At 42.6% G+C, this 233,149-nt stretch overlaps 6 protein-coding genes across 13 annotated transcripts; 4 read left to right on the top strand and 2 right to left on the bottom strand.

Annotated features, from left to right (window-relative positions):
• The first annotated feature begins 4,957 nt into the window (after positions 1–4,957).
• TP53BP1 (tumor protein p53 binding protein 1) lies at positions 4,958–78,786 on the top strand. 3 transcript variants are annotated; one of them, XM_060096719.1, is made up of 28 exons: positions 4,958–5,075; positions 5,652–5,836; positions 6,103–6,196; positions 6,428–6,512; positions 13,936–14,066; positions 14,679–14,831; positions 15,183–15,339; positions 16,701–16,867; positions 18,197–18,323; positions 19,104–19,198; positions 22,026–22,231; positions 29,730–31,056; positions 35,812–35,931; positions 36,703–36,906; positions 40,123–40,180; positions 42,018–42,110; positions 53,377–53,860; positions 57,420–57,572; positions 64,723–64,994; positions 65,658–65,807; positions 66,105–66,535; positions 69,830–70,021; positions 70,441–70,656; positions 72,261–72,476; positions 76,566–76,660; positions 77,194–77,393; positions 77,890–78,035; positions 78,432–78,786. In XM_060096719.1, exons 1-28 carry the CDS (start codon positions 5,069–5,071, stop codon positions 78,617–78,619), a joined length of 5,952 nt encoding a protein of 1,983 aa, XP_059952702.1. In that variant the 5' UTR covers positions 4,958–5,068; the 3' UTR covers positions 78,620–78,786. The 3 variants fall into 3 exon arrangements, with proteins under 3 accessions (XP_059952702.1, XP_059952701.1, XP_059952703.1); XM_060096718.1 differs by having other exon boundaries at positions 18,194–18,323; XM_060096720.1 differs by lacking the exon at positions 65,658–65,807 and having other exon boundaries at positions 18,194–18,323.
• A 464-nt stretch (positions 78,787–79,250) lies between these two features.
• TUBGCP4 (tubulin gamma complex component 4) lies at positions 79,251–137,518 on the bottom strand. Of its 2 annotated transcripts, XM_060096723.1 has the most exons (18): positions 137,161–137,518; positions 123,576–123,704; positions 120,328–120,450; positions 119,888–119,941; positions 119,396–119,452; positions 116,523–116,602; positions 114,910–115,111; positions 111,629–111,794; positions 111,266–111,390; positions 90,192–90,242; positions 89,678–89,783; positions 87,817–87,924; positions 87,242–87,380; positions 84,174–84,351; positions 83,504–83,638; positions 81,934–82,050; positions 81,171–81,310; positions 79,251–80,558 (listed from the first exon to the last, which is right to left on the bottom strand). In XM_060096723.1, exons 1-18 carry the CDS (start codon positions 137,236–137,238, stop codon positions 80,546–80,548), a joined length of 2,001 nt encoding a protein of 666 aa, XP_059952706.1. In that variant the 5' UTR covers positions 137,239–137,518; the 3' UTR covers positions 79,251–80,545. The 2 variants fall into 2 exon arrangements, with proteins under 2 accessions (XP_059952706.1, XP_059952707.1); XM_060096724.1 differs by lacking the exon at positions 137,161–137,518 and having other exon boundaries at positions 120,423–120,450; positions 123,576–123,682.
• Positions 137,519–138,633: 1,115 nt separating this feature from the next.
• Positions 138,634–149,528, top strand: ZSCAN29 (zinc finger and SCAN domain containing 29). Its single transcript, XM_060096721.1, has 5 exons — positions 138,634–138,963; positions 139,447–139,651; positions 141,635–142,327; positions 144,642–145,109; positions 146,116–149,528. The coding sequence occupies exons 1-5, from the start codon at positions 138,649–138,651 to the stop codon at positions 146,982–146,984; spliced, it is 2,550 nt and encodes an 849-aa protein (XP_059952704.1). The 5' UTR covers positions 138,634–138,648; the 3' UTR covers positions 146,985–149,528.
• A 1,685-nt stretch (positions 149,529–151,213) lies between these two features.
• ADAL (adenosine deaminase like) lies at positions 151,214–173,757 on the bottom strand. Of its 5 annotated transcripts, XM_060096713.1 has the most exons (11): positions 173,192–173,757; positions 167,978–168,206; positions 167,606–167,736; positions 167,054–167,114; positions 163,476–163,560; positions 160,667–160,748; positions 158,415–158,541; positions 157,289–157,369; positions 154,938–155,076; positions 152,759–152,859; positions 151,214–152,215 (listed from the first exon to the last, which is right to left on the bottom strand). In XM_060096713.1, exons 2-11 carry the CDS (start codon positions 168,038–168,040, stop codon positions 152,021–152,023), a joined length of 1,065 nt encoding a protein of 354 aa, XP_059952696.1. In that variant the 5' UTR covers positions 168,041–168,206; positions 173,192–173,757; the 3' UTR covers positions 151,214–152,020. The 5 variants fall into 5 exon arrangements, with proteins under 5 accessions (XP_059952696.1, XP_059952697.1, XP_059952698.1 ...); XM_060096714.1 differs by lacking the exon at positions 167,978–168,206; XM_060096715.1 differs by lacking the exons at positions 167,606–167,736; positions 167,978–168,206; positions 173,192–173,757 and adding exons at positions 163,784–163,854; positions 166,524–166,644.
• On the top strand, positions 173,468–175,744 carry LCMT2 (leucine carboxyl methyltransferase 2). The gene has a single exon (XM_060096712.1). It carries the CDS (start codon positions 173,589–173,591, stop codon positions 175,647–175,649), a length of 2,061 nt encoding a protein of 686 aa, XP_059952695.1. The 5' UTR covers positions 173,468–173,588; the 3' UTR covers positions 175,650–175,744.
• Positions 175,745–177,956: 2,212 nt separating this feature from the next.
• LOC132488121 (protein-glutamine gamma-glutamyltransferase 5-like) lies at positions 177,957–214,088 on the top strand. The gene is given in 14 exon segments (XM_060096085.1): positions 177,957–177,991; positions 183,324–183,412; positions 187,156–187,355; positions 188,602–188,718; positions 191,350–191,478; positions 191,559–191,736; positions 207,677–207,776; positions 207,778–207,792; positions 208,441–208,544; positions 208,650–208,889; positions 211,365–211,727; positions 212,250–212,410; positions 213,634–213,767; positions 213,920–214,088. Coding segments are annotated over 14 exon segments (2,034 nt in total).
• Positions 214,089–233,149: the final 19,061 nt, after the last annotated feature.

Here is a 233,149-nt window from a genome sequence, read left to right as displayed (position 1 = left end):
CAGTGGTTGAGAGTCCGCCTGCCGACGCAGGGGACGCAGGTTCGTGCCCCGGTCCGGGAAGATCCCACATGCCGCGGAGCGGCTGGGCCCGTGAGCCATGGACTGAGCCTGCGCGTCCAGAGCCTGTGCTCCGCAACGGGAGAGGCCACAACAGTGAGAGGCCCTCGTACCGCAAAAAAAAAAAAAAAAAAAAAAAAAAAAAGGTTAAAGTGGTAAATTTCATGTTATGTATATTTTACCACAATAAAAAAAAGAATAGGAGGGGCTTCCCTGGTGGCGCAGTGGTTGAGAGTCCGCCTGCCGATGCAGGGGACACGGGTTCATGCCCTGGTCCGGGAAGATCCCACATGCCGCGGAGCGGCTGGGCTCCGTGAGCCATGGCCTCTGTGCCTGCACGTCTGGAGCCTGTGCTCTGCAATGGGAGAGGCCACAGCAGTGAGAGGCCCGTGTACCGCAAAAAAAAAAAAAAAAAAAAAAAAAAAAAAGAATAGGAGCCATGTGGCAAAATGTTAACAACATGTGAATCTAGGTGAAAGGGTTTATGAGAGATCATTATACTGTTTTTTTATTATACTATTTTTGTAACTTTTCTGTTGCCCTGAAATTTTTTTCAAAATAAAAAGTTTACTTAAAATTAACAGGAGGACGTTCTGTAGAGGTAAGGTATGGACCAGTTAGGATTGCTTCCACTGCAGGGGTTGCAGGTACCTAGTAAGCATATCAGCCTGGTGTTAAGAGGCGCAGTCGTTGAGAGTCCGCCTGCCGATGCAGGGGACACGGGTTCGTGCCCCGGTCCAGGAAGATCCCACATGCCATGGAGCAGCTAGGCCTGTGAACCATGGCCACTGAGCCTGCGCGTCCGGAGCCTGTGCTCCGCAACGGGAGAGGCCACAACAGAGAGAGGCCCGAGTACCGCAAAAAAAAAAAAAAAAGAAGCTAATATAGTATCATAGGCAATTATTGACTACCTTAGGCAATTTGTTTTCACATTTTAATCATGTCATCACCTCTTTGTTGACTTAACTTCTTCATAAGGATGTGGAATTGACAACTTTTCATTTTTCTCCTCTGTTTTCTTCATATTATTTTAATTACTATGAATTTCCAGAACACTAGGGACACCCATATTTAGTATTCAAATAAAAATACATTCTAGAACAAAAAAAGTTTTGTATCAACTATTTTGCCATTTCTTTGTCACTGTTCTCAATCATGGATATATAAAACCTCTGCAGTTAGACAGGCTGGGTTCCCACAGATTCTGAGACATCATGCAAATTACGTCATCTCTCTAAGCCTTGGTGTCCTCGTCTGTAACCCTCAAAGAGATATGAAGCTTTTAGGTGAGAAAATGAATGTAAAACAGAGCACAATAGGGACTTCCTTGGTGGCGCAGTGGTTGAGAATCCACCTGCCAATGCAGGGGACACGGGTTCGAGCCCTGGTCCAGGCAGATCCCACATGCCACGGAGCAACAAAGCCCGAGAGCCACAACCACTGAGCCTGCACTCGAGAGCCCTCAAGCCACAACTACTGAAGGCCACGCGCCTAGAGCCTGTGCTCTGCAACAAGAGAAGCACTTAATGCCGCTAAACTATACATTTAAAAATGGTTAAAGCGGAAAATTTCATGTTATGTATATTTTACCATAATAAAAAAAAGAATAGGAGGGGCCACCGCAATGAGAAGCCCGCGCACCACAACGAAGAATAACCCCTGCTTGCCGCAACTAGAGAAAGCCGGTGTGCAGCAACGAAGACCCAACGCAGCCATAAATAAATAAATAAACCAACAAAAACCCCCAGAGCACAATACCTGCCACATAGTATAAATGTAATACATGTTAATAATGAATTATATCATTGGTATATGACTGGGCATGATTGTTTAGGTCCAAGTGCAACAGAAGGCAGCCTAGGGGTCAGAAAAATTCTATGTTAGATAGAAGTCAGTTTGTAATACTTTAATATTGCAGCTTAAAAGGGATATGTGATAATTTATCATTAAATTTAGTACTTATCCTCAGTAAAGTTCTCTGTCACTGAGCTTCAAAACTATGAGTTTCCAGAGGAAGACCATGAGGAAATGTAAAGATTGGTGAACAGTGTCTGTGAGGTAGGGTTAAACTATCTGGGGTTCTTTTGCTTAGAGAAGTCTGTGAGGAGACCTCAGAAAAAGACTATCAAACTAAGTATGTAGCATTTATGTTCATTGTTTGATTGGTAGAATTATTAGAACAGATGAGATGATCCCAGCCTTAGGAGAATTTGTCCAGGTTTTAAACTTGCCAATTAAAGACAATATGAGTGGGACTTCCCTGGTGGTCCAGTGGCTAAGACTCTGATCCCAATGCAGGGGGCCCGGGTTCAATCCCTGGTCGGAGAACTAGATCCCGCATGCATGCTGCAACTAAGAAGCCCACGTGCCAAAACTAAGACCCGGCGCAGTCTAAATAAATAAATGAATATTAAAAAATGAGGATCCTAATGTAATACAAATTTAAAAAATGAGATAACGAATAAGATATTTTAAAAAAAGAATTTAGGTTAGATAATTAGAAGAAAATTTTCTGGCAGTGAGGTCTGTTAAACTTCAAAGTGAGTTAACATGTCTGATGGAATTTTCTGACGGAATTTTCTCCTCTGGAGGGCTTTAGAGGTAGATTAGATTTCTCGGAGGTGGCCTAGGTAAAGATGCACCTGTAGATAGGCAGATATGCTGAAGGTCCTTTGCAGTCTAAGAGTCAATAAAGGACTTTGGCTCACCTAACTCTAATCAGTCACAGCCTCAGTGGGTAACCATCCTGCCTGCATTTTCTGATCTTTTTCGGTAATTTAATGATTAATTTCATTATCATCCTGCTTAACAAGGAATTCACAGTTTTGTTTTGGTTTCTTTAAAGCTCTTGTTCTATTTAGTAATGGGAATGGCTCAGGCTCATTTATTTATTTTTAGTCATGCTTATTGAGGTTTAATTTACCCTTTTTAGTATATAGTTTTTTTTTTTTTTTTTTTTTTTCTTTTTGCGGTATGTGGGCCTCTCACTGTTGTGGCCTCTCCCGTTGCGGAGCACAGGCTCCGGATGCGCAGGCCCAGCGGCCATGGCTCACGGGCCCAGCCGCTCCGCGGCATATGGGATCCTCCCAGACCGGGGCACGAACCCGTATCCCCTGCATCGGCAGGCGGACTCTCAACCACTGCGCCACCAGGGAGGCCCTAGTATATAGTTTTATAAGTTTTGACAAACATACAGTTGTTTGTCACATGAGCAAGAAAGCCTGCTTATTTATGTCTTGCTTGGTGATGGGAAATGCAGTAGCAGGACAGAGAAGGGCAAAAATATACTGACTTTGGGGAATTTTTATGGCAATCAAGGTCAAGATTTGTCACATCAGGACCTGATTGTTGGTGTCCTCTCACATCGAGCAGATGAATTCACTTTGTCTACCTAGTGTAGTCAATATTGACCTTACCTGTTTTTTTTAGGATTAAATTTATTTGGTCACTGGTATTTTGCAGCATCGGTGGCGGGGGGAAGAGAGGAGTCAATTATAAATGATTTCAAGATTAAGAAGTGGGATGTGTCTCTGTGTGCTCCATTCCATTTATTGCTCCACTCATAAAACATTCTGGGGACCCTAATTATATTCTAGTTATAGCAACAATAGATTCTAGATTTTTCAGGAAAGTTTCATTTCAAAGAGTCTGTCCTTTTGTTCCCATAAGTAACATACTGAGATGACATGCTTTGATAGGGAGAACATTCGTTGGTAGGAAGCTCCACTTCAGCTTAGCCTATATCAGGTATTGAATTAGGTATTTACAGAATTGGAGAATCATGGTTGGGCTGTGCTTAAGTCATTCTGAGGCTGGGGTAGAGAGAGAAAATTTCTTCCTATTGAATGCCTACTATGTATATGCCTGGCAGTGTGCTAGGTGCTTTCCCTGTTGACAGCTGCTCTGGCTAGAATTCCATCCCAGATCCAACCACCACTTAAAAACAAAAATCAACACCCCCCGCAAAAAAAAAAAAACACCAAAAAACAAAACCATATTCCTCATGGGGCCTCCTTCATTAATACAAGTCACAACTGCCACACCCTCTATAAGACCCCCGCACCATAATTAGGATAATAGACTCTCAAGGCTTTGAGGGACCTTTGAGGTCATCTAGTTAAATGGGCGGCAGCTGTTCTCTTCACCACCGAGTCTGACAGTTACTGTGCTCAATTGTCTCAACCGGACGTGCAAAACATGTCTGGGTCTATGGTCTCTGTAGGCTGCAATTCCACAAAAGATTGGTCAAGGATAAGCAAATGTGAAGCTTGAACTACGACGTTTCAGACTGGAAAGGGCAATGGGGAAAAATATGGCTTACCGGGGCCCTCAGACAATGTAAATGGAAAAAAAAATTTTTTTTTTTTTTTAAGAACGGGCAGAGACGTAATGTGAGGCCCTTGAATTCGCGTAGAGGCCTACAAAAGGGATCCTGATTGACCCGGTAAACCCCAAAGAGTCCTCCTCTCTCTTCAGTTTCACCAGCTTTGAAATTCTAGCCATCCTGGATCTTCTTTGCCCTTTTATTAGAAAGCCGGGAAACCCTCTCCTTTTCCACGGAAGAGGGTGAGAGAAGGGGCCTTATGGTGCATGAACGATAGAAAATTGGTCTTTTCTCTTATGTCTGACTAGTGGTACAAACAACCGTCCTGGAGGCAGGGGAATATATTTCACGCCCTCTCAAGGTCCCTTCGGTTCAAGGATACTGTCATTCTCCGGCTGCATTAGAGGGACGGCCTGCGAAGTCCAGGCTGCCATGGAAACACGCCGCCGTGCTCCTTTTTCTTACGTGGGGCGGGGCACTCCGCCCAGCCACCAATCATCCACAGGCTTTCTTGAGTGGCGGGCAGCGGCAGCGAATGGGCGAGCCGATACCGCGTGACGCGACGGGAAAGGGGGAGTTCGCGGCCCGTGGCGGCGGTGGCTACAGCGTCGACCTGGGGATCGAGCTGGAGGGACCTCGGGAGCGTGCGGAGATCTCTAGCTGGAGCGCGAGGGACCTCCCGCCGGGATGCCTGGTACTGTTTGGAGAAAAGTGGGGGAGTAGTAGGCTCTGAAGGCTTGGGTTTCGGGTCTGAAGGGGATGGCAGACCGGAGGGGGCGGGGTGGCAAGCATGGCGGCGGTGACAGGGAAAGGGTCCATGGAGGGCCCTGAGGAGGGGGTGGGGTAGCCCTAGCTTGGAAGGCTGGGTGGTCGTGAGGAAGCGTGAAGGCCTGTGGGGGTTAAGACGAGCAGAGATTACAAAGAAGCCTTTTGGGGGGTGGTAGAGGCGCCAGAAGGACGTAGGGAGAGTTGTGGGGGATGGAAAAAGGGGCGGGGAGAGAAGAGGTTAGGAAGGAGGGGAAAGGGTGTCTACGGGAAGGTGATAGAAGGGGGAGAGAAGGATAGGCAGGCTGATTGTAAATAACGAGGAAATCGGGCCTTGGAAGGTATGATAGGAAAGTGATTGCAGCGATTCTAATGTTCTAATTGGAAGAGTCCTACACTGGTCCCCCTTTCCAGGTCTTGTACTTCCGCCTCATTATTTAAGCTCAGACTGCATGAGGAAGGCTAGTAGGTTACACAGAACTGATCTTTTGTTATTCCATTCCAGGGGAGCAGATGGACCCCACTGGAAGTCAGTTGGAGTCAGATTTCTCTCAGCAAGACACTCCTTGCCTGATCATTGAAGATTCTCAGCCTGAAAGCCAGGTTCTAGACGATGATTCTGGTTCTCGCTTCAGTATGCTATCTCGACACCTTCCTAATCTACAGACGCACAAAGAGAACCCTGTGTTGGTGAGTGATAGGTTGCTTGGAAATGATTGAGTAGATTTTTTTTTTCCCCTAATCTAGACCAAGCTGCAAAGTAAGTACTTAGGAGATCACTATCTTTTGCATAAAAAGTGGCTGGAAAATAAAATCATTTTGGATTACTTCATATATAGTATATTATGAAATGTATATTTCATGTTATGTATGTATATTATGTATGTATACATTATGTATGTATATTTTGTATGTATATTTTCTGGGATGTATATGTATATACGTATATTTTCTAGGATGTTGTGTCCAATAGTGAACAAACAGCTGGAGAAGAACAAGGAGACAGTAATAGTGGCTTCAATGAACATCTGAAAGAAAACAAAGCTGCAGGTGAGGTCCCTTTTGCAAGGGTGCTCTTGTTGGAGCTGGGTGGATATAAACATTATGTGGTTGTGGTGAATGTATGTGAGGAAGTCTGACACAGTATCTGGTGCACAGTAGGTACTCAAAAGGTTGGTTTTCTAATGTAGCTGATTAGATTGGTATAGTCTGCATTCTTGAATTTGTATTACAGTTTGGTGGTAAATGCCTTTTCTGCTAATATCCACTTATTTTTTTCAGAGTCTATGGATTCTTCTCATTTGGACACATGTGGTTCTGTCAGTCAGGTCATTGAACAGTTACCTCAGCCAAATAGGACAAGCAGGTATACTAGTGTTTGAAGGAATTTATTTAAATGTATTAGTGGATCAGTTTTTTTATCTGTACCTGTTGTCTCATTCCAAGGATAAAAGGATTAATCTTATTTTTGTGAATTAGGGAGTGGGATTTGAGAATTGTATTAACTAGCATTCTGTTGGTACTGATAGCTGGAATCTCTTTTGTGAGGTGGGAACATTTTTTTTGCACCTACATTATTCAAATTGTGATATACCTTGTGCATGTGAAACAAGCATTCCTTATTCTTAGCTTGGATATGACTTATTACTAGAAAAAATAATCAAAAAATATTTAGGTATATTATCAAAACAGTTAAGCATGGTTTCTACCTACCAACCAAAGAACCTCTCCAGTTTTAGACCCAGAATGTTTAATTCATACCCTAAACGGTATTCAGTTTTTACTTTGTCTCCTGTATATCTTTACATTGTCCATTTATTGAGTTTATCCTCTATGTTAGGCACTAGATGGGATGTTTGATATATACTGCCATTTAATTTCATCCTTAAAGCAGTTGTACTATGAACACATTATATTTCTTCCCTTACTTAGGCGGGGAAGTGATAGGCAAAGAAGTTAAAAACCTTGCTCTAGAATGCATTGCTAGTAAGTGATAGAGCTGGGCTTTGAGTCCTTCTGACTCAAGTGCCTCTCTTCCTTTTTTACTATTCAGTACCCCAATTCTCCTAAGATCAAAGGAGAACGTAGGAGTCTTGGGGTGGTGGAATAGAAAAGGGAGGTAGTCAGAGAGGAGGATGTTAGTTTGAGGTCAAAGACTAGGGTTTTATCTCAAAAATGAGTGCTTTTGTGTGTGTGTGTGTGTTTGTGTTCTATTTAATACTCTGTGTTTGCACTTAAATTTTTTCTCTCAAATCGTCAGTTGGATGCTTTAGAACAATCCCCAAATTGGTGGACTTATTTTGGCCCTCAGGTGGGTTCTAGTTGGCCCACACATAGTTGTAAAATATATTTGAATTAGTTGATAGAATTTAAAAATAGGGAAATTTCACATAGAACTTAGATTTCCAGCTTCTGGGATTACTAGGCCGGAAGTAATGCAACTGTTATATTACTGGCAGCAGTTGGCGGGAGCTGTGAGCAGCCAGCCTCTGCTTAGACAGGGCATGAGTGCTCTGGTCCGTCACAGTGCCTGTAGCTCACTGCTGTATTTGGATACGGAGGCCAGGTATTATGTTTTCATTTATCCTAGGGCTTGTGCTTTTGTTCTTAAACCCAGCCACTTAACTCATTTATGTTACCTTTCTTTGCCTTTTGTAGGCATTTAAGTTTTTGTGATACCTCTTTAGGAACATGTGCCAGGCTTATCTGTGTTTTTGTGGCTCAGCATCTGAGTTTGAACCAGTGGGGACAGAATGCGTGTGTACCCCTTGTTATAAATGAATGGGTACTGTTTGAGAAGTGTCCTGCTACTTCTTTTCCCTTTTTGCATCAAGGTGTTGCTCTTTCCTTAAAAACAAATACTTGAATGCTTACATTCAGTAAACGTGCAGGCACTGTGGTAGGTGTTTTAAAGCATGTTTGCCATTCTGGAGCTTACAATTTAATAGGGGAAGCAGATGGTAAATAATTACATAAATAGCTATTCAGTGAGAACTGTGATCATTGTAAAGAGGGAAAAAATAATATATAACCTAACATGGGGGATAAGGGAAAACCTCTGTGAGAAGGATGATCTAAACTATAAATACAAATTTGTTAGGCATAGTTGAAGGGCTGGGGAGAAGTGTGGCATGTGGGAGGAGGAGCTTTCCAGACACAGGGAGCAGCATGTGTAAAGGCCACAAAAACCGCAGAGAATGTGGGGTTGATTCCAAAAGAATGAAAGCTCTTCAAAACACATGTATACTGATCTCTTTATGTTGTCTTTATTCACTAATGCAGATATTTTGAAAAAGGCTGCTTGTGAACTTGTATATATCATAAAATTCCAAAAGATCTTCCTCTCTTATCTAATGTCCTATTGTGATGTAAGCCTGTGGTCCTAAACATGAAGTGTCCTAAAATATGATGCTGAGGATATTTTTATTTCCCCGTTAAACATTTAAGAAAATTGAGATGATTGTAGATTCACATGCATTTGTAAAAAATAATACAAAGAGATTCTTTGTGCACTTTTCCCAGTTTCCCCCAATGGTACCACTTTGCAAAACTATAGTATCCTTTCACAACCAGAATATCAACATTGATAAAATCCAATGAACTTATTCACATTTCCCTAGTTTTACTTGTACTCATGTGTGTATTAATTTTTATACAGCTTAAGCACCTGTGTAGGTTTATCCACCACTGAGGTCAAAATGCCGAACAGGAGCTCCAGTGTTGCCCTTTTATAACCACACCCACCTCCCTCTCCTGTACATGAACCTCTGGCAACCACTAATTAAGACCATCCTCTGGGTAATTCCCTGGTGGTCCAGTGGGTAGGACTCTGTGCTTTCACTGCTGAGGGTGTGGGTTCAATCCCTGGGTGGGGAACTAAGATCCAGGAAGCCGTGAAGTGGGACGAAAAAAAAAAAAGACCATCCTCCATTGGTAAAGTTTTGTCGTTTAAAATGTTATATAAATAGGATCATACAGTATATAATCTTCGGGATTGGCTTTTTTCAATTAGCATAAGTCCCAGGAGATCCATATGAGTTGTTGCATGTATCAGTGGTTTGTTCCTTCTTATTGCTGAGTAGTGTTCCATGGTATGGATGTACCACAGTTTGTTTAACCATTTGCCTATTGAAGGAAATCTGGGTTGATTCTAGTTTTTGGCTAATGTAAATAAAGCTGCTATGAACATTTGCATACAGGTTTTTGTAAGTCTTCATATCTCTAGGATAAATGGCCAGGTGGGCAATTGCTGGGTCATGTGGTAGTTGCCTGTTCAGTTTTTTTAAGAAACTGCTGAACTGTTTTCTAGAATGGCTGTATCGTTTTACAGTCCCACTAGCAGTGTATGAGACATCCAATTTCTCTCCATTCTCACCAGCATTTGGTGTTGTCACTGTTTTTTATTTTAGCCATTCTGATAAGTGTGTGATGATATCTCATTGAGGTTTTAATTTGCATTTCCCTAATGGCTAATGATGTTGAACATCTTTTCATGTGCTTCTCTGCCATCTGTACATCCTCTTGAAGGAAATGTCTGTTCATGTCTTTTGCCTATTTTCTAACTGGATTTTTTAAATTTTGTTTTGAGACTTCTTTATATATTCTATATATTAGTCCTTTGTAGCATATGTGGTTTGCAAATATTTTCTCCTACTCTGTAGCTTTTCATCCTCTTAAGAGGTTTTTTTCCCTAGAGCATGTTTTTAATTTTGATGAAATCTGTGAAATATTTTTAAGAGTGATATAAATACATAATTTATTTTAAAAAGAACTTATTATGAAAAGCAAAGAGTCCATTCCCACCATTGGTCCCCTTTCACAGAGGTAACGCTTTTTAAGTGTTTGTGCTTTTATTTCTTTGGGGTTATCTTCCTAGCTCTTAATACTGTTGTAAAACTAAGTAACACTGTTGTATTACCATTTCTTGTTTTATCAAATTAAGACACTTGAGTTCCATAATGAAAGATGAGGTTTTAACTCACAACAATATTCTTCTAATTTTTGATAATTGTTTTATTTCTTTTATTGGCTACTTCTGTATTTCTAAATAATATATTTAAACCTTTGTTTTCTTTTTCCATCAGTTTTGGATAGTGGAGAAAAGTTTAATATCAGTACTATTTTTTGTCTATAATTGGATTAATTTCAAGCCTCTTCTGATTCACCTAATCATTCTAATTAAATATTTATTGAGTATTTCCTATATGCCAAACACTGTTGAGTTTTGGGGATACAAAGTGATCAGGAGAGATAAGAAACCCTAGACCTTAATGGAGCTTAAGTTCTGGTATGGGATATAGCAATACATGATAGATAAGTAAAAATATATAGTATCTTAGACTCTGATAGGGCTGAAGAGAAAAATAAAGCAGAAAAGGGGATGGGAAACATCAAAGGAATTGCAAGTTTAGGTAGGGTGACTTAGGGGATGCTTTAGTGATGTGACATTTGACTAAAAATCTTAAGTAAGTGATCTCTGCTATTATTTGGGATAAATGTAATCCATGCATAGAGAACAGCAAATGCAAAAGCCCTGAGAGAAGCATGTGCCTGGAATAATTGAGAAATGACAAGGAGGTTAGTGTGGCTGGCGTGGAGTGCTTGAGAGGAGTGGGAGAAGAGGTCAGGGAAGTAAAGAGGGAACGAGAATATATAAAGCCTTATGGATCATTGTGAGGAATTTGGCTGTTACTCTTAGGAAAGTAACGGTTTTGAGCAGAGGAATGACATGATCTGACTTAGATTTAAACAGGATCACTCTGGCCGCTGGATCAAGAATAGACTGAAGAGTATACAATTTTCATTTGTCCATTATACCTCAATAAAGCTGGGAAAAATAAAAATTAAAAAAAAAAAGCTCTTCAGATTAAATTTTTTTTTTTTTTTTTTGGTACACGGGCCTCTCACTGTTGTGGCCTCTCCCGTTGTGGAGCACAGGCTCTGGACACACAGGCTCAGCGGCCATGGCTCACGGGCACAGCCGCTCCGCGGCATGTGGGATCCTCCCGGACCGGGGCACGAACCCGTGTCCCCTGCATCGGCAGGCGGACTCCCAACCACTGCGCCACCGGGGAAGCCCCCAGATTAAATTTTAAAAGGACTAGTCTGAAGGGAGAGCAAGGGCAGAGTCAGGAAGACCTACTAGGAGACTACTGAAATAATTTAGGCAAAATGTGACAGTGGCTAGACCAGAGTAGAAGTGGATGAGGAGTGGTGAGATTCTGGGTTTTTGAAAATATGATTCAAAGGTAGATTGGATGTGAGGTATGCGAGAGATGAAGGAGGTAACAGTGATTCCATGTTTTTCGTTTGGGAACTAGAAGAATGGAGTTTCTGTTAATTGAGATGAGAAGACTGTAGGGGAAGGTCAGTTATAGACCTGTTAAAGTTGAGCTGCCTTTTCAATTGCCAGTTGGAGGCGGTTGACAATGTGAATGTCTGGAGGAGGTCTAAGCTGGAGATTTAAAATTGCAGAGTCATAAGCATATGGATGATGTTCAAAGCCATGAGTCTGGATAAGATCACTAAGGGGGTGAGTGTAGGTGAAGAAGAGGTCCAAGGACTCACTGTGCCTACGAGCATTAGGAACTTGAAGAAAACCACCAAAAGAGACTGAGGAAGATCCAAGGTGTGTGGTTTGTGCTGTCTTTCATTGCTCTTCTACTTTTTGTCATACACGCTCCTGACTTTCTTTCCCTATGTTTCCTGGGGTCAGGCATCTGGTCCTCCCAGTTGTAACATTCTATTTTATTTTTGTGAAAGTCTTTATTCAGTCCTTTTTCTCTTCCTTGGATCATGGTCCTCAACTTTGCAAATTTATGTTTTCTTCTCTTTTATGCTTATTAAACTTATGCTTAATGGTCTTTATATGAAATGTTACAAGGAGTCAAAAATGTCATCTATAATTCTGCCACCCAGAGGCTAATTGCTGTAAACATTTTGGCTTATTTTCTCTTGTTTTTTGTTGTTGTTGTTGTGCACTTAGTAAACATAGTTGACATGGGAAGTAAAAGTTCGTGTGTTTCTTGGCCCTTTTGCTTAACAACATGAGCAATTAATTTCCCCTGGCAATTAAAACTCTAAATAACATTTGCCCCAAGTTTTTTATTTTAAAAGTTTAAACGCACAGTAGAGATGAAAAGATACTATGCATTTTTTCAAAAGATACTATGCATTTTTTCTGTGTGTGTGTATAAAATATACTGTTTTGAAACAAAGTTGCAGAAATCATAGTTCCCCTCAAATACTTTAGCATTCATCCCCTAAGAAAAATATTATCCTATATTATCATAATACCCTTATCACACCTAAGAAAATATCAATTCTGTAACACCTAGTAATAAGTGCATATTCAGATTTTCCAAGTTGTCTCAAAGGTGGCTTTATTTTTATTTTTTTATTTTTTGGCTTTATATTTTATACGTATATATATTTTATCCAGTATCTAATCCAGATTTATGGTTTACATGTTGCATTTGGTTGTTTTGAACATTTTTAACGGCTGCATAAATTCCATTTTATGGATTATGAAATTAGTTAATCATTTACCTACTGTTGGGCTTACAGTAGTAGGTTGTTTGTTAGTCACAGTGAACTTCGAAAGTAAGTTTGTATAAGGATCTTTTCATATTGCAAATTATTTTTTACAGTTGAAATTACTAGGTATGAACATTTTTTAGAGCTCTTGTTACATATTTCCCAGTTGTTCTGCAGAAAGGTTCTATTAGTTTATACTCTCATAAACAGTATGTGATAATGCTAATCTCACCTCAGGTTTGGGCAGCACTGAATTACTATTACTATTACTATTACTATTACTATGTACAGTATTTACAGTTTTTCTTTTCTAATTTGATTGGCAACAGATGGTTTCTCTGATTTCTTACATGTTTAAAGATACTTGTTTTCTTTTTTTTGTGAGTTGTCTTTTCTGTTGTTTGTCCATTCATATCTTGAGCTTCTTCTTACGAGTTCCTTGTATATTATGGAGACTATTTTTTTGTTATATTGTTGCAGATATTTTTTCCTAATTGTTATGTGTCTTTTACTTTTGTTTATCATTTTTTGACCTGTGATGTCTTCTTTTCAATACACAGACCTCTTACCTGAATTTTTTTCAGCCACTGTGGTTCTGTGTTATGTATTCTAAGAATTTTTGCTAAAATTCTTTTGCGAACTGTGTTCTATTAAATAGATGTTTTTTTTGTTTGTTTGTTTTTTTGCGGTACGTGGGCTTCTCACTGTTGTGGCCTCTCCCGTTGTGGAGCACAGGCTCCGGACGCACAGGCTCAGCGGCCATGGCTCACGGGCCTAGCTGCTCCGCGGCCTGTGGGATCTTCCCGGACTGGGGCATGAACCTGTGTCCCCTGCATCGGCAGGCGGACTCTCAACCACTGCACCACCAGGGGAGCCCAATAGATGTATTTTTGAGCCCCTTCTCTGCACATCTAATGCACATCTTCTCTTGTCACTTGTCAGTAATTCTCTTGAGTGCAAGATTTTTCTATCCCTGCTCAGATTTTTTCAGAGAAAGATAAAAATCAAGTATGTTTGTTTCTTCCTCTGTCTCTTATTTGTATTACTTAATTCTGTACTACAGTGTTTTGAGTTGTTAACCTTTTAGGTGCCTTTTGTAGAAAGAAGCAATAATGGGGTGAGGTTTTTTACTTTTTCAAATTTGCTTAAAACGTGGTTGGTGTGTGGGGAGTCACAATAAAATTTAAAGAGTTCTTTGAGCAAAATATCCCGGCCTATCTGCGAACACATGATTGTGTCTTTTTGCTGTATAGTGTTTTGGGAATGTCAGTGGAATCTGCTCCTCCTGTGGGTGAAGAGAAGGAAGAAGAGGTGGAAGAGAAGGAGAAAGAGGAAAAGGAAGGAGATATTTCAGACGATACCATACACTCCCTTGGTGCTGAAGGTAGCTTTATGCCTTTTTCAGGATAGTAGATTGGTCTAACCCCTTTAACATGAGCATGCAGATGTCTAAATTTCTCCCTTTTATCAGGTTATAGATTTCTTATCATTAAATTGAGAATAGTCATTAGGAAATTTGCTGGTAGTCTAAAATAATCCACCTAATTTGGTGTTCAGGAATTTTTAGCTCATTTTTTTAGCCCCCTTTCTGCTTACTGACTCCTACTTCTTTTGTATTCATTTGTTTTTCAAATATTTTGGGGATGCATGCCTTGTGGGGTGGAATTACAGTCTGAAGTACAGTGCTCTGTGTGTGTGTGTGTGTGTGTGTGTGTGCGCGCGCGGTGGGGGGTGGCTTATGTATTTCTTTAGAAAGTAGAAATAGTCTACCTTTAGTAGGTGCTTGTAAGGTTTTATAGTACACAGTTTTTTGCTTCATTATGCGTTTTCCCCCTTTGTTTTTGTGCTTTTATTCTTAATTTTATTTTGAAAAAATTTGGGGGGCAGGGCTTTGATGTGAAGGACTTAATATGACCTTCTTTTGCTAAAGGGCAGCACCTTGCATAGTACAAAATGTTGTGGGATGATACCTAATTTCTTGGGGTTTTCTTCCTAGATCCTGCCTCATCACAGCTGGGCTTTGGGGTTCTAGAACTCTCCCAGAGCCAGGATGTTGAGGAACAAACTGTGCCACGTGAAGCAGACAATCTACAGTCAGTAACCACCAACTCTACTTATACTAGGCTATCTGATGTGGATGCTAATATTGGTACGTAACATGTTTTCTGGCATTTAGAGTTTGTTTATAAGTATTTTCCTCCCATGCTAGAGCTAGTTGTTTTTTCCTTGATATATCTTATAGCTTCTAAGTTAATATAATCTAAGTTAGTATAGTAAGGTTGTAGAGTTGTCTGGCGAGTACTTGTCAGTTGATGGCTTGCATACCAAGGTTTTTTGTAAGTGGGTAATTGGTTATTTTCCTTTCTGGAATGATGCCTGTATATATTTTCAGTTTGTATTTCTTTCTTTAAAATCTTTGCCTTTTAAAAAGCATTTGGGACTACTTCTAGTACTTTGAAAAATTAAATATCTCCTTCCTGTCTTCTTCTAAAACTTTAAGCAATTAAGCATGAAGAACAGTCTAATGAAGGTATCCCCATGGCAGCACAGCATGAAGGTATCCCCGTGGCAGCACAGCCCAGCAAGGATATCCCTGTGGCAGCACAGCCCAGTAAGGATGTACCTGTGGTAGAAGAGCAAAATTCACCACCTGCAAGGTAAACCAAGTTCTTTCTAGAAAGTATTTTTGGGTTTCTGCTATCGGGTTACACTAATTTCACTTGGCCAGGTGGAAACACTTTTAGAAATTCTTGATTTCTTTTTTCCCCCCCTTGCCCTGGGCATATTTATGGTCCAGTAGAAACATTTATTGTTTATGAATTCTCATTGTGTCATCTTATCTTTAGGCCTATTACAAGCCAAATTTATTGCTGCTCTAACTGTAAAGATGATCCCTTAATCTTTGGTTGCTACTCCTCCTCTCTGTTCTTTGTCTGCAGAGGCACTATCTCTCTGTGGGATGTCTTTCTAAATTCTCTAGTGTTGTAAGAGTCACAAGAATATTATATTTGAAAGTCTACTGTTTTTATACTTGAGGAGCACCCAGATTGCTTGGGGTCCTCAGGTATCCTGCATCTGGTAGCTTATGGCATAGATAAATAGGGAGGTATTCTTTTCCCATGTCTTTCAGGCTCTTAACTTGCTGGGACTTGGGCAGTATACCTTTGTTCTGCCTATGGTGATTGTTGTATCCAAAACAGCATTGTCTCTGGTCAATACCTCAAGTTTAGATATGGCAGAGGACAAGTGGGATGCTTCCATTTTGGAGGAGGGAATGAGTAAACATTTAGTATTCTTTTGTTTCTTCCTTCAGTAGAAACAGTGGGGAATGGGGTACTGAACAAAGTTGAATATCAAGAGAAGTCTTTCTAATGCAAAACACTCAGCTTAACGGGGGCTGACTTTTTCCGCTTTTCCTTAGGAAATTACTCTCTAGGTAGTTTTGCTATCCTGTTTACTCTGGGGAATGGCAGAGTAGGTGAACCTCCTAAGTCTCTGGAAAGGAGTCAGCAGTGAGTGTCTTACATGTGTAAGTAGTATTTGTGTGAAGGAGTCTTGGTTTGGGGCTTGGGTTGAGTAGATCAGATCAGAAAGGTCAGCAGAAGATAACGTGTGTGGCTGGTGCAGAGGATGATTTACATCCAAGCTCTTTATGTGGGAGGTCATTGTTAGTTCTAGCATTGTTGCGGTCTGGATCACACTGCTTCATGCACCTCTAGATAACAACGTATGAAACAAAAATCCCTAACTCACTTATCAGAAATCTTGGACAGCATGCAGCACTGCAGTGAGCGGAGTGGAAAAGAGGTATTGCTTTGTGAGAGACTGAGACAGACTTTGAAATGGGCTGAGGGCTTTGCATCATTATAAAGTGTAGCTTATTTCACTTTTAATAAATAGTTTCTGGAAGTTTTGAAATTAAAAAAGGAAAACACACAAAACAGGAAATGCTTCTTTGTTCAAAGATGAAAGCCTTTGAACATAGTAACTTTTTCTCCTGGTGATATGAATTTCCTAGGTCAGAGGACATGCCTGCTAGTCCCAAAGGCTCTCTTGCTGCTGTGGAAACAAAAGAACAAATATCTGTTCAAGAACTTCTGGAAGGTGGGATGCAGATTCAGAAGTCACCGGAGCCTGAGGTTTTGTCAACTCAGGAAGACTTGTTTGACCAGAACAATAAAACAGGTACAAAGAGTAATTAGTTGCTGTAGCTCTTCTTTTCTGAAGATCTAAACCTTTATTTCTGTTCTGAGGCTAATGTTTTAAGTCAGAAGGCACTTTATAGGTGTGCAGACTTGTTTGTGGTGTGGAAGGAAAGTACGTTTCTAGCTGATTAATGAGAAGGGCTTTTGGGAAATAATTGCTATTTAACGTGTGTTAGCATAATTTTCTTTCTCTTTTGGAAATGGAGATATTGAAGAATACTAGCTAATAATATGGCAGATTTAATGTTATGGACAGAGTAGCTATTTCTGTTGTCATAAGTCTTCAAATCTTCAATATCATGATAATTAAGTGAAGATTTTCATGTTCACCTGGGTAACAGTCACTTGTTCATCTGTTTATTAGTTCCTCTGCCACAAATAGGAAGTTACGGTCCAGCAGAAAGAACATAATACCTTTAGAAGACTAGAATGGTATTTGTGTCACTTTTCATTAACCCCCACCAGTGTCCCATGCCGCAACCTCACAGAGCCAGGAAGCTTCAGTAACAATCAGAAAAATAGGATGTTTTGGTTGTAAGTAGGGAGGAAGAGAAGGTTATACTCCTGTACTATGCTGTGAATGTGTGCAGGACATACAGAGCATCACCAAGAAACCTTTTCTGGTCTCCCATTAAAGCTACAAGGTTGTATTTAAGAAATTTCTTTGTTCTTGCAATTAATACAGCTGATACTCCATTTGTTGCTAAGGAGAAGGGACCAACAGGAGCCTCTTCATAGTATAAATCAGTAATGGCTGCTCATATATCCTTTTACTTACGCTTTAGTATTTTTTTCTGTCTTTTGAGGAGCCCAGGTTCTAATCATGAAAATTGCTGCGTTCATATCATCAGGTGTCATGCACATCGTTTGGACTTCTCCCATCTGCATCATGGCATGATCTTTACTTCACCTTAGGTAGACCTTGGAATAAAGGGCTCGCTTGCTGTCTTATAATAGAAACTTGAGAAGAAAGAAGAGCAGCCAAGGAGAGGTTTAAGCGTCCTGGCTTTTCTTCTCCAAGCTTCTATCATGACAGAAAGGACTAAGGAGTTCTTTTCGTCAATTCTTTATTAAAGAAACCCATAATTCATTAGGGAGAGGATGTTTAATGGTCACTCAAGATTTGCATTAGTGTGGCATTCCACTAATTGTACTGCAGTTAGAAAACAGTTTCTGCCCTCTTGGAACATGGGTGGATATATGAATATTATGCTTTTTGTACTACTGAGTGTGTTTTGTTTTTTTTGACAATTCAGTAATGTCAATATGAGAAGTAAATGCAACTAGAATTTTTTTTTTTTCTCAGTAGCTTCTGATAGTTGCTGTACTCCTTCAAGGGAAGAAGGTGGGTGTTCTCTGGCTTCCACACCTGCCACCACTTTGCACCTCCTGCAGCTCTCTGGTCAGAGGTCTCTTGTTCAGGAGAGTCTTTCCACGTAAGTAAGCCTAAAATAACCCTTTCAAGGAAACATGTGCCTGATGGTTTCAGGCTAAGGTTGAAAGAGCTAAAGTTGGTAGTCCAGACGTCTTTTTGAAACTGAAAAGTAAACTCTAGGCTTAAGAATTTTGGGGAATAAGAACTTAGTGGAATTATCGAAGGCAGGTAGATCTGCTCTCCCATTTGGAGATTTTAAAATTGTAGCCCAAAGGTTTCACCAGGAAAGAAACTGCCCAGTTATTTAGAGACTGTTACATGTCCAAAACAAGCTGCCTGCTGCTCCATTTGGCTAGCAGTTCTTCCCATTTAGTGGCATAGGGGTGCAGAAGAGGTTATGCTAGAGTTGACAGTAGTTGGATTTCTTTATCCATATTAGGGCAAAGAGGTTGCTTTTTTTTTTTTATAGGAATGTACATGATCTTTCTCATAATAGGCAAAAAATGGAGTAAATATTTGTCTCAAATCTGCAGATGAATTAATTTTTTTAGCACTATCTCATCCTGCTTTTCAGTCATGATGTCCTTGTGTCTGGTCATTTACTTTCTCTTGTAATCATATGGCTTTTCCCTTAATCTTTTTTTTTTTTTAATTCTAATTTTGGATATGTCTGGTGTGAGAAATCGTTATTGAAGTATTGTTCATGGCTCTTCTACCAACGTCAGTTAGCTGTTTGAGAGAAGCGCTAATAAGTACTTGAATGAGTTACATATTTTTGCTGTTAAAAAGTAGAAAGCTGTAGTTGTGGTAAAATAACCTGTGGCTCTCTCTTTGTATAAAGGAATTCCTCAGACCTTGTTGCTCCTTCCCCTGACGCCTTCCGATCTACCCCCTTTATCGTTCCTAGCAGTCCCACAGAGCAAGAAGGGAGAAAAGGTGAGCTCTCTTGATCTGTCTGTTGATCTCAGGTTAGAAGAGGGGCAGCACTTCTTCTGCCTTGTGAAGTGTACTGTTCCTTTACGTGTTAGAACACTATGACCTCAACTATTTGCTAGGACTCATGTCTAAGCTTCAGGGGAGTGGCCTAGTGTTAAGTGCTTTCCTCAGTTCTTTGCTCTTCTAGCACTGATTCTTCTGAGAGTTCTGTATTGACAACTTAATTTTTGGAAAGACCTTTAAGGGAAAATTGTTCAAGTTGAACTCAAATGAATTATCAATAGTATAATGAAGACCTTTATTGCTATTGGCCTAATAGTCTCCAGCAACATGGTAACATGTTACTGGTCAGAGGGAACCAAAAATTGTTTCTTTTGTTCTTTATAGGTTATTTCTGCTATTATCAAAGCAGTTTTAGCCAAAGAGTGGTTAGGAGCAGGTGGTAGAAATTTTGACTTAATTCCCTTCCTCCTTTGAGGACCTAGTGATTTTATATTACTTTATTCACAAGAAAGTTTTTCTTTTTGCTTAATATATGTCATTATCTAAACCTCTTTTGCTCTGTTCTAGTCTCCTATCCAGTCATTCAAGATATTTATAAATTTTTCCTACTTCTACAAAGCCTTTTCCAATAAATTCCATGATTTTTTTTCCTTTTCATTCTTTGACATATCAATAATGGTACAATAGCTAATATTTATTGAACACTTATTTTATGCCAGGCACTGTTCTTTTTGCTTCTGTTTCGTTCTAGGTTCTTCTGTTTGTTTCTTTTTTAGTTTTTTCTTTAATCCTCACAACAGTCCTAAGAAGTAGGTGTTACTTTTAGCCCCATTTTACAGATGAGAAAATGGAGGCACAGAGAGATTTCACAACTAAGTCATAGAGGCAGGATTTGAACTTGGGCAGCTGCCTCCAGAGCCTGTGCTCATGGGTTTTCATTTACCCATGACAAAATTTAATCTTAGACTTTCTTCTGTCACAAAGTTTGTGTCTGGCTATTTTCTCTTGAAATCAATGTAGGTATCCAAATGGACTAATATCATTCTAAGCATAACATGATTAGTGATATTTTCAGTGAAAAATAAAAGTGAATCCATTCTACAAAAAATGCTGTTAATGCAAGTTAAGTTTGGCTTATCCTTAGAACCATTTTTTCTATCTGTAGTGTGAACACTGAAGATATATAAAAATAATTGTATTAAAAATGCTTTCTCCCTGACTGTAAACATAATTAGTACTTACTGTGGAAAGTTTGGAAAGCATATGGGAAAGTAATCAGAAGAAAATAAAAATCACCCGTGATACCACAGTCCAGATATAATTAGTATTTGGATATGTGTGTTTCCTTTCAGAGTGTTTTCTATGCATAAATATAAAGAAGTGTGTTTACACAAGTGGGATCATGTTATGTATATGATTCAGTGTTTTTTCATGTAACATTGTATTTTCCTTTGTCAATTATATTTTAGATTTAATGCATTTGCTTAATATGTGCATAACTGTGCTACTGTGTATGCTTTTTTGTATTTTGTTGTTGTTGTCTAAGAATATTAACCTAAAGCCTTTTTATATGTAGTGCTTAGAACAGTCCTTAATAAGTGCTTTGTCATGGCAATAAAGATCAAAAGGTGTAATGAAAATACTTAACACAGCTGTGGTAGTGTAATAAAGGCCTATAGCATCAGTTCCCGAACCTAGCATTAGAGTGGAGTGTGCGTTTGAGGCCAAGCTAAGCAGCAGGGGTAGATATTGAGGTGGAGGTGGGGCGGGTACCTGGTAGCATGAATGTGGATTATAGGGAAAAACTAAATGGCACAGGTACTTTGTTAGAGTGGTCTAAAGGAAGCCTGTTTGGGGTCAAGCTGTAAGATAGGGGGAAAGGGGTTGATGAATCAAATACCTAGCAAGCTAGGCTGGCTCTGAGGAAGATCTTGTTAGCCTACAGGTGGGTAGGATACTATACGAAAAGAAGTGTTTTGTGTTTTGTTTGTGTTTATGTTTCCCTCCTGAGCAATTTGTCTCAGGATTAGTGTCCTGTACTTTGTTCTTTGATAAATCATTGCTGATTGTCATTGATAAGCTTTTTTTTTCCTTCTTCTCTATTTGTCCTGGCATCCACCTCTCTGCACTTAGCAGTTAATGCAAATAAAATTAGTTCATAAATATGTAGATATTTACTTAGAGTGGTGAACAAGTTCACTGCCTTTCAAGGCCTGTGGTTAAATTAGGTGCCATTAATCTGGGCGTTCCTATGCAAATGTGAAAACTGAGCTATAATCAGGAAAGGGTCTCAGAGGAACCAAGTTAATTTACTATCATATGGATGGATGGGTATTCCTAGATGAACCCTATTTTATTTATTTTTATTTTTTTTCTTTTTTTTTTTTGCGGTATGTGGGCCTCTCACTGTTGTGGCCTCTCCCGTTGCGGAGCACAGGCTCCGGATGCGCAGGCCCAGCGGCCATGGCTCACGGGCCCAGCCGCTCCGCGGCATATGGGATCCTCCCAGACCGGGGCACGAACCCGTATCCCCTGCATTGGCAGGCGGACTCTTAACCACTGCGCCACCAGGGAGGCCCGATGAACCCTATTTTAATCTGTATCTGAGTATTTTAGGAGTGTGGACTTCCCTCCCCCAGGGGAATAAAGTGTTGCTAGATTTCTAGGACTCAATCTTCTATTAACCTATCAGCTTTTCTGAAAATTGTCACTGTTTTTTTTTAGGGATGAAAATATCTGAATATAATTGTTATTAGTGGTATTGGAACATGAATAGTATCGATGAGTGCTTATTTCTCAATTTGTTTTTCCTGTTCTAAACTAGATGAGCCAATGGATATGTCAGTGTTATCTGAAGGGGGAGAGTCTTTTCAGAAGAAACTCCAAGGTGATGAACCGGTAGGGATAGAAAACCCCCCTCTCCCACCTGAGCCCACTATATCACCACAAGCCTCAACACCGGTATCTCAGAGCACACCAGTCTTCACTCCTGGGTCACTTCCTGTTCCATCCCAGCCTGAGTTTTCTCATGTGAGTATCATAGAAAAAGTTTTTTCCTCTTAACATCTTTTTTTTAAACAACTGTATTGAGGTATAATTTACAAACCATAAAACTCACCCATTTTAAGTGTATAGTTTAGTGATATTTTAGTAAATTTACAGAATTGTGTAGCTGTTATCAGAATCTAGTTTTAGAACATTTCCAGGGTCATGTAACATCTTGATATAATTTTTATGTTTGAATTTTGTACTATGTCTTTTTTTTTTAAACGTCTTTATTGGAGTATAATTTGTACTATGTCTTTAAATTCTTAAAAATGTTGCTTTGAAGTTGAAAGGGGGCATTAATCATTATTCTGCCTTAACACACGAACTTCTCACTAAATCAACCCTAGGCTTTCCACCAGTTGTCAGTATCTCCTTTCAAGATGTTCAGGGGCCTCAAACTTCTTCATTTTGGAGAAACCACTTTTGGAGCCTCCTGAGTTCTAATCTGTGCTATTGCCTTCTATTCCTGGTATATAACTGTCACCTCCCTTTCATTGTCTTTGGAGATTGTCCTTACCTGTCTTTGTGTTGGATTCCTCTTGGGCTCCGTGTCTTCTTGCTTGGTTTACTCCCTCATTTTGATGGAGGACATTCTTTAGTAGCATACTTTCTATTCTCATACATGATTCATAGTTTGTAGGAGTATAGAATTTTAGGTGGAAATATTTTTCCTTTAGACTTTTGAAAGCATCGCTCTACCGTCTTCAGACTTCCAGTGTTGCTGTTGAGAAGTGTGGCCAGTTTGATTTTGATCTTTAATATTTGAGCTGTTTTTTTTCCTTACTGGAATCTTGTAGATTTTTCTTTTTATCCCCAGTGTTCTGAAACTTCCAGACCCTTGGCATAGGTCTGTTTTCCTTCATTGTGTTGGTAAGCCCTCTCAATCTAGAAACTCAAGCCCTTCAGTTCAGGGACATTTAATTATTTAATTTCTTCCCCTTTGTTCTTTTTTTTTTTTCTTAATGGAATACCTATTGTTTGGATATTCATACTCCTAGAATAGTCTTGTAATTTTATTATTTTGTGTCCTACTTTCCATCTCTCTCTCCTTTTGTTTAACTTTCTGGATCATTTCCTCAACTATTTTTTTTTTAAACTTAAAAAAAACCCTCACTTTATTGAGATATAATTCATGCATTGTGTTGTTCACCCTTTTAAAGTGTATAATCTAGTGGCTTTTAGTATATTCACAAAGTTGTATAGTTATTCACCAGAGTCTAATTTTAGAACATTTTCATCATGCTCCCCCTCCACCCCCAACAAAAGACCCCATGCTTATTAACAGTCACTCCCATTTCCCCCACCCCCAGCCCTAGTCAATCACTAATCTACTTTGTGTCTCTATGGATTTGCCTGTTCTGGGCATTTCACGTAAGTGGAATTATACAATATGTAGTCTTTGGTGACTGGTTTCTTTACTGTATAATGTTTGCACAGTTCATCCACGTTCTGACATGTATCAAAACTTCATTCCTTTTTATTCTGAATAATGCTGTATATGTACATACCACGTTTTATTCATCCATTTATCAGTTGATGGACATTTGGGTTGTTTCCCCTTCTTGGTTATTATAAATAATGCTGTGTACATTTGTGTGCAAGTTTTTGCGCGGATGTGTATTTTTATTTCTCTTGTATATAATTAGGAGTGCAACTGCCAGGTTCAACCATTTTTTAACTTTCTCTGAAACACTAATTTCTACTCTTGGGTTTTTCATTTCTATACTCTTTTTTTTCTTGAATGTTCTCCCTTTTTTTAAAAAATAGCATTTTGTCATTTCATGGGTATACTATCTTATCTCCTTAATGATATTAGTAATAGTTTCTGAGAAGTTTTCTCCCTGCAATAGTCACTATTTCTTCAAATAGATTTTAGTTAGTTTAGTTAGTTTTGATGTTTGACTTTTTTTTTTTTTTTTTTTTTTTTTGCGGTACGCGGGCCTCTCTCTGTTGTGGCCTCTCCCGTTGCGGAACACAGGCTCCGGATGCGCAGGCTCAGCAGCCATGGCTCACGGGCCTAGCTGCTCCACGGAATGTGGGATCTTCCCGGACCGGGGCACGAACCCGTGTCCCCTGCATCGGCAGGTGGACTCTTAACCACTGCACCACCAGGGAAGCCCGATGTTTGACTTCTATAGAGGCTTTCCTCAAGAGTCTGATAATAATCTTTGATTGTCTGACTGCTTTAAGAGTGAAATCCTAGAAAACTGATTAGAAGTTCTGAATTGCTGGTTGGTGCTTCATGTGTCTGGAATTTACTGTAGTGTGATCTGCAGGGCCATTTTTGGGGTCCCCTAATGTTAGTATCTTGATTTATCTTGTCTTGTTCAGGTTCCCTCCTGTCTGCCATTGCTTTAGAAGTCTATTATGGAAGAGGACTGGGGGTGTTGAGAGGCAGGTGCAGGTTCCATTGAATATGTAAATTTTCATTTAATCTCCCTGTTTTCAGTCTGGTACTTTCTGATAACTGTGCCTCTTTTCCTCCAGTTCAGCGATGCTCTGTTTTACCCTCTCCAGGGCAGAGGAGGGTCAGGAAGAGCGAATCTGGGGATTTAACTGCTTCTTAAATAGATTTCCAGCCAGTCTTCCTCCTGTTTTTAGCACTACCCTCATCACCACTTCCAGAGTTACCTGGGCTACTGCCAAGTCCTGAATCTTTTTTGGGACATGGTAGTTCTGAGGTGTAATTTGGGTTACTTCTTAGCTTTCTCCACTGCTGTCTTAGGAATTCAGTTTTCACTAGTCTGCTAGATAGATGACCACTCTTCCAAAATTTTATTGTGGTTATCTGTTCTTTGTTCTCTTTTTCTTTTTTTAAAAAAATAAATAAATTTATTTATTTATTTATGGCTGCGATGGGTCTTAGTTGCTGCGTGTGGGCTTTCTCTAGTTGTGGTGAGCAGGGACTGCTCTTCTTTGCGGTGCGCAAGCTTCTCATTGCAGTGGCTTCTCTTGTTGCGGAGCACGGGCTCTAGGCTCACAGGCTTCAGTAGTTGTGGCTCGCGGGCTCTAGAGCACAGGCTCAATGGTTGTGGTGCATGGGCTTAGTTGCTGCGCGGCATGTGGGATCTTCCTGGACCAGGGCTCAAACCCATGTCCCCTGCATTGGCAGGCGGATTCTTAACCACTGCACCACCAGGGAAGTTCCTGTTCTCTTTTTCTTGAAAATGCATTAAAAAAAAAATCCCTTTACTATTGCTTAGTGGGATTTTGGAAGAGAGTTAAAGAAAATGTGTGTATTAAATCCACTGTTTTTATTTGGAAGTTCCATACTTTTTTCATTATGTATCAAACTCCTTACATGTTAGTCTTAATGACTCACCTTTGCACATCTATTATTTCTTCTGTAAATTGGTTATGGAAGTCCAAATGAACCTAATTTTGATGTTGTAATATCTATTTATTAATTTTTGTTTGCGTTGGGTCTTTGTTGCTGTGCGTGGACTTTCTCTAGTTTCGGCGAGTGGGAGCTACTCTTGGTTGTGGTGCGTGGGCTTCTCATTGCAGTGGCTTCTCTTGTTGTGCAGCGCAGGCTCTGGGCACGTGGGCTCAGTAGTTGTGACTCATGGGCTCTAGAGCTCAGGCTCAGTAGTTGTGGCACACGGGTTTAGTTGCTCTGCGGCATGTGAGATTTTCCCAGACCAGGGTGTGAACACGTGTCCCCTGCATTGGCAGGCGGATTCTTAACCACTGTGCCACCAGGGAAGCCCCCTGTATTTCTTTCTTTTTTTCCTAATATATTTGTTAATTTCATAGCCTCTTCGACCTTCCACCAGGATGTGAGGGCTGAGGAGAGGATTAGTAGAAAATAGTTTGATATTTAACACTTTCTCATTCTTGATATACATATTAATTTGGGGATGACAAGTCGGATTATAGATGATTATATGAGTGGCTCTTAAACTCTGTGTGTGTGAGACCAGTTTTTGACTGGTTGGATACTATGGATTTAGGTCTGTTGAATCTAGACTGGTTGACTCATTGAACGAAGTCCTGACAGTTCATCAGTCTTTATCCAGAGCCCTGAGGTGGTTTTTTCACTTAACTTCGTTATTCTGACTAGGCCTTCAGGGAGCCTCAGCGCTGTGATTATTAGGGGCCAGACACTCGGAGGCTAGATCCAGGCAGTCTTAAGAAGTACAGCTTATCGATAGGCTGGTTAGCCCCTGAAGTTTTACTTTGCCGACTAAAATTATACATATATTGAAAAAATTCTGTAAAAGATATCACATAAGTATTTACTTTGATAACACTTAAAACGTATTCAGAATGTGGTCAACTGCTTAATGGATATGAGGTTTCCTTTCCTTTTTTAAAAAAATTTATTTATTTTATTTTTGGCTGCATTGGGTCTTCGTTGCTGCGCACGGGCTTTCTCTAGTTGTGGCGAGAGGGGGCTACACTTTGTTGTGGTGTGCGGGCTTCTCATTGCAGTGGCTTCTCTTGTTGCGGAGCATGGGCTCTAGGCACGCGGGCTTCAGTAGTTGTGGCACACGGACTCAGTAGTTGTGGCTCACGGGCTTTAGAGCGCAGGCTCAGTAGTTGTGGCGCACGGGCTTAGCTGCTCCGTGGCATGCGGGATCTTCCCGGACCAGGGCTTGAACCCGTGTCCCCTTCATTGGCAGGTGGATTCTTAACCACTGCGCCACCAGGGAAGTCCGTGAGGTTTCCTTTTGAAGTGATGAAAATGTTTTCAAAGTAGATAGAGGTGGTGGTTGCACATTGTAAATATTCACTTTAAAGTGGTTATTTTAGGAGTTTGACTTTTAAAAAGGTATTTATAATTTTATTAGCAATGTCTTAACTATAAGCCTTTGTAAAATGACTTATTTTTTACAACAAGAAAAATAAATACATTTTTCTTGTAGTGTGTATAATATACAGATAATTGAAGATAAGATCATCAATTATCCTGTCTCAAATAACTGCTCATAACTTTTTTGTTTTGTTTTTCATAACTTTTTAATGGTATATATTTATTAACTTAATAAAAATGAAAATTATATAAAAATGTATAGACCACAATAAAATATATATTTATATACTTTTTTAACTAAAAACTTTTCTATTTAATGCATAGCCTGAATGTTTTTCTATATTTTTTAATATTCATCTACAATTTTGTGTAATTACAAAGTATTCCATCATGTAGGTGTATCATAGTTTTTAAATGAATCTCCTATCAGTGGATATTTAAGATATTTTATATTATTTCCTTTTCTAAATAATAATTTTAGTATGAACAGCAAGCACTGTAGCTAAATCCCAGTGTATTTTCATCAAATAATTTCCTGGAACTGGAATTATTGGACTAAAGGGTATATAAAATTTCAAGGCTGTTGTCATGTATTGCCAAATTACCATTAGAAGTGTTGAACCAATTTATACTCAGTCATGCCTCAGAGTATATGAGCAGATTGAAATTTATGACTATTTTTATAATCTGAAAGTGTAAACAGTAACACCAGACATTGAAATACCAGAAGTTATAGAATATACAGAATGTTTGGCAACCTATTTTGATTCTTCATGCCCTTAAAAATAAGAAATGAATGCCTTATCAGCTATGTCTAGAGTGTTGTAGCATTTATGTTAGGCAAAATAACAAATTAAATGTAAATTCTTACATAAAAACATATTTAAGCTTTGGGTTATTTTCTTTTTTTAAGGTATTATTTACATAAAATAAGAACGCCATTTTAAGTGTATAGTTTGATGAATTTTGGTAGTTGTATACAAATGTATAACCACCATCACCATCAAAGTACAGAACAGTTTCCTCACCCTAAAAAGTTTCTTCATAATCCTTTGCAGTTGATCCCTCCTCCCCATGCCCCCATCCACTCTTCTACCCTAGGCAAGCATTCATCTGCCTTCTGTCACTATAGTTTTATTTTTTCAAGAATTTCATATAGGTCTTCCCTGGTGGCACAGTGGATAAGAATCTGCCTGCCAATGCAGGGGACACAGGTTCGATCCCTGGTCCAGGAAGATCCCACATGCTGCGGAGCAACTAAGCCCGTGTGCCACAGCTACTGAGCCTGCGCTTTAGAGCCTGCGCTTTAGAGCCCGCGAGCCACAACTACTGAAGCCCGCGTGCCTAGAGCCCGTGCTCCGCAACAAGAGAAACCACTGAAATGAGAAGCCCACACACCGCAACGAAGAGTAGCCCCCGCTCGCTGCAACTAGAGAAAGCCTGTGTGTAGCAACAAAGACCCAACACAGCCAAAAAAATTTTTTTTTAATTTCACATAATTGGAATCAAAAGTGTATGGTGTTTTGTGTTTGAGTTCTTTAGCCTAGCATATTTTTGAGGTTCATTCATATTCTGGCAAGTTTTAATATTTTAATCCTTTTTATTGTTGAGTAGTATTCTGTTATATAGATATCCACAATTTATTTATTCACCAATTGATGAACATTTGGGTTGCTTCTAGTTTGGGGCTATTATGAATAATACTGCTGTGAACATTTGCATGCTACATCTTTGTGTGGACATATGATTTTAATTCTCTTGGGTTAATACCTACAAGTACAATTTCTGAGTCATATGGTAATATTAATGTATGTTTAGCTTTAGAAGATAGTACCACCAAACTGTTTTCCAAAGTGGCTCTAGCTTTTGCATTGCCACCAGCAGTGTATGACAGTTGTAGTTGTTTCACATCCTTACCAACAGGATGTAGTCTTACTACCTTCAGCCTTCCTTGTTGGTATGTAGTGGTATCTGTTGACTAATATTATTGTAAACTTTGAATTTTAACATCTTTATGAATGCTAGCGTATTTTGAAATAGTGGGATGTGAAATAAGGGCAGGCATACCTCATTTTATTGCACTTTGCTTTATTGTGCTTTGCAGATAATCTATTTTTTTACAAATAGAAAGTTTGTGGCAATCCAGCATTGTCGGATGACGTTTAGCATTTTTTTAGCAATGAAGTATTTTTTAATTAAGGTATGTACATCTTTTAAAGACATAATGCTATTGCACACTTAATAGACTATAATGTAAACATAACTTTTATGTACACTGGGAAACCTAAAAATTTGTGTGACTTGCTGTATTTTGGTGGTCTGGAACTGAACCTGCAGTATCTCTGAGTTATGCCTGTATATATATTCCCACTTTGTGAGAACTGAAGTGGACTGTGTAGGCATATGTTCACGTGATTCCTGTATAATTGAGGGCCCATCATACAGTGTATGACATGATTTTAGTAGTGATATACAGTTAAATTTAAGTGTCTCCCTACCTAAGTTAATACCTTTAGGTTTTTGTTTGGATTGGGCTTATTCTAGATCAATGATTCACAAGAGCATTAAACAGTGACTTGTGTTGATGAAAAGACTGGTGATTATAGCCCTAGAGTTTTAAAATTCTTGTGTAGTTGATTTAGAAATTTTAGAATTGAAGGATTAGATATAAAAGAAATACGATTATGACAAAATGATTATTTGTGTCTTTTTGTTCTTCCCTAGGACATTTTCATTCCATCTCCAAGTTTGGAAGAACGATCAAATGATGAGAAGAAGGATAGAGGTTTGCATAGTTCATCTTTGACTGTTGAGTATTCTAAAACTTCAGAGACTGAACCAAAGAATTCCTCTGAGGATCTTGGGCTTTCTTTGACAGGGGATTCTTGTAAGTTGATGCTTTCTACAAGTGAGTATAGTCAGTCCCCAAAGATAGAAAGCTTGAGTTCTCACAGGATTGATGAAGATGGAGAAAGCACACAGATTGAGGATACTGAACCCATGTCTCCAGTTCTCAATTCTAAACTTGTTCTTGCTGAAAATGATAGTATCCTGATTAATCCAGCACAAGATGGCCAAGTGGAACTGAATCAGAATGATGATAAAACAAAGGGGGTTAACACAGAAAGCAGAGACGACATTAGTATTTTAGCTGATGGTTGCAAAGGCAGAGAAGAAACTGTGGCGGAAGACGTTTGTATTGATCTCACTTGCGATTCAGGTAGTCAGGCAGTTCCCTCTCCAGCTACTCGATCTGAGGCACTCTCTAGTGTGTTAGATCAGGAGGAAGCTATAGAAATTAAAGAACATCATCCAGAGGAGGGGTCTTCAGGGTCTGAGGTGGAAGAAATCCCTGAGACTCCTTGTGAAAGTCAAGGAGAGGAGCCCAAAGAAGAAAATATGGAGAGTGTTGCCTTGCACCTTTCTCTGACTGAAACTCAGTCCCAGGGGCTGGGTCTTCCAAAGGAAGTCCCCAAACAAGAATGCCAGGAAGCTATGGAAGTTGAAACCAGTGTGATTAGTATTGATTCCCCCCAGAAGCTTCCAGTACTTGACCAAGAATTGGAACATAAGGACCAGGAAGCATGGGAAGAAGCTACTTCAGAGGACTCAAGTGTTGTCATTGTAGATGTGAAGGAACCATCTCCCAGAGTTGATGTTTCTTCTGAACCTTTAGAGGTAGTGGAAAAATGCTCAGATTCTCAGTTGTGGGAGGACGATGCTCCAGAAATAGAACCATGTGCTGAGAATAGAGCAGATACTCAGGAAGAAAAGAGTGCAGAATATGAAGGAGATCTGAAATCAGTGACTGCAGAAAAAGAACCTGTAGAGGCAGACTCTTCACAGCCTCCCTTGACTTTAGTGAGAACAGATGATGCTCCAGGACCTGACCAGGAAATGCAGCAGACCCAACCAAAAGAGACAACAGTTAGCACATTAAGGGAAGACTCAAAAATGGCTAATACAAAGCAGCTGGACTCAGGTAGAGGGGCCCAACCACTGAAGAAAGCCTCTGCTCATGCCTCACAAAGCTTCTGTGAAAGCTCTAGTGGTAAGTGTGATTACAAATTGTTCTGTGTTTCTAACCAAATTATAATTTGGAATGGAAGGTAGGAGAGAACCACATGCTTATTACATCAGGGCTGAAAATTAACTTGGATTTGTGTTTATGAGCAACCAATAATAGTTGGGATATTTAAAATTTGGGATTGTATTTTTCTTTTGTAGCTGTAATTATTTTTAGAATCAGAGATCAGTTGAGGTTTTTATCAGCTTTATAACTCAGGAGTAATCAACATGAATTTTCTAAGTATTTAGAAATTGTACCAATCTGGTATTTTCTACTTAGGTTCCAACCTTGTTCCATATTTTTATATTTTGACAGTGGCTTTGTAGTAGAGGGATCTTTTTTGATTACCTTACACAGTTAAATCATATTCAAAACTCTGTGGATTGTTTCTTCCTTAATGGGCATTAAGTAAACTTTCTAAATTTGGTTCAACATATATACATCTTAAACCTTAAACTGGGAAAGGTATTAGCTTGTGTTCTTTATTTTATAAAGTCAAGAATGAGAATATAGATTAGTTTCTGAAATATTTCTAGAATGTCATGTATGACATTAGCTGAAAAGAATTCAAACTTTCTGAATGTCCAAAGTTAGTATAATTTACTTATTTATTTATTTTGTGTGTGTGTGTGTGTGTGTTACGCAGCCCTCTCACTGTTGTGGCCTCTCCCGCTGCGGAGCACAGGCTGCGGACGCGCAGGCCCAGCGGCCATGGCTCACGGGCCCAGCTGCTCCGTGGCATGTGGGATCTTTCCAGACCAGGGCACGAACCCGTGTCCCCTGCATCAGCAGGCGGACTCTCAACCACTGCGCCACCAGGGAAGCCCCAAAGTTAGTTTAATTTAAAAGCAAAACAGGGACTTCCCTGGTGGCGCAGTGGCTAAGAATCTGCCTGCCAATGCAGGGGACACGGGTTTGAGCCCTGGTCCAGGTAGATCCCACATGCCGCGGAGCAACTAGGCCCGTGTGCTACAACCTCTGAGCCTGCGCTCTAGAGCCTGCGAGCACAACTACTGAAGCCCATGCACCTAGAGCCCATGCTCCGCAACAAGAGAAGCCATGGCAATGGGAAGCCCGCACACCCCAATAAAGAGTAGCCCTCGGGCTTCCCTAGTGGCACAGTGGTTGAGAGTCCGCCTGCCGATGCAGGGGACACGGGCTCGTGCCCAGGTCCGGGAAGATCCCACATACCGCGGAGCGGCTGGGCCCGTGAGCCATGGCCACTGGGCCTGCGCGTCCGGAGCCTGTGCTCCACAACGGGAGAGGCCACAACAGTGAGAGGCCCGCGAACCGCAAAAAAAAAAAAAAGAGTAGCCCTCATTTGCCGCAACTAGAGAAAGCCCGTGCATGGCAACAAAGACCCAATGCAGGCATCAATCAATAAATAAACAAATAAACAAAGCAAACTCCATAAACAAAAGAATAAAAACAAAATACAGACTTAAGAAAACAAGCTTCTAAGGATATGGAAATGAGAAGCAGTATTTAGGTAACACCATAGCTATTAGTATGGGTGATCATACCTTTCGGCGTTTCTGGAACAGTCCAGTTTATACTTCTTGTTTAAGAGTGATTATTAGTAGTACTTTTTTTAATTTCAAAATTGCCCCTGTTCATTAAGCTTTATATTCATGAATATTTTTTTTCCTCTTCAGAATGAGAAATGTTAGAGCTGAAAAGGAGGTTAGCCGGTATTGAGTTCAGTCTCTTCTTCCTAAAGTCCTGTGGCTAGTTAATGAGTGAAGTGGAACTAGAACTTAGGTCTCCTGATTCCCAAGTCTATGCTTTTTCCTACTATAAAACTGTATGATATAGTTTCTCTGGTTCTGTTGAGTTATGGTAAAGAGCTGTCTGAATGACCTAATATTCTATATTATTGAAGATTTTTATAATTTCATTACATCTAAATACTGTTGTCGATCTAAGTCATGTTTTACAGGAAGGTTGCTTTGGTTGCTATACAGAAAGAATTGTGGGTTGGGGAAAGGGGGAGACTTCAGGCAGACAAAGTAATTGATAGGCTGTTGTAATAGTCTAGGAATGAGGCATTGAAGACCAGATAAGGGTAGTGGCAGTGCTGCCTGTATAAGAGCCAATTTCCCATTAGGTTTTAGTGATGTGTTAGATCAGTGGTGCTAAGATAACTTTTCATAAATAATCTTCTGTAATTAACGCTTGCATATTACATTTGCGTATTATGGTTTGTCACGTAGAAGGATGTACTTAGAGATTTTATACAGATTTTCAAAAGTCTGAATGGTCGATCATAATGTGAGGGACGGTTCCTGTCAAGAGAGCAGAGTAGGTGGTGGTTCCAGGAATGAAAATTCTGTAAAATATATCTTTAGAGCGTATGATGCTTTGTGAGGTGGTTTTTTTTTTTTTTTTTTTTTTTTAGTTTCTGTATATTTTTAAAGTTCTTTATTAAAGGACTTGCTTTTTAAGGCGTTGCCAGAGAATGAATGCTTACCTATCAACCCATTTCTTTTTGCTATAACTATGGTGGAATTATTTGCCATTTAGATAATGACGTTGAGATTCTCCACTTCTGCTTTTCACAGTTTCTTTAGCAGTGCATGTATACTTTCCATCCTTTATTTCTAAAGTCCATTCATTTTCTCTTTTCATCCCTTCAAGTTGCTAATTCATTTTCTTTCATGTAGATGTAAGAGATGTTTTTTGTTGTTGTTTTGTGATTTTGAAGAAAAAATATCAAGGTGTGCTTGTTATTAAAGATAATGAAGGGTGGAAGTGGAATGGGAAGAGATGAAAGAAGAAAAATGTGGTATAATAAATATATTTGGTCTTCATCCAGTTCCTGGCACTGAGCTCCTAAAACCCTTGTAATTTCCTAAGTGATAGGAATAGCTTAAGCCCTTTCTTTTAAGCCTTTTCTGTCACACCTCAGTAATGCTATTGAGGTGATTTAGGGTGGAATCTTCCCTACATAGCCTCAGGGATGGGGCTGTTCACCAGAAAGACAAAGTGATTAGAGGGTTGGAACTTCCGGCCCCACCCACCAACCTCCTCGATGGGGAGTGGTGGAGATTAAAGCTCTATAAAAACTCTTGAACAACAAAATTTGATGTTTCCTGGTTGATAAATGAGCCAGGAGGGTATCTAATCCCAGTTCTACGGGAGACAGAAGTTCCTGCTATCAGAACCCTCTGGACCTCACCCTATGTACCTCTTCATATAGCTGTTCATCTGTGTCCTTTATAATAAACTGGTAAACGTAAGTAAACGTTTCTCTGAGTACTATAAGTAGCTCTAGCTAATTAATGGAACGTGAGGAAAGTGTCGTGGGAACCTGCAGTGTAGAGACAGTTGCTTAGAAGCACAGGTAACAGCCCGGACTCCGGCTGATGTCTTAAGTGAGGGCAGTCTTGTGGGACTGAGCCTTTAACTTGTGGGATCTGATGCTACCTCTGGGTAGATAGTGTCAGAATTGAGTTAACTTCATAGGACACCCGCTAAGTGTGTGCTGGGAATTGGAGAATTGCTTGACGATGTTGGGAAGCACAGTAGACAAACTGTTTTCACAAGGAATAGTGACTGGGTATGCCAGATTATAGTTATTTTGAGCCATTCCAGGAAAGTAAGTACAAATTTTCATATGTCAGGTTTAAGAACAGCAATCTGGCATAATTCTTTTATTCTCCCAAACTTAGTCGTTTTATTAAAAGAGATAATTAGGAAATCAGAAAATGTGATTTTGGCAATTTGCTAATTCTGATTAGAAATTGGAACTGAGACCTAGTTAAAAAGTAAAGTTTTGTCTCTTGACAAATGTTTAATAATGACTAACCAAAATGTGTACGATGGGGATGCTCATATATGTGAGATTTACCATTGCACAGAGGTTTAGATACGAACACTACCGCTATGGCCTAGAGTGAAATGCTGGTCAGTACTGCTGAACTGTGAAACCCAAAGATTTCTGTTAGAACCAATGAGTATTTTGAAGTCCTTTAGCCCAGCGGTCCCCAGCCTTTTTGGCATCAGGGACCGGTTTCTTGGAAGACAGTTTTTCCACAGATGCGGGGGGCGGAAGGCGGGGGTGGGGTGGGGTTGGGGGAGGGGGGATGGTTCAGGCAATAACGCAGGCGATGGGGAGCAGGGGATGGGGAGCGGCAGATGAAGCCTCGCTCACTGCCGCTCACCTCCTGCTGTGCGGCCCAGTCCCTAGCAGGCCTGGTGGTTGGGGACCCCTGCTTTAGCCCATGAAATCCTTTGTCACCTCTTTGAGTAGATTGTAAATTTTAAGTATTGACATCAGATTTTAACATAGAGAATCCTACAGATTGCTAAAGCTTATAAATTAACTCCTTGGGTTAGCATTACACAAAATTAAAACGTCTAGATTTGAAACTATCCAACTTTGTATCACTGAGTATCCCCATATGTACTTACTGTCTTGAGGCTCAGATGTTTCTCTGTTCCTTTTGACCCCATGTTCCTCAGGCCTCCAAACTTTTGGGCTTCCTCTGTTTGCCTGGCCCCTGGTTGTCTACTTTGTGTCAGTCCTGTTGATGGTTGTACAGAGAGCAGAGAAAATAGTAGGAAATTGGTTGAGAGGCCTGGTGAGGGGAGTTGGGAATGAAGCAGAATTTGGGAGCAAAGGAAAAGAATAATTGAGATATTTCTTGCAGTTCTCTTCACTTTTGCTTTTTTTATACTTCTTTTTTGGTTTCCTTTTTGTTTATCATTGTTTTGTTTTGTTTTTGTTTTCTCCAGAAACTCCATTTCATTTTACTTTGCCTAAAGAAGGTGATATTATTCCACCATTGACTGGTGCAACTCCACCTCTTATTGGGCACCTAAAATTGGAGCCCAAGAGACACAGTACTCCTATTGGTGAGTGATTAAAATGTAATGATGTTTAAAGCAGAATTTCTGAGATATCATTCTTTATGCCAGTGATTCTTTTATATCTGAGGAGTTGGGCCTGCCTGATAAGATTGATTTTTGTCTTAGGAAGAATAAGGTTGTGGTGTCTGATTCCATGAGTTTACTCCCAGGAGATGTTGAGCAGTGATGAGAGGAAGGAAAGAAAGAATGGAAGGAAGGAAGGAAGAATATTTATAAAGATTTTATTCTGTTACTTGCAAGGCTATAGACTCTGAGTGCTAAGCAATGATACATAGCTGTTTTATGAGGAAGAGGTAGCAGGTAGGGTAGAAGTACTGTTTATTCAGGACCTTGGCTAATCAGTCTGCTGCTTGACAGGGGAAGAAAATTTAGATCCTCCTTCCCTGAAGCAGCTGGTAGTCTTCTACATTAACCTATTTGTTTTCTCTAGTCAGTGCTGGGAGGTAACAGTCATGCCGTCTGGAGTCTCCTGCTACCTATGCTTGATGCTGGCAGATGTGGGTTGGCTGAGGGCTCATGCAGCATCCTTTGTCCAGATGCAGAAGTGGAACTGAATCCTGTTGCTCTTCTTAAGACCAGGTGTCAGTACTAGTGCGTAGTTGTTGATACTTGTGACAGGATCTATCCTAGGAATCCTCTTCAATCCTGCAGAGCTACGGAGCCAAACAGGCAAATTGATGACCTTGAATTGTTATTTTTCATATTTGTATTTTAGTGTTTTTTCTTCCTTCCTTCCCCCTGCCTCCCTTCTTTCAGGTATTAGCAACTATCCTGAAAGCACCATAGCAACCAGTGATGTCATGTCTGAAAGCATGATGGAGACCAACGACCCCATGCTTGGGAATGAAAAAGGAGATTCTGGGGCTGCCCCAGAAATGGGTGATCAGTTGTGTCTGAGAATGAAATTGGTCAGTCCTGAGACTGAGGCGAGTGAAGAGTCTTTGCAGTTTAGTCTGGAAAGTAAGTTTTATTTTGTGTTAATCTTGGGTAACTAGTAGCTCCAGATCTCCTGGAAGTATGAATTATCTTTCTTCTAGTTTTAATGATGATACTTTTATAATTATAAGTGTATTTGTAAAGTCTTATTCTTATGAATTTAATTCTTTGTTTTCGGCTAGTCACTGTTAATGTTACTGCAGATGTTCCGTTTTGTAACCTCTGTGGTACTGCTTGTGTATCTGTATTAAACTTGTGTCTATATAAACTAATTGGTTTTCATAATCAGGAGTTCAGAAGTGGGTAGAAAATTTAGGATTGTGGATTCACATTGTAGGTTTATGTTAGCTATTTCCCATATTAATTGCAAGTTGTTTGGTATGGCTAGAATACAGAGAGGGTACGAGGGAATGGCTGTGAAGTTGGGACTAGATTCTGAAAGGCCTTTTACATCATGCTGAACAGCTGAAGAATTTTAGGCAAGGCAGTAATATGATCAGATTTGCTTTTTTTAAAGGATCAGCTGAATGTTTGAAAAATTTGTGCCTTTGTTCATCATTCCTCGCCCATTTTCTGTTCTGCTGCCTGGCAAATGCAGTCTTTAACTAGGAAGTGGGGTCATTAGTAGTGGGGATGGAGGTGAGGGGATGAATTTGAGAGATGAATAGTAGAATAGAGAGGACCTTGGGACCAGTTAAATATGGAAGCAAGAGAGAGGAAAAAATATAGAATGACTTTATATCTACATTTTGTTTTCATGATAGCACTCTGAAGTAGATATCCTTATTTCCATTTTATTGATGAGAAAACTGAGACTAAGAGAGGTTTTAAACCTGAGGTTACAGTAATTGGTAAGAGGTGGAGCTGGAGTGTGAATCAGATCCATCTGACTCTAAAGCTTATAATTCTTCCATTAGGTAGTTTGTAAAAGTGGTTTAATGGCGTTAGAAGAGGAAGAAGTTGTATAAAGGAGACTGTAAAGGAATATTCCAAGAAGAGGACTAGGAGAGTATAACGCCATGGAAGCCTAAGGGAAGGAGAGTTAAAAGAAGACAACAATGTTATATGCAGAAGTGAGGTCTAGTAAGATATATCTGAAAATGTACACTGGACTTGGCAATTAGGATCCATTTGGTGACTCTAGCAAGAACTATTTCAGTATAGTGGTTTGGGTAGGAGCTATACTGAAGGTAATTGAGGAGTGAAGGGGAGGAGAAGAGGCAGCAAATGTATTCTACTTTTGAGAAGTTTATGTGAGAAAGGAAGAAAAAATACGGCAAGTTAGAGAGAAATACAGGACTGAAGGAGTTTTTTTGTTTGTTTGTTTGTTTCATTTTTAGGCTGAGGGATATCTGAGCAGGTTTATAGATTGAAAGGAATCTCCAAAAGAGAGATGGGTTAAAAATGAGACCTCTGAGACAGAGATGGAAGGGGAGCTTTCAAAGACCACAGATAGAGTGAGTGGACTTGAATAAGGATTTCTGATTCTCTGAGACCAAAGAAGAGAAATTTTAGCTAATATATTTTGAGTTCTTACTATATGCCAGGCATATATTTCATACATGTACAGCTCATTAAATCTCAACAATCTAACAAACCTGTAAAGTAGATCCTATTGTTATTCTCATTTTACAGCTAAGGAAACTGAGGCACAGAGAGGTTGGGCATGTTCCCTAGAGTCACACAGCTAGTAAATAAAGTAGCCTGAATTCAAAGTAGTCCCAAGAACCAGAAGTCTGGTTCTGAATTATAGTGCTATTCTGTTTCTCAGTGCTTATTGATTTGAAAATTAGAACCTCAGTAGAAATAAAGTATTACATGTTTCCATCCTTATTTTCATCTTCTCTGAAATCAAGTAGGACTTATCAAGAGAGAGTACATGGTAGCTTTGAATCTTTAGATTTGAAATTACAATTGGGAAGACCTTAAATGGAGCTAAATGTTAAAGATGACCATATTGGTAAATTTTCCTACCTTTCCTGATAATCGGGCACCATACTCACAGTTTTCCTCATTTTGTCCTCATAACAAACCTATGAGGGTTGGTCTTGCAGCTTGTGGGATCTTAGTTCCCAGACCATGGATTGAACCCCGGGCCCACAGCAGTGAAAGTGCAGTGCAGAGTCTTAACCACCTGGACTGCCAGGGAATTCCCGTGTTGGTCCTTTTTAATCCCTATTTTATAGATGAGGAAACTGACTCAGAAGATGAAGTTTACCCCCAGGTTGGACTGCTAAGTGCTAGAGCCAGGGCCTGAACCAGGTTTCTGTATCAGAGCCAGTGCTCTAACCACCAAACTTCAGCTGCCTCCTTGATGGACTATTCAGATTATATTGGGTTATGACTTATTTTAGAAATGTTTTAAAATATTTGTTATTTTCTCTAAGGCTGGAATGAATTGTAAATGAACAAATTTTAATCCCTTGGCATTAGTGGCATTGCTTTGAGACTATGGGATTCTTTTCAGTATGACCTTTAATTTTTGCTACAGATTCTTTCTTGAAAGTGTGTTTTATTTTTCAAATATCTATCCCAAAAGCACTTTGGGAAGAACTTGAGTACCTTCTATGTATGGGTTCTTTTAAAACTGTACACTATTTAAAATTTGTGCATGAACCTGAGACATTTTCCTACATAATTGATTTTATTAAAGTTTTTCCTTTTTAAAAAAATTTTATTGAAGTGTAGTTGATTTACAATGTTGTGTTAGTTTCAGATTAATAAACTTTTTTAGAAGTTTTTTTCTTTTAAATTTGTTTTGAAATTTTTAAATTTATTTTGTTTATTAATTTTGTGTTTTTTTACTACATGATTTTTTTACTTGCATGAGAAGAGATGCATTGAGATTCAGAAGTTTCATTTTCATTTTTAAATGTTACTGCTTAGTAATTCATTATATTGTATTTCTGGAGAAACTGATTAGTCTTCTGTAGGAAGTTTGAAAGAAAATCGGTAGAAGTCAGAAAGACATTAAATGATAAGTCTTTTCATGTTCACTTATTATTCTTACCCATTTCCTTTTTATTATTTGTTGCAAATTCTAGTAAAGCAGGTTTTATTTTTCACTTTTATTATTATTTTTTTATGTCATAGTGAAAGGAGGCCTTCAGAAGCTTCTGAAATCCAAGCATTATTTTAGAGTATCATTGGGGTTGAGCAGGTTTTTAAGAGACGGTTTTAAGGTGTGATACTGAGTTCTGTTTCTCTTTCCTTTCTTTACTTGCTTTTGTTTTTATTCAGAGCCAGCAACTGTTGAAAGAAAAAGTGGATCTACTGCTGTTGCTGAGGCTGTTACCAGGTAACCAGAGCTGGTTGCTATTTAGAGGAGTTTAATATACAAAGCCACTGGTAATGAGGGGAAGATAATTTATCAAGAGAGGAAAAAAACTTAAAATGAAACTTCAGCATAAAGGATTTAGTAATGTGTTGAACGTAACCCAAGGCTTCCTTATTAATACTTTAATAAAGCTTTTGCTGTACTTAGAATAAGATATTTAATGGTGTTTCCCTTTCTCCCTTTTGTTTATGTGGGAGTGCCCTTTTTTCTTTTTCTGTGGGTGAGATTGAGATTGTTTTTGCTATTGGTGAGGAAACAGGGTTAACAAGAGATAGCCATAGACCTTTTTCCTTTTACGGTCGCCCGCCCCGCCACATAGCCTCAAGCCATTTTCTCTTCTGCCTGCCAAATTAGCTACAGTCTTGAAGTGTTATTTTTGCTTTGTCATGAATGCTGTAATGCTTTGAGGTTGAGTATGACCCCATCCTGAGGCTCTGGTGGTAAGCTTTGCCATCTGGTGGCCGTGAGAATAGAATTGTTTCATTGGTTTCTGGAGTGAGTCATCCAGTATGAAAATACTACCAGCGGTTGTTGAAATATAAGTGAGGATTCTTAAATCAGGCTAGACAGGTACTGTACATAAGTAAAGCAGGCTAGGTGCAAGAGCATGAAATGTTGACGATGATGGCCAGCTGAATGTGTGTCCCATTTAAAAGGAGGGGGTAGCCCTTGCTCATTTCCAGCCGATCATTACCATGCACACTTACTGTTGCCAAATCTTTAAATTTTTAAAGAGAAATCAGGATTTTTAAAAATAAAATTTCCTGCTTGTCTGTGGACTAAATTTGATCCTTAGTTGGAAGTTTCTGACCCATCTGAATCCTTTGATTTGTACCAAGCTGTGTCTAGAGAGATTAGTTGTTTTCTGGGTTTTTGCATATTTAATCTGAAAGATAAGTACCTTTGAATCCTTATTCAGTTGAAGATTCTTTAATGATGTGTTGAAGAAATCTCTTTGGTTTTAACAGAATTGTGTACCCGACACAACTTGTTACTAGTCTGTACATGTGCTTGTTAAGAGAGAACAGAATATGCTGCTGAAGATTCCTGGACCCTTTGGATGGAATGTAGGGATGGAAAAATAGGGAAAAAACTTGAGGCAGAGGGTTGGATTGGTGGATCATGGAATGAGATTCACTGGTATTGTTGTGAAGCAAATTTTGTATATGAGAATCTAGATTTTAAGAATCTTTGACTATTTACTTTACCATTGGGTTCACCATAAGAAATCATTTAAAGTAAGCTCTGTAGCATAGTTTAAATGATCACTGCTTCCTCCGCATTTAGGTGAAGTAGTACCACGTTTTTAAGTGTTGTCTGTAACTGGGCACTGTTCATATTACTTGCTGCCATCTTATTTCTCTCTCACACATTTTATTATTGAAGGTTTCAAGCATGTACAAAAGCAAAGAGAATAGTATAATGAACTACCATATATTCATCACCCAGTGTCAAAAATTACCAACTTATGACTAGTCTTGATTCATTTATAAATACTTCCAGCACTCTCCTCTCCACTGGATTATTTTTAAGCTAATTCTAGCATTATATCATTTTATCTGTAAATATTTCAATGCTGTCTCTAAAAGATAAGAATTCTTTACTTTGAACTTAACCACAGCACTACTGTCATGCTTTTAAAACTGACATTGATTCCTTAATGTCATCAAATATTTGGTATTCAGATTTTTCAGATTCAGAGAAAGGATTTTATTCTCTCTGCGCCTAAAAGGATAATTTCCAGAGGTACTTTTCCTTTCAAAACTAACACAGTATATTGCTTTAATTTGTTTCTTAGTCCCCAGAAGACCATGTCTGCGTTTAGCTGTGTCTGTGAAGCCCAGCAAGAGGATGAGGCTCGAAGCCAGGATTCCCCCTCTGTACCCATCAGGCAAGCATTATTTTCATAGCATCTTTTGGGCTATATTGATTCACAAAATGGTTGGTAGCAAAATCTGGAATATACTGCTACTGTTTTGTGTTATCTGAGGGACTGTGACATATTCTAGGTGGATTTATAAATAAGATGTCAGAAATTTTATTAAATATTTTATATAGATTTTTGTCTTTATCTGCCAGTTTTATCAATTTAAAATGATTCAGACTTCATAAACTTATGAAAATATATCATTCTTTATTTCTAAGATTATTTCCTTTTACTTAGTTTGAAAATGTTTACTTTTTTTAAAATTTATTTATTTATTTATTTATTTATGGCTGTGTCAGGTCTTCTTCGTTGCTGTGCGCGGGCTTTCTCTAGTTGCGGTGAGCAGGGGCTGCTCTTCATTGCTGTGCACACACTTCTCACTGCGCTAGCTTCTCTTGTTGCGGAGCACTGGGCTCTACGTGTGTGGGTTTCAGTAGTTGTGGCTCGTGGACTGTAGAGCACAGGCTCAGTAGTTGTGGTGCACAGGCTTAGTTGCTCTGTGGCATGTGGGATCTTCCCAGACCAGGGCTCGAACCTGTGTCCCCTGCATTGGCAGGCAGATTCTTAACCACTGCGCCACCAGGGAAATGCCGAAAATGTTTACTTTTAACAGACTTTTTATTTCTCTTTAATTTCCCATATGACATAACTGAGATAGATGTTCAACATCTCAAATTTAAAGTTTGTCAGACTTGATGGAATTTAAAATTTCCCATAATTTCTTTACTCCTTCATCTCTTAGAACAGCTCTGAAACGGGAAAAATTTTTTTGAATTACGAAGTATTTCTTCTCTATTAGAAAAGTATCTTGTTTGGAATATGTGGTTCTTATATTTAGTATAGGGAAATAAATAATGGCAATGGAATAAGTTTGTATTTTCATTATGAAATGGAATATTTTATCTCTAGAATTCAATGATTTTGTAATTAGGGAATATAATAATGTTTTATCAACAGGTATATTCCTAATAGTGTTATTTGCAACATAATTTCTTTTTTTTTGGCTGCACCGTGGCTTGCGGGGTCTTAGTTTCCCAACTAGGGATTGAACCCACGCCCTCGGCAATGAGAATGCAGAGTCCTAACTATGGGACTGCTGGGGAATTCTCTGCAACATAATTTCTGTGTTCCTTATTGATAGAAATATTTAAGAGAAACATGTCAGTGCTTTTATTGGATGTTCTGATGATTAAATGTGAACTCGTTGGTATTTTTGGGAATCAGATAGCCCAGATGATATCCTCTGTTGTATCAGGAAGCTTGTTAGGCGAAATGACACCTTGTTTTATTCCAAAAATGGTATGGTGTTGACCCAGCAATTAGGAAATTTATTGATCACATCATATTGCCTTCCTATTTTAAAATAGAGACTTTTTTTTTTAGAACATCTTTATTGGAGTATAATTGCTTTACAATGGTGTGTTAGTTTCTGCTTCATAACAAAGTGAATCAGTTATACATATGTCCCCATATCTCTTCCCTCTTGTGTCTCCCTCCCTCCCACCCTCCCTATCCCAAAGCACCAAGGTGATCACCCTGTGCTATGCGGCTGCTTCCCACCAGAGACTGTTTTAAAATAGAGAGACTAGGATGCTGGTGATTTTTGTTCAACCTTGGTAAGGGCCTGAGAATCCAGCTGGTTTTTTGTTTTTGTTGTTTTTTTAAATTTTATTTATTTTTTATTTTTGGCTGCGTTGGGTCTTCGTTGCGGTATGCGGGCTTCTCATTGCAGTGGCTTCTCTTGTTGCAGAGCACGGGCTCTAGGCGCATGGGCTTCAGTATTTGTGGCTCGTGGGCTCTAGAACACCGGCTCAGTAGTTGTGGCGCACAGGCTTAGTTGCTCCGCAGCATGTGGGATCTTCCCGGATCAGGGATTGAACCCGTGTCCCCTGCATTGGCAGGCGGATTTTTAACCACTGGGCCACCAGGGAAGCCCTCCAGCTGGTTTTGATTCCAGTTCCTCCACAGACAGACCTACACTCAAAACAAAATGGTTAGAAGTTTATTAAATAGGGAGGTTTTTTCTTCCATGTTTCACTTTGGATTAATTTTACCCAGGCTTTCCCTGCTAAAATTTGCTTTCTTTGCATCAGTTTCTAAATCTGACATATAGTGACCAGAGTAGAATTGTGTAGCTGGAACTAATGAAGAAAGAGAAGTGTGGTCCTTCTTACAATTGTTGAATTTCTTCTGTCTCTTTTCTGGTACTGAAGATTCCTTCTTTATTGTTTCTTGGGAGATTAAGATACCACATCTTTATGATAGATCTTTCTTGGAGGGAAGTGACTATGATTTGAACATCATTTATTTATTTGACTGATGCTAACCCAAGAAAGATAGATACCAGAATTCTGGTATTTGAGAGGAATCTGCTGAATATTGCTGATGTTGCAATGAGATACCTTTAGTCTTTAGAGAGCAAGGAGTTGTTCCAATTAACAGTGTGGGAGAAAAAAGCAGCCTAATATTTGTCAATTAAGAATTAAAAAGTCAAAAATAAAGAAAAAAAATAAAGCTTTGTTTTAGAAGTAAAACTCTATTCGGAAGTTCTACACTAAATAAATAGCTTCTGAGGTAAAATGTCTAGGCTTATTTAAAGTGTGGGGAACAATGGTAATTGAATTCTTGAAATGGTTAATCAAGACTTGTCCCTTCTAGCTTTTGGCTCACTTTCATTATTGCTCAGGTGTTGATATGTTAGATGTCTTAAAGATTCAAACATGGGTATTCAGTTCATACTTTGTCTTATGCAACTAATATCAATTGAGTATCTGCTGTGTATCTAGCACTGTGCTAAGTAATTTATATGTATGATCACTTATAAACCAGATAGGTGTTATTCATCTGCCTTCTGCTGATCTTATTCTTACCTATTCTTCACTGGACCATATATCCTCATTCAGTGGAGGTTCCTGACAGAGAAGACACAAGCTCTAACAACCAAATGCATAGCAAGCTCTCTTTGGCTAGAACTCTTTTCTAAATCCCACTTTGATCTCCTGTTTTGGTAAACTGAGCTACACAAGATAGAAACCTCAGAGACTTCTCCTTTTCTCTTTCTTCTCCAAGATCCAGAGCAGAGCAAGCCCCAGAGAGTTCTTCATGCTTCTTTTTTCTGTCTACCCAGGTCAGTTCAGCTTCTAAGGGTGAGAGCTCCTTCCAAGTTGGAGACAGTTTTTTTTCTGTCTAGCTGGCTCCATCTTTCTCTGGCCAAACACAACGGCATGTGACATAGTTTCTAGACCCTTTATCATCCTGGATGTTATCTTCTGGGTATATCTCAGTTTATGCTTTGTAAAATATGATGACCTGAAACATTCCAGATGTTTTTCCATGGTCAGTTCAGAATGGGTTCTTTTAATCTTTATTTTGGTAATTATATATTTAACGCAACATAAAAATGCATTAGTATGTTGTTTTTATTTTATTTTATTTATTTACATCTTTATTGGAGTATAGTTGCTTTACAATGGTGTGTTAGTTTCTGCTTTATAACAAAGTGAATCAGTTATACATATGTTCCCATATCTCTTCCCTCTTGCATCTCCCTCCCTCCCACCCTCCCTATTCCACCCCTCTAGGTGGTCACAAAGCACGGAGCTGATCTCCCTGTGTTACGCGACTGCTTCCCACTAGCTATCCATTTTACGTTTGGTAGTTTATATATGTCCATGCCACTCTCTCGCTTTGTCACAGCTTACCTTTCCCCCTCCCCATACCCTCAAGTCCATTCTCTAGTAGGTCTGTGTCTTTATTCCTGTCTTACCCCTAGGTTCTTCATTTCTTATATTCCATATATATGTGTTAGCATACGGTATTTGTCTTTCTCTTTCTGACTTACTTCACTCTGTATGACAGACTCTAGGTCTATCCACCTCATTACAAATAGCTCAATTTCGTTTCTTTTTATGGCTGAGTAATATTCCATTGTATATATATGCCACATCTTCTTTACCCATTCATCCGATGATGGACACTTAAGTTGTTTCCAACTCCGGGCTATTGTGAATAGAGCTGCAGTGAATATTTTGGTACATGTCTCTTTTTGAATTATGGTTTTCTCAGGGTATATGCCTAGTAGTGGGATTGCTGGGTCATATGGTAGTTCTATTTTTAGTTTTTTAAGGAACCTCCATACTGTTCTCCATAGTGGCTGTACCAATTCACATTCCCACCAGCAGTGCAAGAGTGTTCCCTTTTCTCCAAACCCTCTCCAGCATTTATTGTTTCTAGATTTTTTGATGATGGCCATTCTGACTGGTGTGAGATGATATCTCATTGTAGTTTTGATGTGCATTTCTCTGATTAATGATGTTGAGCATTCTTTCATGTGTTTGTTGGCAGTCTGTATATCTTCTTTGGAGAAATATCTATTTAGGTCTTCTGCCCATTTTTGGATTGGGTTGTTTTTTTGTTATTGAGCTGCCTGAGCTGCTTATAAATTTTGGAGATTAATTCTTTGTCAGTTGCTTCATTTGCAAATATTTTCTCCCATTCTGAGGGTTGTCTTTTGGTCTCGTTTATGGTTTCCTTTGCTGTGCAAAAGCTTTGGAGTTTCATTAGGTCCCATTTGTTTATTTTTGTTTTTATTTCCATTTCTCTAGGAGGTGGGTCCAAAAGAATCTTGCTGTGATTTATGTCACAGAGTGTTCTGCCTGTGTTTTCCTCTAAGAGTTTGATAGTTTCTGGCCTTACATTTAGGTCTTTAATCCATTTTGAGCTTATTTTTGTGTATGGTGTTAGGTAGTGATCTAATCTCATACTTTTACATGTACCTGTCCAGTTTTGCCAGCACCACTTATTGAAGAGGCTGTCCTTTCTCCACTGTAGATTCCTGCATCCTTTATCAAAGATAAGTTGACCATATGTGCGTGGGTTTATCTCTGGGCTTTCTATCCTGTTCCATTGATCTATCTTTCTGTTTTTGTGCCAGTACCACACTGTCTTGATTACTGTAGCTTTGTAGTATAGTCTGAAGTCAGGGAGCCTGATTCCTCCAGCTCCGTTTTTCGTTCTCAAGATTGCTTTGGCTATTCGGGGTCTTTTGTTTTTCCAAACAAATTTTGAAATTGTTTGTTCTAGTTCTGTGAAAAATGCCAGTGGTAGTTTGATAGGGATTGCATTGAATCTGTAGATTGCTTTGGGTAGTAGAGTCATTTTCACAATATTGATTCTTCCAATCCAGGAACATGGTATATCTCTCCATCTATTTGTATCATCTTTAATTTCTTTCATCAGTGTCTTATAATTTTCTGCATACAGGTCTTTTGTCTCCTTAGGTAGGTTTATTCCTAGATATTTTATTCTTTTTGTTGCAATGGTAAATGGGAGTGTTTTCTTGATTTCACTTTCAGATTTTTCATCATTAGTGTACAGGAATGCCAGAGATTTCTGTGCATTAATTTTGTATCCTGCTACTTTACCAAATTCATTGATTACCTCTAGTAGTTTTCTGGTAGCATCTTTAGGATTCTCTGTGTATAGTATCATGTCATCTGCAAACAGTGACAGCTTTACTTCTTCTTTGCCAATTTGGATTCCTTTTATTTCCTTTTCTTCTCTGATTGCTGTGGCTGAAACTTCCAAAACTAGGTTGAATAAGAGTGGTGAGAGTGGACATCCTTGTCTTGTTCCTGATCTTAGTGGAAATGGTTTCAGTTTTTTGCCATTGAGGATGACGTTGGCTGTGGGTTTGTCATATATGGCCTTTATTATGTTGAGGAAAGTTCTCTCTATGCCTACTTTCTGCAGGGTTTTTATCATAAATGAGTGTAGAATTTTGTCGAAAGCTTTCTCTGCATCTATTGAGATGATCATATGGTTTTTCTCCTTCAATTTGTTAATATGGTGTATCACATTGATTGATTTGCATATATTGAAGAATCCTTGCATTCCTGGAATAAACCCCACTTGATCATGGTGTATGATCCTTTTAATGTGCTGTTGGATTCTGTTTGCTAGTATTTTTTTTTTTTTTTTTCTTTTTGCGGTATGCGGGCCTCTCACTGCCGTGGCCTCTCCCGTTGCGGAGCACAGGCTCCGGATGCGCAGGCCCAGCGGCCATGGCTCACGGGCCCAGCCGCTCCGCGGCATATGGGATCCTCCCAGACCGGGGCACGAACCCGTATCCCCTGCATCGGCAGGCGGACTCTCAACCACTGCGCCACCAGGGAGGCCCATGTTTGCTAGTATTTTGTTGAGGATTTTTGCATCAATGTTCATCAGTGATATTGGCCTGTGGTTTTCTTTCTTTGTGACATCCTTGTCTGGTTTTGGTATCAAGGTGATGGTGGCCTCGTAGAATGAGTTTGGGAGTGTTCCTCCCTCTGCTATATTTTGGAAGAGTTTGAGAAGGATAGGTGTTAGCTCTTCTCTAAATGTGTGATAGAATTCGCCTGTGAAGCCATCTGGTCCTGGGCTTTTGTTTGTTGGAAGATTTTTAATCACAGTTTCAATTTCAGTGCATGTGATTGGTCTATTCATATTTTCTATTTCTTCCTGGTTCAGTCTTGGCAGGTTGTGCATTTCTAAGAATTTGTCCATTTCTTCCAGGTTGTCCATTTTATTGGCATATTGTTGCTTGTAGTAATCTCTCATGATCCTTTGTATTCCTGCAGTGTCAGTTATTACTTCTCCTTTTTCATTTCTAATTCTATTGGTTTGAGTCTTCTCCCTTTTTTTCTTGATGAATCTGGCTAATGGTTTATCAATTTTGTTTATCTTCTCAAAGAAGCAGCTTTTAGTTTTATTGATCTTTGCTATTGTTTCCTTCATTTCTTTTTCACTTTTTTCTGATCTGATCTTTATGATTTCTTTCCTTCTGCTAACATTGGGGGTTTTTTGTTCTTCTTTCTCTAATTGCTTTAGGTGCAGGGTCAGGTTGTTTACTCGAGATGTTTCCTGTTTCTTAAGGTGGGATTGTATTGCTATAAACTTCCCCCTTAGAACTGCTTTTGCTGCATCCCATAGGTTTTGGATCGTTGTGTCTCCATTGTCATTTGTTTCTAGGTATTTTTTTATTTCCTCTTTGCTTTCTTCAGTGATCACTTCGTTATTAAGTAGTGTATTGTTTAGCCTCCATGTGTTTGTATTTTTTACAGATCTTTTCCTGTAATTGATATCTAGTCTCATAGCATTGTGGTCGGAAAAGATACTTGATACAATTTCAATTTTCTTAAATTTACCAAGGCTTGATTTGTGACCCAAGATATGATCTATTCTGGAGAATGTTCCATGAGCACTTGAGAAAAATGTGTATTCTGTTGTTCTTGGATGGAATGTCCTATAAATATCAATTAAGTCCATCTTGTTTAATGTATCATTTAAAGCTTGTGTTTCCTTATTTATTTTCATTTTGGATGATATGTCCATTGGTGAAAGTGGGGTGTTGAAGTCCCCTACTATGAGTGTGTTACTGTCGATTTCCCCTTTTATGGTTGTTAGCATTTGCCTTATGTATTGAGGTGCTCCTATGTTGGGTGCACAAATATTTACAATTGTTATATCTTCTTCTTTGATTGATCCCTTGATCATTATGTAGTGTCCTTCTTTGTCTCTTCTAATAGTCTTTAAAATACAGTCTATTTTGTCTGATATGAGAATTGCTACTCCAGCTTTCTTTTGGTTTCCATTTGCATGGAATATCTTTTTCCATCCCCTTACTTTCAGTCTGTATGTATCTCTAGGTGTCAAGTGTGTCTCTTGTAGACAGCATATATATGGGTCTTGTTTTTGTATCAGTTCAGCCACTCTGTGTCTTTTGGTGGGAGCATTTAGTCCATTTACATTTAAGGTAATTATCGACATGTATGTTCCTATTCCCATTTTCTTAATTGCTTTGGGTTCGTTATTGTAGGTATTTTTCTTCTGTTGTGTTTCTTGCCTAGAGAAGTTCCTTTAGCATTTGTTGTAAAGCTGGTTTGGTGGTGCTGAACTCTCTCAGCTTTTGCTTGTCTGTAAACGTTTTAATTTCTCCATCAAATCTGAATGAGATCCTTGCTGGGTAGAGTAATCTTGGTTGCAGGTTTTTCTCCTTCATCACTTTAAATATGTCCTGCCACTCTCTTCTGGCTTGTAGAGTTTCTGCTGAGAGATCAGCTGTTAACCTGATGGGGATTCCCTTGTGTGTTATTTGTTGTTTTTCCCTTGCTGCTTTTAATATGTTTTGTGTTTAATTTTTGACAGTTTGATTAATATGTGTCTTGGCGTATTTCTCCTTGGATTTATTCTGTATGGGACTCTCTGTGCCTCCTGGACTTGATTAACTATTTCCTTTCCCATATTAGGGAAGTTTTCAACTATAATCTCTTCAAATATTTTCTCATTCCTTTTCTTTTTCTCTTCTTCTTCTGGAACCCCTTTAATTCGAATGTTGGTGCATTTAATGTTGTCCCAGAGGTCTCTGAGACTGTCCTCAGTTCTTTTCATTCTTTTTTCTTTATTCTGCTCTGCAGTAGTTATTTCCACTATTTCATCTTTTAGGTCACTTATCCGTTCTTCTGCCTCAGTTATTCTGCTATTGATCCCATCTAGAGTATTTTAAATTTCATTTATTGTGTTGTTCATCATTGCTTGTTTCATCATTAGTTCTTCTAGGTCCTTGTTAACTGTTTCTTGCATTTTGTCTATTCTGTTTCCAAGATTTTGGATCATCTTTACTGTCATTATTATGAATTCTTTTTCAGGTAGACTGCCTATTTCCTGTTCATTTGTTAGGTCTGGTGGGTTTTTATCTTACTCCTTCGTCTGCTGTGTGTTTTTCTGTCTTCTCATCTTGCTTATCTTACTGTGTTTGGGGTCTCCTTTTTGCAGGCTGCAGGTTCGTAGTTCCCATTGTTTTTGGTGTCTGTCTAGGACAAATGGTGGAAGCAAAGCTATACAGACAAAATCTCACACAGAAGCATACACATACACATTCACAAAAAGAGGAAAAGTGGAAAAAACAATAAATCTTGCTCTCAAAGTCCACCTCCTCAATTTGGGATGTTTTGTTGTCTATTCATGTATTCCACAGATGCAGGGTACATCAAGTTGATTGTGGAGCTTTAATCCGCTGCTTCTGAGGCTGCTGGGAGAGATTTTCCTTTCTCTTCTTTGTTCTCACAGCTCCCGGGGCTCAGCTTTGCATTTGGCCCCGCCTCTGCGTGTAGGTCGCCGGAGTGCGTCTGTTCTTCGCTCAGAGAAGACAGGGTTAAAGGAGCAGCTGCTTCGGGGGCTCTGGCTCACTCAGACTGGGGCGAGGTTGGGGTGCGGATGCGGGGCGAGCTTGCGTCGGCAGAAGCCAGGGGGACGTTGCACCAGCCTGAGGCGCACCGCGCATTCTCCCGGGGAAGTTGTCCGTGGATCCCGGGACCCTGGCAGTGGCGGGCTGCACGGGCTCCCCGGAAGGGGTGTGTGGATAGTGACCTGTGCTCGCACACAGGCTTCTTGGTGGCGGCAGCAGCAGCCTTAGCGTCTCATGCTCGTGTCTGGGGTCCGCGCTGGTGGTAGCCGCGGCTCGTTCCCGTCTCTGGAGCTCCTTTAAGCAGCGCTCTTAATCCCCTCTCCTCGCGCACCAGGAAACAAAGAGGGAAGAAAAGGTCTCTTGCCTCTTAGGCAGGTCCCGACTTTTACCCGGACTCCCTCCCGTCTAGCTGTGGCGCACTAAACCCCTGCAGGCTGTGTTCACGCCGCCAATCCCAGTCCTCTCCCTGAGCTCCAACTGAAGCCCGAGCCTCAGGTCCCAGCCCCGCCCACCCCGGCGGGTGAGCAGACAAGCCTCTCTGGCTGGTGAGTGCTGGTCGGCACCGATCCTCTGTTTGGGAATCTCTCCGCTTTGCCCTCCGCACCCCTGTTGCTGTGCTTTCCTCCGCGGCTCCGAACCTTTCCCCCGTGCCACCCGCAGTCTCCGCCCTCGAAGGGGCTTCCTAGTGTGTGGAAACCTTTCCTCCTTCACAGCTCCCTCCCACTGGTACAGGTCCCGTCCCTATTCTTTTGTCTCTGGTTTTCCTTTTTCCTTTTTTCCTACCCAGGTATGTGGCGACTTTCTTGCCTTTTGGGAGTGTGAGGTCTTCTGCCAGCGTTTAGTAGGTGTTCTGTAGGAGTTGTTCCACGTGTAGATGTATTTCTGGTGTATCTGTGGGGAGGAAGGTGATCTTTGCGTCTTACTCTTCTGCCATCTTCCCCTCGTCTACAGTATGTTGTTTTTTATAGTACAGTGATGCATTCAACTTATGGTTTACTAAAAAGTTAGAAGTTATGGCATTTTCTATATGATGAACACAGTTATACAATTAGTTAATCTGAAAGTAGATTTTTGCAGTTAATTGATTGAGAGAACATTCTTTTGTTGAAAGTAAATTTATTAAGGACTTTATATTAAACTCCGTGTTAAGTGTTTTAAGTATGGAGATGAATAAGATGTGAATGTCAAGTTTCTGTGTAACCTCACTTGGAGTTAATCTGGGCCTGTTTATTCTGGTGTATTGTTGAGAGCATTTAAGAAAGCTCCTAGGCACCTCAGGGCTTCATGGTATCTGGTTTATAGGAGACATGCATCAAATGCTTGTGGGATATATGAATAAATCACTGATAGCCAAATGGGAAGACTAATGAAAAGAAATATATTGAACTGTGAGGAACCAAGTCATTCTGAAATGCTTAGTTGTAGATAATGTCAATATAGCTAGCAAAGCTAGAATCTCACCTACAACTCTTTCCTTTACAGATTGGGTTTCTTTTCCTAAAATTATTAGTCAAGGGGCATAATGAACAGTATCTAGAATGCTGAGTCATTTAAGGAATATTAGAACCATTAATAAAGCCAAATGAGACATCTTGCCCTAGTTGATCTGTTTTGAAGTAGATCCCTAAGTTGCCTTCACTGTCTATGACTTCAATAATGGTTTTGCATCTTTTGTTTACCTTATTTTCCTATGTCAGTTTTCAGAGTTCATAGCTAATGGAGAGAAGAAATTTTATGGCTATTTTACCATCATGGTGGAATAGTCCTGTGTACCGTTATTTTTTCACAGGAATGAAATTATGATTAGAACTCTTGTAAGGTCATATACTCGGTCACCTCATTTTCACCCTTCCCCACATATCTCAGAGTGTCAAATTATGGTTCCCCCTGACACACACACACACACACACACACACACACTCACACACTCACACTCATGCATACACTTGCTTACTTGATATGGTTTCTTTTTTTTTGACATGGTTTCTTTATGTGCTTGATTTTCAGGGGGAACTTGCTCCATTTTCCAAGTACTCAAGATGAAGAGGAGAAGGGAAAATTAGAAGGTGACCAAAGGACCAGGCAGAGTCAACAGCCTATGAAGCCCAGTAGTCCTGTCAAAGACCCTGCTTCTCCTACCTCCCAGGAGATGGCCACACAGGAGCCATCCAGTCCTCAAGGGGAAGCAATGGAGACAGATATGCCAGAAGGCCAGAAGGAAGGACAGAATACCAGTCAGGAAAAATCTAGTGAAGCCTTGATTGAAAGGCCCAGCCAAAATAATGTAGGAATCCAGACCATAGAGCATTCCCTGAGGGTCCCCGAAACTGTTTCAGCAGCAACTCAGACTGTAAAGAATGTGTGTGAACAAGGGACCAGTACAGTGGACCAGAACTCTGGAAAACAAGATGCCACAGTTCAGACTGAGAGGGGGAGTGCTGAGAAACCAGTCAGTGCTCCTGGGGATGATACAGAGTCACTCCATAGCCAGGTGAGAGAACATATAGGGTACCTCAGGGGCCCTTTTTTCAACTTTCTGGATTCCCAGAGAATTTAAGTTGTGGTACTTCTGCTTAATGATACTTCTTAACAGTTTTATACAGACCAGTGGTTAAAGGATAAAAACAATTCATCCAGGATTGGGATAGGGTAGTGAAAATTATGGGTAGCTATAGCCAATAAGATAATCTTTCAGGGAAAATGGAATTGTGCTAGAATTTGTCAGGTAGGTCTTTACTGGAAGAGAAAGCCAGGAATATAGTCTCGGTCCTGTAATACTTTTCTACATTCAACCTTTCCTTCTGCCATCATTTCTCATCCTCCTTTATAACCATAAGAGCTAATTGCTTGTCCCCCAAGTCTATTTAACCAATGTTCCCAGGAACTGAGAGAGTAGAAAGTCAAGGAGGAAGGAGTAGAAGAAGCATGAAGGATAGTGTATCACAGTATTGTAAACAAAGAACAAAGTCCCCAGGTGACCAGGGACTGCAGAAAGAGGCTAGGAATAGACATACCAGGAAGAAAAGGTTTGGGGCTGATGAACGTGAGACTGGAAGAAGAACAAGTTCTTGGGAATAGAGTAGGGAAGTGTAGGTACTAGTGAAAATTGAGTGGGTTAGAAGTGTTGGTAGTAACGTACATGCTAACAAGAGGAAGTTCATAAAATTGCATTAGTAATCGTGGTTAAATTGCCTTTTCAGTTGCTCTGGTAGGTCATCTTCACTTGGGATCTGCCTAGGAAAGCTTCACTAGTGATGTGCCTCTCATTCGAATGGTCCAAGTTGTTTGTTTTATAAAAATAAAATAATTCCTATTTATTGAACACCTACAGTATATCAGCATTGTGCTCAAGACAACCCATGAGGTTGGTATTATTATTCCCATTTCACAGGTAAAGAAACCAAGCTGAAGAGAGGTTAAGTAACTTGCCCAAGATTTTGCCATCAGTAGGTGGCAGAACTGGAATTTGAACTCAGCATATCTGACTTCAGAATCGGTATTCTTTTCATTATGCTATGTTGCTTTTCTATTTTTAAATCACAGCTTGTGTAGTCTTGTTCTGTTTATCCATGCCTCTCCAAAAATTCTGTTTATATTAGCCTTTTATAGTAACACAGCCTCTGAGACCTAAGACCTTATCAATTCAGGAAGTTTCAAAATAGCATAGCCGTTTGGATATAGGGGCAGTAACACATCAGACCCTATTTTGCAGCTGTTTATTTTCGCCCTTAATTTAAAATGTTTGATTCTGCCTCATAGTAATTTGGTTTCTCTGCCTTTATAAAAAGAGTTCAACTTTATCTTAAAGACAGCAATCATGTGGGTGCCACTAGATTGTATTTTCCTTTACTTCCTCATATTCTCCCTCTGTCAAATAGGGAAATAATTTCTGTTCCTGTCTCAACATGATGATAGGAGCCAGTGAGCCAGAGCTCAGGCTTTGGAGTCAGACATCATCTGGATGTTGTGAAAGTTGAGATAAAGCTTGCAAAGCTCTTAGCACTGGGTCTGACACACAGTAAATGCTCAATATGTGTTGGCTACTGCTACAACCTATTGATTATTATTGTTTTAACTACTACTACTGCAGCTGTTACCAGCACAACCACCACTTATGCTATACTACTACTGTGTCATACAGAGTGAAATGACATATTTAAGAGCTAGTTGCTCCTGCTAAGGAAAGAAAAGTGCTAGAAAAATACAGATGCTGATTGGGTACAGAGTTTCCATTGAGAAAGATAAAAAAGTTCTGGAGGTGGATATGGTGATGTTTTTACAATAATGTGAATATACATAATGTTACAAACTGTATATTTAAAAATGGTTAAAATGGGTAAATTTTATGTTAAGTATATTTTACCGCAATAAAAAAATATAAATGGTGGGTACAGTAACAGAAATTGGGGTTGGTGTGCCATCTTTTGAAGAATGGTTGGAAAATGAGGAACGCTGTATGGAGGTTTTCCAAGCGTCAGTACTTTTTTATCCCTTTCAGTCTGGGTAGGACTCAGTTCAGTACTCAGAGAAAAACATAGGCAGCCTACATTTGACATTCCTTAAATTTCCATTTATGTGTCAAGTGGGCCTGGAGCCAGGTTTTCTATGAAGTGAAAGTGTGGTTTTATTTTTATTTTATCTTCCCTTAATTATAACAAGATCCTCAAGCTATTTATCTTTACAGAAACCTCTTTTCAGAAGACTATTTGAAGAGAGTAAGCATAACTTTCTTTTTATCTGCCCTCTTTCCCTTCTCTCCTTTCTTATTCTATCAGACATGTTTATTTAGGTATCTCTCTTGAAGTGATCATTTGTCTGGCTGTTGTAATGGAAGAATACAGGGAGGCTTTTTGGCCGCATTTCAGGGCTATATAAAGCGCACTGAAACCTTTTAGACCCCTGTGTGTGCAGCCAGGAAGTCCAGGCTGCCATGGTTCTGATGCACCCTGATGACTGATGTATGCCCTGACCATTCATTAACCAGAGTTGTATATACAGAAGTATTTTAAGGAATTGGTTGAATAAGTTTCCACGCATTTTATTTTATTTATATTTATTCACGTAATTTTAATAGATATTTCACCCCTAACATGAAGTTGGAGTGCAAATTATTCAGAGAAATTACTTTAGGTAAATTACTACCAGACTATCAGGAAAAAACCGGACTCATTATTGCAGTGGTAAAAATAACTCTTTTGAAAGACTTAGATACCTTGACACTGATTGCAGAAAGTAAAATCAGTCTACTGTAGGGGAAATAAGGTGGGAGAAAAAAGTGTGCATTTCCTCTCACAGTTGCAGAGCCATGGGGTAGAAGGGGGGTGGGGGGCTTGGATATGGATAAATGTGAACTAGGTGTTATGAGAAAACATGTAGGTAACAGTTGTCATAAAAATATAGGGTCTCATTTAAACTATATAACTGATTATGGTGCAACTAGATATGAAATCCTAATTTGCTAATGTTCTCTGTTTCTGGACACTAGCTCAACTCTTTAGTTACAGTCTCTCATTTGGAATAGATCAAATATTTCATATTTAATTCTAGGAGAAATCAGTATGTCTTGTTCCAGATATAAATATACCGTAGTTTTCACTTACTAATGCAGGAAAAACAGACTGCACTGAGATTAACAGATGTTATCGTTTTATATAAAGTTCTAAAGAATGCCTTCCTTTTATCTGAAGAGCTGTTGTAAGTGTAAACTTGAATGCTGATTGACAAGTCGGCAACAAAATCAGAAGGATTACAATCTCATTGTGCTTTTAGGGGGTCAAAGTTTCACTTAAATATCCTATATATAAGTGCTAGATGTTACGCTTTTAATTTAGGCAGAAATAGGTTGTTTTAGGTGAAACTGATACAGACTTTTCCTAGCCTCTGGCTGGACAGCTGGTCCATCCCTAGTGTTACCTATAGGTGAATAGAAACAAAGCAACAGGAAAATTCCATCACATTAGATTCATGGAACCTCTGAACAGTGCTCATCATGAAGCAGTTGACTTGTGATTCTGACAGTTTGCAATGAGACTCTCTATTTTTTATCATAGGGAGAGGAAGAGTTTGATATGCCTCAGCCCCCTCATGGCCATGTCTTGCATCGCCACATGAGAACAATTCGTGAGGTTCGCACACTTGTCACTCGTGTCATCACAGATGTGTATTATGTGGATGGAACAGAGGTAGAAAGAAAAGTAACTGAGGTAATGTACACTGTGGGTCTGTGTGGCAAATTTTTTTCAATAGAAGAATTACCCAGGCTCTCTACCTGCTCCCCTGTTCCCTATACAACTAGCTACTAACACTGTGTTTTCTTTAATCCTTTTATGAGGAAGATATAACAACTGGGCTAGAGTTCTGAATTCTGTCTTTCCCAACCATGGGTTTGCTGTTTGACCTCTGGTCACTTATTTAACCAGTCCCATCATGCATTCTGTATCTATAAAGAACAGATTGATAAATCTCTCTCATGTGTAAAGATTTTATGTGTTTAAAAAAATTTTTTTTTAAATTGTAGTTGATTTACACTGTTGTGTCCATCTCTGCTGTACAGCGAAGTGACTCAGTTATACACATAGAGACATGCTTTTTTTATATTCTTTTCCATTATGGTTTATCCCAGGATGTTGAATATAGTTCCCTGTTACGTGTTATTTTTTATTATTATTATTATTTTTTTGCGGTACGTGGGCCTCTCACTGTTGTGGCCTCTCCCGTTGTGGAACACAGGCTCCAGACACGCAGGCTCAGCGGCCATGGCTCACGGGCCTAGCCGCTCCGCGGCATGTGGGATCTTCCCGGACTGGGGCACGAACCTATGTACCCTGCATCGGCAGGCGGACTCTCAACCACTGCACCACCAGGGAAGCCCACGTGTTATTTTTAATCCGTGGAAACTAATGAAGTGTAGAACTCCCTGTTTAGCTACATGTATTTTCTCATCGTTTCTCACGTGTTACCATTTTTTACTCATTGGACTTGGTTTCCATTCGTGTGTGGTTATGAACCTGTTAGTAGGAGATATACCTTTTTTTTTCTTTTTAATTAATTAATTTTTTTGGTTGCATTGGGTCTTTGTTGCTGCGGGGGCTACTCTTCAGTGTGGTACGTGGGCTTCTCATTGCGGTGACTTCTCTTGTGATGGAGCACAGGCTCTAGGCACACAGGCTTCAGTAGTTGCAGCACTTGGGCTCAGTAGTTGTGGTGCGTGGGCTCTAGGGCTCGTGGGCTTCAGTAGTTGTGATGCACAGACTTAGTTGCTCCGCAACATGTGGGGTCTTCCCAGACCAGGGCTTGAACCCATGTACCTTGCATTGGCAGGCAGATTCTTAACCACTGCACCACCAGGGAAGTCCCGGAGATGAGCCTTTATTTCTTAGTAGGATTCATTATGGACTCATTCGCAGTGTCAGTATAATATTGGTGTTTATTGATTGTTATAGTGTACGTTGTATGCTGACTTTGTTTAGATCTAATACTTGCTGAGGTTAGAGAGATTTTCTAGAATTAAAGATCTGGCACTTTTTTCTTGGTATATATGTTAATATCTGGGAACCATTTTAGTAATTGATGAGAGGCATAGCTATTCTATTCCCTAGTCAAGCACTTTTCTTTAATTCTGCCAGCTAGTCATATAGGAGGTTGTGCTCAGGGAGAATTAAACTGGTGTATAGTTTTATTTATTTTTTTTGAAATTTTTTTTTTTTTTTTTTGCGGTACGCGGGCCTCTCACTGTTGTGGCCTCTCCCGTTGCGGAGCACAGGCTCTGGACGTGCAGGCCCTGTGGCCATGGCTCATGGGCCCAGCCGCTCCATGGCATGTGGGATCTTCCCGGACCTGGGCACGAACCCGTGTCCCCTGCATTGGCAGGCGGACTCTCAACCACTGCGCCACCAGGGAAGCCCTGAAATTTTTTTAATATATAAATTTATTTATTTATTTGGCTGCGTTGGGTCTTTGTTGCTACGTGTGGGCTTTTCTCTAGTTGTGGTGAGCGGGGCTACTGTTCACTGTGGTGCGCGGACTTCTCATTGCAGTGGCTTCTTTTGTTGTGACGTTCGGGCTCTAGAGTGTAGGCTCAGTAGTTGTGGCTCACGGGCTTAGTTGCCCTGCGGCATGTGGGATCTTCCCGGACCAGGGCTCGAACCCGTGTCTGCTGCATTCACAGGTGGATTCTAAACCACTGTGCCACCTGGGAAGTCCAAAACTGGTATATAGTTTTAAGTGGAACCATATTATTGCTATTGTTCATTAATGGGCCATTGTGGCCCTCATGTCAGAGGCATTTTATATCAGTTTGAGAAATTGTCTTTTTTTTTTTTTTTGGCTGTGCTGTGCAGCTTGCAGGATCTTAGTTCTCCAACTAGGGATTGAACCTGGGCCTTCGGCAGTGAAAGCATGGAGTCCTAACAACTGGACCGCCAGGGAGTTCCCACTAAATTCCAGAAATATTTCTTTTAAAACGTTGATTTACCTTCAATTTTATGTTTATGAAATTTTTTTCAATGTTATTACTATTTTGGAAACATTGTGAGCTTAGCAGCTTTATAGAAAAAATTTGCTTTCATGAAAAGTTTTTGTAACTGTTGTAGTCTACACTGAACTATGTGCCAGGTACTATTTTTAAGTGTTATACATATTACTTTATTTAATATTTTTTATGGTGCTTTCTAAAGTATATTTTTGGAAACAGCAGGCCTGCTAGATACTCTGAGAGGGAAAACAAAGTTCCATGGTCATAAACGTTAAGTTTGAGAAAACACCTAGTGCTGTAACCGCCCCCTCCCCCACCATGGAGATTCTCAGTGCATATTATATTAAAGGCTCTAAGAAGCCCTCCAGTAAAGATATCTATTTGGGGACTTCCCTGGTGGTCCAGTGGGTAAGACTCCATGCTCCCAGTGCAGGGGCCCAGGTTCAATCCCTGGTCGGGGAGCTAGATGCCGCATGCGTGCCACAACCATGAACTCGCATGCTACAACTAAAAGATCCTGCACACCACAACAGAGACTCCACAACTAAGAACCAGCGCAACCAAAGTAAATGAATAAATATTTTAAAAAATGTATTTAATTGTGTAACACAGCATTTCCTAAATTTATTTGACCATTGAACATTTTTTAAAGTAATGTGTATTATATGCCTATGTTACATAGTTTGGGAAACACTTGCCATAATTAAATAAAATAGTAACAGCAACTAACATTTATTGAGCACTAGCTATATGCCAGGCACTCTACTTTTTTTTTTGAATTTTTGAATTTTATTTATTTTTTATACAGCAGGTTCTTTTTTTTTTTTTTGCCTTATGTGGGCCTCTCACTGTTGTGGCCTCTCCCGTTGCGGAGCACAGGCTCCGGACGCGCAGGCTTAGCGGCCATGGCTCACGGGCCTAGCTGCTCTGCAGCACGTGGGATCCTCCTGGACCAGGGCATGAACCCGTGTCCCCTGCATCGGCAGGCGGACTCTCAACCACTGCGCCACCAGGGAAGCCCCGCAGGTTCTTATTAGTTATCTATTTTATACATATTAGTGTATACATGTCAATCCCAATCTCCCAATTCATCACACCCCACCACCCCACCACCTTCCTCCCTTGGTGTCCGTACGTTTGTTCTCTACATCTGTGTGTCTGTTTCTGCCAGGCACCATTCTAAGGACTTTTACATGATTTAACTCATTTAATTCTCACAACTAAGCTGTGAGGTAGATATTGTTATTCCCATTTTGTACTCAAGAAACTGACATAGCAAGGTAAAATCACTTGCTTAATGCTGCAAAGCTAATAAACAGAGGAACTAGAATTCATCCCAGGCAGTCTAATTCCACAGCCTGCATTCCTAACTACTACATTGTGCTGTCTCTTTAAGAGTGAAAGGGATGTGTGTCAAACGGAAGGTGTGTGTAGTAGTTCAGAAGAGGAGGAAACGTGTCTGAAGAGAATTTTGATAAAGCCTTTCTGGGTGAGGGCCAGAAAGTACTTGAGTTGGACACTGAAGGTTTTAGATATTGGGAGATACAGGGAAAGGGTGTTCTATATAGAAAGAAGGCTTGGGTGAGCAAAGGCACAGAGGCAGAAAGTAAAGAGCACAGATGTGGGAACAGTACATTTGGTGGGCGGCCCAAAGATGTGTAGAGGTGTGAAGGTGGACAGGTTGACGTCAGAGGATTCTGGGAACTTTCCTTCCCTCATCTCTTGTAGCCTTTGTTTATTGTATTTTAAAAATTTTATTCATTTATTTACCAGCAACTTCTTTTTTGCTGTGTTCCTAGCACTATGGCGGGCACTGAGACTAAGAAGATAAAAAGACAGGGTCCCTATTCTCTTAGGAGCTTATTTACACTTGACATGCAACAAATCCAGAACTTGTGGTTGCTATAGTAGAGGTATGGAAAGATGTTTTAGAAAGAGGGGCCAGAGCCTGCTAGCTTACCTGAAGGTGACTAAAAGGCCTCACAGAAGATGTAGCGCTCAAAGTGCAGCAGATAAGTTCGAAGGGCAGGGGAGAAGGACACTGCAGGCACAATGAAAAGGTTTGTAAGTATGTAGACAGCATGGCATGCTTAATGAATATTTAGAATGTGACGAGGACGGTAGGGTAGGAAATGGTGAGAGAGGATGCTCTTGAGGTTAGTAGGGGCCCAGAGCATAAGGCTTTGTATATATCATAGAAGAGAGTTTAGATTTTTATCTTTTGTGTGATGGAAAGCCTTTAAAGAATTTGGGGGAAAGGGATGACATGCTCAGATTTGCGTGTTGGAAAGGTCCGATGGGCAGCAGTGTAACAATTGATTGGAATGGGAGAGGTTAGAGGCATAGTTCAGACAAGAGGCAATGAGTGTCAAATTAGGACAGTGGTAGTGGGGATTGAGAGGAGGGAAATAGATGTAAAAAATTACAGAAGGTGAAATTGATAGACTTTGGTGAATTCCTGAATGTGGGGATTGTGGGAGAGGGAGGAATCATATATGATGCCTGGGCTTTTTAACTGGGCAGATAGATGGTGGTACCGTTTACTGAGAGAATATAAATAGGACACTGGTTTGAGAGAGAAGATCCTTCATGCAGTAAATATTTACTGAGGACCTCTTTTGTGGCAGGCACTGTGCTCTTTTGAGGATAAATCAGGAAAGAAGATGGTTACTACTCTGTCTTAATGTGGCCTCTGTAGTCTAGTAGGAGGGACACACAGGAAAAAAATAAGCAAATACATTAAAAAGATCATAAGAGGCCACCTTGGAGCCTGGGCCCAAGTCATTATAAGAGCAAGGGCTCAACTTTTGAACAGTTGCAAAGGCAGGTATAGTTAGCTACTGTTCTTTGGGCCTCTACTCTGCACCTGAGACACAGCCCGGAGTCCCAGTCCTCTAGGCTGGTGTTGCCCCTGCTCATTTGCCATGTCCAAGAGAAGGAGTTGACTTAAGTTCTGAGCTCACAACACCTGCTTTAGTCAAGTGAACTTGGCAGATTATGCTGACTCACATCCAGCTAAAGAAGGCAAGTTGGATGATAGGAGATGGTGATTGGAGAATGGTGAGATTTCTGGAGGTGGTGCAGTTTCTGGTAATGACCCTGGTAGTAGCAGATGGCTGAGGTAGAGTAGAGGAAAAGGTTAATGGTGGTAATTAGATCAGGAAAGATTGTTGCTGGATGGGTCATCTGATGGATGTTAGCCTCAGAAAATGACAGTGGAAGGGAGGCTGTGAACCAGGAGTATAAGGTGTTCATGCATGAGAGTCAGTAATTGGTAGAATGTTGGTGAGTAACAACGAGGGAAGGAGAGAGTTTAACGGAATGGCAAATGATGATATTTGGTAGGAGCAAGAAGTGGAGAGTTAGAAATGATCTGTTAATGGCAGTGGGTAGCAAGGAGGCCTCTCATCTCCAAACTCTTGAATTGAGGTTTGGTTGAGAAAAACCAGCCCCTGCTACAGAGAGCTGCAGGGGATATGAGATACACTGGGGATGTCCAGGATTCATTCATTGAAGGCAAGGAAATGAAGAGAAGATGACAGATTGAGTTTTGGATGGGTTAAACTGCAGGTGTCCCTAGTACATACAAGGGGAAGAGTTTAGTAGGCATTCGTATCTGTGAATTTGGAGCTGAGTCATCATTGTATTGTTGGTAGACAGGCCGGAATAAGTCAGGTAAGACTGGCCAGAGAAAACATGGGAGAGTGAGGAAAGGAATGAGAACAGAGTCCTGGGAAATACTAATTTAAAAGGAATAGGCAGAGAAAGAGGAACCAAAAAACAAGTACAAATAGAAGTAGCTAGAGAGGTAGAGTGAGTGAAAGGAAGAAAAAGTGACTTTATAGATTTTAGAGAAGAGATTTTCAAGAAGGGAGTGGTCAAAAATAATCGTTTAATCATCTTATAGCATTATTTAAACATGTGTTCATTGCATACTGTCTCCCAGGGAGATTGTAAACTCTTTGAGGGAAGAGTCTGTCTTATACTTCTCCATATTTTCTCTGATAATTAGCACGCTAAGGCATAAACAGGCTAGAGTAGGAAGGCAAATGTGCAGCACCTGTGCTGTAGTTTCTCAATCCTGTGCCCATAGAGGACATTGCTGATTGGTCCTAGAACCTTTCCTCACTAAACCTGGGAATTAGCCTTAGTGGCTGCTTAAAACTGAGCTCCAGGCAACCACTACCAATCCATCAAAGTAGGCATGTGAGTGAGATAAAGTCAGTTTGATATTCCTGTCCTCTGTAGATACCGGAAATTCATATACTTTGATTATTGCCTTTTTTGGTTTTCATTTTGGTAAACAGTGATACCATTCATTATATAGCTATTTTTGCCTATAATTTTTAATTTCCTTGATCACATATTGAAAGGTAATAGAAAATATCTAATTTCAAAAAACATGTAAGGCTACCCACTGTTATAATCATGTTCCCAGAAGGGCTCCTAACCACTTCTTCCTCTAACCTACCTACTTCTTTACCTTTCTTCTGTTAGGGAATTACTGTGTCCTCTGGGTTGGAATCCTTGCTGGGTTCTCAGCAGCCAAAGGTTGTGAACTTGTCCAGTAAAAAGATAATTTAACTTAGCTCAGGATAGAGGTCTCTTTCTTCTGATCTAGTACCACCTTTATTTTTTATTGAGATATGTATTCCCTGTAGAATGCACAGGTCTTAAATGTTCAGTTCAGTGACTTTGACAGTTATATGTAATCACTACTCAAAGCAAGATATAGAACATTTCCATTACTCCAGAAAGTTCCCTCCTAATTCCCACCTTTCTGAATTGAAATTTCTTGCCATTTAGGATTTTCCAACCATCACATGAGCATTATGTTATTGTGGCTTTTTTAAGCTCTTGTATCCATTTCTTCCTTGCAGGAGACTGAAGAGCCAGTTGTAGAGTGTCAGGAGTGTGAAACTGAAGTTTCCCCTTCACAGACTGGGGGCTCTTCAGGTGACCTGGGGGATATCAGCTCCTTCTCCTCCAAGGCATCCAGCTTACACCGCACGTCAAGTGGGACAAGTCTCTCAGCCATGCACAGCAGTGGCAGCTCAGGGAGAGGAGCCGGACTACTCAAAGGGAAAACCAGTGGGACAGAACCCGCAGATTTTGCCTTGCCCAGCTCCCGAGGAGGCCCAGGAAAACTGAGGTGCAGACAGGGTCTCCAGAGAGAGAGCCACAGCAGGGGCAGGGTTGCTGACGTTTTAATATCACGGGAAAAGGGGAGTAATGGGAGGTCCCCGCATCCTCCTCCTAGGATAAATCAACTCCTCTTCCTCCCCTTTCGTTCCTCTCCTATTTTGGGTTTGCATGGGAGGTAGGGTGGAGCCCTCTGCGAGGCAGACTTCCTGAGAAACCGTAGGAAACAGGTGAGGGGACTTTGGGAAAGCTGGCACATATTCCTGTCCCCCAGCCCCCATTTTCTGCAGCCTATGAGTGCTTTGGTTGGGAGTACAGAAAGTTTGGGGTAGCGGCCCCAACTTGACACATTCCCTAGCTTTTTGTTTTCCTCTACAGGTATCCAGAGCCTGAAGTACAAGAGAAGGCAGGGCAGAAATGGATGTGCTGTTTTTGAGGGCAGCAGTAGGAAGCTTTGTCAGGAGGGAATAGACTTGCATAGAAGGATGTCCTTTACTTGTTACCCTGCACTCCTGCTCCCAGCTGATTGGGTGGTGGGTGTGTGGACCAGCTTCCTGCTGCCCTGGAGGCTCAGCATGTGTTGGCCTGGCATGTAGTCTGAGGACCAAGGGGAGACTGTGAAGAAAGGATCCAGTAGCAGGTGCTATCAGACTAACCTGTCTTCATTCTCTAGTCCTAGAAAAGGGGTCAGTCAGACAGGGACGCCAGTGTGTGAGGAGGATGGTGATGCAGGCCTTGGCATCAGACAGGGAGGGAAGGCTCCCGTCACGCCTCGTGGGCGCGGGCGAAGGGGCCGCCCGCCTTCTCGGACCACTGGAACCAGGTACCCGGGTAGTGTGAGATACACTTAGTCTATGACTTGTTCAGAAAAAAAGGGAGTAGAGAGAAGAGAGGGGAGTAGAGAGTATGTGGGGTGTCAGGAGGGAGAAGAGGGGCCCACACTGAGCGGGGAGTGGGCAGGGCTCAGAGTGAGGCTGCTGAGACACCAGGCTTCTGCCTGTGACGGGTTTTAGCGAAGAATGGGCTGGAGACCCCTGGACAGAGGAGTGGGAGAACTGGTAGATAAGTTCTGCTCTCTGCTGATTCTCACTGCCTTCTCCTTCCTCTTATCTCTCTTTAGGGAAACAGCTGTGCCTGGCCCCTTGGGCATAGAGGACATTTCACCCAGCATGTCGCCAGACGATAAATCCTTCACCCGTATCGTGCCCCGCGTGCCAGACTCCACCAGACGAGCAGACACGGGTGCTGGTGCTTTGCGTCGAAGCGACTCTCCAGAGATTCCTTTCCAGACTGCTGCTGGTCCTTCTGATGGCCTAGATGCCTCCTCTCCAGGGAACAGCTTCGTAGGGCTCCGTGTTGTAGCCAAGTGGTCATCCAATGGCTATTTTTACTCTGGAAAAATCACACGAGATGTTGGAGCTGGGAAGTATAAATTGCTCTTTGATGATGGGTATGAGTGTGATGTGTTGGGCAAAGACATTCTGCTGTGTGACCCCATCCCACTGGATACAGAAGTGACAGCCCTTTCGGAGGATGAGTACTTCAGTGCAGGTAATAAAAGAGGCAAGACCTTTCTTAACACCTCTCCAATCCTCCAATACCAACAGCGTTCACTGCAGCCTGAGTACTTTTCTGTGTTCTCTAAAGTCAAATTTCATTCCTAACACTGGTTACTCTCACCCCTGGCTTTTTTGTTCTTCTTTATTGCTTGTTTTTTTTAATCTTTTTTAAAATTATTATTATTAGTTTCTGCTTTATAACAAAGTGAATCAGTTATACATATACACCTGTTCCCACATCCCCTCCATCTTGCGTCTCCCTCCCTCCCACCCACCCTCCCCATCCCACCCCTCCAGGTGGTCACAAAGCACCGAGCTGATCTCCCTGTGCTATGCGGCTGCTTCCCACTATCTATCTACCTTACGTTTGGTACTGTATATATGTCCATGCCTCTCTCTCGCTTTGTCACAGCTTGTTTATTTTTGAATAAACTTCTTATTTTGGAAAAATTTTATATATACAGAAAAGTTGCAAAGTACAGAGTATTAATAGTATGTAGAGTTTCCATGAACCCCTCACCCAGCTTTCCGGTTTCCCTGTTGTTAACATTTTACGTTAGCATGGTACGTTTGTCAAAACTAAGAAAACTACCTTGGCTCATTACTATTAACTAAATTCCCAACTTTTTTTGGATTTCACCAGCTGTTCCATGTCATTTTTCTGTCCCAGGATCCAATCCAGGATTACTGTATTGCATTTAGTCTTCATGTGTCTTTTTATTTTCTTTTTTTAAAAATAAATTTATTTATTTATTTATTTTTGGCTGCGTTGGGTCTTCGTTGCTGCACACAGGCTTTCTCTAGTTGCGATGAGCGGGGACTACTCTTTGTTGTGGTGCGTGGGCTTCTCATTGCGGTGGCTTCTCTTGTTGTGCACCGTGGGCTCTAGGTACGTGGGCTTCAGTAGTTGTGGCACATGGGCTCAGTAGTTGTGGCTCCTGGCCTCGGTAGTTGTGGCTCGCGGGCTCTAGAGCGCAGGCTCAGTAGTTGCGGCACGTGGGCCTCAGTAGTTGTGGCTTGCGGGCTCTAGAACACAGGCTCAGAAGTTGTGGCGCATGGGTTTAGTTGCTCCACAGCATGTGGGATCTTCCTGGACCAGGGCTCGAACCCATGTCGCCTGCATTGGCAGGTGGATTCTTAGCCACTGTACCACCAGGGGAGCCCCCTCATGTGTCTTTTGTTCTCTGATCTGTAACAATTTCTGAATCTTTTCTTGTTTTTCATGACCTTGACGGTTTTGAGGAGTACTGGTCAGGTATTTTTCGAATGTCCTTCAGTTTGGGTTTGTCTCATGTTTTCTCTTGATTAGATTGGCGTTATGGGTTTTTGAAAAGAATGCTGCAGAAGTGAAGTGTCTTTCTCAACACATTGTGTGTGGGAGGGGAGTATGTGACATCCAAAGGGCATCTCTGCTGATATTAACCTTCATCATCGGTGAAGGTGGTGTTTGCCAAGTTTCTCCATTGTAAAGTTAGTGTTTTTCCCTTTCCATTTTCTATTCTTTCACCACTGACTTGTAAAGTTACTACCTTTCTTGATGGGAACCTTAGGTAGTTGAGTGTGGCAAATATATTGAGATATTTTTGCTTAGGAGGAGGTTGTTAGTGCTGTGTTTGTATGTCTGCACATCCACCACTTATTCTCTGGTTTGGAAAAATGGTGCCTTTTTTTTTTTTTTTTTTTTTAAAACCAGTACAGTTCCCTGTACCGTGATGGTGAGAGATTTCTGTCTGTTATGACTGTTTCATGTGCCCATTCTTTGAATATATTGCCTCTTTTCTGTGAAGTAATTTGGGAATACATGTTTGCATTGAGTTTGTCATTTAAAAACATCCTTTTTCTGGGGGATTTTTTGGAACAAGGATTGGTATATAATGGGCAAAAATGCCTCTATTGAAGTCTCTTCAGACTGTCTCGTGATTTGGACTCCTGAGTAGTTGCTGTTTGCCCCTTTATTTCATTGTTATATGGGTCACTTCACCTTCTAGTTCTGGATAACACTTAGCTCCATGTAGCATCAGTTAGTAGCACATGGATTGAGATCTTTTATGACCTGTGACTTACATAGTTTGTATCAAATGCATTTGTTCCTCTTTCCAGTGTAAAGCCTCTCTTGGAGGTCCACATTAGGCCCTCTGAAGAGAGAGGCAGTTCTCTATCCTGAGTGAACTGTGGCATACAGGGGAGGGGATTCTGTGTCCCATTTATTGAGGCTGTCTGCTAATGTTCACACTAGACAGCTTCTCGTTCTAGTAGCTCGTCATTAGTGTGAAGTGTATTGTTGGCCTTGGGCTTCTTTGTGCTCTTGAGGGGTCTTTTTGATTTAGAGATTTAAGCCAGGAGATGAACAAGCAAGGGGAAAGAGAGTGATTCTGTGGCATAGGTAAGGGAGAGAACCAAGGCCTGCTTTCTCCTCTTTTTTTTTCCCTTGATGCATGCTCTGGGTTTCTTTTAGCCCTTCATTTAAGCACAGGCTAATGGGAGAGAACAAATGAACCCTTCTGTTCATAGGAATGAGAAAGTATTCACATCAGTGCCCTGTTTTTATATCATATGTGTGTTGCATTTATGTTTATATTTATATATGTATCTTTTTCATAGGATTGGAAATGGGTCTTGCCCAAGATCACACAGCTTGGTGGTAGCAGAATTAGGCCTAGGCTCAGGTCTCCTGAATTCTAGCCCAGTTTCCTTTTATACCCCACATCGTGTTCCTTCTAATCTAGAGGCCTTATCTTGAGGTTCTGAATCAGAACAAGAGCAGAAAAGTAGATAATAAGGAGGGAAGATCAGGGAGGAGAGGCAGGATTTATTTTTTTCCTTTCTCTGCTCTATATCTCTATTTTGATTTTGCTACACAGACACATGCTCTCTCTCTTTGAATGATGTCGTCTTTCATCTACAACTTAACTCAAGAATTATCACCCAGCCTCCAAAGAAACCAAGAAGGAAAGGTTTACAAAGTTGTAATGGGACTGTTTAACAAACCACATGCCGTTTCACTTCAAGAACCATTTGAACCGCTAACGACCCGCAAAGGCTGGCATTAGGAAGCTTTATTTTATAACTAAAGGGCTCCTTCTGCTGAGAAGCTTCACGTTCCAGTCCCTGGGTGGTGTCTACATGTACCCTAAGTGGTGCGGTGTCTGGGATTGACAGCCAGGGTTCTGTTCAGCCCTAACTGCAGTCCTCTGTTGTACCTCCTCTAATTCCCTGACTCAGGCCTGCTCTGAGTGCATGCTGAGCAGCCTAAACAGCAAGCTGCTTTTATGTTTTTCCTACCCAGGAGTGGTGAAAGGGCATAGGAAGGAGTCTGGAGAGTTGTACTACAGCATTGAAAAAGAAGGCCAAAGGAAGTGGTATAAGCGAATGGCTGTCATCTTGTCCTTGGAGCAAGGAAACAGACTGAGAGAGCAGTACGGCCTAGGCCCATATGAGGCAGTGACGCCCCTCACCAAGGCAGCAGATATCAGCTTAGGTAAGACCTCTGCTTCCTGAACAACTAACTGCCTCTGGACCCTGGCCTGCTTGTGGTAGGAGGAGTGGCTTTTAGAGCAATCAGTAATGCTTCCCTGAATCTTATCATTCCTTTGTCGTTTATGAGATGGTAATGAGCCAGTTTTTTTGGAGCCACTGCATAGCTCTGTTTTCTCGCCAAGACCAAATAGTAAGTCCTCAGATTTTTTTTTGCCTCCCCAGTTCTATAAGGGACCCAGCACATTTTAGTCATGGCAGAGACTGAAACAGAAAATATGGTGGCCTTAAAGGAGGCTTCCTGCCCCCATGGGAGGTGGGGGAAAGAGTGTGGCGGTCTCTGAATCAGGCTGTGCCCAGCTTCTTGGCGTTCAGGGCCTCAGACCATGGGAGTTGACTCACCTTCGGCTTATCCTCCCATAGACAATTTGGTGGAAGGGAAACGGAAGCGGCGAAGTAACATCAGCTCCCCCGCCACCCCCACTGCCTCCAGCAGCAGCAGTACAACCCCTACCCGAAAGATCACAGAAAGCCCTCGTGCCTCCACCGGAGTTCCCTCAGGCAAAAGAAAACTTACCACTTCTGAGGAGGAACGGTCCCCTGCCAAGCGAGGCCGGAAATCTGCCACTGTGAAACCTGGTGAGTGCTCCCTTTTGCCTCATTCTCCCTCAGATCACAGCAAATGCAGGGTCAGCTGCTGGAGAGACGGAGCCTGATACACGCAATGGCTCCTCCGTCCCGGTTACACAGCTGGAGTCCTGCACAAGCCTCCATCTCCCAGCAGAGTCCAGTCAGGTAGATGGGAAGCCGGGTCTTGATTGGCAACATCCACTGACCCCTGTGTTGGTTCTAGGAGGGAGAGGAAATGTAATGCATTTTGAGCAGATTCAAAACAGGTGAAATGTTTCGTAGACCTCTTGCTTTTTCTGGCACCATCTCCCTCCAGAAGCTCGGCTCCCCTCTCCCTTGTGCTCAGGGCCCTTTGGCTTTCCCAGATGTCCTATTGAAAGCCAGTACCTTGGCTTGTATCTCCCCTCTCCCTACCTACCCCCAAATAACCCCTTTCTAGCCCCTCAAGTCATATTAATAGAGGAGTTCAATCCATTTATTGTTTACTGGGTCTGTACGGTGACCCAGGCCCAGCCACTGTGGCTTCTGGAGACACAGAGGTAAAGTCCTCAGAGTCTGCCCCAAGGGCGCTTTCTGAGTCTCGCAAACTGAGGAAGTTCATTGGTTGTTACATCGTCCTGGCACCAGAGCTGCTTTTGTTTCCTGTGTATTTGAGTTGTGTCATCTCCATATCTATCTAACGCCTCTGCTGTGTTACAGGGTATGTGAGGCATGGAATTACGTGCGTCATACATAGTACCTCATATAATCCCTATGAGGTATAGGTGCTAGAACTCATTTTCTAGTTGAAGAATCTGAGGCACAGAAAGGTTGGCTAACTTTCCCAAGGTGACACGGTAATCCAGAATTCAGACTCAGGCAGTCTGACTTTGAAGTCCAGGCTTATACATGCTATATCAGACTGTTCTCTTGCTGCTGGTTTTATTTTAGGGAGGCATGACCTGTCTGTCATCTTAGCCTCCTAATGAGCCTACGATTCAGCTTCTCCAAGTCAGGTATTTGTTTTCTTCTCGAGGATTTATTGGGGCACTCTGAGCATGGGTGTTCTGGACTGGCTGATTCACTTACCTACTCCCAGGTGTTGGAAACTGGGGCAGTTGAAGCAGGCTGTTTTGATATTGTTCCATCAACATGTAGAAACACTTTATTACAAAGTTCTGTGCACTGTTCTGGTGAGGGTCAGGGATAGGGTGGGAGTATCTGCTGGGGACATTTCTTGGTGAACCCAGTTTTTCAAAGGCTGCTTCAAAATATCACATATCCTGGGGAAATCAGGGCACTGGGCAGAGAAAGTGGGCTGAAGATTTCCAAACATTTTTCACTTTTACTTTATCTTTGTATTAGAATCACCTTTTCTGCAGATGGCCTCAGAAGTATTTGGTTTGGCTGTATAAAAACAATACTAGTTGATTTTCACTTATGAAAATAACATATACATTGTCATGACTGTAAAACTTAAATACATAGAGCTTCTCTACACTGCAAACTTGTTCCTAGGTTGTTGGCCATAGGATTGGTCTTTGGTTTATAGCTCAAAAAAGCTCATCAGGACACTGCCTGCGCATCCCATCGTGCCTAGGAATGGTCTGTACTCTGTGCCTCTGTCCTTCCAGGTGCAGTGGGGGCAGGAGAGTTTGTGAGCCCCTGTGAGAGTGGAGACAACATGGGTGAACCCTCTGCCCTGGAAGAGCAGAGAGGGCCTCTGCCCCTCAACAAGACCTTGTTTCTGGGCTATGCCTTTCTCCTCACCATGGCCACAACAAGTGACAAGTTGGCTAGCCGCTCCAAATTGCCAGATGGTCCTACAGGAAGCAGCGAGGAAGAGGAGGGTAAGGCCCTAAGAAGCCCTGGGGGCTCTAACACATGTACTTCCTTCCTTTCCATTCACTTTATTGAACCATCTGTAGAGGAGGAAGGGCAAGTGGCAACTGGAATCACGGTCAGGGAAAATTAATTTAACCCTGCTTCTTGGTTTATAGACTCTTCTCACAGAATTCCTTTTAGTGATCAGTTCCTCAAAACAATCCTGTGAGGCAGATGGGAGATAGATGTTACCCATTTTATAGATGCAGAAACAAGCTTGGAGAGGTCAAATAATTGCTTTTTATCCACGATAATGGTAGACTTGGGACTTAGAACCCAACGTTCACTTTACCTACTACAATCAATCATCCACGTCAGTCAGGTTTCTGAATGCCCTGCCATCCTTCCCTTTTGTGTTCTAGGGGCTAGAGTGAAGTTCATTCTCTTGAGGTCTGTAAGACTGGGAATGTGAGGTACCCAGTGTCCCAGGGTGATTTCAGAGAAGGAGCCTCTAGGCCTTTTCAACTCTTTTTTTTTTTTTTTTTTTTCTTTTTGCGGTATGCGGGCCTCTCACTGCTGCGGCCTCTCCCGTTGCGGAGCACAGGCTCCGGACGCGCAGGCCCAGCGGCCACGGCTCACGGGCCCAGCCGCTCCGCGGCATGTGGGATCCTCCCAGACCGGGGCACGAACCCGTGTCCCCTGCATCGGCAGGCGGACTCTCAACCACTGCGCCACCAGGGAGGCCCTAGGCCTTTTCAACTCTTGTGTTTCAACCTTAAACTAAACCTACACATTTCTATGTTGTCTGTTACTTAGGGTTTGAGTAGACTGCAATGGGGAGAGGTAGAAATTACTTGAACTGTCTAAAGAGTGTGTGATCTAGGAGAGAAAACTGGGCAGGTACAAATATACATTGTAATATAAGTGACTGACAGCAGTGCGGTACCCAAGTGTGTCTGCAAAGACTAACAGTCTAAACGGAATGATGTTCTACAAGTTAGAGTTCTGACTAATGCTGAGTCTTGCAAGAGGGAATCGAATCAGGGAACATCGTTTTCAGAAAATAGCACCAACTGCAGATCTGTGATGGTTGGCGCTTCAGGTATGTGGATGATTTTCTACTTTTTCTTTTAAATATATTTATTTTATTATTTATTTTATTTTTGGCTGTGTTGGGTCTTCATTGCTGCGTGCGGGCTTTTCTCAAGTTGGGGAGAGGGGGGCCACTCTTTGTGGTGCACAGGCTTCTCATTGTGGTGGCTTCTCTTGTTGCAGAGCAGGGGCTCTAGGTGCACGGGCTTCAGTAGTTGTGGCACGCGAGCTCTAGAGCACAGCTTCAGTAGTTGTGGTGCACGGGCTCAGTTGCTCCGTGACATGTGGGAATCTTCCCGGACCAGGGCTCGAACCCGTGTCCCCTGCATTGGCAGGCGGATTCTTAACCACTGCACCACCAGGGAAGCCCCTGATTTTCTTAATTAACCAAAGCTATATCTCATCAGCTACAGCTATGTGCAGATCCGTTCAGGGACGTGGGAAGGGTGGTCAGGGAGTTGCAATTGAGGTTTATACCATCTGGAAGGTGCACAAACAGTCGTGAGTATTGAGGCTTTAGGGTGTGGGAGCAGGTGTAGAGTGGGGGGTTTTCAAGATTAAGTGTGGATCAGGCCTAGTTTGTCAGACAGAATTCAGATAGGTACAGTGGGAAATGAGGTGTGTGAGGAGTTTCCTAGCCAGGAATATAGTTTGACTTTTGATCATAAGGGATTGGGAGTCCCTTGAGGTTTCTGTGAAGAGGTGTGTCATGGTATCAAAACCGTGTTTGTGGTCTGGTTTTGCTTTCACAATATTGATGGACTCTAGTCTTTATTCTTCAACATACTCCTAGCCCTTTCCTAGACCAGGACTTCACAAAGCAGCTCTATAGATGTTTTATTTGTTGATCGGTACAGCATGCCTAAGAAAGCTGGCTTTGGTATGAGATGCAGGCTGTCAAATTCCTTCAAAATCTGTGAGCCTGTGTGAGATTTAATAAACCTGAGAATTCCCTCCATTCCCCTTTGCAGATATATCAAATGTTTTTAATCCCATTCTTGTAACCATGTGTGAGGGGAGGTAGGTTTTGTCTAAATGAGGAGGAATTTGGACAATTTTTTAGAGGGATCTCCATGTTTCTTATAGAAAGTGTGGTTATGGTGAATATGTCTGCTTTATGTTGCTCCTTCATCCTTAGACATTGCCCCAACAGTACCAAAATCCTTTGATATTTTTGGTATACGAGAATGTTTAAAGGTTCCTCTATCTCAAGAAGCCCGAGACGTTTGTATTAGAACGGTCCTCCACAGAATTAGTTTTTAAGAAACTATGTGGTATATCTTCCAGATAAATGAGAATCTCTTTTATTTATATCAGGAGCTCAGTAAAATATTTGAATCAGTCTTGTGAGTCATATTTAGTAACGAGTTAAGAATATGGCACCTAGTCTCATTAGGTGGCACACCATCAGGGACCCATCAGCCACAGGGATGGACTCCAGAGTTAGGTTTTAGTACCTTCATCCTTGACTTAGATGATGGAATTAAAAACCTGTTCATTTTAGCCTCTGGTTGACAGGGCCACTCATGAAGTCAAAAGAAAATTAAATCCAAACTAACTGAGAAAAATTAGAGAAAGGGACTGCCTAGACAGGGTAATATTTGATTACACAAATGCAGGAAATATAGATGGGGATTAAAATCTAAACAGGTTGGGACTAGAAATGGTCCTGGATTAAGTTAGACATAAAATAGAAGTCTTGAGACAAATAAAGAGCTGTGCGGGGCCTTGGCAGTGACTCAGCAGTAGAGTGCTGGTACTGAAAATTGCGGCATGATATATTGATATGGGTCGAGGATGCCACAGCAAAACTGAGAAATAGTCTTGCTGTATTCTGAGTTTCTTATAACCCTTTAGCGTTTCCAGTTTGATTTTGAGTTTTCATTTTCAGGAAAAGAGCAATAAAAGTGAATAAGCTGGCCAGTCAGACCTAAACAGAGGCCTGAGTTTGGGGCATCAACACTGCCTGAGCAGCTCCAGCAGCAGGGAGGGCACCAGAGAGCAGGGGGCTGGGCAGCCTCCTCAGGGGGTCTGCTCCAGCAGGTTTTACTACGGGTATGAGGGGGAAGGGAGTGGTCCTGGCACTGAACTTTTATACATTTGGTTGGGTTTTTTATTGGTGATAAGTTCATTAGAGCTTAATTTCTCCAATTTCCTAATTAAATAAAATATATTTTTTAATGTGTTATTTTTATAAGAGGAGCAGATGACGAGAAAACAAGCTCAAATTAAATATTGGTCAAAAGAAGCAATTTCTAATTGCCTAGGGTTGTTACAGCTTCAGCCTCATCTCTCGTAACTTGTACTTCTACTTGACCCTCAAGACTATAGAGCAGTCATTGATGTTCAGTGTCCTGAGGTACTTCAAGACCATCAAAGGTCTTGAAGTTCTATAGTTTTTATAGTTTTCAATAAAAGGTTGAATCAGGATTTTCTGGCTAACCTTCACTTTAATTAGTTAAATTTAAAAAACTGTTTTCTTTGAGCATTTTGGTTTATCAAAGATTTAGTGTATAAGGGGGTAAAATGCTGCTGATGAAGGGCAAATTTGAAGGCTTTATTATAAAAAGTGCTTCATTCTTCATCTCCACAGAAGGCAGAATTAGAGGAAATAGGCTTAGTTTGCACAAGGAGAGATTTAGGGTAGACATAAGGAGGAACTTCCTGATGGTAAGGGTTACTCAAGTTGGAGTACAGCACTGTGGGAAGTGGGTGCATGTCCGTCCCTGTGCACAGTCCCATGACTCATTCTTAGTGTAGAAACTTTTGATGTTTTCAGATGTAGGACCTGCCTCCATTTCTCATCTTCCCCCATCCCTCCTGCTCTTTCCCTTCTTTTGGCAGCATTTTATAGGCCTCAAGACAGATCTCTTTCTGACCCATGGGGAAGCCCTTCACCTGTGTCTTTGGGACACAATGCTGTGGAGACAGCTGGGGAGAAGGGGCAGTAAGAAGCAGGCATAAAGTAGCAAATAAAAAACCAGCTGGTAGTAACTATTACCTTGGTTATGTCTCTTTAATAGAATTTTTAGAAATTCCTCCTTTCAACAAGCAATACACAGAATCCCAGCTTCGAGCAGGAGCTGGCTATATTCTCGAAGACTTCAATGAAGCCCAGGTGAGGAGTTTCTTTGTGTAGATTCCCAAAGGGGCAGCGATGAGAAGAGTCCACTTGCTGTACCGAGAAGAAGGCTGATAGGGGCCGGGGACGATGGATACAGTCGCTAGAGATTTCAGGAACTGGGAAACTGCCAAAACATTGTTGCATGAAACAGAATTTTTACTGTGTACAAGGAAGAGAAGTTAGAACCTTGGGTTACTTAATAGCTGTGGTTCTGTTGCTGGGACAAAAGCAGATTAAAATTGGTGTTTTATAGCAACCCCTATTACAGTGTTGGCTAAATACTTGGGGTTTGGTTGCCTCTTGCGGATTTAGGCCCCCAGAAAGCTGCAGGTGAGGCAGGGAGATTATCTAGGGAAGCTACTTGGGGTTTTTAGTGAGAGAAGAGGCCTTGGGCAGGACAGACTCAGTCACGTTTTGGATAGTATACGGAAGTGTTCAGATCTGTTCCCTATGACTCATTAAGGCTGCTGTTCAGGGGCTTTCCCTAGAAGTCACTAGACCCATGGGTGCCATTCCTTTTCTTCCAGTGTAATACAGCCTACCAGTGTCTCCTAATTGCGGATCAGCATTGTCGAACCCGGAAGTACTTCCTGTGCCTTGCCAGTGGGATTCCTTGTGTGTCTCATGTCTGGGTCCATGATAGTTGCCATGCCAACCAGCTCCAGAATTACCGCAATTATCTGCTGCCAGCTGGGTACAGCCTCGAGGAGCAAAGAATTCTGGATTGGTGAGTAGCTGAGAGCCCATCTAGAACGGCAGACAGGAAGACGGCAAGCTTCCAGAGGGGGAGAATCTAGGAGAGTAAGTATTTCTAGAAACTAGAATGATCATAGGATAAATTACAGAATTTGAGTGGGTTTGAGATTATTTTAGCAGTTCGTCCAGTTTATTATCCTAGAGTATATTGGTTAGGGACCTTTTGAAAATGTGTGAGATTTTCATGTAGATTCAATATTCTCAACTTGTTTTAAGCAACATGTCTAAAAATACAGGCTCAGGAGCATGATTTGGCTTATACTTGGCCTCAGGATAAACATGGAAATCAGAAGGGGTAGATGAGAGGGTCAGGATCCCAGAAAATACACATCATTCAGAGAAAGAGGGAAGCGGGGGTGATACCCTAACGCGGGGCTATTGAAAGCAGTCAGCTGTACCTGCGTCCCTTTGCAGAAAGGCTGTCGTTGGATATTATCTGTCATGCTGTTTCTCTGACTCCTTCGTAGGCAACCCCGTGAAAACCCTTTCCAGAATCTGAAGGTACTCTTGGTATCAGACCAACAGCAGAACTTCCTGGAGCTCTGGTCTGAGATCCTCATGACTGGGGGGGCAGCCTCTGTGAAGCAGCACCATTCAAGTGCCCATAACAAAGGTACCTGGAAAGTGTGTGTGTGTTGTTATTGCTCCAAGGATGTCCATGACCCGTAGCACTTAGGCCTTGTGGTCTAAGTCTCAGTCCTGATAGGCTGACCTTACCTGTGTTTCTAAGAGAAGAAAAGTACCACCTTCAAGAGGTGAGCCCACATGAGTGACGCACCGGGCTGCTTATGTTTTCTCCTGGTGTCCACCGGTGTACCTGCTAAACTCAAGGCCAGCATATAGTGATTGTGACTTTTCACTTTAGGTTGTGATCAGTGGCGCTGTGTCTGACATGAGGGGCTTTAGTTTGGGCAGAGCGGGAGGCACTGGTGAGAGGCTCATCTGTCGTTTTACCGGAGGGCTGAACTGGCGTCTCCTTTCCTCACTCACCTTCCCCTGCTTCCTGCAGACATTGCTTTAGGGGTCTTCGACGTGGTGGTGACGGACCCCTCGTGCCCAGCCTCGGTGCTGAAGTGTGCTGAAGCCTTGCAGCTGCCTGTGGTGTCACAAGAGTGGGTGATCCAGTGCCTCATTGTTGGGCAGAGAATTGGATTCAAGCAGCATCCAAAATATAAACACGATTATGTTTCTCACTAAGGATACTCGGGCTTACTGGTGTTATGCCCTGGTGGTGTGAAGACTGTGTTTTAACCAGGTTTTAAATGTGTCTTGTGTGTAACCGGATTCCTTGCATGGATCTTGTATATACTTTTATTTGCTGGACTTTTATGATAAAATAAATGTTGAATCTCTGGTTGTAGTAACTGGGACTTCTTCATCCATTTCTTTGAGCTTAATCTCAACAAATAGCAAGACAAACATAGTACCTTCTCTGCGGTTTTCAATGGGCTTGTTCACTGTAGAAGGACAGCTAGCCAAGGAAAATAACAAGGAGTGAATTTTTTTTAAAGTTTTCTGTGGTATCATTGTCTGTCAGAAGATTAACCTGGGCTGTCTAAAATTCAGCACTTTCAAAAACCTGATTTTACAACAGGCCCAGATTTATAGTTGTGGCAGAAGTTGAGTGGAATTGGGCACAGCTCTTAGTTTTCTGGCAATGAAAAAAAAAATCTCTCTTTAGAGTTGAGCTCACTAACAGCTGACCTTGTGGGTACTGTACTCTCAGAGCCAAAAGGGAAAAGGACCAATTGTTGTGAATGGGTGGTGACTATAAACTTGACGACTTGCTACAAGGATAAACATAAGAAACAGTGATAACACTTGGAAATGTTTGTTAGAAGCTCTAGCCAGAGGTCCAAAATTTTATTACGGTTACTGTCCCAGTTGCTGGAAGCTGTTCCTTCTGTACTTCTAGCATCATCCCTGTTGATGTCCTCTCATTCTCTAAAGTGGGCTTAAATATCTTTTTTTTTTCTGCCAGATAGATAGTAAATATTTTAGGCTTTGTGGGCCATTTGGTGTGCCACAACGACTCATCTTTGCTACGACAGCATGAAAGCAACTGTAGACTATAGGTAAGCAAATGAGTGTGACTGTGTCCCAATAAAACTTTATTTACAAAAACAGGTGGGTGGCCATAGTTTGCTAACCTCTGCTCCAGAGGAAGCAGTGGAAGGGGTCATCTTTAGCTGGCAATTACAGGGAATAAGGGTGTATAGTATGTGGTGGAAGATGTAGAGATGAGGACCAGATTGAGTGGCTACACACTGAGGCCAGAATGCTGCATTCTTTTTCAGTTTGGAGGGGGTTATTCAATGAATATTTTGGTTCACACTGATAGGAAGATTGATGGTTATCAGTGATGGTTGGGCCAGATTACTCCTGTGGTCCTTCCAAGATGGGATAATTAGATCTGCATCTTTCAGTATTCAAAATCTAACAATTTTTTTTCTTAAGGACCTTTTTTCTTTGTTAAAAAATACTTTGAATACATTGTCAATAGCCAGAATTATTACCCTCTTACCAATCTGAAATAATTGGAAGTTACTGGTAAAATTCTTCAGATTCACAGTTTTGAAGATCCCTAAGGACAGGAGATGCTCAGTTTTAATTTCTGAAAGAGGAAAGGAGGTCTGTGGGGTGTGGGGAAGCCTGTCTTACCTGGTGCCTTTCTTGCTCAGTGGTAACATCCAGAATTTGACTTATTAATACATGTAATTCCTTTTTCACATGAGCCATTTAACGTTCTGATCTGTACAGCTTACTGCTCTGTCCCCCGGTTTGAACAGAACCTAGGCACATAGGTGCTCAGGAAATGAACATACCCGACAATGTTCTCAATGTAACAGATCCTGCACGGTCAGCAGAGGGAGGGCTGACGCCACAAGTCCTCCTTGGTGGATGGGTTAAGAACTCCCCTAAGGTGGGGCAGGTGCCCCTTCCACATGGGAAGGGGGGTAGGATTTGTATCCATGGATGTTCAATAACTGCTTCTAGGAGAAAAGGTAGAGCTTTTCCAGTAGCTGCAGACATACAGTGTCTGGCCAGAGAATGGGATGTTTGTTTTGAATCTTCTGTTACAACGCAGGGGATTGACTGACTTAGTTTGTGGACCAGAAACTCTCACATCCCAAAACTACAAAAGAAAAAAAAGAGTTGCATCAAAATATCATGCTTTCCCAAGATTTTCTTCCAAGAAATATGAATCAGGGCAACCTGTGATCTAGATAATCTCATCTTAAAACTCTTCTTGCTAATAAAATCACTTAGGAGAAACCTGCTTGACATTTCAGAGAGAGAAAGCAGAATAATAAATTGCTTTTTTGAGTGGGACAGACCTCTGAGAGAAGACATCTACCACTGAGTCTCACTATTAGATTTTTTAAAAGTTTGGAGTTAGAAGGAGCAGTCCCCTCCTTTCAGAGGCAAAAAGCTGGGGGGCAGGGAGGCTGGGGTGGGGGACGCTAAGGCTGCCTGGCCGGTTCGCATCGCGCTAGGGACTGACACCCTGCCTCAGCGCCAGGAGTGCTGGTTCTTTACTCTGATGACGACTTTGACTGCAAAATAATCTTCACTGATGATCAGACACAGCTCTTTCTCTTGCTGAGCCTTACTTTCCTTGTTTATAAAAGGAGGGTTTTTGGACTAGATGATGGCTAAAGTCTCCTTCCAGCTCTGGAATTCTACAACTCGTTACAAAGCCACACACACACAGTCCACTGAGTGCCCCAAAGGTGGTTGTTCCTACCTGCCCAGGGTGCCACCAGCCTGGGTGTAATATTTGTTATAATCTAGTCGTAACAGTAGTTGAGCCAAATCCGAGTTGATCTGATGATTGCGAACACTGGAGAGAATCTTGAATAAGAGTGAAGACTGGCGGCTAAAACCCTGCAGAGAGAAGGACTCAAGCTGTCATTCCTCTTAGACTTACCAGCTATCCATGTGGACTGAGGGGGCAGGGGAGATTCCTTGGAAGTCTTGCTGAAAATTCCACAGTACCAACTGGCCTTCCCCATTCCCATTTCTATTAGCTCCTAAAATGACTTCTTCATACCGAGTCCATAGAATGCATGACTTCCTATGAAAGTATTCTCATACTCAGTAGGAATTTAGCAGCCAGCTTCAAATTAATATATTCTGCTGTGTACTGGGGTTGGGGAGAGCCTGTGTTTTCGTTACAGGTGGGTAATTATAATCTCAGTGAAAGAGAGGGTTAGTTCAAGGAAGTAAGGAGGTTGGATGTTAGAAAGTAAGAACAAAGCCAGTGCATATCTGGTGGGCTGAATAAACTATTCAGGGCTGAACTATATTTGAACGCTCAGGCAGCACGTAATTATCTGCTTTAAAAACTGATACCAACATTTTTTATCTTTGTATCTTATTATTTCTGTGTGTATGTATTGGGGAAATGTTTTAACTGACTCAGAGGAAAAGATCACGATTTCCCATCCACAAAGCCACCTCTGTCCTTTGGACAGGGCTGCTTACTTCCAGTGGCCAGGCTGACTTACCTTCACCAGGATGCTCAGCTGGGCGGCCCCACGTTCATCCAGTGGGCCCAGGTTCTGACTGACCAGCGAGCAAAAGCTGTGGCAGAGATCTAAGATTTCATTCAGGCAGTGAAACACCTAGCCAGGAAACACAGTTGACGTTAGGAGAAAAAGGAAGATACACCTGTGAAATTAAAGATTTGGGAAAATAAGAGCCAACCTATTCCCATTCTCTACATCTGACCTCAGGAGAGACAATGCAAGTCCTGCCAGCCCCTCAAAATGCAACATGTGTAAAACACTCTTCCCTTCCAGGCAAAGACACTGTCATTCTTAGTCACCCTGCACGAACACTCCACTCGAGCCACATTAAACTAGTCGTTGTCTCTGGGACCCACCGAGTGTGCTCCCACCTTGAGCTTTGCTTTCAGTGTTGTTCCCTGTGCCTGGGATACTCTCCTCAATACCAGCTTGAGTCCTACTCCTAACAGCGCGCTCCCTTCCCCACCACAGCCTTTAGCGACCCCTTGCTTCCCTCTCCTCTATATTACCTGTACTGTTTACTTGGCGTTTGTTCAGGCCGTCTGTGTTGTTACTGATCTGTGATGTATGTAAGTCCTGTTTCTCCAACTAGATTGTGAGCTCCTTAAGGGCAGAGCCATGACTTATACCTCTTTGTATCCCCAGTGCCTTGCATACAGTAAGCACTCAATAAATATTTAATGACGATCACCTGCTCTGATATTCTGCTTTCCCCAAGGATGCACTCATACTGTACAAGGACAGTCTACCTGTGACAATGGTTCTTGGTTGTTTTCAATTCACAGAACCCTTTGGAGTGGCATCTACAGAACTCACTCTCCCTTAAAAATAACAGCAGCCCCAAATACCAGAACAAAAGAGTGTGGCACAACTGAGGAATAACAAGTAGCTCCCGTCAAAGATAAAGCATAACTGTTCTATTAGAATCTATAAGGGGTCATTTTCATCTTCCTGCTTTTTCATCCTTGAACTGGAATCAGCTTGTGAGCTTTCAAAGATTGGTGCCTGGGTTCTACTAATTTAAGTGCTCTGGGTCCTAGATTACTTTAAAGCTCCCAGATGATTCCCACGTGGGTCCAAGGCTGAGAATAACTTCCCTGAGGGAGATACACAATATATGTACGTACATATGTACACACACACACACACACACAGAGGGAGACACTGCTCTAGTTGTCTGTGAAAACAACTTCCAAACTGGCCGATCCTGATCCACAAGATTTCTAAGAAAGTAAATTCTACATGCTTTTCATTAGTCTTTCTGTGGTGTCAGGCTTTTAAAAATTTCTTTAAATACTTTCTTCTGAGGGTTAAGCATATATTCTTTCATCTGTAGCTGCCCACCACATCCTGTGATATAGTACTTCAGAAATTCAAAGACATTTAAGTTCCTTTTTAGTATTCCCTCTTAGTTTTGCTTTATAAGTTGTTAAAAATGTTTAAAGATAGAGATTGAAAAGTTGCTAAATGATAGTTCCATATCCTGGCAAGTGCCTAAGGGAACAGTCAGGCTAGAAGCAGTCTGAGGAAACCAACCAGCCCTACTTACAGGTTTCAACAAGATAAAGGACTGGGCCAGCAAATTGCTCAGGAAGTGGTCGTGAGCCAATCGGATGCTTTCAAAGTCTCGGGTAGAATTGATTTGATGAAGCAGCTGTGAGAACTGAGACTCCAGCACATCAACCTGGTCGACAGTTGGACAAATGATTTTAGTACCTTGCATAGTCTAAGTACTCAAGAACATCAGATGCCTGAGAGGATGAAACAGGAACTCTTTGCCCCCACTCACCTTCCTCCTATCCAAGCCCCTTTAAAGCTGAACGAAGACCCCCTTATGTTGCCTCGCCTTGTAGGAAGTCATCTGCCTACTTCCTGATGACCTCCAATGTCTTGGCAGATCTCACCCCCACACCCCTATCCCCTCTGCCGACTGACTTGGTTAAGTCCTATGAGATTCCAGAAGTTACAGCAAACTATAAGGGGCAACAATAATTTAATACTGCATTACTGATAAGGACCTTAACTCCTCGTTCTCCTTCATCCACTTATTTCCACTACCCTCTAAAATGCCCCCCAAGAAACATGCCTAGTGATATAATCCATGAATTTTCTCAAACTACAGTTTTTCACCAAATGCAGGATTCCTCTTCAATGACTCCTGCCAACCTCCTGGACTTTTTTTTCACACCCCTTCCTTCTACTCATCCCTCGACACAGACCTGGAGGTAGTACTGAAGATTATCCACCAAGAAGGCCATGTGATTTCTTAGGCGCCACTTGACTGCGTCGGTCTGGTTGGACTTGAGGTGCTTGCGCTGCATCTGTAGGGCCCAGCAGTGCTGCAGCTCAGCTTGTACCCGGCGCACACTCAGCAAGTACTTGAAAACAACATTGTACCTTGACAGAAACACCAGACTATTCAAGATAAAAACCTCACCACCCACAAGCCCCACCTGCATGACAAACCCTAGGACTCTGTGCCACCCATTTCTCCCCAAAAGGCAGGAAGGATATAAGTTTGCCTAGAGATGGGAACATATAAACTGGTTTATTTATATGATGGAATATTGCACAGCCATTAAAATGAATGAACTTCAGCTGTACAACATAAAATGACTCCTAGTAATATGATTTTGAATAAAGGGAAATTTAAAAAGATTACATATAGCCTGATACCTTTTTTTGTAATGCTTAAAACAACTAAACAGAAAAGATATATATACTTTGGGGGAACATATATAGATGTTATAAAACTGTGTAAAAAGGATAGAAGGGACTTCCCTGGTGGCACAGTGGTTAAGAATTCGCCTGCCAGTACAGGGGACACGGGTTTGAGCCCTGGTCCGGGAAGATACCACATGCTGCGGAGGAACTAAGCCCATGCGCCGCAACTACTGAGCCTGCACTCTAGAGCCCGCAAGCCACAACTACTGAAGGCTGTGCGCACCTAGAGCCCGTGCTCCAGAAGAGAAGCCACTGCAATGAGAAGCCCGCGTGTCGCAACGAAGAGTAGCCCCAGTTCGCCGCAACTAAAGAAAGCCCGCGTGCAGCAACAAAGACCCAACACAGCTAAAAATGAAATGCATATAAAACAAAAATAAATAAATTTTAAAAATTAAAATTTATTTTAAAAAAAGGATAGAAAACATGGAATTTAGGGTAGTGGTCACTTAGGGTTGGGGGAGGCAAGGGGGCAAGGCTGGGAAGGACCACACAGGTAAATGGACATTACTGCCAGTGTTCTAGACTTTGTTCTAAAAGTGGTTCTGTGGCGCGCGCGCGCGCGTGCGTGCGTGCGTGCGTGCGTGTGTGTGTGTGTAGGAGGAAGGAGGGCCCTGCATGGACAAATAAGAATGTGTTGGGAACCAAGGACTTTGGTTGCTGTGATTCTCTGTCCCTGAAGCCCACAGAAGAGGAGATAAAATTGAGGGCTCTGTCGGGGGTGGGGTGGGGAGGGATAGGTTAGGAGTTTGGGATTAACAGACACACACGACTATATATAAAGTAGATAACCAACAAGGACCTCCTGTATAGCACAGGGAACTATATTCAAGATAATAACCTATAATGGAAAAGAATCTGAAAAAAAAAAGAATCATATATATCTACATGAATCACTTTGCAGTACACCTGAAACTAACACAACATTGTAAACCAACTATACTTCAATTAAAAAAAAAAAATCAAGGGCTCCCCTCACAGAGCTCTAGGTAGCTGCCTGATATTGAGCCCTGTACCAAGAAGATGTATGGGAAGAGCAGCTGATTCCTGGTGGAACTGGGCTTATGTACCAATTCTTAGGCCGGCTTGCATAAGATAACCTGATTCCATCTGCCTTTAAAAATTATTTCTAATGGAACAATGTAATGAAAATAGTACACCTTGTTTGTATTCTGATTTGAACAAACCCAACCATAAGACATTTTTTAGATAATGGGGGAAATTTCCATGTGGATTGGATATCAGATAATAAGGAATTATTGTTAATTTTACTGGGTGTGATAATAGCATTGTAGTTATGTTAAAAAGATGCCTTTTTAAAAAAAATTTATTTTGGGCTGCATTGGGTCTTTCTTGTTGGGTCTTCGTTTCTGTGCGTGGGCTTTCTCTAGCTGCGGTGAGCGGGGGCTACTCTTCGTTGCAGTGCGTGGGCTTTTCATTGTGGTGGCTTCTCTTGTTGCAGAGCTTGGGCTCTAGGTGCACAGGCTTCAGTAGTTGTGGCACTCAGGCTCAGTAGTTGTGGCTCGCAGGCTCTAGAGCACAGGCTCAGTAGTTGTGGCACACAGGCTTCGTTGCTCTGAGGCATGTGGGATCTTCCTGGACCAGGGCTCGAACCCATGTCCCCTGCATTGGCAGGTGGATTCTCAACCACTGCGCCACCAGGGAAGTCCCAAAGATGGCTTTTTTGAATTGCACAGTGGTGGAGTGAAATGACATGTCTGGGATTTGCTTTATAAGGCTCTGGCCAAAAAAAAAAGAGGAGATGAAACAAACAGCGTGATGTTGCTAGTTACTGAAGATGGATGATGCGTCCGTGTGTGTTTGTGATAGTCCATACTTTTGTTTATATTTGAAAATTTTCAAAATAAAATGTATAGGAAAATACTTCTGAGCTTGATTTCTTCCAGGGTGTTAAGAGCATCTCAAGTGAGAAGGAAAGTGGACTGGGAGCTACAGAGGCTCTTTGGACAGAGTCCAGGCGGCTCACTGAGGTGGGCTGTGGGCTCTGCGTCTTCTCCCTAAACCAGCTTTCTCTTTCCAGTTTATGTCTAGTCTCTCATACCCTAAGCTTCTCTTCCCCCCAAAAGCAGAGGTTTACGAACAGGAATGGAGAGGATGAAGAGAGGCCAGAAACTGGCAGCCTGTAAATTGCTCATTATTTTGCAATTTAAACAAAGCTCTGATGGTTTTAAGGGTTTGACCCGCCCACTCATCCCAGCATCCACTACTCCTACTGTCTCACATTTGCAGCTTCACTTATTCATGTTATCTGTCCGGGCCCCGAAGGCATCTGAGTTTGCAGCCTCTGATTTATAGACTGTTAAAAACCAGCTGGGGGACTTCCCTGGTGGTCCAGTGGTTGGGACTTGGTGCTTCCACTGCAGGGGGCCCAGGTTCAGTCTCTGGGCAGGGAACTAAGATCCTGCAAGCTGCGTGGCATGGCCAAAAAACAAACAAAAACCAGTTGGCTGGCTATCTTGCTCCCAACCAGTTCTACTCCTGATAATTTCTTCTCGTGGAAGTAAGATGGGTAATAATTACCTGTGAGAAACTCAGAAATACTCACTTTTCCAGGACAGCAGGTGTGAAGAGAATGTGTAGTGGCCACTGCACTTTATAGGAAAGACCTAGGGCTGCCCAGCCGGATGCGGGGGCTTCCCGGGGAGAAGTTTCCCGAGAAGGCCCTTCTCTTGCCTGAGTAGCATCTGTTAAGAACAGAGAAGATGACTTCACTCATCTAGAACGAGAGTTTCAACAAGGTGAGGAACATTCACGAAATGAGCGCTCACTCGAACCTGCAGTGTCAGAAGCATAAAGGGGATACAAAGGGGACTTGTAGAAGGCAAGGAAACTCCCATGAGGGGTTCTCTTAGGAGGTCTTTTAGAGATTCTTTTTTTAGTCTTAAAGAACTGTGGCTATAAATAAACAGAGACTATTCCAGCAGCATGACAAAAACAAACCAAAACCATGGCCTGGCCATCTCTTAGCCTCTCCTGACTTCCTTTTTCTTTTATGTAAAATTAGGGTACTGGACTAGGTGATTTCTAAGGTCCAAAATGATATGGTTTCTGTGGAAGTGGATGGAAGCAGAACAGATGATGACCAGTAGGAGCAGAAAGACTCAAGGAAGCACAGCAAACCTTTATGCTCCTTTCCATGATACTCGATTGTTAAGTGCAACAGAGGGAGGAGGTTGTCATCATCTAGCAGCACCTTGTGTGCTGACTGTTGGAACGCCACATTCACATCTGCAAGAAAGAACACATGGGCTGAGAGAAGGCTTGGCTATGTAATAAATCCTGACTCCTCTGGCTTTCCACCCCTCCTGCAGCCCGCCTATCACTAATAGTAGGATACGGTAAACAGTAGTTGCTTTTGCCTGACTAGCATGCATTCCTTTTCCTCTTGCTGATAACAGTGCCCTGGTTTTCCTTGGAGAATCACCCCTGTCCAGAACAATCCATGTAGTTCCAGTGGGGTGGACAATACCTGACCGTCAGGGTAGGCAGGTGACCCAGGAACGATCTACCTTGTTACACTATTTTGTTTAGGGATATGAACATGACCCAAGCCAGGCCAATCCAGAGGCTCTATTCAGACTCTGAAAGAGGGTAGCTCTTTTTTTTTTTTCAAGATAAACACGGACTCAGTAGGATGTGAACTTGGTTGCAGGCCATCTTGCTGCCATATGGAGCAGGCCTGTCTCAGAAGAAAAGGCAGAGATGAAAGATGGAATGACACCAAGTCCTGAAGGCGTCATGTAAGCCTTGGAGCAAAACTGCCTAGACCCATCTTACCTCTGACCTTTTCAGTTATGAGAATCAATAAATTCTCCTTTTTCCTTTGCTTAAGTGAATTTGAATTGGGTTTTCTTGCAACCAAGTAAGTCCTATGTAAGCACAGTGGACATCTGTTGTTTTATAGAGCTAGAAAAACGGTAACCCTGTCTCCCCTCCTGCCCCACTCCCCTCTTTTTTGACTCTGATCCTTATGTAGCTCTCCTCAAGTAGTCTGAATGGGAATGGTGATCCTTCCCATTGGTCAAAGGTGAACACTTTACTGAAGTAGGTATGTCTTCCTTTTTTTTTTTCTGCACCTTGTGGCATGTGGGATCGTAGTTCCCCAACCAGGGATCGAACTCATGCCCCCTGCAGTGGAAGCGCAGAGTCTTAAACCACTGGACCACGAGGTAAGTCCCCAAAGTAGGCGTATCTTAATCTGACCTCTTTGATACAGGGATAGGTATATGATCCAGTTGGGCTAATCAAAACCCTTTCCCTGGAATCCCTTAACTTGCTACCAGAGAGACCAGGTTTGACTCCCCCAGTAGACTCTGTGAGGTATGTTCCTGGGAGCTGCTGGTGGCCATGTGGCCAGATGGGACTGGAAGGCCATCAAAGAGCACACAAGAGGCACAGACAAGATAAGGTAAGAGAGAGAATCCTAGCAATCCCTAGTTTTAGTTCTCAGGACCAGATATATCCCCATCCCACTGGAGTTAAAGATACAATAGCAAATACACTCCCCTTTTCCACCTAGGTTAGTTTTCCATCACTGACAGCCTCAAGAGTTCTAATACAACAAGTGGTAATAAGTCCCAATATGGAAACTTCCCTGGCAGTCCAGTGGTTAAGACTCCACGTTCCCAATGCAGGGGGCACGGGTTCGATTCCTGACCAGGGAACTAAGATCCCACATGCCACATGGCGTGGCCAAAAAAAAAAAATCTCAATATGTCCCTTAAGAAATATATGGCTATAATATGATGAGATGAAATACTGGTTTGAAGGCCTGTACCAACCCTTCCAGGAAGGGTCACGAGCTGAAGCTGCTCCCAGTAACAACAGTGTGAGCCTACCTGAGTGACCTTCCATTTTGGAAACACTCTCTGTAACTCACTAGGCTGCTCTTATGTGGACCAGGCCTAAATCGTTTGGCAGCAGCTAAGAAATACACTACAACTTCAGTAAGCTGGTAATTCTTGGGCCCCAGGGCAATTACCATGTTCAGTTACTGCAGTGGGTGGTGTTTTTAACATGTGTTGAGCTGTATCAATGAAGGCCTGAAACAGTTCTCCACGTCCCAGAAGGTAAAAGTCTTTAATGATCTGCAGAAAGAATTTCCATTTACAATTCAGTAGTCCAGCAGAGCTTTTCACTATCCTAAGAGAATTATGCATATAATTTCCAGTTTCATCAGTTTGAGCCCAACCTACAAAAGGTCGTAGGCTTTTGGCATTTTAAAGGGGCATGGCAGTAATGGCAGGATGACTGGTGTGTCTTTGATATCATTTATTCAATGAAAGCACAATCACGCCAGAAGAAAGTAAACAGCCGAAGCTTTGTACTGTAATCAACCTGTAGCACTAGATGGAGTTTGCCCACTTGGATGAGGACATAAGGAGCCACTCTGGAAGTCTGGGGACAGGCAACCAGTACTCTCAGGAGAGGATAGAGAATAAAGTCATTGTCCACCAGCATCGTTTTAAGAGTTAAAAGAACAGTTAAGCTATTACCTTCAGCTGACCCAGTAAATCTGACTCTTCCACCATCAGCTTCCAGAGATGCTGTGAAAAGAACCAATAAAACAGGGTCAATTGAGGACACAGGGTGGGAAGGGGAAGCTGGGATGAAGTGAGAGAGCAGCACTGACATATATACACTCTACCAAATGTAAAATGGATGGCTAGTGGGAAGCTGCTTCATAGCACAGGGAGATCAGCTCAATGCTTTGTGACGACCTAGAGGGGTGGGATAGGGAGGGTGGGAGGGAGGCTCAAAAGGGGGGCGGATATGGGGATATATGTATACATTTGGCTGATTCACTTTGTTGTACAGCAGAAACTAATGCAGCATTGTAAAGCAATTATACTCCAGTAAAGATGTGGGGAAAAAAAAAAACAGGGTCAAAGTTTCATTACAATGAAAACTCCTATAAAGAATGGTTTTGTACAAATCCAGCAAGGTATTGGAAAAAAGAATATATACCATGACCACACTGGGTTAATCCCAGGAATAAAAGTTTAACAGTTAAAAAAATATATGAGATGGAAATATTCTGGAATTAGATAGCGATAATGGTTGCACAACATCGTGAACATACTAAAACCCACTGAATTGTACCTATTTTTAAATGGCTCAAATGTTTAACTTTGTTGTGTGAATTTTATCTCAATGAAAGTTTTCATATGAATATAATTCACTACATTAAAGATTAAAAAAGAAAAAAACATGATCACCTCAATGGATGCAGAAAAAGCATCTGATAAAACTCAACACGTGTTCATGATTTTAGAAAGAAAGCAAACAAGGACTAGAAGGAAATTTCTTTATTCTGATAAAGGGTATATACCAGAACCCCACAGCAAACAACCTATTTGATGGTGAAACATTAGAAGAAATTCCTTTAAAGTCATCTAACATTGTACTAAAGACTTGCCAATACAGAAAAAGAAAAACTGAAAAGGAAGAAACAAAACTGTTATTATTGACAGATAATATCACTCACTACCTGCCACAGAAAGTCCAAGAGAACTGACATATAGATTATTAGAACTAGTAAGAGAATTCGGCAAGCTTGATGACTGAGATACAAAAAATCAACTACATAGCCGTTACCAGCATCAAAGGATCCTGACTAGGATTTGCCTGGCGAAGTGATCAATGTTGATTCAGGATTCCTGGAATCTCCACCCTGGTGCTCATCCCCTTTGCCTTCTCTCACTGGAACTGATACAGATTAGGAACTGGCCTTTGGCCCTTCTCTAATACACAATACTAGACGAAATAGCTGACATCCCCAGAGGAATATAAGCACACAGGTCAAAATAATTAGACATGGGAAGAGTAAAAGAAATAAAACAGACTAGGTAAGACATACCATCTAAAGCAGAAGTTTTAGAACTGAGTGGCTAGTATAGTAAGATATCCCCTGTAAGACTGAGGTTTCCCATACCCCAGCTGTTCAGAGTACTGCCTGTTACGGGCGCTTCTGGCTAAAGGAAGCTACCTTGCCCATGGTTCCCTCCTGAGGAACCAATTTCTGATAGATGCAGAGGTACAATGGCCTAGCCCTCTAACCTCAATTTGGGACATCTCTGAAGGGCCATTCTAGCTTCAGAGCTCTGCATAAGATGGCCAAGTCTTCTGCTGCAACCACATCACAGTTTATTTCCCCTCTCTACTCAATCCTGCTTCCCTCACTTCTTGCCAAATCTCAGTCACAAAATCTGTTTCCTGGGGAAATCTGATCTTTGACACAGACCAAAAATTTTAAATACTCTTTACAAATATGCTTAAAGAGGTAAGTGTAATAGCAATATAAATATACAAAAATAAATCATAAAAAGGAACCAAGACGCTGGATCAATTGAATATCCATATGCAAAAAATTAAAACTTGATCTATACCTTGCACCACATACAAAAATTAACTCAAAATGATCATAACCCTAAATGTAAAACTAAAACCTATAAGTTTTCTAAAAGAAAACAGAGGAGAAAATTTTTTGTGACTTTGGGTTACACAAAGATTTCTCAGACACAACACCAAAAGCATAAGCCACACACAAAAAAGAAATTGATAAAACTGGACTTAATCAAAATTAACAGCTTCTATTCTTTGAAAGACACTGTTAAGAGAATGAAAAGACACGTCATAGACAGGAAGAAAATATTTGTAAGTCACATATCTGATAAAGGACTTACATTCAGAATACATAAACTCTCAAAACTCAACAGTAAGAAAATAAAACAAAAACAAGAAAAAATGGACAAAAGTTTCGGACACTTCACCAAAGATATATGGATGGCAAACAAGTGTATGAAAAAAATTTCAACATCATTAGTCATTAGCGGAATGCAAATTAAAACTACAATGGGGGAATAATCCAAATGTCTATCAACAGATGATGGGAAAACACACTGGTATGAACAATGGGATACTACTCATCAGTAAAAGAGACTAAACTGTCGATACATGCAACATGGATTAATCTCAATTATGCTGAGTAAAAGAATATCTAGGAATAAATTTAACCAAGGAAGTGAAAAATCTGTACAACAAAAACAACAAGTCTTTGTTGAAAGAAATCGAAGACAGCACAAATGGAAAGACATTCCATTTTCATGGCTCAGAAGAATTATATTGCTAAAAAGTGTATACTATTCAAAGCTATCTATAGATTCAACACAAACCGTGTAAAAATTCTTATCAAAATTCCAAAGGCATTCTTCACAAAAATAAAAAAAGACAATCCTAAAATTTGTGTGGAACCACAAGACTCCAGACAGCCAAAGCAATCCTGAGAAAGAATAACAAAGCTTGTGGTATCACACTTTCTGACTTCAACTATACTACAAAGCTAAAGTAATTAAAACAGTATGGGACTTTGGGACAAGATGGCAGAGTAGAAGGGCCTGAGCTCACCTCCTCTCACGAAAACACCAAAATCACAACTAACTGCTGAACAGCCATCGACAAAAAAGTACTGGAACCTACCAAAAAGATATTCTACTTCCAAAGACAAAGAGGAAGCCATGATGAGACGGCAGGAGGGGTGCATCTGTGATACAATCAAATCCCATACCCACTGGGTGGGTGACCCACAAACTGAAAAACAATTATATTGCAGAAGTTCTCCCACAGGAGTGAGAGTTCTGAGACCCACGTCAGGCTCCACAGTCTGAGGGTCTGGCATCGGAGGAGGAGCCTCCAGAGCATTTGGCTTTGAAGGCCAGTGGGACTTGATCACAGGAACTCCACAGGACTGGGAGAAACAGACGCCACTCCTGGTGGGTGCACACAAGGTCTCATGGGTACCAGGACCTAGGGAAAAAGCAGTGACCTCATAAGAGCCTGGGCCAGACCCACCTGCTGGTCTTCGAGGGTCTCCTGGGGAGGCAGAGGGCAGCTGTGGCTCACTGTGGGCACAAGGACACTGGTGGCAGAGGTACTGGCTACTCACTGGCGGGAGCTGTTCTGGAGGCCACCATTTTGATGCCAAGATCTCACCCCACCCAACAGCCTGAAAGCTACAGTGAAGGCATGCCTCAGGCCAAACAACCAACAGGGCAGGAACATAGCCCCACCCATCAGCAGACAGGCTGCCTTAAAGTCTTCCTGAGCCCACAGCCACCTCTAAACCCACCCCTTGATCCAGCCCTGCCCACCAGAGGGACAAGACCCAGCTCCACCCACCAGTGGACAGGCACAAGTCCCTCACACCAGGAAGCCTACACAAGCCTCTTAGACCAGCCTCATCCACCAGGGGGAAAACACCAGAAGCAAGAGGAAATATAATCCTGCAGCCTGTGGGGCTGCAAACACAGAAAGTTAGATATAATGAGGCGGCAGAGGAATATGTTCCAGACGAAGGAACAAGATAAAACCCCAGAAGAACAACTACGTGAAGTGGAGATAGGCAATTTACCTGAAAAAGAATTAGAAGTAACGATAGTAAAGATGATCCATGATCTTGGACAAAGAATGGAGGCACAGATGGAGAAGATACAAGAAATGTTTAACAAAGGGCTAGAAAATTTAAAGAACAGACAAACAAAGATGAACAATAACTGAAATGAAAAATACACTAGAAGGAGTCAATAGCAGAATAAATAAGGCAGAAGAACAGATAAGTGAGCTGGAAGACAGAATGGTGGAAATCACTGCCACAGAACTGAATAAAGAAAAAAGAATGAAAACAAATGAGGATAGTTTAAGAGACCTCTGGGACATTAAATGCACCATCATTTGCATTATAGGGGTCCCAGAAGAAGAGAGAGAGTAGGGCCTCAGAAACTATTTGAAGAGATAAGAGCTGAAAACTTCCTGAACATGGGAAAGGAAACAGTCACCCAAGTCCAGGAAGCGCAGAGTCCCTTACAGCATAAACGCAAGGAGGAACACACCAAGACACATATTAATAAAAATGACAAAAATTAAAGACAGAAAATATTAAAATCAACAAGGGAAAAGCAACAAATAACATACAAGGGAATCCCTATAAGGTTATAGCTTATTTTTCAGCAGAAATTCTGCAGGCCAGAAGAGAGTGGCATGATACATTTAAAGTGATGAAAGGGAAAAACCTACAAGCAAGAATAATCTACCCAGCAAGGCTCTTGTTCAGATTCAACAGAGAAATAAAAAGCTTTACAGACAAGCAAAAGCTAAGAGAATTTTGCACCACCAACCAACTTTACAACAAATGCTAGATGAACTTCTCTAGGTGGAAAAGAAAAGCGCACAACTGGGAACAAGAAAATTACAAATGGTAAAGCTCAGCAGTAAAGGCAAACAAACAGTAAAGGTAGAAATCATCCATACACAAATATGATATCAAAACCAGCAATCGCGTGGCTTCCCTGGTGGCGCAGTGGTTAAGAATCCACCTGCCAATGCAGGGGACACGGGTTGGAGCCCAGGCCCAGGAAGATCCCACATGCCGCGGAGCAACTAAGCCCGTGCGCCACAACTACTGAGCCTGCATTCTAGAGCCCACGAGCCACAACTACTGAGCCTGCATGCCACAACTACTGAAGCCCACATGCCTAGAGCCCATGCTCTGCAACAAGAGAAGCCACCACAATGAGAAGCCTGCGCACGACAACAAAGAGTAGCCCCCACTCACCACAACTAGAGAAAGCCCATGCACAGCAATGAAGACCCAATGCAGCCAAAAATAAATAAATTTATTTATTTAAAAAACCACCAGCAATCGTGAGAAGAGCGGAGTACAAATGCAGGATACTGGAAATGCATTTGAAATTAAGAGGCCAGCAACTTAAAACAATCTTGGATATATAATAGACTGCTATATCAAACCTCACGGTAACTGCAAACCAAAAATCTACAATAGATATACACACAAAAAGGAAAAAGGAATGCAAACACAACACTAAGGATAGTCATCAAATCACAAGAGAAGGGAACAAAAGAGGAAGGGAAGAAGAAAGACCTTCAAAAACAATCCCCAAACAATTAACAAAATGGCAACAAGGACATACAAGTCAAGAACTACCTTAAATGTAAATGGATTAAATGCTCCAACCAAAAGACAGAAACTTGATGAATGGATACAAAAACAAGACCCATATACATACTGTCTACAAGAGACCCACTTCAGATCTAGGGACACATAGACTGAAAGTGAGGTGATGGAAAAAGATATTCCATGCAAATGAAAATCAAAAGAAAGCTGGAGTAGCAATACTCATATCAGACAAAATAGACTTTAAAATAAAGACTGTTATAAAGAGACAAAGAAAGACACTACATAATGATCAAGGTATAAATCCAAGAAGAAGATATAACAATTATAAATATATATGCACCCAACACAGGAGCACTTCAGTATATAAGACAAATGCTAACAGTCATAAAAGGAGAAATCAATAGTAACACAATAATAGTGGGGGACTTAACACCCCACTTACATCAATGGGCAGATCATCCAGACAGACAATAAGGAAACACAAGCTTTAAATGACACATTAGACCAGATGGACTTAATTGATATTTAAAGAGCATTCCATCTGAAAGCAGCAGAATACACATTCTTCTCAAGTGCACAGAACATTCTCCAGGATAGATCACAAGCTAGGCCACAAAGCAACCCTTGATAAATTTAAGAAAATTGAAATCATATCAAGCATCTTTTCCAACCACAATGCTATGAGATTAGAAATCAACTACAAGAAAAAAACACAAATGCGTGGAGGCTAAACAATATACTATTAAACAACCAATGGATCACTGAGGAAATCAAAGAGGAAATTGAAAAATTCCTAGAGACAAATGAAAATGAAAACATGATGATTCAAAATCTAAGGGACACTGCAAAAGCAGTTCTAAGAGGGAAGTTTACAGCAATACACTCTTACCTTTGGAAACAAGAAAAATCTCAAACAACTAGAGAAAGAAGAACAAACAAAACACAAAGTTAGCAGAAAAAATCATAAAGATCAGAGAAGAAATAAATGAAACAGAGACGAAGAAAACATTGCAACTAAAAGCTGGTTCTTTGAAAAGATAAACAAAATCGATAAACCTTTAGCCAGATTCATCAAGAAAAAAAGGGAGGGACTTCCCTAGTAGTCCAATGATTAACACTTCGCCTCCCAATGCAAGGCATGTGGACTCAATCACTGGCTGGGGAGCTAAGATCCCACATGCCTCGTGGCGAAAAAACCAAAACATAAAACAGAAGCAATATTGTAACAAATTCAATAAAGACTTTAAAAAAGGTGCACATCAAAAAAAAATCTTTAAACAAAAAAAAAGGGAGAGGGCTCAAATCAAAATTAGAAATGAAAAAGGAGAAGTTACAACAGACATCACAGAAATACAAAGGATCACAAGAGACTACAACAAGCAACGATATGCCAATAAAATGGACAACCTAGAAGAAATGGATAAATTCTTAGAAAGGTACAAGCTTCCAAGACTGAACCAAGAAATAGAAAATATGAAGAGACCAATCACAAGTACTGAAATTGAAACAATGATTTTAAAACTTCCAACAAACAAAAGTCCAGGACCAGATGGCTTCACAGGCAAATTCTATCAAACATTTAGAGAAGAGCTAACACCTATCCTTCTCAAACTAATTCAAAAACTTGCAGAGGAACACTCCCAAGCTCATTCTATGAGGCCACCATCACCCTGATACCAAAAGAGACAAAGACACCAAAACCAAAGATACCACAAAAAAAGAAAGCTACAGGCCAATATCACTGATGAACATAGATGCAAAAATCCTCAACAAAATACTAGCAAACCGGGACTTCCCTGGTGGTGCAGTGGTTAAGAATCCACCTGCCAATGAAGGGGACACAGGTTTGAGCCCTGGGCCGGGAAGATCCCACATGCCATGGAGCAACTAAGCCCGTGTGCCACAACTACTGAGCTTGTGCTCTACAGCCCGTGAGCCAAAACTACTGAGTCCATGTGCCACAACTACTGAAGCCTGCGTGCCTAGAGCCCATGCTCCACAATGAGAAGCCACCACAATAAGAAGCCTGCGCACCGCAACGAAGAGTAACCCCCACTCACCGCAACTAGAGAAAGCTTGCGCGCAGCAACAAAGACCCAATCCAGCCAAAAAAAAAAAAAAAAAAAAAGAATGAAATTAGAACATTCTCTAACACCATACACAAAAATAAACTCAAAATGCATTAAAGACCGAAATGTAAGACCAGATACTATAAAACTCTTAGAGGAAAACACAGGCAGAACACTCTTCAACATAAATCACAGCAATATCTTTTTGGACCCCCCCTCCTAGAGTAATTTTTAAAAAAAGGTAGCTAGTTAAACTTAAAAGCTTTTGCACAGCAAAGGAAACCATAAACAACATGAAAAGACAACCCACAGAATAGGAGAAAATATTCGGAAATGAAGCTACCAACAAGGGATTAATCTCCAAAATATACAAGCAGCTCATGTAGCTCAATATCAGAGAAACAAACAACCCAATCAAAAACTGGGCAGAAGATTTAAATAGACATTTCTCCAAAGAAGACATACACATGGCCAAAAGGCACATGAAAAGATGCTCAACACTGCTAATTACTAGAGGAATGTAAATCAAAACTACAGTGAGGTTATCACCTCACACCAGTCAGAATGGCCATCATCAAAAAATCTACAAACAATAAATGCTAGAGAGGATGTGGAGAAAAGGGAACCCTCGGGCCTCCCTGGTGGCGCAGTGGTTGAGAGTCCGCCTGCCGATGCAGGGGATACGGGTTCGTGCCCTGGTCTGGGAGGATCCCATATGCCGCGGAGCGGCTGGGCCCGTGAGCCATGGCCGCTGGGCCTGCGCGTCCGGAGCCTGTGCTCCGCAACGGGAGAGGCCACAACAGTGAGAGGCCCGCATACCGCAAAAAGAAAAAAAAAAAAAAAAAAAAAAAAAAGAAAAGGGAACCCTCCTACACTGTTGGTGGGAATGTAAATTGGTACAGCCACTATGGAGAACAGTATGGAGGTTCCTTAAAAAACTGAAAATAGAGTTTCCATATGATCCAGCAATCCCACTCCTGGGCATACATCCAAAGAAAACCATACTTTGAAAAGATACATTCACCCCAATGTTCATAGCAACGTTATTTACAGTAGCCAAGATGTGGAAGCAACATAAATGTCCATCTACAGATGAATGACTAAAGAAGATGTGGTCCATATATACAATGCAATATTACTCAGCCATAAAAAGAGAATGAAATAATGCCATTTGCAGCAACATGGATGGACCTAGAGATTGTCATACTAAGTGAAGTAAGTCAGACAGAGAAAGACAATATATGATATCAATTATATGTGGCATCTAAAAAAATGATACAAAAGAACTTACTTATAAAACAGAAATAGACTCACAGACTTAGAAAACAAACTTATGGTTACCGAAGGGGAAAGGTGGGGGGTAGGGATAAATTAGGAGGTTGAGATTAACATATACACAATACTATATATAAAATAGATAATCAACAAGGACCTACTGTATAGCACAGGGAACTTTACTCAGTACTCTGTAATGGCCTATATGGGAGAAGAATCTGAAAAAGAACAGATGTATGTATAACTAAATCACTCTGCTGTATATCTGAAACTGACACATTGTAAATCAAATATACTCCAATATAAAAAAATAAAACAGTATGGAACTGGCAGGAAAAGACATAGAGCAATGGAACAGAAAACTTAGAATCAAAGCCCCACTTATATAGTCAATTAATATCTGACAAGGGAGCCAAGAACACCCAAGGGCAAAGGATAGTCTCTTTTCAACAAATGGTGCTGGGAAAACTGTATAAGCACATACAGAAAAATGAAATTGGACCCCTATGTCACACCATGCACAAAAATTAACCTGAAATAGATCAAAGACTTAAACATAAGACCTGATAGCAGAAAAACTCCTAGAAGAAAATGTAAGGAAGAAGTTCTTCAACATTGGTCTTGGCGGGACTTCCCTGGTGGTCCAGTGGGTAAGACTCCACACTCCCAATGCAGGGGGCCTGGGTTCAATCCCTGGTCGGGGAACTAGATCTGGCATGCTGCAACTAAGAACCCGCATGCTGCAACTAAAAAAAGATCCTGCATGCTGCAACTAAGACCTGGCGCAGCCAAATAAATAAATATATAAATATTTAAAAAAATAGAGGACAAGGGGAAGATGGCGGAAGAGTAAGACGCGGAGATCACCTTCCTCCCCACAGATACACCATCTACACGTGGAACAACTCCTACAGAACACCTACTGAACGCTGAAGACCTCAGACCTCCCAAAAGGCAAGAAAGTCCCCACGTACCTGGGTAGGGCAAAAGAAAAAAGAATAAACAGAGACAAAAGGATAGGGACGGGACCTGCACCAGTGGGAGGGAGCTGTGAAGGAGGAAAGGTCTCCACACACTAGGAAGCCCCTTCGAGGGCGGAGACTGCGGGTGGCGGAGGGGGAAAGGTTCGGCACTGCAGAGGAGAGTGCAGCCACAGGGGTGTGGAGGGCAAAGCGGAGAGATTCCCGCACAGAGGATCGGTGCCGACCAGCACTCACCAGCCAGAGAGGCTTGGCTGCTCACCTGCCGGGGTGGGCGGGGCTGGGAGCTGAGGCTCAGGCTTCGGTTGGAGCGCAAGGAGAGGACTGGGGTTGGCGGCGTGAACACAGCCTGAAGCGGGGGACTACTGCGCCACGGCTAGCCGGGAGGGAGTCTGGGGAAAAGTCTGGACCTGCCTAAGAGGCAAGAGACCTTTTCTTCCCTCTTTGTTTCCTGGTGCGCGAGGAGAGGGGATTAAGAGCACTGCTAAAAGGAGCTCCAGAGACGGGCGAGAGCTGCAGCTAAAAGCGCGGACCCCAGAGATGGGCATGAGAGGCTAAGACTGCTGCTGCCGCCACCAAGAAGCCTATGTGCGAGCACAGGTCACTATCCACACTCCCTTTCCGGGGAGCCCGTGCAGCCCGCCACTGCCAGGGTCCCAGGATCCAGGGACAACTTCCCCAGGAGAACGCACCATGCTCCTCAGGCTGGTGCAACATCCCACCGGGACTCTGCCGCCGCAGGCTCACCCCACACTCTGTGCCCCTCCCTCCCCCCCTCCCCGGCCTGAGTGAGCCAGAGTCCCCGAAGCAGCTGCTCCTTTAACCCCGTCCTGTCTGAGCAAAGAACAGATGCCCTCCGGCAACCTACATGCAGAGGCGGGGCCAAATCCAAAGCTGAGCTGTGAGAATAAAGAAGAGAAAGGGAAATCTCTCCCAGCAGCCTCAGAAACAGCGGATTAAAGCTCCACAATCAACTTGATGTACCCTGCATCTGTTGAATACATGAATAGACAACGAATCATCCCAAATTGAGGAGGTGGACTTTTTTTTTTTTTTGCGGTATGTGGGCCTCTCACTGTTGTGGCCTCTCCCGTTGCGGAGCACAGGCTCTGGATGCGCAGGCTCAGCGGCCATGGCTCACGGGCCCAGCCGCTCCGCGGCATATGGGATCCTCCCGGACCGGGGCATGAACCCGTATCCCCTGCATCGGCAGGCGGACTCTCAACCACTGCGCCACCAGGGAGGCCCGAGGAGGTGGACTTTGAGAGCAAGATTTATTATTTTTTCCCCTTTTCCTCTTTTTGTGAGTGTGTATGTGTATGCTTCTGTGTGAGATTCTGTCTGTATAGCTTTGCTTCCACCATTTGTCCTAGGGTTCTATCCGTCCATTTCTTTTTTCCTTTAAAATTTTTTTTCTTAATAATATTTTTTATTATTAACTTTATTTTATCTTTATTTTATCTTTTCTTTCTTTCTTTCCTTCCTTTCCTCCTTCCTTCCTCCTTTCTCTCTCTCTCTCTCTTTCTTTCTTTCTACTTTTTCTCCCTTTTATTCTGAGTCGTGTGGATGAAAGGCTCTTGGTGCTGCAGCCAGATGTCAGTGCTGTGCCTCTGATGTGGGAGACCCAACTTCAGGACATTGGTCCACAAGAGACCTCCCAGCTCCACATAATATCAAATGGCGAAAATCTCCCAGAGATCTCCATCTCAACACCAGCACCCAGCTTCACTCAACGACCAGCAAGCTACAGTGCTGGACACCCTATGCCAAACAACTAACAAGACAGGAACACAACCCCACCCATTATCAGAGAGGGGGCCTAAAATCATAATAAGTCCACAGACACCCCAAAACACACCACCAGACGTGGACCTGCCCACCAGAAAGACAAGATCCAGCCTCATCCACCAGAACACAGGCACTAGTCCCCTCCACCAGGAAGCCTACACAACCCACTGAACCAACTTTAGTCACTGGGGACAGACACCAAAAACAACGGGAACTACGAACCTGCAGCCTGCAAAAAGGAGACCCCAAACACAGTAAGATAAGCAAAATGAGAAGACACAAAAACACACAGCAGATGAAGGAGCAAGATAAAAACCCACCAGACCTAACAAATGAAGAGGAAATAGGCAGTCTACCTGAAAAAGAACGCAGAATAATGATAGTAAAGATGATCCAAAATCTTAGAAATAGAATAAAGAAAATGCAAGAAACATTCAACAAGGACCTAGAAGAACTAAAGATGAAACAAGCAATGATGAACAACACAATAAATGAAATTAAAACTACTCTAGATGGGATCAATAGCAGAATAACTGAGGCAGAAGAACGGATAAGTGACCTAAAAGATGAAATAGTGGAAATAACTACTGCAGAGCAGAATAAAGAAAAAAGAATGAAAAGAACTGAGGACAGTCTCAGAGACCTCTGGGACAACATTAAACGCACCAACATTCGAATTAAAGGGGTTCCAGAAGAAGAAGAGAAAAAGAAAAGGACTGAGAAAATATTTGAAGAGATTATAGTTGAAAAATTCCCTAATATGGGAAAGGAAATAGTTAATCAAGTCCAGGAGGCACAGAGAGTCCCATACAGGATAAATCCAAGGAGAAATACACCAAGACACATATTAACCAAACTTTCAAAAACTAAATACAAAAAAAACATATTAAAAGCAGCAAGGGAAAAACAACAAATAACACACAAGGGAATCCCCATCAGGTTAACAGCTGATCTTTCAGCAGAAACTCTGCAAGCCAGAGGGACTGGCAGGACATATTTAAAGTGATGAAGGAGAAAAACCTTCAACCAAGATTACTCTACCCAGCAAGGATCTCATTCAGATTTGATGGAGAAATTAAAACCTTTACAGACAAGCAAAAGCTGAGAGAGTTCAGCACCACCAAACCAGCTTTACAACAAATGCTAAAGGAACTTCTTTAGGCAAGAAACACAAGAGAAGGAAAAGACCTACAATAACGAACTCAAAACAATTAAGAAAATGGGAATAGGAACATACATGTCGATAATTACCTTAAATGTAAATGGACTAAATGCTCCCACCAAAAGACACAGATTGGCTGAATGGATACAAAAAACAAGACCCATATATACGCTGTCCATAAGAGACCCACTTCAGACCTAGAGACACATACAGACTGAAAGTAAGGGGATGGAAAAAGATATTCCATGCAAATGGAAACCAAAAGAAAGCTGGAGTAGCAATTCTCATATCAGACAAAATAGACTTTAAAATAAAGACTATTAGAAGAGACAAAGAAGGACACTACATAATGATCAAGGGATCGATCCAAGAAGATATAACAATTGTAAATATTTATGCACCCAACATAGGAGCACCTCAATACATAAGGCAAATACTAACAGCCATAAAAGGGGGAATCGACAGTAACACAGTCATAATAGGGAACTTTAACACCCCACTTTCACCAATGGACAGGTCATCCAAAATGAAAATAAATAAGGAAATACAAGCTTTAAATGATACATTAAACAAGATGGACTTAACTGATATTTGTAGGACATTCCATCCAAAAACAACAGAATACACATTTTTCTCAAGTGCTCATGGAACATTCTCCAGGATAGATCATATCTTGGGTCACAAATCAAGCCTTGGTAAATTTAAGAAAATTGAAATCGTATCAAGTATCTTTCCTGACCACAACACTACGAGACTAGATATCAATTACAGGAAAAAATCTGTAAAAACTACAAACACATGGAGGCTAAACAATACACTACTTAATAACGAAGTGATCACTGAAGAAATCAAAGAAGAAATAAAAAAATACCTAGAAACAAATGACAACGGAGACATGACAACCTAAAACCTATGGGATGGGGCTTCCCTGGTGTCGCAGTGGTTGAGATCCCACCTGCCGATGCAGGGGACGTGGGTTCGTGCCCCGGTCTGGGAAGATCCCACATGCCATGGAGCGGCTGGGCCCGTGAGCCATGGCCGCTGAGCCTGCACGTCCGGAGCCTGTGCTCCGCAACGGGAGAGGCCCGCGTACAGCAAAAAAAAAAAAAAACCTATGGGATGCAGCAAAAGGAGTTCTAAGAGGGAAGTTTATAGCATTACAATCCTACCTTAAGAAACAGGAAACATCTCGAATAAACAACCTAACCTTGCACCTAAAGCAATTAGAGAAAGAAGAACAAAAAAACCCCCGAAGTTAGCAGAAGGAAAGAAATCATAAAAATCAGATCAGAAATAAATGAAAAAGAAATGAAGGAAACGATAGCAAAGATCAATAAAACTAAAAGCTGGTTCTTTGAGAAGATAAATAAAATTGATAAACCATTAGCCAGACTCATCAAGAAAAAAAAGAAGACTCAAATCAATAGAATTAGAAATGAAAAAGGAGAAGTAACAACTGACACTGCAGAAATACAAAAGATCATGAGAGATTACTACAAGCAACTCTATGCCAATAAAATGGACAACCTGGAAGAAATGGACAAATTCTTAGAAATGCACAACCTGCCAAGACTGAATCAGGAAGAAATAGAAAATATGAATAGACCAATCACAAGCACTGAAATTGACACTGTGATTAAAAATCTTCCAACACACAAAAGCCCAGGACCAGATGGCTTCACAGGCGAATTCTATCAAACATTTAGAGAAGAGCTACCACCTATCCTTCTCAAACTCTTCCAAAATATAGCAGAGGAAGGAACACTCCCAAACTCATTCTACGAGGCCACCATCACCCTGATACCAAAACCAGACAAGGATGTCACAAAGAAAGAAAACTACAGGCCAATATCCCTGATGAACATAGATGCAAAAATCCTCAACAAAATAGTACCTAGCAAACAGAATCCAACAGCACATTAAAAGGATCATACACCATGATCAAGTGGGGTTTATTCCAGGAATGCAAGGATTCTTCAATATACGCAAATCAATCAACGTGATACACCATATTAACAAACTGAAGGAAAAAAAACATATGATCATCTCAATAGATGCAGAGAAAGCTTTCGACAAAATTCAACACCTTTTATGATAAAAACCCTGCAGAAAGTAGGCATACAGGGCACTTTCCTCAACATAATAAAGGCCATATATGACAAACTCACAGCCAACATCGTCCTCAATGGTGAAAAACTGAAACCATTTCCACTAAGATCAGGAACAAGACAAGGTTGCCCACTCTCACCACTCTTATTCAACCTAGTTTTGGAAGTTTTAGCCACAGCAATCAGAGAAGAAAAGGAAATAAAAGGAATCCAAATTGGCAAAGAAAAAGTAAAGCTGTCACTGTTCACAGATGACATGATACTATACATCAAGAATCCTAAAGATGCTACCAGAAAACTACTAGAGGTAATCAATGAATTTGGTAAAATAGCAGGATACAAAATTAATGAACAGAAATCTCTGGCACTCCTATACACTAATGATGAAAAATCTGAAAGTGAAATCAAGAAAACACTCCCATTTACCACTGCAACAAAAAGAATAAAATATCTAGGCATAAACCTACCTAAGGAGACAAAAGACCTGTATGCAGAAAATTATAAGACACTGATGAAAGAAATTAAAGATGATACAAATAGATGGAGAGATATACGATGTTCTTGGATTGGAGCATCAACATTGTGAAAATGACTCTACTACCCAAAGCAATCTACAGATTCAATGCAATCCCCATCAAACTACCAATGGCATTTTTCAGAGAACTAGAACAAAAAATTTCACAATTTGTGAAAAGACCCCGAATAGCCAAAGCAATCTTGAGAACGAAACACAGAGCTGGAGGAATCAGGCTCCCTGACTTCAGACTATACTACAAAGCTACAGTAATCAAGAGAGTACGGTACTGGCACAAAAACAGAAAGATAGATCAATGGGACAGGATAGAAAGCCCAGAGATAAACCCACGCACATATGGTCACCTTATCTTTGATAAAGGAGGCAGGAATGTACAGTGGAGAAAGGACAGCCTCTTCAATAAGTGGTGCTGGGAAAACTGGACAGGTACATGTAAAAGTATGAGATTAGATCACTCCTTAATACCGTACACAAAAATAAGCTCAAAATGGATTAAAGACATAAATGTAAGGCCAGAAACTATCAAACTCTTAGAGGAAAACATAGGCAGTACACTCTATGACATAAATCACAGCAAGATCCTTTTTGACCCACCTCCTAGAGAAATGGAAATAAAAACAAAAATAAACAAATGGGACCTAATGAAACTTCAAAGCTTTTGCACAGCAAAGGAAACCATAAACAAGACCAAAAGACAACCCTCAGAATGGGAGAAAATATTTGCAAATGAAGCAACTGACAAAGGATTAATCTCCAAAATTTATAAGCAGCTCAGGCAGCTCAATAACAAAAAAACAAACAACCCAATCCAAAAATGGGCAGAAGACCTAAATAGACATTTCTCCAAAGAAGATATACAGATTGCCAACAAACACATGAAAGGATGCTCAACATCATTAATCATTAGAGAAATGCAAATCAAAACTACAATGAGATATCATCTCACACCAGTCAGAATGGCCATCATCAAGAAATCTAGAAACAATAAATGCTGGAGAGGGTGTGGAGAAAAGGGAACACTCTTGCACTGCTGGTGGGAATGTGAATTGGTACAGCCGCTATGGAGAATGGTATGGAGGTTCCTTAAAAAACTACAAATAGAACTACCATATGACCCAGCAATCCCACTACTGGGCATATACCCTGAGAAAACCATAATTCAAAAAGAGTCATGTACCAAAATGTTCATTGCAGCTCTATTTACAATAGCCAGGACATGGAAGCAACCTAAGTGTCCATCAACAGATGAATGGATAAAGAAGATGTGGCACATATATACAATGGAATATTACTCAGCCATAAAAAGAAATGAAATTGAGCTATTTGTAATGAGGTGGATGGCCCTAGAGTCTGTCATACAGAGTGAAGTAAGTCAGAAAGAGAAAGACAAATACCATATGCTAACACATATATATGGAATTTAAGAAAAAAAAATGTCATGAAGAACCTAGGGGTAAGACAGGAATAAAGACACAGACCTACTAGAGAATGGATTTGAGGATATGGGGAGGGGGAAGGGTAAGCTGTGACGAAGTGAGAGAGTGGCATGGACATATATACACTACCAAACGTAAAACAGATAGCGAGTGGGAAGCAGCTGCATAGCACAGGGAGATCAGCTCAGTGCTTTGTTACCACCTAGAGGGGTGGGATCGGGAGGGTGGGAGGGAGGGAGATGCAAGAGGGAAGAGAAATGGAACATATGTATATGTATAACTGATTCACTTTGTTATAAAGCAGAAACTAACACACCATTGTAAAGCAATTATACTCCAATAAAGATGTAAATAATAATAATAATAATAAAATAAAATAAAAAATAGAAAACAGTGGTCTTTGCAATGATTTTTTTTGGATGTGACACCAAAAACACAAACAACAAAAGAAAAAGAAAACACAAAGTGGGACTATATCAAACTCAAAAGCTTCTGCACGGCAAAAGAAACAACAAAATGAAAAGGCCACCTACAGAATGGGAGAAAATATATGCAAATCATATATTTGATAAGGGGTTAAAATCCAAAACAGAAAGAACTCATTCAACTCAATAACAACAACCAAAACCCCCAAACAATCCTGTTGAAAAATGGGCAGAGGTACTAAATAGACTTTATTCCAAAGAAGATATCCAAATGGCCAACAGGAATATGAAAAGATGGTCAACATCTCCAACTATCAGGGAAATGCAAATCAAAACCACAATGAGATATCACCTCACACCTGTTACAGTGGCTGTCTTTTTTTTTTTTTTTTTTTAATTTTTTGGCCACAGTGCACAGCATGTGGGATCTTCGTTCTCTGACCAGGAATTGAACCCGTGCCCCCTGCAGTGGAAGCATGGTGTCTTAACCACTGGACCACCAGGGAAGTCCCAAATAAATCTAGATGAAATGGGTAAGTTCCTTGAAAAGTAGAAAATACCAAAAGTGCTACAAGAAGAAATAAATGTCTTAAATAGATTAATAGGTTTTAAATATATTGAATCAGTGAAGATTTTCTCTCCTAAAACAACCTAACTTACATAATTTTTCAGGTTAGTTCAATCAAACTTTCAGTAAAAATTCTTGTCTTACATTAACTGTTCTAAAAAACAGGAAAACAGTTATAGACCCCAAGCTCATTTTATAAGGCTTATATAATCTTTATTCCACAACCACATAAGAACAATACAGGAAGAGAAAAGTATAGTCTATTTCACTAGTAAATGTAGATGCAAAAATTCCAAACACTGTTTTGGCTAACTAAATCCAACAGTACATTAAAAAATAAAACATCACGCTCAAGTATGGTTTATCTCAGGAAGATTCAACATCTGAAAATCTAAACAGGAATTTATCTTATGAATAGACTGAGGAGAAAAAGAACTCAGAGCAAAAAACTGCACCTTAGGGCTTCCCTGGTGGCGCAGTGGTTGAGAGTCCGCCTGCCGATGCAGGGGACACGGGTTTGTGCCCCGGTCCGGGAAGATCCCACATGCCACGGAGCGACTGGGCCCGTGAGACATGGCTGCTGAGCCTGCATGTCTGGAACCTATGCTCCTCAACGGGAGAGGCCACAACAGTGAGAGGCCTGCGTACCGCAAAAAAACAAAACAAAACAAAAAAAACTGCACCTTAACTGATACAGAATAAGTAGTGATAAAATTCAACATCTATTTATTATAAAAACTCACAGCAAACTAGGAAGAGAAGGTAATTTTTTTAAACTTGATAAACTCATGTGCCAAAGCATACAGCAAACACTAAAGTAATAGAGAAACTTTAGATCCATCATCTTTAAGAGCCAACAAATCAAGGATGCCCATTATCACCTCTATTGTTTAACATAGCTTATATCAACTATCAACCCAGCTGTTGAATGCCGTACTAGAGATCCTAGTTAAGGCTGTAAGAAAATAAAGAAGCAAAAGTTGAAAAGTTGGAAGGAAAATTGTAAAACTTTCAATAATTGCAAATGATATGATCATTAGTGAGGAAAATCAATAGAATTAACAGACAAACCATTAAAACTAAAAAAAAAAAAAAAAGACTTCAATAAGTTGCCAGGTATAAGATTAACCTACAAAAATTAATACCACAATTTTTCTATATAAGTAGTAACCAACTAAAGATAAAATTAACAAAAAAATCTATTATGTATGTAGCAATTAATTTTTAAAATCTTTTTGTTGAAGTACTAAAATACATACAGAAAAGTGCACCAACTGTAAGTTTACAGCTTGAAGAATTCTCACAAAATGAACACACCTGTATAAACAGCATCCTGAAAGGCCCACCCATGTCCTTTCCACCTACCAAAGGCAAATGCTATCCTGACATCTAACACCAGATTAGTGCTGCTTGTTTTTAAACCTTATATAAAGATTCATATGGTATGTATACCTTTTTAAAAAATGAAAAAGGAGAGAAAGAGATCCAAAAGGGGGTGAGTATGATATGCATTTGCCAGACACTGTCCCCTTTTCCTCCCTGGTACACTCTCTTTTATTACTTTAAGCTGTTATTATTGTTACAATTATAGCTGTCAAAGTATTAGCTTCCAAGAGTCTGAGCTTCAATTCTTTGTCTATCATTTTTACAAACTGGAAATATAATTTTTTTTAAATTAATTAATTTATTTATTTTGCAGTACACAGGCCTCTCACTGTTGTGGCCTCTCCCAATGCGGACGGAGCACAGGCTCCGGACGCGCAGGCTCAGTGGCCATGGCTCACGGGCCCAGCCGCTCCACAGCATGTGGGATCCTCCCAGACCGGGGCACGAACCCATGTCCCCTGCATCGGCAGGCGGACTCTCAACCACTGCGCCACTAGGGAAGCCCTGGAAATATAATTTTGAGCAACATATGCGTTTCAAAATTTCACAAGGGAACAATTTTGAAATTCTATGTTATTCATTTAATAAAATTTTACTTTCCTCCATTAACTATATTTCCCAAAGAGTTACCACGAAAATGATAACAGAAGAGAAATCAAGTCAATAAGATGAAAGCGAGTGAAGGCACCAGCCCCCTGGATGACAGCTGCCTTGGCTACAGATGGAGAGGCAGTGTCTTGAAAGTCTGAATGGACAGAAATATGTATTCTGGGTAGTTTAGATATTTACTTTCCCATAAGGAATCAAATCAAGTGATACTTCAAGGTCACCTCAAGATCTGATATTCTATGTCTACATCACAGCTCTGTCTCCAGTGCCCTGGAAGTTTTGAGATAGTGACCAGAAAAGGAAATCATATTCATGATAGATTACTGTGCTTCCAACATGAGTATATCTGACACTAATCTTAGCAATTTTAGACACTGACCCTAGTGCCCCTGTGCTTCAAAATCACCTGCAGAGGTTTGTTGATTGGCTGGTGTAAATACAAGTACCTACCAGTACTGACTCCCTCCTGACCTATGAGTCAGAAACTCTGGAGGTAACGATTTGGTGCAAGTGCATGTTTTCAGATTTCTCCACATCATTCTATGCATAGCCAGAGTTGAAAACCACTAACACAGTTAACACAACTAACAAAAGATCTCATTTCACATTATCACACACCTATGCATCAAATCCTATTATAAGCCACAGAACATATGCCCATTTGAAAAATTACTGGTCACAATGTAAGTTGGTAGATGAAGCACAATTCACTTAAAAACAATGAACTAGGAGTCAAAGACTTGTTTCTGAGCTTACCTTTGTTACTCACTATGTGACATCAGAGAAGTTAGCTTTCTGAGAATTTTTTTCATTTATAAGAATGGAAAAATATTACTTGTTCTGCCTTCCTAAAATTATCATGTCCATAAATTAAAGAATACATAATAAAGCCATTCTAAAATATAAGTAAGGCACTAAATTTAGTCAGAATCAGTTGATTCCCTGAAGTCATTGCCAACTATACAGACAGACTCAAAATGCTGACAGTCTGAAATGAAACCAAGACCTCCCTTTATTCAACTAATTAATTAACTAACTAGCTAACAATCAAACTCCTGTCAGGTGGGAAAAGGCTAAGGCAGTTCTATTATTAAAAACAGAGACAATGCTTTTATTTTCTACTTCCTGCCCTTCAACTCTCTCAATTCCCTCCAAGCTAAGTTCTAATCACATTAAGAAGAAACAAAAGTCAAGTACTCAATTTTGGGGGAATTAACCTATTTTCTTCCGAAGAAAATATACTAAGAAAGACAAACCTCAGCCACAGTACTACGTATACGATCCACCACCTGCTCAAAGTCCACCAGGCTGAAGAGGGGTTGCTGCTTGAGACGATGCAGCTCTGCAGCAAAAGTGTCCTCCTGGTTTTTCAAAATGGATCCTGCAAAACAGGAAGGCACTGTCAAAGGAAGACAGGGAACCTGCACAGGCAAGGGTTTCTCATCCCAGTGCCACAGTTATTTCACCTGCTTCTCAGGTAAGCATGTCACTCACAGCTGTGCTGAAATCTCAAAACATAAAGGTCAGTAACCACCCACTCTGCCCAGGCAGACTCTGGGGCCACACAGCATCAAATAAGCCTTTGAGGATGGGGTACGGTTGGGCAAGGAGATTCCTACCTTTCCTAGTCAGGTTTACATTTTGATTCTCGAACATCTGGACAGATTCTCCAACAAACAGGATTTTTTCAGCAACCCTCACTGGAATGTAGGACGGCAGAATCTCCACTCGCAGAGAAAACTGCTTTAGAGATGGTGCCAGCATGTTCTCTTCTTCTATCAGGCGCTGGTCAAAGAAATAATCCGTATCAGAGATGATGTAGGAAGTGAGAAAGGGAAAGCAAGGAAACATCCGGCAGGTCTCCCAACTCGTGATTTACATTTTCTAGAAGCAGGGACCTTAAATCTGAAGTTGCATAATTGTTACATTACTGGTGCTAGAGAAATGTATTCCATTTTTAGGCAGCAAGATAGCATGGTGGAAATAGCAGTGGTTTTATTAACATTAGGATTTTAGCCCTCTGCCTTGGCTGTGTAAAAACTTGTGCAGTAGGTCTGGAACCCAGTCTCCTTACTTGTACCATGGAATAATTGATCTTTGTTTTTTTCCAGATCTACATGTCTATGATTTATTATCATGTGCATATGCCTGCTCTGCCCAGCTCTTTACACAAGCCTGACTCATTTAGCCAAGTGGTTCTCAAAGCCTGGCTCCTGGACCAGCACCATTGGCCTCACTTGGGAGCTTGTTAGAAATGCAAATTTTCAAGCCCCTCCCCATATTTACAGAAAACCTGGGGGATAGGGCCAGCAGTCTGTGTTTTAACTAGCTCTCCAGGTGATTCTGAGGTACTCTACAGTTTGAGAACCACTGATCTAGCCCACTCACCATCCAATCACTCAGGCCCCTTCTGTTCCCTGACTTGCTTTTTTTTTTTTTTTTTTTTTGTGGTACGTGGGCCTCTCCCATTGCGGAGCACAGGCTCCGGACACACAGGCTCAGCAGCCATGGCTCACGGGCGCAGCCCCTCCGCGGCATGTGGGATCCTCCCGGACCGGGGCACAAACCCATGTCCCCTGCATCGGCAGGCAGACTCCCAACCACTGCGCCACCGGGGAAGCCCCCCTGAATTGCTTTTGAGTTGGCCCTTATCCAGCTCCAACTGGAACTTTAGGCTCCATACTCCTGACTTTGATCTCTGCTATTCACCCTTTTAGTTTTGGGCTTGGGTGCTGGTGTGCCTCGGGGCACTATCCTAGACCCTCTTCTCCTCTGGCTCTCAACACTCTTCCTAGACAATCACATCTTCTTCTAAGGCTGAACTGATCATCCTAAGAGATATTTTTAATCTTTCTGCATCACAGGACTCTGCAATTATAAAAGCTACGGACCTTCCAGAAAAATATATAACCGTACACTTCACAGACCCTCTGACGCCACTCGTGGACCCCAAATTAAAAACTTCTGTATGCCAACGACTCCTAAAACTTTAAACTAGATTACTCTCATGAGCTCTAGGCTCAGCCCACAGGTCATTTCCTACAAGTACCTCAAACTCAATGTGTCCAAAGTTAGACCCATCTTCTTTCCCCTGACACCAGCAATCCATGTTCCTTATCATCACCACTCGACCACTACTAAAGGCAGAGACTTGGGCATCATCCTTGATTCTTCCCTCTGGACCCATAGCCAATCAATCACTACGACCTACCTGTTCCAGCTCCTTAATATCTCTCAAGCCTCTTTATTCTTCACCATATTTACTGTTCCCACCCTTGGTGTAGGCCACCCTTATTATTCAGCTAATGTCCCCAACATTCTCCTAACTGAACTACTTGCTGCTAATCTTAATTTTTTAAAAAACAATTCCCCACACTGTTTCTAGAGTGATCTATCATAAAGTCTGATCTAACATACAGAGGTAGGTTAACCTCTTGCCTAAAATTCTTCACGGTTCCCAGCTCTCTTCAGACTCAAGTCTAAATTCCTTCCCTTTGTTTACAAGGGCTTTCATGATCTTACCTCTGCTCATCTCAAAAGCTTCATTGACTGCCACTCCCCCCCGCCCACTGTCCCTTACACTCTACATCTCAGCCTTTATTTACTTGACTCAATTGAATTACTAATGATTCCCCAAATGAGCCATGTCCTTCATGGCCTCTGTACTTTACACAGTCCTTCCCTTTGCTTGGAATTTTTTTTTTCTTTTTGACTGTGCGGCATGTGGGAATCTTAGTTCCCCGACCAGGGATCAAACCTGCACCCCCTAGGGCCTCCCTGGTGGCGCAGTGGTTGAGAGTCCGCCTGCCGATGCAGGGGATACGGGTTCGTGCCCCGATCTGGGAGGATCCCATATGCCGCGGAGCGGCTGGGCCCGTGAGCCATGGCCGCTGGGCCTGCGCATCCGGAGCCTGTGCTCCGCAACGGGAGAGGCCACGACAGTGAGAGGCCCGCGTACCGCAAAAAAAAAAAAAAAAAGAAAGAAACCTGCACCCCCTGCATTGGAAGCTTGGAGTTTTAACCACTGGACTGTGAGGGAAGTCCTCCTCCTAAACTCTTTGCAATTTAGACATACATTCCACTGAAAAGCCTTCTCTAGTTACTCTAAGACCATGTTCCCAGAATAACCATACTTACTCTTTCCAGAGCACTTAGTACACTGTAATATATCTTCCACTAAACTATAAGCTCTTTAAGGACAGGGACTACCACATTTTATTTGTTTATGCAGTTGTGGCATGTGGAACAGTACCTGGCATATAACAGGCATTCAATAAAACGTTGTAACAGGATAAATGAATGGACGAATGGATAAGAACAATACAAGGACTTTGGGGAGTCTAATCAAAACTCTAAACTAGGGGCTTCCCTGGTGGCACAGTGGTTGAGGGTCCACCTGCCGATGCAGGGGACACACGTTTGTGCCCCGGTCCAGGAAGATCCCACATGCTGCGGAGCGGCTGGGCCCGTGAGCCATGGCCGCTGAGCCTGCGCGTCCGGAGCCTGTTCTCCGCAACGGGAGAGGCCACAACAGTGAGAGGCCCACGTACCGCAAAAAAAAAAACCCTCTAAACTGCATGTAAAAGCTCTGGGTACCTACAAGACTACCTGAAGAGACAAGACTTATTATTATTCTCTTAAACGTGTATACCAGGAAGAGGGGAAACAAAAGGAATCTCACAAATATATTTTCTATTTTATAGTCTCACATTGTTAGGCATTAAGTTTAAGTATTAAGCTAAGATAAAGCCAAGTGTTTACATCTAAAGAATTTATGCAAGGTGCCCAGGCTATGATGAGCTGGGGGCTGGGGGCAGGGGCAAGTCACCAAAAGGTCATCTAGCTGTAGACTTTTCCGACTCCTGGCAGGAGAAAGCTAGGCTTCTGGTTGGGCTCTCACCAAGTCCTGGAGTTCTCTCAGTTGTTTTCCTGTCAGTCCCCCAATGCCCAGATCCTCCTCATCCTCTTCTGGCTGGGCACTGACATTACCAGAAGATGGACCCTGTTTGATAAAGAACTCTTCGTGCTGGTCCAAGAGGAGTCCATGTAGCATCCAGGCTGAGAGCTGCTTATACATGACCCCATGACACACGGCCAGGATTCTGAGTGGAGAGGAAAGTAAGAGCCTTAGAAGTCCACTAAGAGGGACACTAAACCCATGCTTTAAACTGCTACAGGATAAACAGAGGCCTGAGGGTTTGGTCAGCAGAAGGGAAATGACCAATTAAGCTAAAAATAATTGTGCTATTTTAACTTAAATGTCTGCAGATGAACTAAGTGGTTAAATTTCCAAACTTGTAGCCAGTGTACTAAAGTCTGAAATGTTCAGTAAATATTCTGATAGTCTTTTAGAAGAAGCACATTTTTTCCCCTCTTTTTGAGTAAAGTAAGTTTCAAAATGGATGATTCCTTTTAAAATTAAATGGACTTACAGGAGTCTCTTTTTGGCTAACACAGTATTCAATTAGTTTTTATTTTTGGTGGAATCACATAAGGAAAGTAGATTCAGTATGTGAGAAGCTGATATACCTGAAAAAGTATTATCCAACAAAATCCAGGGACTGAAACAAAATGCAGAAAGGTTGCTGGAGAGTGGGATATATTCACACGGTCTCAAGGGATCATATCTCAGATAACATATTAATGACAAAGGGGAAAACGTCCCTCTAAAACAGAGAGATCTGGTGGAAAACACCTAAACCAAGTGATGAAACTTAACACCAGTAATGGGACAAACTTACTTTTTGTGCTTTCTGATATGCTGTAACAGGAAATAATATGACCTATGTAGTATTCTTGCCTACAAGAATGTTCAATCTGAATCTAATCATGAGGAAATAATCAGAAAAATCCAGATTGTGGAACATTCTACAGGCAGTCTTTGATCATACTCCACATTTAATACAGTTGTAATCATAAAATTTTGTATCCTTTTTTCAGATATTATAAAAATATTTTTACATGTTGTTATAGCATTTGTAATTTTAATTGCGTTATAGTCTATCAAGTGAATATATCTTTAATCAGCTTTCTTCTGCTGCTGGTAATTTTCTAATTTCTTAATATAGTAGACAACATTGCAGTGAATAATGATTGTGCATATGGTTATTTTCTTCTTTTGAATAATTTTCTTAGGATAAAATTTTTAAGAGTGGCATTATAAGATTATAAAGCTACTCAAAATACACGTTTAGACATAGCTAAGCATAATCCAGCACATGTAGTGGAAATTCTCCAAGGATAATGAGATCCAAAAATGAAAAAGGACTGCCTCAAGGTCATCTAGGCAGCTAGAGCCTTGCTTCGATACTCAACACTTTATTAAAACCCCCTTTTTGCAATTTCTGAGCCACCGTAAGGATTACATGGGCTCCTTTGCTCATGGGGCTTTTCCATCCTGGTCATAACTTTCCCCAGAAGGAAACCTGAGACGATCTGAAAATAAAACTTGTGCAAAATCAAGTCACTTGACCACCCACTCCGCCTCCCAACCCCAATGAAGCCATGACTTACTTTTCTAGTGCACTGCGAACAGGAGGCAAACCTCCACAGCTGTGTTTGTACACTGTTTCCAGGATTTGACAACCATGAATCTGTGGAAAATACAGCCTTGTCAAGCTGAATTCCATTTTAATAGTTCATGTAGCACAATCTCATATTCTATATTCAATCCAGAGGGCATAATCTGCAGAGAATGGGGATAAACTTTCTCATAAGATTTTTGTATAGTTCTGATCTGACTCCAATGCCAATGTGTGGGGGCTTTCCCCACACTACTAAGCAATCCTCTGACACCAGCTTGGGGGTCCTACAATCCAACTCAATTCTGATACTATCCACCCAGAGATAGCATCAGATTCCACAGGTTAAGGGCTCAGCCCCACAAGACTGCCCTCCATTTCCGAAGCCAATCACAAGTTCAGGTTGTTCCCTGTGCTTCCAATTGCCTGATTAATAGATCAGAGGTTCCCCCTCCCTGGATTCCACTAATTTGCTAGAGCAGCTCACAGAACTCAGGAAACCCACTTATTCACTAGATTACCTATTTACGAAGGATACTAAAGGATACGAATCAACACCCAGATGAAAAGGATACACAGGGCGAGGTCCCGAACAAAGGAGCTTCTGCCTGGCATAGTGGCACATAGAGGCACTCTGGCTCACCAACATGGAAGTTCTCCAAACCCCGTCCTTTTGGGTTTTTATGGAGCCTTCATTACACAGGCAGGATTAATTAAATCACTGGCCATTGGTGATTGAACTCAATTTCCAGCTCTCTCCCCTCTGCCCTCCTCTCTCCCCAGAGGTCAGGTGGGAATGGTGGGACTGAAAGTTCCAACCCTCCAATCACGTGGGTGGTTCCCCTGGCAACCAGCCCCATACTTAAGTGCTTTCCCAAAATCACCTCATTAACAAACTCAGGTGTGGTAGAAAGGGGTTTGTTATGAATATCAAGTCACCTTTATTGCTCTTATTACTTAGGAAATTCTGAGTTTTAGAAGCTCTGTGCCAGAAACGGGACAAAGACCAAATCTTTATTTCTTATTATAAATCACAACATCACAATAGCTGTTCTCGAAGTATGGACCCTCCACCTCCCTGCCCCTCCCCATCCCACCCCATCCCCCAGCAGCATCTGCAACACCTGGAAACTTGTAAGAAATGCAAATTCTTGGGCCTCACTCCAGACCTACTGAATCAGAATCTCTCGGGTAGGGCCCAGCGATCTGGTTTTAACAATCTGCTCCAGGTGATTCTAATGCACAATGAAGTTTGAGAACTACTGCACTAAGGAAAAACCAGAATCATTTAGAGTTGAAATTCCAAGAAAAGAGGTAAAGAAAGCTCTTACTTCAGATTAAGGCCTAATTCAGACTACTTACAAGGTATACACTTTTCTAAAAATCTGCTTCCTCTTTCAATGTCCTTTTGCCTCTGTTTTTTTTTTAACTGCTTTATTGAGGTATAATTTATATACAATAAATTCACCTATTTTAAGGGTACTTTCAACAACTTTTAGTAAATTTACAGCATTGTGCAACCATCAACGTAATCCAGTTTTATAACATTTCCATCACTCTAAAAGGATCCCCTGTGCCTGTTTGCACTCCCCCATTCTCACCCACAACCTCATTTTTTGAGCCTTAGCACTCAGCTTCCTACAACCTCCTCGGCAGGAAGGAAGGTTCACCCATCTGCAATCCCTCTACTCATTTTCCACTCTCCTTCCTGTGGCCAATGGAAGCTCAAAGTCAACTGAGATGTGCCGGCATGTATGGACCCTTACACTAACCCCACTTACCTAGAAGTTCCCCTCCAATTTTGGGAGATGGTTTAGTAGAGTGGTTAAGAGCATAGTATTTGGAGTCAGACAGCCCTGGGTTTATATCCTAGTTGTACCATTTACTACCATCTGTGTGACCCTAAGCACATTCCTTAACCTATTTGATTTTTTAGAGGATTGACTGTGATAATGTATGTAAAGCACTTAGCACAGTGCCTGGTATGCAGCAAGTGCACAATAAAAGCTCGATGTTATTTGATGAGGGCCATCAGCTTTGCAGGGTCAAACAGCACCTCCCTTGCTGGCTCTGCTAGCACAGAATGAATGCAGCAGAGGGTAAGTTTCTAGACTTATACAGCAAAAAAATGAAGTAGCAACCTGGCAAACTGACTAGGTAACTAGTTATATTCAAATGAACACTCTTAATAAGCTAAGGCACAAATATAACAGCTTAAGAACATGAATGAACTAAACATATTTAATCCATTTGTCCTTTTTGATCCAATTATGAACCAGCAGATACTTCTTCTAATGTAAAATCTCAAAGCATCTCAGAATTATTAATTCTACCCAGAAAAGACATTCTCTGGACATTGCAGACCCTAACTTTTCAATGCATATGATAAAAACTTGTGATAAGAATAGGCATATTTAACTAATAAACATCTGGGTTTCACCCAATGATTTAACAATTCTCAGAAAACTGCCAGTACCCTAACAATAAACCTACTACCTTCTTTCTTTCTAAGGATTAACTTTCTGCTTCTCTTCAAGATCCATAACCAACAGTTCTGAATCCTTAGTGTAAAATGCTCTCACCTCCAAGTATCCATAGCATTGTTCTCTTACCCAGCAGCATTCTTGGGTATATCTATTATCATTTCCTCCACCTTCTGGACCAGGAGGTGCTTAATGGCAGGGTCCTAACTTATTTTTGCATTCCTCATACTTAGCATGATACTCAAGCAGATATCACTGAGTGAATAAATAAATAATAAAAACTACTGAAAACTAGGCTCTTCAAAAAAGAATGTAAAGGAAAACTAATTATGAGTATTTCCTTGGTGCTTACCAGAGCAAAAGGAAAAAGGAAAATTCTCACCTTTTGACTTTTAATTTGTTCTACTACAACCATCACAGAGGGGAAAAGGAGCTGGAACTGCAAAGGAGAGAATAATTAGGGTGGTATATAATCAAATACAAGGAAAAAAAATTAACTCAGGAAATGCCTTTGTTTCTAAATAGTCCCACTTAACATATGATGGCAATACCACAGAACAGCCAAGATCCAGTATCCTAAGGCAATCTGCTACAGGGGTTGGCTGCAGATAGAAAGAGAATGGCAGACAGAAGCAGTTTCTATGTTTGAGCATAATTGCTAATACTGAGGCCAATCTAGAGCATTAACATCACACAGTAAGTTTTCACTAAATTTGGAACTTTTCAAACAGTTCTGATCTAAGAAAGCATACAAAATATCAAATGCTGGGCTCTGAATCCAGAAGGAAAAAAGTTCTCAAAAATAATATTTTAAGTTAGATTATTCTAATGATATCAACAGATTCCAAAGCATTTTGTTATCTGGGCATCATACCTGATCTAAGGAGTAATTGACATGTGATATGGAGAGATGGGGGTCAGCCAGGAACTGCAACAAAAAAACACTGATTATGGCTCCATATAAAATATCTCGAATCTATTTCATCTGTGAAAACCAGAAGCGAATGTGAGAGTTAGGCTTAGGGTTCATTTTAGGGTATTGAGAATTGATCATTTATAGAAGATTATTAATGTTGATTTTCAGGTGATAACAAAACCAAAGCTAGGGCTCTTCTAAACTCACTCAGGAACCTTTGCCGTGATCCACTTGCCACTTCGATCATGGCTTGGGCAATCACAGAGAGCACACTTACCCTCCAGCCATGCCGAAAATAGCTCATTCTTAACCACCTGACCGTATCAAAGGGCATTTCAAATCAGGAGCATGTCCTCATCTGCTGTCTCAGAGGTGTTCTGTCCCGTATTTCTTCTCACCTCTTGTTCCAAATCAAGCAGTGCTTGGCGATAAGGCTGCAAAACTGAATCCAGCCCCGTGCAGAAGGCCCTTAGGTAGATTCCATGTGACCCACCTTGGCCCTGCTGAGATGGATGGTGATCCTGAAATCAAACAAAGAGAAGTCAACTTTTCAGCTCAGACCCTGAAACCCAAGGAAGACATTATCCTTTATTAATGGCATTTTTTTTGTTTAAATAATTCCCTATCAAAGCAGTGCTTCAATGAGAGGAAAACCTGAGTGAAGAGACCTTTTAAAATGTGATAATGTTTTCATTTTCCAAGTGGCTCAGATGTTACAAACAACCAGGTATTACTCTATACTGTCACTAGAGGTTTTTCAACAACTCAATTCTAACCTTATAACTTCTAGCTTAAATTAAATCCCTTTGGTGGTTTCCCCTTGCCCCAGAATAACATCTAAACCCCTCTACATGGTATACAACAACTTCCGTATTCTGGCCCTTACTCTCTCTCCAAAATTATCTTTAACTTCTTCTAACTTCACATCTTCATTTACAGATTACTCAGCAGTTCCCTGAATGTGCCTTGTTTCTATCTCTCACCCCTGTGAATGAGTGTTATCTGCTTATAACTATGTGCTCATGTTTGTGACAAATACCTACTCTTCCTGCAGGACCCAACTCCAGCACCTCTTCCCTGCAAAGCCCTTTCTAACTCTCCCTAGGGAATTAATAGCTCCCCTTTGTTGCTTTCACAGCATCCCTGTTTAGAGCTGGAACTGAACTTTTGTTTATCTGTCCCCTCACTAGACCAAGAGCTTCATGAAGCAAGGGCCCATATTTTGTTCATCTTTGCATTTCATTTCCTAGCACAGTTCTTTGAACAGATGGTAGCTATTTACTGAATAAATAAAATGACCTCAGTCCTCCTTCTAACAACCCTTCTCCTGCCTAGATGGCAATTCATCAAAAACACGAACCTGATAGCCAATGTGGGGAATTAGAAGACACCCACCAAGAGACTATTAACAAATATGGTTTGTCTTTCAAGAAAGCTGAAGTTTTTTTATAAAAGCATTCTTCTTCTACACGGGGGAACTGCAATTAACAGTTGACTAGAGGCCATGATGACTAGCCTTTCTGGCTATGTACTGATTTGCGTGGTCAGGCTCTGGTGGTGGTAGATACCATAGCAGAATTCAGCAACAAATGGGGTAGGAAGCTTGGGCTCAGAGGTTATAAGGCACACTGTAGCCAGAGGATGCTGCATAGGATACTAGTAGTTCCTGGAGATAAATGTTCCCAGCTATAATAAGAACAGCATGGGCATAGGGTGAAACAGACCAGGTTGGCTTACAACCAGGTGATTTTGTTTTGGTTGTGTCATTCCAGAGAACTGAATGTCTTCATTTATCACAAAATGAAAGAAAAAATGAGACTGCTTTTACTTTTCAAAAAAAAAAAAGAGGTACTATAAATATCTTTAGAATTTGGGAAAGTAGGAATTCACATATAAGATCCACATAGTCACACGAATATAGGACAGGTTTGGTTTTTTTAAAGTGTTATACACAAACACTTAAGAGCCTTTTTCATCTATATTAATATGTATACAGGTTCCAACTTTGATCATTGTGTTCTCATTATTATGACTTCATAGCAAACTGGCATTGATTAGGTTTTTTTAATATAAATTTATTTATTTATTTTTGGCTGCATTGGGTCTTCGTTGCTGCACGCAGGCTTTCTCTAGTTGCGGCACACAGGCTTTCTCTAGTTGTGGCAAGCGGGGTCTACTCTTTGTTGCAGTGTTCGGGCTTCTCATTGCGGTGGCTTCTCTTGCTGTGGAGCATGGGCTCTAGGCACGTGGGCTTCAGTAGTTGTGGCACGTGGGCTCAGTAGTTGTGGCTCACGGGCTCTAGAGCACCAGCTTAGCAGTTGTGGCTCACGGGCTCTGCGACATGTGGGATCTTCCTGGACCAGGGCTCGAACCCGTGTCCCCTGCCTTGGCAGGTGGATTCTTAACCACTGCACTACCAGGGAAGTCCCTGGCATTGATTAGATTTTAAATTCTTTTCTCTGCAACAAAATCTGTTTGAATCAGAATCCCTGTCCCAGAGATGAAAATATAAGGCATTATTCTGACTCCTTTGTCCCATAGATTACCACCAAGGACCTGACAACCAGTTTATATAACAGGGGCCAGGTGGTACTGACTGCATTGTTTCAGAAAACCATCCTTCCTTTTCCTTTCTAGAAGTCTTTGCCTTTCTCTTCGACCAGAATCATTCTTTCCACTGGGAAATAGTCATCATTGAATCAGAGTCACACAATGCAGCAATCTTCTTACTTACCACTGACAGAATTGCAGACTGTTAAAAGTAAAAGAGAGGGCTTCCCTGGTGGCGCAGTGGCTGAGAGTCCGCCTGCCGATGCAGGGGACACAGGTTCGTGCCCCGGTCCGGGAGGATCCCACATGCCGTGGAGCGGCTGGGCCCGTGAGCCATGGCCGCTGAGCCTGCGTGTCCGGAGCCTGTGCTCCGCAACGGGAGAGGCCACAACAGTGAGAGGCCCGCGTACAGAAAAAAAAAAATTTTTTTTTGAGTGTCTACTATATGCCAGGCGCTTCACATGAATTACCTTGTTTAATCCCCACAACCCTATTAGATAGGTACTATCTATCCCCATTTTATAGGTAAGGAAACCGAGCCTCAGGTTACTGCTGAGCAGTCTATGGCCAGTAAGTGATGGACAGGAAACAAATCTTTGGCCTCTACACTATAAAGCACTGACTTCCAATTAATTTATATTAATCAATAATATTTATTAAGTCTTACCACATGCCAAGAACCTTCTCCAGTTTAACTCTTATTTACAAATAAGAAAAAGGAAGCCTGAAGATTTTAGTTGCCTGCCTCAATGTGACTGCAGTAGTTAGAAGTAGAGTGGCAAAGGAATTTTAAATAATGCTTTGTGTTTTCACCTCTGGGACTGGAATTCTGGTCCAGCTCAAACTGATTTAGTTCAGGTCTCTTAAAACTTGGGCAAAGCATACTTTCTCTTACATCCATCTGCCTAAATTGGTCCCCATGTATATTTTCCCTTGTTTGAGGTACAGTCACCTTGCCTTCACTTGAATAATTCCAGTGATGAGAAATTCATAACTTCTTGACACTTACATCACATGAATTATCAATGGATTCATTGAAAGCTTGACATAGCTCCAGGCCTAGGGAGATGTACATTCCCTGAGAACAGGAACCTACCTGCTGCTGCACATGGCCCGTGTACTGTTCAATGAACTCTGTGAAACGAATGTAGTCTGTGCCCAGCCGGCAGAGTCGATTCAGGACACTGGTTTCACTGGGATGGAGAAATGGGAAGTCCTGTGACACCTGCAGGAGAGGAATAATGCTAAAAATGCTGATGCCCGCTACTCACTGCTCACTAGAACGATTGTCTCCCTTTGCAAGATGGCTATTTAAGACTGGTAAGTTCTAGATAACAAAAGTATTTCCAAATCACCACAAAGACGTTGTTCCCAAGTCCCAACTTAATTATTTATTGAAATAGGCAGTAATGCATGGTAAAGAATTTAAACAGTACAAAATGGTATACATTAAAAATAAGTCAACCTCCACAGAGGCAGCCACTACTACCTGTTTTTTTTTTTAACTGAAGTATAAATATTATATTGGTTTCAGGTGTACAACATAGTGATTCAGTATTTTTACAGATTACACACTATACTAAGTTATTATAAAAGACTGACTAGGGGCTTCCCTGGTGGCACAGTGGTTAAGAATCCGCCTGCCAATGCAGGGGACACAGGTTCTATCCCTGGTCTGGGAAGATCCCACATGCCACAGAGCAACTAAGCCCGTGCGCCACAACTACTGAGCCTGTGCTCTAGAGCCCACGAGCCACAACTACTGAGCCCATGCGCAGCAGCAATGACCCGACGCAGCCCCAAATAAATAAATTTATTTAAAAAAAGACTGACTATATTCCTGTGCTGTACATTACATGCCCGTGACTTGTTTATTTTGTAACTGGTAGTTTGTACCTCTTAATACCCTTCACCTATTTCATCCCTCCCCCATCCCTCTCCCTTCTAGCAACTACCATTTGTCCTCTATATCAATGCATTTGTTTCTGTCTTGATATGTTTGTCTGTTTTGTTTTCTAAATTCCACATATAAGTGAAATCATAAAGTATTTGTCTTTCTCTGTCTGACTTATTTCACTAAGCATAATATCATCCAGGCCCATCCATGTTGTCACAAATGGCAAGATTTCATTCTTTTTCATGGCTAAGTATATTACCTATTCCTTATGGAATCTTCTTGGGATGGTCTATAAGGATATATAGGGTTTTTGAGCTGGTTGCAACAAAGTCTCTTGAGCAATGTTGCTCACTCTTGGTTCTGCAGATTCCAGAGGTTTCTCAGACATATTCTTAGGATTTACAAATTCTCTATGAAAATTTAAATTTTGTTTTCATTTTGATAAAAATGTAAAATTAACGTAGCATATTATAATCTGTAAAAGCACCTTATAACTGGACATATAATTTAGTGTCCGTATTTTCATGTGTATTTTTAATTTAAATCATGGCCAAATGATAGCCTAGTATGGTATGTAAAGACTTCACAGCAGTTCAAGCAGAAAAATAGTAGGGGGAGAATGTATTCATTCAATCAACTAAGAAAAAAATCATAGCAAAATATACATAAAAGGTACCATTTTAGCCATTATCAGGTGTACAGTTTAGTGGCACTAAGTGCATTCACTTTGTTGTGCAACCATCACCACCATCCATCTCCAGAACTTTTTCATCTTCCCAAACTAAAACTCTGTACCTCTTGAATGATGACTCCCCATTGTTCCTTCCCACACACACCCTGGCAAGTACCCTTCTAATTTCTGTCTCTGTGAATTTGACTACTCTACAATATTTATCCATTTGTGACTGGCTTATTTCACTTAGCATAGTGTCTTCAAGGTTCATCCATGTTGTAGCACGTGTTAGAATCTCTCTCCTTTCTAAGGCTGAATAATATTCCATTGTATGTACATGCCGCATTTTGTTTATTCACTTCATTTGTCTGTGGACATCTGAGTTGCTTCTGCCTTTTGGCTATTGTGAATAATGCTGCTATGAACATGGGTGTACAAATATCTATTTGAGTCCCTGCTTTCACTTCTTTTGGGTATATACCCAGGAATAAAACTGCTGGATCATTTGTAATTCTGTGTTTAATTTTTGGAGGAGTCACCATATTGTTTTCCACAGGGACTGCACCATTTTACATTTCCACCAGCAATGCACAAGGGTTCTAATTTCTCTACAACCTCACCAACACTTGTTATTTTCTGTTTTTTTGGCAATAACCATCCTAAAGGGTATAAAATGATAGCTTATTGTGCTTTTGATTTGCATTTCCCTAATGAATAGCGATATTGATCATCTTTTCACTTGTTTGTTGCCCATTGTATATCTTCTTTGGAGAATCAACCAACTTTTAGTGACCACGTACTTATCCCAGGCACTGTGCTAACATTCCAAGATTAAATAGTGAACAAAATCAGACATATTTACTACTCCCAAGGAACGCAGAATATTTCACATTCATATTGTATTGTATTTTGTGGAAGCCATCTTTATGTAACAGTAACTGTAGTAATAAATAGGCAAAGAAGAATTTTTCTGTTAACTGATTCCACAATAATTTGATTAGGAATCCATTTAATGTAGATTTTAATGACACAACGCTAACCATACCTTCAAGTTAACAACTTAAAAGGTAGCATGACATGTCCTTAAGAACCTGGTCTCTGGAGCCAGATTGCCTGGGTGTGAATCCCTGAGTTGCCTCTTACTTGCTTGAAATCTTAGGCAAGCAATACCCCTCTGTGCCTCAGTTTTCATACCTATAAAGATGATAATTGTGAGGATTAAATAAATTAATACATGTAAATCACATGTGCCAAGCACATAGCAAGTGCTCAATACATGTCAGCAATTTTTTATTATTAGGACAGCTCTACTCAGTTATTAAGTGATACTCCTATTAAAATTGGCATTTGAGCAGTGTTTGTTGGCAGAGTTTTAGAAAAGTTCCAGGTCTGGTTACTCTGAAACAACAAACGATAGCTTAAAATTATTGGTACCATTTGGTACAACCTACTTATATGAACAGGCATTCTCTTCATTAGAGTTACTGAAGTCAAAATAGAAAACAGAGAGCCAGATCTGCATTCTACCATTTAACTCAATGTTGACAATTTAGTTTGAGCAAAACAACAGTATATATTACATTAGATCAGTGGTTCTCAGTGGGGGCAATTTTGCCCCCAGGGGACATGGTAATGTCTGGAGATGTTTGGTTGCCACAACTCAGGGGATACCACTGGCATCTAGCAAGTAGAGGCCATGGATGCTGCTAAACATCCTACAATGCACAGGACGGCCCCCACAGCAAAGAATTATCCAGTCCAAAATGTCAGTAGTGCCAATGCTGAGAAGCTGCATTAGATTAACGTTAATTTGAATTTATCAGTTTGGTAGTTTTATTTACTTTGTAAAAATAACTGGTTTTACAGTTGTTTAAGAGCAATATACTTGAGTTTATACTTAGCTTAATGTGTATACATATTCAATATTACAATAAACTTATTTTTATCAACACTGGGCATTCATGACAATTTTTCCCTTTATCGAAATGTGAAAAACACCGTTCTGCAGAAAGTATGCAATATTTGCTGATTTTGGTGGAATTTTTTCTTTCACAAATAGCTTAATACCTACTATGTGGCAGAAACTGTACTAGGTGCTCCTGGTACATCTATGAAGAAGACCACTGTGGTCTTAGCCCCCATGGGCAATCTATGTGAGAGAAAGACTAAACATAGGTAACAACAATAAATAATATGAACTGTGATGTCCTATCAGGGAAATAAACAAGTTGCTGTGATAGAAAATAATGGCATAAGGAGTATACTTAAAGAGGTGGTCAGAGAAGGTTTTTCTGAGAAGGTAACTTTAAAGCTGAGAACTTAAGGAGGAAATATCCGATTGAGACTTTTTTATAAGAAAAAAAGGAAGGCAGCTATTGTTCCCATATTCTTTCATCTCTTTTTACTTCCAACAATCAGGCACAAACAATTACCTCCTGAATATTTTTCTCCTATATTCCTGGCATTGTGCTAGTTTTACAGGAGAAAAGAAATAATAACAAAAGGAATCTGTTTGATTTATAAGTTTTATAGACCAAGAATGTAAATTTTCTGCTCCTCTACAGCCTATACTACCAATTCTCATAGGAACAGGCAAGACTTTGTGATCAGACAGAGCTAGATTCAAATCTTGCCTTATCAAGACTAGCCACCATAAAGTTCTCTGAACTTCAGTTTGCTCATTTGTAAACTGGGGCCAACAATACCTAAGTTACTAAGTTATGGAGATGATTAGATAATATTACTGGAAGCAGGAGTAGAAAAGAGTGGTTCAGATACTGGAGCCAGACAAAACTGAGTTCAAAAGGAAAAAGAAGCTTTAAATGCCACAATACACCAGATAGATTTAATTGATATTTATAGGACATTCCATCCAAAAACAGCAGATTACGCTTTCTTCTCAAGTGTGCATGGAACATTCTCCAGGATAGATCACATCTTGGGTCACAAATCAAGCCTCAGCCAATTTAAGAAAATTGAAATCATATCAAGCATCTTTTCTTTTTTTTTTTTGCGGTACGCGGGCCTCTCACTGCCGCGGCCTCTTCCATTGCGGAGCACAGGGTCCAGACGCGCAGGCCCAGCGGCCATGGCCCACGGGCCCAGCCTCTCCGCGGCACGTGGGACCCTCCTGGACCGGGTCACGAACCCGTGTCCCCTGCATCGGCAGGCGGACTCTCAACCACTGCGCCACCAGGGAAGCCCTGTAATTCATTTCTAATCTCATAGCGTTGTGGTCAGAAAAAATGCTTGAGGGCTTCCCTGGTGGCGCAGTGGTTGGGAGTCCGCCTGCCGATGCAGGGGACTCGGGTTCATGCCCCGGTCCAGGAAGATCCCACGTGCCGCGGAGCGGCTGGGCCTGTGAGCCATGGCCGCTGAGCCTGCGCGTCCGGAGCCTGTGCTCCGCAGTGGGAGAGGCCACAACAGTGAGAGGCCCGCGTACCGCAAAAAAAAAAAAAAGACACATGCACCCCAATGTTCATTGCAGCACTATTTACAATAGCCAGGTCATGGAAGCAACCTAAATGCCCATCGACAGACGAATGGATAAAGAAGATGTGGTACATATATACAATGGAATATTACTCAGCCATAAAAAGGAACGAAATTGGGTCATTTGTAGAGACGTGGATGGATCTAGAGACTGTCATACAGAGTGAAGTAAGTCAGAGAGAGAAAAACAAATATCGTATATTAACACATATATGTGCAACCTAGAAAAATGGTACAGATGAACTGGTTTGCAGGGCAGAAATTGAGACACAGATGTAGAGAACAAACGTATGGACACCAAGCGGGGAAAGCGGCGGGGTGGTGGTGGTGGTGGTGTGATGAATTGGGTATCGGCTTTCAGTCGGAGCGGAGGGAGAGGACTGGGGCTTGCGGCAGGAAGAGAGCCTTAAGGGGTTAGTGCACCACGGCTAGCCCGGAGGGAGTCCGGGGAAAGGGTCTGGAGCTGCCGAAGAGGCAAGAGACTTTTTTCCCTTTTGTTTCCTGGTGCGCGAGGAGAGGGCATTAAGAGGGCTGCTTGGGGAAGCGCCGGAGACAGGCGCGAGCCGCGGCTAAAGGCACGGACCTCGGAGACGGGCGTGGGACGCTGGGGCTGCTGCTGCCGCTGCCGCCGCCGCCGCGGGGCCTGTGTGCGAGCGCGGGTCACTGTCCGCCCCGCCTTCCGGGGGGCCTGTGCACCCCGCCACTGCCGGGGTCCCGGGACCCGGGGACGGCTTTCCCGGGAAAGCGCACGGAGCACCTCGGGCTGCTGCAACGTCACGCTGGCCTCTGCCGCCGCAGGCCCGCCCCACACTGCGCGCCCCTCCCTCCCCTCTGCCTGAGTGAGCCAGAGCCCCCGAATCAGCGGCTCCTTTAAACCCGTCCTGTCTGAGCGAAGAACGGACGCCCTCCGGCGACCTACGCGCAGAGGCGGGGCCAGGTCCAAGGCTGAGACCCGGGAGCTGTGAGAGCAGAGACAGGGAAATCTCTCTGTGCAGCCTCGGAGGCAGCGGATTAAAGCTCCACGGTCCATTTGATGTGCCCTGCGTCTGTGGAGTGCATGAATGGACAGCGAATCATCCCAAATTGAGGAAGTGGACTTTGAGGACAAGATTTAAGACTTTCCCCCCTTTTCCTCTTTTTACAATGAATTATTCCAAATTAAGGAGGTGGACTTAGAGAGCAAGATTTCAGACTTCTCGCCCTTTTCCTCTTTTTACAACGAATTATCCCAAATTGAGGAGGTGGACTTGGAGAGCAAGATTTTCGATTTTTCCCCCTGCTCTCTTTTTGTGAATGTGTATGTGTAATCTTCTGTGTAAGATTCTCTCTGTATAGCTTTGCTTCCACCATATGTCCCAGGGTTCTATCTGTCCGTTTTTTTTCAACAATTACTTTTTAATTTTAATAACGCTACTATATTTCATACTTTATTCTATTTTACTTTACCTGCTCTTTCTGTTTTTCCTACCTTCCCTTCCTCCCTCCCTCCCTCCGCTCCTCCTTTCCTTCTTTCTTTTTCTTTCCTCCCTCCCTCCCACCCTTCTTCTTTCCACTTTCTTTTTCTTTCCTTCCTCCCTCCCTCCCTCCTGTCTTTCTTTCTTTCCTTCCTCCCTCCCTTCTTCCATTCACTCTTCCTTTTGCTTTCATTCCTCCCTCTCCCTCCTTTTTTTCTTTCTTTCTTTCCATCCTTCCTCCCTCCCTCCCTCCTTTCTTTCTTCCTTCCTTTCTTCCCTTCCTCCTTTCTTTCCCTCTCTCTTTCTTTCTTCTACTAATTCATTCTTTCTACTTTTTCTCCCTGTTATTCTGAGCCGGGTGGATGAAAGGCTCTTGGTGCTGCAGCCAGGAGTCAGTGCTGTGCCTCTGAAGTGGGAGAGCCAACTTCAGGACACGGGTCCACAAGAGACCTCCCAGCTCCACATAATATCAAGCAGCGAAAATCTCCCAGAGATCTCCATCTCAACACCACCACCCAGCTTCAGTCAACGACCAGCAAGCTACAGTGCTGGTCACCCTATGCCAAGCAACTAGCAAGGCAGGAACACAACCCCACCCATTAGCAGAGAGGCTACCTAAAAACATAATAAGGCCACAGGCACCCCAAAACACACCACCAGACGTGGACCTGTCCACCAGAAAGACAAGATCGAGCCTCAACCACCAGAACACAGGCATTAGTCCCCCCCACCAGGAAGCCTACACAACCTACTGAAACAACCTTAGCCACTGGGGACAGACACCAAAAACAACAGGAACTACGAATCTGCAGCCTGCAAAAAGGAGACCCCAAACACAGTAACATAAGCAAAATGAGAAGACAGAAAAACACACAGCAGGTGAAGGAGCAAGATAAAAACCTACCAGACCTAACAAATGAAGAGGTAATAGGCAGTCTACCTGAAAAAGAATTCAGAATAATGATAGTAAAGCTGATCCAAGATTCTATTTCCAAGATCCAAAATCTTGTAAATAGAATAGACAAAATGCAAGAAACAGTTAACAAGGACCTAGAAGAACTAAAGATGAATCAAGCATCGATTAAAAACACAATACATGAAATGAAAAATACTCTAGATGGGATCAATAGCAGAATAACTGAGGCAGAAGAACGGATAAGTTACCAGGAAGATAAAATAGTGGAAATAACTGATGCAGAGCAAAATAAAGAAAAAAGAATGAAAAGAACAGAGGACAGTCTCAGAGACCTCTGGGACAACATTAAACGCACCAATATTCGAATTATAGGGGTTCCAGAAGAAGAAGAGAAAAAGAAAGGGACTGAGAAAATATTTGAAGAGATTATAGTTGAAAACTTCCCTAATATGGGAAAGGAAATAGTTAATCAAGTCCAGGAGGCACAGAGAGTCCCATACAGAATAAATCCAAGGAGAAAAACGCCAAGACACATATTAATCAAACTGTCAAAAATTAAACACAAAGAAATCATATTAAAAGCAGCAAGGCAAAAACAACAAATAACACACAAGGGAATCCCCATCAGGTTAACAGCTGATCTCTCAGCAGAAACTCTACAAGCCAGAAGGGAGTGGCAGGACATAATTAAAGTGATGAAGGAGAGAAACCTGCAACCAAGATTACTCTACCCAGCAAGGATCTCATTCAGATTTGATGGAGAAATTAAAACGTTTACAGACAAGCAAAAGCTGAGAGAGTTCAGCACCACCAAACCAGCTTTACAACAAATGCTAAAGGAACTTCTCTAGGCAAGAAACACAACAGAAGAAATATACCTACAATAACGAACCCAAAGCAATTAAGGAAATGGGAATAGGAACATACATATCAATAATTACCTTAAATGTAAATGGACTAAATGCTCCCACCAAAAGACACAGATTGGCTGAATGGATACAAAAACAAGACCCATATATATGCTGTCTACAAGAGACCCACTTCAGACCTAGAGACACATACAGATCGAAAGTAAGGGGATGGAAAAAGATATTCCATGCAAATGGAAATCAAAAGAAAGCTGGAGTAGCAATTCTCATATCAGACAAAATAGACTTTAAAATAAAGACTATTAGAAGAGACAAAGAAGGACACTACATAACGATAAAGGGATGGATCCAAGAAGAAGATATAACAATTGTAAATATTTATGCACCCAACATAGGAGCACCTCAATACATAAGGCAAATACTAACAGCCATAAAAGGGGAAATCGACAGTAACACAATCATAGTAGGGGACTTTAACACCCCACTTTCACCAATGGACAGATCATGCAAAATGAAAATAAATAAGGAAACACAAGCTTTAAATGATACATTAAACAAGATGGACTTAGTTGATATTTATAGGACATTCCATCCAAAAACAACAGACTACACATTTTTCTCAAGTGCTCATGGAACATTCTCCAGGATAGATCATATCTTGGGTCACAAATCAAGCCTTGGTAAATTTAAGAAAATTGAAATTGTATCAAGTATCTTTTCCGACCACAATGCTATGAGACTAGACATCAATTACAGGAAAAGATCTGTAAAAAATACAAACACATGGAGGCTAAACAATACACTACTCAATAACGAAGTGATCACTGAAGAAATCAAAGAGGAAATTAAAAAATACCTAGAAACAAATGACAATGGAGACACGACGACCCAAAACCTATGGGGCGCAGCAAAAGCAGTTCTAAGGGGGAAGTTTATAGCAATACAATCCCACCTTAAGAAACAGGAAACATCTCGAGTAAACAACCTGACCCTGCACCTAAAGCAATTAGAGAAAGAAGAACAAAAAACCCCCAAAGTTAGCAGAAGGAAAGAAATCATAAAGATCAGATCAGTAATAAATGAAAAAGAAATGAAGGAAACGATAGCAAAGATCAACCAAACTAAAAGCTGGTTCTTTGAGAAGATAAACAAAATTGACAAACCATTAGCCAGACTCATCAAGAAAAAAAGGGAGAAGACTCAAATCAATAGAATTAGAAATGAAAAAGGAGAAGTAACAACTGACACTGCAGAAATACAAAAGATCATGAGATTACTACAAGCAACTCTATGCCAATAAAATGGACAACCTGGAAGAAATGGACAAATTCTTAGAAATGCACAACCTGCCAAGACTGAATCAGGAAGAAATAGAAAATATGAATAGACCAATCACAAGCACTGAAATTGACACTGTGATTAAAAATCTTCCAACAAACAAGAGCCCAGGACCAGATGGCTATTCTATCTACCAGGCGAATTCTATCAAACATTTAGAGAAGAGCTAACACCCATCCTTCTCAAACTCTTCCAAACAATATCAGAGGAAGGAACACTCCCAAACTCATTCTACGAGGCCACCATCACCTTGATACCCAAACCAGGCAAGGATGTCACAAAGAAAGAAAATTACAGGCCAATATCACTGATGAACATAGATGCAAAAATCCTCAACAAAATACTAGCAAACAGAATCCAACAGCACATTAAAAGGATCATACACCATGATCAAGTGGGGTTTATTCCAGGAATGCAAGGATTCTTCAATATATGCAAATCAATCAATGTGATACACCATATTAACAAGTTGAAGGAGAAAAACCACATGATCATCTCAATAGATGCAGAGAAAGCTTTCGACAAAATTCAACACCCATTTATGATAAAAACCCTGCAGAAAGTAGGCATAGAGGGAACTTTCCTCAACATAATAAAGGCCATATATGACAAACCCACAGCCAACATCGTCCTCAATGGTGAAAAACTGAAACCATTTCCACTAAGATCAGGAACAAGACAAGGCTGCCCATTCTCACCACTCTTATTCAACCTAGTTTTGGAAGTTTTAGCCACAGCAATCAGAGAAGAAAAGGAAATAAAAGGAATCCGAACTGGAAAAGAAGAAGCAAAGCTGTCACTGTTTGCAGATGACATGATACTATACATAGAGAATCCTAAAGATGCTACCAGAAAACTACTAGAGCTAATCAATGAATTTGGTAAAGTAGCAGGATACAAAATTAATGCACAGAAATCTCTGGCACTCCTATACACTAATGATGAAAAATCTGAAAGTGAAATCAAGAAAACACTCCCATTTACCACTGCAACAAAAAGAATAAAATATCTAGGAATAAACCTACCTAAGGAGACAAAAGACCTGTATGCAGAAAATTATAAGATACTGATGAAAGAAATTAAAGATGATACAAATAGATGGAGAGATATACGATGTTCCTGGATTGGAAGAATCAATATTGTGAAAATGACTCTACTACCCAAAGCAATCTACAGATTCAATGCAATCCCTATCAAACTACCACTGGCATTTTTCACAGAACTAGAACAAAAAATTTCAAAATTTGTTTGGAAAAACAAAAGACCCCGAATAGCCAAAGCAATCTTGAGAACGAAAAACGGAGCTGGAGGAATCAGGCTCCCTGACTTCAGACTATACTACAGAGGTACAGTAATCAAGACAGTGTGGTACTGGCATAAAAACAGAAAGATAGATCAATGGAACAGGATAGAAAGCCCAGAGATAAACCCACGCATATATGGTCACCTTATCTTTGATAAAGGAGGCAGGAATGTACAGTGGAGAAAGGACAGCCTCTTCAATAAGTGGTGCTGGGAAAACTGGACAGGGACATGTAAAAGTATGAGATTAGATCATTCCCTAACACCATACACAAAAAGAAGCTCAAAATGGATTAAAGACATAAATGTAAGGCCAGAAACTATCAAACTCTTAGAGGAAAACATAGGCAGAACACTCTATGACATAAATCACAGCAAGTTCCTTTTGGACCCACCTCCTAGAGAAATGGAAATAAAAACAAAGATAAACAAATGGGACCTAATGAAACTTCAAAGCTTTTGCACAGCAAAGGAAACCATAAACAACACCAAAAGAGAACCCTCAGAATGGGAGAAAATATTTGCAAATGAAGCAACTGACAAAGGATTAATCTCCAAAATTTATAAACAGCTCATGCAGCTCAATAGCAAAAAAACAAACAACCCAATCCAAAAATGGGCAGAAGACTTAAATAGGCATTTCTCCAAAGAAGATATACAGACTGCCAACAAGCACATGAAAGAATGCTCAACATCATTAATCATTAGAGAAATGCAAATCAAAACTACAATGAGATATCATCTCACACCAGTCAGAATGGCCATCATCAAGAAATCTAGAAACAATAAATGCTGGAGAGGGTGTGGAGAAAAGGGAACACTGTTGCACTGCTGGTGGGAATGTGAATTGGTACAGCCACTATGGAGAGCAGTATGGAGGTTCCTTAAAAAACTACAAATAGAACTACCATATGACCCAGCAATCCCACTACTAGGCATATACCCTGAGAAAACCATAATTCAAAAAGAGACGTGTACCAAAATGTTCATTGCAGCTCTATTCACAATAGCCCGGAACTGGAAACAACCTAAGTGTCCATCATTGGATGAATGGATAAAGAAGATGTGGCACATATATACAATGGAATATTACTCAGCCATAAAAAGAAACGAAACTGAGCTATTTGTAATGAGGTGGATAGACCTAGAGTCTGTCATACAGAGTGAAGTAAGTCAGAAAGAGAAAGACAAATACCGTATGCTAACACATATATATGGAATTAAAAAAAAAATGTCATGAAGAACCTAGGGGTAAAACGGGAATAAAGACACAGACCTACGTGAGAATGGACTTGAGGATATGGGGAGGGGGAAGGGTAAGCTGTGACAAAGCGAAAGAGAGGCATGGACATATATACACTACCAAACGTAAGGTAGATAGATAGTGGGAAGCAGCCGCAGAGTATAGGGAGATCAGCTCGGTGCTTTGTGACTGCCTGGAGGGGTGGGATGGGGAGGGTGGGAGGGAGGGAGATGCATGAGGGAAGGGATGTGGGAACAGATGTATATGTATGACTGATTCACTTTGTTATAAAGCAGAAACTAAAAAAATAAAAATAAAAAAATAAGAATTAAAAAAAGACATAGTTTGAAAGTAAAAAGAAGGAAAATGACATACCATACAGTAAACATAAAAATCTGTTTTTCTGTCAGGCTTGGGTATGTTACTATCAGACAAAGTAGGTCTCAAGAAAAGGAGTATTACCAAGGATAAAAATAAGGCTCAACAAAATTTTGAAAATTTGAAATCTGATAGAGCTTGTTCTCTGACTATAATGCAATTAAATTAGAAATCATTAAGATATCTAGAAAAACCCCTCCAAATACTTGGAAATTAAACAATACAAATCTAAACCCATCAGTCAAAATATAAGAAAATAAAATAACAAAGGCATGGATTTGAATTTCTGCTTCATCACTTACTAGCTTTGACTTTCACAAGTAACTTAACTTCACTTTGCCTCAGTTTTCTCATCTTTAAATCTAAGTAAACTGGTTAAAATCACTCCTAAATCTTAAAATATATCAGATTTGTATTTTGTTTCAATCCCACCACCAATAACGAATGCAGATTATTTTCTATGGTAATAACAGCAATAAACTCTATATATACATAGAGGACAGTATTTTTAAAATACCCTTTAGTTGTGAAAAGATGTTCAACATCCCTACTTATTAGAGAAATGCAAGTCAAAAGTACAGTGAGATACCACTTACACCAGTCACAATGGCCATCATTAAAAAGTCTACAAAAAAAGAACAAACAAAAAAACTGGGTTCAAGACCAAGTTTGCTAATCGCTACGTGATCCCTGACACCTGGAGTTAATCTCTGAAATGGAGACAGGTGGTTGTGAAGATTAAATGAGATAAAGCATATAGCACATAGCCCTTCCCCCTCACACATTCCTGGTTACATGAAGACCCCCCTCCAAATTCTCCTAGTGCAGAAATTTCCCGGTCGAGGAGTAATAAGGGAAACACTCTCACTTTTTCGTCCAACAAAAACTGGCTAAACCCTTATTGTGTGTCAGGCACTATGTATTTGGACTAGCTTTCAAAACTCAGTTTAAAATCACATACAATTACTGAGCCTTTCGGCTACCTACCCAGGGACAAGCCCCCCACGCCTCGGCCCCTGCAAGCCCCGCCTTCTCGGTCCCTCAGACTCCTCCCCTTGGCACTATCTCGCTCCACCCGTTCCGCTCTCGGTAGTTCCCGCGCTCTGAGGCGGACAGTACCTGCAGGCCATTCCGCTTGTTCCAGGTGAAAATGGACCCTGGATACCCGCTCAGAGCCAAGAGCAGTTCGTGGATCATTCCCACGGCGGACCTCGAGTCCCTATATCCGTCGCACCCTCCTCCAGGGCCTCACCAGGCGACCAAAGAGGCGAGCGCTCCCTCCTCTACACGCGCACAGGACCCCGGGACGGGCAGCTCCTGCTGCCTGTACCCGCCGAGACTATTGCTGAGGAGAGCTGACGGGAAGCCGGCAAGGGGTCGGCGCGCCGCGTCCCGGAAGTGAGCCGCGCTCGCCTGGGCCCACTCGCTGGCTCCAGCTGGTGCTCCGCAGGAGTCGCGGGAGCTTGCCTTGCGCATGCGCCTCCAGCGCCCGGGTCGCCCGCTCGGACTTCCGGTTTGGGAGCTGGACTGGAAGGCTGGAGCACCCGGGCTGGAGCCCTACCCCGAGTGGGTGAGGCCAGCCCGCGGTCAGAAATGCGAGTGGGTTGAGCGACAGCCCGAGAGGGAGAAGCTCCCAGGGGTGGGTCGGAGGGTGCTCTCAGGGCGCTTAGCCCGGTCGGAGGCCTCTGGAAGGGCTCACGACGGCTTTCGAGAGTGACCTGGCCGGAGGGAGAGAAGACAAAGAGGCCGGAACCCCGCATCCGCGAACCTTGCAGCCCTCGGAGCGCCTGGCCAGCACCCGAGCTCGTCCTCAGGAGACCCATGACTACTGCCCCTTCGGACTCCCACTCTCCACCAACTCAGTGGGACTCTCCCCAAGCCCACCCGGCCCTCGCTTCAGGAGCCCAAACCAACTTCTCAATGCGCGAGGTTTCCAGTCAGTAGTTCCCGGCTATTTACTGAGCGCTTACTTCTGCTGTGAGGGAGAACAAAGACCCAGTATTCAGTACTTGATTTTTGTTTGCGGTGGGAATTGGTAGTGGTGGAGTCCGAGGGGGCGGGGCGGACGGAGAGGGCCCGGCGAAGGACGGCGGAGGTACTGGGGGAGATCAGCTGCGACCCGCTGGACAGAGGCTTTTTGTTGCCTTCAGCAGGATGGTGACATGCCTTTAGAACCTCTCGAGCTCCCATATGGTTCGAACACACTATGCTACACTGGTCGGGGGAGCTCAGTGGGTCAGATTTGGGGGAGGTGGAAGAGGAACAGACAGTACTTTCTATTCTTTGCTGCTTACCCGGGCTGCCCTGGAAGTCGCCCAGAAATGCAGCTTTTGAATGGTGTCTCACCTTCATGCTCGGTTTTGGCTTGCTTTCCTGAAGTTGGTGCTACGTGGAGCATCTGGGAAGTCAGGCCAGCTCTGGCAAGACTTTAGACATATGAGTATATTCCTTCTGATAGTGCCATCTCTCTCTACCCTAGGAGGAAACTCTTCTTACAGAGTTTGAATCACCTCATCTGCAGGTGATTCTCCAAGGACATGAGAAGATGGGTGTAAGCCCTGGAACCTAGACCCTTAAGTGGAGGGAAGCTGCCTTCTGCTGTGAACGATGGCCAAACCCACCCTGAGAGGGAATGGCACTAACTCCGAGACCTTCCGACAGCGCTTCAGGAGATTTCATTACCAGGAGGTAGCTGGGCCCCGGGAGGCTTTCAGCCAACTCTGGGAACTTTGCTGTCGGTGGCTAAGGCCGGAGGTGCGCACCAAGGAGCAGATTGTAGAATTGTTGGTGCTAGAGCAGTTCCTGACCGTCTTACCTGGGGAGATCCAGAAATGGGTACAAAAGCAACGTCCAGAAAGTGGAGAGGACGCAGTGGCTCTGGTGGAAGAATTAGAAAGAGAGCCTGGAAGACCTGGACGTTCGGTGAGCAGGGAGGGGGTATTCAGAAGTGTGTGACTGGGCAGGGGCAGGATAAAAGGCCAGATTAAGGCACAGTCAGATTTAAAGTGGGGCACAGTCTCCCTTGGTGATGCTTATACTTCTGGTCCTTTAACAGGTAACTTTTTCAGATAGAGCTTATTGGGAGATGCTACCTGGGTGTACCTTTGCTAGGTATCATAACAAGTTATTCATAGTTTCATAGTTTTTTACTTAATAGGGAAGAAAGGGGAGTTATTTTTTAGCCTGGAGTCGGGTTTACTATTTTGATCTTTTTCTTTTGTAGTTCCAGCTGCTCTAAGCTAACAGTAATGGACTAAGAAAGACCCTTGTTCACTATTAACCACCCCCCGCCCCAACCCTAGCCATGTCCCAAATGGATGATTTCTTTCGGGGTAATAAATAATCTCCTCTGGGAATACCCCTCATTATGACCTTGCAGTGACAATTCATGGGGGTTGTTTCTAGGTCACAGTCTCTGTGAAGGGGCAGGAAGTGCGCTTGGAGAAGACGACACCCCTGAAATCATCACGAGAGTTATTAAGTGTTCGGCAGGAGTCAGTGGAACCCCAGCCCAGGGGTGTACCCAAGAAAGAGAGGGCAAGAAACCCAGACCTGGGACCACAGGAGCAGATGAACCCAAAGGAGAAGCTCAGACCTTTTCAAAGGAGCGGTGAGGAGTAGATTTATATGGGAAGATAGGATGCCATTCTAAATTGGGAAGTAGGGTTGGGAGTAGTGAGTGGGAAAGGGATTTCAGGAAAGAGTGGACATAGAGTATGCAGTTGTTGGGGACCTCCTGAAGGCATATAGTTTAGCTCTCTGCTGCAATTCTTATATTTCCTCTTTTGATAAGTCTGCCAGAGGATGGCTCCCTAGTTTTTCCAGAACTTGGAATTTCTTTCCTCCTGGTAACGATGACACTACGTCAGTATTTTCTAGATAAAAATTCTTTTCTGTACTTGAAAGCACATTTTCCTTTTAGTCATTTTCTTTCTCCATATTAAACTATATTTGTTTCTTTCTGCTTTTCCCCAGAATCTCCATTCTTCAGACCTACTAAGTTTTTGTTACTCTCCCTTGGAAACTTTTAAGTTCTCCAAATAGCATGTTAATTGTGGAGAATTAAATTATATATATTATTCCAGTGAGTGTCTGGTAGGTAGAGGCAGAGTCAGAATTTTACTTCAGAATTTCACTGCACTTTCTTTCCATATAACTCAACTAATGATTGTCATTCACTTGATACTCCCCCGTCTCTTAGAGCTTTCCCCATTGTCTTTGTGCCTAGTTCTTATTCTTAAACTTGATTTTGTGAAACTTGTTTTTCTTCGTTGTACTCTGCAGAACTCCATTTTGTGTGTTTTTTTCTTTGATCACTTCTTTAACTTGTTGAGGTTTGTTTTGAATTCTGATCTTATCAGCCAAGACGCTAGCCTTCTCAGCCAGTCTGGTAGTGGTCTCTGTTTAGTCATCCAGATGCAGTCCCTCAACTGCACACAGACTTGCAGAATTAATCAGTTTTGAACACCTACCATGTGCTCAACACCCTGCAGGGTACTCTGCAATGAGAAAAGGTGCCTATCCTCAAAAAGCCTATAATATGATTGAGGACACAAAAGTGAACATAAATATGTGCTGAACTGAACTGTATTGAAACAATGCCGAACAATGACTTGTTACTCAATTGTGTGAGTACAATAGGGGTTTGGCAGAGTGGGAGATGAGGGAGGGCTGTAGGGAAGGCTTCATGAGGGCACTGATGGGTTAAATTTCGGTAGAAGGGAGGGAGTTAAAGGAAAGGCACAGAGTGGTGAATAAACGTGTGCAGTGTTCTGGAGAGAGGAGTCTGCTTTGAACGGGCCATGCCTGGTAACCACTCAGGTTAAGGTTTGGCAATACAAATAGCATGTGAGCTGAGGAAGCAAGAGCCTGGAGTTAGGTAGGACAGTGACTGCTGCAGTTACCCAGGTGTGAGAAGGCAAGGGGTCTAGACTTGGATGGTGGCAGTAGGAATAAAGGATATACTAAGGGAAAAACCTTTAGAACTTCGTGATTCAGTGTAAAGGAAATGGAAGAGTTGAAGACAGTCTCCCCCTTGAAATCACTCTGAGTTTAATTCTCTGGCCCCAAGTAGAGAACTACAGCTGATCCTTGAACAACGTGAGTTTGAACTGTGTGGGTCCACTTATACATGGATATTTTTCAATAGTAATTACTACAGTACTGTGGTTGGGTAAGTCTGCAGATGTGGAGGAACTGTGGATCCAGAGGGCCTGCTACAAGTTGTACTTGGAATAACCCCCACGTTGGTCAGCTATGTAGGAGGCAGGAGGTGACTTTCCAGCCTTGCAGGACCTGCCTACAAGTGGTTAGGAGAGCTAGGGAGCAACTTGGAACAGAATTATCTGCTCTGAACACACAACAGAACATTTTCCTCTCTTGTCACTCTGCTCTGGAAAATAAAATATTTCTCATTTTTTGAGGTTTCATGTATTTTTCCCCACTTTCTTCAACCCATTGAACTTTCTGAAAACATTTTCTTAGATACTTTGCTTTATAAGCCTCTTGGATAAAAAAGGCAGGTCTGAACTCAGAGATGTTTTTTATGATCAGTCCAAACTATGATATCCTTTGTTTGCTTCCCTGCAAGCAGGATTTCCATTTCCTAAATCTAGTGTGGTCTCCAAGTTGGAGCAAGGAGAGCCATGGATCCCAGATCTGGGCTCCAAGGAGAAGGAACTCCCAAGAGGCAGTCACACAGGAGACAAACGAATGCATGCTGATCTGTTACCATCCAGGAGAGAGAGAAGGTGGGTGGAACAGGATCACTGGGGCTTCGAGGATGAGAAGGTGGCAGGTGTGCACTGGGGCTATGAAGAGACCAGAACTCTCCTCGCAATTCTCAGTCAAACTGAGTTTTATGAGGCTCTCCGAAACTGTCATCGCAACAGCCAAGTGTATGGGGCTGTGGCTGAGCGGCTCCGGGAGTATGGGTTCCTCCGGACCCTGGAGCAGTGTAGGACCAAGTTCAAAGGTCTCCAGAAGAGCTATCGGAAAGTCAAGAGTGGCCACCCACCTGAGACCTGCCCCTTCTTTGAAGAGATGGAAGCCCTGATGAGTGCCCAGGTCATTGCCCTGCCCAGTAATGGCCTGGAGGACGCAGCCTCTCACTCTGGCCTGGTGGGCAGTGATGCTGAGACTGAGGAGCCAGAGCAACAGGACCGGCAGCATAAGGAGGGAGAAGATGCCGTGACTGAAGAGTCTGACAGTGAGGAAGCGGGCCAGGAGGCCACCTCCCAGGACCCCGACAACTCCACCACACCCGTCCTTTTCCGAAGCCCAAGTGGTAAGCTTTTCTTCTTGGGGTTTTAGGATTAGACTGAGGAGTTACGAGGCTGGATGTGGAGTCAGGAAGCTAATGTCACCTGCCAGCTTTGTCACTTAGAGAACAGAGGCACTTCTCAGTTCTTTGTGTATTTCATTCTCTTGTGGGAAAATCAGTGAGCTAATAGTAAGTAGAGAATAATTTTATATATTCTAAAGAAATACACTCAGAGAATTCAGGAGACTCCTGAAAAGGAGTATCATTCCTTCCATTTCTTTCTTAAAATATTTTTTCCTGATTATAAAATCACTGAAGGCTGAGAAAAACTTGGTACTGTATTATCTTTAAGGAGAACTAATATTTGTTGAGCACCTTATATGAACTGGTGTTTTATCTTTACTTCTCCAAACTCAAGGTCAGTTTATTATGTGTTCCTCTTTACTTAGAAGAGCATAGTGAAGGACTGCCCAAAGTTGGGGAAACATTTTGTTTCCTCTGTGAGATCTGCAACACACTTTGGCATTTTAACAGGACTAAGAAGTCTTGCAGCAAGAAACCTTGCTTAACACTCTGCTGAAATATTATTTGCCTATGGAACCATTTTAAAATATCACTTATTACTGTTGATGTAATTTGTACAACCATGTTGCTATGGGAAGAGCACCAAATATGAATCAGGAGACTTCGTTTCTAACCCTGACCACTAATCAGCTGGGTGACCTCGCACAGCTATCTGACCATTTCACAGTTTGCGTCCTCAACTGTAAAATGTGACACAGCAGCAGGACTACTCCAGAGTTGCAGTTGCACTGGGAACAGTTATGTGTCCCTTCCATGTTTCATTATATGTGTTACTTTTGTTCTGTTCTAGTCCCTTCCATGTTTCATTATATGTGTTGTTACTTTTGTTCTGTTCTAGTGTTCTTCTGTCTTGGATTTTTTCTTTTCCTTTTTAAAATGAATAAATATATTTATTTATTTATTTATTTATTTATTTTTGGCTGTGTTGGGCCTTCGTTGCTGCGCGTGGGCTTTCTTTAGTTGCGTCGAGCGGGGGCTACTCTTCATTGCGGTGGCTTCTCTTGTTATGGAGCACGGGCTCTAGGCACGTGGGCTTCAGTAGTTGTGGCACACAGGCTCAGTAGTTGTGGCGCACGGGCTTAGTTGCTCCACGGCATGTGGGCTCTTCCCGGACCAGGGCTCGAACCCATGTCCTCTGCATTGGCAGGCAGACTCTTAACCATTGCACCACCAGGGAAGCCCCTCCTTTTCCTTTTTAAAAAAAATTTTGGGATTTCCCTGGTGGTCCAATGATTGGGACTCTGAGCTTCCACTGCGGGGGGCACGGGTTCTATCCCTGGTCTGGGAACTAAGATCCTGCATGCTGTATGGCCTAAATTTAAAAAAAAAATTTTTTTTCCCCGTTTTGTCACTGGAATAAATTTCGGTAAATCACAAACATGGCACATGGGCTAGCTGCTTCACTTGCAGTGAGTGGAGGGTAATGGAAGCAATGTAATCTCCAGCTAGCTCTCAAGTGGGAGGCATGCTCTTAGAATCTCCCTTCCCTCTCCCTTGGGTAGAGCAGAGCCTGTAGTCATCCTGGAGAAGTACTGCCCAAGTCGGGGTGGCCTGCGGCATTAGCAGAGCTCAGGCCAGAAGATGCTATGTGCTCTGCCTCCCTCCTCTTTCTAGCTCTGCCACGCCTTCACTCCTAAGAAGGTGCATGACTACAGGTTCTTATCTTGTACGCTTCAGGTCTTTGCTATTGCTGGGCTGGATTTTTTTGAGATTGTGGCAAGTGAAGAAGGGCCGTAAAATGGATTGGATTAAGCAGTGTGATTCCGAAAGAGACTCTTCCTTGGGATTTTGAGTCATTCCATGGGAAACTTAATTCATAAGGAAGTAGGACTGGTAGAAAAAGATTGATCAGAGAATTTAGGGATGGCTCATGGCTGACAGTGACTGATTGTGGGTCTTCTTCCCCATACCAGTTATTTTCTAATTAGGATCAGAATTCCAGAACTACCAGAAGAATGGGGAAATGCATTCTGTACACCTGCCTCAGTGTACATAATGATTGTTACAGTGATAAGGTGGAAAGGCCTCTTTTGAACAGAATGTAGGAATAAAGGTCTCTGTGAAATTGATATAGGATATAGAGAAGCAAAACATTCTGAAAGTTTGTATTGATTTTGGAAACATGAGGTGTTTTTACTTTTTCACCTAGGAGCCCAAGCTTAGGTGATTTTTCATGATGCAGATGATAGGACTGAGGAATTGAGACTATAAAGCCCTGGATTAAGTGGTGCTGAAATTTCTCTTCTGGTGGCAGGTGTACACTGGGGCTATGAAGAGACAAAGACCTACCTTGCAATTCTTAGCGAGACTCAGTTTTATGAAGCCCTCCAGAACTGCCACCGCAACAGCCAGTTGTATGGAGCAGTGGCTGAGCGGTTATGGGAATATGGCTTCCTTAGGACACCAGAGCAGTGTCGGACCAAGTTTAAAAGCCTCCACACCAGCTATCGGAAGGTCAAGAATGGCCAAGCACCAGAGACCTGTCCCTTCTTTGAAGAGATGGATGCTTTGGTGAGTGCCCGGGGTGCTGCCCTGCCCAGTGATGGTCGGGAAGAGGAGGCAGCCTTGTGTCCCACCCAGGAGACCAGTGAGGCCGAAGCCGAGAAGCAAGCCGAGGAAGCAGATGAGGCCATAGAAGAAGATTCTGAAGACGATGAAGAGGATACCGAGGTACCCCCAGAGGCTATGACCCGTGCTCCAGTCTTATTTCAGAGCCCCAGTGGTAAGATCCTTTTACTTCTTAAGGTAGAAATAGCAAATAGCAAAGGGAAGGCAGTGGGATTTAGGAGAAAAATCATGAGATTGAAGATCAGAAGTGGCCTCTACACCCAGCTCTCATGGATTCTTATTGTGACCACCTTCTCTCTTCTCCATGTTTCCTGTCTATTATAAAGCAGCTAGTTTATATCCCCTATTCACTTGACCTGCCTCCTCACACTACAGCATCAATCTGAGATGGCTGCAGACTTTGTCAGTTAGCCATCATCTGCACGTGACCTGCTAGGTTACTAGGCAGCTTACCTAGCAGGGAATCTGAAAGCCTACATTTCCCAGGTAGCATGTCATATACCCATAGATGGATGAAGTTGATTTTTAAAGTTCATTCTCATTTGTTTTTTCTTCTACTTTCAGCTTGTAAACCAGCTGTATGCTTGCTTTATACACATATATGAAAACCTGACAACCTCTTTCTTCAGACACACTTATGCAAAAGTCTGAGATTTCTGAGGGGACTGATCCTTTGAATCTCAGCTACTGTATAAGAAAAAGAACCCCCAGACTTCATTATGGCTTCCCTCCTTGTGAGAAAAATTATTCTGATTTTGGAGTCACACATATATATGTATGTGAATCTAGACTATGTTGTTTATTAGTTGAGTACCTTAAAGCAAGTTACTTACCCCTGTAAATTCACTCGTATGTTAAGACCTACCTCATAAGGTTGATGTAAATGAAGTACCACAGTGAAGCACCTAACACAGTGCTTGGGCATTTGATAAATAAGTTTTCTTTTCCAAAAGTTCTTTAGCTCAGCATTCTTTAAGTGTGTTCCACAGAGCATCGATTCCATTAGAGAAGTAAAACATCGGAATTTTAACAGATGGTAGTTATTTGGGATCTAGAGCTCCCTAATTTTTACATTTAATCATCTAATGTGATACTTGCTTTACCCTGGTACATAACAATTGAGAAAATGGATAACTTTTAAAATTCTATTCTTATGTCAGGTTTTGAGGCCGGATTTGAGAATGAAGAGAATCTAAAACGGGATATTGCTGAGGAAGTACAACTACACAGGACGTTACTTGCAAGGTCTGAGAGGAAAATTCCCCGGCATCTTAATCAAGGTAAAGGCATTGAGAGTGAATGTAGATCAGGAAGACAGTGGGAGAAGACCCCAGGGGAGAGAAGAGGAAAACCAACATTCCCAGAGAGGAGTTTAGGTAAAGTTCTAAGTCATCAGAGACCTTACTTGGGGGAGAGACCCTATAAGTATCTCAGATATGGCAAAAGCTTTGGTCCAAACTCCCATCTCATGCATCAGATATCCCCTCAAGTAGAAAATCCATATAAATGCGCTGACTGTGGGAAAAGCTTCAGTCGGAGTGCACGCCTCATTAGACACCGGAGAATCCACACTGGAGAGAAACCTTATAAATGTCTTGACTGTGGGAAAAGCTTCCGTGACAGTTCGAATTTCATCACCCATAGAAGAATCCACACAGGAGAGAAACCATATCAGTGTGGTGAGTGTGGAAAACGCTTCAACCAGAGCTCAAGCCTTATCATTCACCAGAGAACCCACACAGGAGAAAAGCCCTATCAGTGTGAAGAGTGTGGGAAAAGCTTCAATAACAGTTCTCATTTTAGTGCACATCGAAGGATACACACAGGAGAGCGACCCCATGTGTGTCCTGACTGTGGAAAGAGTTTCAGTAAGAGTTCTGACTTACGTGCACACCACAGAACCCACACAGGAGAGAAACCCTATGGGTGTCATGACTGTGGCAAGTGCTTCAGTAAAAGCTCTGCTCTTAATAAGCACCGAGAGATCCACACACGAGAAAAACTTCTCTCACAGCCAGCCCCTAAGTAAGCCCCTGAGGATCTATGAAGAAAACAGTCTCATTACATGTATTGAAATTGTTTAGAAAAGTCCTCCAATAGTGAGATCCATCTCTCCTAATCTGTGCCTGACTAGTATAGGAAATACTCTAGAATTTACGCCACTGTTTGTTCCTATGTTTCTCCTGGATCTAGAGTCAAATTCCCAAAGCATCTTAAGAATGAAAGGAAGATTTGAGCTTCCCTGGTGGCGCAGTGGTTGAGAGCCCGCCTGCCGATGCAGGGGACATGGGTTCATGCCCCAGCCTGGGAAGATCCCACATGCCGCGGAGCGGCTGGGCCCGTGAGCCATGGCCACTGAGCCTGCGCATCCGGGGCCTGTGCTCTGCAACGGGAGAGGCCACAACAGTGAGAGGCCCGTGTACTGCAAAAAAAAAAAAAGAATGAAAGGAAGATTTCATTCCCTCTCCTTGCCTTTATCGACGGTAACAGCTTTCCCTCTCAGTGCCTATGTTGTTCCCTTAATAGAGAGGACACAATAGTAGATCCTATGAGTTTGACGTGCACCCTTCTTTACTCATCCTGTTATAAACTGCATTTCAACTAGAAAAACCCATCACAGCATTTCATGGAAAAGTAGTGAGAATTCTCATTGAATGGGTGTAGCTCTTTATATAGCAATGGAAATGCAAAAAAGAATGACTTTTCCTGCTCACTTAACCCTGTGCTCAGAATGACACATATTTGTCATTAACACTCTTCCTTTACCTTAAAGAAGGAGAGTTTAAGTGTCCAATTTGGTTCTGACCTATAAGTCATTTTGTCAAGAACCTAGGTGTGCTATATGGGGAAACAATGTAAACCTCGTATAAATATTGAGGTGTGAACCCTGGATTTCTTAAGTTTCTTCCAAGCCCTAGAAGCTTTGGAATAGAAAAATACTGTATTTACAGCGTCTGGTGTGATTTTTTTTTTTCTGGTCCATCTCATCTGAATTTCATGTGTCCCTTGTGGTCCAGAAGCTTAAAGAGCAAGCCAGTAGGATGCGGTGATAGGGAAAGCAGTTAGAACTGCCAAGAGGGAATTGTCCATATTCCACACATGCTAAACACCTGGGCTAGTGTCATGCACCCTGTGGACATAATACTGACCTGCAATGCGCAGAGGCCACTTGCCACATTCCCGTGGACTGGGAAAACAGACCACTTTGTGCCAACAACTCTTTACCCTAATGGTAAGGAGGACAGATTTTCTTTGGTCAGTGGCGTTGACAATACTTACACGCACACATGCACACATATTCAACTGTATACATCTACTTTTAAAAGCAGCTCTTCAAATGCAAGTGTAATTCTGATCTTTATGATCAAATAGTATTGAATTAATTGCCCACATGTTCATAGCAGTATGATGAGCAGGTACAGCACAAGTTAAACAGACCCTGTCCTCTTCCTTACAACCTAAAACAGATGACATTGACATGGACAAACAGTGCACATGTATAGCTGCAACAGTTTTAGAGAAGTCTAGAAAGCTAGGTAGTAACACTATGCATAAAACTTAAGGTCTAATGCATTAGAGTTTGGAAAAAATTTGAGAGGTATTTTCTTCTCTTTAATCAGGAAGGCTTCATGAAGCAGGAAGTGCTCAGAGGGAAGGTTACTGGGTGGGATGAACTTTCCAAAACTCACTGCAAAATTGAGTGCTGAATGGGTGAAAAATGGGAAAACTGGGGAGCAAGGGAGCAGAGGGCAAAGGACAGACTGTAAGGAAGGTTAGACAAAGCTTGGAGTAGCACAAAATTGGAGGGGTAGCAAGATATGGGCCGTGCAGAAGGCAGAGAGGGACTCGCCTCAGCTAACACATGGAGTGCCAGGCAGATCAGGAGATGGGCTCCTATCCTCCAGAGTAAATCAGGTACTGTGCTGTGCTTACTGAAAGGAAACAGCTGACTGGCGCTGGGGAAGAAGGAGGAGCAGTCTTAGGGGACTAGCTCCCATGGGAGACAAAGGTCAGAAACCAGTATCTTAAGAAGATACTTCAATGGGCAGTTCAGAGGAAAGAAGAACGTGAGTGATGGCCAAGGCCTGGGATAAGTAGCTGCATCATTAGTCACAGTGAATGAGTTGGGATGGGAATGAGATCTGAGAGAGAAGTGCGGAGGTAGAATTTTCTAAAATCCATAGTTTACTGTGGTAGATGAAAGATTAATTAGGGTTCTGGTGCTGAGGGAATTTCCTAATTCCTAACTCTTACAAATTAAGGGGAGATGGTGTCTCAATTATGTTGCCTAAGCAGACAGGAAGATACAAGAAACACGAGTCTAAAGCAATGCCTCGGGATCTGAGTTTAGGAAGTTTAGGAAGTGTGCTATAGTGTTTTTTAAAAAATGAGAGATCACTGTCTTCAGTATATCTATGTACAGTCTTGTGGGAAAAGCACTGGTTTTGGTACCAACAGATACAAATTCTGGTTCCAGATGTCTTATGTGTAAGTCAACCTGCCTCCATTTCCCTTTCTGTAAAGCAGAACAGTGTTTACACCTTAATCTGCCTCTCAGGGATACCATGTTAATAAAAATTCTATCTATAAAATGCCCAGTGGTTCTCTAGGTGTTTTTTTTTAATGTATATATGCAAATTATGATTAAGTTGTTGCTGGTAGGAAAAGATAAATCTTTACCTGCTTTTTCTGGCTGCCTGGGGTTACTACAAGTATGCCTGTCTGAATCTTTATGTTCTAGATGGAAAAACAAATTAGAATGTGGTAAAATAGAAATGAAAATCCTTTCTTAGTATCTGTATCCATATCCATTGGGACCCATCATAACTGGGCATGGAGAATGAGTCAATTTTAAAAGACCCAGGACCAGCCCTCCAACCTCCAGATGAAGAGAATGTGCAAAAGGAATAGGGCAGGGGATTCCCTGGTGGCGCAGTGGTTGAGAGTCCGCCTGCTGATGCAGGGGACACGGGTTCGTGCCCTGGTCCGGGAAGATCCCACATGCTGCGGAGTGGCTGGGCCCGTGAGCCATGGCCACTGAGCCTGCACATCCGGAGGCTGTGCTCCGCAACGGGAGAGGCCACAACAGTGAGAGGCCCGCATACCGCAAGAAAAAAGAAAAAAAGGAATAGGGCAAGCAAACCATAATTCAAAGAGTCATGTATCACAGTGTTCACACACACAGCCCTATTTACAATAGCCAGGACATGGAAGCAACCTAAGTGTCCATCGACAGATGAATGGATAAAGAAGACGTGGCACATATATACAATGGAATATTACTCAGCCGTAAAAAGAAACGAAATTGAGTTATTTGTAGTGAGGTGGATGGGCCTAGAGTCTGTCATACAGAGTGAAGTAAATCAGAAAGAGAAAAACAAATACCATATGCTAACACAGATATATGGAACCTAAAAAAAAAAAATGGTTCTGAAGAACCTAGGGGCAGGACAGGAATAAAGACGCAGACGTAGAGAATGGACTTGAGGACACGGGAAGGGGGAAGGGTAAGCTGAGATGAAGTGAGAGGGTGGCATGGACATATATACACTATCAAGTGTAAAACAGAAAGCTAGTGGGAAGCAGCCGCATAGCACGGGGAGATCAACTCGGTGCTTTGTGTCCACCTAGAGGGGTGGGATATGGAGGGTGGGAGGGAGACGAAAGAAGGAGGAGATACGGGGATATATGTACATGTACAGCTGATTCACTTTGTTATACAGCAGAAACTAACACACAATTGTAAAGCAATTATACTCCAATGAAGATGTTAAAAAAAAAGGAATAGGGCAAAGGCAAAACTCTTACCAGGGAAAACCCAATTTTATCTCAAACTAGCTACAAACCATTATCTGCCACCCAATCTGCCACTCCTGAGGATGGAAGAAGCAAGAAATAATACATAGTCTTCAAACGTTCTAAGAAAGAGAAACCAAGCCCACTGTTGGGGGAGCAAGAGGATCTATGCACCCCTCCCTTTTAGTACTCGTTCAGCCTTTGTAGGGACAGACTGGATGGCATGTGCAGCAGAGGAAGCAAGAATATATTAGCAGGAGCTGGACAGTCATATCTGTTCTCATCAATTGTTTCCTTAGTGCTATTATTTCTTTTTATTTTCCCCATACTATCATCTTCCTTTTATTGCTTATTCTCTATGGCCAATGCCACAGAACTTAATACACAGACACAGACACACACACACACACACACATATATATACATACATTCGTATATATATACAGAGGGAGAGAGAGCGAGCACTGCCATTTCTCTTTTACTGTAATGTGAATATAGAGGCTGTCTTGTCAACTCTGTAGAGAATTATTTTTATGGTAAACAGGTAGGGGAGGGAAGATGAGATATGAACATAAGAATGGATCAATTCTCTCTCCATTATTCGATTCAAAATCTAAAATGTATCTTGACTCCAGGAGGATTAATCATGAGAAGGGCAAAGGCAGATATCAGAAGCTAGCTTTATCTGTCACTTAGGGTCACCCACCCAAAGGAGATTAACCCTGGCTACTGGGATTCACAAAAATCCATGGTATGCAGTGTAGCCTGGAGTCCACAGTTCTGGGGAATACTTAAGTGAAAGGAGTCCGATTAAAGTAAGCACAACAAAATACAGAGCTGTCATCACAAGCTAGATGGCTTCAAGGTTTTGGCGACAATCTGTTCTTCCTTCTCTCTTCACCTTATTTAGACTAGTAATTCCAAAACATTTCCTGATGAGAACCTACTCTGATTTTCTTGAAGTTTCATGATCACTAATGAAGGACTGTTAAGCCAAAATCACTGCTGGAATGGGGAGTTCAGTGAGCAGCAACTTTCAAGTCCCTTCCTGTAAGCAGCATGGAGCTAAGCCATGGACGACCTCAGAGCCTGCCACTCAGTTTAAGAGAGACTTACTGGGCCTCCGCCATGAGTGAGGTGCTAGTGTTGGAGCCCACAGCACTTGGCTGCTATGCTTCCACGGGGAGCAGTGGACAGCTTACTAACTGGGATACAGCAGGGAGATCTAGGTTGTAATACCTACTCGAAAGTAGTTCACCTCATTATAGCTTAAAAATGGAACACTTTTGGCTTCAGATGATTCCACTTCTTCCTCAGATCAGACTTGGTGCTGTCAGAAGCAAAGATGTAGCTGATGGATTCATAAGACAGATCCCACACCTGAGACTGGGTCAAATGAAATGTTTCAGCTGCCAGCTGGTATTCTTGAGAAAGGTGTGTTGCAAAAACACCCTTATCATCGGTCTGCCAACATAAGCAAGAAAGTTTCAAAATGAACGAGGAAATGATTTTTTAAAAAACAACAGCTTTCGTTTAGAGTATTTTCCTATTTACCATGCTTCTTTAAGAATTTAAACAGGGGCCTATAAATGTATCCATGCACATCTGTGACTGAACAGGCTTGTTTATCCTTTTTAAGAACAAAAAATAAAACACCAGGGCAGTGGCTCTCAACCATGGCTGCATGTTTAAATCACTGAGGGAGCTTTTAAGATGTATCTGTGCCCAGGACTCACCCCAGATCAATTAAAGCCGAATCGCAAGGGCTGGGTGCTGGGCATCAGTATTGTTGTTGTTCCCCCAGGTATTGTCCAGGACCTTTCCCCATAGAGCCAAACCAGAGTCACGCTGGCCCTTTGCAGCCTCTCAAGCCCCAATCTCCTCTCACTCCTCCACTTGGGCATCACCCCCAAGGTGTGCATGGCAACCAGCTAGGTAGTGAATGTCTGACCTATGGCAACTCAGGGACTAAAGAGGAGCAAAATACCTCACAACAAAACACCTTACACAGATCACGGCAGGATGGACAATGCTGTACCAGAATCCAAAATGATGCTGGTTGTAAGATGGAACTGTCTGACTTTTGACGTTCGAGGTCAAACAGAGTTCTAGATGAAGAGGGGAAAGGAAGAAGCCTCTTATTAAAAGCAGATTAGTAGACTCATTCACTGTTCACCAAGTAGATACATGAGAAATCTTTCCAAACTATGCTAATTTTCAGTAGTTCATTATTTTACAAAACTGACCTTTTCTTACATGTGAAAATTTGTAGTCCAATGAGTGTAGTTGTGTGGGAACTATGTGCTGCAGCTCATGGCAGGGAATTAACATCCCCTTCACAGCCCTGTGCTTCTCCCTTTCTTTTACCAAAGAAGGGGAAGAAAGAGGGGTGTGATAAGCCAGTCACCATGAAGAAGGCAGGGAAGTATCGTGATAAGGGAGCAGAAGGAATCTTTGAAGGGTTGCTGCACTTCTTCCTGGTCTTACAGTGGGAGCTAAAGTAAAGGTAAGAAAGTGGTAGCACTGTCGAGGGTTACAGTATTATAAAAAGCCAAGAGCAGAAATGGACTTCTTCTATGGCTTCAAAGAAAACCTCTGAACTCCTTTACTCAGACAACCATCCATTCACTGCCTGCTGCAAGTCCATCTTAAGAACGACTTCTATGATTATAAAACTCCTGCCTTGAAAAGCTGTGCCCGGCTCCCCAGCCAGAGTAAAATACTTCACTGACTTGATGGCATCTGCTCCCTTGAGTAAGGTGGCTGCAACACAGGGCCACTCAGTCCCAGCAATGGCAAACCCAACCTGCCCCTGCTCAGAGCAGAGCCAGGCCACCACACCAAGTAAGATCACTGTGCAAGTGGTTTCCAAGATCCTCTACTTTTGTAGAGGTTTAAAAATTTCCTTAGTAAAAAGAAAAGAAATCTCACCCATTATGAATTGCTGAAAAACTCTATGTTAGTTAAAAAACACATCCACACAGGTGTTACTGCAAATTGTTAAATTTGTAAGTTCAGTGAATTCATCATTAAGTAAAGAGGTTTTCAGCCAACTGCTTCTTTCCCTCATCAGAAAGGCCTTCCCCAACTATACAGTCCAAAGTGGTTATCTCATCACTATTCTACTGGCTTGTTTAATTTTCTTCAAAGAACTTAACACTGATATTTTCTTGTGTATTTGCTTACTGTCTCTCTTACCTATGCTAGAATATAAGTTCCCTGAGAAAGAAACAGTCTGTTTTGTTTACTGCTGTATTCCCAGCAATTTGAACAGTGACTGCAACAGAGTAGGCACTTCATAAGTATTTGTTGTTAAATAAAAATAGCTCCAGGGGGGCTTCCCTGGTGGTCCAGTGGTTAAGAGTCCGCCTTCCAATGCAGGGGACGCGCTTGAATCCCTGGTTGGGGAACTAAGATCCCACATGCCGCAGGGCAACTAAACCCACGCGCCACAACTAGAGAAGCCCACGAGTTGCAACGAAGACTCAGCACAGCCAAAATAAATAAATAAATAAAAATAAAAACCCTATAGCTAACATTATACTTAACAGTGACAGACTGAATGCTTTTCCCTAAGATAGGGAACAAGGAGAGATGTCAGCTCTCATCACTCTTATTCTACAAAGTAATGGTGAATAAGTAAGTTCAGCAATGTCACATAACACATGATAAATATAAAATAATCAACTGTATTTCTCTATACTAGCAATGAAAAATTTAAAAAAATTAATAAAATAAATTAATTAAAAAAAAAAAAGCTCCAGGTATACACATGCAGACAAGCAAGTGTGTGATGGTTAACAGACATATAAAAACGTACTTGGAATCTTGCATAAGTCTTAATTTTTAAATAAATAGTATACATTTTCATAACATATGTAAATTGGTTAAAGTCATTCCAAAATACTAGATGACCCTTATTCCCTCAATATAATACCTGGTTCCAGGAACTGGAGGATGTGGCAGTGAACAAGACAGATAAGGGCCCTGGTCTCATGGAGCTTAATACTCTAATGGGAGCTAGAACTTCCTGTTACTTAATAAATAAGGCTGAGAAAGCATCACTTAACTTCTAAATGATATTTATATATTTAGAACAGTGCTTCTCTACATATGAATTGCAACCTGGGGGCTGGGGAGGAAGGGACAGTGAGTTGCCTGGAGGACCTAAAGCCTTAAGCCTTACCGAGCGGTATCTGGTGTTGCCTCACAAAGTCCACCAGATCCAGGGATCCTCCCTCCAAGGAGTTGAGAAATGTGCCATGCCCGATTCGGTCAGGAAGCAGGTCCAGGAGTACCTGTGTTTCTTTTTTTTGGTTTGGAATCTCAAAAAAAGGGGAAAGAGGGCATCAATAACCTCTTTCAGTGGTTCTTAAAAGTACTTTTTTCTATAGCCAGGTATTTTGTCCCTCTGGGAAGGTAATGCAGACATTCTGGGAAGCTGAACCACTTAGACCTTCCAGCTCTCTTCTTTGCCTTTTATCTTCCCATTTATTTCCCAATATTCTTCTAGATTCATTTTGATGATAGTAACTATGAAGCCAATAGCCTTTTCACACACATTCTCCTTTAAACCTCACAAGAATCATACAAAGCATTAAGATGAAGAAATCAAAACTCAGAAAAAGTAATTCTCAAAAACAAAATCTCACAACTCTATATGCATATGTGTGTTCTGTGTTGTGTATATGTCTTCATACATATTACAGCAAGGGATAGAAAATATATATATAAATAACAAAACTGTTAATAGGATCAACTTAGGAGCAGAACTGAAGGGGACCTTTCATTTTTTATTTCTTTACTTCTACTTTACACTATTTCTGTACACGTGGATTTTCTTCAGATACATATAACTTTTGTAGCTAAAAATATAAAGCATTTTAAAGAAAAGCTGTCCAGGCTCACAGAGCTAGTGAATGGTGGAGATAAGGGTGAAACCTGGCTCCATCTGACTCCGGTGCCCAGACTCCATCCACATACAGTGCGCTTATGTTCTATCTTGACAAGGCTAGCTAAGTGCAAACCACAACTACCATGAAAATGTCTGGCTGTGCTCTTCATCTCCTAGATAGCCTAAAAGACAAATGACCATAACATGTTGAAATGAAATGTTTTATATCCAATGGACCAAACAAGAAAAGCCACAGAAATTAAGGGAAAGAGCAGGTTCTGATGCTGTCCACAAAGGCCAGAGGTAACTGGCCTCATGCTGGCTGTTCTGTTATCCTGACCAATGACTTCAATCTGGCATCAGTCTGGTCAACTAGAGGGTGTCCTACACGTGAAAGATCTTTTGATCAGAGTGTGGAAACATGGATCTTAGATTTTAAGTTCTGCCACTAGATTACTGACTCTCTGCTTGTAGATATGAAAAAGAGCCAGTACTGACACGAAGCTCCAAGTTTTTCCCTGGTCTTTAAATCAAGACCTTAGTTCTCAAAATAATCATACGAGCTAAGAAGACTAAGTATTATTTCCTGCATTCAACAAACAAATTTAGGGACTTCCCTGGTGGCGCAGTGGTTAAGAATCCGCCTGCCAATGCAGGGGACATGGGTTCGAGCCCTGGTCCGGGAAGATTCCACATGCCGCGGAGCAGCTAAGCCCGTATTCCACAACTACTGAGCCTGTGCTCTACAGCCCGTGAGCCACAACTACTGAGCCCGTGTGCCACAACTACTGAAGCCCGCGTGCCTAGAGCCCGTGCTCTGCAACAAGAGAAGTCACCAATGAGAAGCCCGCACACCACAACTAGAGAAAAGCCCGCACACAGCAACAAAGACCCAAGGCAGCCAAAAATAAAAATAAATAAATAAATAATAAAAATAAAGAAACAAATCCAAATTCATCAAGTTGTATAATTATGTACAGCTTTTTGTATGTTAAAAAAAAAAGAAAGAAAAGAAATAGGTAGAAGTACTGAGGTAGAAAGTAAATCCGTCTGTAAAATGGGGAAAATTCCAGGAGAGTCCCTTGCTTGTCTCACAGGGATGTGCTGATTAAGAAAATGACTGTTCTCCAGCTACTCTCTGTGCATTATCTGCACTGTGCTCATGCTGCCAAGGAGCTGGGGCCACAGGGGCACTTGATCTTCTGCTGAGCCTTATAAAATGATAATGAGCTACTTCCTTTCTTGCCAGTGTATGTGACACATTCAGGTCCCTTCCCTGCAAGGACAGGTGAGACAAACTCATGCTTTTCTCAGTGTCAGCTTGCTGATAACAAGGCTGCTGATATAAATTCATGCATTTTCTCTAGCAAGGTGTCAATTAAGCTGTTTTAAGGACACAACCGTAGTGCACGTCAACAGCCAACCCCAGGAACCAGAAAAACATAGACACAGTAATGTGAGGGACTAAAGCACGTTATGCCTTCATCATTATAATTTACACAAAAATATTTCCACTTTCTCTTTCTAAAAATGTTTTCCCAAGCCAGGTCTATCTTTAGCCATGTACAAATGATTATTATTTTCCATTAATTATTTTCCATTGTAATCTACCCTCTCCAGCCTAATTTTACGATATTATTTACCTCTGAAAGATGCAATGCCAACTTCAGACCTGATTTTTTAGCTTCTAAAAGAGGTTCCAAGAAGTCTTTTGCTTGTCCTACCTTGAAGACAAAAGTTAAAATGAGGATGTATGAGTATAGGCAAACTGAAGAACTGGGTTCTCTGTCTCAATAAAAAAAGAAATAAAATAATGGCAGAAAAGAAAAAACGGCAGATGGACTTATTTGCACATTTTGTTTATTAAGTATCTACAGAGTGCTAGACATGTTAGAGAATTCAAAGCTGGCACAGACACAGTCCTTGCCCTCAAGAATCTTAAGTATCAGGGAACCTGATGACAATCAGCTAAGCTTGATGTAACAGTCACCAAATTTTACTTTTGGAAGGATATCTAGATATCTAAAGCTAAGAAGGAGAACTCACCTGATTCAGGAACCAGCATGATTAGTAAAGAAAGCTTCTATCACATGAACGGATGAAACAAGGCCAGAACAGCCCAGGGTTCGACAAAGCCCTAAGAACCAGGTTCACAGGACTCTCTAATTCAATGGTTTTCAACGGGGGTGCTGCTGCCCTCCAGGGGACATTTGGTAATGCCTACAAACATTTTTGGTTGTCACAACTAAGAGGGTGCTGGTATCTATCGGGTAGAGGCCAGGGACGCTGCTAAACGTCTGATAATGTACAGGACACCCTCCTACAACAAAGAATTCTTTGGCCCCAAATGTCAGTAGTGCTACAGCTGAGGCGCCCTGCTTGAATCTGACCAAGAAGCTCTAGACCAGCCTTTCTCAACTGGGGCTTCTGTGAGACAATTAAGCCCTAGCCATAATTAAGCATTAGACATGGATTACATGTTAATAAATTAACTTCTCTAGTAGAATGGTACTAGCTGTGAACCAAAATAAAATAATCATATTGTCATGCAAATCTTTTTCTCTTTTTTTAGGGGGCTTAATTCTTTCACAGAACCCTGTCTGAGAGCAGTTGCTATAGACATTCTGGTCACCCAGGGCAGGAGAGGGCTTCATCCACACAGAGAGTCTGTTGGACCTCTGGAGAAAGCAGGATGCTCCAAGCTAATCCTCATCCCACAAACTGATTCTACCTTTTAGAAATAAAATATATTTTGGAAAAGTAACTTACAGTAGGGTCTCCACTGAGGTCAAGGCCAAGAACTGTATCCTCAGTAGAAAGGAAGAACTCTTCAGCAAGTTTAACAGTCTCCTTGGCTACTGAAGGGCCACCTCTTCTGTCGACTGATATCAAATACCTTTGATACAAGAAAAACACAGTTGAAAATGAGTATTGATTGTGTAGATGAAAAAGACAACTCTTGAGTATGGCCAGAGAGGTATGGCAGGCTACATGGACTGCATCTTACTGGAAAACTACAGCCTGATTAACTTGACATCTTACTTTGCCATAAGGAATGAGACATAAATTCCTAAACAGCACCAAATATCTAGTTAGTGTTCAAAGTTCTATCTCCTGTTTTTTGGTTCATGTATTTGTTTTTTACAGTTTGATTCGGAATCCAACTAAGGTCCAAACATTGTGTTGGTCAGTGTGTCTCAAGTCTCTTTTAATCTATAGCCACTTCCCCCATGCCTCCACCCTCTACCTCACACCTCCCCCTGGCCTCTTTTCTTGAATTTATTTGTTGAAGAAACCACATCATTTTTCCTATAAAGTTTCCCACATCTGATTTTGCTGATTGAATCCCCATGTTGATAACATGTTCTCCTGTCTCTTGTATTTCCTATGAATTGGAAACTGGATCTAGTCTAGAGGCTTAATCAGATCAGATTCAATACTGAGGCAAGAGGATTTCATAGGTGGTGATGGTTCTTTCACCAGGAGGCTTAGATCCCTTATTTCATTAAGGGTTACAAGATTGGTAATATTCTAATTCTAACATGCATCCAATAGCTGATACAAATTCATTCTTCATACATTAGCTGGATTCCTACAAGGAATCGAATACCCAGAGAACCCCCGTTAATATTGTGTAATTTTCCTCCAGCATTTATTAGTTTATCTATTTATTCACAAAATAAAGAAATCCCTCCAGCATAGATTTATTTACAAAATTTGGATCAACTATATATAAAATGCAGTCTTTTTTTTCCACTTAACAATTTCCCCTGCCATTAAATAATGTTAGAAAACAATATAAATCATATGAATATAACATAATGTAATTGTCCTCTGATTGTTGGACATTTTAGGATGTTTTCTACTTTTTGTTATAAATAACACTACTGTGAAGAATCTTAACATTAATCAATCTATTTCCTTAGGATACATTTCTAGAACAGAGTTACTGGATCACAGAGGGAAATTATTTTTATAGATCTTAATACCTATTTAGAGAGGTTTTATTAATTACATATGCTCACCAGCAGTGTGTAAGTTCACAAACACTGGTTAATATTCTTTTTGGGGAGCGGGGTGCCTGTTGAAATGGCATTGTAATAGTTCTTTTTAAAATTATTTGATTAGTGAAGTTAAATAGTTTTCTATACATTTATTGGCCATTTGTATGTCTTCTTTTCTGAATTCTCTTGCCTTTTGCCTGTTTTTTTTTTTTTTAAATTGGGGTATTAGTCCAGTTAAGCTTAATTTCGAGAGATTTTATAGCCAGAAACTATAGTTAGCTTTCTTCCTTTCTTCCTTCAAGGACTTACTGAGCCCTAATTATGTGCCAGCTCTGTTCTAAGTACTGGTGGGGTAGTGGTGAATCAAAAGACAAGGGCCCTGGCCTCACTGAATTTACACTCTAGCGGGTGAGTGTTTATATACAAATAAAACAAGAAGACTTCTGATCTTGTTAAGAAGAGTGCCATAACGGAAATAAACGGGGTGACTAGAAGATGTGGGGAGGCACTTTAGATAAGGTGGTCAAGGAAGGCCCCTCTGAGGAAGTGACAGCCACATTGAGACCTGAATAATGAGAAGCCAGCCATGCGAGGATACAGTGGAGGTGTAACAGGAAGTACAAAGGTGCTGATGTGGGACAGTCTTGGCCTACTTGAGGAACAGAGGGTGGGCCAGTGAGTGATAAGTGACCAGTGGTCCAGATGAGGCTGTTGAAGTAAGAAAGGCAGCCACGTGGGACCTTGCAGGCCATAGTAAGAAGCCTGGATTTTCGCTGAAGAGCCATGGGAAGCCATACTTCACAAGAGCAACAGGACTCAGAACTTCACTGCCACACGAAAAAATTCAGAATTGCATTCTCAACTTTAAACACAAGGTTCTTGACTCTGTTTTTTATTAAAAGATAAAAATCGGTTATTGTTTGATTTATAAAAATCCACTATACTCTGGCTCAAAAGAGTAAATTTTTCACATTCTACTATTTTAAATGGTGACCACTAAGGTACAATGCTTCTTACCTAACATCAATGTCTATGTTTTCTTGTTTGGACTGTTTTATACCCTCAAGTACAGATTCCACATAAGTCTTTTTAGTCATTCCTGGAAAGGACACAAATAAAACATTTTTAAAGAGATCATCAACTACTTCATCCTTCAACATCAGCATCCCTATATGAACAAATACATTTTCACTTTATGTGTGATACGGGTATGGTTAAAGATGAGTTATGGATACATTTTAGTAAATACCATTTATGCTTTAATAAAATTGAAAAAAAATGAAATACTAGAAAAATGAAATTAAAAAAAAAGACATAAAATTCAAGCTTGTTTAAAAATTATTCTCAAATTCAACAGACATAAAGTTACTCTCAGGACTTCCCTGGTGGTGCAGTGGTTAAGAATCCGCCTGACAATGCAGGGGACAGGGGTTCGAGCCCTGGTCCGGGAAGATCCCACATGCTGCAGAGCAACTAAGCCTGTGTGCCACAACTACTGAGCCTGTGCTCTAGACCCTGTGAGCCACAACTACTGAAGCTCACGCACGTAGAGCCCATGCTCCACAACAAGAGAAGCCGCCGCAATGAGAAGCCCACACACCGCAACGAAGAGTAGCCCTTGCTCACCGCAACTAGAGAAAGCCTGCGCAAGCAACGAAGACCCAACACAGCCAAAAATAAATAAATAAATATTCAATTAAAAAAAAAAAAAAAACTACTCTCACAAATTGCTATAAAAAGTTTAAATGCTTGTTCTAACAAAACAAGAATAACAAAAGCCCTTTTCTGGGAATTCCCTGGTGATCCAGGGGTTAGGACCTCATGCTTTTACTGCAGGGGGCATGGGTACGATCCCTGGTTGGGGAACTAAGATCCCCATGTGCATAGTGTGGCCAGAAAAAAAAAAAAAAAGCCCTTTTCTATGGCCTGTCCTTAAAAAAAAATGCCAGAAATTTTTTTCTCTACTAGCAGAATGTTTTCCTGCTTGTCCAGGAAAAAATCCTCTCTTGGTTTCCTTTTCCCTCAAACCTGCTCAGACTCAGTGTTTCTCATCCAGGGCACTAGAGATGTTCTTTCAAGTTCAGGTGCTCAAGTCCTCCTCTTCTGTGGTGCTCTCAAAAAGCACTCTCCAGAACAACCTCCTCTAAAATACTCTCATACCCCAGTTATAAAATGTCTACATTTAGTGGAAAATCTCTAGAAAAAACACAGACAATTATAAAGAAGAAAAATAAAAATAACCTGTAATCCCACCACTCAGAGATAACCACTGGCTGTTTTTCTAAGTGTGTGTATATGTGTAAACATATATATATATATATATATATTTTTTTTTTTTTTTTTGCGGTATGCGGGCCTCTCACTGTTGTGTAGCCTCTCCCGTTGCAGAGCACAGGCTCCGGACACGCAGGCTCAGTGGCCATGGCTCACGGGCCTAGCTGCTCCGCGGCATGTGGGATCTTCCCGGACCGGGGCACGAACCTGCATCCCCTGCATCGGCAGGCGGACTCTCAACCACTGTGCCACCAGGGAAGCCCCTAGATATATAGTTTTGAACAGATGAGATGCTACTAGGTATATATGTATCCTGTTCCTTCATTTAACACTGTATTCTGAGCATGTCTTCACGTCATTAAAGTGTCTTTGCAAATATTTTTAATGGTTGCCAAATATTCCATTAACCTTTATTTAACTATTCCCCTATTGCTACATACTTAAGGTGACATTCCCCTCTGAATCTCCATTTGAAGAGTCAACTAGCCCTAATAATTGGCAGGTTTCTTCTTTCCTTCCCTTTCACTATCCTCACCAGTATAACTTGGAACTGATCCTACAGTTTAAAAATGTGAGATAAGAATCTTCTGCTCAGGGGGAGGAATAAATCAGGAGATTGGGACTGACATATACACACCACTACACGTAAAACAGATAACTAATAAGGACCTACTGTATAGCACAGGGAACTCTACTCAGTACTCTGTAATAACCTGTATGGGAAAAGAATCTAAAAAAGAGTGGATATATGTGTATGTATAACTGATTCACTTTGCTGTACAGCAGAAACTAACACATTATAAATCAACTATACTCCAATATAAATTTAAAAAAAAAAGAATCTTCTGCTTGTCTCATTTCAGCACTTACTTTACTATATGTAGTTTCAAAATTTTTACCCCATGAATGATGCTGGGCTACACATGTCTGGGTGCAAGATGATCTGGTAGGGCCTCTTTAGGTCACAGACAAAGTGCTAAGGAGGACCCAAGGGCACAACAGAATATCTCCTGATGCTGCTCTTATGGAAAGAGGGTCCCAGGAAATTTCTCCAGATCACATCCAGATCCACGCATCTCCATCCAGAGAGGTTCTGCCACATCACAGCTTGCTCCTGGTCTAAGATACCATCAGTCCCTGAGACGTGACTCAATAACCTTCATTTCAGTGATTGTCATGAAATGTGATTCTGCATCCACTCATTGTCTCACAAGTGCCTTGATGCAGGGAACTCAAACTAGCATTTATTTAAGACAATGCAACTATAAGGAAAAAGTGTTTTCTCAGAGTGAGAAAAATAAGAACAAAGAAAATGTTTGCAGGTGTTTTTATTTCCCTTCAACAGATAATCCTGTCCTGATTTTTTAAGTTAAGAATAACTCACTCATTAATAACATACATCATTAATGTACATCAGAAGATCTGGACCACTGACCCTACTTTTACAATAGTGTAAAAGTAAATACTTCATAGTCTCAACTTGCAAACACATGCATCATCAAAGCACATGAGAAAAAAGATAGACATCTGCTGAGAAGTAGTTAGATTCTACCTGTAGCATTTTCTCTGGGCGTGCTCCTTAGTTCCAGGTACTTGACACCATCATCTGCAAATTCTTTAATGACATCTTTCGTGACCTGATAATAAAGGCAATGTATGCAATATTGATTATGTTAGTGTAAGCGGCCCATTGAAAATGCCACATGCTACATCTTTATTTCATGCATTAAATTTGATTTGCAAGGAGTGTTGGGAGTCTCCCACATGGTGAGGATGACCTGCTTTGTCACCCCCCTGGTGGAGGCTGTGCCAAAACTACCACATTTCCAATAGCTCCCCTTACCCACCCCCCATACTCACATGAAATCCAAAGCTGCATGTCACCCACACTTTTTGTTTCTCTTCTCCCCTTTTAGCCATTTCTCTATTTCCTAATGAACAGGAGACTGATAAAACAGAGGCAAAACTAAAACCAGTAAAACCACCTATGAGTGTATACTATTTGAAATTTCATTACCTATGGAAATAAGCAACTAAAATGATTAGGTAGTACTGATGTACCATTTAAAGTCATGGCTTAAGATTCTTATTCAAGTTATTTAGGGATAAGTTGTATTTTTCAAGAATGTTTTCTGGCAGGGTTAAATTTCCCCCAGAAGTACCTAGGAAGGTTCTTCTTAGGCAAAGAAAATGCGTGATAAATTTGAGTAAAACTGTATCCAGTCTAGCACAAAACTCAACACTCCAAAAATTACGAAATCACCAAGATAAATGATATCTAAAGGCTGAAGGCATGTTTTCCTTCATTGCCATCAACCCTAAAATATACCAAATCTAGAAGAAAAAAGGACCAAGTTAGAAATGCTGTGACAACCAGCCCTAGTTAGTCCTTACAGCTGGTATTCTACTCTTAACCTGCTTTGACCACGTGCACATGGGCACGCAGGTGCGGCGTCCTGGCCAAGGAACAAGGCTGGCTGGTTGCGCAGACGGTACCTAAGTGGGTGGCCCCGCCTTGGTGGATTCATTGCAATCCAAGATCTGGGCCTCATCTTTTTTCTTTACACTAAAGCCAGAAAAGGAATTTATTATAACATGAACATAACGGGTGGCTCGGATTCACCAGGAGGTCTGGAGAATCAGCCTCAGAGATTACACAGCTCAGGACAACACAAAAGCATTCAAAATCACGTGACACCCCTGGACCAAGCAAGACACCACTGCTTCCTCCACCACTGAGCATAACCCTGCAGCCTCTGCAGCATCATCACAGGCACTGGACCCCATAGCACTGCTGTCTCAGGAACCCCATGCTGCTGCCACTGCCACCACCAGAGCACAGGCCTCATCTCTGCAGGGTGAGGAACTCACATCTTACCATGGCTCCAGAACTAAGCAGACCCAGAGACACCCTACCCCAGCTCACAGGAGACTAATGCAGAAGCCTATTTGTAATGTATGAATTGCCAACGAGGGTGGAAGTGAGGGTGTGAAGCGATCCTATCTACTATCCAGGGCACCCCCTTTCTTGATGGTGAGGTACGTGTGAAACCAAATACAACAACAGAAGGTTGCTGGCAAATACTGATTGAGAGCAATGGGAGGAAGATTTCTCTAGGCCACATTAAGGCCTGTGGAATCATCTCCAGCTCACGTCCAAGAACACTTCCCTAGGGTCCATATCCGTGTTGGCCAGATTCAGCCCTTTCTGCTCCACGCAGCAACAGGTACCGAGGGCAACTCTTGGCTCTTTGGGCTTTCCTCTCCTATGCGCTGGACTGAGAACATCTACTCAAGTACTTCCTTCAGATAGAATCCATCACAATTAGTTAAGTTTCCGCTTACTCCAAGGATGGTAAGACTGCACATCTTGAGTGAGAAAGAACATGGGCTCTGGAATTGGACAAAATAGTCCATTCTGCCACTTACTCGCAGTGAGTGACCTTGAACAAGTTACACTTAACCTCTTTAGGCCTCAGTTTTTTCATCTGCAAAAAGGGAACAATAAAAATGCCCACCTCGATAGGGAGGGTGGGAGGGAGACACAAGAGGGAGGAGATATGGGGATATATGTATATGTATAGCTGATTCACTTTGTTATAAATCAGAAACTAACACACCATTGTAAAGCAATTATACTCCAATGAAGATGTTAAAAAAAAATGCCCACCTCAGAAAGTCATCTTGAGTATAGTGTCTGGCACATGCAATAGTTAATATTATTTCAGTCACATTTCAATCCTGTCTCTTTGAGATTACACCCAGTCGCCATGACTTGACTGTTAAGTGATCCCCACTCAGTCCCACATCTGTAAACCATCTCTTGGCTTACTCCCACACATGATTCATTTATTATATGTAAATGTTATTAATTTCACTCTCTGGGGCATCTCACTGTCATCCTCTCGACCACCTACAGGTGTTCGTCTAAGTAGCACTAAGTCAAATGCTACAGAATCTTAATTCCTCGCCTCATATTAATAAAGCTTTTTACCAACTTTGGAAGGAATGAAACAATGAGCGTGGCATATGATACCCATGAAGCTCTCAGAATCTAAAATCTTATCAGGTTTGCTCTGTTACACTCAGCAACAGAAAGTGAGACAGAGCCTCCTGTGGTGGACATTCCTAGCAGGGTTCAGTGGTACCTGTTGAGTGGCTGATTAGACAATGCTCCCTTGGGTTCCTATAAATCCCTGTGCATGTCTGTAACACAGAGCTTACCTCATGATGTTGGATTTATCCTCTTATGGGTCTGTCTCCTGCCTGACCATAGATTCCTGAGGGGCAGGGACCATGCTGATCTATCTTTATATCTCCCAGTCTTCAGCAGGGTGCTTGGAACATTGTGGGCACTCAGTCAACTTTTGTTGAACTAAACTTTTAGAGTTAACCCTCCTCCAAAAGGTGATTAATTTACTTAATAACTGTCATGAGGATCAGTCTCAGCCAAGGAGGAAAATTCTTTCTTGACCAGTCAAAAGTCACCCCTCCAGAAACACAGGTTACACTTCTTACTTTGCATTTTTTCTACGGGTTAAGAACACTGATAGGATTCTGCTTCTCTCCAATTACAAAGAGAATATTTAAAAATGCCAACCTGGTCAGATCAATATACAGAAGCCAGTTTGCCGTATCAGACTCTAGTATAACAGAGCTTCAGCTAAGGCAACACAGTGGAGTCCTCTAGCTCTTCATCCCCAGAGGGAAGGACAATTTCCCTAGGGATTAATCATTCAATCTGTAAGCACATCTTGAACTTCTTCATTCTCTATAATGTCCACCCAGGGGCAGTTCAAAGTATCCCAAGCAATACATGTAAAGTCTGTGGTCAGATATTTCATATATATATATGTAAAACAGGATAAGATTTTCTCCTCCACATTGTCCACTACCTAATAGAAGATTCTGATCTTGATTCTTTCCTCATATCTTTTATAATGAACGTATCTTTTGATATTAGCTCTTAGGCAAATGTCTTACATTATTTTTTAAAAGAGTTACCATAAAAAAAGCAGAAAACATTTTTCATCAGATTCTTGATGACAGCAAAAGGTCACGTGCAACAACAGAAGGGCATCAATTACTTACTAATTGTTAAACCAGTCTAAAAATTACTTCATTTCTCACCATTAGAATATCTTCAGGGCCAGTAGTAAGCTGATGAATAATTTGAAACATCTGGAAACATCTGCAACATGAAAAGTTTTAATGTACTTTAGTCATCAAAAACTTCACTAAATTAACTGATTTTAGGCTAATAGTAATCATATATTTATAAAGAACTAGAGAATAGGTTTTTCAAAAATTACATTGATCTGGAGGGATAATCAAATGACTGAAAATCATACGTTACTTTTATGTGGGAAGTAATAGTTTCCCTTCTCCACCCCCCAATTCCTACCCCAAGTGGTAGCAGGAAACTGGGGAAAAAAAACCAACAAGTCTATATTTTCAAGTCTAAAGAATATTACAATATAGTGTAACTTCACAAACAATACAAATCACTAAAAATACCGTCAACAGTCTGACAGTTGGAAAAAATGCGATATGTCAAGTTATACTCTCCATACCAGATGGCCACCCTACTCCTTTAACTACAAAAATCTGAATCCTTACATACTATTTACAATCGCAAAATAGAGAAAGAAAGAAGTATGTCCACAATCTCCCCAAACTCACTCTTCTAAAGTTCTTTTCTTTCCCTTGTCAATCATAGTCATCTGATGGTGGATTTTAAGACCTGGCTTCTTGGCTATTAATTTCTTTATGGTATTGGAACTAATGGATCCATTCAAGTGGGCATGAAGTTCCTAAAATAAGAATACAATCAGTAAAAACTTCTCAAGTGCACTAGATTCATAGCATCATACCAGGTGCTTGATGTTTGTAGTCTGTACTAGGCAAACTGCCTACTAGATGTAGCTATGTAACTTTTAAAATGTACAAAGTTTGCAAATTCTACTTATAAAATGTACTTGTCTTTTGTGAAAAGAAACAACACAGAAGTCATTATAATTAGCAACACTCCAGATTCCGTGGTTGAATTCTCACCACTTTAGGTAATTGTGAGTAAAAGGTTGTCTTCCATGGCTCTTGTTCTTCTGCCTCCATCATGATTTAGCAGAATAGCAAGGTCTTTCTCCAAACACTTATTCTTGGCATGAACAATACAATGTGGTCCAGTCAGTAAGTTCTGTGGTCTTGAACTTCCTTCAGATTGCTTCACTTCCACCCATTTTGATAAGATAAACAGTATACACAGTTCTGGGCTCAGTGTCACCTATTTAAACGAATGTGAACATTTTCAGATGTTGATGCAAAAGCAAAGAAACAGGTTTTGTTAATTTATTCCTCTAAAGACAAAAGCTACTCCAAAGCTAACTTAAGTGAGCCAACAACATGAACAAGAAATAAGAAAAGCCCTCAAGCTGGTAAGAGGTGGATTAAAATCTGAAATTTAGTAGGGTATATTCCTTTACCTATTAGCACTTTCTATAAAACTACTTCTAAAACTAGAAATTTATAAGACCTATTTTGGGTCCAAAAGTTTACATTTTTGAACTATTTAAAATATATAAAGGAAGAGGCATTGGAGTCGGATGGACCTAGGTTAATCCTTTTACCAGTTCTGCTCTTAAGTAGCTGTGTGGCCTTAGTCACTTTTAACCCCATGGCTTCAGTTTCTTTATTTGTAAAAATGGGATAAAAATTCGATAAAAATGCAGAGTAGCTGTAAGGATTAATAAAGTACTTTAAATTCCCCTCTTCTATGTTCCCACATAATCCAGTGACTACCTTTAACTCAGCACTTTATCACACTGTATCTCAATCACTGATTTACTTGTCTTTCTTCCTCACCAGACTATATAAACTTCCTAAGAACAGGGACTATGGCTTATACTACCTCCCTAGGATGAGTCCCTCCTAAGTCAGGGATCATGGGTTCAAGTCCCAATCTGAGGTGCAGGTGGGTTCGAGCCCCAGCCCGTGGGTTTGAGTCCCACCCGAGAAGGAGTGCAGTTTCACACCTAGCACAGTGCCCAGCATTTTGTAGGTGATAAATAAATCCTAATTTCCCTTTACCTCTGAAGGTGGCTTATAAATTAAGACAAAATTCCAAGTGAAATTTAGTGATTTTCAAAGTATGGTCCTCAGATATTAATGATGATGACGTTGAAAAGAATAGCAGTTTCCATTCAGAGCCTACCAGTTAAGTGGCAAGCACTTTTAATAATATTATCTATAATCCTCCCCATAAGCTTGCAAAATAAATATTTTTACCACATTAAAAATCACTAAATTGATACTGAGAGGGTTAAATAAGTTACCAAGATATTAAAATGGGCAATTAAGAAAATAGTTTGTAGAGATCTAGACAGAGCCATAGAAATCCACAGAAAGGCTAACCCAGTATGAGATAAATTTTAATAGAATTTTAATAGAATGCCATAGTAAGTGCTTAATAGTAACAAATGAAAAAAGATAGACTATTTAATCAATATGTTTAATATCTCTACTGAAGCACATAAGAGATGTCATTAACACAGAAAAACATACCTTGACATAGTAAAGTCAATTTGTCATAAATTGACCTATAAAGTAAATGTTAATCAAAATATTCCCAAAATTATTCCTTAGAAATTGATTTTTTTTTTTTTTTTTTTTTTGCTGTACGCGGGCCTCTCACTGCTGTGGCCTCTCCCGTTGCGGAGCACAGGCTCCGGACACACAGGCTCCGCGGCCATGGCTCGCGGGCCCAGCCGCTCCGCGGCATGTGGGATCCTCCAGGATCGGGGCACGAACCCGTGTCCCCTGCATCGGCAGGCGGACTCTCAACCACTGCGCCACCAGGGAAGCCCCAGAAATTGATTTTTAAAGTTCATGTGGAAGAGTTAACTTGTAAAATTATTCAGAAAAATATCTGAAGCTCAGAAGAATACCCAATATGGGTGAAGGTGAGAGTAAAAGTTCTGGTGGGAGCAGAACTTGGTATGATATTTTTGGAAGGTACTTTGGCGACACACACACAAACCCACATACTTTTTGGAATTTATCCTGTATCTTATAGGATACGTACAAATACACTTCTTGTAGCATTATTTATAATAGCAAAACACTGGAAACAACCTACATGTCCATCAGTAGGGTACCAGTTAAATTAATTGTATATCCATCCAACTGAATATCTATGACTATATGGAAAGACTTCTATAATATAGTATTATTTCCAAAAAGTAAGTTGCAAAAAACATTGTTTACAAAGATGACATTTATAAACAAAGCATGTGTGTATACACACACACACTCTTATTTATATATATCTTTATTCCTAAAATAGGTATGAAAGGATACATAGAAAACTGTTCGCACTAGAAAGTGGGTTGGAAGCGGCAAAGGTCAAGGGACAGAATTTTATTTTTACTTACCTTATAAAGTTTTGTGCAATTTGAAGGTTTTACAACTTGCATGTAATACCTGATTACTTTTTGAAATAATTTTAATAAATTAAAATTTAAGTAATAAATTTAGATAATTCACTTATTGCTTTTAATAAATCAATTAAAATAATGAACAAATTATTTTTCAGAATTGTTCATAAAATAATTAAATAACTTTTTAGAAACCTTGCAAAACATTTTTATTAATATGAATTACAAGAGGGAAGAACTTTTACATTTAGACAACAGAATGACAGCCTGAAAAAGCATTTAGGACATTTTACATAGCAGGCTGTTAACAAATGTTACAGATGGCTAACTTTTCATATAAATTTTCAATCCTACTCTAGGATCCTGACCTGATTTTGTGGCACATTTCAAACCACCCTCCAGATTGCCCCTTAACTAGTTATGAGTAAATTTACTGACCCAATAGCTACAATGTTAACCTATGGAAATTTGAAAGCCACCAAAGCAAGCACAGTTTTTACACATTTTTTAAAGTTGTTTCACTGATCATTACCTAAGCTATTGCTATCAACAATTCCATGCCCTGCCAGATTCAGTCTGCCTGGGCTGGCTTTGGCATGGATCAGAAGCAGGTGGGGTGGGAGTGATGTGCCAAAGGGCAACACACTGAGATAAGATCTTTCTATATTTGTACTAATATTTCATCAAGTTAGAGCAGGGCCAGAACCAGGTCTCCTGTTCTCCTGGAGCAGGGGTCCCCAACCCCCGGGCCACGGACTGGTATTGGTCCCTGGCCTGTTAGGAACCGGGCCGCACAGCAGGAGGTGAGCGGTGGGTGAGCAAGCGAAGCTTCATCTGTATTTACAGCCGCTCCCCATCGCTCGCATTACAGCCTGAGCTCCGCCTCCTGTCAGCATTATGGTGAGTATAATTATTTCATTATATATTACAATGTAATAATAATAGAAGTGCACAATAAATGTAATGTGCTTGAATCATCCGAAAGCATCCTGCCCCCCACCCCCGTGGAAAAATCGTCTTCCACAAAACTGGTCCCTGGTGCCAAAAAAGTTGGGGACCACTGTCCTAGAGAACTTTTTTCCTCCCTGTCCTCCACCCCTGCCTCCCAAAGGGAACTCAGGATAATAAAAACACTTGTTACTATTTATTAAGCACTTAGTATGAGCCAGGCATTCTGCTAAATGTCTTGGATGGTAATTTTACTTGATTCTCATAACAACCCATGAGGTATTACTGTCTCATTTTACATAAGAAAATATAGATTTTTAACAAATAACCAGAAAACAACTGTAAGGCACCCAAATCACAAATTTTGCTCCATTCTCTTTCTTCTTGAATCACTTTTCTTGATCTGTTCTTTACCAAAAAAGTAGTAGTTCTAATATATCATGTACATTTTACTAACTTGTCATATAAAAATTCATTTCTACAGCATAGTATATTTTTTTCAAAGTCCTACAACTTTTTTTTTTCTCTTTGACCCTCGATAAACCCTGAAACACCACACAAAGCAGCACTTAATCCCCTCATTTTAGAAATGACCATCTCAAAGTCCAGCAAGCTCAGGGGAGTCCTTCTCCCATTCCAATTCCAAACTCCTCAAGCGTTCCATAGACCCAGCTGCCTCAGGCTGAACTTTACAACTCAGTCACTACCTTTATAGAGACAACGAAAGCCTTCAGACATGAATTCCCTCTATTTCTCTCTGCTTTCCCTCACACTTAAATTTATCTTTATCTATACTCCTTCTTCTCTCATGAATCAGAGAAAGAGGATTCATTCTCCTGTCCCCAAGACTAATTTGTGCCCAGGATCCCATTCCTTCCTATCTATTCCAAGTCATTACTCCTCTAATCTTCTCACTTTTCTGTTCATCAACCTCTCTCTCTCCAGTTGCTAATTTCCCTCAGGGAACCACCAGGTAAGTACAGTACTTGCTTCCACCTTAAAAAATAAAAATAAAAACAAACTTTCTTTTATCCCCCATTCCCCTTTAACTACTGCCCTGTCTCTTCTTTCCTTCTGAGCTAAACTTGAGCTGCCTCCATTTACTTATCTCCCATTCATTATAACATGGATTCTGCCCTTACTACTCCACAGAAATTGCTCTCCCTAAAGTCATTAAGAGCTCTTAAACACCAGATCTAAATGACACAATTCCAGTATCCAAATCCAAATTGGCTGGACTCCAAAACTCATGCCCTTCATCATTATGCTACGCTGCTTCAAGGTAACCATACTTATAGTCATCCTGATTTCCTTCTCCATCTCAGTCACCAAATCCCAATTAATAAGTTACAAATCCCGTAAATATCTCTGCAAGCGATTTCTTATGGGTGACGACTCCCAAATACCCAAATTAGAAACTTATTTTAAACCTCCAAGACTCAGACCGTATCAGAGGGAATAATCACCTCTCTTCCATGATTCCCTCTTCCACAGACATATTCAACTTTGTCCTAGAAAACAGAACTTTGAATGTGGAGGGGAATGTCATTTTACAGCTGAGAAACAAGAGGCTGAGTGGTTTACTTATTGTCAGCTTAGCACAGAGCCGGGAATACAAGTCAATCAATAGTGTACATCTGTGGGGAAACATTGATTGGGTGAGTCACAACTTCTGTAAAGGTTTCTTCATTTTGCACCTGGCCTCACTGGCTTGTTGTCAGATTTAAATGGGATCTCTTAATAAAGTACTCGTAGTTAGCACCCGAGGAGCGACCTCTTCTCCTTGCCCACCAAAGTCAGTGGTTCTAACCCTGCTTTGCCCCTACCAGACACTCAATGCAGACCCTGCCGTCCAAGGAGCTCTGGTTGTCAGTCCCCACAGACTCACCTCTTAAAGATTTTTGTCAACAGTTGAGTCAACTTATGACAGCTTAAATTTTCACTTCAGACAGGAAGGCTTGTAGAAAAGTGGTAACCCGCGCTTCCCTGACACAGTCCACGTGTCCACAATAAGCCGCAGTCGTCAGTCTTGCCGCGAAACCGCAGTCCCAGAGAATCAAAGAAACGTCAATCACAGCCGAATGTCAGCGCCAGCTGCACCCTCCTCAACCCTGATTGGCGAGGTGCGCTCTTCCCGGAAGTGACGCACACCTGTCCAAGGAAGAGGCGTCACGGAGCGGGGTGCGGTGGGGTGATTTTTCCGTACAGAGTCCGTGAGGTGGCTACTGGGAAACGAAAGAGCAGCTCACCACCGGGACGGACCGTCGCTCCTGAGTTCCCTCACCATGGGCCCGCGGAGCCGCGAGCGTCGGGCCGGGGCAGTGCAGAGCACCAACGACAGCAGCGCCGTCAGCAAGACCTCCCTGGCTGCGCGCGGGTACGTGCACGACGCCTTCGCCGCCTTGCTAGTTCCAGGGACCGCGCGCCGCGCGCCGCTCATCCACCGTGGCTACTACGTCCGCGCACGCGCCGTGCGGCACTGCGTGCGCGCCTTCCTGAAGGGGACGTGCGCGGTCCCCGGCGCGCCTCGCGCCCAGATCCTGTCGCTCGGCGCTGGCTCTGACTCGCTGTATTTTCGCCTCAAAACTGCGGGCCGCTTGACCCGGGCTGCCGTCTGGGAGGTAGATTTTCCGGACGTGGCACAGCGCAAAGCGCAGAGGATTCGAGATACGCCGGAACTGTGTGCGTTAACTGGTCCTTTCCAGAGCGGGGAACCCGGGTACACGTTGTGCTTTGAGAGCTCGGACTACTGCATCCTGGGCCTGGACCTGCGGCAGCTGCAGCGATTGGACCACGCCCTGGGCACCGCGGGCCTTGACGCAGCCGCACCGACTCTGCTTCTGGCTGAGGCCGTGCTGACCTACCTCGAGCCGGATGATGCCGCGGCCCTCATCGCCTGGGCCGCCCAGCGTTTTTCTAATGCCCTTTTCGTCGTCTACGAGCAGATGAGGCCGCGTGACGCCTTTGGCGAGTTCATGCAGCAACATTTTCGGCAGCTGAATTCTCCCCTGCATGGCCTGGACCGCTTTCCCGACGCGGAAGCCCAGCAGCAGCGCTTCCTTCAGGCCGGCTGGACCGCCTGCCGTGCCATGGACATGAATGAGTTCTATCGCTGCTTTCTTCCCGCAGAAGAACGCCGGCGCGTGGAAAATCTCGAAACTTTCGACGAATTTGAGGAGTGGCATCTGAAGTGCGCCCACTATTTCATTCTGGCCGCTTCTCGGGGAGACGCCCTCTCCCAAACTCTGGTGTTTCCACCCTCAGAGACGTTTCCTCGGATAGATCCTGCTTCCCCATCAGGAGTCTTCCCTGCCAGTGTAGTCACTGGTGATAGCCAGGGCCCAGACCTTAAGAGATACGGCCACGCCTCAGTCCTTTTGAGCCCAGGTCTTATTCTCAGTGCTGGAGGATTTGGAGAGCAGGAGGGGCGACATTGCCGAGTGAGAAAGTTTCACTTGCTCTCAAGATACTGTGATTTTGAATGGAAAGGCAACCAAATATGCAGTTGGGGGACTGGAGCTCAGTGGGATGGACGCCTTTATCACACCATGACAAGACTTTCAGATACTCAGGTTCTGGTTTTGGGAGGGAGACTGTCCCCAGTAACTCCAGCCTTGGGGATTCTCCAACTTCTTTTTTGCAAGAGTGAGGATAATAACCCTGAGGACCTAAATGTCACAGTCACAAAGGTCGGCCCAGAAGAAGATTCCACTTTGTCATGTTGGCGCCATTCAACAACAGAAGTGTCCTATGAGAATCAGAGATATTTGTTTGTGTATGGGGGCCGCAGTGTGGCAGAACCCGTACTAAGTGACTGGCATTTCCTACATGTGGGGACAATGGCTTGGGTCAGGATCCCAGTGGAGGGAGAAGTACCTGAAGGTCGGCATTCCCACAGTGCCTGCAGCTGTCAAGGGGGAGCCCTCATTGCTGGAGGTCTGGGTGCTTCTGAGGAGCCGTTGAGCTCTGTACTCTTTCTGAAACCAGTCTCTTGTGGATTCATCTGGGAATCAATAGCCATCCAGCCTCCCATTACCCCAAGGTACTCCCACACAGCTCATGTGGTCAATGGGAAGCTTTTGTTGGTTGGAGGGGTCTGGATTCATTCCTCCTCAGTTCCTGGAGTGACTGTTATTGATTTGTCTACAGGACTGAGCTTCGAGTATCAGATTGACACAACATGTGTGCCATGGCCGTTAATGTTACACAATCATACCAGCATCCTCCTTCCTGAAGAGCAACAGCTCCTGCTCCTTGGAGGTGGTGGAAACTGCTTTTCCTTTGGTACCTACTTCAACCCCTGTACAGTGACATTAGACCTTTCTTCCTTAAGTGCTAGGCAGTAAGGACTGGACTTGTGATATATTCAGGACCCATTAAAGTAGACAATAAAGCTTTCCAAAATAGTATTTGACTCTGGCTATAGATATTACCACTCCCCTGTTCCCACTCCTTTTTTTTTTTTTTTTTTTTGCGGTACGTGGGCCTCTCACTGTTGTGGCCTCTCCCGTTGCGGAGCACAGGCTCCGGACGCGCAGGCTCAGCAGCCATGGCTCACGGGCCCAGCCACTCCGTGGCATGTGGGATTTTCCCAGACCGGGGCACGAACCCATGTCCCCTGCATCGGCAGGCGGACTCTCAACCACTGCGCCACCAGGGAAGCCCTCACTCCCTTTTTTGTTTTTGTTTTTTTCTTGTTAGCACCTCTGTTCAGTGCAGAAAGAAAAAAAGTTGTTTAAACACACACCAACATTCAAAGAGATGGTACAAAAATAAAACATAAATAGGCCTATATGAAGAGAGTGGTCATATAGTCCTAGAGTAGGAATTGGGGGCCTTTGGGTCCCTGTATCTAGTTTACTGGTCTTCCTCCCATTTTCTAATCTGAGTTTATCCATTTACTGAGTTACAATGACCTTTAGCCTAAGTCAAGTGAAAATTTTCCCAATGCTAGGCTTTGTGATTTTAGATGGGACCTTGGAAGAAGTTTCACACAGATACTTGGTAAGAATACAAGGCTGAATATAGGTGAAGGGACATGGTATTGACCTCATTCTTCATGTATGAATCCTGAAATGAACCCAGTTGCAGTTTGATTAAAGCATTGTGCCAACTAGTGCAGCAGAGAACTCTGTGATAGCTTTAATAAGACACATTTGTACGACTTTATTAACACATGGTTTTGTTCCATTTTTTTGCCACCGGTTCCATATTTATTTAGAATTATAAGTGCTAATAAACCAAACATTTGATTTCTCAGTTCATTTTGTACATGGTATGAAAATGTTTTGCTTCAGATCTACTCCACCCTTCACTATGTTCTGTGTCCCAGGAGGCCAACCTTTATTAATTGCATCAATGAGTCTACTTGTTCTCTGGTGTTTGGTGAGTTCCATCAGTCAGAGGTACCAGAGAGGGATGGTTGGACAGTGAGTCAGAGTATTCCAGGTGTTTCCCCTACCAGTCTGCAAGTTGGTAGCAGCTGCATTCTTTTTTAAAAATAAATTTATTTATTTTTGGCTGTGTTGGTTCTTCATTGCTGTGCGCAGGCTTTCTCTAGTTGTGGTGAGCGGGGGCTACTCTTTGTTGCGGTGCGTGGGCTTCTCACTGCGGTGGCTTCTCTTGTTGCAGAGCACAGGCTCTAGGCGCATGGGCTTCAGTAGTTGTGGCTTGCGGGCTCTAGAGCGCAGGCTAAGTAGTTGTGGTGCATGAGCTTAGTTGCTCTGCGGCATGTGGGATCTTCCCAGACCAGGGCTTGAACCCGTGTCCCCTGCATTGGCAGGTGGATTCTTAACCACTGTGCCACCAGGGAAGCCCACAGCTGCATTTTTTTTCGTAAAAGCCACAGCTCCTGTCATGTAGTCTTCTATAAGGTATAGCTCTAACTCTGCATCACTCCAAAGAATTCTGTATCTTAGTTGCATTAACCATATTTTAAGTGTTCAATAGCCACATGTGACTAATGGCTACAGTATTAGACAATATAGATGTAGAACATTTCCACCGTTGAAGAAACATCTGTACTCCACTGAGGTACTTCACCATCTTGACTTGGTTTCCCTTAACCCTGCTCAACCCCTTTTAATTAGTATCATCATTAAACTCTCCTCAACTATCCCCTTAAAATGGACCATCTTTCCTGGTGAGCCTTGTGATATCATGAAACATCTTAGGTATTCATCCTTAAAACTTGAGCCTTAATTTGTCATCTAAATTGTGAATACCTTGTGAAATTCGTGTGTCAAAAGGTAGTGGCTTTGTTGGTACTTAAGTGTACCACTTCAGTATTTCTTGTTAGTCTTCAATCCTTGAAACCTTAATAATAACTTGAGATTCTACAAGTACCTAAATTCTACAAGTACTATCAATGTTAACATCTTGATGGACTTAGTATGACCGAGAATCTTTTTTCCCTAATATTTTAATTAACAACTTTGCATATAAATGCATGTAAAAAGTGTTCAATATGAAAACCAAGTAGCAAACGCAAGCCTGGTGTATGGAGAGGGCAATGTTGGCTCTGTTGGATGAAGGTTCCCAGGAGAAGACAAACTGAATAAACTGTTTAACTTCAGCTTCCCTGAGACTGCAGAGCCCTTTCTGGGAGAGTTATTAGTTACTGTCGTGAGTCCTGGTAAACAAAGGCCTTAACTATGGCTAGGCATCTGCAAGGCTATCAGTGGGTCAGGTACTAGGTTACTGGCAGGACTGTGACTGGAAGGGGAAAAGGCTGCTCTGTGGTGTTTTTTTTTTTTTTTTTTTGCAGTACGCGGGCCTCTCACTGTTGTGGCCCCTCCCGTTGTGGAGCGCAGGCTCCAGACGCGCAGGCTCAGCAGCCATGGCTCACGGGCCCAGCCGCTCCACGGTATGTGGGATCCTCCCGGACCGGGGCACAAACCCACATCCCCTGCATCGGCAGGCGGACTCTCAACCACTGCGCCACCAGGGAAGCCCTGCTCTGTATTTTTTAAGTTCACCACAAGCCTACCTCCAACTTTTAGGAGCAGATCAAAGCAGAACATTAATGAAGTGAGTGTTCTCAGCTATGTAATAGTTAGTACCAGAATTCTAACCTAAAATAACTCCAAAGCCCAGGGTATCTCCTCCATTATGTTACTTCTTAGATGGTACCATCAACCATTATTATTTCGTTACTTTGGGGCCATATAGAGGGGTGGGGTTGGGAGGGGGAGGCTGTCAGAAGAATGTGGATATATGCCAGACCTAAATTACTAGCACAGTGATGCCTGTTCTCTCAAGTGCTGCCCAGTATGGCGCATTATGAGTAATTGGGCTTGTTCCACACTTATATGTGATTACCAGATTAAGCATGCCCTCCACCTCTGACCCTACACATGCATCATACTCAGTTAAAGAGTTATTCATTTCTCAAGCTCTACTCTTTAGAGCATTTAGAGTTTTGTCCTCAACATTAACTCTGTGCCTTTGGAGCAGCACTCAGAGGTGCTGGATCCCAGTTTCATAACAGTAATCCACAGCAGTTAGAGATGTGGGCCAGATTAAGAACTGAAGTTGGACTATGTTTTTTGCCTCTCCATTTCACCTCTGAATATCTTTGTTTTAAAATTCTGGTATGGAGCTCTGGGGTAGTTATGAGAGTTATCAACTTCTTGATTGCAGTTTCCAGCTGATCTTCATCCCTTTTTGCTCAACAATGGACCATGGTTACCCCATATCCATTGGAAATGAAATGAGTTCACTTTGCCAAAAGGCTAATCTGAGGGAGTAGGAACATGCATAAATGTGCTTGCGAGCACATGAATACAGGATTTTCCTAGGATGTGCTGATGCTTCACTGGGCATGACTTGGTGTGTAACTCTCAAAGTAAGTTTAACAGGGAGAGGAAAGACCTTGCCCTAATATTTATGTGAAAAGTCATTTGCCACCTAATTGGCAGACTAAGACTGGGAAATAAATTGTAATAAGAATGATTTTTAGGATATTACACTACATAGAGCTTTTCTCATTCCCTAGCTTTTGTCCACATTTTTAGGCTTTTCTAATGAAAAGAGCCTCAACCTCTGATTCATATTTAGACTTGCTATTTCAGGAAAAGTTAGCAAAACTGATCTTTCTTATTCATGGATACATCAGCAATTTAAAGAGGAAAAAAGCTTTGCCACCACCCTTCCTCCCCCATTGTCTTGCTTTTTTCTAATTTTCATTTCTTTCTCTATTAATATTTATTATACATACTATGTAATTCTTCACTGGCAGCTTTGTCATAAAGCCAGAATCTGACATTCCCTATCTCACAAGCTTCATCCCCTGCCACTCCTCCTCCCCTTATTGACATCCCACTTATATAGGAAGTATACCTGGGACCCAAAGGACAGAATACTGTTACATGCTTCCATTCTTTTACTTGACCGTGTTCTCCCTGTTGGGACTCTTAAGACTACCTCTCCTACCTTACTCTCAACCTCACTATCCCAACTTTGTTCATAAAACTCCTACTTGACTCAAGGCTTATCTTTGGAAATGATTCCCTGGTTCGAATCCACCACACTTTCAGGCTGGGATGGGTTACTCTTCTGTGTTGCCAGACCACCTTGTAACTATCATCCATATTGTATTATAATCTATTTTCTCGTCTGTCTACACACTAGATTGAAGATCCTTGAGGGTAGGGATAGTATCTTATTCACCATTGTATTTCCAGCACCTGGAAATACAGGTGTCAACATTGGAATTGAACAACGATCTCTCATTGTTGGGGTTTAACATCACCATATCTTTCTCATACCTTTTTTTTTTTTTTTTTTTTTTGGTACACGGGCCTCTCACTGTTGTGGCCTCTCCCGTTGTGGAGCACAGGCTCCGGACGCGCAGGCCCAGAGGCCATGGCTCACGGGCCCAGCCACTGCGTGGCACGTGGGATCCTCCCAGACTGGGGAACAAACCTGTGTCCCCTGCATCGGCAGATGGACTCTCAACCACTGCGCCACCAGGGAAGCCCTCTCATACCTTTTTAATGAAATATATCCTGTGCCACTTGCTTCCTGGGGAAGAACAGAGTAGCACTAGTGAAAAATAATACAGTGACACCCCAAATGCAAGCCTGTCATGCAAACCTGTGCCCTTGGTCAGAAGTGCAGAGAGAATCAGCCAGAACCTTTAGAACACAGCTGTGATTATAAACATCTGCTTTCGGGAACCCCTCTCTTAGTCCCGCTGCTTCCCCCATCTTCCACTCAGACATCTGGTGGGTAGTGACAGAGATAAGTAACCACAGAGACAGTGGATTTTTTTTCTTATTTTAGAAGAAGACTAGCATATTAAACACATATTAACTATAAAGAAGATCCACTCCATAGTGACTTGAGCCTGCAACCTACTCTCTAGCCCGATTTCCTTTGAGTTTGCAGTTTGGGTAAGATTTGCTTGTGGTCACTTTGGGTTTGAGCTGACGACCTAGACTCACACCAGTGTCAACTCGACTACAGCACACAGCATCGAAGTTTCTGTACCCTGCTATGTGTTAGCCAACAGCTCATTGAAAAACCCTTATTGTTAATGATAAAATGAACTTATTTACAAAACAGAAACAGATTCACAAAGAAAACAAATTTATGGTTACCAAAGGGGAAAGTGGGGGAGGGATAAATTAGGAGTTTAGGATTAGCAGATACAAACTATCATATATCAAGTAGATAACTGAATCACTTTGCTGTACACCTGAAACTAACACAACTTTGTAAATCAACTATAGTCTAATATAAAATAAAAATTACATTTAAAAAATAAAATAAATGACAAGGTCCTACTGTGTAGCGCAGGGAACTATATTCAATACCCTATAATGAGCCACAATGGAAAAGAATATGTATATATATGTATAACTGAATCACTTTGCTGTACACCAGAAACTAACACAACATTGTAAATCAACTTTACTTCAATTTTTTAAAAGGCTATAGATTAAAAAAAACTGTTGCTATTTATTGTGTATATGCTCATTATAGAAATATTTAAAAAGCAAGATCTGATACATTTAAACATTTTCTAGGACTTTCTAACCATGTTGGGGTTACACTGTATACCTTTTTTTTTTTTTTTTTTTTTTTGTGGTATGCGGGCCTCTCACTGCTGTGGCCTCTTCCATTGCAGAGCACAGGCTCCGGACGCGCAGGCTCAGCGGCCATGGCTCACGGGCCCAGCCGCTCCGCGGCATGTGGGATCTTCCCAGACCGGGGCACGAACCCGTGTCCCCTGCATCGGCAGGCGGACTCTCAACCACTGCGCCACCAGGGAAGCCCCTGTATACCTTTTTTATAAGTTCTGAATAAAAATTTTCACAGCCACAAAGAAAGTTAACTTCAGGGGATAGAATCAAGTGATTGATAGTTCTTGTGCATGACTCTTGTTCAGCTGGTGTCTGCATGACAGTTCCTCAGTTGATGAATCTCCTCTTTGGTGAGTGAGTGCCTTCTCTTGCTATATCTGATAAGAATCACTTCAAGTCCCTAAGGTTACTAAGATTATGAAACTAAGATATATGGTATTATTCATGCTATTTTTTTTACAAGATGAGAACTATGGTCTACAAAATCAGCCCTGGGGAGACCTGAGAAAAAGAATGTGCAGATGAAGAACCAAAGTACCGCTACCCAAGGTAGAAGAGAAGTAAATACAAACCCGAGGAGCATGGCAAATGTGTAGTCATTGGCAACCTGAATTAATGTTCTCTCATCCTGAAGAACTAACCAGATAGAACTGTGACAAAAATTCATGCTGGGGCTTCCCTGGTGGCACAGTGGTTGAGAGTCCACCTGCCGATGCAGGGGACATGGGTTCATTCCCTGGCCCAGGAAGATCCCACATGCCGCGGAGCAGCTAGGCCCGTGAGCCATGGCCGCTGAGCCTGTGTGTCCAGAGCCTGTGCTCCGCAATGGGAGAGGCCACAACAGTGAGAGTCCCGTGTACCGCAAAAAAAAAAAAAAAAAAAGACACATGCACCCCAATGTTCATTGTAGCACTATTTACAATAGCCAGGTCACGGAAGCAACCTAAATGCCCGTCGACAGACGACTGGATAAAGAAGATGTGGCACATATATACAATGGAATATTACTCAGCCATAAAAAGGAACGAAATTGGGTCATTTGTAGAGACGTGGATGGATCTAGAGACTGTCATACAGAGTGAAGTTAAGTCAGAGAGAGAAAAACAAATATCGTATATTAACGCATATATGTGCAACCTAGAAAAATGGTACAGATGAACTGGTTTGCAGGGTAGAAATTGAGACACAGATGTAGAGAACAAATGTATGGACACCAAAGGGGGAAAGTGGCAGGGGGTTGGTGGTGGTGGTGGGATGAATTGGGAGATTGGGATTGACATGTATACACTGATGCATATAAAATAGATAACTAATAAGAACATGCTGTAAAAAAAATAAATAATAAACAAAAAACAAAAAAACCCTGCCTTTAATCAAAGGAACACTTTCCCTTAAATATAAAAGGAATACACGTTCAAAGCAAAAGCTTGACCAACACGGAAAAACTCAAAGTAAAGAAAAATTTCCCATAATTTTACCACCTACAGTTAATCTGTAACGTATTGTTTTTTAAACTTCTTCTGTTGCTTTTTAATATCTCATGAATTATTTCCCAATATCCTTTGTCCTTTTGTTGATTACATCAGGATGAGAGGAATAAAGTTTATGTATCTGACTCATTGTAGGATATTTGGGCTGCACTGAATATCCTTATGTTTACATTTTTATACACAAATTATGATTTTTTTCTTAGGAAGAATTCCTAGAGGAGGAATCTGTGGATCAAAGGAATTTATGTTTTAAGGCTTTCTTTTATTTTGTAAGAAATGTTGATAAATTGCCCTCAGAAAGGTGTAACATTTTATCCTTCCATCAAGGAGAGGTATATACCCATTACTACTGAGCAAATAGCAGCATCTCTGCCTGGAGTCAAGCCACTCCTATCCTGGCCCTGCTGCCCTCAGAGGCTTTTCTCTCTCTCCTCCTCTACAGCCCCACTGCCCTCCTGCCAGATTATTCTCCTCGTACCTCACACATGCAAGCACAAATCCACTCAGCAAACATCTCTGAGCACCCACCAGGTAAGGCGGGAGATTGTGGAGGTTAAGGGGGCAGAGGCTCTGCCTGGGTTTGATCCCAGTCCTCCCATTCCTGCATGTCAGGGACAATATGAACACCTCCATCCACAGGCTGTAAGAACATAAACGATTTCAGACACGTAAAATGCTTCTGACAGTGGCTGGCATGTAGTGAGTGTTCAGTGAACATTAGCTGTAATTATCAGCAATTAGGAACAATGCTCCGTTCTAGGCAAAGGGGGTCCAGGTGTAAGAAGATGGCCAAGGTCTCTGCTTCCGTGGAACTACTTCTAGATGCTATGAAGTGCTCTTCAGAAAATAAAAAGGGTGTTGTGATGGCAGATGATCATAGGGTGGGAGATGGGGCATCATGTTCAGAGGTCAAGGAAAGCCCCTGTGGGATGTTACCTCTGAGCCAAGACCCGAGGGGGAGATGGGCATCCAGGAGCACAGGGCTGGCTTGGTTTTTGATGTCTCAGATGGCAGGAGCTTTGCATCTCAGAGCTCATTGCGGGCAGATGGCTGTTCTAAATTCTCTATTTGTTTTAAGGCTCATAATACATGGGGATATATTTTGATCCTTTTATATCCTTGTCTTTATCTTAGTCAAGCACCAGGAGTCATGTGGCCGGGCTTTACATCTCTTACTCATCATTAACCAGTGTGGGCTGGTGGCCAAGGTGAGAAGGACTTGTGGGCATTGCCATGTTCTTTTACTAATTGATTCTGCTTGATTTCCTGCTTTGCTGAACCTCTTTCTAATCCTCTTGGCTTTCTCTGCCTGCTCCCTTGAAGGCCCTCCCATTTGTTCTCTGAAGTCATTGTCTCCCTGACATGAAAAGCACTTCAGTGAGCCAAATGCATAATTATATTAAGTAAAATAAAAAGAAAAACAAAAAACTGAGTCCCCTAATGGAAAATGAGTTTTCTCCATGCATTGTAAACCTTGGGCGTGGAGGGGAAGATATCTTCCTTCTTCCTCCTCCCCTTTCCTTCCTAAACCAATAGTTGGCCTGGGTAAAGGGGAAACTGAGTGGGCTGCCCTTAGGAACAATGCTTTGAGCTGTGGGCAGCGGCCAGGAAAAGGCTGCCCCCAGTCCCGTTCCCCACTGTGGAGGTGATGCACACACCTGTGTGCTCTTCACTGCCCCTTTCAGGTATCTGATCTTTCAGGATCGTATGGACATTGGTTGTTATGTATCGGGTGGAGAGGCTTCTGTGAAGGCTCAGTAGGTCCTGGTATGAAAATGCAGGCCCCTCAGGAACAAATGAGATGTATCAGTTTCCACAAGGATCTAGGCTAGTTGCTTTCAAACTTTTTGACTATAACCCACAATTTACATCATGATCCAGTTATATAATACATAAAATTATGCTTGCTTTTCCTATGTAGGATGCACTGTGATATTTTCTATTCTATTCTTTTTTGTGTGTGTGTGTGGTACGCGGGCCTCTCACTGTTGTGGCCTCTCCCGTTGCAGAGCACAGGCCCCGGATGCGCAGGCTCCGTGGCCATGGCTCACGGGTCCAGCTGCTCCGCAGCATGTGGGATCTTCCCGGGCCGGGGCACAAACCTGTGTCCCCTGCATCGGCAGGCGGACTCTCAACCACTGCGCCACCAGGGAAGACCTCTATTCTATTCTTTAAAAAAAGTATTGGTCACATTTCTCTAAACTGCTTTCACAAACTACTAATAGATTAGACGTGTTTACAAAATGTTGTTTAATAACTCACAGACATCTGTCTTAGATCTTGCCCTGAATTTTCTGGTTCCAATAATGTAACTATTTAAGTGCCTAAGTGACATTTAAGAGGTTGAAAAACTTTGTACTATTTGATCCAGTGATTCATCTTTGAATCTGCCTCAAGGAAAGATTGTTACTAGGAGGGAGGGTCAAGGGACCATCATGCACGTTCTGTTTTCAGCCAGATGTCTGACAAATTTGTGGGAAAGATGCAAAATGAAAGCTGGATTTGATTTTAGACTGTGAAGGAAATTTTAAAACACCTAATCCAATTTCTTCACATAAAGAATTATATGTAAGCACAGCTTGTTGAACAACTATACTTAAAGAGTATTTCCTAATGGCTCAGTGTTAACGTGGAAGGAATCTCCAACAATAATACTCCACTGGCCTCTGACTTAAGCCTTAATGCTTAGAACCATCGTATTACCAATGACCTGGACAGAGACCTGGAAGACTGTTTAGCCAGTTCCCAGATAGTAAGATAAAGCGTTTAGGTGAAAGAATTAGGACTCAAAAAAAATCCAGCCAGGTAACAAAGATGGGCTAAAACTATCAAAGTGAACTCATTTAGTGAAAATATAAAGAACTTATGTGAAAAAAGTTCAAAATGCAAATGGCACAAAAACTGGCTGGAGCAAACACGAGTTTTTCCTCTAGGATGCTGTTTGGCAGCATCCCCAGCCTCTACCCACTAGACACCTGTAGCAGCCTCTCCCCCAGTTGTGACAACCAAAAATGTCTCCAGACTTTGCCAAATGTCCTCTAGGGGGCAAAATTGCCCCTGTTGAGAACCACTGAGATAAACTGAGGTACTACTGGGGGAAAGGACCTAATGAATTTTTATCACCAGCAAAAATAGCAAAGCAAATGCAATCTGAGGCTGCATTATTATCAGTACTAAGAGCAACTACTGATGACTGAGTACTTACCCTGCACCTGCCACTATGCTAAGGTCTTTACTTGTGAATCCTCACTTAATACCCACATGAATTCTAGGAGGTAGGAACAGCATTGTCACCATTTTTTTTGATGTCTAGGGACCTTAAGTGACTTGCTTAAGGTCTCACAGCCAAGATGGTGAGAGCCTGCACCTTGCCCATTATGCTATGAGAGTTTTAAAATTACACACTAAGTGTACATCCTAGGAAGCAGCCAGTACCCTCATCCACCTGGAACATGCCTGAGAAGCAAGAAATAAGCTGCAAATAACCCTGAGGTGCCCACCCTCCCCCATATCCTAAAGCAGGGACTTGCCTGTAGCTGAGGTCCCAGCCTCCAGTCAGCTCATTGACTTAATTCATACAAAATTCGCGTATGCTCTTTCTTCTATCATCAGGATAATAGAGTACTTTTTAGAAAGATTGTCAACAAAAGTGATTAAGAGTACATGGCAGCACTTTGAGGTTAAGTTTCAGTTATCTGGAAACGTTGTGCTGTCTGGGACCCCAGTTCTCGAGCACTGTGGCTCCAGGTCCAGGTCCAGAGGTCACTGGGATCACGATGCTGAAATGCTCTCTGAGGCTGAGTCCTGAGACTAGGGGGCAGGTGGCAGAGGGCTAAGATCTGGTCAGCAATTTTACCCAAGTCAGAGCCAGGTGCCACGAAATGTCAAGAAGTGTCAGGGGGGGCTTCCCTGGTGGCGCAGTGGTTGAGAATCTGCCTGCTAATGCAGGGGACGCGGGTTCGAGCCCTGGTCTGGGAGGATCCCACATGCCGCGGAGCGACTGGGCCCGTGAGCCACGACTACTGAGCCTGCGCGTCTGGAGCCTGTGCTCCGCAACAAGAGGCCGCGATGGTGAGAGGCCCGCGCACCGCGATGAAGAGTGGCCCCCGCTTGCCACAACTGGAGAAAGCCCTCGCACGGAAACGAAGACGCAACACAGCAAAAATAAATAAATAAATAAATTAAAAAAAAAAAAAAAAGAAGTGTCAGGGGATGCTGAGCCCAGGGAGCCACAGCTGGGCAGTGACCTGTCCCCCCGCCAACCCTCGTCCCAGTGGCAGCCTTGGAGCTCAGGTCCGTCGACCTGCAGAAGGCCAGGAACAACCAGGAACATCACACGCAGGAGATGGGTCTGCAGCGGCTCATCGTGCGCCGCAGTGAGTCCTTCACAATCCAGCTGCATTTCAACCGACCCTTCCACTCTGGGACCGACTACATCACCTTTGTGGCTGAGACCACCCCTCCCCAAGACAAAGTTCACCTCAAGGGGCCCTGCCAATCCTTTCTGAACCGCCCTCCCCTCTCTTCTCCTGGGACCCCCGGGACCCTATTAGCGCTGTTAAGAAAAGATTTGGCCAACTCAGCAAACTAAGATTGTGATAATAACAGACAACTTTTAAATACACAACAGGCACTGTGCTAAAAATTCACACACATTATCTCATTTAATCCCTGTGACAAGACTTTCAGGTGGGTACTACTACAATCCCATTTTACAGATTAAAAAACTGAGGCCCACAAATCTTAAGTGCATGACCAAGGACACCCAGTGGCAGTAAAAGGATTAGCAAGTGGTAGGAGAAGGTAAGGGTCCTCCCAGTTCCCCTGAAATCGTGTCACATAGATTTTGCACCTCACTTTGGGGTCATTCTCTCTCACACAGGACCACAGCCCACAGAGCTGCTGGGAACCCGAGCCACCTTCTTGCTCACCCAGGCCCGACAAGGCAATGTCTGGAGTGCTTCTGACTTCACCATTCATGCCAACTCGCTCTTTGTCTCCCTTTTCACACCAGCCAATGCAGTCATTGGTCCCTACACTCTGAAGATGGAGATCTCTCAGGGCCCTGATCACAGCACAACCCACCCTCTGGGGACTTTCATCCTGCTTTTTAACCCTTGAAGTGCAGGTATAACTTGCTCACAGGTTGTAATTCTAACTGATCCATTGGGAACACTGTGTGAGGATCTACTTAGAAAGCCCTGAAGATAAAATGCTGCACATCTATGCAATGTGTTACCATGTGCTCACTAAAAATCATCTTTACAGAGAATTTTTAATGGCATGATGAAAATGTTCATGGTGTGATGTTAAGTGAAAATAATTAGGAAATGGAACTCATATGATCCTAATTACATATATGTGCCGAGAAAGAGAGCACAGCCAGAATACACTAAAATGTAACGATGGCTGTCTCTGAGTAGTAAGAAGGGGTGATCTTCATTGTCTTCTTTCTGTCATCCATATTTTCCAAATCTCTATGAAAAGCTTGAGGCTTTTATAACCAAGAAAAGATCATCTTTTTTTAAAGTATAGATTATATCGCTGGCCCCTAGAAAAGCACACAGACCTTTATGGGGTCTAGTCTTGATTTCTATTGCCATCAACCCATTGCTTATCTGATTATCCAGCAAGATACTGTCATTACTGTTTTTAATTTTATTACTGTTTGTTTTTTGGTTTGGGGCTTTGCCCCCTCTGCTATTCTTAACTGCTCAGAGGACGATGTCTACCTGCCAAGTGAAATACTGCTGCAGGAGTATATCATGATGGACTATGGCTCTGTTTACAATGGTCATGAAAGAGTCATCACCCCCTGGCCCTGGAACTATGGGCAGGTAACACTGTCACCTGAAGTGGGCCTCAGACAACTCTATTAGATTATGAAGTGCCACTAACAGAAGTCAGGATGTGCAGTGCTGGACCAATTTCCCTTCCAGTGAGAGATGCAAGGAGGGAAGGGGAGATGTCTTTCCTTCTCAGTTTTTAATATTTTATGAAAAACTTAAAACATAATGCAAGTAGACAGGCTACTATAATGAACCTCCATGAACCTCTTACCTTCAATAGTGATCAATTTATGGTGTATTTTGTTTCTTCTAATCAGGGATGTGCAAACTATAGCCTGTGGGCCAGATGTGGCTCACTGCCTGTTTTTGCATGGCCCAAGAGTTTAGAATGGTTTTCATACTTTATAAACTGCTGAAAAAAAGAATTTTTTAAAAATAACACAGTCATCCTTTAGTATTTGCAGACGATTGGTTTCAGGACGCCTCCACAGATACCAAAATCCAAGCATGCTCAAGTCCCTTATATAAAGTGGCATAGGCTGCTCTCGCCTTCTGAGATGGCCCACGCTCTGTCTGTGGAGTGTGTTTCTCTTTAAATAAATCCACTTCTTACCTATCACTTTGTCTCTCACTGAATTCTTTCTGCCATGAGACATCAAGAAGCTGAGCTTCATTAAGTCCTGAAACCAGATACTGAAACCCCTGCCAGGTGGGAGAAGTTAACTGCATGCTGCCACAACTGGCAGGACGGAGGACCGGTTGGAACCAGAAGGTTGATGATGCTGACTCCCACTTACCTCACCACCAACCAATCAGAAGAAAGTCCATGAGCTGATCACACCCTCCTCTTTGAACCATTACTATAAAACTCCTCACTACCCGCTCCACGTCGGGACACTCAGTTTGGAGAGCATTAGCCCTCTGTGGCCCCCTTTGCTTGGTAAAGCAATAAAACTATTCTTTTCAACTTCACACCCCCCAAAATAAATAAATAAATAATAAAGTGGCATAGTATTTGCATATAACCTATGCACAGCTTCCCATGTACTTTTTTTATTTTTTATTTTTTTTTTATTTTTTTGCTGTACGCGGGCCTCTCACTGCTGTGGCCTCTCCCGTTGCGGAGCACAGGCTCCGGACACACAGGCCCCGCGGCCATGGCTCGCGGGCCCAGCCGCTCCGCGGCACGTGGGATCCTCCGGGATCGGGGCACGAACCCGCGTCCCCTGCATCGGCAGGCGGACTCTCAACCACTGCGCCACCAGGGAGGCCCCCCATGTACTTTTAAATCATCTCTAGATACTTATAACACCTAAAACAATGTAAATGCTTTGTAAATAGTTGCTGGCACTGTGCAACAAATTCACGGTTTGCTTTTGGGAATTTTCTGGAATTTTTTTCCCTAATATTTTTGAGCCTATTGGTTGAATCCATGGATGTAGAATCCACGGACACAGAGGGCCAACTGTTTTTCGTGATGTGCAAATTATACGAAGTTCAAATTTTGGTGTCTAATAAACAGCATTTCATTGGAACACAGCTATGCTCATTCATTTAGGTAGCATCTGTGGCTGCTTTCATGCTACAATGGCAGAATTGAGTAGTTGAGACAGAAACCCTATGGCCTGCAAAGCCTAAAATATTTATTATCTGGTCCTTTACAGAAAAACTTTGCTGATCCCTGGTGTATTCTCCCCCATTCCTCACATCTCATCACTGGATTTTTGGGAAGCAAATTACCATATCATTTAATCGAGTAGTACTTCCAAATATAGTTCTAAAAGATGATGACTCTCTGAAAAACTGAGCCACAATACAGTATTATAACTGAAATAATGAACAGCAATTCTTTAATAACACCAAATATCCAGTTAGGGTACACAGCGGGGGACCTTTGACTCTGGGCAACTTTTCTATTCTCAACCACCAGCCGTGGCTGGGATAGTTTCTCTCCGCCTCCCACTGCCTTCTCAGCCCTGTCCACACCCACTGGGAGGGAAGAGTGGGTTGGGGGCAGGAAGCACGGAGCCTTGCTGAGGAAGATCATGTTCCCTGTTCTCCAACAACTTGTGTAATTTTTTGAAACTCAGAAAAATACCAGGGCATTTGGCAGCCAAAAGGGTTATGACACATGTAGCAAATACATGTTGTAGATGTATGTCATGAGTGTACACTGGCTTCTCCTGTGCTCACACCATCAGCACTGAACCCTCTACCTGATTTGAAGGTTCTCCACACTCTTCCCCCTCTCCTCACATGCCTGGCCTTATATGTATCCATCTGGTCTTTTCCTACTCTCGCAAGTCCTCCAGAAGGAAAATCTTCGAGCCTCTGTCTCTGGTACCCATCACGCCCAAAGACCTTGGGTGAACACCTCCACTCCGCTCTCTTCCTATCTACCTTGTCCTTCCAAGCCCACCGGCTCCAAAAGCCTTCTCTGATGCCTTCAGCTGACTCTCATCTCTCCAAATTCCATTTGCATTTTCCATCAGAAACACACAGGTTAGTTCTTCAAAATTCTGAATCTTAACACATTCCCAACTTGACTTACAAGCTCTTTGAAGGCAGGAACTTGTCTGATATTTAGCCCCACCCCTAAACGTCAGTGTTACTGACTTGGCTTCAGAATTCTAGACGTTTTTACTCTTCTCTTTGTTCTTCCTTGAAATCCCCTGGAAGTTTGAAGAGGACATGATAGATATCTGCTTTGAGATTCTGAACAAGAGCCTGTACTTCTTAGAGAACCCAACCAAAGACTACTCCCAGTGGAACAATGTGGTGTATGTCTGCAGGGTGGTGAGCGCCATGGTAAGGCCAGAAGCTTCCCCGGCCCTGCCTGAGCTTACCCCCCACCACACTGCGAAAACCCACCTGTCTCTCCTCTGCAGATCAACAGCAATGATGACAGCGGTGTGCTGCAGGGGAGCTGGAGAGAGGACTACTCCCAGGGGGTCAGCCCACTGGAGTGGACGGGCAGCGTGGCCATACTGTGACAGTGGGCGGCCAGGGGTGGGCAGCCTGTGAGGTATGGGCAGTGCTGGGTATTTGCAGCTGTTATGAGTACCGGTGAGTGAGGGGGAGATGGGAATGCAGAATCACTTATTGACTCTTTGTGATAGCTCTTCGAGGTCGGGCTGGGATTATCTCCACTTCACCTGAGTTAACTGTGGCCTGTCCACAGCCCCATGGCTAAGGAGTGGTGGTCACTTGGTGACCAGCACACTCTATAGTCTCAAGGAATCCTGCAATAACCAGGGAAGGAGTGACCTGCTGCAATCACTCTTCAGTCTCCTTGATGGAGCAGTTAGGCTATTAAAATGGTCACCTGGATAGAGGAGCCTGTGGTCCCAAAGTAGAGGCAAAACTGGCTTCTTTCTGACACCTCCTCAGGCTTCTCAGCTCAAGGTGAGCCTGGAGTCAGGGGCAGGGTGAGGGAAGCTTGAGGTGCAAGCAGATAATCTGGAAACCTGATCTCATCTGTGGGCAGAGCTGATGGCTCCCAAACACTTCTCAGAGAGATTCTTGAGGAGTTACAGTTAGAGATTTACTACTTTGCTGACTACCCTTAAGGAGCATCCATGTTTTATGCATTATCAGTTATTTACAATTTAGTCCCAAGTCATTGATCAGATTATCTGTGAAGATGAGGGAAAGATGGAAAGCACTGCGGTGCCTGCCTATCTTCCCCCAAGAGGCGGGAGTACCTTGCACAGTGCTGCCTGTTACATTGTGATGCTCAAGAAATGTTTACTGAACTGACGTGTTGACTCTGAGTTGGAGAACAAGGGAGCACAGAATGGGGAGGACAGAGACAGGGTCCAAAGACAAAGTTCTAGACTTTTCTGAGAGGGGCAACATAGCTTGGCAGTTATATACAGGTGCTACAGACAGCAGAGGGGTTTAAATATGAGTGTTCAAATCAAGTGACCTCATTTTGTTCATTTGTTTTCACGGGAAAATGCTCAGCACAGTGCCAGTATATAGTACAGCCAAATTTGCCTTGGGCTGGGATGTCCCTGACTAGGCAGGTGTTAAGGAGGAGGGCTCAGGCCTTTAGACCCTGCAAAGAGAGGGAGAAGGTCTAGGTCTTCATCTTTGCTCCACCTCCGAGCCTCTCCCCACGGCTAGGCCCTAGAGTCTACGACCTTTGAGCGAGGGGAAAGCTGCTCCTGCCAAGTTGCCTCTGGCCATTTGCAGCCCTGGTCTAACTCTCACCAAGGGTTAAGGGTTTGTGAAAGCTCAGGAGCTGTGCTGGGAATGGATAGGCGACTGTGGACAGGTGGCGTCCTTTGGGGATATTCAATGAATCGAAACAAAAAGATTGGTCAATCTTAATAGTCCTCTTACATTTCAAAGCATTGTAATCCTCCCAGCAGCCTCAGTGGGCACCATCTGCTCCTAAGCAGGGCAGGGGTGGGATAAACCTCTCTCTAAACTCCTCACCTTGCTTGCAGAGGTGGGGACCTGTGTTCCAAAGGTCACACCTGGCTCTCGGCTTAATTTCATCTGGCCCTGGTCAAGTGTGTGTGGTGGTGGTGGTGGGGATGACGATGATGTAATGGCTGCTTTGTGTGATTCCTGAGAAGCCACAAGAGGGTGCTGTTGTCTTATCAAAGATGGTCATTGCCTCGTACATGCAAGGTTCCCTTCGTCGCTGTCTTCCACGTATCTCTGTAAGTCTATCTGGCTCTTCTATCTGTGCTTTGATTTCTTTCTTTCCTCCAAACCCTTTTACTTGAGTATAATTACAGATCCAGAATTTCAGAACTGAAAATCATCTGGTCCAACTCTTCATTTTGTTACATATAAGAAGACTAAGGGTCAGAGAAGTTAAGCCAGTTACCTAAGGTCACACAGCTTCTCTTCTGGCCACAGCATAGGTCTAATTTTTAAATTTTTTCTTTCGAATTATCAAATGTTTAGGTTCTCTTTTTTTAGTTTGGAAAGCTGCTGAATGGAAAAATCCCTAAATGATAAATTGAGTTGTTGTTAATTGTTAAGTGATCCTCAAATGATTTCTTTCTCCTGGTGGAATGGAGACTATGGATAGGGCAGGTAGGCCACAAGGTTCTGGGCCTGGGTGAGGTGCTCTGAGGATAAAGGAGTTACAGGTATGGATCTGCAAGAATCTTGGCCTTTTTCTCTCCTCCAGCTTGAAAGTGAGAAAGTATGCACATGAAACCAATGATTCTTCTTGAAATAAACTCAGTCCCCATGCTTTTCTTCTCTTTAGTAATGAGATGCTTAGGTGTTCCAACCCGTGTCATTTCCAATTTCCATTCTGCACACAACGTGGATGCAAACTTGACCATCGACATCTACTATGACCAACATGCAGAGATGCTGCCAACTCAGAAATGAGACAAAATATGGTAAGGGGCACTGTCTCCTACAGGTCTCTGCTCCGTTCCAGGTAGGGTAGGAAAATTCTGGCCTGATGCTCTCTGGCCTTGAGGAAATATTGCCCCATACATTGTTGCCGATGCTCAGAGAATAAGTCTCCCATCCAGAAAGCTGCTCTGGCTAATCAGATCATCACATCAAGCTCATTTCAGAGATAGAAGACTATGGGATAATGTATTCTGAAGCTGGCAACCAAATGAATAGGTCGTGTGTCCTCTGAATACTGACCTCCAAATCTGTTTCATCTTATTCTTCCTTCTTTGAGCCTTTCTGTTTGCACATTTCTCTGTTTCTCTGTCAGGGCAAAGCCAGGACTAGCTGCCTCTGCATACTTGCTTTGGTCTCTGCTGACTTCTCCCCTCCCTGCCCCACTCCCTCCCTGCAGGCACGTGTATATACGTCTGTGTGTGTCTCTGGTGCCCCTTTATTTTCGGATCTCTAGTCGCTTCCTCTGGTTCCTTCCTCCTCTGCTCCACCCCACATCTCATTTCCTGGTTTTGCTTTTCCAGCCAGTTTCCAGGTAAGACCTTTGAATTGTATGAGAACTAGCTGCTGTCCTTGGAGCTCCCTCCCTCTCTGGGCTCCTGGAGGGCTGAAACTTCTCTGGGTCAATGAGCAGTAGTGTATCTAGGAAGGACATGTCACTTGTGTAGAATTCTGTCTGTGAGCACAAGCTGAATCTAATCATGAAGAAACAGCAGGCAAGTCCCAAATGAGGGCCACTCTGATAAAAATAAATAAATAAATAAATACTGTATTCAAAATGGCAATGTGATAAAACAAAGCCGGAAGAACTCTTCCAGATCAAAGGACACAAAGGGTATTGGTCAACTAAATGCCATGTGTGATCCTGGACTGGGTGGAAAAGAATGCCACAGAGCAGCAGTCCCCAACCTTTTTGGCACCAGGGACCGGTTTTGTGGAAGACAATTTTTCCACGGAAGGGGTGGGGCGATAGTTCAGGCGGTAATGCAGGCAATGGGGAGCGGCAGATGAAGCTCCGCTCGCTCGCCGCCGCTCACCTCCTGCTGCGTGGCCCAGTTGCTAACAGGCCACGGGCTGGTACCGGGGATTGGGGACCCCTGCCATAGAGGACATTATTAGCTGACAACATTGAAATATAGACAGTAAAGTAGATAAAAGGATAGTATCAATATTAAATGTGTGAGGTTGATAACTGTACAAGAGTACGCAAAGGAGATCCCTATTCTAAGAAATCTCCATATCCACACTGAAAGAAAGCTAGTGATAAAGCAAATGGGGCAAAATGCTAACAATAGATGAACTGGGTATATGGATGTTCTTTGTACTATTCTTGCAACTTTATTATAAGCTTGAAATTACTTCCAAATAAAATTTAAAGGGCTTCCCTGGTGGCGCAGTAGTTGAGAGTCCAATGCAGGGGACACAGATTCATGCCCCGGTCCGGGAAGATCCCACATGCTGCGGAGCAGCTGGGCCCGTGAGCCATGGCCGCTGAGCCTGTGTGTCCGGAGCCTGTGCTCCGCAATGGGAGAGGCTACAATAGAGGCCCGCGTACCACAAAAAATAATAATAATAATAAAAATAAATAAATAAATAAATAAAATGTAAAAAAAAAAAAAGAAGAAACAATGATATAAAGCACTCAGTATAGGGTTTGATACCTGGCAAATCCTCTGAAAACGTGAGTCTTTTTCTCCTTACTGCTTTCTGCAGGAATTTCCATGTCTGGAACGAGTGCTGGATGATCCGGAAAGACCTCCCTCCAGGATACAATGGGTGGCAGGTTCTGGACCCCACTCCCCAGCAAACCAGCAGTGGTGAGAGCAGACCATTGTGGAAGGGTCTGGGCTCTGTGGGGACGCCGGTCGGGGTGACTGACCCCGTGAGCAGGAGGCCAGAAAGGAACGATGCCTTTCCCACTTCATCCCCTTTCCAAAGTCGTAGCAGAGATGACTTCGAGTCAGGGGTCTAACTTTGCCTTTGACAGTTGGGTGAGCTGATGAGTCACTGGACCTCTCAGTTGTTTCCTCACCTGTAAAGTAGAGAAGATGAAGGTGATGACTGCTGCTTCCCAGGGTGGCTGTGAGCATCAGATGAATTAATGGGAACTGGAGAGCACCCCATGGATGAGGGTCATTAATGCCACCGCCCCTCCCCATCCCATTTCCCTACCTCTACCTCCCATGGCCAGGACCCGCTGGCCCTGGTCCATATGTCAGCAGCCAAGTTAATGGTCCACAACTCCTGTTCCCTGAACAGGGTTGTTCCACTGTGGCCATGCCTCCGTAAAGGCCATCAGGGAAGGGAAGGTCCACCTGCCCTACAACACCCCATTTGTGTATGCTGAGGTGAACGCCGATGAAGTCGTTTGGCTGTTGGAGGATGGCCAGGCCCAGGAACTCCTGGCCCATATCATCAGTTCCATCAGGAAGGAAATCAGCACCAAGATGGTAGGGTCAGACCAGAGCCAGAACATCACCAGCTCCTACAAGTACCAGAAGGTGCCTGGGGCCCCAGTGTTTCAGGGAGGAGGGCAGCTGTAACCTCTGTTGTGTTGCCTCCCAAAGGACATGAGGATGGCTCTCACGTTGAAACCATCACCACCTAACCACCGCCTACGCAAAAGATGACAAAAAACACCATCCAGTGCTTATAATCAGGAACTCATTTAACCCAAATTTTTGGCAACTCTGTGAGGCAAGGAAATATCCCTGGGCTATATGTGACTGAACTGAGCACCAAGAGATGAAGGGACTGTGATAGAGCAAGGGTTTGAGCCCAGCACCAAGCAACACCAATCCCCTTGTTCCAACCATGATGCTGTATTGTCTCCTTAGGCAGCTATTCTTGTGGCTGAGGCTTCGGGAGGGGACCTGGGAGTTGCTGGGTGCCTTGTTTCCAGCAAGAAGGTCATTGGTCCTCCTGACCCTTCCCCACTGATGTCTTTCCTGGCTCTCCTTTCTGTCAGGATCCCGTGAGGAGCGATCTGTGTTCATGAAGGCCTCCTGGAAAATGCTGGGCCCTTGGAGGGCCTCTTCACCCTTCCTGGACCTGCTGGGGTCTGGGGGCTTTGAGGATCAGCTGGCACAGCTGCAGCTTTACCTGACCAGGAAGGCTGAGTGGGGCCAGGACCTGCCGCCGAAGCTTAATGCCGGGAGTCTGGCAGATAGAGCCCAACCCCAGGGGCCCATCTGCCTGGTGGTGCATTTCTGTGCGCAGACCCTGCTGCACGACGGTGGCACCTGGGAGCCCCTCTGGAGACTAATAGTGCACTTGACCCTGGACTTCGGGGAGGGTGAGTATGAGGCAGGCCTGGAAAGGCACATACAGGGAGGGAAGCTTGGGGCCATGAACAAGGCACCCCCCCCACACACACGCACACACACGCATGCATGCGCGCATGCATGCACACACGCACGCACATGCACGCACGCACACATGTTGGGCAGTGAAGCTGCTGTTGGCAGGAGATTGAATGTCAGGTACTGTACCTCTGATGCCATCCCACCAGGTGAAACACAGCAGTGACCTCAGGGGGTCAGGGGCACAGGGTAAGCACCATCTGTCTCTCTCTCTTACACACACACACAAACAAAACACTTTCACACACGCACGTAGACTCACACTCATATTCTCTCTCAAACACAAACTATTTTTTCCTCTCTCACACATACACATTTTCACTCTCTCTTTCCGAGACCCATTCCTGGACTCAAGATGTATTTTGTCTGTGCTTAGAGACGCAGTGGCTGCTCTTGCTACCCTACAACAATTATAGAAACAAACTGATGGATGAAAAGCTGATCTGTGTGTCTGGCATCACCAAGGTGGAGGAGACAGGGAGGTCCATGCTGGTCCTAAAAGATAGCTCCCTGGGGCCTCCCCACTTATCTATTGAGGTAAGGCATCTGGACAGAGATGGGGCCCAGGGGCCCTCTGACTCACCCAATTCAGGGGCTGGGGGTACAGCAGCTAACAAGGCCCAGTCCCTGCCTTGGACACCAAACAGGTGATTAAAGTGCAGTATGGTGTGGTCCTTTGCACTCTGTGCAAAGGGAAGGCTTCCCAGAGGAGGTGACATTTTACAGAGGACGCACAGGAAGACACTCTAGAGAAATGAGGTGGAGTTGAAGGCATTTTAAGTAAGGAAGTAGCTTTGCAGAGGCAAAGAGACAAGAAAGGCAGTATCTGGGAGATGGAGTAGAGAAGACAGGTTTGAGAGAGACTCAGGCCAAATTCCTTGTCACCTGATAAGACAGGGGTGACAAGGAAGAAGGAAACAAATGAAAGATGAGCCTCACATTTCACGTTCAGAGGCTTGAGTGGCTGGCAAGGCAATTGCATGAGGAACGAATACAGGTGAAGGAAGGGTAAATGGGGGAGGGCAGGGATGATCTCCATGTCCTATAACCAGGGTTTTTCTTCCTCTGAAGCCTCCTTTCCCCACATTTCCCTCCTACGTGAAGGCCTTGCCCACTGCCTAATCCCCACCTGACTGTGCACCTGGTGGATCTGTGAACAGCACCCTCCACCCCCGCCAGAAAGAGAAGTGAGTGGCTCCACATCATAAACCGTCTGGCCACCTGACAGTTTTCACCTGGGCATGCTGTGAGGTTGTCAGGCCAAGTGATGCCAGGCAGCCTCCATGAGGCGGGAGGGGGTAACAGTGGTCAGAATCACAAGAGCAGACACAAGCCTGGGGCTGAGGTGAGTGCCCTGCCCATTACACAAAGCCCTGGTTACAACAGGACCAGTGCAAACACATCAGGTGCCAAGTAGGCTATTAATTGGTCCCCATTGCTAAGGAACCCCGGGATGATTTGTGTGACCATGCTGGATGCCAAAGCTATTTTGACCTTGTTCAACTTTGGCACGCTCACTAGAGTACAAAAGACTAGTTTCTTTTCTTTGAATTCCAGAGAAGTCAGGATGTGTTCTTCCTTCTCCTCGATTCTCTGGTTGAGCCAGAACGTGCCCCCAGTATGATCTGGGTGGTCGAGTCGTTTCAGTTCAACACTCGTTTACCAAATATCCATCATTTGGTTGGTACTGTGCTAGGCACTGGGGCTCTCGAAGTGAGTAGGATGGATCCCTGCCTCCCACTCACAAGTCAAGGCCATGCTGCCCTGTGACACAGACCTCACATGTGATGCACTGAATACACCTGGAAAGACTCAGAGTGGGTCTGCTAATGCATATGAAGACAGAGCAGCATGGGAGGAAGATCTGACTGGGGTCTAGGACATCTGGGTTAGGTCCTGTCTCTGCCATTAACACATCCTGCAACTTGGGCCTCAGCATGACATCACCAGTGGCACGTGGATGGCACACATGACACCAGTTCCTTATCCCATGCCTGTGCCAGACACTACTAATCAATCATGACCCTCTTCCTGGCTCTAGGTTGTCCTCAGGATCCTTTTTTTTTTTTTTGCGGTACGCAGGCCCCTCACTGTTGTGGCCTCTCCCGTTGCGGAGCACAGGCTCCGGACGCGCAGGCTCCGCGGCCATGGCTCACGGGCCCAGCCGCTCCACGGCATGTGGGATCTTCCCAGACCGGGGCACGAACCCGTGTCCCCTGCATCGGCAGGCGGACTCTCAACCACTGCGCCACCAGGAAAGCCCCTCAGGATCCTTTTTAACACACCATTCCTATCAGCCACAACCAATGGATTGGAGCTGGCACTTAAGTTGAAATCTAATTGCCATCCTGAGCTAGATGACGGGGAGGGAAATAGATTTCACTTGGTGCCAGTTCCCAGCTGGTGGTGGCTTCCAGTAGTACTGTGAGCTTCTAAGGCAGGCCAGTGTATGTGTTAACCGTGAATACTGTGGGCTCATGTTCTCGCCCCTGCAGCGTCTTCGTGCTAAGTGAGCAGTCCCTGGTGGCCATCAGAGGGATGGGGAAGTGAGGTTGCTGAACTGAGTGTGAAAATGAGGCCAGTTGCCCATGATATCCCTGTCTTCTCTCCACACAGGTGTCAGAGAGGGCCGAGGTGGGGAAGGCCCTGAGAGTCGACATCTCGCTCACCAATACCCTCTCGGTGGCTCTGAGTCACTGCACAATGGTGGACAGGGATCCCCAGGGGATTGGTGGTGAGATGGGCCGGGGGATATTGCTATTCTTAAAAGAGTGCAGAGGGCTTCCCTGGTGGTGCAGTGGTTGAGAGTCCGCCTGCCGATGCAGGGGACACGGGTTCGTGCCCCGGTCTGGGAAGATCCCACATGTCGTGGAGCGGCTCGCTCATGAGCCATGACCGCTGAGCCTGCGCGTACGGAGTCTGTGCTCCGCAACGGGAGAGGCCACAAGAGTGAGAGGCCCACATACCGCCAAAAAAAAAAAAAAAAAAAAGAGTGCAGAATCACAAAAAATATGGCAGAGGGCAAAGAAAAGAAGCTGGTTGGCACAGGAAAGGGATGGCCCCTCAGGAATAAAGATAACATTCTATCTCCTTTCAAGAATTTCTCCAGAATTCAGCAAAGATGGCGGAAGAGTAAGACGCGGAGATCACCTTCCTCCCCACAGATACACCAGAAATACAGTTACACGTGGAACAACTCCTACAGAACACCTACTGAACGCTGGCAGAAGACCCCAGACCTCCCAAAAGGCAAGAAACTCCCCACATACCTGGGTAGGGCAAAGCGGAGAGATTCCCGCACAGAGGAGCGGTGCCGAGCGGCACTCACCAGCCCGAGAGGCTTATCTGCTCCCCCGCCGGGGCGGGCGGCGCTGGAGCTGAGGCTCGGGCTTCGGTCAGAGCGCAGCGAGAGGACTGGGGCTGGCGGCGAGAACTCAGCCTGAAGGGGGCTAATGTGCCACAGCTAGCCGGGAGGGAGTCCGGGAAAACTCTGGAGCTGCCGAAGAGGCAGGAGACTTTTTCTTCCCTCTTGGTTTCCTGGTGCGCGAGGAGAGGGGATTAAGAGCGCCGCGTAAAGGAGCTCCAGAGACGGGCGTGAGTCGCGGCTGAAAGCGCGGAGCCCAGAGACGGGCGTGGGACGCTGGGGCTGCTGCTGCCGCCGCCAAGAAGCCTGTGTGCGAGCGCAGGTCACTGTCCACACCGCCCTTCCGGGAGCCTGTGCAGCCTGCCACTGCCGGGGTCCCGGGATCCAGGGGCGGCTTCCCTGGGAGAACGCACGACGCGCCTCGGGCTGGTGCAACGTCACGCCGACCTCTGCCGCTGCAGGCTCGCCCCGCACTCCGTGCCCCTCCCTCCCGCCCGGCCTGAGTGAGCCAGAGCCCCCGAAGAGGCTGCTCCTTTAACCCTGTCCTGTCTGAGCGAAGAACAGACGCCCTCCGGCGACCTACACGCAGAGGCGGGGCCAAATCCAAAGCTGAGACCCAGGAGCTGTGAGAACAAAGAAGAGAAAGGGAAACCTCTCCCAGCAGCCTCAGAAGCAGCAGATTAAAGCTCCACAATCAACTTGATGTACCCTGCATCTGTGGAATACATGAATAGACAACAAATCATCCCAAATTGAGGAGCCAGGAGTTAGTGCTGTGCCTCTGAGGTGGGAGAGCCAACTTCAGGACACTGGTCCACAAGAGACCTCCAAGCTCCACATAATATCAAACGGCGAAAATCTTCCAGAGATCTCCATCTCAACACCAGCACCCAGCTTCACTCAACGACCAGCAAGCTACAGTACTGGCCACCCTATGCCAAACAACTAGCAAGACAGGAACACAACGCCACCCATTAGCAGAGAGGTGGCCTAAAATCATAAAAAGTCCGCAGACACCCCAAAACACACCCCCAGACGTGGACCTGCCCACCAGAAAGACAAGATCCAGCCTCATCCAAGAGAACACAGGCAGTAGTCCCCTCCACCAAGAAGCCTACACAACCCACTAAACCAACCTTAGCCACTGGGGACAGACACCAAAAACAACGGGAACTACGAACCTGCAGCCTGCAAAAAGGAGACCCCAAACACAGTAACATAAGCAAAATGAGAAGACAGAAAAACACACAGCAGGAGAAGGAGCAAGATAAAAACCCACCAGACCTAACAAATGAAGAGGTAATAGGCAGTCTACCTGAAAAAGAATTCAGAATAATGATGGTAAAGATGATCCAAAATCTTGGAAATAGAATAGACAAAATGCAAGAAACAGTTAACAAGGACCTAGAAGAACTAAAGATGAATCAAGCATCGATTAAAAACACAATACATGAAATAAAAAATACTCTAGATGGGATCAATAGCAGAATAACTGAGGCAGAAGAACGGATAAGTGAGGTGGAAGATAAAATAGTGGAAATAACTGCTGCAGGGCAAAATAAAGAAAAAAGAATGAAAAGAACAGAGGACAGTCTCAGAGACCTCTGGGACAACATTAAACGCACCAACATTCGAATTATAGGGGTTCCAGAAGAAGAAGAGAAAAAGAAAGGGACTGAGAAAATATTTGAAGAGATTATAGTTGAAAACTTCCCTAATATGGGAAAGGAAATAGTTAATCAAGTCCAGGAGGCACAGAGAGTCCCATACAGAATAAATCCAAGGAGAAATACGCCAAGACACATATTAATCAAACTGTCAAAAATTAAACACAAAGAAATCATATTAAAAGCAGCAAGGCAAAAACAACAAATAACACACAAGGGAATCCCCATCAGGATAACAGCTGATCTCTCAGCAGAAACTCTACAAGCCAGAAGGGAGTGGCAGGACATACTTAAAGTGATGAAGGAGAAAAACCTGCAACCAAGATTACTCTACCCAGCAAGGATCTCATTCAGATTTGATGGAGAAATTAAAACCTTTACAGACAAGCAAAAGCTGAGAGAGTTCAGCACCACCAAACCAGCTTTACAACAAATGCTAAAGGAACTTCTCTAGGCAAGAAACACAACAGAAGGAAAAGAACTACAATAACGAACCCAAAACAATTAAGAAAATGGGAATAGGAACATACATATCAATAATTACCTTAAATGTAAATGGACTAAATGCTCCCACCAAAAGACACAGACTGGCTGAATGGATACAAAAACAAGACCCATATATATGCTGTCTACAAGAGACCCACTTCAGACCTAGAGACACATACAGACTGAAAGTAAGGGGATGGAAAAAGATATTCCATGCAAATGGAAACCAAAAGAAAGCTGGAGTAGCAATTCTCATAGCAGACAAAATAGACTTTAAAATAAAGACTACTAGAAGAGACAAAGAAGGACACTACATAATGATCAAGGGATCAATCCAAGAAGAAGATATAACAATTGTAAATATTTATGCACCAAACATAGGAGCACCCCAATACATAAGGGAAATATTAACAGCCATAAAAGGAGAAATCGACAGTAACACAATCATAGTAGGGGACTTCAACACCCCACTTTCACCAATGGACAGGTCATCCAAAATGAAAATAAATAAGGAAACACAAGCTTTAAATGATACATTAAACAAGATGGACTTAATTGATATTTATAGGACATTCCATCCAAAAACAACAGAATACACATTTTTCTCAAGTGCTCATGGAACATTGTCCAGGATAGATCATATCTTGGGTCACAAATCAAGCCTTGGTAAATTTAAGAAAATTGAAATTGTATCAAGTATCTTTTCCGACCACAATGCTATGAGACTAGATATCAATTACAGGAAAAGAGCTGTAAAACATACAAACACATGGAGGCTAAACAATACACTACTTAATAACGAAGTGATCACTGAAGAAATCAAAGGGGAAATTAAAAAATACCTAGAAACAAATGACAATGGAGACACGACGACCCAAAACCTATGGGACGCAGCAAAAGCAGTTCTAAGAGGGAAGTTTATGGCAATACAATCCCACCTTAAGAAACAGGAAACATCTCGAATAAACAACCTAACCTTGCACCTAAAGCAATTAGAGAAAGAAGAACAAAAACATCCCAAAGTTAGCAGAAGGAAAGAAATCATAAAAATCAGATCAGAAATAAATGAAAAAGAAATGAAGGAAACGATAGCAAAGATCAATAAAACTAAAAGCTGGTTCTTTGAGAAGATAAATAAAATTGATAAACCATTAGCCAGACTCATCAAGAAAAAAAAGAAGACTCAAATCAATAGAATTAGAAATGAAAAAGGAGAAGTAACAACTGACACTGCAGAAATACAAAAGATCATGAGAGATTACTACAAGCAACTCTATGCCAATAAAATGGACAACCTGGAAGAAATGGACAAATTCTTAGAAATGCACAACCTGCCAAGACTGAATCAGGAAGAAATAGAAAATATGAACAGACCAATCACAAGCACTGAAATTGAAACTGTGATAAAAAATCTTCCAACAAACAAAAGCCCAGGACCAGATGGCTTCACAGGCGAACTCTATCAAGCATTTAGAGAAGAGCTAACACCTATCCTTCTCAAACTCTTCCAAAATATAGCAGAGGAAGGAACACTCCCAAACTCATTCTATGAGGCCACCATCACCTTGATACCAAAACCAGACAAGGATGTCACAAAGAAAGAAAACTACAGGCCAATATCACTGATGAACATAGATGCAAAAATCCTCAACAAAATACTAGCAAACAGAATCCAACAGCACATTAAAAGGATCATACACCATGATCAAGTGGGGTTTATTCCAGGAATGCAAGGATTCTTCAATATACGCAAATCAATCAACGTGATACACCATATTAACAAACTGAAGGAGAAAAACCATATGATCATCTCAATAGATGCAGAGAAAGCTTTTGACAAAATTCAACACCCATTTATGATAAAAACCCTGCAGAAAGTAGGCATAGAGGGAACTTTCCTCAACATAATAAAGGCCATATATGACAAACCCACAGCCAGCATCATCCTCAATGGTGAAAAACTGAAACCATTTCCACTAAGATCAGGAACAAGACAAGGTTGCCCACTCTCACCACTCTTATTCAACATAGTTTTGGAAGTTTTAGCCACAGCAATCAGAGAAGAAAAGGAAATAAAAGGAATCCAAATGGGAAAAGAAGAAGTAAAGCTGTCACTGTTTGCAGATGACATGATACTATACATAGAGAATCCTAAAGATGCTACCAGAAAACTACTAGAGCTAATCAATGAATTTGGTAAAGTTGCAGGATACAAAATTAATGCACAGAAATCTCTGGCATTCCTATATACTAATGATGAAAAATCTGAAAGTGAAATCAAGAAAACACTCCCATTTACCATTGCAACAAAAAGAATAAAATATCTAGGAATAAACCTACCTAAGGAGACAAAAGACCTGTATGCAGAAAATTATAAGACACTGATGAAAGAAATTAAAGATGATACAAATAGATGGAGAGATGTACCATGTTCTTGGATTGGAAGAATCAACATTGTGAAAATGACTATAATACCCAAAGCAATCTACAGATTCAATGCAATCCCTATCAAACTACCACTGGCATTTTTCACAGAACTAGAACAAAAAATTTCACAATTTGTATGGAAACACAAAAGACCCCGAATAGCCAAAACAATCTTGAGAACGAAAAATGGAGCTGGAGGAATCAGGCTCCCTGACTTCAGACTATACTACAAAGCTACAGTAATCAAGACAGTATGGTACTGGCACAAAAACAGAAAGATAGATCAATGGAACAGGATAGAAAGCCCAGAGATAAACCCACGGACATATGGTCACCTTATCTTTGATAAAGGAGGCAGGAATGTACAGTGGAGAAAGGACAGTCTCTTCAATAAGTGGTGCTGGGAAAACTGGACAGGGACATGTAAAAGTATGAGATTAGATCACTCCCTAACACCATACACAAAAATAAGCTCAAAATGGATTAAAGACCTAAATGTAAGGCCAGACACTATCAAACTCCTAGAGGAAAACATAGGCAGAACACTCTATGACATAAATCACAGCAAGATCCTTTTTGACCCACCTCCTAGAGAAATAGAAATAAAGACAAAAATAAACACATGGGACCTAATGAAACTCCAAAGCTTTTGCACAGCAAAGGAAACCATAAACAAGACGAAAAGACAACCCTCAGAATGGGAGAAAATATTTGCAAATGAAGCAACTGACAAAGGATTAATCTCCAAAATTTATAAGCAGCTCATGCAGCTCAATAGCAAAAAAACAAACAACCCAATCCAAAAATGGGCAGAAGACCTAAATAGACATGTCTCCACAGAAGATATACAGACTGCCAACAAACACATGAAAGGATGCTCAACATCTTTACTCATTAGAGAAATGCAAATCAAAACTACAATGAGATATCATCTCACACCAGTCAGAATGGCCATCATCAAAAAATCTAGAATCAATAAATGCTGGAGAGGGTGTGGAAAAAAGGGAACACTCTTGCACTGCTGGTGGGAATGTGAATTAGTACAGCCGCTATGGAGAACGGTATGGAGGTTCCTTAAAAAACTACAAATAGAACTACCATATGACCCAGCAATCCCACTACTGGGCATATACCCTGAGAAAACCATAATTCAAAAAGAGACATGTACCAAAATGTTCATAGCAGCCCTATTTACCATAGCCCGGAGATGGAAACAACCTAAGTGTCCATCATCGGATGAATGGGTAAAGAAGATGTGGCACATATATACAATGGAATATTACTCAGCCATAAAAAGAAATGAAATTGAGCTATTTGTAATGAGGTGGATGGACCTAGAGTCTGTCATACAGAGTGAAGTAAGTCAGAAAGAGAAAGACAAATACTGTATGCTGACACATATATATGGAATTTAAGAAAAAAAAAATGTCATGAAGAACATAGGGGTAAGACAGGAATAAAGACACAGACCTACTAGAGCATGGACTTGAGGATATGGGGAGGGGGAAGGGTAAGCTGTGACAAAGTGAAAGAGCGGCATGGACATATATACACTACCAAACGTAAGAGATAGCTAGTGGGAAGCAGCCGCATAGCACAGGGAGATCAGCCCGGTTCTTTGTGACCGCCTGGAGGGGTGGGATAGGGAGGGTGGGAGGGAGACGCAAAAGGGAGGGGATATGGGAACATATGTATATGTATAACTGATTAAATTTGTAAAATAAAAAATAAATAAATAAATAAATAAATAAATAAAAAAGAATTTCTCCATTAGGTACAGACTCTCACATTCCTAGGCTTTTGTTACAGTTTCCTTCCCTTCCTGACTGGATTTGTAATACTTTCCTCAAGAAACTTCCAAGACAGTACACCCATAGAGAAGGGGGAATCCAAGCGGCAGAACACTTTGCCTAAGAATCTGATGGTCTTACTCCTTACCACAGGAGTGAAAAAAATTCCACAGTTTGGTTTGAAGATAGAGACTTATGGCCAGGAGAGAAGTGAGGCAAGTCAAGCTGCTGAGACTTGCCAAAGGAGGCATGCCTCTCCCATCCTGCTGGCTGGGGCAGGGGAACCCAATACTTCCTAGACCCTCTATTTGCCCTGGCAGTGCTTGTCTGAGCAACCAGCTGCCTAAACTTTGTGTGGAGCCCCAGGGAGAGGAGCTCAGGAAGGTGGGGAGGGAAGTTGGAAGTGTCGCCAACCCAGTGCCCCAGACAGCTCCTGCCTGCCAAATGCTTGATTTCCCTGAGCCTAGGGTGCTAAGTCCAGGAATCCACAGCCCACAGGAGATTTTCCTGTCCTTTCTACAGTGATGAGGTGCCTGGGGATCCCCACCCAAGTAATCACCAACCTTGACTCTGGCCAGGACACAGACGGAAACCTGATCGTAGATGAGTATTATGACAACACAGAAGGACAGTATCTGGTGAGAGACACCTTCTCTTTCTAGGGCAAACCCTACCAGCAGGAAGCAGGGCAGGACTGTACCTACGAGCCTGCTGCTCTCTCATGCCTCACCCCCATTTTCACCAGCCCCAGGGCTTGCTAGCCCCAGCCCGAAGGCTGGGAGGCAGCTGAACACAAATACGACCATTTTCTGAGTCTAGAATTGTCACATCACAAGAGCTCTCTGCCCCGGGGGAGTTTTCCTCTTTGTCACCTCCTTCAGTTAATGCTCAGCCTGTGGCTCTGACCACAGGAGGGCCTGAAGTCTCATCTCGGGACACAAACAAACCTGTGCCTCTGTGACTGCTTCTGTGAGTCAGCAGCGCATAACAGGAAAGGGCTACAAGGGTCTCTATGAGAGAGAGTGAAGGGTTTTTAACTTCTGTCGGCTCTGGAAACCTTCACTCTTACTTACAAACAGAGAAAAGCTCTTTTCCGGGCAAGTTGAGGCTCACAGGAGGAAAAGCGGTCACCTGTCACCCATGGAGGGGTGCAGTCCTGTGGTGCCCTGTCGTTCTATCTACCCGTCCATCTCTCATTGCCCCCTGTCTTGCTCCAGAAAGAACTTGAGCATCATAAACTCTCCCTCAGCTTCATCTGACACCCACTCCTCTGGCTTCTCCCTCAGGAATTTCCACATCTGGAATGAGTGCTGGATGGCCTGGAATGACCTCCCTCCCGGATACGGAGGCTGGCAGGTGCTGGACGCAACACCTCAGGAGATGAGCAACAGTGAGGCTCTTGGGAGGACAGGCAGAGCCCACTCCAACAGAAACAGACCCGACCCCACCCGGCCCTGCAGCCACAGCCCACTGAGGCCCCCCTGTTCCCCTTTAGGCCTCTACTGCTGCGGTCCTGTCTCTGTCAGAGCCATCAAAGAAGGAGAGGTGGATCTGAACTATGACACAGCCTTCGCCTTCTCCACGGTAAATGCTGACTGCATGGCCTGGCTGGTCTTTGGAGGCAAGGAGCAGAAACTTCACCTGGACACCAATTCTGTTGGCAATTTTATCAGCACCAAGAGCATCCAGAGTGATGAGCGGGATGACGTCACGGAAAACGGCAAGTACGGAGAAGGTACGACCAAGCCCTGTAGGCACCTTCCCCACTACCCCAGGGAACCTCTCTGCCAGCTGGGGCAGCCCTCTGGGGTGTGGATGGGCAGGACCCAGGCCCACTGTCTCCTCAGCCCTTCAGTTTTAAGGTCCCAGTTGGGGTGTCCCCACTGCCTCACTTCCTCATGCCCACCACCACCCCACTCCCCACAGGCCAGTGAGCACCCTCCACAAGATGGTCACATTGATTGCAGGGCCACTGACAGGCATCCCGTCAACAGTGTATGAATTCCTTGCCCCTGCCTTCCCGAAAAATCAGCCTCCCACTGAAGATGGCAGGGGATTGAGTCAACTCTCTCCTATTAATTTTATTAATTTCATTTAGCTTATTGTTTGATTCATGTTTCACTGGGTGTTTGGAGGACAGGCCAGACCACAGCCAGCACCGAGGCCCATGTAAGGCCAAATGTTCACTCCTACGTCCACCCTGTGCAGAGGACGATTCTGAGAGATGGAAGCCCTAGCAGGGTCTTCTGACCCAAGCCAGCAAGAGCAAGGGGCATCTACATCAGTCAGCTGTGGACTGATTCCTGGAAACAGACAAACCACCAGTTTCAGCCACCAGGGATCCAAGCAAAAATACGCAGTCCAAGAGGGCCAGAAGCAGGGTGAGAGGCAGGATCTGAGCAGGAGTGATTCATGACTACACAGGGCGGGGGAGGGGGTACCTGAGAATCCTGGGAGCGCCAGCAAGTGGGTGTCTGTGGTTTGTCCGTGTTGGCCTTTGGGGCCAACACAGAGGAGCTCCAGAGTCTGAGCCTGAGAGACAAGCACTGAACACATCCAAGGGTACTGGCGATCATCCCCTCCACCCCCCCACCCCGCCCCGTTCTCTCTGTGGCTATTTAGGTGGGGAATCCTGAGGACAAGTGGTTTATCACTGAGGAGATTCAAGAACTACTGGAAGGAAGGAGAGTGAGCAAGGGAGACGGGGAAGGGGAGGAAGCCAATGCAGAGCACCTTGTCAGGCCGGGTTAGCACTGTGGGCTGCTGGGGCTCAGTCCTGCTGGGGGCCCTGCCAGTGGGGTGGCTTGGGAAAATGCAGGATGAAGAATGCTGTTGTCTAACCATGGCCCAAACTAGTTGTTGTTAATCTGAAATCCAAATGAAACCGCCCTGTATTTTTATTTGCTAAATCTGGCAACCCTATAAGAGATTTAGTGTAAAGTGTAGAACAACACAGCAGATTTATCCCACCCACGAGGCAAGGGGCCTAGGCTCTTTATCCACCAACTCCTTTCAGTCAGGGGTTGAGGGCTGCTCCTTGCGGGGGAGTAACTTCCCTATAGCACTCCTGGCCTGCTCCACGCATGGGCGGAGTCAGCTCTGGTGGCAGAGAAAGCCACAGACAAAGAGCCACAGGTGCTAGAATTGGAAATTAGGGCACGTGGGCACTAAAACAGCAAGTGCCAAGGAGATGTGAATGGGGCACTGACAGCATGTGCTACAGAGGTCCACAGGGCTCTGCTGTGAACTTGGGCTGGGGGGTGGTTGGAGCTATTTGCCAGTGGGCCTGAGTGTCCTGCTCAGTCAGATAGCACTCTGTCTCCTCCCACTGGACTGGCAGAATCTGGGGGTCGAGCAGCCCACAGATGAGCTAAGTCTGATTCACACCTCTCTGGGCTCACTCTTACTGAAGCCAATGTTGCAAGATCCTCTTCTGCCTGGATCCAGGCTCAGAATGACCCCAGAGGGAGGGGAGAAGAGTGGCCTCAGCCTGGGGAGATTGTGGGGCTGCACTGAGGGGACCAGTAAGTGCTCAGTGAAGACAGCTCCTGGGATTATTAGGGAAGCACGGATGAGTGTTCCTGCACATCCTGGCCACAGGGCCTGCCCAGAACTGAAGCCTGGGCGCTCTGGAAACTCGGCTTGCCTGAATTTCCTTTTTTTTTTTTTTTTTTTTTGTTTTGTTTTTTCACCGTAGCTTCTCAGTGTCTCAATTTCCAGGAATTAGTCTTCAACTGACCAATAATTTGGTCCTGGAGCAGAAAATCACACCATGTCCTGTTGTCTTTAAGAGGTTTATTCCTCTGCATTGTGAGCCTTCATCTTTCCCTTGGGGAATGCGGGATAGAGTCCAGTGGTCATGAGCACAGATTTTCACGTCAGATGAATTTGGTTTCCACTTGACTCTGCCCTGTGCAAGTTGTGTGACTTGCGCGAGTGACATGACCTCTCTGAGCCCCATTTTCCTCATCTGTATATGGAATGATAATAATGATAGTAATACATCCCTCTCACAGTTGATATGAAGATGAAAGGTATAAGAGCTCAGCAGAGTGTGACTCTTGGAAAGACTTGATGACTAGTAGGGAGACTTTGTTATCAGAAATGAAGGTTTTAACACCTTGGTGGAGCCTTCGCTGAGGGTGTTCAGCCAAGGTTTACCCTCTGGGTCAGCCTGGCCCACAGCTGGTTCTGTGCTCTCTCCTCCCAGGTCCCCTCCAGGAGAGGCAGGTGTTTCTGAAGGCTCTTCAGAAGCTGAAGCCTGGAAGGTCCCAAGGCTCCCTCTAAACAGAATCACAAACTTCCAGTTCCATGCTGCCAAGGGACAGTCTGAGGAGCCTTGCTATGCGTTCCCTTCGGCCCAGTGATGTTGTCCAGGTCTCCCTGAAATTCCAGCTGCTCGACCCACCCGACATGGGCCGGAACATAGGGTTTGTCCTGCTGGCCCTCAACATGTCGCCCCAGTTCAAGGACCTCAAAGTGAACCTGAGTGCCCAGTCTCTGCTGCATGATGGCAGGCCCCTGCCCCCATTCTGGCAGGACACAGCCTTCATCACACTCTCTCCTGAAGAAGGTATGGGCTCTGAGTATGGGCAAGGGGACAGTCTGTGAACACAGAGTGGCTTATGGAAATGCCAGTGTGGTCAAGCCAGCCAACAAGGGTTTGGGGGCAGACCCCTGTGACACTGGTCTTCCTAGTGCCCCCTCAAGCACAGAGTCTTCCTCCTTCCCTTCCTTCCTTCCCTCTCCCTCCCCCTTCTCCTCTCCTCCTTCTGTTTCTTTCCTTTGTCCTCCTCCTTCTTCTCCTCCAATCCTTCCTTTACTACTTCAAGGAATATAGCCTGGGTTAGTGGGGAAAGCCTGAGCTTTGAAGTCATCCAGACCTTGGTTAGAGCCTCAGTGCACCCATTTACCAGCAGAATGACCCTGGGCAAGCCATTTCGCCTCTCAGCCCCTCCATCTGAAAATCGAGTACCTACTTTACGGGGGATCAGTACAGGTTGGCCCCCTCCTCTCTGTAGAAGAGTCCCCAGATCCACCCAGGCCCAGCTGATTTCCCCAGCGAGTCTCACCTTGTCCTGTGTTCTCTCCCTAGCAAAGACCTATCCCTGCAAAATCCCCTATTCCCAGTATGGCTAGTACCTGTCCACAGACAAGCTGATCCGCATCAGTGCCCTGGGTGAAGAGAAGAGCAGTCCCGAGAAGACCGTGGCGAACAAGATCATCACCTTAGCCTATCCCGGCATCATGATTAATGTAGGCAAGAGCCCTGCGTGTGGCCTGACGGCTCCTTGGGACCAGCTTGGGCCGGGGGCGGTGGGGGAGCCCCCTGAGAGCTTACTCAGGAGAGCAGCCCCTCCTGTCCCCTGCCTCTTCTGTGGCCTCCAGGAACCTCCCACCAGGAGCGGGAGGTTTATCTGAACACACTTGGTCTCCATCCTCTTACACCATGAGAGGCCTTATGGGTGGACCTTGCGCAGCTGCCATGGAGAGGTCAGGGAAAGACCCCTCTGTTGTGCCTCCTCTTGCTGTTGGCCTTCCCCAGGGTCAATATGAGGAAACACGGGCTCAAATGGGAGGGTCCTGAGAGGGGGAAGAGTACTGCCCGAACAAAGGTCAGCTTAGGTTTGATTTGCCATTTCCTGGCTGTGCATCCTTGGACAAGCCCCTGGGCGTCTTCATCTTGAACTGTCAATGATGGGATTAGACCAGATGGCCTCCAAGGACCCCTCCTTCTCTGACATTCTGGTGGGGAGACTCACAGGGCCCTTCCTGCTAGTGCTGTCTCCCCAGTGCCAAGTAGCCCCCTGGACCCTGCTGAGTGAGCCTGGGGTGCCCCCTGGTGGGGTGTGTCTGGCAAGCCCAGCCACTGGAGTCTGTTTTAGGGAGGGTTCCCGAAGGTGCCTTCAAGTTTCCCGAGGCTACTTCCTTCTCTCTCTGCCCCGAATGATCCATTGCTCTTGACTCACACACTGGTGTGAAAAGAAATCAAGCCAGTTAAGATAAGAGGGTAGGAAGGGATGGAGTCAGATTGCAAAAAGAAGAAACAAGCAAAAACTGCCAGAAAATATTCTATCCACTCAAATTATGCATGAGAATCCTTTGGGAGCTCTTGCTTATTTCACACTTGGATGAAATCCTTGGAGCAGAGGAAATATTACTGGAGACTCCCAACTCATCAGACCTTTCCATATGCTGGGCTGAGTAGAAATATTTTACACAAACATCCATACATGTATAAGTGAAGTAAAAGTTTCATGTAACAATATCTTGTGTGATGTACACTGATATTCTCTTCTATTTCATTTTTTAAAATGTTAATGACAACCCATTAAGTTGTCCATAGTTGGAAAAACACAGGCCATGGAAATCTAGCTCTTCAGGAACAGATCTAGGGAACAGTGCCCTCCATAAATGCTTGGTGAACTGGGGGATGAGACTAATTCTCTGCTCCCTCCTCTCTGGATTTCCCTTTTCAGGCTTTAGGAGCAGCCATTGTGAACCGGCCGCTCTCCATACAGGTGATATTTTCAAACCCCCTCTCGGAGCAGGTTGAAGATTGTGTACTGACTGTGGAAGGAAGTGGTCTCTTTAGGAGACAGCAGAGAGCCCTGTGAGTGCTCCGCCCTCCCTCCCATCTTATCCTGGGGGTAGCACTGTCCTTTCTGGACACAGGGAAAGGGGAGGCCTGGTTGCTGAGTGGCAAGGGACTGTGGGGTTATCATAATCCTATGGTTTTCTGACATTCTCCTTTCTCTGCTGCAGCATTGGAGTCCTCAAACCCCATCACAGAGCCAGCCTCACTCTGCAGACTGTCCCCTTCAAGAATGGCCAAAGGCAGGTCCAAGCAAATCTGAGGAGCAACAAGTTTAAAGACATCAAGGGTTACAGGAACGTCTATGTAGACTTCAGGTTACAAATTCTGGGACAATGAGGTGGACATGTAGATGTTAAGCTTCAGGGAAAGAGCAAGTTCAAACGCAAGTTGTGCCATTCCCCACCCAAACAGAGGCTCCAACGTGAGCAGCAGAAAGATGCTGGCAATGGATAGTCCCCTGGGCCATTTGCACAGCTCCCCAGGGCTCTGTTAAGGGCCCAGGGATTCCATGGTGTCCCGTCCAGAATTGTGAGATTGGCCATGCAGTTCAGAATCGTTGGACTTGGCCATGATTTACTGATCCCCAGATGTCCAGAAAAGAAGAAGTCTGGCTGAGCAGCTCACTGTCACTTTGTTATTGCAATGGCTACTTCCCTAGTACCAATAAACTTCAGCCCTCATTCTCATCTTTGTGCCCATACAGTCATCACTTCCCCCACAGCAGCTCCCACCTGTTCCCTGGATTCTGGGAGTCTCCTACTGTTTTACTACCTGAGCCCACTCACTCATTCAAGAAACATTTACTGAGTGCCTGGTATGTGCCAGGCACTGTTCTGAGTGTACAGGATGAAGTGGTAAATAAAGCAAAGTCCCTGCCCCCTGGAGCTTACATCCTGCTGGGGGTGGGGAAGACAGAGAATAAACATGTCAACAAATAAGGAAGGCGCTTACAGATGGTGTATCAGTCGTGATTGAGTTAGGAAAACAAAAGGTGTTTCTACATGCTACTATCTTTGTGACTTAGAAAAAAGTCTGGAAGATCTCTCATTTGACCATCCTTTGAATCGCTTCCCAAATCACATCCAAGAGGTCCCTCAGTCTTAACAGTTCCAACCCCTTGGCTGAAAGTCCACCAGTGCGTTGTGGTCTAGCATGGCCCTGGGATGGCTGCGTTCTAGGGAGAAAGCCAGCTGAATAATGCAGTGAGGTAGATTTTGGGTAGGGAATGAAATACTCTCAGACTTTTCTATTGGTTGCAGCTTGTGTTTATGGTCCTACTGAGCACAAAGCAACTGCAAGCATTATCTCCTCTGGGACACACCCACTTTCTCACAGCAATGCGAGAAGCTCTGCATGGACAAAGGCATGATGCACCTGCCCTCTAGGCACTGGCTACGTGACTGAGTCAGCTGTTTAGGGTATATATTAAATGCACACAGTAAATTAAAAATTTAAATACTTCTATTATATATGAACAAAAGGGTAAGTGCAGTCAATCAGAGAGAGAGGAGAGGGTGTGGTGGGAATTACAGAGTAGGTTGATAGCCATGTTAAAGAGAGGGCTGAGAACCAGGAGAATCCTGGCAGCATGGAGCTAGAGGCAGCCTATAATTATTTTTTCTATAATTATCATCTGACAATTATGAAAAATGGCTTAAGGAAAACATCATGGAGGGGAGCACCTTACAGAGACAATGACCTCTGAAACACTTGAGCTACCGCACTCCCAGACTCTTTCACAAATCCTGATTTTTTTTTTTTTGGCTGACACACAGCATGCAGGATCTTAGTTCCCCGACAGAGGGATCGAACCCCTGTCCCCTGCAGTGGAAGCTCAGAGTCCTAACCCCTGGACCACCAGGGAATTCCTACAAATCCTGATTTTAACACCATATTCATTTACTCTTTTCCTCAACAAATATTCACTGAGTTTCTACTAGTGGCCAGGCCCTGAGTTAGGCACCGAGGACATAAGAAGGACCAAGACCTGCCCTCATGGAGCTCAAGTCTAAGCATATCAAGAATGAAAAATAAACAGGAGGTTACAATACAGAGTGGTGAGAACCACCATGAGGGTGAGTACGGGGTGTTGTGGGAGCGTGAGGAGGGGCAGTTAGTCCAGTCTTAGGACTGTGGATCAAGGAAGACTTCCTGGAGGGAGTGGCATTTAAGCTGAAAGCTAAAAGGCCAGGAGTCAGTCAAATAGACTCAGCGGTGTTGAAGGGTTGGGGGTGGAGTAAAGCAGTCAGGAACCGCATGTCACTGAGATGGCCAGAGATCAGAGCAGGACGGAGTAAGTTGCAGGAAAAAAATGTGGCAAGAGCCAGTGGGTGAAGAGCTTCAGGTGGCAGTCTAAAGAATTTGGACCATGATCATCTTCAGGCATCTGTTTCCTCTAAATCTTGATTCACAGTCATTGCCTGCAATGTCAATGCTTAAAGTTGATCCTATTTTGCAGAGCTGAGCAGACTTCACGTGATTTGAGAAGCACTTAAAGGACAAATAGTTCTCCATCCTCATCTGTCATAGGACCTTGCAATTTCCATCAGAGTCACTCCGATGGCCTTGGAGTTAAGGCCTTCCTTGAATATCAAGGTTGTCTTTCATCTGTTCATTTAACATTTATGGAGTACCTATGTGTAGAATATTCTAGGCCCAGGGGATAGAGCAGTAAAAAAGGCAAACAAGGTCCTCCCCCATTCATTCTCAACTCCTAACCCCCAACCCCAGTGGAATTCAGCACTGGCAGACCTCAGAGATATTGCAGGTTTGGTTCAAGACCACTGCAATAAAGCAAATATCACAATAAAGCAAGTCACACGAATTTTTGGGTTTCCCAGTGCATATAAGTTATATTTACACCATACAGTAGTCTATTAAGTGTGCAATAGCATTGTGTCTAAAGAAACAATGTACAGTCCTTAACTAATACTTTACTACTAAAAAATGCTAACCATTATCTGACAACACAGGGTTGCCACAAACCTTCAATTTGTAAAAAACACAATGTTTACAAAATGCAGTCACGTAAAGTGCAATAAAACGAGGCAGGTCTGTACAAAAGTCTAGCCCAGGCACAAAGGAGCCTTGTAAAGACTTGTAGATGCTGGAAATTATGAATCCCGTGTGTGCTTCCACATGTTTCAACCTCACAACACCTATGAGATCGGTACTGTTATTATCCCCATTTTTTTTTTTTTTTCAGTACACGGGCCTCTCACCCTTGTGGCCTCCGCTTGTGGCCTCTCCCGTTGCGGAGCACAGGCTCCGGACGCGCAGGCTCAGCGCCCATGGTTCACGGGCCCAGCCGCTCCGTGGCATGTGGGATCCTCCCGGACTGGGGCACGAACCCGTGTCCCCTGCATCAGCAGGCGGACTCTCAACCACTGCGCCACCAGGGAAGCCCTATTATCCCCATTTTGTAGAAGGAAAAACTAAGTGTCAGAGAAAGTTAAGTGATTTGCTTAAGGCCTCAAAGCTTGAAAGTGACAGAGCCAGACTCAAACCTAGGTCTTCTAATTCCAAATCCGGGGTCTTTTTTTTTTTTTTTTCCCCAGCACCACTTTCTTGCTGTAGGTATTGACATTAATAACATCATCTATCATCTACTAATCACCTACCCCTGTACCTGCCAGTCATATGACCTACATTACATTAACTCATTCTCATAACAGTCTTGCAAGATAGATATTATAACTCCCATTTTATAGAGGAAAAACCTGAGGCACCAACGTGTAACGGACATTCATTGATCGTTCTCGCCTTTCCTTTGGTGACAGCATCCCAGCTTCTTCTGGAGGAATCCCTTTGCTCCTCATAGTAACTCTGGTGCGTCTGTCAGCCAAGGCTCCCTGCCTTCCTCTAGCCAAGAGGTGGGCATGTGACTTACACTGGACCAGACGCTTCTCCTAGGACTTTGGCTGCAGAGGGAAGTGAGCCAGAGAAGGCAGAGACTTGGAGCTGATCCATCCTGGCAACAGAGCCCCAGAAAGAGACCATCCAGCAGCTCCTGCTTCCTGACCTCCTGAGCTGCCCTGGATTCCACCCTTCTCCTGGTTCTGAGCTTGGTCCTCCTTTTTCTATCAGTTCTAGGAGTTCCCTCAATTACTTGCATTCAAAGGACTTTACCTGGTTCAGAGAGATTAGATAACTTGTTTAAGATCGCACAGCAAAGTCATTGCGACTCCAAATTCTCCAAATTCCCACTATACCATGCTGTCCAGTGCTCCTAGAAGTCTGCCCTTTGGTCCTAGGGTGTCCTTGTTAGTGCCAGAAATGAACCTGAAGTTCAAGGTAGTGGCAGAAACCCTCACTCACCCCAACCTTGTAGATAACAAGAGAGACTGGGGCTGGCAGTGTGGAAAGGGCAGGCAGCAGCAAGAGTTAGACTTTGTTTCCCAGGCCCTGCTCCTCCTTTGGTCTCTGGCATGATGTTTCAAGGCCCATTGCCCAGCGTTTCTCCCTCACCATCTGCCCACTGACTAGCAGGGAAACAACCAATGTGCCCATAAGACCCAACTTTTCAGTGTCTGGAAAGCACCTGGTGCCAGCTTTGCGCCTGCTGCTTTTTTAGAAGTACAGACAAAAAGAATTTGATTGCAAAGTGCTCCCAGCTTGCCTCAGACCCATAGGATGGGACCTGGCTTCAGACTGCACACGAGCACAGAGCTTCCTAAGGGGAGGCAGGCCAAGTGCTGGGGATAGCAAGGGGGTTCAGTAGATGCTTGAGCTGGGACAATATAGGAATCTGTGGGAATGTGAGAAAGAGCTCTGTCATTCTTCACCAAGTTGGAGGGAGAAGGGTCAAGATTAGAAACAGAGGGGGAACAAAAGGCTGATTTTAGAAACATATTGTTTACATCCATTGTACTTGGGGATTTTCTAGTTACCTTTTGGTACTGATTTCTAGCCTAGTTCCAATGTGACTAGATTACTCTATCTGATTTTAATCCTTTGCAATTTGTTGAGACCTGTGCTGTGGACCAGAGTGTGGTCCATTTTGACAGATGTTTCATGTGCTCTTGAGTGTGTGTTCTGCAGTTTTGTAACGCATGTTTTTTTTGTTTGTTCTATAAATTATTAAGAGAAGTGTATTAAAATCTCCCATTATGGGACTTCCCTGGTGGCACAGTGGTTAAGAATCTGCCTTCTAACACAGGGGACACGGTTCAAGCCCTGGTCCGGGAAGATCCCACATGGCACGGAGCAACTAAGCCCACGAGCCACAACTACTGAGCCATGTGCCACAACTACTGAAGCCTGCGTGCCTAGAGCCCTGCTCCGCAACAAGAGAAGCTACCACAATGAAGAGTAGCCCCTGTTCGCCACAACTAGAGAAAGCCCACGTGAAGCAACAAAGACCCAACACAGCTATAAATAAATAAATAAATAAATAAATAAATAAACTAAAATCTCCCATTATGGGACTTCCCTGGTGGTGCAGTGGTTAAGAATCCACCTGCCAATGCAGGGGACAGGGGTTCGAGTCCTAGTCCAGGAAGATCCCACATGCTGCGGAGCAGCTAAGCCTGTGCGCCACAACTACTGAGCCTGCGCTCTAGAGCCCTCGAGCCACAACTACGGAGCCCACTCGCCACAACTACTGAAGCCCGTGCGCCTAGAGCCCATGCTCCGTAACAAGAGAAGCCACAGCAATGAGAAGCCCGAGCACCGCAGAGTAGCCCCCATTCGTTGCAACTAGAGAAAGCCCGCGTGCAGCAACTAAGACCCAAAGCAGCCAAAAATTAAAAAAAAAAAAAATCTCCCATTATGACTGTGGATTTATCTATTTCTCCTTTTAATTCTGTCTGTGAGGGGGGTATATTTTTAGGAGAGGGGCTATTTAGAGGTGGGCAGGGGGTAGAGAACCACAGTAACTGTGGGGCACCCAGAGACTTAGGCCTCAAGGAGTGAGAGGAGGCAGAGACTGTTGGAAACAGGAGACAGAAGGAGCTTTGTGGAGAAGGCTGCCCGCCAGGAACTGACCTTTGGTGATGCTACAGGGAGGGAATCAGGAGAACTGATACTCCAACCTCGCTTTTCTCCATCCTCTGATTTTATGTTTGTGCCCCTTGTTAGGCAAAGAACATAACGGGGGGCCAGAGGGCAGGGAGCCTTTGTGTATTATCCACACTGGTCCATCATCCAGCTTTGGGACACAAGGCAAGATGGAGAGGTGTGTAGAGTATATACAAATGCAAACTATCCAGCATAGGAAGTAACTAATCCAACCTCCTGATTTTAAAGGCACTGAGCCTCCGAGGCGGAATCCTGGCCCAGAAAACCGTGGGTGAGGAGCATAGCTTGGCCTGGGTACCAGTTTACACTCCTCTACTCTCCATGTTACCTTCTTAAAAGTGTGACTCAAACCTTAAAAAATAATTGATCTTCAAGTTAGCTGGAAATGGCCTATTTCTCATATATGGATGGTATATTCTACAGCCACTCCTCCATGGTACAGTCTGCATTCTCCAGGAACTACTTCTTAAATGCCTGCTTAGTTTATTACTGTTACACATTTGGCAAGGGAGTCAAGGTTCCCACAGTTTAAAGGGGCTATAATTCAGAACAAAAAAACTTACAGCAGGCATAGGTATGCAAACACAATGAACCTGCAGAGTATGTCTGAAGTTCTGCAGTAAAGCCCAGCTGCTCACACACTTTGGTGTCCAGCTGGGGCACAATAAGGATAAAGAAAGTTCCTGCATCCAGAACCCCAGCTCAGCCCCTGATCTTCAGTGAGCTGACAGACAGACCACTCTCCCATCCTACTTAAATCCAGAAATAGCTGTGCATTGACTCACAAGTTGTTCAGGCCTGGAAAAATCCTGCAGGAAATGTTAAAAGTCATATGGTCTTTCAAGCCCTTTTAAACTGGACTGCAGAACACTTTGGCTAAGAAGAGTGACTCATTAAGACCCATGTTGTAAGTATTAACTGAGTTACAAATACAGAATGAAAGACCAGGAATTATGTTAATTGAACTCTCAGTTTCCTTATATATTTTTAAACTTTACCCCTTTTATGGAATGAGGTGAGCTATCCAATTCTTTGAGTAATAGGCTTCTATCAAGAAAAACATTAAAAGACTATCAATGATTAATCTCACCCAGATATTAGCATTATAATTCTATAATTCAAAACTGAAAAAAACAAAACAACAAACTAGGGAAACCTTGTTCAGCTTTCTAATTTTCATTTGTTCATTAAACCCATCAGTCCATAAATGTTTCTTGAGCCCCTGTGTTTGCTGTTGTGGGCATAACAAAAGATAACAAGGAAAGTTTGTTTGCCTGGAAATATATGCCTTCATTTGTTGAAATATATTCTCTCATATATACAATTCTAGATTAGCCGGTTTTTCCTTCAGCATTTTTGAAGATCATTTCATTTATCTTCTGGCTTATATTGTTTTCATTGAGATATCATCTATTTATCTTATTTTACTACTTTGAAAGTAATATGTTTTTCTCTGGTTACTTAAAAAAACTTTTTTTAAAATCCTGACTAGAGGGACTTCCCTGGTGGTCCAGTGGTTAAGACTCTGTGCTCCCAATGCAGGGGGACCAGGTTCGATCCCTGGTCAGGGAACTAGATCCCGCATGCCGCAATGAAGATCCCATATGCAGCAATGAAAATGCCATGTGCTGCAACTAAGACCACATTCGGCCAAAAAAACCGTCCTGACTAGAGTTCTTAGCACATCTTGAACTGGTGGTTTTAGTTTTGGAACATTATTGGCATTATCTCTTCAAACATTTCTTCTGCCTTATTCTCTTTCTCTCTCTTCTCCTCTGGGACTGCCGTTTCACAGAGACTTTTTCCTCCATGCTTAATTTGACTCTCTTCTATTGATTTGTTTTCCAGTTCACCAATCTTCTCTTCTGCTGGGATTAATCTGTTTTTAAACTCATTTATAATGTTTTTAATTTTAGTTACTGTATTTGTCAATACTAGAATCTCCATTAGATTATTTACTACATATTTCAATCATCTGCCAAAATTCTGCAGATTATCATTTATTTTCTTGAATATAATAAACATATTTTCTAAAATCTGTGATGAATAACTCTAATACCTGGATCTCCCATGGGCCTGTTTCTATTGTCTATATTTTCTCTTGGTTCTCAGTCATTTGGTCTTTTTTTTTTCTGTTATGGTTGGTAATTTCTCATTGAATGCTAGATATTGTATATAAAAATCATAGAGATAAAGTTAGGTTCTGGATATTGTTAATATCCTCCAGAGAAATTTCCTTCTAGTAGGCACTTAAGGTAGGACACCATAACCCAGGCTGATTTAAATAAGGTTTCAGCACAAACAACCAAAGCAAAAGTAGACAAATGGGACTACATCAAACTTTGAAACTACTGTTCATCAAAGGACACAATCAACAGAGTGAAAAGGCAACTTATGTTTTATGAGAAAATATTTACAAATCATAAATCCGATAAGGGGCTAATATCCAGAATATATAAAGAACTCCTATAACTTAACAACAAGAATTAAATAATGCAATTTTAAAATGTCCAAAGGATTTGAATAGACATTTCTTCAAAGTTGATATACAAATGGCCAATAAGCATATGAAAAGTTGCTCCATATCACTAACTATGAGAAAAATGCAAATCCAAACTGCATTGAAGGGGTCGGAGCAGCCTGTGGCAGTAGCAGCTAGGGGTTCCCATTTTACCAGGGGGTCTGTCTGCTGGATGGTAGAGAATGTGCTGAATGCTGAGGTTCTGGGAAGATTATAAGGACATGCTATGGGATAAAAAGGTGTGTAGAAGTCTTTGTACCTCCTTTCATGGGAGAATATTTTCCCCCAGAGTTCAGCTACAGGAGTTCTGAGGAGGTGGAGACAAGATGGTGGAATAGAAGGACTTGAGCTCACCTCCTCTCATGAAAATAGCAAAATCACAACTAACTGTTGAACAACAATTGACAGAAAAGACTGGAACCAAAAAAATATTCTACATCCAAAGACAAAAAAGGAAGCCACAATGAGATGGTAAGAAGGGCACATTCGCAATACAATCAAATCCCATACCTGCCTGGTGGGTGACCCACAAACTGGAAAATAATTATATTGCAGGTGTGTTCCCACAGGAGTGAGAGTTCTGAGCCCCATGTCAGGCTCCCCAGCCTGGGGGTCTGATATTGGGGGGAGGAGCCCCCAAAGCATTTGGCTTTGAAGGCTAGCAGGGCTTGATTGCAGGAACTCCACAGGACTGGGGGAAATAGAAACTCCACTCTTGGAGGGTGCACACGAGGTCTCATGTGCACCAGGACCCAGGGAAAAAGCAGTGACTTGGTAGGAGCCTGGGCCAGAACTACTTGCTGGTCTTGGAGAGTCTCCCTGGGAGGTGGGGGTAGCTGTGGCTCACTGTGGGGACGAGGACACTTGTGGTGGAGGTACCAGGGAGTACCCATTGGAGTGAGCTCTCCTGGAGGCTGTCATTTTGACACCAAGACCTGGCGCCACCCAAAAGCCTGTACGCTCCAGTGCTAGGATGCCTCAGGGCAAACAACCAACAGGGTGGGAACACAGCCCCACCCATCAGCAGACAGGCTACTTAAAGTCTTCCTGAGCCCCTAGCCCCCTCTAAATGCATCCCTTGATACAGTCCTGCCCACCACAGGGACCAGACCCAGCTCCACCCACCAGTGGGCAGGCACAAGTCCCTCCCACCAGAAGGGCTGCAAAAGCCTCTAGAACAGCCTCACTTACCAGGGGAAGACACCAGAAGCAAAGAGGAACTACAACCCTGCAGCCTGCAGAAGGAGACCACAAACACAGAAAGTTAGATAACATGAGATGGCAGAGGAAGGTGAAGGAGCAAGATAAAACCCCAGAAGAACAACTAAGTGAAGTCGAGACAGGCAATCTACCCAAAAAGGTATTCAGAGTAATGATAGTAAAGATATCCAAGATCTCAGAAAAAGAATGGAGACACAGACTGAGAAGATATAAGAAATGTTTAACAAAGAGTTAGAAGATACAAAGAACAAACAGAGTTGAAGAATGCAATAATTGAAATGAAAAATACACTAGGGACTTCCCTGGTGGTAATCAGGTACCCCACTGGGGTAAGATTCCACACACCCAATGCAGGGAGCCCAGGTTCGATCCCTGGTCAGGGAACAAGATCCCGCATGTATGTCTCAACTAAGAGTTCGCATGCCACAACTAAGAGTCCGCATGCTGCAACTATGAAGTCCACATGCTGCAACTAAGAAGTCTGCATTCTGCAACTAAAAGACCCTGCACATGGTAGCAAAGATCCTGTGTGCTTCAACTAAGACCCAGCACAGCCAAAATAAATAAATAATAATTTTTTAAAAAAAGAAAATTGCACTAGAAGGAATCAACAGCAGAATAAATGAGACAATAGCCAAGACATGGAAGTAACATGAATGTTCATCAACAGATGAATGGATAAAGAAGATGTGGTACATCTATACAATGGAATACTACTCAGCTATAAAAAAGAACAAAATAATGTCATTTGCAGCAATATGGATGGACCTAGAGATTATCATACTAAGTGAAGTAAGTCAGACAGAAAGACAAATATCATATGATATCACTTATATGTGGAATCTTAAAAAAACAATACAAATGAACTTACTTACAAAACAGTAATGGACTCATAGACATAGAAAACAAACTTACGGTTACCGAAGAGGAAAGGTGGAGGGCAGGAATAAATTAGGAGTTTGGGATTAACATAAACACACTACTATATATAAAATAGATAATCAACAAGGACCTATTATATAGCACAGGGAACTCCACTCAATGTTCTATAATAACCTATATGGGAAAAGATTCTGAAAAAGAATAGATATGTTTGTATGTATAACTGAATCACTTTGCTGTATACCTGAAACTAACACAACATTGTAAATCAACTATACTCCAATATAAAATAAAAATTAAAAAAAAAGAAATTTCTTAGTTCTACACACTGTTAAATGTGTCTTTTAAAAAAATTGTATCTAGAATGGATATGAAATACATGTGATCTCTGAAAAAAAAATGATTGCTTCATTGTGAGATAAATGTAATTACTCTTCAGTAATCATGTGAAATAATGAAAATTCTGTACTGTGCTATAAATACTGATAATTTTCCAATCATTTTTAATTTAATAAGGAATTATTTCAGGGCCTTTGAGTATATAACATGTCTTTCTAAAAATTAAAACTATCTTCCAATTTATGTAGCTACCGATTCTTAGGACTTCAATATTTACTTCCCAAATATGATTCAGTATGTTTCTGAGTGAGATGGGAGGGATTATTTTTAATTCCTTTACTGTTGAGGATTCAAAAAGAATTTTTCTTTAAAATAGCTTAAAGAGTTTTGTTTTTTAAAAAATTACATACTAATTAATTACAACAAAATATAAAATTTCAGGGCTTCCCTGGTGGCACAGTGGTTGAGAGTTCGCCTGCTGATGCAGGGGACACGGGTTTGTGCCCTGGTCCGGGAGGATCCCACATGCCATGGAGCGGCTGGGCCTGTGAGCCATGGCCGCTGAGCCTGCACGTCTGGAGCCTGTGCTCTGCAACGGGAGAGGCCACAACAGTGAGAGGCCCACATAACGCAGAAAAAAAAAAAATATATATATATATATATATAATTTCAGAGAAAAACGGTAAAAGACATCTAAACATTTTCACAGACAACTTTCTCAATATACAGGCACAGAGATATATGCATAAAATTTTATATAAATAGGATCATATAATATGTGCAACCTTTAAGATGTTTTAGTACTTTTATCTTTAAAATGAAATAAAGTATTTTACATACATGCACATCTATGTATACACACACATCTATGTATACACACACATAGGTGTTGCTGAGTTTTAGTATTTCATTGACTTGGAGGCATAATGTTATCTGTGGGTAGATTAAAAGCTGATAGTGCTTATATGTATATTATAGGTTTTAATAAGTTTTTTATTCGGTGCATACTATGTATTAAGATTGGTGAATTGGGAAATGTTAAAGCAAGTATTAAGCTCCTACTATCTAATACAGATTATCAATATAGTAGAAGTTTTCTCATCCATTTATTCATTTATTCAATAATATGAGTTGAATTATTTGAGACTATATATTAAACTTATATTGTGGGCTGAACTGTGATAGGCAATTAGGAATATAAAAGTAGAATGATTTGGATTTGTTGACAGTTGGGAACTGTTGGATGTACCTGATTAGAAAAGTGACATGATGAAATATATTAGGAAAGTTAATCTGGCAGTTCCATGTCATTTGAGTCAAATAAAAAGAGACAGTATAGCCTAGTGATAATAGCATGGACCTTAGAATTAGAGGGACTAGGGTTCAAATTCCAACTGTGTCCAATAGAGAGACCAGAAATAAACCCACACACCTATGGTCAACAAGGGAGGCAAGGATATACAATGGAGAAAAGACAGTCTCTTCAGCAAGTGGTATTGGGATAACTGGACAGCCACATGTAAATCAAAGAAGTTAGAACACTCCCTCACACCATATACAAAAAGGAACTCAAAATGGCTTAAAGACTTAAACATAAGTGGAAGGACATAGAGTCTGTCATACAGAGTGAAGTAAGTCAGAAAGAGAAAAACAAGTATTGTATATTAACGCATACATGTGGAATCTAGAAAAATAGTACAGATGAACCTATTTGCAGGGCAGGAATAGAGACACAGACATAGAGAATGGACATGTGGACACGGCGGGGGAAGAGGGGTGGGATGAATTGGGAGATTGGGATTGACATATATACACTACCATGTGTAAAATAGATAGCTAATGGGAACCTGCTGTATAGCACAGGGAGCTCAGCTCAGTGCTGTGTGGTGACCTAGATGGGTGGAATGGGGGGGGGTGGGGTGGGAGGGAGATATAAGAGGGAGGGGATATATGTATACATATAGCTGATTCACTTTGTTGTACAGCAGAAACTAACACAATATTGTAAAGCAACTATACCCCAATTTTAAAAAAAAGACTTAAACATAAGACATGACACCATAAAACTCCCAGAATAGAACATAGGCAACATGTTCTCTGACATAAATCGTACCAATATTTTCATAGGTCAGTCTCACCAGGCAGTAGATATAAAAACAAAAATAAACAAATGGGACTTAATCAAACTTACAAGATTTTGCACAGCAATGGAAACCATAAACAAAATGAAAAGACAACCTACAGAATGGGAGAAAATATTTGCAAATGATGTGACTGACAAGGGCCTAATTTCCAAAATATACAAACAGCTCATACAACTCAACAAAAAAAAAATAAACAACCCAATCGAAAAATGGGCAGAAGACCTAAAGAGACATTTCTCCAAAGAAGATATACAGATGGCCAATAGGCATATGAAAAGATGCTCAACATTGCTTATTATTAGAGAAATGCAAATCAAAACTACAATGAGGTACCACTTCACACCACTCAGAATGGCCATCATTAAAAAGTCTACAAATAACAAATGCTGGAGAGGGTATGGAGAAAAGGGAACCCTGCTACACTGTTGGTGGGAATATAAATTGGTGCAGCTACTATGGAGAATAGCATGGAGGTTCCTTAAAAAACTAAAAATAGAGTTACCACATGATCCAGCAATCCCACTTCTGGGCATATATCCAGAGAAAACCATAATTCGTAAAGACATATGCACCCCAACATTCATAGCAGCACTATTTACAACAGCCAGGACATGGAAGCAACCTAAATGTCCATTAAGAGAAGAATGGATAAAGAAGATGTAGTATGTGTATATATGTAACGGAATATTACTCAGCCATAAAAAAGAATGAAATAATGCCATTTGCAGCAACAAGGATGGACCTAGAGATTATCATACTAAGTGAAGTAAATCAGAAAGAGAAATACCATATGATATCACTTATATGTGGAATCTAAAATATGACACAAATGAACTTATCTACAAAACAGACTCAGACATAGAACACAGACTTGTGGCTGCCAAGAGGGGAAGTGTGGGGAGGGATAAATTAGGAACAGGGGTTAGAAGATACAAGCTACTATATGTAAAACAGATAAACAACAAGGTCCTACTGTATAGCACAGGGAACTATACTCAATATCCTGTAATAATCCATAATGGAAAAGAATATGAAAAGAATACGTATATATCAATATGTATAACTGAATCACTTTGCTGTACACCAGAAACTAACACAACTTTGTAAATCAACTATACTTCAATTTTTAAAAAATAGGAAAAAAAATAAAATCCTACAAACAGTGAAAAAAAAATACTTAATTGAAATATTGCCTCACCAGGCAGAGCCGCCGCACCCCCGGGCTGGGGAAACCTGCTTCCCTAGAATGTGGGCCTGGCTTCCCTATGGGTTCTTCTGGAATTACTCCCGGAAGCCGGTGCTGGAGCTCGGGCTGAATCGAAGTTTAATCACTGCAGTTGGTGCTCGTGCTCGGGGATCCAATCCTCCCGTACCACTCGACCACGTCTCAAACCCAGGGCTGGCGTCTTGGTGAAGGAGCATTTGAGTTAATGGAGGGCGGCGTCCCAGCGGAGCATGGGCTGCGGGGGGCCCACCTGGTCCCCTGTGCCCTCCACGCTTCTGGAAGGGCCGCTCAGTAATCGGGGCTGGGGTCCCCACTGGGCAGACTCACGCACACTTCAGTTTATGGGCCCTCACGCTCTCCTCAACCATTTGAAGGGGGGTGCCCCGTCCCCCCAGCTAGGATTCCAACCCTGGGCGCGGCCGGGGTGGGTAGAGACACAGACTTGACTTGTCTCGGGCCCAACCCAGAGGCGGCCGTGCGCTGCTGAGATGAGGCCCGGGTCCTGCCCTCGCGGAGCGGGCGGGGCCAGCTGGTGCAAGGGACCCTTGGTGGCCAGGCCCGAGACCCCCTCTCTGCTTCCGCCTCAGTTTACAGGAAGCAAGGTTAGCTGCGTAGGTGGCTGTGCTCGTATTTCTGCGTAAAAGCGCTCACTAGGCGCCAGGCCCTCCCCTGGGAGGGCTTTTCAGCGCCGCTAGGAGGTCTCCGTGGAAACCCGGCCCTAATGTGACCCCCGCGTCGGCTGAGTGCAGGCCCGCGGGCTGGACTCAGCGGGGCTAGGACGTGGGTGTCGAGCCGTAGAAAATGACCTGTGGGGAAGCTGAGGGGAACAGGCCCACTCGGTTCCGGCACTCAGCCTTCCGCGTTTGGCGGCGAATTGGAGCGCCCTGGGTCCCCCAGCAGGTGCGTCTGGGGACCGACCCGGAGAGTCTCCACCATTTTCTAGTTGAACCTCCTTGGGCCTCAGTTTCTTCTTCTGCAAAATGAGGGCGGCACAGCGTCCGCCTCCAGGATCACTGACCAAGCCCCACTGCGTCCCCTCGGTCCCCGTCACGGGGTCTGACCCCGGAAAGTGCCCCTGAGAAGGGAGAAGGCCTCCCTTCTGCTTTTGCTTTCTCTTAGAACTGATTCTTCACCCCGTGGGAATATGGGTTCATGCAGGACCGTTCCCGGTGAAAGTCTCCCCACCAGCAACGCGGCTGCCTTCAGAGCGTCTCCCCAACACGACACTGGCCAGCCCCCGAGCCCCTTGGACATGTTGGTGGGGAGCCTGGGTCAGCTCAGGGTCGCAAACACGCTGCGCCTGTCCGTCCTTCGTATGTCCTCCGTCTGTCCTCTGGTGCACGTTACAGCTCTGCCCGAGGAGGTGAGGGGTCAGCCAGACACACGTGAAAGAAACCCTAAGACAATAACAGCTTAAATTTAGGGGCCTGGAGGTGTCCACCTCGTTGGCCCTGCATCCGGTCAGCAGGAAGGAGGGCCTGGGGCTGCAGGGGGACGGGGTGGGCGGCACCCAGTCGGACCTGGGACCCTGGTGCGGAGCAAAGCCCCGAAATGGCCAGAGGGGAACACGGGGCTGCCAGAGTGGAGAGTGAGCAAGCCTTTTAAATTTTAATAAAATGGCTTATTCTATGACTATATAGGGATAGGTATCTTTAACTTTTAAGTTTTCTTTATCCCTCGTCCTGAAAGAAAGCAGAGTTCAGTGTTCTGGGGCAGCCCCACAGTGTACAGGGATAACAAATCAGGAATCCTTTCTTCATTAAGAGTGAACGTCTGTATTCTTAGAACCAGAAAAATAAATCCCGTCCCTCTCACACTCAAAAAGAAAAAGAAAAGAAAGGAGAGAGAGAGAAAGAAATATTACCTAACACCCATTCGGATGACTAATATGAAAAACAGGAAATAATGAGTATTGATGGGAATGTGGAGAAGCTGGAACTCATGCATTATTGGTGGGATTGTAAAATGCCGCAACCGCTTCAATAGAACTACCATATTATCCAGCAATCCCACTTCTGGGTATATATCCAAAAGAATTGAAAGCAGGGTCTTGAAGGGATCTTTGCACACTCATGTTCATAGCAATATTCACAGTAGCCGAGAGGTGGAAGCAACCTAAATGTCTATCAATGGATGACTGGATAATTGAAATGTGGTATATACATAACAATGGAATGCTATGCAGCCTTTACAAAAGAAAGAAATCCTGTCACATTCTACAACATGGATGAATCTTGATGGCATTATGCTAAGTGAAATAAGCCAGTCACAAAAGGATAAATACAATATGATTCCACTTACATGAAGTATCTAAATTAGTCAAATTAATGATATAGAAAGTAGAATGATCGTTACCAGAGGCTGAAGGAAGGGGCCAAAGTGGAGTTGTGTTTAACGGGTATAGAGTTTCAGTTTTGCAAGATGGAAATGTTCTGGTGATCTCTTTCACAACAATGTAAACATATAACACTACTGTACACTTACAAATGGTTAAGATGATAAATTTTATGATATATATTTTCTATCACGATAAAAATTTTTTAAACCATTCTATGCTGTTCCAACATTTAGAACCTTATTAGATAAATAATAGTGATAATAGCATCCATAACAATGTCAGCAGGAGTAAAAACTTCCATTGAATGAGAGCCTAAAAACAATCAAAATCAGGCTTCAGTCTTTGTAAGTGTTCATCTATTTCCTATTTACATTTACTCCTGGGGTACAGCCCTTAAGGGCTCCCTACTGAAAACCTAGGGTGTTTATTGGGGCTATCCATCCTTAATGGCTCTGAAACTCCAATTTTTATCCTTCAGCCTTGTAAGACTGCCAGAGATCTGCTCAGATCCTCAGGCTGTCATCTGCCAACTGTGAATCAGCAAGTGTCCCAAAGGAAAAAGTGGCACTGTCAGGCTTACCTCTCTGTGCTTCTCTTCTCCCTACGATCCCTCAAATCTCTGCTGCCTTTGATTCCTTCAGACAGGAATTTGAGATATTTTAGTCAGATTTCTAGTAATTTTCAACAGGGGCAATGGTATCAAGCCATTCTGCTATATTTAGAAGTTGAAATGCTTGAGTTTTGTTTTTTTTTTTAAAGATTGACTACAGAGACCTTCTCAGTGGTCGTTTGGATTACAGACTAATATGAACTTAGATGTATGGGATCTGAGCTGGAAAACCCTAGTGGAGTCCAGTCTTTATCATACACTGTGAGATCTTGGGAAAGCCTCAAATACTGGGAAGCGTAGAGATGAATTTCTAGTGTGTGGACAGCATGTGCACAGGTAGGTTTGATGTGCATTTTTAGCCTCACCTTTGCTCTGTTTTGTCTCCATCTCTATTCATCTTTCATCTTTTGCATTGTTTTAATATATGCTCTTCTGACACATCATGTTTCATTGTTAGTCATCTTAAATTCTTTCTGGAACAAGGCAGTATGGTAATCGATCTATTCATTAATTTGTTCATTAAAATAAACATGTTTACTCCCTGAACCTATCTTCTCACCAATAAAATTGGAATATTGATCCCTTACTGCGTTTACAAGATTGAGGTCAGATGATATGAGATAATGTATGTGAAAGTGCTTTGTAAAGCAATGTACCGGCATGATTAATTTATTTGAACCTGGGAGTCACGTTGAATATCTTTTCTTCTTTGCCCTCCATATCCTGGCCATTAGCATGTCTTGCCAATTTAACCTCCTACATTTCTGTCAAATCTGTCCACCTCTGGGACTTCCCTGGTGGTCTAGTGGTTAAGACTTTGTGCTCCCAACACAGGGAGCCTGGGTTTGATCCCTGATCAGGGAACTAGATCCCGCATGCCACACTAAGAGCCCGTGTGCCAGCAACTAAAGATTCCGCGTGCCGCAACTAAGATCTGGCGCAGCCAAATACGCGAATAAACATTACAAAAAAAATCTGTCCACCTCTATTTTCACCAACACTCCTCTGACCACGCCACTGTCATCTCTCACTTGAACCATTACAGTTGTTCCTTACTGGTCCTCTCTCTTCCACTTTTGCCCCCCTTTAAATAACTTATTATCCCTATTTTAGCCAGTGTGGTATTTTTAAAATGCAAATCTGCTTGTGTGACATCGTTGCTTAAAATACCATTCAATAGCTCCCCAGTGATCTAAGGATAAAATTAAAAATCCTTAACTCGGGGTTTCCCTGGTGGCACAGTGGTTGAGAGTCCACCTGCCGATGCAGGGGACACGGGTTCGTGCCCCGGTCCGGAAAATCCCACATGCCATGGAGCGGCTAGGCCCGTGAGCCATGGCCGCTGAGCCTGCGTGTCCGGAGCCTGTGCTCCGCAACAAGAGAGGCCACAACAGTGAGAGGCCCGCGTACCAAAAAAAAAAAAAAAAAAAAAAAAAATCCTTAACTCAACTCTGCAAGAGGAGCCCTTCCCTTACTTCTCCCCATTATAATCTGTGCTCCAGTCCCATGGCATTCCTTCAATTGCTTACTGCCTTAGGGCCTTTGCACAGGCTGTTCTCTCTCCTCCTACCCCATCCCTTGTACCATTGTCTAGTTCACTGTTTATCCTTCCAGTTTCTCAGCTTAAATATCACTTTCTCAGGGAAGCTTTCCTTGACCTCCACATCTAGGTCCTAGAACTCAGAACTCATCTTTTATAGCACCTGTCACAACAGCAAGTAAATAATTAATGGTGTAAGCACTTAATACTGTCTGTTTGCCCCTGCTGGAATATAAGCTCCTTGGTGGCAAGTACACACCCAGCTAATTTATTACTATATTACCAGTCAGTGCCTAATACAGTTCCAGAATCACAACAGTGCGCAATAAATATTTGTGTCATACATGAATAAATAAATCCTTCTTGGGTGCACACCAGCTGAAAGTTTGTTGTTCTGTCAGAGGCTGGGGCGTTGAAAGGTGTGGGTGCAAGAGGAAGCAGGACAGACCTTTCTGGTCACTCCTCCCTACATCCTCCTCACATCTCCCACTGGCCTTTCCCCAGCTCCCCCAAAACACAGTAGTATCTGTCTCATCACAGGCTTCTCTAAAAGTGGCCC

The sequence above is a fragment of the Mesoplodon densirostris genome, chromosome 4, assembly GCF_025265405.1.
Source record: "Mesoplodon densirostris isolate mMesDen1 chromosome 4, mMesDen1 primary haplotype, whole genome shotgun sequence".
Classification (NCBI taxonomy): domain Eukaryota; kingdom Metazoa; phylum Chordata; class Mammalia; order Artiodactyla; family Ziphiidae; genus Mesoplodon; species Mesoplodon densirostris.
Note: the sequence above shows the minus strand (reverse complement) of the source record. Positions and strands in the feature narration are given on the sequence as shown.

Bases quoted from the DNA above. Each gene is read 5' to 3' on its own strand.
- TUBGCP4 (XM_060096723.1), bottom strand. From the start codon at position 137,238: ATGATCCACGAACTGCTCTTGGCTCTGAGCGGGTATCCAGGGTCCATT. The intron at 115,112-116,522 runs GTAAGTCATGGC...CTCTCCACTCAG, and splicing joins GTTCGCAGTGCACTAGAAAA to AATCCTGGCCGTGTGTCATG. The intron at 89,784-90,191 runs GTAATAGCTTAA...TTCTTTCTGCAG, and splicing joins ATTTACTGGGTCAGCTGAAG to ATCATTAAAGACTTTTACCT.
- ADAL (XM_060096713.1), bottom strand. From the start codon at position 168,040: ATGATGGAGGCAGAAGAACAAGAGCCATGGAAGACAACCTTTTACTCA. The intron at 163,561-167,053 runs GTGAGAAATGAA...CTTTATTATCAG, and splicing joins GCCCTGAAGATATTCTAATG to GTCACGAAAGATGTCATTAA. The intron at 160,749-163,475 runs GTAGAATCTAAC...TGTCCTTTCCAG, and splicing joins GCCCAGAGAAAATGCTACAG to GAATGACTAAAAAGACTTAT.
- ZSCAN29 (XM_060096721.1), top strand. From the start codon at position 138,649: ATGGCCAAACCCACCCTGAGAGGGAATGGCACTAACTCCGAGACCTTC. The intron at 139,652-141,634 runs GTGAGGAGTAGA...CCCTGCAAGCAG, and splicing joins CAGACCTTTTCAAAGGAGCG to GATTTCCATTTCCTAAATCT. The intron at 142,328-144,641 runs GTAAGCTTTTCT...TTCTGGTGGCAG, and splicing joins CCTTTTCCGAAGCCCAAGTG to GTGTACACTGGGGCTATGAA.
- TP53BP1 (XM_060096718.1), top strand. The intron at 35,932-36,702 runs GTGAGTGATTAA...CCCTTCTTTCAG, and splicing joins GAGACACAGTACTCCTATTG to GTATTAGCAACTATCCTGAA. The intron at 76,661-77,193 runs GTGAGGAGTTTC...CTTTTCTTCCAG, and splicing joins AAGACTTCAATGAAGCCCAG to TGTAATACAGCCTACCAGTG.
- LCMT2 (XM_060096712.1), top strand. From the start codon at position 173,589: ATGGGCCCGCGGAGCCGCGAGCGTCGGGCCGGGGCAGTGCAGAGCACC.